The sequence below is a fragment of the Mesoplodon bidens genome, assembly GCF_964165515.1.
Source record: "Mesoplodon bidens genome assembly, chromosome: 1".
Classification (NCBI taxonomy): domain Eukaryota; kingdom Metazoa; phylum Chordata; class Mammalia; order Artiodactyla; family Ziphiidae; genus Mesoplodon; species Mesoplodon bidens.
This window is the reverse complement of record NC_138176.1, coordinates 135,166,242-135,454,599: the sequence shown is the minus strand read 5'-3', so window position 1 is coordinate 135,454,599 and position 288,358 is coordinate 135,166,242. Positions and strand designations below refer to the sequence as shown.

General features: G+C 41.8%; 4 protein-coding genes and 2 pseudogenes across 9 annotated transcripts; 3 read left to right on the top strand and 3 right to left on the bottom strand.

Annotated features, from left to right (window-relative positions):
- Nucleotides 1-22,143: 22,143 nt before the first annotated feature.
- LOC308613402 (RE1-silencing transcription factor-like) lies at nt 22,144-47,605 on the top strand (the record flags this gene model as incomplete). 3 transcript variants are annotated; one of them, XM_081226874.1, is made up of 4 exons in its annotated part: nt 22,144-22,229; nt 28,671-29,574; nt 34,634-34,717; nt 42,017-47,605. In XM_081226874.1, 3 exons carry the CDS (start codon nt 28,680-28,682, stop codon nt 43,972-43,974), a joined length of 2,937 nt encoding a protein of 978 aa, XP_081083000.1. In that variant the 3' UTR covers nt 43,975-47,605. The 3 variants fall into 3 exon arrangements, with proteins under 3 accessions (XP_081083000.1, XP_081082999.1, XP_081082998.1); XM_081226873.1 differs by lacking the exon at nt 22,144-22,229 and adding an exon at nt 23,164-23,268; XM_081226872.1 differs by lacking the exon at nt 22,144-22,229 and having other exon boundaries at nt 28,665-29,574.
- A 10,009-nt stretch (nt 47,606-57,614) lies between these two features.
- On the bottom strand, nt 57,615-69,631 carry LOC308614869 (nitric oxide-associated protein 1). The gene is made up of 7 exons (XM_081229685.1): nt 68,333-69,631; nt 67,029-67,193; nt 66,190-66,395; nt 62,643-62,774; nt 61,504-61,620; nt 58,377-58,497; nt 57,615-57,930 (listed from the first exon to the last, which is right to left on the bottom strand). The coding sequence occupies exons 1-7, from the start codon at nt 69,480-69,482 to the stop codon at nt 57,728-57,730; spliced, it is 2,094 nt and encodes a 697-aa protein (XP_081085811.1). The 5' UTR covers nt 69,483-69,631; the 3' UTR covers nt 57,615-57,727.
- A 736-nt stretch (nt 69,632-70,367) lies between these two features.
- Nucleotides 70,368-117,578, top strand: LOC308613394 (DNA-directed RNA polymerase II subunit RPB2). Of its 2 annotated transcripts, none has more exons than XM_081226851.1 (25): nt 70,368-70,481; nt 72,915-72,987; nt 76,235-76,385; nt 80,875-80,987; nt 81,113-81,332; nt 81,712-81,870; nt 85,487-85,651; nt 87,761-87,957; nt 88,121-88,240; nt 89,250-89,436; nt 92,835-92,978; nt 93,246-93,385; nt 93,483-93,594; nt 97,491-97,645; nt 98,530-98,728; nt 99,042-99,210; nt 109,643-109,739; nt 110,848-110,942; nt 111,968-112,218; nt 112,299-112,388; nt 112,963-113,070; nt 113,815-113,928; nt 114,322-114,482; nt 116,637-116,832; nt 117,336-117,578. In XM_081226851.1, the coding sequence occupies exons 1-25, from the start codon at nt 70,463-70,465 to the stop codon at nt 117,423-117,425; spliced, it is 3,525 nt and encodes a 1,174-aa protein (XP_081082977.1). In that variant the 5' UTR covers nt 70,368-70,462; the 3' UTR covers nt 117,426-117,578. The 2 variants fall into 2 exon arrangements, with proteins under 2 accessions (XP_081082977.1, XP_081082978.1); XM_081226852.1 differs by lacking the exon at nt 70,368-70,481 and adding an exon at nt 70,616-70,719.
- LOC308616850 (coatomer subunit zeta-1-like) lies at nt 79,165-80,389 on the bottom strand (annotated as a pseudogene). The gene has a single exon. The product of its transcript is annotated as a coatomer subunit zeta-1-like (transcript).
- IGFBP7 (insulin like growth factor binding protein 7) lies at nt 117,493-195,803 on the bottom strand. Its single transcript, XM_081226970.1, has 5 exons — nt 195,281-195,803; nt 128,908-129,017; nt 119,657-119,773; nt 118,856-118,982; nt 117,493-117,757 (listed from the first exon to the last, which is right to left on the bottom strand). Exons 1-5 carry the CDS (start codon nt 195,753-195,755, stop codon nt 117,738-117,740), a joined length of 849 nt encoding a protein of 282 aa, XP_081083096.1. The 5' UTR covers nt 195,756-195,803; the 3' UTR covers nt 117,493-117,737.
- Nucleotides 152,037-153,033, top strand: LOC308613438 (protein FAM3C-like; annotated as a pseudogene). The gene has a single exon. The product of its transcript is annotated as a protein FAM3C-like (transcript).
- Nucleotides 195,804-288,358: the final 92,555 nt, after the last annotated feature.

Sequence of the window (288,358 nt, the reverse complement as noted above, 5' to 3'; positions counted from 1 at the left end):
TCCTGGTAATCCATGAACCAACATGATGTCAATTCCCCCTATAACTGGCAATCTTCCCCTCTCCCCAGGAGAAAAGACTGCTCCCACATCCCACCCGCTGTCTGCAGCAAACAGTGGGGTGTCGCTTCAGGACATTGCTTCAGACATGTTAAATTCACCCCCATCCATTAAACCATTGATGTCTCTGTTGCTGACTCCAGGCTCTTTCTTAACGTCTTGAAGCTGGGCAAGTATAGGTTTTGTAGGCTGGCTGGGTGCAGCCCAACACCCCCAAAATCGGTGGTGGGGGCTGGAGAGATTGAGCACTGAAGGGCCTTTGGTTTTACTACGAGATGAAGGCTTTTGAGCCAAGGAATGACTTAAACTTTGTGCGTTATTTATAAAACCTCAGTCAGGCTGCTACTTTTCCCTATAATCCATTCCCTCACATTAGCCAAAGTGACCTTTTGCAAACAGACCTGGTCATTCTCCTCCCCTGTTGTTTCTCCTTGCAGAGAGACAAGAATCCAAACTCCTAAAATACTTAAAGAAACTAACGTCTAAAAAAATTTCAGCAAAATATGTCAATCTGAAAAGAAAATCTAATTATTTTCTAACAGGTTTTTACAGTATTTAATACTATTCTATAGTATTTAAAGCAGGGGTCAGGGGTAGAGTTCCTCTCCAGACTAAACCAATTCCAGAGGAATGTTGGAGGTCACTCTGAAGTGATCTGCATATGCAAACCAATGTCCTTTAGTTTATCTATTCTATCAAAACCTTGTCTTCAGTTAAAGACCTCACTCCTGTAAATGGGAAAATAATTTTCTTTGTATTCCTGAAACTGCATGTCACAAATGCACCAAATAAACATGTATGTGAAACATCCTCTTTATTTCTTCTATACTGACTTTATCTATCCTCCTACAACTCTACTTTGGGGAGATTCCTCCAAGAAATTCAATTTGATCTTTTTATATATAACTGAATTTGGTGTGTTTCAGGTCTGAGCACACTTTACCGGAATATTTCTAGGAGACACACCCAGTAAAAACGATGAATAAATGAATTTCATTTGTGCAACATAAAGAAAATTTCAGTATACAAATATTTAATTTTGTTTTTGGAATGCTTTAAAATTTTAATACATGGGATTCTGGGAATTTATTAAAAAGAACTAGACAAATCTGCATATAATGACAGGTTCAAGATATATTATTAAAGGAAGAAAGTTCAGGACAGTATGTAATAATTTTAGTTTGAGAATGTATTTTATATGTATGTCATATATGGTTAGAAAAAAGCCTTAACCATGTAACTATTGACATTACTTATTCTTGAGTACGAGTGATATATAAAATTTTAGTTTTCAAATCGTACACTTCTGGAATGTTTGATATTTTTTACAAGTTTGTTTCTAATTAGTTGTGAATCACAAAAAATTCCAGAATCTAATACTTATAAAGTATATAATACTTTAGTGTTTAAATTCATATTTTTAGAAACTAATAAAATAGAACTAAATTATGACTATTGTAAAATAATGATAGTCAATGATTGGACTAAAACTTCTCTCTAGGTGTAAATGACCCATTTTATTTGGACTTCCAGATTAAGATGATCTATACTTGCTGACAAATTATCAGTGATTATTCTAAAAAAAAAAAGTTATGCTTCAGTTTTGTGGCTTATATTAAGGGAAAGTCTACCTCCTTATTATAATTCCCACTTCCGTCTTTAAAAGAAAAGGGGGGGGGCTTACCCAGTTCCTGCTGATTTACTAACCCAGCCCATCTTGGTACTGACCAATAGTTGCTCTGTTCACTGTGAATGGGAAAAGATGGATGGTACCTGACCACAGGCTAAGTTAGTTTGGCAGAATATCATGCCGGAATGTCAGTAACTGAGTATTCCTAAAAGATCCCTGAAAGAGTTCCCCTCCCTCAGTGAACCACTTACCACATATAAGACTATTGGAGGCTTGTTGGATGGATTTCCTCCACAAAGTTGTTACCCGAAAACTGGGTTTGCTTCTTGGTGGGTGTCAGGGCAAAAGATACATCCAAGCCAAAGATTGGAAGAAGTAATGATTTGTGAAATAAAAGTCATATTTTTATGGCAAGACAAGAGAAGTTTAAACAAAAAATCTTCTCAGCCCTTTGGACTCCTCTCTCCCCACACTGTGCATTGTATATCTGCATTATGCATCACCAACCTTCCCCTGGTAGGGGGAGAAATACCTGCTCAACCTTAAAGAGGAACTTCTAGCATCAACAAGACAACTCCTTAAAAGATAGCATTACTTCTTGATCTTGTAAGAGGTCACATGACCTACCACAATGACTCATTTGATGTCCAGCCCTCTGTTTCAAAAAAGCTTATATAACTGTGCCTTGACTTCTAAAGGGTGGAACAGTTCTCAGAGCTTTCTGACATGCTCTTCCTGGGTTATAATCCTCAAATTTGGTTTGAATAAAATTTTCCATTTCTTTCTTAGATCGACTGATTAATTTTTCATCAACAGATTTATTACTTGCAACAAGTAAGGAGAACACCAGAGATCTTTCCCAAAGCAGTGTCTCTCCAAACAGCAAAATTTGGAAGTTTTAAGCTAAGGGTACATGCATATTCATGAAGGGGCTTGGGTGGTATATGCATATTCATGAAGGGGCTTGAGCAAGGGAGAATTCAGGCTAGAATTGGTGCAAAAGTCGACAGAGTTCAAGCTTTAGTTGATGGAAGTCAGAAAAGGTCAACATCATCATTCAATCCTCCACCTGAGTGGGGCCCTCAGTTCCTGCAGAACTCAGAATATGTATCAGATTGTGATGTATACCCCTTGAGGGGGAACTAGGACTCTGTTTTATTGCTGAACTATTGTTTCCTGACTGCTTTTCTTTTGTTCCTCCATTCCCTCACTTCCCTTAAGATCATTAATTACTGAGACCCATTCAAGGGCAATCACTGTGGCCAGGCTTAGATCACAAAATGGCTTAGGCCAAAAATGGCTTCTCTTATGTCAAGAAAGCCATGCCTGGTTCTCTTTCTCTGGGGACCCCCTACCCTACCTGCTTACAAAGTCAGTGTCTCCTCCAGTAAACCTGTCCTGGCCCAGACTGGGTTAGGTGCATGGATTGGCTGCCATGCATAATTAAATAAATAGTGTTTAGGGCCACGACATCCAAGTACCAGGTACTAACAGAGCACATAGAGGCTTAGCAGGACTTGATGTAGTTCAGGTGGAGGCTTCCTGGAAGATGTGACATCTAAGCAGGTTCCTGAAATGAGAACAAGCTGCCCAAGCAGAGTGGGTCTGTGTTGCAATGGGGGTAAGTACTGAGGCCCAGAATAACCATTTAGGTAGTTGGAACAACACGTGGAGATAGTCTGAGACTGGAAATGGCCAGTGTGGTGGAGCTGGTGAAAGGAGAGGTAGCAGCCCAGGTCAGGCAGCTTCTTACTGGACTTGTTAAGCAGTTCAAACATTGCCCTAAAAGAAATGTGAAGGCACTGAGGGGATTTTATCCCAGGAGTGATGTGGTCAGATGATCTGATTTGCATTTTTAAAAGTTGACTTTTTAAGGCCTCTAGATGAAGAATGGAATGTAGAGGAGCAGGAATGGGCAAAGGGACATTAATCAAGGCAAGAGATAATGGTGGCTTAATGCTTGTAGATAGAGTGAATGACAGAACTTTTGAATAAAAGTATAGGATATAAGGTCTGGAAAGTCCCCACAAATCCCTTCCAGGTTCCAGGTTTTATGTCTCAATTAACAAGGCACCATGAATTATCCAGTGCTACATAGCTTATTCATAGTAGAGATAGGACTACAAACCAACTGTGCGTTTTTCTCTTGCTACCTTTTTTTATGGACCTCCTCATATGACTCAGCAAGTTTTTGAATTTTAAAAAAAAACAGTGCTTTACTAAATGATGGATATATGAACTTCATTACACTAGTCTCTCTACTTTGATATGTTTGAAAATGTTATAATAAACAGTTCTATATAAAGCAGTGCTTTAAAACTGTTGGGGCATAGGTACAAATTCAAGGCCTTTGAGTCAGTTTAGCAATGGAAACAATTCCAGAGTTTCCTGGGGCTCCCATACTCACATGGTACCCTCTGGGCCCCAGACTGGTAGACTCAGCTGAGTAGTATTTGGACTGATTGCCATAGTCATAGATAGTGCCAGATTGCTGTACTCCATGGCACTTCCCTGGGGCAAGACATGGAACCTCTCTTTGAATCTTCTGTAAGATGGGAGTCCATACTATCAAATGACAAAGATAATACAATTTAGTAACGCGTTCAATGAACTGTATTGAAGGGAAAACCATCCATGAATTGGGGATGCTGCTCACAGAGAGTGGGTGGAGGCCTCTTCCTGAGGGATTTTAGGCCAGATTGAGTTTTATAGCACTTAGAAGAGGCAACAGGAAACAGGGCATGATTTCCTTATAAGCCTAGTAGGTCCTGTTTTCCAGGGTAAGGTGAGCTAGCTAAAGCTCAGCTAGAGGATTGTGATCTGTGTGTGTTAGGTTTCCTTGAAAGTGCGGCATTTCCTGGAAGTGCAGGCTGACTCAGGTTTAGATTTGTGACGTGGGCTGGGCTGCTGGGGCGGCCTCCATTTTCTGGGTCCCCATACATGAATTATCTTTATCCATACTTTTTATACAGGGGATATTGTGAGAATAAAGTGAGTCTGTGTTGGTCCCACATTCCCTAATCACTGAACGTCATTTTTTCTTAACTGTTCCTTGACATTGAGTAATCAATGTCACCACAGCTGTCTGCATAAACCACCGAGAGTGACCACATAGTTGTCTATTTTTGAGTTATATTACATGTTAAAAATAAACTTGAAGAAGTTCCGGGTTTGTTTTATTTAAGCTGGGGACTGTTACTCATTTAATAGCTTCTGAATATAGAAAGCAAAGATAATAGTTTATATTCACTAAAACAATTATATGGAAGGTGAGTGAGTGGTGAGGTAATTCTATTGACTTTCAGTCTGAAATCTCTGGATCTTGGAAGGTGGTGGTTGACAGTTAAAGGAATTAACTTTAGCTATTAATTTCTTTTCCAAAGTGGCTGGTGTGGCAGGTGTTCCTTAGGATTGTGATCAAGGAACTCTTCAAATAGCGCCCTCTATTTTTTTTTAATTAAAAAAATTTTATTTATTTGTTTATTTTTGGCTGCATTGGGTCTTCGTTGCTGCTCATGGGTTTTCTCTAGTTGCGGCAAGCAGGGGCCACCCCTCGTTGCAGTGCATGGGCTTTTCACCGCGGTGGCCTCTCTTGTTGACGAGCATGGGCTCTAGGCACGCGGGCTCAGTAGCTGTGGCTCGCGGGCTCCAGAGCACAGGCTCAGCAGTTGTGGCACAAGGGCCCAGTTGCTCCATGGCATGTGAGATCCTCCCGGACCAGGGCCTGAACCCATGTCCCCTGCATTGGCAGGCGGATTCCTAACCCCTGCATCACCAGGGAAGCCCCAGCACCCTCTATTTTATCCTCTACCCAGTCATTCTGCACCATGTAGATTCCTTGGTACCCAGAAAACATTCAGTTAGTCATCTCCTTATTTGCATTGGTGAGGGAAGATTCAAAAGAGTAAACCTGACACATTGTAAGTACTGAATGATTGTTGAATGAATGAAGCAATTTATAAGCAAATTTGAGGCCTATAATTTAAATATAACATTATAAGCTGCATAATATAGAAATGCATATTGTAGAAAGTGAAAGTACCCTCGTATAAGCCCATTCCACAAAATAAACCTGGTTAATATTTTAACCACTAGTTTTATTGAAAACACTGGACTGAATATACTTGTATATCTATATACACAAGGAGATTTTGTTGGGTCAAGAGCCTTGTGTGTTTATGTATGTGTGTGTGTTTATTTTGGCAGTGCCAACTTATTCTCCAAAAAAGTTGTAACATTTTTCACTCCCCCAAACATACTCTTATAAGATGTTCCAAGATTATTTTATTTTACTTTAAAAATTCTTATTTTCTATATTATAAAAGTACACATCCTTTTGAGAAGAGTTAGAACAATTTGGGAGCATACAAATTAGAATATCATAGTATTTCCTACCCTCCATCCAATTTTGGGGGTTATTTTAGAATGAGACGATGATATGGTCAATATATTAATCTCTCAAAATCAATTTTAGTTTATCATTTTTTTCTTTTTCCCCCCAGCATATGTAAACAACCTATGTCACTCCTAAGAAATTCTGGGAGAGACCTGCCTAGGCCTCTGAGACCTCAGGCACTCTTGCTTTTCAAGGCCCTACCTTACATCCTACCAATCAACTTCAAATGCAGCTACATCAAATATTATACATATATATATATATATATATATACCCATACAAAATGGTAATAATTTAATATTTTTCTCTTAAAAATACTTGAGTGTAAGTAACATTTAATTTATCAGTTATGATTTCTCAATAACTGTTCTGCATACTCAGGATTTCTTGAGAAGTGAGAAAATGTAGTCTAAGTTTTTTTAAATATATAGTGACATTTAGTAAATGCTAAATTTATGAATTAAGTTGACATAATGTATTTGTAATCTTTCATTAAACCTTTGTCAACTTGTCTTACAATTCCTTTTTCAAAGCTTAGAGCATAAACCTTGTAGAGGTGGCGGATCTAGCTTAGAAAGAATCATACCAGAGCAGAAGGACAGGATTTATACTTTCTACACAAAACTATCTGGCCCAGCAATTCTTCAGAAAAATACTGTGGAGCTTAGTCTGAATGAGGGAATTTTCTGGAGATACTATTGATTGTTTGGTGGCAGACAGTGCAAGAGATATAACAGGAAAATGACTTGGCTTTTTGCAGGCTTCCAATCAGCCTACAGCCCATGGCTATATCAAGGTGCAGAGAGGGACAAAGAAGCGGAGTTTTCTGTACCAAGATTGATCTTCAGAAAAGTCAAGGCAACAAAGCAGTGTAACACTTAAGGCCAGTGGGTCTCAACCAGAACAGCTAATGCCCCAGGTAGGTTGCCAGATTTATCAAATAAAATTATAGGATGCAACATAGAAATATTACATGTGACAACCTTATAAAAATTAGTTGCTATTTATATGAAATTCAAATTTAACTGGGTTGCTATGTAAGGCAACCATGTCACTAGGAGACATTTCCAATGCCTGGAGTCACAGCTGGGCAGGAAGGTGTGCTACTAGCACCCAGAATGTAGAGGCCAGAATGCTGGTAACATCCTAGACTGCAAAGACAGTGACCCTAAATGAAGAATTATCCAGCCCAAGATGTCACTGCTGAAGTTGAGAAACTCTGACCTAGGCTAACTGATACATGAGGCATTTGCTGGATTGACCATATATTTACATTTCAGTTTTTGAAAGAATAATTCTTGTTATAATAAAAAATTCAAATAGCAAGAAAATTATTATTTGAAAGCAGAAATCTCCTGTCACCCTACTTCCCAAATCACCACAAATAGTTTGAAACGTTATTCCAGATATTTTTTCAGACCAATATATACCCTTTTTATTTTTATTTTTTTATTTTTCATTTTTTAGCCACACTGTGCAGCTTTCAGGATCCTAGTTCCCTGACTAGGGATTGAACCCAGGCCCATGGCAGTGAAAGTGCAGAGTCCTAACCACTAGACTGCCAGGGAATTCCCATGTACTCTTTTTAAAAAATTAAAAACTGGTTCATACTATATGATCTGTTCTGAAATCTGCTTTTTAAAAATTGTACAATGTGACTTAGATATCTTTTTATACAAATATACAGTACTATTTAAGCTGTATTTATCTATATGAAACATTTATTTTTAAAAAAGTTTTTATTGGAGTATAGTTGATTTACAGTGTTGTGTTACTTTCTGCTGTACAGCGCAGTGACTCAGTTATATATATACATATATCCATTCTTTTTTAAATTCGTTTACCATATAGGTTATTACAGAGTATTGAGTGGAGTTCCCTGTGCTATATAGTAGGTCCTTATTAGTTATCTATTTTATATATAGTAGTGTGTATATGTCAATTCCAATCTCCCAATTTATCCCTGCCCCCATTTTTTCCCTTTTAGAAACTATATGTCTATGATTACATCCAAAACCAATTCCTACTGATGAACATTTGGACTGTTTACAGTTTTTTTGCAATTGCAAATAGTGCTGCAATAACCATCTCTCTCTCTCTCTTTCTCTGTATGTGTGTGTGTGTGTGTGTGTGTATACACACACACACACACATATATGTATATATATGTATATATATTTTTTCCCCCAAATATTTCTGTAGAGTAAATTTTTAGAAATAGAGTTGCTAGGACAAAGTGTATGCACAATGAAGTCTTCAAGAGTCTACCCTCCCAAGCCGAATTACCCTCCCAAGAGGTGATACCAATTTACATGGCAACTTAACCATGTATGAGACTGCTTAGAGATTTCTTTATGAGGGTTACTAATTTATTTACTTTACATTTTTACCCCACTGGAACTGAAAAAGCGATGTAAACACGAGCAAATAAATATGTTATTTATTTTAAATTTATTTATTTATTTATTTACTTATTTATTTATGGCTCCACTGGGTCTTCATTGCTGTGCTTGGGCTTTCTCTAGTTGCAACAAGCAGGGGCTACTCTTCGTTAACATGCATGGGCTTCTCCTTGCAGTGGCTTCTTTTGTTGCGGACCACGGGCTCTAGGCATGCAGGCTTCAGTAGTTGCGGCACGTGGGCTCAGTAATTGTGGCATGCAGGCTCCAGAGCACGGGCTCAGTAGCTGTGGTGCACGGGCTTAGTTGCTCCACAGCATGTGGGATCCTCCCGGACCAGGGATCGAACCTGTGTCCCCTGTATCGGCAGGCATATTCTTAACCACTGGAACACCAGGGAAGTGGACTTATCAAAATTACTTATCAAAATTAACAACTTGCTCATTAATACTTGTTTCAAGACCCTCACCTTGCTATGCTCACCAATGCTATACTATTATATTATAAACTCTGCCCATTCCCGACCAGTTCCCTGCCTTACCAGAGCAGCTTAAAGTCATCTGACCTGGGCCTGAAACCCTATAAATATCCTCCGCTTATTATTAAGAGTCTGTCAAGGTGCTGTTCCTTCTTTCTGCAGTATTAAACTTAGCTTTGCTTAGTCAACATGTTTTTTGGTGGTTTTATGGGAGGTTAATGATTGACAGCAATAATCTACATCACAGGATTGTCATGAGCAGTGAATGAAATCAAGTCCTGAAAGCATCTCTAAACAGTAATGTACTTTCCAATGCACAGCAGACAGTGCCTAAGATGGTGCCCAATTATCACTTCCCTCCTCTTCCTCTTTCTTGAACTGTCCAGGCCTAATGTGGCCTGAGAAACTTAGAAGAGAATGGCAAAGAACTGACAGTTACTGAGCACTTGAGACAACGCTATGCTAGGCACCCTGCTGGGAGTTCTCCATTTATGACCTCACTTTGTTCTCACATTGGACTTGGCAAGATGGCATTATTATTCTGATTTTCCAGACTAAGAGATGGAGACTGAGAGAGGTTAAAGGATTTGCCTGAGGTCTAAGTAGCAAAGCCAGGATTCCATCCAGGTCTCTCTGACTCAGCTTGTACTTTCCCTCCTATTACTACTTTACTTCCCAGGCTTGTAGAGTTTTCATTGCAATTGTGGAAGGTCAGGCTGAGATTTCAGGGCAGGAGGCCACTCAGCTCCTTATATAAGAACCCCAAAGGAGAAAATCACATTCTAGGGCAGCACTGATGAAATTGAAATATAGTGCAAGCCACATATGTAATTGAAAATTTTCTAGCAGTCATAACTGAAAATAGTGAAAAGAAACAAGTGAAATTAATTCTTTAAATTTTTCAATTTAAAGTAATTATAGATTCACAGAAGTTGCAAAAATAGTACAGAGGGATTTGATGTCCTCCTTCATCCACTTTCCTCCAATTATAACATCTTATATGATTATGGTATAATATCAAAACAGGAAAATTGATACAGGTACAGTCCACAGACCCTATTCAGATTTATCACATTTACATGCATATAGAGCTATTCCATCACCACAACAGTCTCCTTTGTGGTGTCCCTGTATAATCAATCACAAGCCATCACCCCATCCCCCAACCCCACAAACACACCCCCCCCTCCATTCTTAATACCTGGTCACATCTAATCTATTCTCCATATCTATAATTTTGTCAGTTTGAGAACATTACCTAGATGGTATCATGCACTGTATTAGTTTCCTAGGGCTGCTGTAACAAATTGCCACAAACTGGGGTGTTTAAAAAGAGAAATTTATTCTCTCACAGTTCTGGAGGCTGGAAGTCCAAAATCAAGGTCAGCAGAGCCATGCTGCCTCTGAATGGCCTCTAGGGGAGGATCCATTCCATGCCTCTTCTAAATTCTGGTGGTTGCCAGCTTCCTTGGCTTGTGGCCACATCACCCCAATCTCTGCTTCAGTCTTCACACTGCCTTCTCTGTTTTCTTCTCTGTGTATCTCTTATAAGGACACCTGTCTTTGGATTTAGGACACACCCAGATAATCCGGGGTGATCTCCTTATTTCAAGATCCTTCATTTAAGTACATGTGCAAAGGTTTTATGACAGCACTATGCTAGGCATGTGTGGCTGGAGCCCAGTGAGTGAGAGTGAAAAACAAGGAAAGAAATATAGTAGGAGATGTTAGGGGGAGAATAGCAGGAGGAGATGCAAAAATTAGAATACTAGTTGTTTAATGACTTAATTGTTGCTTGAAATCAAAGTATGGACGGTATATGTTATTAGCTATTAAGTGACTTCGTGAGCATGGACTTAATGTCAGGAAAGATAATCTTCACATCTATTCTGAGCCAAAAACTCCAAGTGAACTATGCTTGTCTTAAACCTAGATTATGCATCTCTGTCAGATTCAGTGTCTCAATGCTCTGCGGACAGTGTTAGGTAAACAGTGCCAATATTTCCCCCTTCATTTTCCTCTTTTCTAGATTACATGCAGACTAGCTTCTTATGGAAACATTCTATCTTCTGAGCACAACATCGGAATTTAGATTTCATTTTCATCCAAATCAATACACTTGATTCAGTTAAGGTTTCACGGTGTTGATGCCGAAAGCTTGGCCTCTGTGCACCGGTGCTCAATTGAATCTTGGAGAAAGAGTTTTGGGTGAAGTAGAAAAGAAGAGCTTTATTGCTTTGCCAGGCAAAGGGGGACACAGCAGGATTCTGCCCTTGAAAACTATGTGTCCCCTGGGCTTTCCTGGTGGCGCAGTGTTTAAGAATCCGCCTGCCAATGCAGGGGACGTGGGTTCGAGCCCTGCTCTGGGAAGATCCCACATGCCATGGAGCAACTAAGCCCGTGTGCCACAACTACTGAGCCTGCACTCTAGAGCCCATGAGCCACAACTGCTGAGTCTGCGTGCCACAACTACTGAAGCCCACGTGCCTAGAGCCTGTGCTCCGCAACAAGTGAAACCATCACAATGAGAAGCCCGCGCACCGCAATGAAGAGTAGCCCCCACTTACCGCAACTAGAGAAAGCCTGTGCACAGCAACGAAGACCCAATGCAGTCAAGATAAATAAATAAAAAATATATTAAAAAAAAAAAGAAAACTATGTGTCCCAACCTAGGAGGATTTAGTGAGATGTTTTATAGCAGTAGTTCAAGGGTGGAATTGCTGACAAAATTAGGGTGTGTGCAGGGCCTGCACTCCTCTAATCTGGTCTCAGGTAATCTTTTTTTTTTAATAATTAATTAATTAATTAATTAAAAAATTATTTATTTTTATTTATTTATTATTTTTGGCTGTGTTGGGTCTTCGTTGCTGCACGCCGGGTTTCTCTTAGTTGTGGCGTGCGGGCTTCTCATTGCGGTGGCTTCTCCTGTTGCAGAGCACGGGTTCTAGGCATGCAGGCTTCAATAGTTGTGGCACGTGGGCTCAGTAGTTATGGCTCACGGGCTCAAGAGTGCAAGCTCAGTAGTTGCGGTGCACGGGCTTAGTTGCTCCACAGCATGTGGGATCCTCCCAGATCAGGGCTCGAGCTCGTGGATTCTTAACCACTGCACCACTAGGGAAGCCCTAATTTGTTTATTTTATTTATTTATTTTGGCTGCATTGGGTCTTTGTTGCTGCTTGCAGGCTTTCTCTAGTTGGGGCGAGCAGGGGCTACTCTTTGTTTTGGCGCACTGGCTTCTCACCATGGTGCCTTCCCTTGTTGCGGAGCATGGGCTCTAGGAGCGTGGGCTGCAGTAGTTGTGGCTCATGAGCTCTAGAGCGCAGGCTCAGTTGTTGTGGCACATGGGCTTAGTTGCTCCACGGTGTGTGGGATCTTCCCGGACCAGGGCTCGAACCCATGTCCTCTAGCATTGGCAGGTGGATTCTTTACTACTGTGCCACCAGGGAAGCCCCTCAGGTAATCTTGATGAGCCTCTCTGCTTCCTTTAATCTGGCCTCAGGTAATCTTCTCTGGTATGAGGAATGCTGACATAATCCATTTGGGGGGTTTCTATAAAGAGCTTAAAGACATTGTTATGCTATTCCTTGAGAGGGAACCAGGACCCTGCTCCAAGGCTGCACTACTGTTTCTTGGTTGCTCCTCCTTTGTCTCTGCATCCCCTCCCCTCCCTGATTAGCAACTGTTTGAACCTGCCCTTTGGAACTCAGTGAAAGTCATGGAGGCCGAAACCTATTCCCTACAAACAAGAATCAAGGGACACGGAAAGGCTTCCTTGCCCAGAAGCCCCACAGGGTCCTGCTTGGTTTCACTATTGAAAGGGTCAGTAATACCCACTCACTGTGGCATAAAAATTATTTTATCAGAAGGCATTTGAGTTTGTGAAATCTCTTATCTTCCTAAAAGCAGAATTAAGAACTCAATTGTCATAAATCCCCTACCCTAGAGGCCATCCCTGGGATCCACCAGGGATGATTGACTCTAATCAAGAGCCATGAGAAGTCTCCACACCACATGTAAACAGACATTGTCACACAACTATCCTATCTCCCATCTGTTCTCCTGAGGCCAATTTATCTTTCCAGAAAGTCATTTGTTTCCCCATGAATGCCCTTTCTCCCTCCCTTTCCTTTATTGAGAACTCATTTGTTTCCCCATAAGTGTCTTTCTCTCCCTCCCCTTCCCAATTAAGATGGTATATAATAAGCCCTAAATTCTAACTGCCCCTTGAGTCACATTTTTCTGCGCACCCTCTACATACCTTAACGAAAATATGGTGATTGAATGTTATCTTTTGTTAATCTGTCTTTTGTCAGTTGAATTCAAAAGACCTGAATCAAGAAAGAATGAGTACAGGAAAAGTTTTTGTTGTTGTTGTTCTTTTCTTTTTTTATTAAAGTATAGTTGATATACAATGTGTTAATTTTTGTTGTACAGCAAAATGATTCACTTATACATATATATACATTCTTTTTTAAATATTCTTTTCCATTATGGTTTATCTTAGGATATTGAATAAAGTTCCCTGTGCTATACAGTAGAAATTTGTTGTCTATCAATTCTATATATAATAACTTACATCTGCTAACTCCAACCTCCCACTCCATCCCTCCCCCAACACCCGCCCACCCTGGGCAACCACAAGTCTGTTCTCTATATCCATGAGTCTGTTACTGTTTCTTAAATAGGTTCATTTGTGTCATATTTTATTTTATTTTTTAAAGAAATTTATTTATTTATTTATTTTTGGCTGTGTTGGATCTTCATTGCTGCGCGCGGGCTTTCTCTTTTTGCAGCGAGGTGGGGCTACCCTTCATTTCAGTGTGCAGGCTTCTCATTGTGGAGCATGGGCTCTAGGTGCATGGACTTCAGTAGTTGTGGCTCGCGGGCTCTAGAGCGCAGGCTCAGTAGTTGTGGCGCATGGGTTTAGTCGCTCTGTGGGGTGTGGGATCTTCCTGGACCAGGGATCGAACCCGTGTGCCCTGCATTGGCAGTCAGATTCTTAACCACTGTGCCACCAGAGAAGTCCCTGTGTCATATTTTAGATTCCACATATAAGTGATATCATATGGTATTTTTCTTTCTGACTTACTTCATTTACTATGATAATCTCTATCTCCACCCAAATTGCTGCAATGGCATTATTTCATTCTTTTTTAGGGCTGAGTGGTATTCCATTGTATATATGTACCATATCTTCTTTATCCATTCATCTGTCAATGGACATTTAGGTTGCTGCCTTGTCTTGGCTATTGTGAATAGTGCTGCTATGAACATAGGGGTGCATGTATCTTTTTGAGTTATAGTTTTGTTTTGTTTTGTTTTGTTTTATTTATTTATTTTTTGCGGTACGTGGGCCTCTCACTGTTGTGGCCTCTCCCGTTGCGGAGCACAGGCTCCAGACGCGCAGGCTCAGTGGCCATGGCTCACGGGCCTAGCCGCTCCACGGCATGTGGGATCTTCCCGGACCGGGACACAAATCCGTGTCCCCTGCATCGGCAGGCGGACTCTCAATCACTGCGCCACCAGGGAAGCCGAGTTATAGTTTTGTTAGTATATGTGCCCAGGAGTGGGATTGCTGGATCATATGGTAATTTTATTCTTAGTTTTCTGAGGAACCTCTATACTGTTTTCCATAGTGGCTGCACCAACTAACATTCTCACCAATAGTGTAGGAGAGTTCTATGGGAAAAGTTTTAACTCCTAGACACTTTTGTATGAGTATATTAAAATTTGTTTATTCATTCGCTAGCTGGGCTTTAGGATTGTTTCAGTTCTTGGACACTAATCTATAGGGTGTTTTGCATGGCATAAGTTTTCAGTTCTCCTCAGTTGATACCTGGAATGGCATATCTAGATTGTATTCTTTGTGTCTCTATAAGAAACTTTAAGACTATTTTCCAGAATGGTTGTTATGGGGGATGTTGAACCAAAAGACAGAAGCAAGCCAAAGATTGGGAGGAGTGAGGATTTATTACTTGCAGCAAATAAGGAGAACACTTGGGATGTTTCCTAAAGCAGTGTCTCCCAAACAGCAAAATTGGGGAACTTTTAAGCTAAGGGTACATACATATTCTTGAAGGAGCTAGAGCAGAGAATTCAACACAGAACTGGGACATAGGTTGACTGAGTCCAAGCTTTAGTTGATAGAAGTCAGAAAAGGTCAATATCATCATTGCATCCTCCACCTGGGTAGGGGCCTTGGTTCCTGCAGAGCTCAAAGATATGTAACAGATTGTTATTTATATCCCTTGAGGAGGAACTAAACTCGTCTTATCTCTGAACTATTGTTTCCTGACTGCTTTTCCTTTGTTCCTTTCTTTCCTAATTTCCCTTAAGATCATTAATTACTGAGGCAAGCATGGTGCCAGGCTTAGATGCAGAAAGCTTAGGCCAAATTAGTTTCTCTTATGTTGGGAAAGCCATGCCTGGTTCTCTTTCTCTGGGGACCCCCTACCCTATCAGTTGTACCAGTTTTCATTTCCATTATCAATAGATGAGAGCTCTAGTTGCTCAGCTTCCTCATCAGCACCTTATATGGTTAGCTATGTTACTTTTAGCCATTCTGGTAGGTTAAGTGATTATTTGAAGACAAATAAGGAACTGTCCATTGAAGAAACATTTATTTATAAAACCACCACCTGGTTTTAGCTTTGGCTGGGTTGATATAAATACTTTGTTTGATTTTATTGACGGTGTCAGAAATAAGATCATGTGGAGAACACACCACACAACTCTTTATCTCTTCAGGTCCTCATGGTCAGGTCAGAAAGGGTGTAAAAAGTATGTACAATAGTATACCTCTCATGGTACTCTGGAAGATTTTGCCTCTTTTTGGGAGGAAGGGAAAGACAGCCAGAAGTCGCCTTTTGAATCAAGTCCCATTTCCCCTAAATTGACAATGAGCTTTGTAGGTTAAAATGTCAATGCTGGGGCATGAGTGTTTTAAAAGCAATGGAGGACAATAAGGGTTTCCCTTGCCAGAAGGTAATCTTAACCTTAAAATAGGCTTAAGAGTTAAGGAAATGTGGATCTGAAGAGACTTCTTACCTCAGATATACACTATCTGTATAGCCATTGAACAAAGTAATTCACCAGGCCCAAAAGAGTAAAAGATGTTTTAGGTAAGGGCAGACTGCTGCCAGTGAAGAGAATTTAAGGCACGTGGGAAGGGCACTGGACCGGTTGGGAATCTGTGTCCCTGGATCCAAGTTCCGGCCGTGGCCTAACTAGTTGTGCAAATCTGGACAAGCCAAATGCTTGCAGGCCTGTCTCTTTTCATCTATAAAACAAGAGCTTGGACTCCTAAGATCTCTTCCAGTTGCGACATTTTGTGGTCAGCATATGACATGGAGGAAGGATTCTGGGAAGAAGGACAATAGGGGAGGCCAGAACAAAGAGACGGAATGCAGGGGAGGGGCAGGGCTGTGCAGGGAGAGGGGTGTGGCTTGTATTTAAACAGGGGCAGGGAATTCCCTGGCAGTCCAGTAGTTAAGACTCCTTGTTTTCACTGCTGAGGGCCTGGGTTCAATCCCTGGTCGGGGAACTAAGGTCCCACAAGCCGTGTGGTGGCGTGGCCAAAAACAAAAAACAAGGGGCTTCCCTGGCCGTCCAGTGAGTAAGACTCTGCCCTTTCCCTGCAGGGGGCACGGGTTTGATCCCTGGTCACGGAAAGTCCCACAGGCCATGTGGTGTGGCCAAAAAAAATAGAGGCAAAAACCAAAAAAACAGGGGCAAATGGAGGGACCCTTGAGGCCCAAACGGACTCTTAAATTTCACCAAGGAAAATCCAAGGAAAGACTGGTGTGTGGAACTAGGAGTGTGCTAGGAATACAATATGCAGAAGAGCAGGAAGGGAGATTTTCAACAGGAAGGCAGCACATAGGGACCGGTGATCTGAGAGCATTTATTTATCCATTCAATAAATAGCTATTGAAAAGGGGATATTTTAGGGGCCATTCAAAGAGGCAGGCCAGCATTTAGCATGAGGGAAGTCTGTGATGGGTATTGAGCTGGGGGTACCAATGGGGATATGAGGGGCCCCATTTTGAGACTGTGACACCAAGCTAGGATCCCGTAAGTTTAACAAACACTTGTTGAGCAACTACCATGTTGTAGGCACTGGAGACAAAGACTAATTTCTCTGCTCTTCTGCACCTTGGTTCTAGTAAGGAAAGATAAACAATAAAATGATCAATAAAATAAATAAATAAAATACATGGCATGTTTGTTAGTGATAAATGCTAATAAGAAAAACAAAGCAGGGAAGGACAGTCGGATTGGGTGTAAAGGGAATGGGGCTGTAATTCTACTAAAGAGTGTGGCCACTGAGAAGATAACATCGGACCCAGGAGGGGAGGGAGTAAGCAGCATGGACCGAGAGGTACTGGATAGTCTTTCAGAAAAAGAACAGCAAGTTGGGAGAGTAGCCAGGGTTCAAGGAGGCCAGTGAGGTGAAGGGAAGAGGAACGAGGCGAGAGTAGTTCAAAATGTGGTCTGGGCTCCATGAGGAGGCAGGAAGGATCCCGGCTCATTCTGGAGCTCCCTTGCTCACCTCCTTCCCGTCCCTCAGCATTTAGGGAACACCTCTGTGGCTCAAGCTGCAGATACTGTCATGGATAAGACACTGTGTTCCAGTTACCAGAACCAGAACAGAAGGTCGGGACTCAACTGGCAGCGAGGGTAGATGAAGCTGCCATCGACAGCACTAGATCAGGCCTTAAATCCCTGTCTTCAGACACCATCAGTCTTGAAGGCAGTGTGACTCAAGGCCTACTGGTGGGTCTCCCCACAGAGGGCAAAAGAAGCTACAGAGAAGAAACTAGGACTGTGCCAGGTATATTGAACTAATATATATAATATATATATTATATATAATATATATGTGTTCTAGGAAATACCTGCACAAGATTCAATTTTTTTAAAATAAATTCATTTATTTATTTATGGCTGTGTTGGGTCTTCGTTGCTGCATGCAGGTTTTCTCTAGCTGTGGCGAGCGGGGCTACTCTTCCTTGCGGTGCGCCGGCTTCTCATTGCAGTGGCTTCTGTTGTTGCGGAGCACAGGCTCTAGGCGGGCGAGCTTCAGTAGTTGTGGTGCCTGGGCTCAGTAGTTGTGGCTCGCGGGCTCTAGAGCACAGGCGCAGTAATTGTGGTGCCCGGGCTTAGGTGCTCCGCGGCATGTTGGATCTTCCCGGACCAGGGCTTGAACCCGTGTCCCCCTGCATTGGCAGGCGGATTCTTAACCACTGCGCCACCAGGGAAGCCCAAGATTCAAATTTTAACAGAATAAAATGCACCTTATTGCTGTACAGCAGAAACTAACACAACATTGTAAGTCAACTATATTCCAATAAAAAACTAATTGAATAAAAAGCGCACCTTAGACTACTAAGCTGCTGAGAATTTTAGCCATCAATAGTGCAACCTCTTCATTTTACAGAAGAAAGTCAAGAGCAGTGATTTCTCAAAGCAACATAGGGAAGGAGAAACCGTTCTCTAGCCTATCTGGCCAGTGCACTGTCTAATCTGTTGCCGGAAAAATGGGGCAGGAGAGGATAGTCATGTCCCAGGTCTCCGGTGAGTTCCTGGGACGGGCGCCAAGTGAGGGTCCTTGGCTTCTCGCAGGAAAGAATTCAAGAGTGAGTAAAGTGAAAGCAAATATGTTTAGAGAGATACACATTCCATAGACAGATTGGGGCTGTCTCAGAAGGCTAGAGGCCCTGGGGTGTGCAGGTGTTTACTTTTTATGGACTGGGTAATTTCAAAGGCTAACAAGTGGGAGGAATATTCTAACTATCTTGGAGAAGGGGCAGGGATTTCCAGGAATTGGGGCAGCACCCACTTTTTGGCCATTTATGGTCAGCCTTGGAACTGTGATGGCACCTGTGTGTGTTTCATTTAGCATGCTAATGTATTACAATGAGCATATAATGAGGCTCAAAGTCTACTGGAAATCTAATCTTCTGCCGTCTTTGGCCTAGTAGGTTCTAACCCGTTTCTGTCATATCCTGATCTTCTTAATGGTTATATCATTCTTTTATTTGTTGTGCCCTGCCCCCTTCCTTTTCTGTCTCAAATCGATCACAACTTTTGTTACTGTCCCCAAAAGTTTCAGAATAAGATTGTAGAGAGCACAAAGCAATATTTTAAGTTACTCTAAGTTATTGTTAAGTTATTGTAAGTTATTATAAGTTATTGTTAAGTTATTGTAAGTCACTGTGAACTAAATGAGAAATGGAAATTGTGCTGACTCAGAGAACACACATTTCAGAGCCAGATTTTAATCCTTCCAGGATCAGTTATAACTGGAGGAGACTCCTGGAGGTGCAAGCTGGAAATGTAGGGAAAATGGGAGAAAGACCCCAGGTATTCGTCCAATGTTACCTCTTTGGCTGGTGATAGTGATAGTGGAACCATAACATTTCAATATCAGGATGGAGATGTTGTACCCTAATTTTTAATCAACACAAACCTTGAGTAAGATGTAACATTTAAAGTGGATTATTGAACTTCAGTGTAACATTAAAAAGAGCTCAGTCAAATTAAACTCTTCCTGAAGAAAAAGCAAATCATGGTCAGGAATAAAAAGCATAGAAGCTCAAAAACAATATTTAACCAAACTTATGAAGTGAATCTCTAGAGAAAAATATCACTAAGAACATATGATAATTAAAAATTTTTAAATGATGAATTAAATTGCTGGGAAAGAATCCATGGGCTCAGATTTTAAAAACCAGAAATCAGTGACAGTTTAAAGTCTTTATTTTGCAGAAGATCTTAAACTTTGGATGCAGCAAAGTAATACAGAGCTTCTTGAAAACAAGTAATAATTAGTTTATAGAACCAGCTTCTCCATGGAAAGTTTCTATTGATTTGTAACTTGGCTTTGAATTTGACCTGTGGCCTTCATGTCATGATAATTTGGGTCACTCTGAATATGCCATCTCTTGAACAAGGGCCTCCGCTAATTTTAAATGAATGCAGCTGCGGATTTGCCATTCATCTATTTGCATCACAATATGTGGGAATAAATTCCCAATTAATAAAACATTTCCAGTAAGCAGTCAGACTGAGGAATGAAGGACATTTATCTAGTAAGTTTAAAAAGAGATGTTGCCTTTTTGGACATGAAAAAGGGAAAGAATGTTAACATTTTTGAGGGCTTTGATAGAGGACAGAATTGTTCCCTGGGCTACAGCATCTAAAAAACCCATGCAACCTCAAATTAGATTTTAGTTAAAAAAAATTTTTTTTTAACTGAATAAATGTAGAAACATTTGGGGGATTCCCTGGTGGTGCAATGTTTAGGACCTGGCGTTTTCACTGCCAGGGGCCTGGGTTCCATCCCTGGTCAGGGAACTCTGATTCCTGCAAGCCATGTGGTGTGGCCAAAAAAAAAAAAAAAAAAAAAAAAGTTTGTTACCAGGCCTACAAAGGTTTTCTTCCTTCTTTCCTTTCTTCCTTCCTTTCATTCCTTCTATACTCCCCCCACCCCCCATTCTCTCTCTTTTTTTTACTGTTCCCTTCTGCATTTTTCTTTTTCTTTTGGGATCAGTGAAGGTGAATACTTCTTGATTCATGGGGAGAGTTTGCATTTGATATTAAGTATCAAAACCTTTGGTGGTTAAGCACCATAGGACCTTCATTCCATTTTGCATCTGACATTGCATTAATTAATAACATTGTCAACAGTTAGGAAAAGAAGTCTACTGAGGAGTAGACCAGAGTCTGGAAGCTCTCTCATAAGAGAAAAAAGTGAAGGAACTTTAAAGAGAAGGAACTGGGGGAGCCTGAGAAGGAGGTAGGGAAGTCTCAGGTAGGTTTTTGAGCTTGCTGTTTTCGCTGTGTATAATGTTCCTTCCCTTATTTTCTACCTGTTGAAATTCTCCCAGTTCTCAAGGCCAGATCAGATAATCATCTACTGTGACGTTTCTAGATCCTCTTAGTTAGAAACTATCTCCCTCCTCTAAACCCCTAAAGCACTTGCTGCTACCTCTTTTATAAAACTGATAGTCCAACTTATCTAGATCTGGGTAGTCAGGACCTCGAATGCCACACTAAGGGGTTTAAGGGAGCCATTCAATTTCTGAGGACAGCTGTTATTTAAGACATCTAAGGCATTTCTGGTACAAAAAGAAGGGAAGGGGGCATGAAACTACTCTCTCTCTCTCTCTCCCTCTCTCTCTAGCATATTACTATGTAGCAGGTAGCATGCATGGGTTACCCCACTTTATAAACGTGGAAGCAGGTTACTCTCCAAAACTTGCTCAGGAAGCAGCCTCCACGTGCTCACCACCCTCTATACCCTCTGTAATCTAAGGGTAATTGCTACACTGAAATAGTGCTTTGAAGGCTCAGCAATGACCTTCCACGTCTAGGGACTTGTCCCCTCTGTCCTCATTCTCACAATTTTGAATCCACGACCTTCCTGAAACATTTTCTTTTCACAACTCACTAACTGATTGCGTTTTTTTGGCTTACAGTTTAAAATTTGGAAGGCATTTTTTACGTAGAAGCTTAAAACGAAGCTTAATTAGTTAAGGGTGACGACTTGAAGAGATTCTGAAAGGCATTTTCAAGCACTTTAGACTTGAAAGGGAGGGTGACAAAGCTTATACATTTTTCTTTTAACAGTGCTGTTCTCATGCATGCACGCCAGGGCTGGGAGTTAACTTTTCTGATGTTTATGATGGGAATCAAGAAAGGGAGGCGGGCTCGCTTCTCTTTAGACATAAGGGTCAGAGTTGGGGGTCTGAGGAAGTTAGGGTCCGCTATCCGTGGGCGCGCCCCCAGCACGGCCGGGGCCCAGAGCAACCTCCTTCATCCAGGGGCGGGGCGCGCCAGGCGGCCACGCGCGGGGGCGGTGGAGGGGGCGTGTCCCGCGGGCGCGCGCGGGAGGCAGAAGGGGCGTGTCCCGGGAGTGGCGGCGGCGGCGGCGGCGGCGGTGGCGCCGCGGGCCGGGTGCGCGGCGCAGCCTTCTGTGCTGGAATGTGCGGCTCCCGAGAGCTCACGGCGCAGGAGCAGAGCAAGCGCCGCCGAGGCCCGGGGCCCCAGGCGGCGGCGGCGGCGGCGGCCGGGACGGCAGGGCGAGAGCTGGAGGCCTGAACACTCTCTGCAGTCCCTCTCCTGGGTCTTCGCGGGCCTCGACTGCCCCAGCGTCCAACTTTTCCGCCCTCTCCCTCCCCTCCCCCGAAACTCCAGCAACAAAGAAAAGTAGTCCGAGAAGGAGCGGCGACGCGGGTCGTCGCCCCTCCTCGCCCAGGAAGGCCGGTAAGCGTGGCGCGGTCTGGGAGACGGTCGGGTGGGGGCGGCGGGCCGGCCGGGCGGTCGTGGCGGCGGTGGCCGCGGGAGGGGGAGGGCGCGGAAGGACGCGGAGCGAGGCGCTGTCCAGGGCTGATTTGCAGATACTGTGGCTCCGGCGGTGGCGGCCGCGTCGGGCGGGGACTGGCGGCTGAGCGGGATCGGGTTACATCGTCGCGGTCCGGGGGCTGGGCCGGGGGCGTTGGTGGGGAGCGGCGCGGCGCCGGGACCCCCTCCTCAGTTGAGGCCGGGCCGTCGCCTCCGCGCGGGCCTGGGCGTCCCTGGGAGTCTTGTCCTGAGGCCAGGAGCGGAGCTGCTTGGGGCCCTAGTTCTGAAACTTCCTCTCGTGCTCCTGCTCCAGGTCCCGCCGCAGCTCCTTGCCTGCCGGCGGCCCTCCCGCCCCCCTCCCTCTGCGGCCTTTCCCTTTCGCCGGAAGGCGCCGTTGAGTGCGGCCGGGAGGGTTGAGTCAGCCTGGGGCTCGGGCGGTTCTGCCAATGGGGCTGGACAGCGATTTCTGCGCTCGGGCCGCCCCGCCGCCGGGGCCCTCTGCGCGGGGCCACCTAGCCTCCGCCGTCGGCGGGGCCGGGGCGCGCGTCCCGCGGGGCGCCGTGGGGGAGTGAACCCGCAAGCTTCCGGGGCGCAGGGGGCCCCCCTCCGGCGCTCGGGGCCCGGCGCCTCGGGAGGGCGCTCGCGGCGGCTCCTCGGCCCCCTGCGGAGGGCGAGCCTGGGGCCGGCGAGCAGCCGGGACGGCGGCGACGCGGTAACTTTCCTCCCTCTTCCCGGACTCGGGCGCGCGGGCCAGGAGCGGGCAGCCTGGACTGGGGAAGACTTGGCCTGGCCCAGCGGCACCCCGAGTTTGCCCGTCTTGCAGTCTTGAGTGTTGGGGAGCCCAGGGAAAGAAAGGTTCAGGACGAGTGTGGCGGCAACTGGTGTGTCAGTGGTGCAGTGAGCGGGCCAAGCCGAGAGGAAGCGAGAGCTCCCGAGTTTGCAAAGAGCTGCTTTGTGTTTGGTACGTATTTTGAGAAAATGGCCGAATGCCTATTTCAGTTAGGAATGCCGCCGCCGAGGCAGGCGCTGGTGGCAGCAGCACGTAGGAATTCGCGCAGCACGTTGGGCTTTCGGACTGTGCTTGGACAGTCTTCCCGACCAACGTTAAAATCCCTTTGGGGATGGTAGTTAGGGTTTGGAAAGAATTAGAAATGACCGAGTAGTCTGGGCTGTTATGTTAAACCCTTGGACAGCGTTTGCTTTGTGTGATGGCATTTGATTCCAACTTTTGTTGGTACCTATGACTCAACCGGTTTGTGTTTATGCACTTGGGTGAGACAGGATTACTTTTTGTATTTTGGGTTTAACATTTTTTTTTTAGCCTTTGCCACCTATTTTGCTTTTTCTAATTTGCAGGAGAACACCTAATTTGAGAATTACACCGTTTAGATTTGAAAGTAGCGTGGTTAAGGCAGTTTATAAAAAAGCCCAACATGTTTTCGAGGTGATCTTGTTATGGCTCCGCCAGGCAAGTGGGCCAAGTCAAGCGCAATGCAAGAAAGTTGCTGATTTGGAGATGAGTTGTCCAGTTATTTTATTAAGGGGTTTGAAAGTTTCTGTATTTTCATTTGTGTATTTTTGAATACACCAAACTTCCCTTTTCACAGGAAGACAGGTCCATAACTTTTGTTTACTTTGAACCAGGTCATCATCAAAAAAAAGAAACTAAGTGGTACTTCAATGGTACTAAGTACGTTTTCAGAGTACATTGGACCCTTGAACAACAGGAGTTTGAACTGTGTGGGTCCACTTATATGTGGATTTTTTTTCAAGAAGTATATTGGAAAGTTTCTTAGAGATTTGCAACATTCTGAAAAAATTTACAGATGATACACATAGCGTAGAAGTATCGAAAAAATTTAGAAAAAGGTACCTGAGTGCATAAAATATATGTAGATAATAGTGTATTTTATCATTTGCTACCAAAAAATATATACAAATCTAATAAAAAGTTTAAATTTATCAAAAATTACATAAACACAGACCACCCATGGCACCATTCCAGTCCAGAGAAATGTAAACAAATGTAAAGATGCAGTGTAACTCATTACTGCATAATATTAACTGTAGCCCATACTGTAGTACTGTAATAATTTCATAGCTACCTCTTTTTGCTATTTTGGTGAGTGCAAGTGTTGCAGGTATCCACTCAAAACGTCTTGTGAGTCTAATCATTTCCGGGTGAGCAGTTGGTCTCTCCAGTAAACTGTGTTTGCAGTAAAAAAAAAAAAAAAAAGTCACCCCTCGCAGTTCCTGAGTGTTTTTCATCGTGTTTAGTGTGATACCAGAAACCTTGAATAACACTGTGGGGCCTATATGAAGTGCTCTAGTGAGGCTGGAAATGCTCCCAAGAAGTAAAGTCATGACATTAGAAGAAAAAGTTGAATTGCTTGATATTTACCATAAACTGAGTTCTGTAGTTTCTGTTACCCGCCATTTCAAGATCAATGAGTCCAGTGTAAGGACTGTTGTAAAAAAAGAAAAGGAAACTTGGAAACTGTCTCTGCATTTTTGCCAGCAGACATGAAAGACTTGCACTTTTTGCGAAATGCCTCTCTATCTCGTATTGAAAATGCATCTTTTACGTGGGTATAGTATTACTATAAGAAAGGCATACCTATAGAGTCTAATATGATTCGAGGAAAAGAGAAGTTATATGACGACTTAAAGCAAAAGGAAGGTGAAGTTTCTAAATCTGGAGAATTCAATGCCAGCAGAGGATAGTTTGGTAATTTTAGAAAAAAATATCAAGATACCAGAACCGGCTTTGAGTTCCCAGATGCCGTGAACACAATTATTATTATTATTTTTTTTGGCAGTACGCGGGCCTCTCACTGTTGTGGCCTCTCCCGTTGCGGAGCACAGGCTCCGGACGCGCAGGCTCAGCGGCCATGGCTCACGGGCCCAGCCGCTCCGCGGCACATGGGATCCTCCCGGACCGGGGCACGAACCCGCATCCCCTGCATCGGCAGGCGGACTCTCAACCACCGCGCCACCAGGGAGGCCCATGTGAACACAATTATTGAAGAGAAAGGCTGTCTGCCTAAACCAGGTTTTTAACACAGAGAAATGTGCCCTACTCTGGAAAAAATTGCCAAAAAGATCATTCATTAGTAAGAAAGAAGCGAGCATCAGGATTTGAGGCTGATTGAAGACTAACATGTTTTGTGAAAATTGATTTTTTTTTTTTTTTTTTTTTGCGGTACGCGGCCCTTTCACTGTTGTGGTCCCTCCCGCTGCGGAGCACAGGCTCCGGACACTCAGGCTCAGTGGCCATGGCTCACGGGCCCAGCCGCTCCGCGGCATGTGGGATCTTCCCAGACTGGGGCACGAACCTGTGTCCCCTGCAGGCGGACTCTCAACCACTGCGCCACCAGGGAAGCCCAGCAAATTGATTTTTTGATCAGATCTGCTCTTATCTATAAAGCTGCTAAGCCCATTATCCTTTTTTTTTTTTTGGCCACGCCATACGGTTTGCGTGATCTCAGTTCCCTGACTAGGGATTGAACCTGCGCCATGGCAAAAGCCTGGAATCCTAACCACTAGGCCGCCAAGGAACTCCTGAAGCCCACTATCCTTAAAGGGAAAAAAGATAAACACCAGTTGCTATTCTTTTGGTTGTACGATAAGAAGCCCTGGGCAATGAGAACACTTTTCTGGATTGGTTCCATCAGTGCTTTGTCCCTGATCATGAAGTACCTTGCAGTAAGGGACTGCGTTTTAAAGTTCTTTGGTATTGGACAATGCCCCTGGCCACCTAGAACCATGAGTTCAACATTGAAGGTGTCAAAGTAGTATACTTGTCCCCCAGCACAACGTCTTTGAATGAAGCCTGTATCGAGGTGTTGTAAGGACCTTGAAGGCTCATTACATGTGGTACTCTATGAAAGGATTGTCAATGCTATGAAAGACAACCCCGATAGAACATCATGAAAGTCTGGAAGGATCACATCATTGTGATAGAAAAAGCTGTGAAAGTCATCAAGCCTAAAACAATAAATTCCTGCTGGAGAAAACTGTGTCCAGATGTTGTGCATGACTTCACAGGATTTACGACAGCCAATCAAGGAAGTCATGAAAGAGATTGTGGGTATGGCAAAAAGGTGGGGGGGGGCGGTGAAGGGCTTCAAGATACAGATCTTGGGAATATTCAAGAGCTAATAGACACCATACCAGAGGAATTAACGGAAGTCGATTTGGAGTTAGGTGCTTCTGAGCCGGTTGGTGCCAGATGATGAGGAAAAAGACATGGAAGAAGCAGTGCCAGAAAACAAATTGACATTAGACTGTCTGGCAGCAGGGGTCCTTTTGTTGAAGACTACTTTTGACTTCTTTTATGACTTGGACCCTTGTGTGATACAGACACTAAAACTAAACCCAGTGGTTGAAGAAGGATTAGTACCCTATAGAAACATTTTTAGAGAAGTGGAAAAGCAAAAAAGTCAGACAGAAATTAAGATGTATTTCCCTCAAGTTACACAGAGTGCCTGCCTCTTTCCACTTCCTCCACCTCTTCTGCCTCTGCACCTCTTTTTGCCTTCCCTTCCACTTCCTCTACCTCTTTCCACTCTGTGACTCCTGACTCAGCAAGACCAACCCCTCCTCTTCCCCGCCCTCCTCACCCTACTCAACTGAAGACAGAAGGATGAAGACCTTTATGATGATCCACTTCCACTTAATGAATAGTAAATAATCATGCCATTCAGTTAATAAACTTATCTGTTGGGTATGTGTGTGTGTGTCTTGTGAAAATCTAGTAATCGTACAGCAAGAGCTGGGAGACATTGTGTCATCATTGTCATTACCTAAGTATTCATTATGTGCAAGACTTGTACAGAGGTATAAGGTGATATTTAATATGAAGTTAATAATGTATTAGTTTTTCTACTGCTGTATAACTTTGCTTTTAAATACTTACATTAAAATACAGTATACCTCTTATAATTTGAGAAAGTGTATCAGCCTATCATCACATGTATGCAGTTTTTTAAAACCAAACAGTATTTCTAATACTATATTATGAATATGTCTTATACTATATGCTTAAAAATTTTGTGATTCATTCATTTGCATATAGGCTAGGCTACTGTGAAGCAGTCCTATTGATTACAATAGACTACCATAAAGCAATCATATTGCTGCTGCTTCTTTATCGGTGCATTAATCGTTATACCTGTAAATAAGTATGAATTTCTTTTTCACATTATCTTTTCTCTTTTGATGCCTAGTGTTAGTAATACCTATAACGTCTACAGTATTTTGCATCATATAATACAATATTGATAAAGATACTGACAAGCACAATTCATCTTGTACACTATTATATAATGCACATAACATGCAAAATATGTTAACTGATTGTTAATGTTATCCATAAGGCTTCTGGTTAACAGTAGGCTATTGGTAGCCTAGTTTTTATGGACCCCAAAGTTACATGCAGATTTTTAACTGCACTGGGGGTTGGTGCCCCTAACCCGCTTGTTCAAGGGTCAACTGTAGATTATTCTTTTGGAGCTAGTTGAGTTCATATGAACTTCAATTCACTAACTATAGGCTTCTGCTTTTCAGGCTGTTTGTACTTAATAAATGCACAGGTAGCTTTTGGATTTTTCCCCTTTCTGATTCAGACCAGTAAACTTTTGAAGGGGGAGTTGAGAGGACAGCAGTTTACTGTTCATATATGGAATTTAAAATAAAATTTTGGGCTTCCCTGGTGGCGCAGTGGTTAAGAATCCGCCTGCCAATGCAGGGGACATGGGTTCGATCCCTGGTCTGGGAAGATCCCACATGCCACAGAGCAACTAAGCCTGTGCACCACAACTACTGAGTCTGTGCTATAGAGCCTGCAAGCCCCAACTACTGAAGCCTGCACGCCTAGAGCCTGTGCTCCACCACAAGAGAAGCCACCACAGTGAGAAGCCCGTGCACAACAACGAAGACAAATGCAGCCAAACATAAATAAATATATATATATTAAAAAAATAAATAAATAAAATAAAATTTTAATTAGCACTAAAAATGAAGGTTACTTATATTTTTCCACTAGAAAAAGTAAAATTCCTTGAGGGAAGGCAAGCCAGTGGTAGACCTAGTTGATGGATGAGTTGTGTCAAACACTTGATAGAATTTTTTGTAGGGGGTCATAGAAATTTTTTTGATGACTGCAGTAAAGAGAATTTGGAATTACAAAAATATTGTAAAGGCTTATTTTCAGTAGTTAATGAGGCCGATTGAGTTTAAAGATTATATGGGAAAATGTATTTTTTTAAGTTACGAAGAATTACAGTGATGTTGTGGCTTTAGACCAGTAAAAGTTGTGTTTACACTGGTGCTTTCGTGTTATTTGTTTTGTTTTGAATGCAGAACACCGTTATGGCCACCCAGGTAATGGGGCAGTCTTCCGGAGGAGGAGGTCTGTTCACCGGCAGTGGCACCATGGGCATGGCCTTGCCTAACGACATGTATGACTTGCCTGATCTCTCCAGAGCTGAACTGGCTGCGCCTCAGCTCATCATGTTGGCAAATGTGGCCTTAACCGGGGAAGTAAACGGCGGCTGCTGTGATTACCTGGTTGGCGAAGAAAGACAGATGGCAGAATTGATGCCTGTTGGGGATAACAACTTTTCAGATAGTGATGGAGAAGGACTTGAGGAGTCTCCTGAGGTAAAAGGCGAGCCCAGTGGGCTGGAAAACGTGGAACTGGAGAGTTTGGAACTCAGTGTTGTCCAACCACGGCCTGTGTTTGAGGTGTCAGCTGCCTCAGAACCGTACAGCACAAATAAAGATCTTCCTCGGGAAACACCTGTAGCAGAGGACAAATGCAAGAACTTGAAGACCAAGCCCTTTCGCTGTAAACCATGCCAGTATGAAGCAGAATCTGAAGAACAGTTTGTGCATCACATCCGAGTTCATAGTGCCAAGAAGTTTTTTGTGGAGGAAAGTGCAGAGAAGCAAGCCAAAGCCAGGGAATGTGGCTCTTCCACTGGGGAAGAGGGAGATTTCTCCAAGGGCCCCATTCGCTGTGACCGCTGTGGCTACAATACCAATCGCTATGATCACTATACTGCTCACCTGAAACACCACACCCGAGCCGGGGACAATGAGCGAGTCTACAAGTGCATCATTTGCACGTACACCACAGTAAGCGAATATCACTGGAGGAAACATTTGAGAAACCATTTTCCAAGGAAAGTATACACATGTGGAAAATGCAACTATTTTTCAGACAGAAAAAACAATTATGTTCAGCATGTTCGAACTCATACAGGTAAGAGGACCTTTCTCGTTTATAAGTGTACGCTACCCCCCAAATGAAACACTTTAAGAATGAAAAATTTCAAACATCTCAGAAGTACAGAGAATGCCCCGCTGCACCCATGGGTCCCCATCACCTATACTCAAGAGTTATTAATATTTTGTCATATTTGGCAATTCGGTTTTTTAAATAACAGCTTTATTGAGATGTACTCCACTCCCACACAATTCATCATTGAAAGTTAGAATGCATTGGTTTTCGTGTGTTCACAGACTTGTGCAGCCAACACCACAGTCAATTTTAGGACATCTTCACCCCAAAAGGAAACCCCTCTCAGTGGTTGCTCCCCATTTCTCCCCAACACCCCTTAATTATTCACTTTTAAATTGACTTTCAAATCTTTGTAATTAAGGGGTCTCATTTTTTAAGAACAGTCTTTGTAACTACTGATAGTTATGTTAACATTTTCCTTATACTAATTGGTACCTTTGAGGACTGATTACTGGTCTGAACAAAATGGATAGGGTAACCTAGTACTCTGCATCAGAAGTGAAAAGGGGCTGTGGAATGCTGTTTGCATCAGATCCCTTTTGCAGTAGTTGTCACTCTGCAGGACTGAACCCCGTGCTGAAGTGAGTCATACTGAGGAGAGGAATTGATGTTGCTTTGCTTAAGTGGTAGACATAAACAAGAAAACTTGCAGATGAAATTCCATTATAAGAAAGACCATGTGTAGCAAGATTCCTAAGCTCTAGTAGATGGCTTCTGTGTAATTTAAAGCTTTAAAATCTAGTTATGTAAAAGAATTTGCAGTCTTTTTGGAATTTGTTGTAACCTGTGATTGATTGTCTCCAGGCTTCAAAACCATTTTATTTCAAAAGTAAAAAAGTACAAACACTTCACAATTACATGGCATAGGAAATGAGAGTTACCTGTGAATCCTACACCATTAATCACTTAACAGTTTTAATTAAACAAACTGTTAGACTAAACTAACCTCACCTGCAGTATCATAAAACAAATCCCAGATACCATATATTCTTTAGCCATAAGTACTTTATGTCCTTTCACAGTTTTGTGAAAACCTTGGGGCCTAATTTAGAATTGGCCATAATCTGTAGAGCTTTCAGGTAGTAACTGTGACATATGGTAAAAGTGCATGACTTTTATGTGTACACCTTTATGAATTTTTTTAAATTGAGGTATTATTGACAATGATGAAGTTTTACAAATATATATACTCATAGCCACCATGCAAGTCAACATAAAGAATATTACCAGTGTTGGGACTTCCCTAGTGGTTCAGTGGTTAAGACTCTGTGATCCCAATGCAGGGGACCTGAGTTCGATCCCTGGTCAGGGAACTGGATCCTGCATGCCGTAGCTAAAAGATTCCCGCATGCCGCAACTAAGACCCAGCGCAGCCAACTGAATAAATAAATAAATATATTTTTAAAAAGTATTTAAAAAAAAAGAATATGACCAGTGTCTTTGTCTTATTAAATTTTGATTTTTTGGTGTCAGTTGTATTTTGATACTTTCAAAATTGTTGAGTCACTGAACTGTTTAAAAATTTTCCCCAAAACCTAAAAATGTTTTCAACAATAAGTCTAAATTAGTTGATTTAAGAAATTTTTAGAATTAAAAAAAAAAGGAGGGCTTCCCTGGTGGCGCAGTGGTTGAGAGTCCACCTGCCGATGCAGGGGACACGGGTTCGTGCCCCGGTCTGGGAAGATCCCACATGCCGCGGAGCGGCTGGGCCCGTGAGCCATGGCCGCTGAGCCTGCGCGTCCAGAGCCTGTGCTCCGCAACGGGAGAGGCCACAACAGTGAGAGGCCCGCGTATCGCAAAAAAAAAAAAAAAGGAAAATGGAGAGAACTGGGAAAATTTCAGTTTTGTTGTATATTTCCAATTTTTTATGTATACTTTTTTTTAAATAGGATCTCTACTTTTTGCCATTTCTTAATTTTTTTTCTTATAGTGGTTTCTTTTCACTTAATTACAGTCTAGGTGACTAATTTTAATGGCTGTATTTTATATACGTCATCATTCATTACTTAACTTTTTCTCCACATTAAAGTTGCTATTTCCACAATAAGGTCATGACTTACATACCTGACATTGGTTGTACATATCTCATTTCATTTTAGTATTAAACTTATTTGGTCTTAATACATTTTTTATTTTAAAAAATTTATTTATGTGTCTTTTAAATTAATTAAAAAAATTTTTGGCTGCGTTGCGTCTTGGTTGCTGCACACGGGCTTTCTTTAGTCGTGGTGAGTGGGGGCTCCTTTTCACTGAGGTGCGCGGGCTTCTCATTGCAGTGGTTTCTCTTGTTGCGGAGCACAGGCTCTAGGCGCGCGAACTTCAGTAGTTGCAGCATGCGGGCTCAGTAGTTGTGGCTTGCGGGCTCTAGAGCGCAGACTCAGTATTTGTGGCGCACGGGCTTAGTTGCTCCATGGCATATGGGATCTTCCTGGACCAGGGATCGAACCTGTATCCCTGCACTGGCAGCCGGATTCTTAACCACTGCGCCACCAGGGAAGTCCTCACAAATTCTACTTTAAAAGATGACGTTTTTGCCTATATGTGTGACTGAAAAATTACTAGCGCTTCTAGAGTATTTATGCCTATTTTGGTTAGTTGCACAGGCAGAAGCAATTTGTTTCGTTACGAAGAATTTAAAAGTAAATTATCCTTAGTTGATCCTTCATGTTAATCTGTAAGGGTATCAAATTTTTCTTCCGTTAACTTTTTTTGGTGACAGCTTGACTGATACACAATTGATGTACCATACAATTCACTGTAGATTGGCCTGTTCTGAACATTTCATATCAATGGAATCATATAATATGTGGCCCTCAGTGGCTACCTTCTTTCACTTAATATAATGTCTTCAAGGTTCACCCATGTCCTATGTACAGTACTTGTTTTCCTTTTACTGCCAAATAATTCTCTCTTGTATGGGTAAGCAACATTTTGTTTATCTGTTCATCAGTTAATGGATTTTTGGATTATTTCCACTTTTTGGATATTATGAGTAATGCTGTGAGCATTCTTATACAAGTTTTTGTGTAGACATATGTTTTTATTTCTCTTGGGTAAATATACACCTAGGAGTGGAATTGCTAGGCCATATGGTAATTATGTTTAATCATTTGAGGGATCGGCAAACTGTTTTCCAGAGTGGCTGTACTGTTTTACAGTCCCACAAGCACTGTATCAGGGTTCCAAATGCTCCACAACCTAACAAATAAACGTTAACGTCTGTTATTTTGATATAGCCATCTTGGTGGGTGTGAAATCTTCATCTCACTGTGGTTTTGATTTAATTTCTCTCGTGGCTAATGATACTGTGCATCTTTTCATGTGCTTATTGGCCAGTTATGTATCTTTTTTTACAAAAATACATTCAACGTTTTTTTTTTTACAGTACGCGGGCCTCTCACTGTTGTGGCCTCTCCCGTTGTGGAGCACAGGCTCCGGACCTGCAGGCCCAGCAGCCATGGCTCATGGGCCTAGCCGCTCCGGGCATGTGGGATCTTCCTGGACTGGGGCACGAGCCTGTGTCCCCTGCATCGGCAGGCGGACTCTCAACCACTGCGCCACCAGGGAAAGCCCACATTCAGCATTTTTTAAGCTATCTTAAAATTCATCCAGGCTAAAGTAGGCATTCTGTTACCATGAGCTATTTATGTCTAATCTATAGTACCAGCTAATAACAGCTGAACAGTTATTAGGAACACATTTCACACTTATCACCACATTCTCTTTTTATTTTTCACTCTGTCTATTCCTTTCCTTGTCCCATGTTATTAAATACATCTGTTGCTGTAATGTATAATATAGACAAAATAACAACTGGTGTTTATTGAGGGCTTTATGTGCCAGGTACAGGGGTTGAATGCGCTACATGTATTATCTTAAATTCTCACAATTCTAGAAAATGAAGGTAGTGTTACTGTTATAGATGAGGAGGCTTGCCTGAAGTCATACTTATAATCTTGTGGCCAAAAAATAGACAAAAACAAATTGTCAAGGTGTTTTTTTCAGTATATTTTGTGGTCGACAACCCATGTCCAAAAAACACATTTTCTGCCTTTGAATCTTAAATTCTTTAGTAGTAAATCACTGGTCTGTTATTGTCAGCTGGTTGTTGTCCCTGTGGCTTTATGAGTATAATTTAAAACTGACCTGAGTCTGGGACTTCCCTGGTGGCACAGTGGTTAAGAATCCACCTGCCAATACAGGGGACATGGGTATGAGCCCTGGTCTGGGAAGATCCCACATGCCGCAGAGCAACTAAGCCCATGTGCCACAACTGCTGAGCCTGTGTTCTAGAGCCCATGAGCCAGAACTACTGAAGCCTGTGTGCCTAGAGCCAGTGTTCTGCAACAAGAGAAGCCACCGTAATGAGAAGCCTGTGCACCACAACAAAGAGTAGTCCCTGCTCGCCGCAACTAGAGAAAGCCCGCACACAGCAACGAAGACCCAACGCAGCCAAAAAATACATAAATTTAAAAAAGAAAAAAACTGACCTGAGTCTTCTATAAAACTTCTATTTACCACTTGAAATTTTTAGCTTAAAACAATAGCCTCCCCACTCAAAAATGTTATTGCTTTAACTAACAATTTAAAATGGTAGATTTATCATTTACAAGGATCCAAAAAATTACCCAAGCCATAGCATCAGAAAATTTGGGTACATGTTTTTTTAAAGGATAATTCTGATTTTCAGAAGTTGATTGATACCTGATCAAGATAATTTTTCAGTTCTTAATATTTGCTATTACACATGTAGCATTACTGTGAAAATTAAAAGGGCTGTAATTCAGAAAGCCAATGATACTTTTTCTTCAGCAAAGCAGAAATAATGTAGTTATGTGTGTTCTGAATTAAATCATTTACTGTTCCAATGAATGATAAAAATTGGCCATTTTGCCAGGAATCGGGAGAAAAAATTCTTGGTAAAAAATTTATGCTCAGTATTGAATAATGTATGTATTGTTAGTGAGAATTGTATTTGCCTTATTTTATTATTTGAACATTAATCATTATATTTTTGTAGGAGAACGTCCATATAAATGTGAGCTTTGTCCTTACTCAAGTTCTCAGAAAACTCATCTAACCAGACATATGCGTACTCATTCAGGTTGGTAAGAAATCGGAATTTTTCTATCATTTTTAGTAAACTACCATTATAAGGAAGTTCTTCTAGACCTGGAACTGGGTCATTATTTATGATTTATTTTTAATATAATGTGGATATTTATATACTTTTAATAATTTCAGTGTGTGGCTGCTGGGTTCCAGGGATTCCTACTGAGCTGCTTTCCTGAAATTTGGGTTTGTTCTCTTGAGAGTTGATAAGGTTTCTGAGGATTGATTAACAAAAGCCAAACTTTAACGAATGATTGATAATCCAGGATCCCAATTTATTAACCTATAATAAATAAAATACAGGACTATAACAAGTGAGAGATTTATCCACTCTAGAACTGAAATAATCATTGTCACCATCCAGAATTGGTCCCCTTTATGAAGGTATCTAGATGGCAAAGTTAAAAAGTCAATATTAGCATAGGTGGTCTTGAATGGATAATTATTTCATTTTGGCCACACTGACCCTTGGGTGGTCCTAGAGATATTGACATGATCCACAACTCTTCCTTTCCTTTTCTCAGTAGATAAGTTACCATTTCATCTTGGATGAAATATTCTGTACTCGAGGAAATACTTCCAGTTGGTATTTGCCTTTGTAGTATTTTTGTAGGTATCACACTGGATAGTTCCCGCATCCTGCTAACATAGGAATTCATCTCCCATTGTAAGCACAGTGAATGTGTGTTAAAGGGAATTGACATCTTACTAAGTTTTTTCACGAACTACTCTTTTTTTTAAACATCTTTATTGGAGTGTAATTGCTCTACAACAGTGTGTTAGTTTCTGCTTTATAACAAAGTGAGTCAGCCATACATATACATATATCCCCATATCTCCTCCGCCTTGTGTCTCCCTCCCACCCTCCCTATCTTACCCAACTAGGTGGTCACAAAGCACCAAGCTGATTTCTCTATGCTATGTGGCTGCTTCCCACTAGCTGTTGATTTTACATTTGGTAGTCTATATATGTCCATGCCACTCTCTCACTTCGTCCCAGCTTACCCTTCCCCCTCCCTGTGTCCTCAAGTCCATTCTCTACGTCTGTGTCTTTATTCCTGTCCTGCCCCTAGGTTCTTCAGAACTTTTTTTTTTTTAGATTCCATATATATGTGTTAGCGTACGGTATTTGTTCTCTTTCTGACTTATTTCACTGTATGACAGACTCTAGGTCCATCTACCTCACTACAAATAACTCAATTTCATTTCTTTCTATGGCTGAATAATATTCCATTGTATGTATGTGCCACATCTTCTCTATCCATTAATCTGTTGATAGACACTTAGGTCGCTTCCATGTCCTGTCTGTTGTAAATAGAGCTGCAATGAACATTGTGGTACATGACTCTTTTTGAATTATGGTTTTCTCATGGTATATGCCCGGTAGTGGGATTGCTGGGTCGTATGGTAGTTCTATTTTTAGTTTTTTTTCTTTAACTTTTTAAAAAATTTTATTTGTTTTATTTATTTATTTTTGGCTGCATTGGCTCTTTGTTGCTGCACGCGGGCTTTCTGTAGTTGCAGTGAGCGGGGGTTACTCTTCGTTGCAGTGAGCAGGCTTCTCATTGCGGTGGCTTCTCTTGTTGTGGAGCATGGGCTCTAGGCACACGGGCTTCAGCAGTTGTGGCTCACGGGCTTTAGAGCGCAGGCTTAGTAGTTCTGGAGCACACACTTAGTTGCTCTGTGGCATGTGGGATCTTCCCAGCCCAGGACTCGAACCCTTGTCCCCTGCATTGGCAGGCGGATTCTTAACCACTGCACCACCAGGGAAGCCCTATTTTTAGTTTTTTAAGGATTCTCCATACTGTTCTCCATAGTGGCTGTATCAATTTACATTCCCACCAACAGTGCAGGAGGGTTCCCTTTTCTCCAAACCCTCTCCAGCACTTATTGTTTGTAGATTTTTTGATGATGGCCATTCAGTGAGGTGATACCTCATTGTAGTTTTGATTTGCATTTGTCTAATGATTAGTGATCTTGAGCATCCTTTCATGTGTTTGTTGGTGATCTGTATTATCTTCTTTGGAGAAATGTCTATTTAGGTCTACTGTCCATTTTTGGTTTGGGGTGTTTATTTTTTGATGTTGAGTTGCATGAGCTGCTTGTAAATTTTGGAGATTAATCCTTTGTCAGTTGCTTCATTTGCAAATATTTTCTCCCATTCTGAGGGTTGTCTTTTCGTCTTGTTTATGGTTTCCTTTGCTGTGCATAAGCTTTGAAGTTTCATTAGGTCCCATTTGTTTATTTTTGTTTTTATTTCCGTTTCTCTAGGAGGTGGGTCCAAAAGGATCTTGCTGTGATTTATGTCATAGAGTGTTCTGCCTATGTTTTCCTCTAAGAGTTTTATAGTGTCTGGTCTTACATTTAGGTCTTTAATCCATTTTGAGTTTATTTTTGTGTATGGTGTTAGGGAGTGTTCTAATTTCATTCTTTTACATGTAGCTGTCAGTTTTCCCAGCACCTCTTATTGAAGAGGCTGTCTTTTCTCCATTGTATATTCTTGCCTCCTTTATCAAAAATAAGGTGACCATATGTGTTTGGGTTTATCTCTGGGCTTTCTATCCTGTTCCATTGATCTATATTTCTGTTTTTGGGCCAGTACCATACTATCTTGATTACTGTAGCTTTGTAGTATAGTCTGAAGTCAGGGAGCCTGATTCCTCCAGCTCCGTTTTTCGTTTTCAAGATTGCTTTGACTATTCGGGGTCTTTGATGTTTCCATACAAATTGTGAAATTTTTGTTCTAGTTCTGTGAAAAATACCATTGGTAGTTTGATAGGGATTGCATTGAATCTGTAGATTGCTTTGGGTAGTACAGTCATTTTCACAATGTTGATTCCTCCAATCCAAGAACATCGTATATCTCTCCATCTGTTTGGATCCTCTTTAATTTCTTTCATCAGTGTCTTATAGTTTTCTGCATACAGGTCTTTTGTCTCCTTAGGTAGGTTTATTCCTAGGTATTATATTTTTTTTGTTGCAATGGTAAATGGAGTGTTTTCTTCATTTCTCTTTCAGATTTTTCATCATTAGTGTATAGGAATGCAAGAGATTTCTGAGCATTAATTTTGTATCCTGCTACTTTACCAAATTCATTGATTAGCTCTAGTAGTTTTCTGGTAGCATCTTTAGGATTCTCTATGTATAGTATCATGTCATCTGCAAACAGTGACAGCTTTACTTCTTCTTTTCCGATTTGGATTCCTTTTATTTCCTTTTCTTCTCTGATTGCTGTGGCTAAAACTTCCAAAACTATGTTGAATAATACTGGTGAGAGTGGAGAACCTTGTCTTGTTCCTGATGTTAGAGGAAATGGTTTCATTTTTTCACCATTGAGAATGATGTTGGCTGTGGGTTTGTCATATATGGCCTTTATTATGTTGAGGTAAGTTCCCTCTATGCCTACTTTCTGAAGGGTTTTTATCATAAATGGGTGTTGAATTTTGTCGAAAGCTTTCTCTGCATCTATTGAGATGATCATATGGTTTTTCTCCTTCAGTTTGTTAATATGGTGTATCACATTGATTGATTTGGGTATATTGAAGAATCCTTGCATTCCTGGGATAAACCCCACTTGACCGTGGTGTATGATCCTTTTAATACGCTGTTGGATTCTGTTTGCTAGTATTTTGTTGAGGATTTTTGCAACTCTGTTCATCAGTGTTATTGTCCTGTAGTTTTCTTTCTTTTTGACATCATTGTCTGGTTTTGGTATCAGGGTGATGGTGGCCTCGTAGAATGAGTTTAGGAGTGTTCCTCCCTCTGCTATATTTTGGAAGGGTTTGAGAAGGATAGGTGTTAGCTCTTCTCTAAGTGTTTGACAGAATTTGCCTGTGAAGCCATCTGGTCCTGGACTTTTGTTTGTTGGAAGATTTTTAATTCCAGTCTCAATTTCAGTGCTTGTGATTGGTCTGTTTATATTTTTTTATTTGTTCCTGGTTCAGTCTCAGAAGCTTGTGGTTTTCTAAGAATTTGTCCATTTCTTCCAGGTGGTCCATTTTATTGGCATATAGTTGCTTGTAGTAATCTCTCATGATCCTTTGTATTTCTGCAGTGTCAGTTGTTACTTCTCCTTTTTCATTTCTAATTCTGTTGATTTGATTCTTTTCCCTTTTTTTCTTGATCAGTCTGGCTAATGGTTTATCAGTTTTGTTTATCTTCTCAGGACTACTCTTTTTAAGATGAAAAAAATATTTTATTCAGCAAAAATTATTTTCCTCTCACCGAATACTTGATGGTTACTATGGAGGCACTTTTTTTTTGGCTGCGCAGCTTTCAGGATCTTAGTTCCCCGACCAGGGATTGAACCTGTACCCCGTGCAGTGGAAACACAGAGCCCTAACTGCTGGACCACCAGGGAATTCCGTGGTGGCACTATTTAATAGCTGGGTCATTTTATGGTTTGAGAGTCTTTTTATGAATTTTATTTATTCATTATTTTTTTTTGCGGTATGCGGGCCTCACTGTTGTGGCCTCTCCCGCCGCGGAGCACAGGCTCCGGATGCGCAGGCTCAGCGGCCATGGCTCACAGGCCCAGCTGCTCGGCAGCATGTGGGATCTTCCTGGACTGGGGCATGAACCTGTATCCCCTGCATCGGCAGGCGGACTCTCAACCACTGCGCCACCAGGGAAGCCCTTTTTATGAATTTTAGATTTTTTTTTTTTTGGCCACACCAGGCAGCATGTAAGATCTTAGTTCCCCCACCAGTGATCAAACCTGTGCCCCATGCATTGGGAGCTCAGAGTCTTAACCACTGGACTGCCAGGGAAGTCCCTAGAATAATTTTTTAATAATTTTTACTAAGGTTTAATTTACACATACGAAAATGCACACATCTTAGGTATACGGGGCAGTGACTTTATGTATGTTTTCTCTTGTTTGTCTGCCATCTAGGTGGAGACATGAAATGTTTTACCACCTTCAGAAAAGTTCCCTCCTTACCCTTTCTAGTCAGTACTCCCATAGTCCCCCCTCAACTGATACTCTGACTTATGTTAAAAAATGTAACATCTTTCTGTAAAATATTTTTGAGATTGATTTCATGCTGTGTTTTCAGAACTCTATATTTATTGCTGAGTAGTATGCCCCTGTTACTCACTAATTAAAATTTCCCTTGTTACTCTTTCTGGGCTCTTCTTGATAAGAATGTGTAAAGCTTATAAAACTCCCTTTTTGAATTTACCGTACATCTATAAATTAATTTGGGAAGAATTAAACAGACATCTGACATTTATAAAGATGAAAAGCAGGTAAAATTTTACTAGAACTGGAAACGGGAATTAAGTTAAAACTGTTGGTACAGGGCAAAAGAATTTTCATTCAGCTAGGTATTAATAAGCTAAACTTGATGAATTGATTTTCCAATATAAGAAAGATTTGATGGCAGTAAAGCAAAAATGGGTGTGAGGTGAATGAATCAAATAAATGATGTCACAGTTTTATACAGAGTCCTAGGAACTCCCATTCTCTGACCGTTTCACAGGTGGAGGCTTGCATCTTGTTTGATGCTGGCTGTGAAAATACTCTCATTCATTAGGGCTTATAAAATGATGACATTTTCTTTATAATTCTTTTAAGAGCACAGCTATTTTCCTGAAGAGATAAACTCCATTTATCAGCCGTTTGTTTACTCAAAAGTAGGATTTATGTACTAAGGCAGGATAGGCACATGAAATCTTCCCTTTTGTTTACCTATTCTAAAACTTACCAGTTCATTCCAAAGGTGATGACTTACAGATAATGAGTATTGACTGCTTGGCTATCTGTACTATGCTAAGAGCTCTATGTGGATTAGATTATTTATAGCTCACAACACTTAAGAATACTTTACAGATGAGGAAATTGAGCCTTAGAGAGTTTTCAGTACCTTGCTCAAGACTTCACAGTAAGTTGCAGAGCCCATATTAGATCTCCCCATGTATTTTTACTGTAGAACAAGTTCTTAACCGTTATGTCACATACCTTTTCTCCGTTCTGTATCTATATATATTAAGTAAACGTTTGTCTCCATTAAAGTCATTCAATGGAGAGGACAAGATAGGGCGAAGTATAGAGTAATGTAGCATGTTGTTAGAAACCTCTATTTATGAATCTGTTAGTGGACTAATATGGAAAAGAGTTGTCCAGTTAGCTGCATTTACAATCTGACATAGGTGGATAAGTTTTTGTTTTTGTGATTGGGTATTCTATCATCAGACATTTTTTAATCATGTAAAGCTTACCATCTACATGGTTTTACTTCATGTCTGAGTAGTTTTGCTTTATGAAAAAATTAAATAAGATTTGATGTGAATTTGAGAATGTTTGAGAGATGAATTTTCATAAATGTCAATTTCCATTTTTCTGCTATGCATTCCATTGGACCAGTGGGGTATGGATACCATTTGGTAATATTTGCTAGAGTGTGATCTAGATGGGTATGTATTCAGGTAGAATGAGTTAATCTTAATGCCTTTAATTTGGGGGTTGGGGGTGGGCTTCTAGTCTTGTATGTACGTGTGATTACTTCCTTTGCTAATTTTATATACCATATATATTTGTATGCCACTTTTCACTTACCTAGTTTCTTTGCCCATTCTTTAGAAGAAGGTGGGAGAAAATCAAGAAAAGATTTCTGACTTGTTATATTTTTGCTGCAGAATAGAAACTCCAGCAGTGAAAAAGTTTGCTAAGTGAAACTTGACTCAGCTCTTGCCACGATGCACAAAAGGGTTAAATTTAAAGAAAAATCCTTTTGCTCCCTGAAGCCAAAGCATTCTTTTAAAACTTTTACACGGAAGGTCTGGGAGTGTAGCCTAGAGTGTATAATATTTCTTTTGAAGTCTCAAGGTTTATCTGAAATGTATGGGATTTTTATGTTCTATTCCATTATACATTTGTTTTAACTAAACATAAAAACTTTAAAATTATCTCATCTCTTTGAGTGCCCTTGCCCCAAAATTAACATCAAGAGCCCAAGTCACTTTTCCAGTAATTGTGTATTTCTTGATGAATCTGTGTCCTTTATTAGTGCTTGAGAGCCCCAGCTTGATGAACTTTTTAGAAGATGGTGATTAACTGAGATAATTATTCTCCTATTTGTTATGAGAATCAACGTCAAGAGATAGAGAAAGGATATACAAATAAATATGGTAAATGTAATTTGCATGATAAAGTCTTCAAGAAATAGTTTGGTGGTTTTTTGTTTGTTTGTTTTTTTACATATATCCAATTCCTTATAAGTATGCTTGAGTAAATCTTGAATTCATTTCTTAATGTATGCCTTCTGCAACATCTCTTGTTTACCTTCAGGTGAGAAGCCATTTAAGTGTGACCAGTGCAGTTATGTGGCCTCTAATCAACATGAAGTAACCCGTCACGCAAGACAGGTTCACAATGGGCCTAAACCTCTTAACTGCCCACACTGTGACTACAAAACAGCAGATAGAAGTAACTTCAAAAAACACGTGGAGCTACATGTTAATCCACGGCAGTTCAACTGCCCTGTATGCGACTACGCAGCTTCCAAGAAGTGTAATCTGCAGTATCATTTCAAATCTAAGCATCCTACTTGTCCTAATAAGACCATGGATGTCTCAAAAGTGAAACTGAAGAAAACCAAAAAGCGAGAGGCTGACTTGCCTGATAACAAAATCACCAATGAGAAAACAGAAACAGAGCAGACAAAAATGAAGGGGGATGTGACTGGGAAGAAAAACGAGAGGTCTGTAAAAGTGGAGAAAAAAGATAATGTTTCAAAAGAGAAAAAGCCTTGTAGTAATGCCTCAAGCCAAGTGACTACCAGAACTCGCAAATCGGCACTGGAAGCTAAAGAAATGGATGTGCACCCAGGAAATAATGCCGAAAAAAGCTGTAAAAGCAAGAAAAGCAAAAGGAAGACAGAAGCTGAAGCCCGTTCCTTACAAGAACCTGTTAATGATGAGGAACCTATGACAAAAAAGAAAAAGAAGGCAGAAAGCAAATCCAGAAATAGTCAGGAGGTGCCAAAGGGTGACAGCAAAGTAGAGGAGAATAAAAAGCAAAGTATTTGCATGAAAAACAGTGCAAAGAAGAAAACTCTGAGAAGTAAATCATGTAAAAAAAGCGGCAAGCCTGCTCAGAGGAGACCCACTCAGATAGAGCCTCCTCCCCCCATGGAGTCTGCTGAGGGGGGGCCTGTTCAGACGGAGCCTCCTCCCGCTGCCCCCCCATCTCCTCCTCCTCCCCTTCCCCCCGAGCGGCATGCTGAGGTCGAGGTTGTTGAGACGGAGCCGCCGCCTCCTCCTCCCCCTCCTCCCCCCCCATCTCCTCCTCCACCTCTTCCCCCTGTGCGGCATGCTGAGGTCGAGGTCGTTCAGAAGGGGCCTTTTCATGCGGAGCCTCCTCCTCCTCCCATGGAGCCGATCCCCAAAAGGTCTCCTCAAAAAGATAATGGCAAGGAACAGTCCAACATGCAGAGTGAAATGGCACAGAAGGAGCAAGTCCTTATTGAAGTTGGCTTAGTGCCTGTTAAAGACAGGCAGCTTCTAAAGGAAAGTGCCGGTGCACAGGATCTCTTACCACCATCACCACCTCTGCCAAAGGAAAACTTAAAAGAGGAAGAGTCAGAAGACCAAAAATTAGTCCCTTCAGACGAAGGACATAAAGAAGCTCCTCTTCAAAAAGTGGAAGCAGAAGAGGCAGATAAGAGTCTAGCTGGTCTTGCTGCTGTTACCAAGGCATCTGCCAATATTTCATCCTCTGAACAAAACTTGAATATGCCAGAGGCTGAAACTTTAGATGGTAAACATCAGGCTGACACTATGCTTTGTGAAATGAAGATGGACACTGATGAGAAGAAAACAGAGAATCCCCCTGGCAGAGACTCGGCGGTTGAAGAACCAACTTCACCACCACTTCTTCCTCTACCGCTAGAAAAATGTGAAGCAGCGTCCACAGCTACTGTGGCATCACCTCCTGTCACCGTGGCAGTAAATGAGTCTCAGGAAATGGATGAAGACGAAGGCATCCACAGTCATGATGGAAGTGACCTAAGTGACAACATGTCAGAGGACAGTGATGACTCTGGATTGAATGGGGCTCGGCCAGTTCCACAAGAGACTAGTAGAAAAAATGGAAAGGAAGCCTTGGCAGTCAGAGTGGCCGAGGGAGATTTTGTTTGTATCTTCTGTGATCGTTCTTTTAGAAAGGAAAAAGATTACAGCAAACACCTCAATCGCCATTTGGTTAATGTATACTTCCTTGAAGAGGCAGCTCAAGGGCAGGAGTAAATAAACGTTGGGCAAGGCTTCAGTTCTTAGTTTGTAAGGTCTGTGACATTTTGTATTCATTTGTAGTAATAGACAACCTTTTGTTTTTAACATTGCTTTAATTAGTATCCAATCTTGATTTTTAAGTGGCATTCTTTTCCTTAGGAATCTGTGTACCTATTGATGTACACATTTTAGCAAATCCAAGGGAGTTAGTGTAATAAACCAGCAGACATCTAAATCTATTAGCTTTTGCTTTTAATTGAACCCAGAAAGCCAAGGTGGTATTAGAGCATTGTGTCGATTTGTTCAGCTATAACTTGTGAGTTTTTTCCTCATGTCTATCTTCCTGTTTCACTTTAGTTTATCCTTAGTTCCTTGTTTAGCTCTGTAAAAATTAGCATACTTAAATAGCAAATTACTTGAAGAATTTGCCTGCTTTACATAAAGTTAGCACTTTAAAATTGTTTTAGAGATGAGAAGAGACATTTAAATTGAAGAGAAATTCTCCCAACAATGGACGTTATATCAGTCCAAGTATTTACTTCCTGAGTTTTGATCAGTATATGTGTTTTGTGTATGTCAATCGTCATAAAAAGTGATTTTGGTGGGTTTTTTTTTCTTTTGGTGCTTTAATGCCTTAAGATGTTGCACATTGTTGTTTTTAACCTATGCAGTTAAAATTTTTCTAGAAATAGCATTTGTGTTGTAACACTTTATATATGCATGTTTATTTTGACCTCTTTGGAGGGATGCTTAAGTCTTGTTGGCAAAAGAGCAGTTTTCTTTTCCCCTGCTGCAATTGTCTTTTTTGCAGAATATTAGTCTGTTCAAATTTGTGAGCAAATGAAAGATGCAGGTTCAGTCCATTGATTTTGATTTTAACATCTTATATCTATGCCAGAATCTGTATTTCATATAAGTTATTTATTTTAAATTGATGTGGTGAATCACAGCTCTCAGTTTGAACTTTACAATAAATAAACCACTAGGCTCTATACTGAATGAATTTTTATCTCAAGTACCAACCGTAAGTAAACTTTTGGTCTGTTTTAGTAGATTTACTTCCTAAATGTATGGTGTTAAATCGTATCTTAGAGGAAAACCTCTTCTTATAGATGGCTGGTGTTTTTATGGCTACTCCGCTGAATAAAGAACTGTAATTTTTATTTGGAAGCTGCAAATCTGGAATTAGGAGGCATAATTACTCCTTCAAGTTATACAGGATATCAGTTTGTGAGATTCCAAAGCCATAGCAATTATGTGGAAAACCTAGGATGAGAAAGGTAGTATGAGTGCTGGTAGACCAGCTGCTACTTCCTGTGAATTCAATGAAAAAGGCCTGGTGAAAGTTAAGTTCAGTCCAGATTAAAAAATCATACTTTCTCAGGGATGTCCTGGCTGTTCCCAGGACAGCCTTTTTCTACAGGTGAGGCCTCAAATGAATAGAAGCTATTCTGGTGTTCCTACAGGACCACTTTGTATGGAAAAGAGTATGTACCCCATATTTGTTAGTAGGTTCTTTGGCCAATCACCAAAGAATATGAAAGACTCTAACATAGGTGTTTTTCCTTGCTGATAAGTTATTCATTACAGTAAAATAAAATATGATCCCAGTAGGGAACTTTGATTCTGATCCTCCCATGTTCTATTCTGAAGTAACCACTTTATATTTCATTTATTTTCTTTTGTCTGGTGATCTCTGAGGCAGGTTTCAGAGTTTGGCAATGCAACATGAAAGATTAGGAAAAGTATTAAAGTGTGGGTAGAAAACTTATTAACCTGAGAATGAAATTTAAGGTAAAAGACATTTGAACCTTGGAATTGGCTGGGAGGCCAAAGATTTAAAGAAGCAGAAGATTTTCTCAAGACATGAGTAAGTTGTTTGTTACTGGTGTGTGTTTTGTGTGCATGATGGGGATTTGTAAATGATGTTGAATTCTAGGTGAATTCTCAGCTCTGACAATCATTGTCAAACAGATCAATCTGCAAATATTTATGTTTTAAAACTTAAATTATAAAGCTAGTTAAACCTTTCTAACAACTAGATTTAATATTCATGGATACATTTTATGTTAAAAAATTACCTTTTACAGTACATGTGAAAATATTCATGTTAAGTTCAAATTAGAGATTGGGAATCCGTTTGGGGAAGAGGTTTTGTGGATTCTTTGACATTTCAAAAGAAAAAAATAGACTTCTGGGGAATTGGACTAATTTTCTTATTTAGATTTAAAACTAGAATTCCAAAAACAAAAATGTGAAGGAAATTAAAACCCCTTATTATTAAAGTGATCTGTGAAAACATTGTTACTGGAAATTGAATGAACTTGAGGCCTTTCCTTCAGAAAACAAGGACTTGATTGTCAGGCCTATATTAGGTTCTGAACTTTAATGCCATGTATTTGTTCTTATTAAAAATTGTTTAATTGAAAAGTATATTAGTAATATGAACTTCTGGTCTAGTTGGGAGTTTTTCCATTTGAAAAATGTGCTATTTGCATGAGACTGTTTGAATCTTTTTGTTTTCTCAGTTTCCCCTCCACTGGATAGGATTGAAGCTAGACTTTTCCCTTTTGATAACAGAATAAAAAGTGAACATCTTGTTTGTAAATTGATGTTTAGTATTAGAGTGAAAGTTGAAATACTTAGAATACATTATAAGCCTAATGCTAGGTAGCCTTGTAAAAATAGATCTCTTTTAACTATCTTCTGCGCCTATATTCACATTGCTTTTCAAGATATTTTAAGTTATATTTTTTTCCTCTTTTCAGAGCTGCTTCTTTGGGGCTCTTTTTTTTTTTTAAATTGAGGTGTAATTCACAAAGGGCTACATTTTTTTGATAAGACTTCTTATAACTATTGCTAGATGTTTTGCTGTAGTCTTCCAGGAAGGGCCATTTTATTTTTTAGAGTCACTTCTAAAGTCATGTGGTCCTTAACTTTGGGGACTCTTGCATCTGAGTGCTAATTCAGATTTAAGCCTAAGTAACCTCATTGCCTCTCACCCCATGAATGTTGACAATGGATGAAATACTTTGCTGTAGTTCTGGACTAAAATGCTGGGGAAGAAACTTAATTTTCTTTTTTGCACAAATCAGGAAAACAGCTACTGTGCAGAGTTTCCTTTTGACCTCAGCAGATAAACTGGACTGATAGTGTTAATTCAGATTTAAGAAATTATCTGAATCTTGGTTTGAGTTGATTCGGGATCTACATGCAATATTAACTAGATCGGATACCTTTTATATTTTCACATGTATACATAGGCTTTCCTCACCCTCATCAACATCCATTAGTTATTGAACTTTGTGAACTGGCATTGAAACATTACAACAATGTTTTGTTGCACCAGTTTTGTAAAGTTTTACAGTGCAATACCTGTTACTTTTCAGAGACAAACCAAAGGTTAATTTCTCAAGGATCTTGCTGTTTGCTTTAGCAGCATTTGATGGAGTATCTTTTTTTATATATATACATTTGTAATAGATAAAAAATAAACCAGATTGCAAATCCTTTTTTTTTTTTTGAAGCAAACCATGTACCAGGTATTTGGTCCAAATTGTGTAGGATAAGTTAAATTGCATTCTATTAACCCATATGAGTGTATTTCTGTATGCATAGTTATGTTGAAATAAAGTTTTAAAAAGCATTTTATGCCTTTGTTTATTTTTGGTACATCAGATGTCAAGGAAGCCAAATTTATTTGGCCGGAACTGCAAGTGTATTAATAATTCTCAAAATATTTTCCCCCCGATAACCTAGGTAAGTAGAAAGGTTGTGGAAGTCTTTATTTGGGGTAAACAATCCAGTGGGTAGTAGTCCAAATCCTCTCTTCCTATAATCTGCATTCTGGGAAGTGGATGTGGAGGTAGGGGAGAAACAACCTGAAGACAATTTTATAGGAAGTTTTATGTGGTAATATTTTCCAAACCACAGGTCCCCTTAACAGTTGTAATATACATGTCCATTCTCAGTAGCAGGCCTGGTATCAGTAAATTTTCACGCATAATTGGAAAAAGACGCATCGAAGGGAAAATAAGATTAAGTTACATTGAATGTTCACTGAATGCTAGGGCAGTATTTTAAGGATTTTACTCTACTAATGGAAGTCTGAGATGAAAATGAAGTCCAAGGGAAAGTGATAAGCCATATTGTAGTAAGGTTCTGCTTCCTTTGTTAATGGAAATAAACAGTTGTGCTGTATGTTGAAGGCTTAGGTATTTGTGGACTTGAGAGAAAAGGGAGAGTGAGCTGGAGAAACATCAGAACAACTGGATTGCATTCTGTCCTGATGCAGCAAGTGACCTAGAAGATCGTGAGTCAGGAAAGAATGCATATTTCTTGAATTGATGAGTGATTCACCCTTTTTCCTCTCTTGCAAGACTCTTTATCAGTGAAAAGCAAAATGAATTTCCAAGCATTTATTTTATTGGCATGGTGGAATTGATAACAAGAAGTATGAAAATTTCTGCCTGACTAAGGATATATGGGGAATTTATCACGAATATATAAATGTTATTGATGTGTGACTTGGTTTGTTACCTTCAAGTTACAAGTGTGTTTGGTTACAAGTATGTTTCTCCAGTCCTTTGCTACTCCTTTCTCAGTCATCCATTTTACGTTTACCCTTTGGCCATGCTTGTATTCTGCTCATGTCTCACTAAGGGCTTGACCCTAGTTTGTAGGCAGAGTTAACGGTACGGTAGTATGAGCTCCCCTCCAAGAGTACTTCAGAGGTCTCATCCTCAGCTCCATAAGGGCAGGTTGCTGAAGATGCTAAGGATAATGTACTGATCTCTGGTAATCAGGGGAAGTTTCAGTGTCACAAAATGCCTTTTTAAAGGATTTTGATGCTTGCTGTACTAAGTGCTTGGTTGACCTTGCAATTAGAGCTGGTTCACAATGGGCCTCTTACTGCTGTAATTGGGCAAATCATTTTTAACTTTACTGAACCTGTTTCTTCATCCAGAAAATGGGGGCATATGGTACTTCTATCCATAGAGTGGCTTTTGAGTGTTAAATGCTTTTGTTGGTTTTTAAAATATTTTTTTTGGCTGTGCTGCATGGCTTATGGGATCTTAGTTCCCAGATCAGGGATTGAACCTGGGCAATGGCATTGGAAGCACCGAGTGCGAACCACTGGACCGCCAGGGAATTCCCGAGTGTTAAGTGCTTATTAAGCACTTAGCCTAGTGCTTGGCATGTAGTTTTAGTATTAAGACCTTTTGCACTAGATAACAAAGCAAGTAAGTATCCTTAAATATATAAAGTGCTTCCTCTATTTGGCATTGATTAAGTTGTATAAGCCACCTGCTTCTCTTCCATGTCTTGCAAAATAGCTTTTAATGTTAAAGTAGTATGTGGGCTTTTGTGTCAGATGATATTGTAATCTCCACCAGAGTCAGAATGCTTTTGTATTCACTGCTTTACTCAAGTACCTAAAACAATATCTGGCCCTTAGAAGGGCAAATAGTTGATTGCCCAGGCCAAGCATTGTGTGTGTGGTGTTTTTCTGTGTGTGTGCTTCTCCTTGATTTCAACTAATTAATATACAATGGTCGTTTTACTGTAATTTAAAAATTCTGGTAATACAGAAATCTTGGTTCATAGATTTCGGTATTGTCTGGATGCATTAACAAGGCAAGGAGGAGAGTTCACTCAAGTAGCAGGAAATAGCAAGTCTTGAGAAAGCGACTGTAAGAAACAGAAATGTGTAAACTTACAGAGAAGTTGGAGGAATGGTACCCTGAAATCTTGTGTACCCCTTATTTGGATCCACCACTCACATTTACCTTCTGTATATTATGTGTGTCTTATGTGGTAGACCCCCAGAAATTAAGTTGTAGGCATACCCCTTCATCTCTGAATACTTCAGTTTGTATCTCCTAAGGATAAGGGCATTCTCTTGTACAGTCATACTGTAAAAATCAAATTCAGGACTTTAAAGATTGGTGTAGTTCAGATTGTGCCAAATCGCTTAATACTAATCTTTAACAATCTCCCTGTTCCTAATCCCTCATTGTATTTAGTTGTCACATCTCTTCAGTTTCCTTTAATTTGGAATAACTCCTTAGCATTCGTCCTTCACAACATGAAGAGTTGGAAGCTGTTTAAAGAATGCTCCTTAATTTGGATTATTCTAATTGCTTCTTCATGCCTCAATTCAGGTTATGCATCTTGGCAGGAATAGTAAGTACTGGTGCATTACATGATGCCATTATTGGTTGTGTTAATTTTTACTATTTGGTTAATGTGTCGTCTACCAGATTTCTCCACTAAGTTATTATTTATTTCCCTTTGTAGTTAATATTCTGTGGGATGATATAGCGAAATTATCTTACCCTTCAACAAACCCATTGATTTTAGTGTATATTGATTTTTTGCTTGAGTCATTTATATCCTTTATGGTAACTGATATTCTCTATGAAAAAGAGCTTTCTTTCCCCTTTCCCCATAGATGCAGGTTCTTGTTTCTGTGTTATCTCACAGTCATTTGTTTACCCCGATTCATCCTGTGGAGTTGGGGGAGGGTGTCCTTTCAGGCTCCCTAAATGAGACTCTTGTGAGACTATTACACTGAACGACTGAAACTCAGATTTATCACATTTCTCTCTGCTTATCTTGTAACAGTGCTATAAAATTTATGAAAGCTTGATGGAATGCCTTAAGGATTAAGTTGTGGAAATTTACCAGTGGTCAGGATTCTACCACCAGAAGGGGCAATTTTAGAGAACAGAATCCTAATTCTTGTATTGATTTTGAAATACCACACCTTTCATTTCTTTTTTATTGTGTGCTCTACTTTTTAAAGATCACATAATGCACGTACAACTGCATACTTATAAAACTCAAACACGTTAAAATCTATCTTGACTAGCTCTCTTCCTACTAGTCTTATTACTCTCATTTGTTTCTTCAGAATTAACTACTATTAATGGTTAATATTAACTCTTTACCTCCATATGTGTATGCATGTTAAATGCTTGATTTCTATGCACTTTACATCACTGAGGTTATTGATACTCTGCAGTGAGTAGAATTTGGAGATCTTTAGTCAGTATTTAGGACTATTTTCATTCTTTACAACTATCGTGTCATGTTTTATTGTATGGATATATCTGGTTTTATCACTTTAATTATTGCCAAAATTGGTTGACACTCAAAGTACTTTGAGAGTGGACGCCATGTGAAGTGAGTGATTCAGGGAACCCATAATATCATACAGCCTTACAAGTTATGTTTATGCTTGTGTTCTTAAGATAGAACTTCTTTCAGGGCTTCCCTGGTGGTGCACTGGTTAAGAATCCGCCTGCCAATGCAGGGGACACGGGTTCGAGCCCTGGTCCAGGAAGATCCCACATGCCGTGGAGCAACTAAGCCCGTGCGCCACAACTACTGAGCCTGCGTTCTAGAGCCCGTGAGCCACAACTACTGAAGCCCACACACCTAGAGCCCATGCTCTGCAACAAGAGAAGCCACTGCAATGAGAGGCCTGTGCACTGCAACGAAGAATAACGTCCACTCGCTGCAACTAAAAGCCTGCATGCAGCAACGAAGAACCAACACAGCCAAAAATAAATTTTAAAAAAAAAGGTAGAACTTCTTTCAGATTTGCTAATAGTAATCATGTCTTGCACTCTTTATGTTCAAGTTGTTTTTTTTTTTTTTAACACAGATGTATATATTCGGGATGTTTAATTTAGTGTTGCTTATAATAACAAAATGATGGATAACGTGTTCATTTAACATTCAGCATTGATGTGGTAAGGGAGTAGAGATAGCCTAGATTTGCATCTGAATAATTTTTGGTCATCTTAAATTTAGGAAAGTAATACACCCACAGTTAAAAAAACCCAAACTATTCCTAAAAGATTTATGATGAAATCAAAATCCTACAGCCTTGTGTTCCGTCCTTTTCTCAGTCACGTAGCTGCTCTATGTATCTGACTCCTGAGGTAAATTTAAGTTAGCATCGATTTCTTATTTGATAAATTTACAGTGGATTCTCTTCACGTAGGTCAGAATATATAGCATATTATACTGCATTTTCCTCAAGGTGATGAACATGCTGAAACCTTGTGGTGGATGAAAGTGGCCACAGATTCTTTGCAGCCCTTCCAATCAGCTTGAGTCTGCTGCCATTGCGACTTGCTTTGACCAATAGAATGCAGCAGAGTGACATTGCGTGATTTCTGAACTTCAGCCTCCAGAGGCCCTGCAGCTTCTACTCTCATGCTTTTTCTGAACACGATGACCTTGTGAACAAGCCTGAACTGGCCTACTTTAGGATGATATTCTAGGTAGAGAGAGGGACCCATTGAAAAAGGTCCAGGTTTCTCACCTATTATAGCCATCCCAGCTGAAGCTTCTGACATGGACTGAGGTCTGTAAATACATGTCCCCATAGAGCAGAAGAACCACTGAGCTGAGCCCAGATTAAACTGCCCAACTAAAGAGCAAATAGAAGCTGTTTCAAGTTACTAAGTTTTGGGGTGGTTAGCTGCTCAGCAACAGATGTGGATACAAACCTAATTATGCCCTCAATCTGGTTAAAAAAGAAGCATTTCCAATTGACAAATGAGTAACTGTACCTAGAAGTTACTGAAGCCACACTGAATGGTAGAGTTGGTGGGTTAGTGGGACTGCTAAGCATTGTTTTCTTTTATTGAACAGTCTTAGCCAAGTCCCCGTGTTGCAGATCTTCAACACATTCCTCAGAATTACTTTATGTGATAGCCTTAGTTGTCCAGTGAAAAACACATTTTCTTTAGCTAGTGCTTCAATAAAATACATCTTTCATCTGATATTTTAAGGGACAGTCGTCCCCATTTTTCTAATTTTCCTTCCTGTTGAATATTTAACCATAGTTTAAAGTCAAAGACAGGAAAAAAATCTTTTTAGGCCAGATGTTAAATGCTGAGGAAAACTGAAGATTAATAAAAAGTCTTTAAGTGGGCAACTGGGATCCCCTTTTAGTGAAAGTAAGATGTGAAAAGGAACAGGAAACAGGATGAGTGCTACACAAGTACAAAAGACAAGGCCACTTAAACAAGTTCAGGGCCAAATTTTGTTTTTGAAGCTATTGGTTTTGTGAATAAATACGGACCACTAATTCTCCTATGTCACTAATAGGATCAGGATTTTAAGTAGGTTTCTATTTTAGGATAGTTTAGTGATCTAATTCTTTGGATGTTTGCATTCCAAATTTCCTGTGTATGTAATTTCCTATTTTCTTAATCAGGATTGTGGGTTAGGATCTCCACTCATGCTGTGATCTGTCCGTGGTACTTGGCAAAGCTCACTAGCAATGTGAAAAGATTCCCAGCCAGCTATGATTTGGGCAGCATTGGTGAAGTAAGAGAGAGAGAGAGAGAGAGAGAGAGAGAGAGAGAGACACACACACACACACACACACACACACACACACACACACACACACACACACACACACACACACACACACACACACACACACACACACACACACACACACACACACACACACACACACACACACACACACACACACACACACACACACACACACACACACACACACACACACACACACACCCTCTGCCACCGCCCCCCCCCCCACCTGGGTGCTGTTGGAACTTTTCTGTCCTGATTATGATGGTCGTTAAATGAACCTATACGTATATTAAAAATCCATAGAACTGTACATTGAAAGGGAAAAAAATTCATTTTTACTGTATAATTAAACAAGCCCACAGGGTACTGGAGCTTGTGTTTGTTTGAATCACAGCTCTGTCACTCATTAGTTGTGTGACCCTGGGCAATTACTTTTACCTCAGCTTCATCTCTAAATACAGGTAATAATAGTATATACCTCCTATATGGGGTTGTTCTAAGGATACAGTTAAAATATATAAAATGCTTAAAACAGTGCCTGGCTCGTTGTATGTGCTAAATAATAAGGGCTAGCCGCTAGTATTATTATAAGAATGTAAGGAATTAAAATAAGCTATATGGGCTATCATGTGATCATAGCAGCTAGGAATAGTGTCACATACAACTATCTTAAGGTATTGCATTTAGGCAGGATGGGAAGAAACCCTAGAAAAGTGTCAGTGCTACTAAGCAAATTTAAGTCTGCTCTATTACTATTTTTCAGGGAAGGCAAAAAACAACACCCCAAATAGAAAAGTCCTTTCGTTCTCCTAATTCACTCATTCCTGCACTGAATGCTGGCTATTTTCCAGGGACTTACTGAAAAGTTAGAAAGGATCTTGGCAGTCTCTCATGTCCAAAATTACCTGATGATGTGTTCTCTAGCACATGTGTCTGTGTGTGTGTGGCCTCAGTTTTCTCAGATTTACCAATGCTCCTGGCCAGAGGTACTGACTGTCTGTGATTAAGCATCATACCTGTTGCACCTACCAGTGAGAATATTATGACCCAATTCTTCCACTAGGTTGATTAGCCAGAAGGTAAATTCTGAGAATTGTTTGAGAAGCAAAAGGAAGCTTCTGCAAAACAGGAACCTGGGGCTCCAAGCCATGGGTATATTAAGTATGCTCTTAGGTATATTCAGATCATGAAACTCCTGTACTAAATGAGAGAATATCGATGGTCTTTGACCTGAAGGGGAAAAGTGAGGCATCATTCCTATATGATGTTAAAATGTTAATCTTTAGCCATTCCCACCCACTACAGGGTATCAGTGGGGCAGACAACATGACAGAGACATTAAGAGCAGGCAGAGGTGCTATCTATTGGATTCACATGAGTCTGAAGTTTTGTTTTTATTGTTTAAGCTCTACTCTTTGACGGTTGACAGAAAACAATCCCCTGGGGAGGAGGAGAGCAGCCAAGAGAAAATGGAACATTCTGAGAAAGAATGGAAATGATTCTATTGCTCCACAAGACAGAGCCAAGTGGGAGGGAAGCCAGAGTAAATGATCAGAGGCCATCTACAAAACAGCTCGCCTCAGCTTCAGTGCTGGGTGCCTACTCAGTGAATAACAGCTCTGCCATGTCTGGCACAGCTGGAGCTCCAAGTTAGTCATCTGCAGGAAACTAGCCTTGATTTCCATGTTGCAAAAAGTGTCTGAGTGGTCAGGAAACACAAGCACACAGGATTGCATCTGTGCTCCGCTTTTCCTTGGTTGTCATGGGAAGTGTCCCAAGTATCATAAACACATTTAGACTCTGGGGAACTACACAGTAAAGCCCTGATGATTGGTAGGGCTTGCTGTTTATGGTAATGAAAAATACAAAATGTGTTAAGCTTCAATTTGTAACTTTGAAGAAAATGCTGCTGTTTTAAAGGTGACGGCAGGGGTGGTGGGGAGAGAGATGGGGGTACTTCAACCTCTGTCCTGTGGACAGGAGGGGGCTGTCCTGACACCTTGCCATTAATTTCTACTCTACTAATTCCTGCATGCTGCCACAGTGTAAATGATTAGCGATGGAAGGGCAGTCTTCCTTAGATCAATGGATTAAGAAGTATCAGTAAGCTGGGCTTCCCTGGTGGCGCAGTGGTTGAGAGTCCGCCTGCCGATGCAGGGGACACGGGTTCGTGCCCTGGTCCGGGAAGATCCCGCATGCTGCGGAGCGGCTGGGCCCATGAGCCATGGCCGCTGAGCCTGCGCATCCGGAGCCTGTGGTCCTCAACGCGAGAGGCCGCAACAGTGAGAGTCCCGCGTACCACAAAAAAAAAAAAAAAAAGTATCAGTAAGCTGACTTAGAAACCAACACAGAGAACTTTCTTATAGCAAATCCACTGTGAATCAGTTGGATCGACCGGCAGTGATCCTGGGCTGCATTATGTTGGCAGAATGTAAATTAATAGCAGATTCTAGCAGCAGTTCTCCACTGTCTTATGCTCGGAGGGCCTTTTTTTTTTTTTTTTTGTCTGAGGTATTGTAACCACACTTTCCTGGCTTTCCTGCCTGTTTTTGCTGAGAATCATAAAAGGTTAGGACTGAGAAATATATAGTGTAATTCCCTCATTTATAGATGAGAAAATGATGACCCAAAGAGACTAATATAACCAGGGAAACAAACTTACTTAGTAAATTGCACTGTTTGAAACCGCTAGCAAGGTACATTGGAACATTTTTAGATATGCCTTGGTCAAAACGTAACCATTGAATTTTAGAGGTAAGAGAAACCTGAGAATATAAGTTATGAACATTTAAAAATGGAATCTTTGCTAGTAGAGAGGTGTAAAAGCCTAGAGAGAAGATTAGGAGGGAGAAATGTTCTGCTCTCTAAAATACATTATAAGCATCATTTTTGGGGTTCTGTATATTTACACAAATGCCAAATTTACCATATTTTCTTCATTTAATCTAAAGACTCAGGCCTAAGCTCCAAACTATGAACAGTACATAGAAATATAATGGTCACAATTTTAACTTGTAAAATTAACAGTATTTCATTCTCTCCAAAATCAACTAGAAATCGACTACCAATCATTTTCTGAACTTGGGAAGTTACCGCCCTCTAGAGGGTGGGTCTGGAAACGTTAGGGGTACTTCTCAACTATCACGATGAGGTATGGGGCTGGAGTGTTGCTCCTGGCCTTTCATATCTGGGGATGAAGGATGCACATAAAGAACTACCTTACCCAAGATGTCAATAGTATTCACTTTGAAACTCAATGAAAGTGAGATCTACAGAGTTTTGACAAGTTTCATTTTAAAACACTGACCGTTTATCCTACAATGACTTACTTAGTGAGAAGGGAGCTAGAGTGTACACATTGACAGAGAACATGGGACTATTGAGAAGTTCATGCCAAACCTGAGTCCATGGGAAGCTCATGGATCTGTGTGTCAGGCCAGCTTACTCCACGAGCTTTTATCTCAACATTGGGATCTGGGACTTGACTGGCCAGTTCATTGTCCGCAGCTCTAGTGCCACTTACTCATTTAGGAATATATAAAGGTGAAGACTTCTGACTGATGTAATGTTATACAGTGTTTACAGGCAAATGTTGATGAAATGGTTAAAGTGCTCTGATCCTTGCAGAAGAAACTCTGAATGCCAGAAAGACATAACATGAGTTCTAAGATTTTCAGGCCCTTTTAGATTATGTAAGGGAAACTTCTACTTGTTTTCCAGTTCCCATTCTCCCCTTCTTCCCTTAAGTAATACAAGTCTGAAACCCCATTTCCCTCTACATCCTCCAGCTTTCCCAAGGGGGGTGTGGCCATGTAAGTGTTGACCAATGGACGCTGTGAGTGGGGAACTTCCAGCACTTCCCCCTTTTCAGTAGAGGAGCTGCATGCTCTTCACTCTCTTCTCTTTTTCCCATTGCAAAAGGATGACAACTTGAGCAACCACCTTAGACCCAGAGATGGAAGCTGCGGCATGTTCCCCCGGTTGGGTCCCTGGATGACTCTGTGGAGCAAAGCCACTTACTCGCTTCTATCTCATTTCAGCCCATGTATGTTGAAGGCATAGATGTTCTGCCATTTTTTCATAGGCCAACTGCTAAGCTGCTCTCTCAACTAGCCTCCAAATTAGAAATGCTATCTGGTTTCATTAAAAATATAGTGGGAGAAACCTGAATTCAACAGAACTCCTTTTTAGGTATATCTGAATCACAGATACACACATATACGTACCCAGCAAAAAATAACTTCTGTTTACAAACTCAATTCATTAAAAAGAGGCACGGTCCTTGGTAGCTTAAAAAGGGTGGCGGAAGGTTTTATTATAGCAATATTTAATGCAATGTAATGTATACAGTATGTTCTGTATTGTTAATCTTCAGTGTGAACAGGTCAGCTTCATATATTTATCTTTTTTTCTTTTTCTGCAGATTGTACACTAGGGCAGGAGGCTTTTTGGTTTTATAGGCCACGCTTCTCCGGATGCGCTCTCCTTTGATGTTAACTACATGTGGCAAGAGTGGGCGCCGGACCGTCAGAACTGTTCCTTGAGGTGTGTAGCCTCGGAGGTGCAGTTTGTCCTTAAACTGCGGCGTTACTGCTACCCAGCCTATGCAAGAACACGGCAGAACACAGACGGTATTAGCAACTATCTTATTAAAAACACCAAACACAGCTCAAAATGGAAACCCAAGGGAGGCTACTGCTGCCTTTCACTCTATTTTTTAAAAGCATGCAATGCATTTGTGAAAAGGTACACATTTATTTTCAGAGTAGGTTACATCTTATGAATAATCTAGTATGTATTTCTTAAAATATTCAGCTTATGTCAGTTAAGGCACATCTGTATAGAAATATACTACAAGTCAGTAAGGCTATTTTATTCACCTTTTCAAAAGTGCTTGGTGTAGGGACCTCGCTGGCGGTCTAGTTGATAAGACTCCGTGCTTCTATTACAGGGGGTGCGGGTTCGATCCCTGGTCAGGGGGCTAAGATCCCACATGCCATGCTGTGTGGCCAAATTAAAAAATAAAAAAGTGCTTGGTGTAAAATTACCTGCAGAGGAGAACTTGATGTCAGCCACTGCTTCAGATTCCCCAAGTCCTTCATCTAATGTGATGTCTTCAGCAACAAGAGGAGGAAATCCTGCCATTCTTTCTTCTCCACCCATTGGAACCTTCCATTGGGAGGAGATGAAGATATTTGGACGTTTAAATTAAACTCCTGATAACTCTAATATTAAGTAAGGCACTGATAAGATAATACTGTACAGGTATCAAGAATAAAATCCTTTTAAACATTCAACTGTTGAAAAAACCTCAGATCACTTCTAGGTCAAATGAAAAACCCAGGAGCTCTGTGATAGGATGAAACCTATAGATCCCAGTGACAAGGGCCCCATGCGGGCATCCATCTGGTGATAACCTCCAGACAGCAGAATCTTGCTTTATTAGCTTACAGTTTTTACAGTCCTCCATAAAGCTTCAGACACAATAATTTTGGGCAATTAAAGCAACATCCTTCCTAATACCTTAGTACTTACAGGCCTGGATGGACACAGAGATTAATCCCTGCCTCATCACCTCTCAAGGGTACATGAATAATGGGTAAGATTCAGCTTCTATGTTTACAGGTGTTTCCATGAATTGGAAGTAACTGGATAATAATTTACCTGTTTATTAACAGATCTCTCTGTGTTTAGCACTGAGGACACAAAGATAGCTACTACAATATGTTCTATATGGTCCCTACCCCCGAGGAGATCAGACGGTGGAAACAGCAAGTAAATAAATTACAAGGTAAGAAACGTGATGAGAGGCATCTACTAAGTACTGTGATTGTGAAGGAAGTAATGAACAAGGTTTGGTCAAGGAAAACATTAATGAAGAGCAGACTTTGAAAAACAGCTTAAAGTTACTCAGTGGAAAGGTATCCTGGGTTAGTATTATGTACAGACACAGAAATTGGAAAAAGGATAATGAGTTCAGAGAACTGTAGTTTAACTGTGCAGAGTATGTTATGTGTGTGTGTGCATTAGTGATGAGGCTATCAGTTTAGACTTCTCTCAGTAATGTGGAACTACCAAGGAATTATAAGCAGGAAAGAGAAAAGAATCAAAAAAGAATACTGTGGCCTGCTTTGTATTTTGGAAAAATCTGCATAGTGCAGGGTTTCGCAACCTCAGCACTATTGACCTTTGGGGCCAAATAATTCTTTGTCTCGGGAGGCTGTCCTGTGCGTTGCACAATTTTTAGCAGCCTCTACTCAGCATCCACCAAGTTGTGAAAACCAAAAACGCCTCCAGTCTTTGTCAAGTGTTCCCTTGAGGTAAGAGTCAACCCTGGTTGAGAACTACAGCTGTGGTGGGGTGAGGGTGGGCAGAAGGCAGTAAAACTGGGAGCTGGGAAAATACCTAAGGATCTCAAAACAGCCTAAAGAAAGTAGATTACAGTTTGGACTATGAGGCTGGTCTCAGTGATAATTAGGAGGCAGGAGTGACTTTGACTTGGGAGGTGAGTAAGAAAACCAGAAGGCAAGGATGAGCCACAGAGCAGCCCAAGGAACCATTTGTATTACACTGGGAGAGAAGCCTCAGTGTTGTTCTGAGAAGTATCAGTGAGTCCACTCTGAAGACTACACAGTCTTGTAGTGGGGGTGGAGCCTTACCCTGCAAATCCTACATGTCTCTGGAGTATTAACTTTAGGGCATTTATTTCGATGGAGTTTTAATTTCACTCTGGCTTTCTTAGGAAATCCAGAGAGAAAGAAGCATTTACTTCCCAAGTCAGGTTGGTTTTATCCTTGTTGAAGGGCGGGTGTGTATTTTTGTGTTTTGACTTATTTTCAGTTGTATGAGCATTAATTAATGGTAAATCACCTCTGCATTGGACATACCCGCTATTTTTGCAGTAGGTATGTCCCATAATCTTCATCATCACAAACACTTACGTAGCAGTGACAACAGTCCCCTTGCGCTTGATCTTCTCCACAACCTCGTGGTGTAGGTACAACAGAGAGAGGTAAAGGAAACTTACCTAAAGTCCCACAGCTTCGTTAAGTGGTGGAGCAGAGCAGGCTTTGGACCCAGCCTGGCTCCAGAGATCTTCACTATCATACACTACACACCAGCCAACAGTGTGTAGCCATGTCTGGTTAAAGATCTGTAAACAGGCCCCATTCAGTCTCTGGTGAACTTGGAACAATTTCGGTGGCATAGAAAGGGCACAACAGGGACTGCAGAGGATGGGACGTGAGGAGTAAGCTTGATTGTAAAGAGGAGGAACGAGCGGGACACTGAGTCTTGTTTTGTTTTTTTAAAGATTAGAGAGGGACTTCCCTGGTGGTCCAATGGTTAAGACTCTGTGCTCCCAATGCAGGGGGCCCAAGTCTGATCCCTGGTCAGGGGACTGGATCCCACACACATGCCGCAATGAAGATCCCAAGTGCCACAACTAAGACCCGGCGCAGCCAAATAAATAAATTAATTAATAAATAAATATTAAAAAAAATAAAGATCAGAGAAATTTTAACACACTGCTTAACAGGTCAAAGGAAGGAGCAAGTAAAGCAGGAGAGAGGAGGTACCTTAGATAACCTCTAAGTGCCTGGGATTAAGAACCTGGGAGGAGATCCTTTCCACTCATACAAGAGCTTCTCAACTCAGCACTACGCACGTTTTGGAACAGATAATTCTGTGTTGTGAGGTGCTGTCTTGTGCATTGCATTATGTTTAGCATCATCTCTGGCTTCCACCCACTAGATGCCAGTAGCATCACCCAGTTGTGAGAAAATCTATAACTTCACTCACAGTATACAGCACAACTTTCTGCAATGATGTGACCGCTGGGCAGTTGAAAAGTGGCTAGTACAAGTGAAGAACTGAATTTTAAAGTTTATTTCATTTTAATTAACTTATTTAAATATGCACACAGGCCTACCGTATTGGACAGTATGGCCTAGAGAAAACCTAGGTGTGTCACTATTCTAGGATCGGTCTAATCCAACATCCCTTTTCTATAGGAGCCTACCTCACATTATAGTCAAAATCCTCAAGGTGAACAAGGTCGGGAGAGCTAGCTGAGGGTGTAACAAAGATGGTTCTGTCCAACAAAGGCTTTTTTAGCAGGGCCTATCACAGGGTGTGTTAACCTAACTATGCAACCATCAAAGCGTATTGCCTCACCTTGAGTAACGTATGACCCCTGTGCTTCTGATATACAGTGTCTGCCTTGTCCAACGAAGTAATGTGAACGGGAAGGAAGTTGGAAGCCACAACTGTAAACCAAGCTGACTGATTTCCCTTAAGAAAGGAAGAAGGAACTTATTTTATATAATGAAAAACTTGCAAAACCAGCACATTACAAGGTATGATTAAAAAAAAAAAAAATCGGGGGAATTCCCTGGTGGTTCAGTGGTTAGGGCTCTGCACTTCTACCGCAGGGGGCACGGGTTCAATCCCTGGTTGAGGAACTAAGATCCTGCATGCTGTGCAGTGCAGCCAAAAAAAACAAGGTGTTGGGGGGGGCAAAATATGGCAGAAGCACTGCATTTCACCCATTTATATAAAACTATGATTCCTTCCATAGGTTTGTTGATACTTAAAAAAACCAAACAAACATCTATTATAAAAAACAAAAGAAAATACTGTCTGCTTTAAGTGTCCCTGTGTAAAGTTTGGTTTAAAATGTTAACGTTCTGTGGTCTCTATGGAAATACATAAGGTTTTAAGTGTGTAAGCCTAAATTTCCAACAAACACAAAACCAAGAAGTGTGCTAAGGCAATGGCTTGCAGGTTGCATTTAGTGTTGTTGGACATACCAATGTTTCATTTTCCATTTTTCTCCTCACTTTGGTAAAACGGGGATCAATTCTATAGATGCTCTAAAATCTCTGAGTGATGCTATGTAAATGAATACCAAACCCAAAAACACATCTATAAAAGTATACACATCATGGAATATAAAGAGCATGGAATTTATTTAATGCATATTAACCCTGCACTTAAAGGTACGATCTCTGATTTCCACATAAGACAATACCACAGGAGAGGGAAAGTATCTTTGCTTAATGCCAAGCTGTATGGGGCACTCAACTGCCTATTGAAGATATAGTTTTTTAAGACCTATTACTTTTTTTCCCCCCATTTCATTATCCCAGGTTTTTATTATAGACATTTTCAAACACACACAAAAGAATAGTATACCAACCCCGACATAGTCATGACCTAGTTATCAACATTTTGCTAGTCTTGATCGTATATCTGCTTCCTTAAAGTAAATCCCAATACTAAAGTTATTTTTAAATGGTACGGACTTTCCTTACCTTCAGAAAATCTATGCGGCCTATGGCACCCAAAAATAGAACCATTCCTGGTTTAAGCACGAAAGTTCTTGGAACAATGGAATGTGTTGGCAAAACAATATTTACTTCTTTTTCTGTTAGAAGACTTAAAATCTGTAAAGCAGAGGGCAGATTTTTCAGAGAATTACTTTCGATGAATGTCTGATATATCGTGCTTTACCTGTAAGATAAAAAGTTATTATATATTCCAGGCTTCACAATAAATCAAAGTATATATTTTAGAATTTGCTGCACATAAAATTCATATATTCTTTCTAAATGAATCAATTTATAGATGGCTTTACTCTTGTTTCACAACTTAATCTTGAGTAATGGCAAAATAACTTTATAGGAATATGAAACAGCAGCATCCTCCGAATTCTGTCAAATTTGCTGTGAATTGAAAACACTGATGATTCAATCCCAGGAGAGAAAACATGTTCTCTCGTCAAGCCTTCTAGGGAGCAGTAGTTTTCAGATAAAGGTAAGGTAACGTGCTATATTCTGTCCTAGTGGCAGCTATGCATGCGTTAAAGGAAAATGATCACCCCATTCTTGGAGCAGGTAAACAGCTTGAAGAAGCTTTTCTAAATTCCAATCTTTGGTTTCCTTATTTCTTCCAAATACTCAGCAAAAAAAAATGAGAGAAAGTTATAAATCCTGTGGCTTCTAAGGATGAAGAGTTCTTAAATAGACTAGAGAAGAGAATGGACTTGAGGATATGGGGAAGGGGAAGGGTAAGCTGTGACAAAGTGAAAGAGCGGCATGGACATATATACACTACCAAACGTAAGGTAGATAGATAGTGGGAAGCAGCCACATAGCACAGGGAGATCAGCTCGGTGCTTTGTGACCGCCTGGAGGGGTGGGATAGGGAGGGTGGGAGGGAGACGCAAAAGGGAGGGGATATGGGAACATATGTATATGTATAACTGATTAAATTTGTTATAAATCAAAAAATTGAAAAAAAAAAAAAAAAGAGACCCCAGGGAGATCCCTCCCCTCCTCTGCTGTGTGAGGGCTTAGCCGGAATACAGCCACCTATGAACCAGGGAGCGGGTTCTCACCAGACACGGAATCTGCCAACACCTTGATCTTGGACCTTCCAGGCCCTAGAAGTATGAGAAATAAATTTCTGTTGTTTAAAAAAAAAAAAAATAGACTAGAGAAAATGGAAAAGAAAAGCCAGGCAGTACAAGATTCTGATAAGACTTAGGGAATCAAAATCTGATTTAAAAAATTTTGAGAAAGTAAAAAAATGGCTAAAAATCTTTTGTGAACTTCTTAAGAAAAATAACAAGAAGATAACAAAATATGTGATACCTAGGGAGACTCACAAGAGAATATGTAAGGGGGCTGTGAGTAGTTTTCTTCAGTATTTGTGCTTGAAAAAGCACATTAAAAGCCACGTGCAGTAAAGAAATATTTTAACCCTTTTAGCAGAGACCCTAATACTTCACAATAGAGTTCCTTGGTTCAGTTTGGGAAACACTGGTTCAAGGCATTAAATAAATATGTCAATAAACTGACAGAAAATCAAACTGCCTGAGAGAACTCTTTTTTTTTTTTGCGGTACGTGGGCCTCTCACTGGTGTGGCCTCTCCCGTTGTGGAGCACAGGCTCCGGACACGCAGGCTCAGCGGCCATGGCCCATGGGCCCAGCCGCTCCGCGACATGTGGGATCCTCCCGGACCGGGGCACGAACCCGTGTCCCCTGCATCGGCAGGCGGACTCTCAACCACTGCGCCACCAGGGAAGCCCCTGAGAGAACTCTTATATCTAAAAACTTGAGGCTCTCACTGCAAATTAGCACATCTGAATTTGCGAGTTAGCAAAGTCTTGCCTTTCTAATTGATAAGAGGATATACATGACTGAAGTAACTGCTATCCCTGACCTAACTGAGCCTAAAACTGAAGAATGAGTTGGTGAAGTTAAAGCGATAGAACATTACTAGGAAGCAGTACAGTTACTCTGAAGTTCTGGATTGCTAAGGAAGTAAAGACTGGACACAATTATTCTAGGAGAGAAAAAAAAAAGTTAAAAGATCTATATAGGTACATCAAATTCTGAGAATGAAACTATAAGTGATTCTGATGAGGCAAAGGAAGGAAAAGTATCTAAGAATCTAATGTTGTTTCACAGGGATATACAGAGATAACTAGGTGAATTAGAACCTGGTCACTAACCAGATTCAAAGGAAGCTGATTAGTGGATCTGTTGAAAGGCAGTATCCTGGATACACACTTGATTCAGTCAATGACTTGGATAATGATCAAAACTGCAAATGAGGGCTTCCCTGGTGGCACAGTGGTTAAGAATCCGCCTGCCAACGCAGGGGACACGGGTTCAAGTCCTGGTCTGGGAAGATCCCACATGCTGCGGAGCAACTAAGCCTGTGTGTCACAACTACTGAGCCCGTGTGCCACAACTACTGAAGCCCGCGTGCCTAGAGCCCGTGCTCCGCAGCAAGAGAAGCCACCGCAATGAGAAGCCCACACACTGCAACAAAGAGTAGCCCCCGCTCGCCGCAACTAGAGAAAGCCCACACGCAGCAATGAAGACCCAACCCAGCCAAAAATAAATAAATTAAATAAATAAATTTAAAAAAACAACAACAAAAACTGCAAATGAATAAAAGGTTCTGAGATATAACAAATATGTAGGATATAGGCTGAATTTAAGATAAAATCAAAGTTGCCCGGGAGATCCTGCAACTGGACTGAAAAGATATACAAGGGCAAGATAGGTAGAGTTGATCCTATTCTAAATTAGGTTCATCTGAGGGCACTTACATAAGAAAGTTAGTTCTTTGTGTCATATTTTCAGGAACAAAAACAAATTAGAATTCATTCTGGAAAGGGTCCTTTGTTCATAGCCTATTCTCATAATAGCTATGGGAAATGAAGACAAACCGTCTGGATTATGTCAGCACAGTAAGTGCTCCATGTTTGTTGGCTGAACTAATGAAAGAGAAGAAAAGGGTAGAGTGAGGAAGAGAGAGGATATTATACTCTAAAACATTTTAATGTCTGGCAAAGGGAACTAGACATTATATTTGTTCCATACACCTTTGGGGAACAATAGGTACAAATTACAGGGACACTGCTCGGCTCAATATAAAGAGCAGGGTGACCTTGGGAGGTGATGTGGTACTGCTTCAGCTGATGGTGAGTCACTCCTTACTTCAAGGTGGATGCACCTCCTGGTGAATATGTTATAGAGGGAACTCAAGCATGGAACAGATGGCTGGACTGCAGTGATATTTATGATTTCTTCCAACCACAGAATCTAGGATTCTGTAAATGTCTCCCTAACTAAGGTAACAACCACAAGGATAGAAATAGATTGTTAGCAGTGACGTCTACCAAATGGCATACAGTACTTGATGACATATAGATTCATCCCTGAAACACTTCTATGCATGAATCAGAACTGAGTCTAAAATGAAAGGATACCTCTTTTTCTGCCAATTAAGACAGTACTCTTGCAACTGAAAGTTAATGTTTCTAAAAGACATTAAATACCTACACAATTTTCTTTTGTAATTCCAGGGGTGTCATAAAACCAGTGGGCATCTTTCACATCTTGTGGGGTCAATTCTACTCGTTTGGTGGATTTATCTGCAACCATAACAGGTTCACTTCCCATGTCAAAGGCAAGTGAATCGGCATCAAACTCAAAGGCAGCTTTATCCTTCTGTTCTTCTGAATACAAGAATGTTCTTCCAACTCTTCCTAGAACAAGTTATACTGAAGTTAGTAGTCACTCCTTTAAAGCTTTTGACTCGAGACAGGTAGTTCTTATGTTTGCCTCGAAGAAGTTACTAGGACTAACAATGGTGTTTGGAAGGAAGTGAGACCACAATGATACTTTTGCTTTATTTCTAAATGCAGTGGGAGTCAGACTCTTGCATTGATCAAGTATGTGTGGCTGGCTGTGCACACTGGGCGAAGGGGGAGAGTGTTGGGAATCAAACTGTTTTTAGTAAAGAAAGGTTGTAAAGAGATACCAAGGAAAGGGGGACAATCCAATTTAAACCTGCTACAGGTCAACAACTTGTACTGGTGTGTAAGGAGGGGGCTGGTATCTTAGTGAAAATGCTTCTGTTGCTGACAATGGCCAGATAGGCAGTTATTTGCATTTCCTTTCCTGGATCTCTCCAAGTATCTACTGTCTCAGTTTTCCCAACACAGTGAATTCTGGGTTTCCAAACAGTAGCCTTGCCTCTAAAAGGCCTCTACGTTCCAGAAAGAGGAAGTGTCTCTCCCCACAAAAACTGGCTAGCCCCAGAGAGCTCTATTTCAGGTTGTTCTACAGAAAGTTTTAGCATAGGCCTAAGGAAGAGTTTTCCTATAGAAGATGCTTACCTACTACATAACCATGCTTTTTCAAGAGATTAAGTTTATTTTGTTCTTGCTGACTAAGATCTTCTTCTGCTTCAGTTGCATCTCTTTTAAGCCTTTTTTGCCTTTGGAACATTCTGTAAGGAGTTGGGTTACAAATAGGAAACTTCAGAAGGTTTAATGTAGTACCTGAAATACCAAAGAATACATACGTTGTTATAAACATTGTACAAGAAAATGGAATAAAACATTTATGAGGATCTACTCTGTCTTGGAAACTGTGATTATTTCTCTTAACTTTCATGACAACCCTCCACAAAATTATTCTTACTTTACAGATGAGGCAATAGGTTCAGAGATCGGCCCACAAGCTCAACCAGGATTTGAATGCCAAATCTATAGGCCTGATCTTTTTCCATCTTCTGCATACTCCTAACCGGTATAAAAGCACTTCTGTGTATAAGTCAACCAATGTCCCTGACAGAGAAGTACAGCTTATCAAGCAATGTTCAACACTGGTTTCAAAGGATCAAATGAAGTAGTTCGCTTTGCCAACTGTTAGATACAAACAGGTCACAGAAGGACCCATTTTGCAATTACTACAGACGTTTCTTAAAGTCACAAAGCTGATATTTCTTTACAACAAAGCCACATATATTGCATTAGTGAATTATTCAAATGTTAAATCTGTATAGTACTCTCCTGACTAAACTCAAGATATGAAGAGTGAGACTGAAGGGTGGTGGGAGGTTTAGAAAGTAAAAGGACTTTCTGGAGAAACGTACGAAGAACTAAAGTTACGAGGGGAACCTCCAAGAGAGCAGACACTGCTTTGTCCCCTGGTTCATCTACAGTGCCTAGAACAGTGACTGGTACCTAGAAGTACTCTAATTATTTCTATTGGAAAGTTACTAAAACATGTACTGAATTTCCAAGCATTAAACTGACACAAAAGAGAAATGTGACCGAAGGAGGTAGAGAATTTTTAAAGGAAGCCTCCAGCCAGCCCCTGGTGTACATTAAGGAAGGATATAGGACTAGGTGCCTGAACTACGATCAGACTTCCAGCTTCTCAGAAGACGAAGGAGGGTACTTCCCTGGTGGTGCAGTGGGTAAGACTCCACGCTCTCAATGCAGGAGGCCTGAGTTTGATCCCTGGTCAGGGAACTAGATCCCACATGCATGCCACAACTAAGAAGCCAGCCTGCCGCAACTAAGGAGCCCAAGTACTGCAACTAAGGAGTCTGCCTGCCTCAATTAAGACCAGGCACAACCAAATAAATATTAAAAAAAAAATATACGAAGGGGACGGGCGTCCTAAGGCTCACCAGGCCAGGAGGAGATGGTGGCTCTGTCGATAGCCTCAGCGCCCTTGGCAATGCAGTAATCGGACTCCAGGAGCTTGTTGAAGAGAGTAGACTTGCCAGCGTTGGTGGCGCCAACCAGGTAGACGTCGCCGCGGTAGCGCCAGGAACGCTGGAGCGCGGAGATCAACTCTTCGACTCCATAGCCAGTCTTGGCGCTGATGAGCCGCACGTCTCTGAGCACCGTGCGGGACCTGGGCGAAAGATTCACATTCTCTTCCCCGTCCCGTGGCCGGTCCCCGCTGGGGTGTTGTGGCCTTCGGTAGCCAGGGGTCGGCAGGAGCCCGGCGCGGGCACAGTCGTCCCACAGTCGCTCCCGGAGCCGCTGTCGGTAGCCGGGAGTATCCTGGGGCAGCAGGTCCACCTTGTTTCCCAGCACGATCAGCTGCTTGGGGCCCACCAGCGCGGGCAGGTGGGGCAGAAAGGCGTCGGGCAGATCAAGCAGGTCCACCATGTACAGCACCAGCGCGGGCTCGGGCCGCCGCAGCGCGGCGGTCACCAGCTCCAGGTACTGCTCGCGACTCACCTGCATATGCAGGGCGCGCCGGTGATGCACCAGCAGCCAGCAGCGCTGGCACACGGTCTGCGCCAGCCCGCCGTCCTCCTGCGCCGCCGCGCTGAGGAACTTCTCGCTGGGCAGGTAACCGGGCACTCCCGGGTCCTGGCAGTGCAGCTCCGCCCCGCAACCCGAACAGTTCAGGCCGCTGGGTGGCACCGTCGCGTCCGGGTGCCCCACGACCGGGTGCACCCACCGGCCGATGCGTAGTTTCTGCTGCCGCCGCTCCTCCCGCCGCTGCAGCACCCGTCGCTCCTCCTCCTCCTGCCGCTGCTGCAGCTCCTGCAGCTGGTCCCGGAGGGTCACTGCGGGCTCCGAATCCGGGACGTACTCGGGGAACAGAAAACTCTCCTCCATGTCAGCCCTTCCTTGGTTATCCCTAGCCGCTGTCGCGCCACGGGGAAGCCCACATCCCTGGCCGGATGGGTGCCGGGAGGTGGAGTTGGCCGCACATCTCCTCTCGAGGAGCGTCTCCCAGGGGCCATGGCGCGCTATCGTGGGAGTGGATCCCCGCAGAAAGCTGCACAGCAGCCTACGAGTGAGGCCTGCGGGCAGCATGAGAAACGCGGGCGTGGGCAATGGGGCTGAGCCACCTTTTCGCACGTGCTCTGTGGCCCCAGACGTGCGTAAAACAGTAGCGACAGCCCGGGACTACCTGAGAGCTGTCATTTTTCAGCGTCGCACTTCAGCTCCTCCTCCTGCACCTAATCTCGTGAGTTCTCGCGATGAACTCTCTGTGGTCAGAGAGCCCACTTAAAGCGGAGATAAATGTTCCGGGCAACTAAACTGGGGTGGGTTGGCCGAATAGGCTAGTGAGTGAGGGTTTATCCACTTTCAGGCTTCTTCAACGCGCCGCCGCTGGCACTGCCTGCCGTTAAGAAATCACATTTTTTAAAGCTTCGTGTTGTTTTGTCTTTCGGACTGGAAAATAGAAAATCTAATGCCGCAGACTTATGGCCACAATTAAAACCTTTTATTAATACGTCTTCCTGGCGTTATCATTTTTTGGGGGGGTGTCATTATTTGTGCAACAACATTAAAAATAATATTTCTTAAACATTTTTTAAAAATTTGACTATGGTTTATGTACACAGAAATCATTTTTTAAAGCTTCGTGTTTTTAAATCTTTGGAACCAAAAAAAATAAAGCATGGCTACAACTAAACCCTTTATTATTAAATCTTTGTGACTTTTCTTTTTAGGTGCCATTATTTGTGCAACAACACTGAAAAACAAAGTTTCATTGTCTAGATCCGACTCAAAATGTAAGGAACAGTCCTCACTGTCAGGCACGGCGGAAACTTCAGCCCACAAATCGCGCATGCACAATACTAATCCTTAACACAGCTCAACCTACCCTTCGCGCAGGCGCAGACCTTAATTGGCGCCTTTGTGGGCGGAGCTTCGTGTGGAACGCAGAGTATTCTGGGAACGCCGGAGACGGAAATTATTTCGCCTCACGCTGCGGACGTGGGAGCTGTTGCGCGCCTTTCCGTGTGTGATTTCTAGAGTTAGGAGCTCGGGAACTGTTTGCCAATATGTATGACGCGGACGAGGGTAGGTGACCACTCAGAACACTCCGCGGCGACCCATTAAGGGGGGGAAACGTGGGTAGCTGGACGAATTGAGGATTTGCGGCCTCCTCCTCGGTCCGCCGCACCATGGCCCCAGTCGTTTCCCCACACTCCCGAGGCCGGGAACGAATCCGGGATTTTGAGAGGTGGAGGGTGCAGGGAACGTAGCCTTTATCATCTCGGTCAGGGTGACTCTTGTTCTCTCCTCTGTCTGCCCCTGGGTGAGTCTGACACTCCCTTCCCGTGTTGAAAATAGCGCGCAGAGCCATGCGACAGGTTCCGTTGTTCCGACTTTGAAGCAAAGGACTCCTTTCTTGATTTCCCTTAGGCCAGAGTTAATGAATTTATGAATAGTTGGATTTTTGAGCGTCAGCCTGTGCCAGGCATTGTGTTAGGCTCTGGAAGAACTCCGGGGACAAGGAATATAGTTTGTGTGTGTGTGTGTGCGGCGCGGGGTCAGGGTTTGGTTTAGTTTGGCGTTCCCTCATGCTGTCATATGCCTAAGTAAATTATCTTAAAAGATGACCTTTACATTTCCTCTTTCCGCGTGATGACACATTTCTAGATGGTATGTATTTTAACGAACAGGGACAGTATGTCTTTTTTTTCTTTTTACATGTAGAGTTCGTAGTCACGTATAGTGTATTTTCATTGTATATTTTTAATGCTCCCTCTTCCGTTCTCCGAAGCTGCTATTTCAAAGTTCGTTTTCTTCTAGCTCCCAATCTCCTGGCCACCGCTTACGTTTCTCTTTATTCCCTCAGCTACTTCATGGAGAAAATAGACGCAAAAACTTAAACTCTACTGTTTAAACTTCTGTCTCATTTTTATCTTGCGTCTAGAAATTTATTAGCTTCATTGTATTCTTTTTCTTAACTCCTGAGAAAAAAATTCAAAAAAATTTTTTTCAGCTTAATTTTTTGAGTAGGTAATAGTCTCATTTCTCAGAGGCTAGAAAACATAAAAATGTTAAAAAGGATAAATGATCTACAAGTATAACTAAAACTGACTTCATTATTACCTCTCCTTTTCCAACCTTCCTACTTCTCCTGGGTGGCTGTGATAATAACATCTAGTGTGCCATCAAAGCTAGTAATCTCCAAGCCATTTTAGATACCTTTGTCTATTTTACCTCTCCCCCCATGTGTAGGAGTCAGTAATTCCAGAGCATTCAAGAAGCACTTATTAATAATTTATTTTGGATATGTATCAAATTTTGAATCAAAGTTGTTAACTTTTACAGACTATGTATATAGGTCAGAATAGAAAAACAAAAATACAGCACATTTATTCTTTTGCATAAGATGAGACTAATACTAGCACCAGTGCACACTGATTTTTCAAATGCCCCATTTTATAAATTACTGTTGCTGCACAAACTCCCCAAAGTTTTGCTGCTTAAAAATTATTTAATATGTTCATGGATTAAATGAGTCAGGAATTTGGACAGGCATAGTAGGAATGGCTTGTCTGTTGCCTGATGTCTGTTAGTGGTTGAACTGGGAAGACACAAAGGCTGAGTGTTAATTGCTGGGGGCTGGGTGATCTGGAGTGTTTACTCATGTGTCTGGCATCTAGCCTAGGAGAACTCAAGGACTAGAATTGCTGATTGCAGCATCTCGTAAGTGGGCCCTCTAGATTTTCTCACCTAAGTAGTAGGAGTTCTTAATGGTAGCTCAGGGCTCCAGAAGTAAGTGTTTCAATAAAGAAGGTGGAATTGCATTGTTTTTCCTGACCTAGCTTCTAAAATCATGTAACATTGATTTAGCTGTATTCTCTTAGTTATGGAGAGTCAAAAACCCACCCAGATTCAAGGGGAGGAAGCATAGACCCCCTATATCTTGATGGTAGGAGTGTCAGGATCACTTTATAAAAGAGCATGTGAAATGGAAGATAGTTGTGGCCATCTTTGGAAAATACAGCCTGTCATCCCTGTCCATGTGTGAAATGTTGCTGTAATAGGCAGCCCACCTTAAGGTATTGCCCAGCTATTGGAGTCCTTTGCTGACTCCTCCCTCTTAACCTGATCTCTGGTCTCTGAGGAGCCTATTGATAGAGGATTATGAGCTTGCTCCTAGTTATCATTCTAGTTAGTTATTAATGAGAATTATATGGGCTTCTTGGAGACGATGGAACAGTTACAGATTCACACGACTTGCACTGAACCTTTCTCATGAGGCCTCTTTGTGTATTGGTAGAATACCTATGTGACGTAGACCTATGTATGTGTACATATATACCTATGTATATTGTTTCATTATAGTTCAAGTAATGTGATGACTGAAATTTTAAAGAAGTGGGGTAAAGCGATTGTTTTTTATTTAGTAAAGAGTAAATGTGTTTTTGCTACTTCACATCATAGTACGATGTGAGCTAGTAGTATTTATTGCAAGTGAGAATGATTTTTTTTTTGCAGATATGCAATATGATGAGGATGATGATGAAATCACACCAGATTTGTGGCAAGAGGCATGCTGGATTGTAATTAGGTAACTTTTTAGACCAAACTGAATAAGTTTTAAAAGGCACTGTAAACTATACAGGGATTTCCTGCTTATTCTGTGTTTTAAAATTAGATGTTCTATGTGAATATGCTGCATGAGAGCTGGTTTGTCATTTTATTTATTTATTTAACTTTTAAAGTATTTTGATATACAGAAAAGTTACACAAAGAATTCATGTACACTTCACCCAGATTCCCTAAATGTTAACCTTATGCTATGTTTTCTTTGCCTTATTCTTTCTCTGTCTACATATTTTTTTTCTGAAATATTTGAGTCAGTTGTTTACCTAGGAATATTCTTTTACAGAATCATAGTCTTATTAAAATAAGGAAATTAATACAGTAATCTTATTTAATCTAGAGACCTTATGCAGATTTTGCCAGTGTCCCAGTAATGTTCATAGCAAAATAAAAATTTTCTTATCCTGGATCCAACATAAGATCATATATTACATCTTGTTTTCATGACTTATTCTTTTGTCTCCTATAATCTAGAACAGTTCCTCAATCTTCCTCTTTTCTTTTTTTTTTTTTTTCTGTTTCTCAAACTCACCATCTCTCTACAGCTTCCCATGGCCTCACTTTTTTTTTTTTGACCTTGACATTTTTGAAGAATATAGGCAAATTACTTTTTAGACTGCCCCTCAGTTTGGGTTTGTCTGTTTCCTCATCATTAGATTCAGATGATTACTTTTGGCAACAGTGATGTTCTGCTCTCAGTCCATTGTATCAGGAGGCACATGACGCCTATTTGTTACATTACTGGTGCTGTTACTTTGAATCCTCTTGGTTTTCGCCTTGTTTTAAATGGATAAAGTTATAACAGGTGGTATTTCGACGCACATTCCCATCCAATTCTAAGTGTAATTAAACTGTAATAAAACTCAGCAGCAAGCCTTACATACAGGTAAGAGAAGTAACTTTTAAGTAATAAAGTAGCATCCTGCTATGTTAGGATATAAAATGCTACAAGTCTTCTCACTTACCAAACTGACAGGTGCTTTGTATATAGTAACATTTTGATGCCTGTTTGAGCCCCACCATCTCCAAGATGCACATCCTCTCAGTTGACACTCTCCCTTTTCAGAGAGCACAAGCTTCTGACATTCTACCAGTTGTATATGGAATAAAACTGAACCTTTTGCTGAACGTTGTTTTGTTAAAAATATGAGTTTAGGGGATGTAAGTATGTATTTATTTTTCCTATTAAACATGGGCTATAAACACTTTGTATTGAGACATTTGTATCTTCTATGATTTTGAGTATTAATCACGAAGAGACATTTTACTAGGAAACAATAGCCAGATATTTGGAGTATGCCTATATTCTGTGATTGCCAGGGAGAAAGAATATTTTGATCTTAGCCAAAAAAAAAATTGTTTTCAACTTATGTGACAAATTGCTCAAGGATTATATATGCTATTTGACAAGTCCTTGCATTTAACATTTGTTACAGAATAAAATGCCATTTGATTTTTATATTTTAATTGATTATAGGTGCTTTAGTTATTTGTGATATGACTTTGTTTTTTCACTATTTAATATCAAGTGATCTTTCCCAAGCATTGTGAATGTGATATTACTTAATATATAGTGACTTCAGTAAGATGTCTCTTGGACAATAGTCATGGCAGTAGATACCATAAATAAGAACTATTCAAATAGTTTAGGTGTTTAAGGGATGGCATTCTAATGAAGTACTGTCCTAATGATTTTGGGGAGAGTAACTATGGTTCAGCTTCCTGGGAGGATGAAACTTATCCATAGTTTTTAAAAGATTTTTCATTGTAAATTGTCCATAAAAACCATTGCTGTTTACCTTACAGATTGTGCTTTCCATGTGCTTATGTACCAATGGCTAACCCAAATGGTTGTGAGAAATTTCTCTCCTGTCAGCTCACAGTCTCTACTGAAGGAAGTTGCCTCCACTCTTCTTGAGTCTGTGCCGTATACAGGGATGAATGTGTACTGTGTTCTCTGCCATAGAGAGCTTCTAATATTGGTGGCCATGGTTGATTGAATCAGGGTGGAACCTTGACCCAAAGCCAGCCAATCTGTAGGCTGGCCAGTGACGTGTGAGGTGATCTGATGATGCCAAAATGGAAGGCTGATGATTAGTTGGGCTACGAATGTTGTCTCAGAAAATTGATGTGAGGATGGGGGGAGTTAGTTACTAGGCAGAGAGGGCAAGGAGCTAATTCCAGCTATGCAGCTCTTCCGGTGTGGTGGTGAGGGGAGAGATTCCTCTTGCAGTGTGTCTACTCTTTTCGAGTCTCTGTCCTTCTTTAGGGCTTCAGTATTTGATTTCTGTGTCTGTACTAATAGCTTTGATCTCTCACCCTTGCTCCATTTTTAATCAGTCATTTGCTGAGTATTTTCAATTGAATGACTTAGTCTCATCTTACCTTTAACATATTCAAAGTAGAATAATCTTTAACCTAAAATAGAAGTTCTTACACATGCTATATTTTAGTCATTGATATCATTTTCTTCCCTCTTATTCAAATTAAAGTTCTTATTTTTATCTTTTTTTCATGCTTTTTTTTGTTATATAAGTTTTAGGTGGACAGCGTTACAGTTCAACATCTGAATACACTACAGAGGGATCACCACCACAGTCTAGTTACCATCCATCACCATACATTTGACCCCTTTCACCCATTTCACCCACACACTAACCCCCTCCTCTCTGGTAACCACTAATCTGTTCTCTGTGTTTGTGAGCTTTTGTTTTCTTTTGTTTGTCGGTTGGTTTTGGTTTGGGTTTTTTTTTTTTTTAAGATTCCACATATGAGTGAAATCATGTGGTATTTGTTTTTCTCTGACTTTTTTCACTTAGCATAATATTCTCTTGGTCTGTCCATGTTGTCATTTATTTTTCTCTTTGACTATGCATTTCATTAATTTTGAGAAATGTTTCAAGAGGTTGGATGAAATTTATCTATAAAGGACATTTATAAATTAGGGCTTCCTTATACTTCTTATGTTGTGCTTTAATAATTTTACCCACAAGTATGTCTCATTTCCCCAAATTTGACAATAAGTTCTACAAAGAAAGTGTTCCTAATCTCACCTCTTTTTTGGATACCTCATAGTATTTTATGTAGTGATGGGTGCAGAGTGTTGGTATTTAATGATTAGTATTTGTCAAATTTGATGATAATGAAAATGGGGAAATATGCTAGAAAACATCACTAGTTGTAACTGATTATGAACTCAAATATTTTCCCAGTTCCTATTTTGATGAGAAAGGCTTGGTCAGACAACAGCTGGATTCTTTTGATGAGTTTATTCAGATGTCTGTTCAAAGAATTGTGGAAGATGCTCCACCTATAGACCTACAAGCCGAAGCTCAGCATGCTAGTGGAGAAGTTGAAGAACCGGTAAGATGGTTCAATAAAGTAACATAAATAAGGGTATTGATTTGAAATTTCGGTCCTTCTCTCACCTGGCTTAAAGGTTAGAAAAAAAAGGGTTTTTTTTTGTTGTTGTTGTTTTTTTGCGGTACGCGGGCCTCTCACTGTTGTGGCCTCTCCCGTTGCAGAGCACAGGCTCCGGACGCACAGCCTCAGTGGCCATGGCTCAAGGGCCCAGCCGCTCCACGGCAGGTGAGGTCCTCCTAGACCGGGGCACGAACCCATGTCCCCTGCATCGGCAGGCGGACTCTAAACCACTGCGCCACCAGGGAATCCCCAGGAGGTGTTTTTATTAGTGTACTTATAACGTTTCCATCAGCTCCTGATTTATTCTTACTAATGGAGAGATGCATTTTTGCAAGTAATGCAGAACCCTAATTCTTATTCAGATAGTATGTGTTTAATAGCCAGGAAGAGGAAACTCAGAGGTATGATGAACTACAAAGAGAAGCAAGCCAGAAATAGTCATGTTGCCTCAGAAAATCCCACTTTTTTCTTTCACAGAGTAAGGAATCAAAAGAAAAATAGGTGAAGGACCTTTTTCCCTTGATTATTTGTTGCATGAAATACATTATTACATCAATATAAGAGATAATAAGGGAAAATCACCCAAATATATTAGCTCTTTTAATTTTTCTAAGTTCATTGTAGTCTTTTTTTTTACACATATGCATGTTTTCAGCATTGTTAAATCATAGCAAGGCTATCATTTTAGAATCTAGTTTTACATGAGTGATTGTAAATACGTGTGTAGTCCAAAAAATGACTGTCCCTAGTTTTTTTTTTTTTTTTAAACATTTATTTATTTATTTATTGGCCGTGCCACCTGGCTTGTGGGACCTCAGTTCCCTGACCATGGATTGAACCTGGACCACGGCAGTGAAAGCCCAGAATCCTAACCACTAGGCCACCGGGGAACTCCCATGTCCTTAGTTTTTGAGTAGAGAGGCAGCATGATGGGCCTTGAGGGACAGGGAAAGCTAAAAAAAAAATGAGGTAGAGAAGAAGTAGAATTAGACAGAGGGAGAGATTATTATTTCCTGCCAGTTCAGTCCCTCTTTTTTGTAGCTTATCTTGTAAGGGCTGATGTTTTATTCTTATTCTGGTTGGAGGTGCTGCACAGACTTTTACTGTTAAGAACAAAAATAATTGGCTCTTCTGGCACTGTGTTGGAAAAATGGGTGTAAAATGCCTTTCCTATACTTACGGCGTTTTCTCTTCATAGTCTTTTCAAAACAAGAGAGATAACAATATAACATAGCAGCTTCATAGTGCCAGAATAAGTACTACCAAAGAGATCTCTCAAGTTTGGCTATCAGAGCTTAGTGGAAAAGATGGGAGGGACTTAAGCTGACTGTGAAGGGTGTTTGTCTTAGTAGGGAAAAGATATTTAATCATTTCAGCAAAAATACTTTGTGTTTTTGGCTTATGGCTGGAATAGAGGGACCACAGTAGTCAGTATATTGTTTTTGGTTTGATCTGTTTTTGATAGGTGTTCATGGAAGATAAGATGGAACCAGATTGTCACATGCTTTGGATGTCATTGGATGTCATGGGGCATTGTGGAAAGATTGTCAAAGAATGTGCATGAAGCGTTATTTTTAAAAGGTTACTTTGGAAATAGTGTTTACTTGGAGTGGGAAGAGGCTGGAGTCAGATTAAAATCTTGGAATAGCTGAAGTTTTAGATAATAATGTCCTAGATTAGGGTAATAGTGGAAATGAGTAGTTGGATGGCTGAATTCCTTTTGGTTCATTATCACCACTAGTTCTCTTTGCTCTTTACCTACTCCAGTTTGGGAAACTTGGGTATTAATAATTTTCCTTCATTGGTCTGCTTAGTCCCATCTTTTCCTTTTCTGATATTTGATTTAGAGAGAAATCCACTATCCATTTAGCTCTGGAAAGTTCTCATGGATCTTGTTTTATTGGGTAGCAGATAGATATTTAATTGAAAACTTTTCTTTCTCCTTTCTTCCTTTCTTTCTTTCTTAACTATGGACTGAGCTAAAGTCAGCCAGGGTTGGAAATTCTCATTCCTTTATGTAGAATAGTAATTAGGATTTTCTGTGTGTTTTTAAATTCCTCTTTGCACAGAGCAGTATATGAAGGTGGCTGTCATCCTGACTCTGTACATCTCTTACACAAAAATGCCCCCCAAGGATGCCCAGTTATCCACCCCACTTCAGTTTTGGAGAATTGGCAGGTGGGGCAAAACGCTAAGTCTCAGGAAGGTTTCTTGAGACATTTTTGTGGGAAGTTTTGGGTCAAGGGGAGAGATGAGACCCAACAGTGGGTGTTCCATCCTCTGCCTTCCTGGGGAAATCCAAATCCCAAAAGTTTTCTGAAGAGAGGCACCTCTCTCAGTGACCTAGGGAGGGGAGGTGACCAGATGACCAGACCTACTGCCTGGATGTAAGGCTGAGGCACAGAGAGGACAGGGTTAAGCAGATATCTCACACCCAAGACAGAAGAATGAAATGCATGAGGTGGGGAGAAGGGGACTGAGAGATCCCAGAGGCCCAAGTCATAAATTCCACCCTGTCTCCAGTTCTGAGCAGAAACTCTTCCCAAGACTGCAATGGAGTTTTAGTTCAAGGACTGGCTTTGCTCCAGGGCACAGAGAGGACAAGCCAGGCAGAGATCTCACAGGTAGTGAAGGTGGAGAGTTAAGGTATCGCACAGAAAGATGGACACTCCCACAATGAGTACGCACAGACCACAGCAGTTTTGAAACTATAAGCCAGGATCAGGGTAAAACATGCAGCTGTGGCTGAAATATAGAATGTTATAGGCCCTCTCCAATAAAATTTAAATCACTGCTTATTCCACTCTGTCCCCTGCTTATGAGCTGTTCCCAAGCTTTCTTCCAAGGCTGGAGTCCTGGACAGTAAGAAGGAATGGGAGAAAATATTGAGGCCAGCATGTAGGGCTGCGGCTGAGACTGAGACTTGATATGCCTCTCCCCACCCCCACTCATTCTGTAGAAAAGAATTTGCTCTCCCTCCCCTTGATGGGCTGTTGGGATGAAGGCAGGGTAAAGACAAAGGGAGGAAAACACTCAGCACATTTTTTCTCCTGCTTTGATCTGAAGTGTAGCCGCAGCCAAAGAGCACAGAAGTGGGAGAGAAAATACGGGGGATAGGAGAGTATGGGAGCTTAATCCAGTTGAGAAAGGAAGAGGGTTCTTCCACTGCCCTGTGTCCAAAAATCTGCTGAGAGCTTTAGTCCCAGAACTGCAAAAAAGAGTGCGAAGGAATGGGAAGCGTATACGGGTTTGTGGGGGAGGCAGCCACAGACAGGATGGAGATCTAAGGATCCCTGTGATCCCTGAGATGACCCTGAGAGCATTAGTTGGGGGACTGGATGAGAAGTCACAGCAGACATGTGGATTTTTTGAGGGGGTAAGGAGCCAGGAACAGTGAGGTCTTCACCGAAGGAGTGACCACTTGATCTGTTCTTTGGCTGACTGCAGCACCTGAGACTCGGTCTGCTCTGTAAGGGGGACATCTCCCCTTAGTGCCACCCACTGTACCCCTTGCTGGGGATTGCTCTTTAGGATCTCCCCCAATCTACGATTTCATCCACAACCAAGAAGAACCCCTCCATGTTCTCCAGCAGAGCTCGCTTTCCTACATTTTTCCTCAGCATCTGGCTCAGTGAGTCGAAGAAGAGGCAGTTCAGAATAGCCATGAGCATCATCTCATTTTCGTATGAGCTGCCAATCGTATAGAAATAGAGATCGATACTGCTTTTGCATACCACTGTCAGGCCTCCCAAGAGGGCAGTTTCAGTGTCAGTCTGACAGGTTTTGTTGAAAGTGTTCTTCTCAAAGGCCTTTTGCTCCTTGACACCGGGGTAGCTGTCGTCACAGTAGTTGGCAAAAAATATCTCCATCATTGTCCAGAGTCAGAATGGCTTTGACGGTGTACAAGGAGGGGTCCAAAATCAGTGCATCCATCTTGCCCCATAGCTGGTACCGATGTCTTCTGTACGTTTAATTGAAGAGATAGGTTTACTTTTTTTCTGTCTTCTGTTGATTAGTTTAGAACACGCTTCTAATTGTATGAATTTATCTTTTCTTTGTTTTCTGATAACTTTGTTAACCTGACCTAAACCTGACCTAAGGAGAGGGCACATGAAACAGCTATACAGATCATTAATGCAAATCCATTTCAGTTGTTTGATAGGAACTCAGAGCTTAGTCTTTATTTACTTGTGATATATTAAATCTCCTTTTGTCTTCCACCTTAAGAAAGTGATGAAGTATAAAACTTGACATCTGTGGAGTATGGATGTTGCCTTGGGAGAGTCACCATTTTAGTAAAGTGGATTAACTTTGGCATTTTCTAGAGCTGTTTCTATTCAAAATGTTAATGTTGATTAAAATGGAATCATTAAATCGTTTATGGAAAAAAGTTATTTACCCTTTTCCATTGTTTTTGTTTTCATTTTAGCCAAGATACTTGCTGAAGTTTGAACAAATTTACCTCTCCAAGCCTACCCATTGGGAAAGAGATGGTGCTCCATCACCGATGATGCCAAATGAGGCCAGATTAAGAAATCTCACGTAAGAAAGATATTTCTTCTCCAGCAGCTGATATTGAAATAAGATTCAGAAAATAGACTTTTAGCCAGTGGAGAGCTTTCGTAATCCCCTTACTGTTCACTTGTGATCTGCTTTTACTTGCAAAGGTACTCTGCTCCCCTCTATGTTGATATAACAAAGACCGTCATCAAAGAAGGCGAAGAGCAGCTGCAGACGCAGCATCAGAAAACGTTTATAGGGAAAATTCCAATCATGTTGCGTTCAACTTACTGCCTATTGAATGGCTTAACAGATCGTGATCTTTGTGAGTTAAATGAATGCCCCTTGGATCCTGGTGGATACTTCATTATTAATGGATCCGAAAAGGTATAGTAGCATTATTTTTTTTTAATTACCAAATGATGATTAAGATTTAAATCATGAAAGTTGAAGTCAAAAAGTAAACTTTTGTATAATCTGGAAGTAGCAGTTGAATTCTTAAGAAGGTGACAGCCGAATTTATATTAAGCCAAAACTTTGTTTAGTTGTAAATATTGGGTTGGTCAACCCAATAATATACACTAGAAATTTGGTCCGTTTGAGCTTATATGTTTTGGTGAAGCGTTTATGCAAAATGGAGTGTGTAAAGTTCAAGAATTGATGTTTCAGTAAACCTATACAGACTAAATAAAGATGCAGCTTTCACTGTTCTTTCTAATTCAAAGACCTTGTCGGTTTTATGGCTGTAATTTTATTGTCCATATAGGTTCTGATTGCTCAAGAGAAAATGGCAACAAACACAGTCTATGTGTTTGCCAAAAAGGATTCTAAATATGCCTACACAGGAGAGTGTAGATCATGTCTGGAGAATTCTTCTCGACCCACCAGTACTATCTGGGTTAGCATGCTGGCAAGAGGAGGACAGGTATGGACTATTATATGCTATTTGGGTTTATTCCTTTTGGTCTAGTTTTGTAAGTTGCCAGGCTGCATGTTTAGTCAAAAAGTTTTTCTGGAGCATATTATCAGTGTTGTATGGTAGGCATTTTATTATTTACTTATTACTGTGTAATAAATCACTCCAGTAGCAACAGTTATCATCTCACAGTGTCTGGATGTGGATTAGCTGGGTCCTCTGGTCACAGGGCTGCAAACAAAGTGTTTGGGCTGCAGTCATCATCATAAGGCTTATTTGCATGACTGTCGGCAAGATCCAGTTCCTTGCTGCACGGCTCCCCTCCATACAGCCCCTGACAATATGGCAGCTCACTTGTCAGAGAGAGTAATTAAGCAGAGCCATAGAGCATATGAGCAAGGTGGAAATCACCATCTTTTATACCTTAATCTTGGAAGCAGCATCCTATCATTTTTGCCATGTTCTTTTTGTTAGATACAGGTCAGTACATCTAGTCTATACTCAAGGGGGGACTACACAAGGCAGTATTAGTAGGCAGGGATCATTAGGCACCATCTTAGAAGCCACCTACCATAGGCATGTTACTTACAATAACGTAATCTAATAATAGCATTTCTTGACTGTTTGCTATGTGCCAATTATGTTACTCAGATTGCTTGATTTAATCTTTGCAACTATACTGGAAATTTGTTGTAATTAACTGTTTAATTTCATGTACATTTTTGTTTGTAAAAATTTAAAAAATAAGTCATGTGTACACATTAAATAGTTCAAAAAAGTACAAAAAAGCATACACTATAAAAATTAGTCTTCCTTTGACCCCCAGATCTCTTCTCTAAGAAGCAGCTGGTTTTGATAATTTCTCATGAATCCATCCAGAAATAGTCTTAATTAAAAAATGCAAATGGGGGCTTTCCTGGTTGTACAGTGGTTAAGATTACGCCTGCCAGTGCAGGGGACACAGGTTCGATCCCTGGTCTGGGAAGATCCCACATGCTGCAGAGCAACTAAGCCCATATGCCACAACTACTGAGCCCACATGCTGCAACTACTGAGCCTGCATGCTGCAATTACTGAACCCTGCATGCCTAGAGCCCGTGCTCTGCAACAAGAGAAGCCACCGCAATGAGAAGCCCGTGCACCGCAACGAAGAGTAGCCCCCGCTCGCCCCAACTAGAGAAAGCCCACTCGAAGCAACGAAGACCCAATGCAGCCAAAAATAAATTAAAAAATTTTAAAAAAAATGGGAGCATGCTATACACACTGTTTGAACATTGCTGATATCTTTTAAAAACAGGTTTAGATCAGCAGTTGATCATTGTTTCTAAGCTGTGATATTCCATGCATAGATATAGCATAATTTATTGAGCCATTTCCCTTGTGATGGATGTTTAGGTTTCCAGTTTTGTGCTCTTATAACAATTCTGCAGAGTCTAATGTCACTTTAATAAGTTTTATAAAGAAGAAGAACTTGAACATTAGAGAGGTTTAAGTACCTGAAGTTAAAATCCTGTGTGGAATAGGTGTTTTAAAGAATTAAAATGGTTTTTACTTGTGAATGGGGGTAGAATGGGGCCCAAGTACAAATGTTTGGAAAACATCCCCAGGTTATTGTGATGTGCATTCTTTGTTGATAAGCATTGGCCTGGATTATGGAGGACAAAAGAAAAGAAAATCGTCTAGATTTAGTGATAAGTTTGATGTGAGGATGAATCAGTTAAGATTCTTCGGTTCTTTCCAGAATTTTCATTTAATCAATTTAAGAATCGGGCCTGGGTGTCCATGTTGCTGTTGTTTTTAATTCCCCAGAGTACTCTAATGCGAAGCCAGAGTTGAAAATCACTGAGCAAAAACACAAGGTCTTTGTCTTATAATCACGGGAAATAAAATTAAAAGGATAATATTTTAAAGGGAATGAAGTGAACAGTCAAGGTGTATGGTCTTTATTTTGTTGAAATTCAGTATACACGTATATTTCTGTGTAGGTTTTTTGTTTTGACCTTGCCACTTGGCTTGCAGAATCTTAGTTCCACAACCAGGGATTGAACCCAGGCCTCGGCAGTGAAAGTGTTGAGTCCTAACCACTGTACCACCAGGGAACTCCCTCTGTGTAGTCTTTTAAATTTTTTTTAATTCACAGACAATTGTTCATAGTGATTCTGTTGACTTGGACGTTGTGGCTAAAAGATGTAGCCAACTGCCCATTCCCATACTCTGTGTGCTTTCGGGGTGCTTTGTAGTCAACCCTGGCTAAGTATGGGACAGTTGGTATCTCACAACTCCTTGTATCCACCAGGCTTTGTGTAATCATTGCGAAGGGCTTCATTACGCCCATTAGTGCCCACAGTAGCTATTTTAAAACAATCTGAAACCTTCCCTCACCTTTCCAACTTTACAAATTACTTGCCTTGGGCCTTGAGGCTTGCTGGCAATGGAGTGAAATTAGGATTCTCAGCCACTGAATTTCCTGTATTTTATTAGGCTCCTAAAGTGTGTGCACCCAAAAAGATGACTAGTCTGCCTGAGCTGCCAATATTGTGATTATAAGTATCAGCAGCACGTGGGCAGCCGCGAAAAAAATTCTATCGTTCTCTCCTGAGGTTCTAGATTAAATAGAGAACGTCCAAGAATTGATTTTTAGAAAGAACCTAGTGAGTTCAGTTTTAGACAAAATGTTTGGAGGGGACGTGGTGCATGGTGTAGGCATTCTTTTTTAATGTTTTGTGTATTCTGAAAAAGGTCTATGATGAAACTAATGGAATAATTGAAAACTAAGTTGAAACAGCCAAATGGCACTTGGGATGGAAGGGTTGATAGTACAGGAAAAAGGTCAAGATGAAGATTTGCCTGTCCTTTATGTAAAGTTGTTACTGAACATCCATTAGATGGGTTAAGGTTTCTAAGGAAGGAGGCCTGAAGTAGGAGGAGGAAGACAACAGAAACTTATTAGATGGACCATGATAATGTAGGGTTATGAGGCCAAGAAAAGATAAGAGTTTGATATTGAAAGAAAGAAATTTGATTAATATTGAGAAATCAGGTGTTTGTATGCCAGTGTAGTAACTTTTTTCACTTCTGTCTGTGTTGCAATTAAAGAGGGAGAAATTGGAAGAGAATCTTATGTGAGAGAGGCTGTTTGTTGATTTTTAAATATTATTCATATTTGGAGATATGTCACAGACCAACTCTGAGTTAGTACTTATTTTTCATTCTGAGCTTTTTTCCACATTTGTCTAGCTATATTCTCTCTTATTTTCCCCTCATCTATTTCTTCCAAATTTTTTAATTGTTTTGGTTGGGGGAAAGGACGGGGGGTGTCTGTGTTCATACCTGCAGCCAAAGGTCATTTCCAAATACAGTCTGGAGCAGTTCTAGAGGATCTTGGCAGACAGAGAGTAGAGAATGGAAGTTCTCTCAGGTTCAGATGACCAGTCTATCTCCATCAAATAAGTAAACCTCTTGCAGTGGTTTTTGAAAAGCAGCCATAGGACGTTCCTTAGAATATGAAAGGCATGCCTCTTTTGAAATACCTACAATGAACATGTATATAAAATGGTTCTTGTGATGTTTATGTATGGCTATAACGTCTGTATTCTCATATTCTAATGATTTTTTATTTTTCTAGGGTGCAAAAAAGAGTGCTATTGGTCAGCGCATTGTGGCAACCCTACCATATATCAAGCAAGAAGTTCCCATCATTATTGTGTTCAGAGCATTAGGTTTTGTGTCTGACAGAGATATTTTAGAGCATATTATTTATGATTTTGAAGATCCAGAGATGATGGAAATGGTAATGTGCAAGCAAAATATATTCATAGTATTTTTCAAGAGGTTTAAAGTTACTGACTGTTGCTAATCCAAAAACATAGTAGAAAGCTGCTCTGAAGATCAGTTTAGCTGTTGCAAACCCCATGCTGTTTAATGTGTAGTGAAAACCTTCAGCCCTGCCTTGGCTTCTTTCTTATTTATTTTTTTTAAAGGCATATAAATACCAGAATTTAATGAATTAATTTTCTGTTTTACCTTTTTTTTTTAAACACCTTTATTGGAGTATAATTGTTTTATAATGGTGTGTTAGTTTCTGCTTTATAACAAAGTGAATCAGTTATACATATACATACATCCCCATATCTCTTCCCTCTTGCATCTCCCTCCCTCTGACCCTCCCTATCCCACCCCTCTAGGTGGGCACAAAGCACCGAGCTGATCTCCCTGTGCTATGCGGCTGCTTCCCACTAGCTCTCTATTTTACATTTGGTAGTGTATATATGTCCATTTGGCTTCTTTCTTGACAATTCTCTGTAAAATCAACATGAAAACTAGAGGCAGTCAAAGTTCATTGACAGCAGCAAGAAGAAACAGTAGTAAGGAAAATCGTAAAAGCATACTAGTCTGATGCAGTTTAGTAAAATGGGAAAATGTAGTTGATATCTTTTTTTTAAATAACTTTTTATTTTGAAATCATTTCAAACTTATAGAAAAGTTGCAAGTAACTCCTGTATACTCCACCTATTTTAAGCAGTTGTTACCTTTGCCGCATTTGCTTTAGGATTCTCTTTATATACACACATTTTTTTTTCTGGATCATTTGAGAGTAAGTTTTAGGCATCATGCCCTTTTATTCCTAAATACTTCAGTGTATATTTCCTAAGAATCAGGATATTTACTCACATAATCATAGTATTACAATTTTTAAAATTGGTACTTCAGTGCAGTACATACTGTTAACTTGGAGATCTTATTTAGGTTTATGTCAGTGGTCCTGATCATGTCCTAATGGCATTTCTTTTTTTTCCTGGTTCAAAATCCAATCCAGGATAATGTATTGCATGTTGTTTTTATGTCTCTTTAGTCTCTTTTAATCTTCCTTTGTCTTTTTCCTTAGTGTTTCATAACACTGAAGTTTTTGGAGAGGATACGCCATTTATTTTGTAGAATATCCTTCAATTTGGGTTTTTCTGGTATTTCCTCATGATTAGATTCAATTTATGCATTTTCTGGCAGGACAAATACAGAGATCATATTGTGTGCTTTCTAGGGCATCACATCAGGAGTCACATGATTTTATTTTGTCCCATTATTGGTAATGTTAATTTCACAGTGCCGTCTGTTAGGTTCCGCCACTGTAAAGTTATTTATCTTTGTGGGAAGGATTGTTGAGTCTAGAGAAATATGCATTTCCTTATCAATCTTTTCCATTGATGATCCTTGGCTAAGGAGTAGTTGATATTCTTAAAGTTGTCCTGAATCATCCAGAATCTTTAAGACTACAGACAAATAAGGTAAAATACAGGCTAAACATCGGTCACAAAGAAAGTGGAGTATATTTTAGTTATTAGAGTATTTATTGATATGGTTACATGACAAAAATGGATTCTGGTTAGATTTTTACTTTAAGTTTTTGGCAATAGTCACATGCTTTTTTTAAAAAAAAATCTTAAAGATAATAAGTATTTAGGTACTTAAAAGATAACCTTTTAAACCAAGGCTGAAAACAGTATGACACATTTATTCATTTGAGACTTAGTAAATTTTAATTTGAGTGTTAAACTTCTCTAAATTGATTTTAGACATTTGAAAGGAACTTTTTAAAGCTATTGTTCATTAAAATGTAAAAAACAAACAAAACATCCCCAAGATTCACTGTGCTCTGTTATAATGGAATTATTTGTATTTTTCTGGAAAGTATAATTGTCTGTGCTGATGAGTGGATTTTTTTTCAGAGGTCCTTAGATCTCTAAGGTGTCTTCAAGTTCTAAGATTTTGTGATTGCTTGAATTTCTAAAAATATTTGCATATTCAGTTAGGTTCATAGGGATATTTAACATAAATTAAGTGACAGTTGCCTTAAAGTAAAGATATGAATTTGAAAATAATTTTTATTTAAATTAACTGATAGGTTAAACCTTCTCTCGATGAAGCTTTTGTCATCCAAGAACAGAATGTTGCACTAAATTTCATTGGTTCAAGAGGGGCAAAGCCTGGTGTCACCAAAGAGAAAAGAATTAAATATGCAAAGGAAGTATTACAGAAAGAAATGCTCCCTCATGTTGGCGTCAGTGATTTTTGTGAGACCAAGAAAGCTTATTTCTTAGGGTATGTCAAATTTCATTGTTTTAAGTTCTTTGCCAAGCTGTGATTGAGATAAAATTTTTCTTAAAGCTCAAAATGTCAAAATTGATGTTTTTAATGTATAAGTTTTAAAAAAATCCCAAAGCATATGCTTTCTTTTTTACTTCTTTCTTTTCTTTTTTTAAAGGTACATGGTTCATAGGTTGCTGCTAGCAGCTTTGGGTAGAAGAGAATTAGATGACAGAGATCACTATGGAAACAAAAGATTGGACCTTGCTGGACCACTACTTGCATTCTTATTTAGAGGGTAAGGAATTACAGAATGATACTGTTAAAAGTAGAGAGATTTCACTTCAGATTGTTTATTGCACTTGAGATGCTAAACTATCTTGGCATCCATATTGGGTACACATGAAGTTAGCTACATTCTTTGCCACTTGCTCAGTTTAGTTCTATTGATACTTCATATTTGAGAATTTCAAGATTGTGAGGAAATTTATAACTTGTTTACATTTTCTCTACAAAGCATTTGAGAAAGCTGAATTATTGCCTTGATTTTCTAAGTGCTGATATTGGAATTTTTTGAATTTTTTGTTTTTTTGTGTTTTTTTGCGGTGCGCGGGCCTCTCACTGTTGTGGCCTCTCCCGTTGAGGAGTGCAGGCTCCGGACGCGCAGGCTCAACGGCCATGGCTCACGGGCCCAGCCGCTCCGCGGCATGTGGGATCTTCCCGGACCGGGGCATGAACTCGTGTCCCCTGCATCGGCAGGTGGACTCTCAACCACTGTGCCACTAGGGAAGCCCTGGAATTTTTATTAGTTCTGCTTTGCAGTTTATAAAAACACAAAAGCTGGAAGGAAGTCTATCAAGATATTAGCAGTGGTTGTCTCAGTATTGGGGTTATATGTGATTTTTATCTTATTCTTGATATATTTTTATATTTTTCATATTTTCTATAATGAACATATAATACTTCTATAATTAGAAAAACTTATTTGTAAAAATAATGTGGGCAATTTAATACAGAAATAATATTAGCAATGTTTTGTACGTGTTCTGTTATTTATTATGTTGTATATTAGTGTTTTTCAACCTTTTGTTATCGCCCCACTAAGGGGCCTCTTTTGACTATTTTTCTCTAATTGCTTTGCTTGTATATGTTTATGTACCATATGTACGTCTGTGCTTTTTATATAAAATGTAATAACACTTCCCTCCCTCTACCTCAACCACTTTTCGCCCCCTTGTGGGCAATATTGTCCTTGTTAAGCATGCATATTGTAGACCTTTACATGTTTAAAACATTTTATTGGGCAGAATGTTTAAGAATTTGCTTAAAGAAGTACGGATCTATGCCCAGAAGTTCATTGATCGAGGAAAGGATTTTAACTTGGAGTTGGCAATTAAAACAAGGATTATATCTGATGGCCTAAAATATTCTTTAGCTACTGGGAACTGGGGTGACCAAAAGAAAGCTCATCAAGCCAGAGCTGGAGTATCTCAGGTAAGGATGTTAACTGTGACTACAGGTTTGATAAAAAATGTTATGGGACTAATAGAATCTTTCATTCACTGAATGTAAATTGTTTTGCCTTTTTTTTTTCTTGGTCAGATATAAAAGTACTTGGGGGCTTTTGAATTATGAAAGTGAAATTTTTCTTAAATTAGCTGTTAGCATTACTAAGATTTAAAAGTTTTGACTTGCATCAAGATATTTAATGAATTCGAGTAGCTTCTTGGGAGGTGAGACAGTCCATGTTTGTGAAATTTTTGTCTTTTTTTTTTTTTTTTGTGGTTCGCGGGCCTCTCACTGCTGTGGCCTCTCCCGTTGCGGAGCACAGGCTCTGGACGCGCAGGCTCAGTGGCCATGGCTCACAGGCCCGGCCACTCCGCGGCATGTGGGATCGTCCCGGACCGGGGCACGAACCCGTGTCCCCTGCATCGGCAGGCGGACTCTCAACCACTGCGCCACCAGGGAAGCCCTGTCTTTGTTTTTAATGCTGTAAATATTCTTTTTTAATTAATTAATTTATTTATTTATTTATTTTTGGCTACACTGGGTCTTTGTTGCTGTGCGCGGGCTTTTCTCTTTAGTTGCTGTGAGCGGGGGCTAGTCTTCGTGTGGCGCGTGGGCTTCTCGTTGCAGTGGCTTCTCTTGTTGCGGAGCACAGGCTCTAGGTGCATTGGCTTCAGTAGTTGTGGCACGCAGGCTCAGTAGTTGTGGCTCACAAGCTGTAGAGCACAGGCTCAGTAGTTGTGGTGCACGGGCTTAGTTGCTCCATGGCATGTGGGATCCTCCCAGACCAGGGATTGAACCCATGTCCCCTGCATTGGCAGGTGGACTCCCACCAACCACTGCGCCAGCAGGGAAGTCCCAGTTTTTCTTTCTTAGAAGCTCTGTATTAGAAGCTGATACCCAGAGAATAAATGGGCATCTACTTCCTTTTTTGCAAAATGTAATACTTCTAACAGTGATTTGATTTCTGTATGTTGGCCTGTTGTTATGTACAGTGATTGCAATAGCTACTCTCAGGAGGGGTAATGGGGGAAACCTTTTACAAAAATGTCTCACTAGGTATTTTTATTTTTTTATTTTCATATAAGATTGAAAATTTATAGTCTAGCTTTATGGAGGGGATCTCCCCCTCTTTTTTTTTTTTAATTAAAAAACTAGCCTATACCAGCATCACCTGATTAGTTTGGCATTCAGACACCAACTTTAAGCTCCTGATTCCTAGAAACCTAGATGCCTTAAGAAATTCTGGAAGGATGCTTATAGCCCAGTTAAATTTCTAGTTCCTTTTAGTTTAGTAAGGATTTGTTGAGTCTACTTGGTGTTTGTGATGCTGGGTTCACAGGGTTGAATGAGATGCTCTTCTAGCCCTCGAGCTTATCATCTATTAAAGGAAACATTCGTCCGTGTACAGCTCATTCTGCCTTGAGCTGAATTATGATAAATGCCATCTTGCCAATTCAGCTCAGTGTGTGTACTGGGACCTAAGATGTGCCAGGCAGTCTGTCACACATTAGAGATACAAAAATGAATAAAACATGATCTTTGATCTTCAGTAGTTCACAGTCTATACTCATAGATGTAAACAGATATTACAACATGATACAGTGAGTATTAAATGAGAGCTGTTCACACCTGCTCTGTGGGAATGCCGGAGAAAGGCATTTAGCACTGGCTGAAAGGGTGAAAAGAAGTGTTTTCTTTAGGAGGTGACACTTGAGCTGAATCTTGAAGGGTAGTTGGGAAATAGCCCAAGTCTTAGAGGAGGGTAGAACCAGTAGCTCATAGGAAAACTGGAGAAAATTAATATCCTGAACAAAGGTACAGGGAGGAAAGAGCATGTGTACGTGGAAGGAACTAGAGCATTCTTGGGTTTTCAAATCAAAGCGGGAGAGTTAGGAAGATGGGGTTGGAGTGGAGAGCTGGAACACCTCATAGAGGGGGGTGACATGTTCATTTTTGCGTTTTAGGTAGCTTCACAGTAATTGGCAGTGTGGAGAAAGATTTGAGAAGGGCAGAGTTGGTGGCAGAAAGATTGTTGCAACAGCCTTAGTGAGAAATAATTAAGGCCTGCACTAGAGCAGTTTTGTAGAGGTGGAGAGTGGAGTCAAATTTGAGAAATATTTAAGAAGTAAGTTTTGTAAGACTTTGTGACTGATTAGTTGAATGATGGAAAACTCCACAGAGTAGAGAGAAGAGAACAGTTCTTCCTGGTGGTGGGTCGTATGTCTTCTATGGAAGTGGTAACATTTCACCAGGCAGAGCAGAATGGGAAAGTACATTCCATTCTGTGGCAGTAGCGTGGTCAGAGTTGTGGAGGTAAGAGGGTGTTTGGCAATGTGGATGGAGTACAGGAGTTCTGGAGACTACTGGTAGGGGAAGGTCATTTGGGGCTTCATTGAGAAGAGCTTCAGAGTCATGCTGCTCTAGTTGGAGGGGAACTGTTTAATATTTTTTAATTCAGTGAGTGATGTGAACTTATCTATATCTGTGTTTTAATAATTCTGGTAACTGAGGAGAGTAGATTGGAGAGGACATTACAGGAACTTATGAGCTGATGGCAATAGTATAGGTAAGAGGTAAAGGGCTGGTTTATTGCTGTGACATTGGGAATGGTTTTTTGAGAAAGTTTGAAAATAGAGTTGACAGGATATGTTTATTGTTTATTATATGTGAAAGGAGGAAGTCAGAGACAGAAATATCTTGAGATTTCTAGATTGGGAGATAAAGGGAAGGGTGATGCCATTAACAATGATAGACTTAGGAATAAGAAGGAGGATGCGTTGTTGTAGGGCTGGGGAACATGGTGATTTTGTTATTAGGTACATTGAGCTTGTGTTGTTTGATTTATATCCCTCTAAATATTATCTTACTCACAAGTATTACCTTGCTTAGTGTTCTGTAAGTACTGAATCTCTGTGTTGGATTTAGAGGCCTCAGCCTGGGAAAAGTTCTGGGATGGATTAGTGGTGTCTGCTATGGTCAAAGAAATGTGAGTTGGTAGCGTATAAGACTTACTGAGTGCCTAATGTATGCCAAGTGTACTGTTCTAGGTACAGGGATACAACAGAGAACAAAACAAATAAAAATTCCCCACCCTTGTGGAACTAACATCCTAGTGGTTGGAGATAGACCGTAAACAAAACATTTATGTGGCATGTTAGAACTGTATGTCATATATTTGCCATCCCTGCTGTAAGGGTCAGTTAAGTTACAGGGGTGAATAAGATTATCCAGGGCAGGATGGAGAAAGGAGGGATGGGGACAGTTGGACACTGAGTGGATTATATGTAAAAATATGACTTTGCCTCATTCTAATATTTGCCAAAAGCGTGATAGTGTGAGTAACCGAAATGCCCAAGCTTTAAAGATTTACTATTGTTTTCTAGGTATTAAACCGCCTAACTTTTGCATCTACTCTTTCTCACCTGCGTCGTTTAAATTCTCCCATTGGTAGAGATGGCAAGCTAGCAAAACCAAGACAGTTGCATAATACGTTGTGGGGAATGGTGTGTCCTGCTGAGACTCCAGAGGTAATGCATTAGAATTTATGTTCAAGACAGAAAGTCCAACAGTAATCATGTAGGGTATAATTACTTTTATAAGTAATTTTTTGTTACTTATAATTACTTTTAATTTTATTTAACTATGTAGTATAGTTTAGAACTAAGATATTATAATTTTGTTCTTAGGAAGTAAGAGTACATTCTGAAATCAAATTGGAGGAAAATGTTTGTGGAAAAGAATTTGGACAGGCATGTTAAATCAGTATGAGTAATATGTACTTTATTTATTCCAAGGGCCATGCTGTAGGACTTGTGAAGAATTTAGCTCTGATGGCTTATATTTCAGTTGGATCTCAACCTTCTCCAATTCTCGAATTTTTAGAAGAATGGAGTATGGAAAATTTAGAAGAAATTTCTCCTGCAGCTATTGCTGAGTGTGTATAAATACAATTTAAAAAAAACTTGTTAATCTTTGGTTATAGCTTATTAGAGGGTTACTAAGTACAGAATGCTTTTGGTTTTGCATTTTAGTGCAACCAAGATTTTTGTTAATGGCTGCTGGGTTGGAATACATAAAGATCCTGAACAACTTATGAACACTCTACGGAAATTGAGGCGTCAGATGGACATCATTGTGTCTGAAGTAAGAGTCCTTAATTACTTAAGAGGACATGATCTCTGGGATTTCCAAATGAGGCATAAAGACTAGTGAAAGTTATCTTTGCGTTGGTATCTTTCTTGAACTGGTTTCCTTTGAATTGTAAAGTACATTTTCAAAAGTCTAGATGATGTTTTGAGCTAGATTTAATTATAAGATATTGTTTGCTTTAATGCCTTAGATATACGCATCTAAAATTTTGACATGTAATTTGTTATTAAATTATATTTTGGAATTCAAATTACATTTTGAAGTAAAAAATTCTTTTGAGAATCTTTTTGTAAAGCTGACTACAGTGCTTTTAAAAAGCGAGTGAATATCTCTGATTTCTCCTTTGTCGGAATCCAGAGATTCATTCATGAAATGTGATACACCTCTATTAGATTCCTTTATGTTTAGGTGGATGTTGAAGTGCTCTGGGATTAGGATGGATTTTTTTTTTTTTTTTTTTTAGTTATCAAAATACTGTATGAGTTTTATTCCTCCCCAGAATAGGGCTTTTGCTTTTAGTGTACTGTATTGAGGGCTGGGCTCAGGCATTTGATTTCCCCAAATCTACACCTTTGGGTCTGTCTCGGTGAAAGTGGGTTTGGAGAGAAACTGTAACACACTTAAGCTGACCTCCTGTCTATGTAGCAAAGCAGAGAATCGAGGTTTGGCTGCTCCAGGCCTTCCTCTAACAGGCAAACCCTGGATTTTGACCCAGGCGTATTCATGGCTTGAAGAAGTCAGGAACAGCATGCTTCACTTGAGTGTGGCGGGCAAGGCTAAGAGAAAGCCTAAGAACCAAAATTGGTTGTGTTTTTTGTGATTGAGAACTTTGTTAATGCCAGGTGTTTCTGCTGAGAGCTACCTTTAGGTTTTCTGTCTTCTCTAGGATAAAATTAAATTCTTCATGCTGTTTTAGGCCTCTTTACCTTTCCATGGGCCCATTCCCTCAACCTGGAATGCTTGTGCTCCTTGTCACCCATGCCTCCTCAAACATGGGTAATAGGGAGAAGGGTGCTTATTACTTTTTTAAAGGTAAATCTCACCAATTCTGCAAAACTCTAGTGTTAACTTTCGTATCCTTCAGGATATTTCACCTGACCACCCAGTTTGATTTAGACCAGAGGTTGGCAAACATTTTCTTTAAAGGACCAGATATTAAATATTTTAGTCTTGGTTTACCTTACAGTGTCTGTTGTGTATTCAGCACTGCTGTTGTAGTAAAAAGTAGCCATAGACAATACATAAATCAGTAAAACTTTATTTAAAAAAAATAGATGGCAGGTGAGGGCAGATTTGGCCTGCAGGCTGTTCGCTGAGCCCCTGATTTAGATCTATCTCTGTGACTATATGTGGCATATTTTCCTTAAATAACTTCTGACAGAATGCTTATACCAGATAGTAACTGTTGATTTATTTGCCTACCTCACTTACTAAACTATTAACTTCTCAGAGGCAGGGAACATGTCTTAATATGACTTTGTATTTTCAGTTCTGAGCATGGTGCCTGACATGTAGTGTCTCACACTGAGTGAGTGTGTTGAAACTATAAACGGACCCTGTGTCCTTGGACTAGGCTCTTTAATCTCCTATTGGAGAGTGTTGTTGGGAGCTTCTTAGTGGGAAAATTGTGTATATTTTTCAGCAGTCTAGTACTTTTTCTTTTCCTTCATATTTTCTGATAATCAGAGGTCCTCATTTTACCCATTTCTAACTTTAGCCTTGTGTTGGACCTGTTAGGCTTTCCTGTCAATAGTCCTCTCAAGAACACCTATTTCCTTTGGAACACAAGATACTGTTTGGCCTTTGAGGCGACACAGCTCAGTTTATGTCTTCCTGTTAAGACAAGAGCTATATTCTATCAACTGTATTGTAATATTCTATATTCTATTAGAAATTCTCTAAGGATTCAAGGTAAGCATTTGAGAATGCTACTCATGGTGTTTTTGCTCATAAACACAGTGTTTCATCTCAGATTGTTTTCTAAGGACAGGAAGTGGGCTAGGAATGTGGGACTTATCTTTTTCTTGGCTTTTGACTCTTTACTTTGGGAGAACTTGGTGTTTTTGATGAAGCTTTTATGATTTACTATCATTTTAAAACTGAGTAATCCAAACCTTTCCTTTCTTAAATAAACCCAATCTTTTCTTTCTTTCTTTTTTTTGGCTGCATTGAGTTGCTTGCATGGTTTTAGTTCCCCCACCAGGGATCGAACCTCGGCCCCGGCAGTGAAAGCGCGGAGTCCTAACCACTGGACCACGAAGGAATTCCCCACCCAATCTTTTCTTTAATAAAAGTATCCAGATGTGATTTCACTTTTTTGAAGTACTTTTGTGTAGAAATACCAATCTGTTTTTCCATTTCCCAACTCATTGGCAATTCATTTCTTAGTTGACTTTTAAGATTATATATTAGATCTAGATAATTTACTGAAGATTCTTATTTGTTTACTTATTGACTTATTTCTTTTTATATTGGCACTTCAGATTCTGTAGTGCTTTTATTTTTTATTTTTTTGCGTTACGTGGGCCTCTCACTGTTGTGGCCTCTCCCGTTGTGGAGCACAGGCTCCGGACGCGCAGGCTCAGCGGGCATGGCTCACGGGCCCAGCCGCTCCACGGCATGTGGGATCTTCCCGGACCGGGACACAAACCCGCGTTCCCTGCATCGGCAGGCGGACTCCCAACCACTGCGCTACCAGGGAAGCCCTGTAGTGCTTTTAATATTATGTTCTTTATTGTAAGTTTTCCCAAAATATTTTTGATGTTTTCCAGGAATATATTTTCCAGCACTATCCAGTAGAAATATAATGCAAGTTACATATGCAATTTATGTTTTTCTAGTAGTCATGTTAAAAAAGTAAAAAAAAAAAAGGGAATTCCCTGGCGGTCCAGTGGTTAGGACTCTGCACTTTCACTGCCAAGGACGCGGGTTCAGTTCCTCGTCGGGGAACAAAGATCCCATGAGCCATGCGGCGTGGCCCCCCCAAAAACAGAAATAGATGAAAATAATTTAAATATATTTTATTTGACCTGATACATCAAAAATATTACAATTTCAACATATAATCAATGGAAACTTATTAATGATAAATTTTATTTTATTTTTTATACTATCTTTGAAATCCAGTGAGTAGTTTATACTTACAGCATATCTCCTTTCAGAATGGCCACATTTCAAGTGCTCAGTAGTGATGTGTGGCTAGTGACTGCTCTGTCAGAGAGCTAGACTATAAACCATTTGTCTTATAGGTGATTGTGAGAAGTCAGGCTTATTACTGGGAAAGCCTGATCAAGGCAGAGTGATATAGGGCTGGATATTGAAAGGTTACACGCGTGAAGTACATGTAATTACCAAAGAGGGAAAGCAAGAAAATAAGAAATATACTAGTATTTGTGATATCAAACATATATGTTCTTCATTTTAATTTATTTTGCATGACATTATTACCAGATGTTGTTCAGCTTTATAATTACCAAGGTTAGATATTTGTCCTATATAAAATTTTAAATTATACCTAGGTTTTTAGTATATTGAACAATGATAAACTAAGATCTATTAATTTTTTTTTTTTTTTTTTTTTCTTTTTGCGGTATGTGGGCCTCTCACTGCTGTGGCCTCTCCCGTTGCGGAGCACAGGCTCCGGACGCGCAGGCCCAGCGGCCATGGCTCACGGGCCCAGCCGCTCTGCGGCATGCGGGATCCTCCCAGACCGGGGCACGAACCCGTATCCCCTGCATCGGCAGGCGGACTCTCAACCACTGCGCCACCAGGGAGGCCCAGATCTATTAATTTTATTTGATAATTTATCAATCCTATTGTATTTTTAGCTAAGCCTTAATGATACAGAGAAAATAAAAGTTCATGAGACTGTTTTGTCTTTTTATGTATAGGTTTCTATGATCAGAGATATTCGAGAGAGGGAGATTCGTATCTATACAGATGCAGGCCGTATTTGTAGACCGCTTCTTATTGTGGAAAAACAAAAGCTACTTTTGAAGAAGAGGCACATTGATCAATTGAAAGAGAGAGAATATAACAACTACAGGTAAGAACATGCAGTTAGAAAAAAAGTTAGATACAATTCACATGCCCTAAAATTAAGCATTTTAAACTATGTAGTTTGGTGGTTTTTAGTATAGTCACAAGATTGTGCAACCATTACCACTATCTAATTCCAGAATATTTTCATTGACCCGGAAAGAAACTTTGTACTCATTAGCAGTCACATTTCCTTTTTCTTAATTTTTGTTATCAAGTAAGAGACTTTTAGGGTTTTATTTAAGCGTAAAAGTCTTTGTGACATGGTAAAGACTACCTCTGCTACTAATAAGAAATAACCTCTGTGCTTTCACTGCATGGGGCTTGGGTTCGATCCCTGGTTGGGGAGTTAGGATCCTGCATGCCGCGTGGTGCGGCCAAAAAAAAGAAAAAGAAATAACCAATGTGATATAAACAATGTATAACATAATATGAACAATATAGTAACAAATTTAATAAAAAGAATCTTTTACAATTTATTATTAGTGATATATGAATGTATATATTTTTATTGTTAAAAATTCAAAAAATAGGTGTAATAAAAATATATAAAAGCCCCCAATTCACACTCTCCTTTTCAGAAGTAAATACTGTTACCAGTTGGGGTATTTGTTCTTCCAGACCTTATTTTTGTTTTTATATACTCACCCTAGCCCCACAAGTAGGTTCTTTAGATCAGAGCAGAGCAAAACAAACTAACAGTAGTTACAGAGCCATACTTTATGTGTATTGTTCAGTAACTTGTTTCTTTCACTGTTAACAATAATATACTTATTTTGGGACTCTTTCTATGTGAATGCATACAGATATAGGAATATTCTTTATTAAGTAGGAAGCCTAGTTAATTAAAATAGTTCAGGAAGTAAGGAAATTAAATGAATTCTTTTTTAGTTGGCAGGATCTTGTGGCCAGTGGGGTAGTAGAATATATTGATACTCTAGAAGAAGAAACAGTGATGCTCGCAATGACCCCAGATGATTTACAGGAGAAAGAAGTAGCTTATTGTTCCACATATACGCACTGTGAGATTCATCCATCAATGATTCTTGGTGTCTGTGCATCTATTATTCCTTTTCCTGATCATAACCAGGTTGGTAGCAGTTTTTGACTATGCTTTGTGAGGAATTGGGGGAAGCAGAATAAAAATTAGAGATTAGTCTGTAGTTTTTTCTGAAAGAAAAGCCTTTTAGTGTAAAGACGATGAACTACAGCATTTAATATGCTTATTCTTGTGTTTGACTCTTAAGAGTCATAATTGATTATTCCAAATGGCTATCACTTATTTTTTGGAAAGAATAGGAACTTTACCAACCATATTTCTGATTTATGAAGTACCCTGTAAAGTCTATTTATTTAGAAGTAATTAAAGTTTCACCGATTCTGCTTTTCATTTCTACCTTTAGTCCCCTAGAAACACATACCAGTCTGCTATGGGTAAGCAGGCTATGGGGGTTTATATTACCAACTTTCATGTTCGTATGGATACACTGGCCCATGTTCTCTATTATCCTCAAAAACCACTTGTGACTACACGGTCAATGGAATACCTACGATTTAGAGAGTTGCCAGCAGGTATGTTCAGTTTTGTTCTACATTTTTTAAGATCCTGCCATGCTTAAGACACTTTTGTGGGTTCTTTGGAGGGTTAATAAATGCATATGACACACTCTCTATTCTCTTAGAATTTATAATGTGGTGGGAAAACATGAGCACAGTTCAATAAAAAGGTAGATATGTGTATAGTGTTATGATGGAGGTATAGATTCCTTTGGAAGCACAGGGTGAAAGAAATGATTGATTCCTGTTGGAGTCTAGAGCCAATTCCATAGGGGAGGTAGCATTTTGGACTAGAGTAAAGTTGATGAAAGGGTATTTGAATTTGAGAGATGGTTTGAACAAGGTCCTGGGTGCATGAAGGCAACTGTCAGTATTTATGTCAGTTTAATATGGCCTGAGTGGAAATGCATGGGAGTGATACTTGGTCTCATAGTGTGGAGACAGCAGGTTGAATTTTATTTGGAGAATGAAGAACTATCCAGCCTTTTTTTTTTTTTTTTTTTTTTTGCGGTACACGGGCCTCTCACTGCTGTGGCCTCTCCCGTTGTGGAGCACAGGCTCCGGATGCGCAGGCTCAGTGGCCATGACTCACGGGCCTAGCCGCTCCGCGGCATGTGGGATCCTCCTGGACCGGGGCTCGAACCTGTGTCCCCTGCGTTGGTAGGCAGATTCTTAACCACTGCGCCACCAGGGAGGCCCTATCCAGCCTTTTGAACAAGGAAGTAATACAGTTACAAATTTATTTTACAGTATAATTCTGGCAGTCACGTAAAGGATCGATTAGAGTCAGATACGGTATTAAGTAGGGAGGTAACTTAGAGGTTCTTGTAGTGGTCTAAGTGAGAAATGGTAAGGTCCTTATTAAGACATGAAAAAGTGTAAGGGCCTGAGACACCTGTTGGAATACACTTGTTAAGATTAACACTTGATTACTTATTGGATGTAGAATGATGAAGAGAGGGTAGAAAGGAATTAGAAATATTGTTGGTGTTCCTGGCTTGGGTGATCAAGAGAGAGATACTATTAATAATATTGGGAGCATGTTAGAAGAAAGAAGAGGTTTTCTTTCTTTCTTTTTTAAAATCAATTTTTATTGGAGTATAGTTGATTTACAATGTTGTGTTTCTGCTGTACAGCAAAGTGAGTCAGTTATACATATATCCACTTTTTTAGATTGAAGGAAGAGGTTTTAGATGTAAGATAATAAGTTCAGTTTTCAACATGCTGATTTTGAGTTGCTGCCAAAACATCTCAGGAATGATCCTCCAACAGTGAGTTGCAAATGTGGTTAGAAAGAAGGTCAAATCAAGAGCTGTGAAGTTTTTGATATATTAATGATAATTATAGATTACTATGAAATTGCTGAGGGAAAATTCAGAGTGAGAATAAAGCCAGAAACCGTCAGAACTTCAGGCACCAGGAAAAGAAATCCAGAGAGGAGATTTGAGATGTAGCTGATAAGGAGAAGAATCAGGAAGTTGCAGGAAGAGATTCTCAAGGAGACTGGACAACGGGTAAAATGGTGCAGAGAAGTCTGAAGGGTATCAGTGTTGAATATAAAGGAGACAGCTTAGTTCTTTGGCAGAGTTGTTGTCTTACCGTATTATTAGCGGAATTTTAGCTTTGACCGTGGATAACATTGTTTAGTAAAGTTTGCCTTGTAAATAGTGGCTTTAAATTATTTACTGTAATAGGGGATCTAACATTTTGATAGCAAATTCTCAGAGGTTAGAATGATTTATTTTCAAAGTCTTCCACAAGGGGTTACTATTGTCTAGAAAAACAAAATCTGTTACGTTGTCTACAATGTGCTGGTATCTTTGGGCTATACTTGCAGTGCTGTGTTTTTCTTCAGCATTTAGATAATAATTTCTTTATGGCTAGAGAAGAAAAGAAACAGGTGAAGGACTGGATTTGAAATACAGTGTTCCTTTGGCACTGATATGAAGTGGTGAGGGCATGGCTGGTAGGGACTACAAGCCTTTCAGTTCTGTTATTGCTTCATGCCTTAATCTTGTTATCTATCTATATTTTTAAAAACTTTATTTTGAGATAGTTTCAAGCTTACAGAAAAGTTGTAAGACTGTTACAAAGAACTCCTATATACTATTCATCCAGATTTCCTAGTTCACATTTTGCCACATTTGCCTTATTCTTTCCCTTTCTCTTTCTTCTTGAACCATTTAAAAGTTAAGTTACAGACCTGAAGCCACATCACTAATTAATTAATTAATTAATTAATTAATTTATTTTGGCTGCGTTGGGTCTTTGTTACTGTGCACGGGCTTTCTCTAGTTGTGGTGTGTGGGCTTCTCATTGCGGTGGCTTCCCTTGTTGCGGAGCACAGGTTCTAGGCACGCAGGCTTCAGTAGTTGTGGCACGCGGGCTCTAGAGTGCAGGCTCAGTAATTGTGGCGCACGGGTTTCTCTGCTCCGTGGCATGTGGGATCTTCCCGGACCAAGGCTTGAACCCATGTCCCCTGCATTCGCAGGTGGATTCTTAACCACTGTGCCACCAGGGAAGTCCCACATCACTCTTTAATTCTTCAGTGTATGTTTCCTAAAAAAGACATTATCCACAGTACAACCGTCAACATCAGGGGGTTAACACTGATACCCATCTAGTCAGCAGTCCCCAATTCAGACTTTGCCAGTTGTCCTCATAATGTCCGTTATGGGTCTAGGGTCTAATCCAGGATAGTACATGTCTCTTTAGTCTCTTTAATCTGGAACAGTTCTTTAGTTTTTCCTTGTCTCTGTGACCTCCACATTTTTGAAGAGTCCAGTCAAGTTACTTTATACATTATCTCTCAATTTGGGTTTGACTATTCTTTCCCCATGATTTATATTCAGGTTATGAAGTTTTGGCAGTACTAGCATAGAAGCGCAGTGCTGTATTCTTAGGGCATGATATCAGGAAGCACATGCTATCTCTGTCCCACTATTAGTAATTTTAACTTCTGTCATTAATTAAGATGGTGTTGTCAGGTTTCTCCACTTTTTATTAATTATAATTATTTTGTACTTATTAGATAAGTAATAAGTTTTTGTGAAAAGATACTTTGAGATGATGTGAATAGCTATTCCTTGTCACACTTTCAGTCATTAATTTAGCAGGTGATTATTGCCAAATGGTGATTTTCTAATTTTATCATTCCTCCGTGTTTGATGCTGAAATTGTCCCAGATTTTCCAATGGGAATATCTTCAAGATGACTCCTGATAGGTCCTCATTGTTCTTCAAGCACTTCCTTACATTTTGCCTCATCTTGTGCTTTTCTTCCCCTAAACTTGGACTTGGTCATTTCTCCTTTTAGGATAAAAGAATAGTGTGTAGAAACCAAAATCTGGGTGGTAGGTGTGCTCTTTGCTATTATAATATCATCATTTCTAGGTCCTCTCGGCTGTTGGAACTAGGAAAATATATGTATGCATATACCCCTCCCCACCTTTATCTATTTTTATATCTCTATATACTAAAGAACCATGAGTTCATATCAATACCATATCTCCCATCCCAGTACAACACCATAGTGTTTATTTTAGAATTCCATTCTCTGACAGTGAGAAACCTGGCTCCTGTTGTCCTCAGTATATTTAGTTATTTGCTCAATCTGTTGATGTAACCAATCTCCTGACCATTGTGGCTGACTTATTAGCTCTGGCCCTGCCTAACCTGCCAGCTGCATTGGCCAAATTCTGAGCCCTAAGGGGAAGGGGCTAATAGGGTTATCTTAAGGAATGTCTTTGGATTAGTATCATTCCTATTTCTATAGAGTACCATTTCTTTGGTTGACATCTTCTGGGAGCAAAGATCCTTGTGACAAAAGTTCACCTTGACTTAAAGTGGGTCAAGATACTTAGAGCCTCCTTACTGCTGAGCCGAGGTTTGAAGTAGGTGGGGACAGAATGGCTGAAAGGGTTTGAACCTGGCTGACAGGTGGGTTATAATCCTAGATTTTATAGTCTTTGAGATCACAGATACTTTTTTGAAGTTACTAATATTTATTGAGCAGTTTGTGTGAACCACCACCCAAGGCACCTTACACGTTATTTCTAAGCATCATAAAAGCTTTGTGATGTTTTTTCACCTACAAAATGAGAATAATAATAATACCTACCTCATAAGGCTTTTGTGATGATTAAATGGTTAAATCCACTTAAAACTTATGGCTTAGTGCCTAGCAGTTAATAAGGGAGAAATAAATGTTAGCTGATTAGTGATAGTGGTGGTTGTATCATCTCTGTTTTACAGATGTGGTGACAGGATCAGAAAGGTTATTTGCCCAAAGTTTATATAACTTAATTTGAAAATCCAGAATGTAAACTCTGGTTCTTTTTTTTCCCTTTTAGACCAGATGTACACCTTCCCCCCATTTCACTTTCTTGTGCTGTTTCCTCTTCACTACATTGTTTCTTGATTTGGGGCTTTTAATCTAAGAAGAAAATATTAGACATATAATTCAGAAGTTTACTGTTTTTAGTTAAATTTAGCTGATCTTTCAGACTTGCCCAGATACCTTGGATAAAGGTTGTAGGATGGAGGGGGTTGCCTCCTGGGCTGTAGTTGATATAGCAAGTGTGGGCGATCCAGGGATTGTCACCCGAGAGGAGGAAAGCCCCACAAAGGCCAAGACAGTTGAGCACCTATAGGCTGTCACCTGGAGAAGAGGGAGGGCATAGATAGCGCTGCACAGAAACATGAGGACGTGCTAGGGAAGTCTTGCCCATTCCATGTATCACAGATGTCACGTATGTCCTGCTCCTGGCTCCCTAGTAGTAGGATCATATCACATCTCCCAAGACCCTGGGATTTCTGCAAATTCTCGACTCTTTTCAGATCCCCCCCTGCCATCAGGATCCTGCATCTTTTTTTTTTTTTTTTTTTTGTGGTACACGGGCTTCTCACTGTTGTGGCCTCTCCCGTTGCAGAGCACAGGCTCCAGATGCTCAGGCTTAGCGGGCATGGCTCACGGGCCCAGCCGCTCCGTGGCATGTGGGATCTTCCCGGACTGGGGCACGAACCGTGTCGCCTGCATCGGCAGGCGGACTCTCAACCACTGCGCCACCAGGGAAGCCCAGGATCCTGCATCTTTAAGTACTTTTTCTGCGTTATGCAGCTTGACTGTGTGTGACAATTAAAATTCTTCTAGTTTTCTCAGACAATCCACACAAAAGAGTGGTGACTAGTGTGGATATTACTAAAGATTCCTTAGAGGAAATAATTTAGATTTCAGGAGTTTTCATTGCACGCCTGAGGAGAGACTATTTGACTTTTCTGATCTCTGAAAACTCTTCTTGGCTCCCTGCTATTGGGTGCTTTATCTCTGGTCCTTCCCAGGAAGGACTCAGCTTCCTTGACACTGCCTTTCCCTTGGAGTATTTCTTACTCCCCTTCCTCTCCCAGCAGAGCATTTTAGTTTTTCCTGCTCCAAATACAGGTACACAAACCCATCAGGGTGCCCAGAACAACAGATGCCCTCTTGTTACTATGATCCTTCTTTAGAGAGCAATCAAGGTTATATTTAGCACAAAGTGTTTCGTGTTATCTCTTCAACAGAGCTTGCAGTCTCAGATTCATACAGGCTTAGGCAAGATTGGTGAGTAGGTGGAGCTGAAGAGAGGTTTGCCTTTTTGCTGAGGTTAGCCCTATTCAGCTTCAGCGGTGGTTGTGATGTGTACGTGCAGACCCAGTGATGCCAGACCTGATTTTTCAAGAAAAGCTTGAAATCTAAGCTTTAGTGTGAATTTATTTTTTAAAATGTTATGATCAGTGCATTTAAAATAGCTAGTGGAAAGCTTTCTATGGCACAGCGGGCCATAGAAATGTAGTTGTTAAGGAGGAGCAAATGTGGTAGGGAGGAGGGCCTGCTGTTTGTGTGTATCTCTTTCTACAAATCTATTCCTACCTTGGGTTGGGAATTACTGAGAATCAGAGACTTGGAGAGGAGTGTGTCTTTAGTGACCCAGATTCAGACCAGCAGTGCTGCCACCCCTTACCTGCACTCCGCTTATGAAAACTTTTGTATCCCTGCTGTACACATAAAAGTGTGAATGAATGGTGTGTCTCCTCTTGAAGGGTGGGTTGTGTTTTGAAAGTTGAATTTAGCTTTAAGGAAGCAAATATAAACAGTTTATTCAGAACTTAGATAACCAAAACAGTCAGTCATCCAGATTTTGGTTCCTTTGTATTCCATAGTCATAGTTTTTACTCCACATTTGAAATACTTAGATCAAGATATTATGTTACTGTAGCTTTAGAGTTGAGTGTGTTTCAATTTTTGGAAAATCTGATGATTCATGTATATATGAATTATGTTCATTCAAACCCCACTCAGGGACTTCCCTGGTGGTCCAGTGGTAAAGAAACCGCCCTACAATGCAGGGGACTCCCTGGTCAGGGAACTAAGATCCCACATGCCGCAGGGCAACTAAGCCTGCGTGCCATATCTACTGAACTCGCACGCCTCAACTAGAGCCCACGTGCTGCAAAACTACAGAGCCCACGTGTTCTGGAGCCCGTGCGCCACAACTATAGCGCCCACGCACCCTGGAGCCTGTGCGCCACAACTAGAGAAGAGAAAACCATGCCACAACTAGAGAAGCCCACGCGCCGCAACGGAAGATCCCGGATGCCGCAACTAAGACCTGATGTAGCCAAAACTAAAATAAAAAAATAATAAATCTTAAAAAAAAAAGAAACCCCACTCACATTCAACAGTCATTTCTTATATTGCAATCTACTAGTTTATAGAGTTTTCAACTTTTTTTCTTCTTTAATACTTGTTACTTTATTTAAATATAATTTTAATTTTATATTGTAGTTGATTTACAATATTGTGTTAGTTTCAGGGGTACAGCAAAGTGATTCAGTTATACATATATACATATCTGTTCTTTTTCAGATTCTTTTCCCATATAGGTTATTACAGAATATTGAGTAGAGTTCCCTGTGCTATACAGTAGATCCTTGTTGATCCCAAACTCCTAATTTATCCCTCCCCCCAACCCTTCCCCTTTGGTTAACCATAAGTTTGTTTTCGAAGTCTGTGAACCTGTTTCTGATTTGTAAAAAAGTTCATTTGTATCATTTTTTTTAGATTCCACATATATTCCAAATATCATATAATATGTGTCTTCCTCTTTCTTACTTCACTTAGTATGATAATCTCTAGGTCCATCCATGTTGCTGCAAATGGCATTATTTCATTCTTTTTTTATGGCCGAGTAATATTCCATTGTATATATGTACCACATCTTCTTTATCCATTCCTCTATCGATGGACATTTAGGTTGCTTCCATGCCTGGCTATTGTAAATAGTGCTGCAGTGAACGTTGGGGTGCATGTGTCTTTTTGAATTATGGTTTTCTCTGGGTATATGCCCAGTAGTGGGATTGCTGGGTCATATGGTAGTTCTGTTTTTCAGTTTTTAAGGAATCTCCATACTGTTCTCCACAGTGGCTGTATCAATTTACATTCCCACCAACAAGGCATGAGGGTTCCCTTTCCTCCATGCCCTCTTCAGCATTTATTGTTTGTAGATTTTTTGATGATGGCCATTCTGATCGGTGTGAGGTGATACCTCATTGTAGTTTTAATTTGCATTTCTCTGATAATTAGTGATGTTGAGCATCTTTTCATGTGTTTGTTGACCATCTGTATGTCCTCTTTGGAGAAATGTCTGTTTAGATCTTTTGCCCATTTTTTGATTGGGTTGTTTGTTTTTTGATGTTGAGCTGCATGAGCTGTTCGTATATTTTGGAAATTTATCCCTTGTCAGTCACTTGGTTTGCAAACATTTTCTCCCATGCTGTGGATTGTCTTTTCATTTTGCTTATGGTTTCCTTTTCTGTGCAAAAGCTTTTAAGTTTAATTAGATCCCATTTATTTGTTTTTATTTCCATTATTCTAGGAGGTGGATCCAAAAAGATATTGCTTCGATTTATGTCAGAGTGGTCTGCCTATGTTTTCCTCTAAGAGTTTTATAGTGTCCAGTCTTACGTTTAGGTCTTTAATCCATTTTGAGTTTATTTTTGTGTATGGTGTTAGAGAATGTTCTAATTTCATTGTTTAACATATAGCTGTCCAGTTTTCCCAGCACCACTTATTGAAGAGACTGTCTTTTCTCCACTGTATATTCTTGCCTCCTTCGTAGATTAATTGACCGTAGGTGTGTGGGTTTATTTCTGGGCTTTCTATCATGTTCCATTAATCTATATTTCTGTTTTTGTGCCAGTACCATACTCTTTTTATGACTGTAGCTTTGTAGTATAGTCTGAAGCCAGGGAACCTGATTCCTCCAGCTCTATTTTTCTTTCTCAGGATTGCTTTGGGGTCTTTTGAATTTCCATTACAAATTCAAAAATTTTTCGTTCTAGTTCTGTGGAAAATGCCATTGGTAATTTGATAGGGATTGCATTGAATCTGTAGATTGCCTTGGGTGGTATAGTCATTTTGACAATAATTGATTCTTCCAATCCAAGAACATGGTATATCTTTCCATCTGTTTGTGTCATTTTTGATTTCTTTCATCAGTGTCATATAGTTTTCAGACTACAGGTCTCTTGCCTCCTTAGGTAGGTTTATTCCTAGGTATTTTATTCTTTTTGATGCGATGGTTATTGGGATTGTTTCCTTAATTTCTCTTTCTGATCTTTTGTTGTTAGTGTATAGAAAAGCAAGAGATTTCTGTGTATTAATTTTGTATCCTGCAACTATACTGAATTCATTCATGAGCTCTAGTAAGTTTTCTGGTAGCATCTTCAGGATTTTCTGTGTATAGTGTCACGTCATCTGCAAACAGTGACAGCTTTACTTCTTTACCGATTTGGATTCCTTTTCTTTCTTTTTTCTTTTCTGAGTGCCAATGGCTAGGACTTCCAGAACTATGTTGAATAAAAGTGCTGAGAGTGGACATCCTTGTCTTGTTCCTGATCTTAGAGGAAATGCTTTCAGCTTTTTACTGTTGAGTATGATGTGAGCTGTGGGTTTGTCATATATGACCTTTATTATGTTGAGGTAGGTTCCCTCTATGCCCACTTTCTGGAGATTTTTTGTCATAAATGGGTGTTGAATTTTGTCAAAAGCTTTTTCTGCATGTATCGAGTTGACCATATGGTTTTTATTCTTCAGTTTGTTAATGTGGTGTATCACACTGATTGATTTGTGGCTATTGAAAAATCCTTGCATCCCTGGGATAAATACCATTTGATCATGGTGTGTGATCCTTTTTTTTGTGGTATCTTTGTCTGGTTTTGGTATCAGGGTGATGGTGGCCTCATAGAATGAGTTTAGGAATGTTCCTTCCTCTGCAATTTTTTGGAATAGTTTCAGAAGGATAGGTGTTAATTCTCTCAATGTTTGATAGAATTTGCCCGTGAAGCCATCTGGTCCTGGACTTTCGTTGGAAGTTTTTTTTTTTTTTTTTTTTTTTTGCGGTATGCGGGCCTCTCACTGTTGTGGCCTCTCCCGTTGCGGAGCACAGGCTCCGGATGCGCAGGCTCAGCGGCCATGGCTCATGGGCCCAGCCGCTCCGCGGCATATGGGATCCTCCCGGACCGGGGCACGAACCCGTATCCCCTGCATCGGCAGGCGGACTCTCAACCACTGCGCCACCAGGGAGGCCCTGTTGGAAGTTTTTAAATTCACAGTTTCAATTTCAGTGCTTGTGATTGGCCTGTTCATATTTTCTATTCCTTCCTGGTTCAGTCTTGGGAGATTGTACTTTTCCAAGAATTTGTCCATTTCTTCTAGGTTGTCCATTTTATTGGCATATAGTTGTTTGTAGTAGTCTCTTATGATCCTTTGTATTTCTGTGGTGTCAGTTGTAACTTCTGTTTCATTTCTGATTTTGTTGATTTGAGCCCTCTCCCTTTTTTTCTTGATGAGTGTGGCTAAAGGTTTATCAATTTTGTTTATCAGTACTTGATACTTTAAATCTTTATGGTCCCATCAAAAATAGTTTTGGCAGGGGCTTCCCTGGTGGTGCAGTGGTTGAGAGTTCGCCTGCCGGTGCAGGGGACGCGGGTTCGTGCCCAGGCCGGGAGGATCCCGCGTGCCGCGGAGTGGCTGGGCCCGTGGGCCGTGGCCGCTGGGCCTGTGCGTCTGGAGCCTGTGCTCTGCAACAGGAGAGGCCACAGCGGTGAGAGGCCCGCGTACCGCAAAAAAAAACCCAACACATCTGCCTTAACTATGACTTAAAAAAAAAAAGTTTTGGCAGCAGCAACTAAATAAGATTGTTTATATTAAAAACTTGCTTATATCAAACATTTAGCCATCAGAGTAGCTGTCTCACAGATTCCTATTCCAGGAGGAGTAGACTTTGACATTTACCATGGTGAAAACATTTGAGGCAAATATGATTAAATAAAACTGATTTAAAAGAAAGGGGTAATTTTTCTTTGTTTCTCATATTGTGCTTTAATGTTTTCTCTTAAATGCACTGCAGGTATCAACTCAATTGTGGCCATCGCATCATACACTGGATATAATCAAGAAGACTCTGTTATCATGAATCGTTCAGCTGTAGACCGAGGCTTTTTCAGGTCAGCTATTTATAAAAGTTGTCAAAATACACATATGGTGGAAATATTAATATTTTATTTTTAAAAAGTGCTTTACAAATAAGTGCGAATTGTGTGTTTCCAAACTTTTGGGGGTTTTGAATGTCAGTCCGGAAGAAATTTTGATCTGACAGCAGAGACATTTTTCTGTTAATCTTCTGCCTCCATTCATGAACCTTGTGGATATCTGCCAGGCACATGTTGTTGTATGGTTTCCTATATAGGGGTTAGTGTGGTAAAATCAGTGCCCTGTTCCAGAAAGTAGAAGGCCTGGGTGATGGTCACGAACAACTGCAGACACTGCTTCTTGTATCTGAGGATTTTCAGTTACTAATATTTTGAGCCCCCCTTTATTTGCAAGCAAATAAATGTTTGTGTTTAGATAATATAGAAATGTCTAAAGTAAAAATAAACCTAGAGTTTTAGGACTCATGAATATTGGGTTGGCTAAAAAGTTCATTTGGGTTTTTCTGTAAGATGTTATGGAAAAACCCGAACGAACTTTTTGGCCAACCCAATAACAACTGTTAAAATTATAGTATATTTTCTTTTTCAATCTTATTTTCTATTCTTCAGTTTGATTATTTTATTGTCAAACATTAATCTCAAATCCATGATACGTGAAAGTTGGTTAAAAAACTGGAAGTTAAGAAGAGAGGATGGATTTTTTTTTTTCTGTATAGTTTTCAGAGGATAGGCACTAAGACCAGAGGTGGACGTTATAGCTTAATATCATAAACTTCTCACTAGAAATATTGGGACAGATCCTGGGTGACCATCTCTGAGGGTTATTATGGGAGGGATTCTTATTTTGGGTAGGAGGTTGGACTCAGTGACATTAGTCCTTCCTGGTCTCACATATAATTCCAGCTGTGTTAAGGTTATGGGTCAAATGCTACATGTGTGGCCTGTGTAATAGCTCTTAAGACTTAACTTTGACCCTTAATACAGTTAACTCTTGTCCCAGATTCATGGTTTAAATTGCCATGGTTTAAATTACCACATATCAATTAAGTAAAATTTATTGGTATGTTCTAAGCCCTGTTATTAAAGGAAAATAGAAGTTAACTTTAGAACCATGTGTTTTTAGGTCTGTTTTCTATCGATCATACAAAGAACAGGAGTCTAAAAAAGGGTTTGATCAAGAAGAAGTTTTTGAGAAGCCTACACGTGAAACTTGCCAGGGTAAGCAATACTGACATTGAAATTATGGAATTCAAAGTTAGCTTACCATGGTTTTCCTGATTAATTTTTTTGGTTTTGGCCACCCCCCTTTCTTTTTGCCATGTGGTAGTATGTTTTCTTATTATTCTTAGAGCTTATATTAAGGAAATAGGTATATTTGCCAGAAGTCTTTGCACCTAGGAGTGGGCTTGCTATAGTCCTTCCATTCTGCTAGGTCTTGCATTGAGGAGGGGATTTAGGAAATCAGAGAGGTCATGTAATTTCATGGGACACGCCTCAGCCCCATTCTCACTTGTACTGTGTCCTGTCCCTCAGTTTATCTATTTGCATGGGAACTTCCTCTCCTCTTCACATTCTGGTGTGACCATAGTGTTTGTCTAGCCACAATATTTGTATGTATTTAACAAATAACTAATGAGAGGATACCTAGAACTTTCTGTTTCCTCTGGAAAACTCAAAACTTATTTTCTAGTTATTATTTTTACAGACATTTAAAAGCCGTATAAAGTGGGATGGATGGGATATCCCAGGGAAAAGGGTTATCTCTCCTACAGTTTTGGCTTTTAATAGTATTGCATGAAGCAAAACGTTTTTTTTTTTCCTTAGATATCTTCCTATTACTCCATTTCCTGTGGGTGGTTCTCTGTGGTAGTGAATTGATGTTCAGTGGAGTTAAGATTATAGATTAAATTCAAACTTTCTGTTGGAAATTATATGTAGAGGACATAGATACTCTTCCTTATGCAATATAGAGATCAGAAGATGGCAACACACTTATCCAAAGTCACTTAGCAAATGGAGAATCTGAATCAGTCCAGTGCTTTTTTACCGAGTTCAGAAGTTTGTAGTATTTGGAATAAGGGCACATTACTACACATGTTAGAGATTCCTATGAACTTCTCTCTGACTTTAAACTGATTTATATATTTGGTTTTTAATCTTTTGGGGAGGGGGATTATGGGACATTTTAAATACTTTTCTTTATGGTATTACCATTTCAGAAAATTCTGTCTCTTTCTTCTCAGGTATGAGGCATGCTATTTATGACAAGCTGGATGATGATGGTTTGATAGCTCCTGGGGTTCGTGTATCAGGAGATGATGTTATTATAGGCAAAACAGTCACGTTGCCTGAAAATGAAGATGAATTGGAGGGCACTAATAGACGCTATACTAAGAGAGACTGTAGCACTTTTCTCAGGACTAGTGAGACGGGCATTGTGGATCAGGTTATGGTAACTCTCAACCAAGAAGGATATAAATTTTGTAAAATAAGGGTGAGTATAGCTTTGTCATATTGCTATTTATAGAAAGTAAACCAGAATGACTTAACTAACCTATTTTTGTGTGAATTCAGGTACGCTCTGTTAGAATTCCACAGATTGGAGACAAATTTGCTAGTCGACATGGTCAAAAGGGTACTTGTGGTATTCAGTATAGACAAGAGGTAGGTATCTTTTATCACCTCTAACCCAAAGTTTTGTTGAACATTTTATTAAATCAAAATGTTCTTTAACTTAAGAGCCCAGAGGCAGTAAAGGCTTGACTTTTAATTTTAGTGGGTTTTTTTTAAGATTTTATTTATTTATTTATTTATGGCTGCATTGGGTCTTCATTGCTGTGTGTGGGCTTTCTCTAGTTGTGGTGAGCGGGGGCTGCTCTTCGTTGTGGTGCATGGGCTCTAGGCATGCAGGCTTCAGTAGTCGTGGCTCGTGGGCTCCGTAGTTGTGGTTCATGGGCTCTAGAGTGCAGGCTCAGTAGTTGTGGTGCATGGGCTTAGTTGCTCCACGGCATGTGGGATCTTCCCGGACCAGGGCTCGAACCCGTGTCCCCTGATTGACAGGCGGATTCTTAACCACTGCGCCACCAGGGAAGCCCTAATTTTAGTGTTGAATAAGTAGGTGAACACACTACATTGAACAGAATTTAGGACATAGAAAAGTTTAGATGAGCGGGAGTTCTAGTTCTCTAGCTAAGAGATTTAAGTTTTTTTAAGTGTCTTTTAAAAAATTCCCTTATAGGATATGCCTTTCACCTGCGAAGGTATCACCCCCGATATCATCATAAATCCCCATGCCATTCCCTCTCGTATGACTATTGGTCACTTGATTGAATGTCTTCAAGGGAAGGTAAGAGATTTTCTTTAAAAATATAGGTTCAAAATTGATGTTTCTTCCGAAATGTTAGGTCATTTCTTTCATTTGAGCCAGGGTACTTTGGAAAAAGCCAATATGACACTTAACTTTCCTGCTTTTAAATTGGTTTGATTATGTCTTTTTTTGCCAAACTTTGCAAAGTTATGACTGAGAAGTTTTGCAAAATTTACTACATCCAGTCTTTACTTGTATATATGGTTATTCTTTTGACTGGTTCTTTTCTATAAATGGTAGTTAGTTCAGTGTGAACCTAATGGTTTTATAGCTATACTATTAGCTATGCATGCATCTTTCAGTGGAGGTTTTTCTATTTTTAAGTATCTTATTAAGGCAGAGTGGCTACAACCTAACACATGGATGGCTTGGTTTTAGGGCATTAAAATGTCATTCTCCTTGAGTCGTAGGAAGTACTTGGGAGTCTCACTCTTTTTGTATCTGGTCTCACAGAGAGTTTCCTACTTGAAGGCTTATAATTGAGTTGTTTTTATTTTTTAGGTAAATTAGTTGGTTATATTTTATGTAAAATGCTAATAAAATGAACCTTACTGTATTACAGCTTTCCATAATATAGATATTTAAGTTAATCCTTAATCTTAAGTTCAAAATCTTCCTTTCCAGAAAGGATCTTTTTTTTTATTGAATATATTTGTATTGACATAGACTTATAAAGGGTGACAGAAGGAAGCAGCCTTTTAGAGATGACTTTTCGTTTTAAAGGTATCAGCTAACAAGGGTGAAATTGGTGATGCCACTCCATTCAATGATGCTGTTAATGTACAGAAGATTTCTAATCTTTTATCTGATTATGGCTACCATCTCAGAGGAAATGAGGTATGTTTGCTCTTACATTGGTAATTTGTTATGAGTATTCTTTTGTGTATGTTTGTAATTTCATTTTTTTAAAAATTAAAATTTTCATTAAAGTATACCACATACTTCAAATTGCATGCAAAACCGTAAATGTACAGGTTGATGAATTTTCACAAAGTGAACACAGCTGTGTGACTGGCACCCAGATCTTGAAAATTACCAGAACCTTTTATGCCTAGATGCCCCCCTTGTGTCCCCTTCCAGTCACTACCATCATACCCCCCCCGCAAGGTGACTACTCTCTTTACACTATAGTTTTGTTTTGATTTTTATAGAAATGGAATTATATAGTATATGCACATATATTCTTTGAACTTGTTTACTTTTAAGTCTGTGTTTCAAAATCTGTTTCAGGTCCTATACAATGGATTCACTGGTCGAAAAATCACATCACAAATTTTTATTGGCCCCACTTACTACCAGCGTTTGAAGCACATGGTGGATGACAAGATTCATTCTCGTGCTCGGGGACCTATTCAGATCCTTAATAGGCAGCCCATGGAGGGTAGATCTCGGTAAGAGAGCTGCATCATCATCATTGTTATATAAAGGAATGGTTCTCAAATTTCTTGATTCCAGGACCCCAAAGGCTTTTGTCTGGGAGTTGTATCTTTTTTTGTTGTTGCACTGGGTCTTAGTTGCAGTAGGCAGGCTCCTTAGTTGTGGCACGTGGGCTCCTTAGTTGTGGGATCTAGTTCCCTGGCCAGGGATTGGACCTGGGCCCCCTGCATTGGGAGCACAGAGTCTTAACCACTGCGCCACCAGGGAAGTCCCTGTATCTTTTGATATTTATCCCGTTAGAAATTAAAACTGAGAAAGGTTTAAAATATTTATTACTTTATTTAAAAAATAACAGTAACAAATCCATTACACATTAACATAAGTAACCTTTTAGGTGAAAAATATTTTCCAAATAAATTTAGTGATGAGTGACTTTGGTTTACCTTTTTGCAAACCTTTTTTAATGAACTGGTTTGTGAGAAGACAGCTGGATTATTGTGTCTGCTTCTGCATTCTTCCCATTGCAGGATGTTATTTTTTATAATTAAGTGTTGCTATATGAGGAAAATCTGACCTCACACAGATGTGTGGTTGGAAAGGGAAGAATATTTTAATAATTGTCAGGTGATTGTGGATTTTTTTTTTTTTGATGCTACATCAAAACAAGTTGTCCTTTTTTTAAAAATAAATTTATTTTTGGCTGCATTGGGTCTTCGTTGCTTCGTGCGGGCTTTCTCTAGTTGCTCCGAGCGGGGGCTACTCTTTGTTGTGGTGTGCGGGCTTCTCATTGCAGTGGCTTCTCTTTATTGTGTAGCACAGGCTCTAGGCAAGTGGGCTCAGTAGTTGTGGCGCACAGGTTTAGTTGGTCCGCGGCATGTGGGATCTTCCCAGACCAGGGCTCGAACTCGTGTCCTCTGCATTGGTAGGTGGATTCTTAACTACTGCACCACCAGGGAGGTCCAAGTTGTCCTTTCTTAAAGGTTACTGGTGATGCAGAATTTGAAACCACTTAGGTGAATCTTTTATGTTTATTATATTAAAATCCATTGGCCTTACACTTTGTATCTTTTATACTTATGTAATTTTGTAGTATCATATTTGGTCATTTGGAAAATATTTTCACTCAGCAGTGAAAGCGCTGAGTCCTAACCACTGGACTGCCAAGGAATTCCCTCTCACAGTCTGGATTTTTGTTGATTGCATTCCTGGGCTCTGTGTTCCTATTTTTCTTGTAAATAGCTAATCGGATCTAGAGCCTTGATGAGGTGAAGGGTTTGTGTTCTCTCACAGTAATACTTCAAAGGCAAATACTTTCAATATCTGCTTGTCTCTTTTATGACTTTAGCAGCTATTAATGATCATTACGTAAAACCTTTAATTATTTAAAGGTTATTTATTTGCAAACAGTTATTTGCAAACTGATGAGATTCTAATTTATCATTCCTTCATTTATTAGCTGGAATACTTCCATAGAGAGAAACTTTGTTTCCTCAGCTGCTAACCTGGTGACATGGTTCATATACTAAAAGGCAAAATAAATGCTTAATTCTTTCCTTTTATTTACCAGTTTTCAAAATGATGCGTTGGTTGCCTAGAATCCTCCAAAGCTGACCAAATGTTTTGTTTTTGGTAATATCATTAGAAGCTCATTGATCTTATGTATTTTGTATATTAAGAATGTTAAGGAAGCCATCACCATCCACTTGCCTGGCCATCAGAACAGTGCATTTCACTTACATGTGGGGAAACCTGTGACTAGTCACCTGTTCTTTCCATCACTTTTGCCGACATGCATTTATCATTTCAGGTTTGATTGCCTGGGAGTCTCTTTCATGGAGAAGCTGCTTTATTTAGATTGACTTTTTTATTATTCATTTTTTAGTATAGAGGTGAATTCTAGTAAGTTAAATGATAGTCTGATGAGATTTTATTTTGTACTTCATTGTATTTTATTTGGAAAAGTATATGCTATACTTGAGAATCTTATGTGTTTACTCTGGGGACCTTCTAATTAATGCACACCAAATAGTTGATAGACTTCTCAACCTCCCCACCATGTAGAGAGAATGCAAGAGTAGAAAAATCGGAGTCTATTTCTCTTTCTTTCTAATATTCTTTATGATAATAGAAAATCAGTACAAAATAGTCTGTTGTTTTTTCCATGACAGTGATGGTGGCCTGCGTTTTGGAGAAATGGAACGAGATTGTCAGATTGCCCACGGAGCAGCCCAGTTTTTAAGGGAAAGATTGTTTGAGGCATCAGATCCATATCAGGTTCATGTTTGCAATCTTTGTGGAATAATGGCGATCGCTAACACCAGGACCCATACATATGAATGCAGGGGCTGCCGAAATAAAACCCAGGTAGGTGCAGACCTTACTGACAGTTGATATCTGTTTAGGATATAACCACGTTGGCCTAATCATCCAGGCAGATTTAGTGTGGTGGAACAGATTGGCATTTTCACAATTTTGATAGCATCCTTCTGTAAGATTCCTAGTTTTAAATGAGGAAAAAGGTAACAATTCTGTTTTTCTAAAAACTAGTTTAAGTTTTAGTGTGGTAATTTCTCTAAGCTAAGCTGTTCATCTTTTGGAAATAATGCGGCCTTGTACAAGGAATTTTAAACAATGAGTTTTGTTAAACCTTTTAATTGAGAAGGGTGAATATAAATTATATCTGGCAGAAAGGGCAGAATACCAAAGCCTTTTAGGAGAAGAGCCACCAAAGGCTAAGGTAGGATGAGTGTTATCAGCCTCATTTGTTCATCACCTCCAGTACCAAGTCTTTAGCTTTTTCTGGGGTAGGGAAGTGGGGTCCCTTCAATACAGCTTTGCTAATTACCTTTTTTTTTCTCCCCCCCCAGATCTCTTTGGTGCGAATGCCTTATGCATGCAAGCTGTTGTTTCAGGAACTCATGTCTATGAGTATTGCACCTCGAATGATGAGTGTTTAGCTCTTTTAAAAATCTTTGTGTCTTGTTTCTATGATACAGCTTTAAAAAAATTTTAAAACAACAAAAATGTACTATGAAAAAAAGCATTTTATTTGTTTTGTTTAATGATATGCATGCTTTTCTTCTGTAAATAGACAATTTTTGTAGACAGTCTTGATGTGTTATCTTTATTTTGTATTTCATGGTGTAAAACCAGTGAATATAACTAAAGTGTTAGTGGACTGGATGAAAAGAAACTGGTTATTAGGCAAGAACAGGGGTTGTAGTTACCCAGACTACTTTTAGCTATGCAGATTAATATATTCTGCAGGTTTACAGCTCAGCACCTTCACCTGTTTAAAAAGAAAAGATAAAAATTAGTTACATATATGGACACGATTGACTTTCTAATTTTGAGGCAGTTTAGTGTTTCCAAATAAATGAAGTTGTTAAAATGTGGGATAAAGGATGTGTGAGTAACTATAAATGATATGGTGGGAATGCTTTTTGGAATTTGAGCCATATGATTTTAGATGTGGAAGGTGATTTTGTTGTACTTGTCTATCTGTAAGCGACAGACCTTACTATAGAACTGGGAGAAGCATGTTTCACAGATGAGCAAGGTGAGATCCAGAGAGGCCAAGGAACTTTCCTTTGTCATCCAGTTCTCATTCAGAATTTAAAATGGAATAATTAGTGGCAGAGCTGAGACTCAAACACATGACTCTTAGCTACTGCTCTGTTTCATCACTTGACTTTACACATCTTGGCTAAAGAGACTCTGACCAAACACATCTTTACTTGATATTTCTTCCTTTCGTACCACAGCTGAGTGATCCACACAGTGGAATGGTTTTGACAAATGCTGACAGTAAATTTCGTTATTTTTGGCTTAAGGAAAAACCAATTCAGACATCAGTCTAATAGAACTATATAAATGTAAAGTAGCATTACTCTCATACCGCCAGGATGGATGCTTAAGAGGAAGCTTTTGACAGTGAAGTGGATAGAGGCAGAACAGAATTGAGTACTTGCCAATATACTCTTTCTGGTTTTTTCTTAGAAAAGCTCAAAGTGAAGGACCAGAATTGTCTACAATCATTTCCTTTTAAATGGGAATTTAATATAATAGTCACAACACCAAGGAAAATGCTGTGAAGATAGATAGAAAGTTATGGGAAATATAAACCATTCCAATCAGGTTTGACTCTTATGTGTAAGATAAAGTGAAAGCATCTGAGTCATAATAATAGCATTCCATCAACCACTGAATGTTCTTTTGGAGCCATGCACTCTACATTTTGATTACATACTTAATGCCCTTCCCTTGTGGGTTCCTAACATCACAGAATTTCATTAAGAGCTATGTCTGATACTTTCATACTTGGTTCTGTCCTTTATTAAACAAAAGCACTAGTCATTTTTAAATGGTTATGAGATTTATTACCTACCTTTTTTCACTGGTATTTCATGTAAGGCGTCAACCACTGTAATTTTTGCCGATGCCGAAGCCTGTCCTTGGGAATTGGATGCGTGGCACTCATATTCTCCGGCATCTTCCTTACTAAGAGGAGATACCTGTGAAAGAAAAAGGATCTTTAGTTTCTCTATGGCAGTGAACTTTTTTCCTGTGGCTTCAATTAGGTCATTATTTCATAAGTTTCCTAACATGACCAGGGGTTTCATAGCAAAGTATTTCTACTGCTAGAAACAGTGCAAGTCTTGTGATAGGAGTAATTATATAGCTATCATATTTGGTCTGTCAGGAAGATTCCTACTATGAGGTAAAGTTGTCATGGACAACTTTAGGTCACATTGCCTAGGTTAAAAACAGGATAGGTGCACATATCCTCGTTTGAGGGAGACCTTGGTGTAGGGTATGTGATCTAAGTACTATCCATGCGTGTCCATGGCTGTCAGAGGTCAAGTAAAATAATAATTGATTAAAATAATGCTTGGGTCATTAGTTCCCTTTGAGGATTTTGCTTTGAACTCTAAGGGGGAAAAAAAAAGTTGGTTCTCACTTATTTTTTGGTGGTTTCCAAAACATCCTAATAAACCCCAGCTGTTTTTTTTTTGTTTTTTTGTTTTTTTTAGTTTCCTTTGAAAGAGAAACAGCAGCTCGTGGTAAGGCTGTTCTAAAGAGATGTGGAAGGGCAGATGAATACTTTGAGCCTGGCAGTACATCAGGCACCTTTGGTTTGCTGTGTCTATTCCTAAGAGTGAAATCCTTGCTAGCTCTTGGTACTCACCAGCACCCAGCCAGTTACTTCATGCTTTTCTGGGCCACCCCGGGTCTGAATGGCCAGGTTGTCTCGGTCACCAGGCAAGAGTTCTGTTCTTTGAACTCCATAGTGACCCCTTTTAACCTGCAAAAAAAAAAAAGGGGGGGTGGGATATAGTCTGAGTTCTCTGCACTGAATCAACTTGAAAGTGGTCAACATTCCTAGAATTACACAGGGTATACATCAGACTTCCTAACTGGATTAAACCCAGCAATTTCCATATTACCCTTTCCTGAATACTTATGTAAAATATACATTCTTTTTTTTACTTCTTCCTGTCAGTTTCCCTCTAAGCTTGTATATTTTGAATTAATGTATTTTCCTGCATGTTTGGGGAATACAGACTGTCACACTTTCCTGCCACTGGCTACCATCATTAACGCATGCCCTTGTAAGTTCTGCTTCTCAATGTTGGGTCTTATTTGCCATATGCCATTTTGATAAACTGTCACCGAGTCCTAGGTTTGATACTTGGGACCTTGTGTAAGAGCTCAACTCTTGGGACTCTTCCTGCAACAGCCTCATCAATGGAAAATAACAGGTTGAGTCCAAAGCCAATACCATTACTTTGTTCTGAGGGCTAAGGGTTCATCACATGATTTACTAAAGACCTGAGAGCAAAAACGCCTGTCAAGTACAAGCTGCTGTCGTTGTTCTCTTATGACAAAACTTGCTATCCCTGTGCATATCATGATGAGATTCAGAAAGATGAAGTAAGAAGAAACTGGGTTCCCTTGGCTTGAGGCCACTAGAGAATACTGTCCTACTTAAAGGTAAACTGGGCTTCCCTGGTGGCGCAGTGGTTGGGAGTACACCTGCCGATGCAGGGGACACGGGTTCGTGCCCCGGTCTGGGCCTGTGGGCCATGGCCGCTGAGCCTGCGTGTCCGGAGCCTGTGCTCCGCAACGGGAGAGGCCGCAGCGGTGAGAGGCCCGCGTACCGCAAAAAAAAAAAAAAAAAAAGGCATAAAAAGGTAAACTGTGTTCATTATATAAACTTTGGAAAATGTATAAAAATTCACAGAAGAATAAAATTTACCTGTAACCCCTCCATACATATACATTTAGCATAAATTTCTAGAAGTGGAATTGCTGAGTCACAGTATAAATATTTTAAGGCTTGTGATAATGATGGGTTTAAAAATATATATCAAAGAATACATGAAGCAATGTTTTATTCCATCCCAGCCTTCAAGGGTTAGGTTGATGTTTATTGATATTACCTTTGTAATTAGAAAAAAGGATTTACAGTCTCAAATAGGTAGTTTTCATTTTCTTTCATAATTAAGCAAATCTTGAGTTAGATCATAGTATCCAATTTTTTTTGACACTTTACATCAGAGTTGCTTCTCTTGTGAGCCCACTGCCACCACATGCTGTTACTAAGCTGTTGTCTCAGCATCAAACCCACCTTTTATTTTTTCTGCTTCATAACACCAGGATTGGCACTCTGCAGACCATATGGAATCTAGGCCAACTCCTACTCTATAAAAAATACCTAGCATTACTGATTTGGAATGCCTGGTTTTCGCCTGTTTGCTTTTCTTTTTTTCCCTGAGATTTCCCCATATTGCCACTATTAGTGAGAGAAAACCAGGTATCTCAGTGTTTTTCTCATATGAATGTTATAAAGACAAACTCAATAGGCATCTTTTTCCTTCCGTTCCCAAGTTCCAAGCTGGAAGAAATGGTTTATACTAGTGCAGATCTTGAAACACTTACTTAAAAACGGTTTTAAATAATGGTTTTGGTATTTCTCTTTTTTTTAAATAATGGTTTTAAGTATTAATTTGATATAGTGGCTAAAGTAATATGTTTCTGGTCTTTATATATTGAATTTCAGAATTCTTTAAGGGTTTTGTATGTGACCAAAGCAGAAAAACACTACTGCGTTGAAATAGTGAATCTTAGCAGCTGAGCTGTTGCTCCTCAGCTCATGTAGCTCTCAGTAAAGAGCATTCTGTACCAATTAACCTGACCCACTGTGTGCCAAGAAACTGTTCTTGTTAAGTATCTGATTGGATAATGAATGCTTATATTCAACAGAACTCATTTTAATGAACATATTGTAAAAAGTTTTATATCATGTAGAAAACATACAGAAAGAAGTGCAAAGAATTTTTACGTGGCAAATTTTTATACGGCAAACTACTGCCTTACTTATGTAAGGGGAGTTTGTTGATAAATACATTTTTGGTTTGAGAAAAAAAGATGCAGGCTGAGCTGAGAAAAGTGATTTCTAATAACAATTCTACAGATGTGCAATGGGCTGGAAGTTTGTAGGGTGGAAAAAACTGCCTAGAAGTCACTGCTCACCATAGAGCCTCAACTAGGTGAGGGAGGGAGACCCAGGATCATCTCAGCCCTCTCTGGTTGTGTTTTAGCTGCAGCAAGCAAAAACTAAGAAAAAGGTGCCAATGACTACAGAAACAGGATGCATTAGTCTGATTGCTACAGGTTGATAAACCTTAAGCATTCACTGAATTGCAGGGGTCATTTATGCAGCTTAGAACATATTTGCTGTGCCTTTTTGGTGAAGTTTCAGAATTCTGTGATGAAATAGAATACACAACTTAAAATTTTAAGCTCCTCAGCCACTGTAAACAAAAGAATGGTTGGCTAGGAAAAAATATTTGTAATACATGATAAAGGGTCAGTGTCTCTAATGTACAAAAAGCCACAAACTGATAATAACAAGAATCAACTCAATAGAAAAATGACTAAGGCTATGAACAGGTAATTCATATAAAAGAAAATTCAAATATAAAAATATTCTCAATGTAGTCAAGGAAATTAAAGCATTAATGAGATGATACTTCTACCCATCATTAACAAAAACTAAAAAGAGTGGTAATATTCAGTGCTGGTGAGGATGCAGGGAAATGACATCCAAACATTGCTGGGGAGAGTGTGAACTGCTACAATCCATTTAGAAAATGATCTGACACCACAGCAGTCAGACAAGAAAAAGGTATCCAGATTGAAAGGGAAGAGGTAAAATTGTCATACTCAGATGACATGATTCTGTATATAGAAAACCCTAACTGTCCACACAAAAACTACTAGAACTGATAAACGAATTCAGCAAGACAGCAGGGTACAAAAATACCATACAGAAGTCGGTTGCATTTCTTTACACTAACAATGAAGTATCAGAAAGGGAATGTGAAAAAACAATACCTTTCAAAATTGCACCCCCAAAAGTAAAATATTTAGACATAAACCTGACCAGGAAGGTGGAAGACATATGCTGAGAACTATAAACCATTAATAAAGGAAACTGAAGATGATTCAAAGAAATGGAAAGATATTCCATGCTCTTGGATTGGAAGAATTAATATTGTTAAAATGGCCATATGACCCAAAGCAATCTACAGATTTAATGCGATCCCTATCAAATTACCCATGAGATTTTTCACAGAACTAGAAAAAATAATCCTCAGGTCTACATGGAACCATAAAAGACCCAGAATTGCCAAAGCAATCCTGAAGAAAAAGAACAAAGCAGGAGGCATAACCCTCCCAGACTTCAGACAACACTGCAAAGCTATAGTAATCAAAACTGTGGTACTGGCATGAAAAGAGACATATGGATCAGTGGAACAGAATAGAGAGCCAAGAATTAGACCCAAACACCTACGGTCAATTAATCTTTGACAAAGGCAAGAATATACAGTGGGAAAAAGTCTCTTCAAGAGGTGTTGGGAAAATTGGACAGCCGCATGTAAATCAATGAAGTTAGAACACACCCTCTCACCATAGATGAAAATAAACTCAAAATGGCTTAAAGACTTAAGCATAAAACAAACCATAAAACTCCTAGAAGAGATCATAGGCAAAACATTCTCTGACATAAATCGTACCAATGTTTTCTTAAGTCAGTCTCCCAAGGCAATAGAAATAAAAATAAACAAATGGGACCTAATCAAACTTACAGGCTTTTGCACAGCAAGGGAAACTATAAAAAAACCTGAAAAGACACCCTACAGAATGGGAGAAAATGTTTGCAAACAATGTGACCCACAAGGGCTTAATTCCCAAAATATACAAACAGCTCATACAACCCAACAACAAAAAATGACTCAATCGAAAAATGGTCAGAAGTCCTAAATAAACATTTCTCTGAAGAACAAATACAAATGGCCAATAGGCACATGAAAAGATGCTCTACGTTGCTAATTATTAGAGAAATGCAAATCAAAACTACAATGAAGTACCACCTCACACCAGTCAGAATGGCCATCATTAAAAAGTCTACAAGGGCTTCCCTGGTGGTGCAGTGGTTGGGAGTCCACCTGCCGATGCAGGGGACACGGGTTCGTGTCCCGGTCTGGGAGGATCCCGCGTGCCGTGGAGCGGCTGGGCCCGTGAGCCGTGGCCGCTGAGTCTGCGCATCCGGAGCGGGAGAGGCCACAACAGTGAGAGGCCCGTGTACTGCAAAAAAAAAAAAAAAAAAAAAAAAAAACTCTACAAATAACATGCTGGAGAGGGTGTGGAGAAAAGGGAACCCTCCTACACTGTTGGTGGGAATGTAAATTGATACAGATACTATGGAAAACAGTATGGAGGTTCCTTAAAAAACTAAAAATAGAATTACCATATGATCCAGCAGTCCCACTACTGGGCATATAGCCAGAGAAAACTAATTCAAAAAGATACGTGCACCCCTGTGTTCATAGCAGCACTATTCACAATAGCCAAGACATGATGGACATTTGAATGGATAAAGTAGATCTGGTTCATATATACAATGGAATACTACTCAGCCATAAAAAGAACAAAACAATGCCATTTGCAGCAACACGGATGGATCTAGAGATTATCATACTAAGTGAAGTGAAGTAAGTCAGAAAGAGAAAGACAAATACCGTATAATATCACTTATATGTGGAATCTAAAATACGACACAAATGAACCTATCTACAAAACAGGAACAGACTCATGGACATAGAAGACAGACTTGTGGTTGCCAAGGGGGAGGGGGTTGGTGGAGGGATGGAGTGGGAGGTTGGGATTAGTAGATGTAGGCTATACTCAGATATATAACTGAATCACTTTGCTGCACAGCAGAAATTAATACATTATAAATCAACTATAGTTCAATTAGAAAAGAAACCAGAGAATTCGTTGAAAACAGGAACAAATGAGATTAGCAGAGTGCATAACACACTGTAGATAAGAAATAAATGTTTACTGTATTGAGGGTACTAAAGAGTACTCTAAGAGGTACACTGCCTCCAACTTGTCAGATTTTTTAACATTTTCATAATTATTAAATGAGGTGGTAAAGAATTTTAAAAAAAGTAATCTGACAATGTCTATTAAGACTAAAATAAATCTTTTGACTTAGTCATGTACCTTTTGAGGGAATCTATCCTATAGGGGAAAAAAAGGTAGTTGCATGTAGGATATGTATACTCAGATATTTAAGGCAGCATTATCTAAGGTGATGAAAAGTTGGAAATACAGAAACTGTACTTATTATGGTAAATCCACACTTGGAATATTATGTAGTTCTTGAGAAGCAGACCTGGAGGGATGCCCATGAAATATTTCTTGAGAAAAGCAATTTCAGAGTAATTGTGCACTACATCCTCACCTCACCCCGCACACTGGGAATATGTGTTTGTATACATTTGGGCATGAATAAGGGTATAGAAAGATAAAAACCTGGGAAGTTCACATTGGTGATTTCAAGGAGTGCAAGGAGGTGGGAGGATATTATGAACTCTTTCTTTATACATCTTTGGATAGTTTCTCCTTTTTACCACAATCACACACACACACACACACACACACACACATATACATACATACATACATATATATATATATATATATATTTTTTTTTTTTTTACTAAAAAAAGAATATTCTTAGAGGTCATGAAAGCCCTAATCTGAAGAAATGTTCAGGTAGGAAAAGAATAGGAAGCCTCAATCTCAGAAACATCTAAATGTTTGGAAGGAATTCTGGTGTTTTACCTTCCCTGTAAGCATCCCTCTGACTTACCAGGGTTAAGGTAAATTCAGCTATTTCAGTTCATTTCCCCATTTCAAAATATTTCCCTTGGAATCTTTATAGGCTAGGGATTTTCTGAAAAAAACTATGGGACTTGTTAAGGTCAAATGATAAATCCTGGTCAGGATAGCACAGACCACTCACAAGGCTGGGCCTGCCATAGAACTGTCATTGTAGCCTGAAGTGTCTCGGAGAGAAGGCTCATCCTGTCAGTTCTGCTGTTGCTAAGAACCCTTGAGCAAGAAAGACATGCTACCTTCTTTGAACCTTGGTTTAACAAGTGAGGGTTCTAAGATTCATTTATGTCCAAAAAGCAGTCCTGTGCTTAAATTGGCTTTGACAGGTGATCTTAAATATAAATCTATTCTTTTTTTTTTTAATTTATTTATTTATTTATGGCTGTGCTGGGTCTTCGTTTCTGTGCGAGGGCCTTCTCTAGTTGTGGCAAGCGGGGGCCACTGTTCATCGCGGTGCGCGGGCCTCTCACTATTGCAGCCTCTCTTGTTGTGGAGCACAGGCTCCAGAGCTGCAGGCTCAGCAATTGAGGCCCACGGGCCCAGCCGCTCCGCGGCATGCGGGATCTTCCCAGACCAGGGCTCGAACCCGTGTCCCCTGCATTGGCAGGCAGACTCTCAACCACTGCGCCACCAGGGAAGCCCTATAAATCTATTCTTAACAGTTTGGTTACAAGGAGAGTGGGGCAGAAAACAAATGGCCTGTTTTAATTCTTTAGGTCAGTGACTCTCAAAGTGCTTTGACATGGTCCATAGTAAGAAATATATTTTGCATTGCAATCTGGAATATACAAAGGAAAAGTTTTATGAAATACCTTTACTAAATGTACCTTTACCTAAGACACTTTATATTCTATTTTTTATTTTTTAAGAAAATGCTCGTTGTGATCCCTACATTAAATTCAAGACTCACTGATGGGTCATGGTCTGCAGTTTGAAAAACACTGCTTTAGGTCATGCATGTGGCAAAGTAAATTATGAAGGTGGAAGAAAATCAGCAGAGCCTGGCAGTTGGGTTTTTGTTTTGGCAAGTCTGTAGACATTTTTTTTCTGTTTCTCTCTCCCCACTCCCACTCCATCCATTCCCACCCTCCCCCCGAACTCCCCCAGTTAACAAGCCCTCAGGGAAGCCCATGGAATCTGCCCCCATAGGATCCTAAAGTTTAAAGGAAAAGATTCCTGAGGCTAATTTATTCCCTGGTATGTGCGTACGTTAGCTGGAGGGATAGGCAGAGCAAGGACTGAAGAAATTACTCTCTGTCAAGATCGGTCCTGAAGGTCACATGCCCTGGGACGCTTGGGTCACCCTGGCTTCTCATTGTGTATCCCTAGAGAACTGCACAGAGCTTTTTATGGATATCCTTTGGAAAAGTTGTTCCTCACCTCTCCACCCCCTGGATCAAACCAGCAACCTCCAAATAAGCAATGAGGAGCATAAGCAGCTTTTGCTGAAGGCCAGGAGGAACATATCCACCGGCTGCATTTTTGCTTTTCACTGCTCCTGCCTCCCCTTTTAAAAAAAATAGTTTACGGAGGTAAAATTTCATCCCTCCCTTTAACAGACGTTCTGGCTGTAAAGGACAGTAATAGCACAGCTGGTGTCATCTCTGCCCACCCCCCAGCCCCAGGGAGGTTCCAGAGTCACCCTGACACCGCTCCTGCCAGACGGCCACATGGGGGACCCGGAGGTTAGCAGGTGACCTAGCCTGGGTCAGAACCCTTCAGTGGGAATTCTACAAAGCAGCAGGGAGAGGAGGCGCTTTCTTTCCTCTGGGGTCTTTAAACATTATAATGTGACCTTGGAGCTGCCAGTGACACTATGGCCTACAGCATGGAGGAATCTTTCTGAAGCAGAAGGAAAAAATGATACCCTTACATTGAAAGCAAAGAGCCAAGAATTAGACTTCTGACCCCACAGTGCACCTGGATCCAGCTGCCCTTGAGGCTAGAAACGTACCCCCCCTCCCTTTTTTTTTTTTCTCTTTTGCCTAAACTAGTGTGAAGTGAGTTTCTACAACTTGCAACAGAAAGAGTTCTGACGATGGGAGCCAAAATCCCTCCTGGAGTTCTAGAAGTTGCTCCTCTGGTCAGACACCAAGCAAACAAGATAATCAGGAGAGACCACCATCCACCTTAGAGCTTGCTGGAGAAGAAAAGCACCTGAAAAGGGGCTTCTTGTCATGCCTTTTAACTGAAACTAGATTTCCCTTTTGTTAGCATGAGTTTGATGATATTTACCCCACAGACTGTTGTGAGACTTAAGTCAAAAGGTATAAGGGCAATAATGTAAAATAATGTACAGTATGACTGTGAAGTATTACTTGATCTGGCAAACGAGTGTTTTCTCTTCCCTTCTACAGACACACTAAGAATATGTTGTCTTTCAAATATGAAGATAGCTATACAAGATAACCGCTCCTCAAAGGGAAACATGTTCAGGAACAAGAGCTAACATCTCCTGAGTGCTAATTACTTACCTGACAATGGGCCAAGTGATGTAGCTGGGTTACTTTATGTAATCTTTATAAGAATTCTATGCCATGTTCATGTGGAGGAAAAACTGAGACTTAGAGCATTGTTTTTCAATCTAGGGTGGCTTTTCCCCCAGGGAACATCTGATAATGTCTGCAGGCATTTTTAACCATCACAGTGGTGTGTGTGTGTGTGTGTGTGTGTGCGCACATGCGCAACTGCTACTGGCATCAGGTGGGTAGGAGCCAGGGATGCTGCAAAACTACTTACTGTGCACAGGGCAGCTGCCACAACAAAGAACCATCTGGATCAAAATGTCAACAGTGCTGACGCTGAGAAATCCTGGCTCAGAGACAACCCAGCCAACCCGCCCAAGGAACTCACAATCTTAACTTGTAACAGTGTTACACTGTGACACACATGCACACACACACACACACTCAGAGGGTGGGATGGGTGTTTAGCATCATAGTTCTTCCAGCTTCTAAGGCTCCCTGCTCAGGGACTGCTAACAAAAGCAGGGCAGGGACTATTCTGGAGGTCAGTAAAATTGTTTGATAGATCCAGAACAGGTGTCTGGAAGACTGTCAGAAGGCCTTGAGTTTAAGGAGCCGCAGGCACTGGACTGGCTGAGGACTTTAGGCTATTACCACCCTGTGCAGCATAAGAGGAGCCGGTCAATCTAGGGTAGCTTCTGAAATCTGGGCCACTGACCTTGTTCCAGATGAGGACAGGGGTTGGGATTCCGATGACCTCACAGCTCAAGTACACCTGGGCGCCAGTGACATTCCAGATATCCTTGGGGGGCGTCACGATGGAGGGACCTATGAGAGGGCACAAAGTCAAACCATCCTTTTAAGCAGTCTTTAACATCCGTCAGCGTGCTAGTAATCTGTAAGTATTACTAGGAAGTAACTACCTCATTATATTTAGGAGGCTATCCCCTCTGTTGATTACGTGAAGCCAAATTCAAAGACCAGACTAGCTTACCCCAGCCACCAGCGGGAGTTTAGGCTATTCTTTGGTGATGCATACATCTTGACAGTCAAAAGACAATTAGGAAGCAAAACATATTGCTTACAAAATTTTCTTCTCCCACGAATCATGCTTAAATGAGTTTTAATTTACCAGCTGTTTTGCTTATCTGCGACTTTCCAATTAATACAGTGAAATTTTACTCCCCAAATAGTTAATGTTTCTCTTTTTTATATACCAGTATTTCTGTTTGGACGGGAGGGGCAACAAACAACCACTCCTTGGTTAATGTGCTGGACACTCAGCACATCCACTGCTAATTCACAGTGCCTGGTTTCAGGCACCGGGGGCCTTCAGAAAGTCTGCATTAGAGGGAAGGAGAGCCAGGAGCCTGGGGTGACAGCGCACTACTTCCAGAACCGAACCTGGCCTGAACCCAAAGCTCGACGCCATTGCTTCAAAGAATAAGTTAATTATTCCCTCTGAATTTCAGCTCTCCACTGTCTTGAGTCTTCCAGCTGAATAAAATATCTAACTTTAGGGTCATCTTGCATCACAGTCCTGGGAAAGGGACAACCTTCCCTTGGGGCCTGGAAAGTTTTCTGGCATAAGCAGCATTCAAAGGGCATGAAGTCTCCCCTTTTGCAACAGGCTATTTCCAGCCCACGATTAACTTCTTGAAACAGAAAGGAAATGATAACAGCATGTAAGATTTTTCCCACTCATCTAAAGTATTGGAAGCTGATTTTTAAAAAATCCCTCAGGGTAGTTTTATTTTTCCCCTTTGTAAGAATGTGCAAAACAAAGTTTTGAAAGCTCTAAGTATATTTCGTGTTTCCTTCCCTCTAAACCCTAGGTCTGAAAGGAAGCGTCTGTCTTGGCCAGGGGTCTTGGCTTTTCTGTGGCAAACGTGGATGTGGTAAGCACAGCGGTGCTGTGTGTATGTGTGTTGCTGGCTCTGTCTCCGATGCTTCCTCGTCTGTCCTCACCAACACAAGGCCCCACAAAGGGCAGGGCAGGGCAGGGCTGGGCCTCACTGCATCCCGGGCTTCCTCCAGGGCTCTGGAACCCCAAGAACTTGGACACCACAGAACCGGATCTGGCTCACCTCTGAGGGCCCCGAGAGACTGTCCTCCTTCCCACACATGGACTTGGTGGGATGACCTCAAATCTCGGGGGTTCTCAAGGGAGTGTTGAGAAAAATACACCAGTGTTCAGAGATTGGAGGGGCTCGGGAACAAAGCTGCCTCTCACGTAGCAAAACCACAGGAGGAATGCAAGATTCCTGTGAGATCTGAGTACCTCAGCCTTGTGACAAACCACTTATTTCAACTCGCAGCCATCTCTCTATAGGCAGAGCAGGAAGTAGAGTTATCCATCTTTGCCAGGGGCAGATTCTGGAGAGCACACGGAAGAACTCCAGCCTAATTTTCTGTCACACATCTTGAAGACATGCTATGGATTCCTCTGACAGCCTAATTTTTTGTTTGTTTGTTATTTTTTGCGGTACGCGGGCCTCTCACCGTTGTGGCCTCTCCCATTACGGAGCACAGGCTCCGGACGCGCAGGCTCAGCGGCCATGGCTCACGGGCCCAGCTGCTCCGCGGCATGTGGGATCCTCCCAGACCGGGGCACGAACCTGTGTCCCCTGCATTGGCAGGCGGACTCTTAACCACTGTGCCACCAGGGAAGCCCCGACAGCCTAATTTTAAAACTAAGATATTCTTTTTTAAAAATTTATTTATTTATTTTTATTTATTTATTTAGCTGCGACGGGTCTTAGTTGCGGCACATGGGATCTTTTGTTGCGGCATACGGCTTCTCTCTAGTTGTGGTGCACGGGCTCCAGAGCGTGCGGGCTTAGTTGCCGCACGGCATGTGGAATCTTAGTTCCCCAGCCAGGGATCGAACTGGCATCCCTTGCATTGGAAGATGGATTCTTAACCACTGGACCACCAAGGAAATCCCAAACTAAGATATTCTTTATTTATCTTATTTATTTATTTTTGGCCACACTGCGTGGCTTGCAGGATCTTCCCTGACCAGGGATTGAACCTGGGCCACCACAGTGAAAGCCTGGAATCCTAACCACTAGGCCACCAGGGAAGTCCAAAACTAAGATATTCATAGTTTTAATATAGTCTGATTTATCAAAATTTTCTTTTATGATTAGTACTTTTTGTGTCCTGTTAAATTTTTTTTGCGTAGCCCATGGCCCTAAAGATCTCCTATTTTCTTCTGCAAGCTTTATGGTTTTACCTTTCACATTTAGGTTTGTGGTCCATCTTGAATTAATTTTTGTGTATGCTATGAAGTAGAGGTCAAAGTTCATCACTCTCTCCCCAAAGGACAACCGATTGTTTTGGCATCATTTGTTGAAAAGACCATCCTTTTCCTACTGAAAGTGGTGCCTTTGTGGTAGATCCATTGATCATATATGTGTGAGTCTTCTTCTGGATTCGCTATTCTGTTCCATTGGTCTATGTGTCTATCCTTGTACCAACAAACATGGTATGATTTAGAATTAAATGTAATAAAACTGAAGCACTGAATGGAGAACAGATCTGTTTTATCTCCCTGCAATCCTCTCCTTATTCCATGAAGCAGAACATTTCAGGAGGAGCAAAAATTCTTTAAAAACATCTGAACTTACCCAGGAATACTCTGAATGAGAGCCATCCCCAGGGCATTCAAGATTAGGACGAATCATGCTGTGAGTTCCTCTTTCTCTCTCCCAACTCTTGAAATACATATAAAACCTCGGGTGGATGGGCTGAGTCAATATTTGGACCATCCCGAGAATATAGATAATTTTGTCAATTCTGCTACCAGGCAACGCCTAGAATTCAACAAGATTTGCATCCACAAAAATCTGTATTACTCACTGACCCCTGTTGAGTTGATGGGGTGGAGAGGCAAAGGAAGGGCCATCAGGACCAGTTTGCTGCACAACATTTACAAAACCCCTTGCTACTTCAGATGTCCTTGAACAAATGTTGACCCACAGAGACACCAAGTGGACACGTTCTGTATGGAAGTGAAGGATGGTGAAAATATGTGGGGCTGATATGATGGCAGATCCAATAGCACTGCACCCCATCCCCACTCTAAAGAACCACCATCCCACATACTCCATTGACAAGGAATTTCACTGCCAAAATCACCTCAAATTGCATGTGTACCATGCAATTCAATTCCTGAAGGTTCTGTTCTACCTCAGGAGAGCAGTTGACAAAATGACTCTTTACCAAAATAATTTCTAAATCTTTCCACGTTGCCTTTTTTCCAAGAAGGCCAAAGCAGATCCAGAATTATTTCTGTTTTTAAGGATAAAATAACTTTTTAGTTCATTCTGAGCTCATTTTTGGGCAGAAAACTCAAAATCAGCCCTTGAGGCCAAGCCAAGGGTAACAACATTGCCATCTAAATCATGCACAGTGTTTGGATTCCACTTAAAACAAGTCACAGAGTATTTAAGTGTATAGGGACGAACACCAGAATAGGTTCAATTATTTATTTATCCTTGCTTTTGTTCCAGTAAGGACTTCAGGCTCCACAAACATCTGTCTAGCAGACATCCTGTACAGATTAACTGCCCACTGCCTCTCTCCTCTCCTTCCCCACTGTGGACAACTCCAGGCAGCAACCAAGCTGTCACAGTGATGTCTGGTGGCTGATGTGAGGAGAGTCCATCCCAAGACTTTCCCCACCTCCAACTCACCCTATCTTTCTGTTTCACATGAATGTCCCCAAACCAGGCTACTCCATGTTCCATTCTTACCTTTCTCAACTCAGTTCTCATTCAATTTCATTTGATCTTTCTCAGCTCTCTAAGTTTGTTTTCTTGCTCCCTTATTTTTTATAAGTCTTGCCTGGTAAACTTAGGTGGTCTCTTCCTTTTAATCAATCCTTGAAGAGAAAGAAGAAGAAAAAGAAGGGAGGGAGGGAGGAGGTAAAGGAGAAGGAGTGGAAAGAGAAAGTGAAATAAAGAGAACCAGGTCCTGAATGAAACTATGTAAGGAAGAAGAAAGTTTTAAGTTTGGAAGAAAACTAAAATTCAATTTAAGGAACCAGTGTCACCTTAAAACTACCTGGAAGGAGTCAGATTCTCCTATGGAATGCCCACCTAAGTCTACATCCTCCCCCTCAGACACTCTTAATTAAATTCTAGACAAATGACCCACAGACCACAGATTGCTTATTCAATTATAACCTAAAATTAGCTATAGTCTGAAAAATCACTAAATATATAGAAAAGGAAGAATTGTCGATGGATTTAAATTTGGAATATTTCAATTTGATTCTGAAGAGGTAAAGAAGGGCAGTTCTCACAAAACACACAAATGTCATGAGAAAAAGGCCCTGAAATAGAATTAATTTTGAACTTGACAAGAAATTGATTCAAACTGATCTTACATAAAATTGTAGGAGAGGACAGAGTTAAAATTTGTTACCGATAAAAAGCATGGGAATAATATAAAAGAAATATGTGAACAATTTCCTAGTCTCTTACAGAGCACAAAACACTCCCCAGACATGACCTGAGATGCCCTCACCACGTTACCATTAAAACAAACAAACAAACAAAAATACCCAAAGCACTTTTGGGAAGAGAACACTTGGCTCTGGATCCTTGTCTACTGCTTATAGCCAAGAGACCTTGGACAAGTCACTTACCCATTTATTCAGAAGAAACCAGGGCAGGTCTAAGAATTTTCTTTTTGGGTTGGAAGTGAACGTACCCATCATGAATGTGTCCTAGAGTACAGTCATATGGCACCTTTGACATCCATGAAGTTTTGAGGCTCCACTGCCTGGTTCTGGGAGCTCTCATTCCCTACAAATCAGTCCAATGCACCACCTCATCTACCTAAATGCACTGTACATGACTCATAACAAAGTTCATTCTCCCAGTGATGAAAAAAACAGAGCTTTATTATAAAGGTATCAGTGGTTACATAGTTAGCCAATTTTTTAATCTGGAAAAGCTGCACAGAAGATGTTAGGAGAGGTCATGTTTTGGAGCTAAATATACATACTCGATTGAACCTGGGAAATGGTCAAAAGTCAAATTCTCCTTAACAGTCAATTTTTGTTCAATTTTGTTGATATCCTATTCAACCGCATTTTTTTCATTGTTGCCTTCATTTTCCCCATGATCTCTCCCATGTTTACCCTACAAGTTCACTCTTCTTTCTTATTTCTACCAAATTCTCTGCTCCTAGCATTCATGCTCACTCTCTCATTACATGCTTATTACCACTTCTAGAACCTTTGCTTATGTTGATGCACTTGCCTACTTGGGATGTCCTCCTTCCTCTCATCTATTATCTATGCCCTACCCTTTTATTTGGAGCTCTAAGGCTGAAGTTTCATCTCCTTTTTGACTTTTTTTTTTTTTTTTTTTTACAGCTCCAGTTTGCACTTATTTCTTCTCTGAAATTTTGTTGAGTTCAGAGTTAGTGTTACATAGCTTAGTGCATCATTATTCTCTAGTGCTTTCCTTAGCAGGGCTAATTGAAGATGCCAGTGTCCTGATAGAGTCATAACTGAGCCAGAAACTCTGGAATCAGATGTACTTCGTGTTCATTGGGAGGAGGGACAGACCAGATTGTATGTAGTGGGAAAAGGGCAGCAGTAAATTCAGAACATAACACGACCAGTCCTACGGAGCTAAGAAGATAGCCACAACCTTGAAAATATACCAGTGTACACATTTGCCAAGGTACCTAACCAAAGTGGTGCTATAGTCACTTCTTATTTATCAACTGGAAGATTATTCACTGTGACTTTCTTTAATCTTCCACTTGACTTCCTCTTGCCATAAACAAGGTTTCTTGGCTTCTGCCCACTCAACAACCAATTTGTATACAATCAGGGATGTAAAGTAATTTAAATATATATTAGCCAAGAAAGTTCCAGTGAGAAGGGTAGATCTGCTGTGGGGAAACGATCATCAATCAACCTCACATCAAAAACAGGGTTTCTGGGGCTTCCCTGGTGGCGCAGTGGTTGAGAGTCCCCCTGCCAATGCAGGGGACACCGGTTCGAGCCCTGGTCTGGGAAGATCCCACATGCCGCGGAGCAACTGGGCCCGGGAGCCACAATTACTGAGCCTGCATGTCTGGAGCCTGTGCTCCGCAACAAGAGAGGCCGCGATAGTGAGAGGCCTGAGCACCGCGATGAAGAGTGGCCCCTGCTTGCCACAACTAGAGAAAACCCTTGCACAGAAACGAAGACCCAACACAGCCATAAATAAATAAATAAATAAGCAAACTGTCAACAAGTAAAAATAAATAAACACTATTAAAAAAACAGGGTTTCTGCAGTATGCTGGGTTATATTATTCACATTATAGCTCTCACTGAGTACTTATTAACATGGCTAAGAGAGTCGAGTATAAAGACTTCTCCAAGTTATGGTAGATTTGCAAACCACACTCATCTTGTCTCTTAATGATGCTGGGTCCTAAAATAGCTCACAGAGAGTATGTGCATTCATACCAAAAAAGGAGGGTTTAAGAACGAAGTGAGACACCACATATGGAGATAAAGAGTTCAGACAACTTGGCAAAAATCCCCAGATTGGATTCCGATAACACATTGAAGGGAAAAGCACCAAACAAAAGTACAAAATGGGAAAAGAATAGTAGGAAGGCACTATGGCCAAGAGGGGGAAGGGGATGAAATATGTGGAAACTTCCTGATATTAAATAAGCGGAAGCAGGAACTGTATGGCTAATTAAAGGGCAGAGCCATCTGCCAAGGCAGGTCATTTCGGGAACTTCTAGAGGTGCGGTGATACAGCAACTGACCCTAGGTATGAGAATCTGGCACACAGTCTCATGGGTATCAGTTGAGGACAGTAAGGGCAGGAGAAAAAAGTACTAAATCTTAAGCACCGTAGGCCAGATTTAACTTCAGGGTTTTTGTTTAAGGCAAAGTCATCTCGTTATGGTTGTTACTGTTGGTCATTTACAGTTTAGTGTGAGTGAAGACCCAAAAGTTTATAATGATGGAGTTCTCCCAAACACTGCTGGGGGTAAAAGTATGTAAGAAATGCTTCCTCTTTTTTGGATACAATATATTGAGGTGGAACGGGGAGGTTTAACACATATAGACTGAGATTAAAATGCTAGGAAGGTAATAGACTGCTCTACCACTTCTGAGTTATGTGACACCAAACAAGTTATTTAACTTTTCTCAGTTTATTCATCTGTGAAATGGGATAATACCTAAGTCATTAGATTTTCAGAAAGATCAAACAAGATACAGCAGTTAGCACAGTACCTGGCATGGGGTAAACAGTAAGTATTGGTTACTGCTTTTATTTCAAAGTAAATCCTCATGACTGGAGCTAATACAAATTGCTTCTTCAGAGAATGGAGATGACACATCGTTTGGAGCTGGGGTGGCTGGCGAAAGGAGCTGGTATCTGAGCAGGCCCTGAATTGCAGAAGTAAACTTTCTCTCAAGGAGGGTTTTCAACTTCAGAGACCTGTCTGAGCAGAGGTGTGGAGGCAGGAAAACACCAGCTGACTGGTGGAACAGCAAGCACCCCAGTCCGCTCAGGGAGAGCATAGCTGAGATTCGGGTGTGGAGCACAGTGGAAGGACGAGGGGGGGACACTTTGTGGTCCATTGCGTCTCTGAATGTTGGAGAGATGTGATTCAAGTGACATTTCGGGAGATGACTTTGGAGGCCTTTGCAGCAGGACTGGGACAGGGTGGGGATTAGAAGCCTAAATCAAGGTGGTAGCAATGGGAACAGAAAGGAAAGAGGCAGACTTGAGAGATTATTCAGGAAGAACCAACACTACCTGGGAACTGACTGGATGTGGGGAAGAGGGAATGAGTCAAAAGTTGTGGGCTGGGTAAGAGGAGGCTGCGACACCATGGACAGAAGCCAGGGTGTCTGTCTGAGGAAGGCCTTGGATCGGAGGACGGGGAAAGGATGAGGTTGGGCTTAGATTTGTGGATTTGGGCGATGAGGAGGTGCTGAACCCCACAGAGAGAAAGGAAACAGACTGGGGGACAAGTGGTACCAAGGTAAACACTGTCAAGTTTACACTTTAGCCCTGGCAGGCTGGGTGGGGGGTTCCTGGGTATGGAAGGAGGACAGCTTTGGCTCGCTTTCCCATGGACAGCTTCTCTGGAGGGAATTCCATCAGCTCGCTGCTGACACCCAGCCCATTCTCACCCCACCCCATCCCAGGTAAAGCAGGGAAGTAGACAGCTAAGACACTGCTTAGCAACCAGCCACTTATCTGCAGGGGCAGTTCATCTGAAAGTAGACTGTCCAGTATGATGCAACCCTGGTAACGGCATACACAGATCTTGTGAATTACACTTCCTGGCTGACAGCTAGTTATCTCTGGGTTAATGGGACACCCCATTTTGGCTCCAATCTTTGATACTGAAAATCTTCCTAGAGTGTATTAATCTTTTTTTTTTCTGTAGTAGATATCATAGTATTCAGAATGTCTTTCTATGACTGTGACTCTTGCAATGTCTCAGAAGTATCATAAGTTTGAACTGACCATGGAACATAAAAAGAAAGTTGCTGTTTCTTATAATTTGTTGCTTGCAAACCAATCTCTTATTTGATGATGTCTTCTTATTCTTTTCCCCTAACAAGTATGGACCCAGCACAAAATGATAGAATAATAACCAAGGGTCTGACTCCAGGCTGAGGTTCCCACCCACAGGTGATTCTGGTACATGTGGTCTGGGGTCATCCTTGGAGCAACACTGCACTAGGTAAAATAAATCCATGAAGGATTTAAAGCCAAGTTCAGATGTGTAAGGTGGAGAGATCACTCTGGTGGCCATGTGGTGGCTGAGCTAACCTGGGGCTGTGTCAGCAACATCGCCAAGGGATGAGCTCATGTATCCGGCAAAGCTCCCATGGAGCTGGAATATCTAAAGTACCATCACAACACCGGCATAACTGACGTCCACACAAGTTAAATTAGCAGGCTACATTTTTATGTGGTTTGAGCATATGGAAGAACTGACTTCATACAAAGTACCTTTATGAAGGGAAACTCCCTACTTATGTGGGTGTATCTTGTTCATGCTAATGAAGCCTTGGAAATACTTTTTTTCCCCACATTTCATGGGCCTGTCCTATCTGGACTATGACTCACCTTAAATCCAACACGTTAAAATTTTGGGTCACTTTTTCCTATTCTGCAAGCACAGAACTGGGTGGGGAAGTTTCCACAGGAGGGCACTTATTGCCAGCTGATTCTGAGCTTCCTAGAAACCCAGAGTGCAAGTTCCCCCAGGACACTTCATCTTTGAGTCCTTGCCTTCCCTACACACCCCAAGTGCCTGGTGTCGTCAGGTATCAGAAGTGTTTCCTGAGCTGAGCTGTGAGCTGTAAGGGAAACTCCTCCAGAATCTGGAGGCTCATCCACCTTCAAAGCTTAGTCTCTGTCCATAGGCCCTGAGCTGACTAACAAGGGATGTAGTCCAAAGAAAGAGATGCTCTTGAACCCTGCCCCTAGGGGGAAGGATACGAGGGACTGCCAAGTGGCCTTCAACTTCAGGAGAGTTGGACTTGCTAAGCCTAGTGCCTAGAACATTTTGGAAAGCTGAAGAAGGCTGAGGCCTGAGCTACCAGGAGGACCTGGGAGGATGCTATCGTGATGCCACTTCTGCTGTTCCCCGTCCACTAGACAGCCCGGGCTCCAGGGAGCTTCCTACCTGGGGTCTTTAGTAGAAGACTAAAGTTCTTCAGCTCCCTGAGAACTAGATAAGTCCTCAATTCCACTTCATCCAAGGAAGAGATTTACATTGTAGGAGGCCCAGTAAATCCCTCAGGCCAGGCTGACCACTCTGGAAGCAAACTGTGGGGATTGACAGTGCAGTACCGGGTCACTCTTTTAGATTAGGAATTATCAAAAAGAGGAGATGTGTTCAGTTTCTGGAAGATTATGCAGGTTGGAAGAGAGCTCGCAGAGGGGCATCTGCAGGAATAACAGGCACCAGACACACAGCCAATAGGGCAAGCTCCAGCCACCTGGGAACCGGCCTCTACGAAGGATGCTGTCTTGCAGTGGCTGCCAATCCTGGCTGCACACTGGGCTCCTCTGGGAGCGGTTAACTAGTACGCAGGCCTGGGCTGCATTCCCAGAGTTTTGCGTTGGTCTGGGCGTTGGTCTGGGTGTGGGGTCTGGCACTGGAATTATTTTTTTTCAACTCCCCAGGTAGAACCACTCAATTAAAACAGAGTGAAATAAGTCAGAAAGAGAAAGACAAATACCGTATGCTAACACATATATATGGAATTTAAGAAAAAAAAATGTCATGAAGCACCTATGGGTAAAACAGGAATAAAGACACAGACCTACTAGAGAATGGACTTGAGGATATGGGGAGGGGGAAGGGTAAGCTGTGACAAAGCGAGAGAGTGGCATGGACATATATACACTACCAAACGTAAGGTAGATAGCTAGTGGGAAGCAGCTGCATAGCACAGGGAGCTCAGCTCGGTGCTTTGTGACCACCTAGAGGGTTGGGATAGGGAGGGTGGGAGGGAGACACAAAAGGGAGGGGATATGGGAATAGATGTATATGTATAGCTGATTCACTTTGTTATAAAGCAGAAACTAACACACCATTGTGAAGCAATTTTACTCCAATAATGTAAAAAACAAAAACAAAAACAAAAAACACGGCTTCAGAGCAGGAGATGCTCAGATGACGAAGACAACACCAGGGTGGAAAGTAAGAGAGGAGAAGAGGAGGACAGATCTGGAGAAACACTGCTCCCAGGTCTGTTCAGGGAGAGGCCGAGGACACTGGGAGGTGCAAGCATTTAAGGAGAAGAGAGGAAAGTTCCAGGAGCTGGAGTGAAGGGTATAGATACCCGATAACCTTCTTATTGTTACTATTATCGCTCTAGCTCCATGGGGGGTATGGTGGGCCATGTCTGACCTCCCCCCCGTTTGTCACAAGCTTTGAGTTGCCTGCTCTCAGAGTCTCAGTAGTTCTCCTTCTATGCTGTTTTCCATTTTCCTAAAATAAAGCACTTGGTTCACATCCCCAGCCCCGCCCCTGCCCCTCTCCTGCCCTCAGAATTCCTACCCTTGATGGCAGTGCCAGAGATGGGGCTCTGCGTCCGTCTGGAGTCTGTGGGTCTCATTTAAGAGCCCACTAAATCCGGACCCTTTGCCTTTGCTCATTTAGAGTCAGATCCCCTCTCTGCTAATACGCGTTCAGCTCAGCTTTGCGAGGGCCTGGAGCCGCATTAAACACAAGGGATCTGTGTGAGGCACGGCCCCCTCCGTCCCCCCCCAACCATGAACACAGTGCGGGGCATGCCGTGCCTGTGCCTGGCTGGCATTTTTACCCGGTGATGTCTTTGCCCATCAGGCCCCAGTCTCTACAGCTCTCATGGTTACAGTTGCCTCCTTGGCCCAAAACCCCAGACATTAATCAGCCGCACATAACGGCTCCCCCTGTTCTTTCTCAGTGTTTTCCCCTCCTTCACTTGTGCCCTCTGGTTATTTTCTGTACTCCTCTGTGATCTCCACAGACTTGAAAGCTCTCAGCTATTTACCCCAAGTTTCATCCTTTGTTTATCTCTGCTTTGCTGAGTGTTCTCAGATTTCCTCCCCACTTCCTAGTAGGATTTAGGTTCCTTCTCCCATGTTCTGCACTTTTCTAGCACTGTCCTCCAGGCTCAAACTGGAACAGAACATTCCTCTTACCCATGGGCTAATTCTTCTCATGTGCGTCCTGAGTACTTACTACATTTGCTACTGTGTACTTGCTTTGTGGACATACTGTGTGTTCCCAGTATAACAAGACATTCTTTCTGAGTGCTGAAAGGAAATTCACATTACAGAAGGTGCTAGATGTGGGTGCAGTGGACCATCTGAGCTTGGAAGAGCTAGATTGTTCAAAGAGGCTCAGAAGTGCCAAGTAACACTGCTCTGAAAATCAGGGAAATGGGCAGGTCTCTGATCACGGGGGAGGAAGACCTCTCTAAGAGGAACTGGGGAACTTTGAATAAGGGTTTTGTATTTTTCATTAGTGAGGCAAGTCTTGCTTGCTCTTGTTGGGTGGAGGTTGACCTGGAACCCACCCTGCTGGGTGTAAGCTATGAGAAGTGGGAACCAGACTTCCCTGGTGACGCAGTGGTTAAGAATCCGCCTGCCAACGCAGGGGACACACGTTCGAGCCCTGGTCTGGGAATATCCCACATGCCGCGGAGCAACTAAGCCCGTGCGCCACAACTACTGAGCCTGTGCTCTAGAGCCTGTGAGCCACAACTACTGAAGCCATGCGCCTGGAGCCTGTGCTCCGCAACGAAGAGTAGCCCCCGCTCACCGCAACTAAAGAAAGCGCACGCGCAGCAACGAAGATCCAACGCAGCCAAAAATAAATTAATAAATCAATTAAAAACAAAAAAAAGAAAAGTGGGAACCAGGTAAAGGAAAGCTATGCTACCTCATGGGCGAGTAGTTACCCCAGAAGGAGGGTCTCTGGGGGCATAAAAATGCTCTTTGCTGCTCTTACTGGTATTTATAGGACCAGACAGCTTTACTTTGGCATCTTGATTATTTTCAGACAGTGATTATTTTTCTATAATTAGTGGTTCTTTTTCTTTTCTTCTTTTCTCTTTATTTTTGAGTTTTGTTTTCCTTGAGTTGTTAATTCCTTTTACAATGCAGGGAAAAAAGGGGCTCTCGTGGTTTCAATAGTAAACTGGGTTTGAAAGTTTAAGATACCACATCTTTACAAGGACTTGGAGCAGCTGCATGTGAAGTGTGCTATGGGGCCTGTCATCGAAACAACCTTTCCCTCTGCAGGTGTTTCTTCTAGGGCAGCCACCAGCTCCAGGCTTGGAGATTCTATTTTTCTGTTTAAGTAAAGGAAAGTAATTTCCTTCCAGAGCAGTAGCTGGGATTTCAGACTGGGCACCTCTTTAGAGCAGCCATGCATAAAAGCAGGAAACTCGTTCTTTACAAACTTGGGGAAGAAAATGTCCACGATTTCCCCAAAATTGACATAGAACTTGCGCTTTATGCCTCCTTAGTCCTTGCCTTTTGGGTACATTCTCAGGGGATCTCTCTAGCAAACGTGTGACCCCTTTAGCAAGCTGGGGGCTTCAAAGATGAGGCTGGTTCACAAGGGGATGATGCCTGCTCTGCCTGTGAACAAGGGGTGGAAAGCAGCCCAGACTTACCTAGTCCATGGGAAAGGATTATGGTCTCAGAGCCTGTAAATCAGTTAAACTGACACTTGAAGAGAAGAAAGTAGACTCAAATAGATAAACTGAGACAAGACCCCCGGGACAAGCATGACACTGGTAATCACGAAACCTGCTTCCACCCACACATCCACGGGCCTCTGTGAAAACACAGTCATGATCTCTGCAGCTGAGAGAGCTTAACCTCACTCACAGACAGCTCTGAATAATGCTTTGGAAAATAACAGCAGCATTTTAACCTACACAGCAATAATGAGGAATAACAGATCCACAAATACTCCAGTGTCAGCACTAGATAGCTTTCCCAATGTCATAACATGCTCAGACAATTAAAGAATGGATATTTTTGGAACATACTGATCAACAGATGTAAAACTGGGCTGGCCAGGGACTTCCCTGGTGGTCCAGTGGTTAAGACTCTGCACTCGCTCCCAATGCAGGGGCCCCGGGTTCCATGCCTGGTCAGGGAACTAGATCCCGCATGCCGCAACTAAAGATCCGACATGCTGAAACTAAGACCTAGCACAGCCAAACAAACGAATAAATTAAAAAAAAAAAACTGGACTGGCCAGTGGTTTAATTCCTATTAGTTAGGGGTTATCAAAAGAAAAATGTCATCTAGTCATCATTAATATTCATTTCCTGTAATGAGAGCACTAACTTCTACTGTTGCCTAGATGAAGTTACTCCTTAAGGAAAAATCCCTATGGAAAAAGGTATAAAAGTTGAGAAAGACTCACAATGAAACTAAATTGAATTTTAGCATTGTAAGGCACTAAGCAGGTAAAAACAAGGAGTGGATTAATTCATTCAGGTCCTCCACAAACTAAGTGCTGTGCTGGGTGACAGGAGGAATGGAAAGATGATGGGGTTGGACTCCTATCTGATACGGATTTAGAATCCACAAAATGTAGACTAGAATACAAGTATAGAATCAACTATAATATGGAAGGAGTATGACTGGTCCTATGATATAAATATAAAAAGCATTCTGACTGAGTAGGTCAGAACTGAATTCATGGAAGAGGAAAAGGGCTTTCAAAGTTAAAGGCAGTGGGTGGGGTTGGTAAGGAAATTCCAAGCGAGGGGGTCAGCCTGCTCAAAGAGGTGAGATGTCGCTGTATGTTGGCGTTAGGGTTTACAGCCCACAAAGAGTTTTTATACCTATTACTTCATTTTGACTTTCCCAACAATCAGATAAGCGAGTCATTTTACAGATAAAGATATTGAGGTTCACTAACGTTCAGTGTCTTGTGCAAAGTCCCCAAGCCTGGGAGTGGTGTGTCCAGGACATGAATCTACGTTTTCTGAGTCCAAACCCAGAGCTTTCCCTAGGCTCCTGTGGTGCCTCTCTACACAACCCAGTATTGCTGAAGTGTCCCTTCTTGCTTTGTTTTGTTGGAGGGTGAGGGGTTTGGAGAGAAGGAAAAGATATCTTGAGAACTGGAGGCCAGACTAGTTTGCAGCGGTTTTCAGTGTCAAGGCAAGGAGATTAGGTATGTCTACAAGTTATCAAGAAGAAAAGAAAAACAAGATAATGAAAACATTAATGTCTTTTGGAGAAAAGATTACACAACTGTGAGAATGCTAAACAGTGGTCACGGCTCACCATTCACACTCCGGCCTGAAATGTTTCAGGGGTATTTTCTGAGCGGCTCTGGGTAAGCAGTTTGGACTTGTAACCCCAAACAGGTCAGAATTATCCTGCTCATGCTGAATGCTCAGCAGATGTTAACTCTACCACGACCACATAGTTAGAGTCCTACCACATCTTAGAATAAAACAGTCTGAGAACGCCAGTCCTTTTCGTTAGATTTGAATGGTTTCAATGAATGTTTAATGGGAAAATCAGTATTTGAAAATATGCTTCGTGTTTTGTTTTGCAAATCATTAAGAAGATGTCATCTTCTTAGAAAGTACCTTATACAGGCAGGAATCCTATGAAAACTTTATTTTTTTATTTTTATAAATGTATTTATTTATTTATTTTTGGCTTGTTGGGTCTTTGTTGCTGCACGCGGGCTTTCTCTAGTTGCGGTGAGCGGGGGCTCCTCTTCGTTGTGGTGCGCAGCCTTCTCATTGTGGTGGCTTCTCTTGTTGCAGAGCACGGGCTCTAGGCGTGTGGGCTTCAGTAGTTGTGGTGTGTGGGCTCAGTAGTTGTGGCTCGCGGGCTCTAGAGTGCAGGCTCAGTAGTTGTGGTGCACGGGCTTATTTGTTCCACAGCGCATGGGATCTTCCCGGACCAGGGCTTGAACCTGTGTCCCCTGCATTGGCAGGCGGATTCTTAACCACTGCGCCACCACGGAAGCCCTTTTCTTTTTCTTTTTTTTTTTTTTTAATAGAAAACTTTAAAAGTCAATGTTAACAGTTAGTAAACATTCCTGGGCAGAGCCAAACAATCCTTCTATTACTGAAAATGTCTCCTCTTTGGGCTTAGATATGCTTCAGATTTACATCTTCATCTTGAGAAAATATTTAACTGCCAGAAAGGGGAGAAGGGTTCGAAATGACTACATTTATTTAAACTATAAAATCCAGAATAAATAAGATCTGGCCCTGAGTATGTTCCTAGCCTCCTTTCTTGCCTTGTCCCTCTTGAACTCTGAGCTCCAGCCATAATGAACTTCAGTGTTCCTCAAATGTGTCCTGCTCTCCCTGGCCCCTAGCCTTTGGGCATGTCATTCCTTTTCCTGGAACATTCTCCCCATTTCCCATTCCTCCCCATCTTTGCCTGGTTAACCCCTAGATATCCTTTAGATCTCAGTTATCTTTTTGTTTGACAAACCTCCCTTGATGTCTTTCCTCATCCCCCTTCCCCCTATTTAGAATGGGGGCCTCCTCAAGAATATACAATGGGGAGGACAGTCTCTTCAGCAAGTGGTGTTGGGTAAGTTGGACAGCCACATGTAAATCAATGAAGTTATGAGAAACCCTCACACCATACACAAAAATAAACTCAAAATGGCTTAAAGACTTAAACATAAGGCATGATACCATAAAACTCCTAAAAGAGAACATAGGCAAAACATTCTCTGATCTAAATTGTACCAATGTTTTCTTAGGTCAGTATTCCAAGGCAATAGAAATAAAAGCAAAAGTAAACAAATGGAACCTAATCAAACTTATAAGTGTTTGCACAGCAAAGGAAACCATAAACAAAAGAAAAAGACAACCTATGAACTGGGAGAAAATATTTGCAAATGATGCAACCAACAAGGGCTTAATTTCCAAAATATATGAACAGCTCATACAACTCAATAACAAAAAAATAACATGGGCTTCCCCAGTGGCACAGTGGTTGAGAATCTGCCTGCCAATGCAGGGGACACAGGTTCGAGCCCTGGTCTGGGAAGATCCCACGTGCCACGGAGCAACTAGGCTCGTGAGCCACAACTACTGAGCCTGCGTGTCTGGAGCTTGTGCTCCGCAACAAGAGAGGCCGCAACAGTGAGAGGCCCACGCACTGCGATGAAGAGTGGCCCCCGCTCGCCACAACTAGAGAAAGCCCACGCACAGAAACGAAGACCCAACACAGCCAAAAATAAATAAATAAATAAATAAATAAATAAAAATAAAATTTTAAAAAACCAAATAACCAAATTGAAAAATGGGCAGAAGACCTAAATAGACATTTCTCTAAAGAAGACATAGAAATGGCCAAAAGGCACATGAAAAGATGTTGAACGTTGCTAATTATTAGAGAAATGCAAATCAAAACTACAATAAGGTACCACCTCACACCGGTCAGAAGGGCCATCATTAAAAAAAGTCCATAAATAACAAATGCTGGAGAGGGTGTGGAGAAAAGGGAACCCTCCCTACACTGCTGGTGGGAATGTAAATTGGTGCAGCCACTCTGGAGAACAGTATGGAGGTTCCGCAAAAGACTAAACATAGAGTTGCCATATGATCCAGCAATCCTACAGCTGGGCATATATCTGGAGAAAACTATAATTCGAAAAGATAGATGCACCCCAATGTTCACTGCAGCACTATTTACAACAGGCAAGACATGGAAACAATCTAAATGTCCATCAACATATGAATAGATAAAGAAGATGTGGTGTATAAATATATACATAAACACACACACAATGGAATATTACTCAGCCATAAAAGAGAATGAAATAATGCCATTTGCAGCTACATGAATGGACCCAGAGATTACCATGCTAAGCAAAGTAAGTCAGAAAGAGAAAGACAAATACCATATGATACCACCTATATGTGGAATCTAAAATATGACACAAATGAACCTATCTATGAAACAGACTCACAGACAGAGAACAGACTTGTGGTTGCCAAGGTTGGGGGAGGGGAGGGATGGACCGGGAGTTTGGGGTTAGTTGATGCAAACTATTACATATAGAAAAAACAAGGTCCTACTCCATAGCACAGGGAACAATATTCAATATCCTGAGATAAGCCATAATGAAAAGAATATAAAAAAGAATGTATATATAATGTATAACTGAGTCACTTTGCTGTACAGCAGAAATTAACCAACATTGTAAATCAATTATATTTCAATAAATAGAACGAGGGCCTCCTTCCTCGTTCTTGTATGGTTCTATTTACCCTCATCACAGCAATTTCTCAGGGCTTTAACTGTGTCTTCGCACCCCATTAGACTGTGGGCTCAATGCTGGTAAGGACAGGCCAACTTCTCTCAAGTTCTATTCTGTATCCCAGTGCCTGGCACTGAGTAAATGATCAACAAACCCGAGTAGCTGAGTGTACTGATGCTGTTACCAAAATATACACCAGGTTTTGTGCTTTCATGTAAAGGTTTAAGTAGCAAGACTTTAGGAACCATTCCAAGAGACTGGCTTCCTTTGTCATTAAAAAGATTTTGGGGGGCTAGCTAGTTATAACTACTTTTATTCCAGAGTTTGTACAAGGGCATGTTTTACCATTTGGGCAGAAATTTTGATTACTGTGGCTTTTTAAAAATTTGTCCTCAGCTGTTCATAGGTACAAACAGGCCAATGTTTAGAGATGCTCTGTTTATGTTCCTGACCCAGCTACTCAACTAGAGCAATAAAATGGCCAGAGTTGCTGATGCTGTATTCTTATGCTTACATTAACATAGACCATATGGTAAAAATCTATACAAAAGTAGCAATTTCATTAAAAAATTTAGATAAAACCCAGGAGACAAAAGATAAAGGCTGACTCTATAGCAAAATGCTGTCTTATTAGTCAGTTTATGAGATTTAAAAATTGGGGGTCACTGGTCAGACTTTTAGTGGGAGAAACCAGAGTGAAGTTTGGGGTAACTATTTAAAAGTGCAAAAGGGCAAGTCTATGTTGACAAGCAATAATGTTATATTAGAAAAGATGGATTTAAAAGAAACAATCAGCAAAGCATAAACCCCAGTTCCCTAAAACATGTTAAAAACATTTATGTGGGCTTCCCTGGTGGCGCAGTGGTTGAGAGTCCGCCTGCTGATGCAGGAGACACAGGTTTGTGCCCCGGTCCGGGAAGATCCCACATGCCGCGGAGCGGCTGGGCCCGTGAGCCATGGCCGCTGAGCCTGCGCGTCCGGAGCCTGTGCTCCGCAACGGGAGAGGCCACAACAGTGAGAGGTCCGCGTACTGCAAAAAACAAAACAAAACAAAAAAAACCCAAACATTTATGTGAGGTTTTAAGTGAAAAAGGTCCACTTTAAAGTCTGTTTCCAAATATGAAAGAAGAATTGCTGATTCCACGTGCAGAGGAAAAGCACCAGCTGACAGACAGGCACTTTCTGGTGGGATGCTTCACAGGAGACAGTACTGAGATTCTCCTCTTGTGGTAAATAAATCCTACCCTATTAATACTTCCATGTTCTTAAATTATCATATAGCCAGTGACCTTTAGATGTAGAAGGACCCTAAGATCCATCTTGTCCAAATTCTCATTTTACAGATGAGGTTTGGGACGGGCGCTGGTTCAACATTTGCCTACACTCATTCCAGGGGGCTGGCAGAAGCGGAACTAGAACCGTATGAATTCATTTCCTTGTACTTTATTAATAATCAGAAAAAACATTATCTGTTCTCAATCAGCTGGCTGCCATTTAAACAGTGTAAAGCTGAGAGATTAGAAAGGTGCTAAGCAAAAGCATTAAGCATGAACAGCTGCATTTCCCAGGCAGAAGGGCGGCACACAGTTTAGTTGCGGGAGGATTTCCAATTTGCATGAATGGAACATGGACAAGTAAGATAAAGCTGGCTCCAGAAAAGTAATTCCCCCAATTTCCATGAGCCTGGGATTTGGGAAACTGCGGTCTGCTCTGGAATTCGGGGACATGACGAACGACACTGGGAGGAACTCCCTAGATGACCTCAACCCATGAACACACAGAGGCTTGTCAAGGTCCCAGGTGCTGGGCTCGCCCACGGGTTGTGGCTGAGACAGAAAAACAAAGAAAAAAAATGTTCCCCAAACACGCACATAAGAAAAACTATCTTCCTGTGTTCTCTGCCAAGAGAAATGGAGCCAAAGAGGATGAGTTCAAGAATCGGATTCATCCATCAAGACAAATCAACTCAGTCTAAGGAGGCTAGAAGGGCAATTTAGGAGGTAAACAAAAGCTCAGTTTCAGAAAGAGGCTTTGGAGAAAACACAGAGGCCATCCCTGGAATCAAACTCCATAGTGAAAACAGAAAAGGGCTCACTATATTTTTTTTTCCAGTACGTGGGCCTCTCTCACTGTTGTGGCCTCTCCCGTTGCGGAGCACAGGCTCCAGACGCGCAGGCTCAGCGGCCATGGCTCACGGGCCCAGCCACTCCGCGGCATGTAGGGTCTTCCTGGACCGGGGCACGAACCCATGTCCCCTGCATCGGCAGGCGGACTCTCAACCACTGCGCCACCAGGGAAGCCCAGGGCTCACTCTTAAGGCATGGAGTTCTGAACATGCCCACAGGTGGACATGTTCAAAGGGGCAGCTCCAGAGGCAAACAGCACCAAGACGTTAGCCCTCCTCCCATGTGGAGTCTGGGTTCTGAGCCAGCTCCTTGCTGAGCTGAAGGAGAATCTCTAGTGAAGAAGGCCTGATAGCAACAGGAAAGTCATATCGGCGAAAAGTACTTCCCCCTCCAGCAGTGCCAAGCTCCTGGGCTGGCCTGGGGCATCCACCCTTGCTCATGGTCAAAGCCACTACTCTTACCTGTATCATTTCTCTGGTTTGGCTGTCCAGTTGTTCCCCCAGTTCCCTCCCCCACTACTAGCCCCCATGCCAGCCACAGACTGGAGTTTGTGTCCACATTCTCTTTCTCTTTGTCTCCAGGTATCACTAGAGTGTCTGGTCCAGATCCTGTTCTTCCCTTCTGCTTCATGGGTCTCCCATCCCCTTATCAAATCCTCCCTTTTTAGGTGGAGCCGAATTCTGCTCCCCTTGAATGTGGGCTAGACTTAGTGACTCCATTCTAATGAAAAGAATGTGGTGGAAGTGACAATATGTGAATTCTAAGACTAGGTCATTAAAGGCATTGCAGCTTCCTTCTTGCTTTTTCTTAGATCACTTGGTCTGGGAGAAGCCAGTTGCCATGTTGTTAGGATGCTCAAGCAGTGCAATGGAGATGTCCATGTGATGAGGAACTAAGTCCTCATGACAATAGGCATGTGAGTGAGCCAATTTGGAAACAGATTCTCCAACCTCAAACTTTCAGATGACTGGCCCCCACTGACATCTTGACTGCAACCTCATGAGAGACCCCCAAGCCAAGGACTATCTAGATAAGCCAGTCCCAAATTTCTGACCCACGGAAACTGTATGAGATACTAGATATTCATTGTTGTTTTATTTAGCCTGCAAATTTTGGACTAATTTATTGTGTAGCCGTAAATAACTAATACAACATCTTTGAGCTTTCTCTACTGTCAACTAGAGCTGTCCCTTAATTAATCATTATCTCTTTTTGGAGAAGGAGGGTTTTTTTGTTTTTGTCATACGGTTCTTTCCTCAAGGGTTACGGCAAAACCTCCCACATTTGTACAGTCCTCATGGATGGACATTTATTGATTTGGGGTCATTATGGCTAAGTCTCAAGGAGATAACTGCAATAATGATAATATGCATTTTCAAGGACTGTTCTTTGTACATGCTCTCCTAGAATCTTTTACGTTACTTCATCATTATATAAAAAAGAATTGGACCTTATATCCCCCCAGGATCCCCCAAACATAAGCCTTAACTGTAAGCATTTGTAACCTTAAACAGCCCATAGAAACTATAAAAGACTTTTTTTTCCCCTTAAGGGTCTTATATTCACACTTCAGGAAATAGTGAGATTAATCTGCCATATACTACAACATGGATGAAACTTGAGGACACTAACCTAAGTGAAATAAGCCAGAAAAACAAATGTTGCATGATTTCACTCACATGAAGGATCTAAAGTTGTCAAACTCATAAAAGCAGAAAGTAGAATGGTGGTTGCCAGGGGCTAGAGGTAGGGGGGATGCAGAGTTGCTGTTCAATGTTTCTGCAAGATGAGAAAGTTCTAGAAATCTGCTGTATACCAATGTGCATATATTTAATAATACTGTATGTACACTTAATTTGTTAACAGGGTAGATTTCATGTTATGCATTTTCTACCTCAATTAAAAAAAAGGAAATAGTGAGATTAAAATGACCTTATTCCAAGATTCACAGCAGTGATTCCTTTTTTGCAACGTCTTTTCCAATACACCACTGAGTGTCATGTCATCCCCAAGCCCCCTCAAAACTAAAAAATTTTTTACATGTTTTTACATTAAAAACCAAAAAATGTTGCTCTCTTCTTCCTGGAGGATTGATAGGGTGAAAAGGGAGGTAGGATCTCATACAAACCAAACGTAAGGATAGGTTGTTACAATTCCCAGAAGTTTGGGAATCATTGATCTGGAGATATGTTGAGGTTTCAGAAGAAGCATGCTTGAAAAAACATCTGACATGTGCCTAGAGCCCGTGCTCCGCAGCAAGAGAAGCCACTGCAATGAGAAGTCTGTGCACCGCAACGAAGAGTAGCCCCAGCTCGCCACAACTAGAGAAAGCCCGCGCGCAGCAATGAAGACCCAATGCAGCCAAAACTAAATAATTAAAAAAAAACTTTCAGGCAAAGAATCAGAAAAATGTTAGCCATAAAAAAGTACAAATAAGTAATAAAAAAAAATTCTGAGCATTTGAAAAAGCTAAGCTCCAATCAAAGGACTGCTGTCGCCAGTTTACTATCTAATTCTCCATAGAGACAAGACCTATAGACATCATAACCAAGAGATGAAGGCAAAACAGAAGCCAGTGAAGACTCAGATAAGCAATGAGCTAATGCCCAGATAAGAGGAGCCTAGTAATGCATCAGCAATGGCAGAGAAAAATAAGGAGACTGAAATATTTTCTATCCATTAATACATGATTGGGGTCAAAAGTGAAGAACAGGGCTTCCCTGGTGGCGCAGTAGTTAAGAATCCGCCTGCCAATGCAGGGGACATGGGTTCGAGCCGTGGCCTGGGAAGATCCCACATGCCACGCAGCAGCTAAGCCTGTGTGCCACAACTACTGAGCCTGCATGCCACAACTACTGAAGCCCACGTGCCTAGAGCCCGTGCTCCGCAACAAGAGAAGCTACTGCAAGGAGAAGCCCGCGCACCGGGGAGGAGCCGGAGGAGCGAGCGGGCGCACGAGGCAGAGAGGCAGGCGGGAGGCCAGAGCTTATTTAATGAAAAGTGCCACAGACTGAAAAACCAAACATGAGGGTAGCAGGTGCTGCAAAGTTGGTGGTAGCTGTGGCAGTATTCTTACTGACATTCTATGTTATTTCTCAAGCATTTGAAATAAAAATGGATGCGAGTTTAGGAAATCTATTTGCAAGGTCAGCAATGGACGCAGTTGCACGTTCCACAAAACCTCCCAGATATAAATGTGGGATCTCAAAAGCTTGCCCTGAGAAGCACTTTGCTTTTAAAATGGCAAGTGGAGCAGCCAATGTGGTAGGACCCAAAATCTGCCTGGAGGATAATGTTTTAATGAGTGGTGTTAAGAATAATGTTGGAAGAGGAATCAATGTTGCCTAGGTAAATGGAAAAACAGGAGATCTAATAGACACCAGATATTTTGACATGTGGGGAGGAAATGTGGCCTCATTTATTGAGTTTCTGAAGGCCATACAAGATGGAACAATAGTCTTAATGGGAACATATGATGATGGAGCAACCAAACTCAATGATGAGGCCTGGCAGCCCATTGCTGAATTGGGGAGTACATCTATTACTCATCTTGGTTTTAGAGACAACTGGGTCTTCTGTGGTGGAAAAGGCATTATGACAAAAAGCCCTTTTGAACAGCACATAAAGAACAATAAGGACACAAACAAATATGAAGGATGGCCCGAAGCTGTAGAAATGGAAGGATGCATTCCCCAGAAGCAAGACTGATGTGGAGAAAATTGAAGAGAGCTCACTTTCACTTGCTAATGGGAAAGCCCTAATGGAAAAACTACATGTAAATATTTTAAGAGCATGCAGCCATCTCGGTGTGTGCATGACCATTATCTCTTTTGGTATCAGGATTATTTATTGCTAAGCTAAATAGACATCTTTGTAAATAGTCATCATAATGAGCAAATCACTGAACCATTTCTAAGCACATCTCTCTAATGGTACAATGTTCAGACTATGATGATAATGGCATCTTTTAATTCCAAAACCATTACCCAATGGATAACTGAAGAGATTTGAAAACTATATTGATATATATACTAGTCACTGTGAAAATCTATCATGGGATAATATGGATTTTAGGAAGGAGACTTTTCTTTTAAATATATATATAAATATATATATATAAATATATATCTATATATAAATATATAGATAAATATATATAACCTTTTGATGATAGTATCTTTTAAATTAAAAAGATATTGGGCTAGTTGTGTTGTTACTTTACAGTCTGACTCCCCTGTTCTATTTCTTTTCTTAGTCTTTCTCTTCCCTTCCCAAGGAACCTAGAAATAAATATGAAGACTTATATCCAATATGTGAAGAGCACAACAGAATTCTTTAATGTACACAGTAAAAAGTAAATATATACATGTAGGTGGCATCATGGCTGTAGCTTGCTGGATTTTGTGTTAACAGTGTGCATAAGTTGATTTTGTATAAGTTATTTAGAGTAAGACAGGAGGGGGCCACTTCACAGAGTGGAGGAACCAGGCCAGGTCCCTTCCCCAGCCTTGGTAGGTCATTCAGGACAGCATGTCAGTATAATTAGAGCAATACTGGCCTAAGTTTTCCTTATTTAAGTGTCATCAGCATTGATCAAATGGTTTGGAAAGAGGCATGCTTTAATGCCACAATAATTTTGGATTGTAAACCAAGAAATTCTGTATTTACTTTCATCTAACTTCATGATAGTAATTTTTGCCTGAAAAGATGACGACATATTTAGAAAAGTCCTAATTACTGATTGGGACTGATAACATTTAAAAATAATTTTTATTTGACACACAATGACTTTATACCCAACTCTACATAAAAATATAAGAGATCTAACTTCAGATGTTCACAAAATGACTCAAGTTTAAAAAATATTTTTAGGGCATTAAATATCTGTTGTGTGAAGTGTCTTAAACTGGAACATATCCTCAACAAAATACTAGCAAACAGAATCCAACAGCACATTAAAAGGATCATACACCATGATCAAGTGGGGTTTATTCCAGGAATGCAAGGATTCTTCAATATATGCAAATCAATCAACGTGATACACCATATTAATAAATTGAAGGAGAAAAACCATATGATCATCTCAATAGATGCAGAGAAAGCTTTTGACAAAATTCAACACCTATTTATGATAAAAAACCCTGCAGAAAGTAGGCATAGAGGGAACTTTCCACAAGATAATAAAGGCCATATATGACAAACCCACAGCCAACATCATCCTCAATGGTGAAAAACTGAAAGCATTTCCACTAAAATCAGGAACAAGACAAGGTTGCCCACTCTCACCACTCTTATTCAACATAGTTTTGGAAGTTTTAGCCACAGCAATCAGAGAAGAAAAGGAAAAAAAAGGAATCCAAATTGGAAAAGAAGAAGTAAAGCTATCACTGTTTGCAGATGACATGATACTCTACACAGAGAATCCTAAAGATGCTACCAGAAAACTACTAGAGCTAATCAATGAATTTGGTAAAGTAGCAGGATACAGAATTAATGCACAGAAACCTCTGGCATTCCTGTACACTAATGATGAAAAATCTGAAAGTGAAATCAAGAAAACACTCCCATTTACCACTGCAACAAAAAGAATAAAATATCTAGGAATAAACCTACCTAAGGAGGCAAAAGACCTGTATGCAGAAAATTATAAGACACTGATGAAAGAAATTAAAGATGATACAAATAGATGGAGAGATATACCATGTTCCTGGATTGGAAAAGTCAACATTGTCAAAATGACTCTACTACCCAAAGCAATCTACAGATTCAATGCAATCCCTATCAAACTACCACTGACACTTTTCACAGAACTAGAAAAAAATTTTCACAATTTGTATGGAAACACAAAAGATCCCGAATAGCCAAAGCAATCTTGAGAACGAAAAACGGAGCTGGAGGAATCAGGCTCCCTGACTTCAGAGTATACTACAAAGCTGCAGTAATCAAGGCAGGATGATAACTGGCACAAAAACCAGAAAGATAGATCAATGGAACAGGATACAAAGCCCAGAGATAAACCCACGCACATATGGTCACCTTATCTTTGATAAAGGAGGCAGGAATGTACAGTGGAGAAAGGACAGCCTCTTCAATAAGTGGTGCTGGGAAAACTGGACAGGGACATGTAAAAGTATGAGATTAGATCACTCCCTAACACCATACACAAAAATAAGCTCAAAATGGATTAAAGACCTAAATGTAAGGCCAGACACGATCAAACTCTTAGAGGAAAACATAGGCAGAACACTCTATGACATAAATCACAGCAAGATCCTTTTGGACCCACCTCCTAGAGAAATGGAAATAAAAACAAAAATAAACAAATGGGACCTAATGAAACTTCAAAGCTTTTGCACAGCAAAGGAAACCATAAACAAGACCAAAAGACAACCCTCAGAATGGGAGAAAATATTTGCAAATGAAGCAACTGACAAAGGATTAATCTCCAAAATTTATAAGCAGCTCATGCAGCTCAATAGCAAGAAAACAAACAACCCAATCCAAAATGGGCAGACGACCTAAATAGACATTTCTCCAAAGAAGATATACAGACTGCCAACAAACACATGAAAGAATGCTCAACATCATTAATCATTAGAGAAATGCAAATCAAAACTACAATAAGATATCATCTCACACCAGTCAGAATGGCCATCATCAAAAAATCTAGAAACAATAAATGCTGGAGAGGGTGTGGAGAAAAGGGAACACTCTTGCACTGCTGGTGGGAATGTGAATTGGTACAGCCACTATGGAGAACGGTATGGAGGTTCCTTAAAAAACTACAAATAGAACTACCATATGATCCAGCAATCCCACTACTGGGCATATACCCTGAGAAAACCATAATTCAAAAAGAGTCATGTACCAAAATGTTCATTGCAGCTCTGTTTACAATAGCCCGGAGATGGAAACAACCTAAGTGTCCATCATCGGATGAATGGATAAAGAAGATGTGGCACATATATACAATGGAATATTATTCAGCCATAAAAAGAAACGAAATTGAGCTATTTGTAATGAGGTGGATAGACCTAGAGTCTGTCATACAGAGTGAAGTAAGTCAGAAAGAGAAAAACAAATACCGTATGCTAACACATATATATGGAATCTAAGAAAAAAAATGTCATGAAGAACCTAGGGGTAGTTATAAAGCAGAAACTAAAAAAAAAAAAAAAAAAAAGAACCTAGGGGTAAAACAGGAATAAAGACACAGACCTACTTGAGAATGGACTTGAGGATATGGGGAGGGGGAAGGGTAAGCTGTGACAAAGCAAGAGAGAGGCATGGACATATATACACTACCAAACATAAGGTAGATAGCTAGTGGGAAGCAGCCGCATAGCACAGGGAGATCAGCTCGGTGCCTTGTGACCGACTGGAGGGGTGGGATAGGGAGGCTGGGAGGGAGGGAGATGCAAGAGGGAAGGGATATGGGAACAGATGTATATGTATAACTGATTCACTTTGTTATAAAGCAGAAACTAATACACCATTGTGAAGCAATTATACTCCAATAAAGTTGTAAAAAAAAAAAAGTAACGATCAAACTGCTATTCACAGTAAAAGGCAGCACTTCAATTTTGGATCTAAATTTTACATGACATATAAGAAAAATTAAAAGCAGTATTTTTTTATTTTGTTATAAACCAAGGTGAAAGTTATTCAGCTATTTCTTAAATATCAGTGCATCTGGGGGTACCGTTTCTTCCCTCAAACTGAATGTAATTCATGTATGCACCTTATATATCTAAACAATTTTTGTAGACTTTCCAGATTTTTGGTGCTGATACACTAAATCACATTCAGCATGTGTGTTCTGACATTTAAAATACTTCCCTCGGGCTTCCCTGGTGGCGCAGTGGTTGAGAATCTGCCTGCAAGTGCAGGGGACACGAGTTCGAGCCCTGGTCTGGGAGGATACCACATGCCACGGAGCGGCTAGGCCCGTGAGTCACAACTACTGAGCCTGCGCGTCTGGAGCCTGTGCTCTGCAACAAGAGAGGCCGCGACAGTGAAAGGCCCGCGTACCACGATGAAGAGTGGCCCCCGCTCACCGTAACTAGAGAAAGCCCTCGCACAGGAACAAAGACCCAACACAGCAAAAATAAATAAATTAATAAACTCCTACCCACAACATCTTCAAAAAAAAAAAATCATGGTAATGATATCAACATTGTGTATGAGCAGGAAACATATTTAATAAATAAAATAAAATAAAATACTTCCCTCGATTCTGTAAATTAAAAGAATGGCTATTTTACAGGTCCAGGGATTGTGAAATAAGTGTTGCTTTTTTTTTTTAAATAATGAGAATAACTACTCTTGGTTTTGCACTGTGAATTTTTTTGTATTATCTGGCAAAGTAATATGCCTATAGAACTTCACACTGAGATTTGTCAAGCGTGTACTGTACTGCTTAACATGCAAAATTAAAGTCATTCCTATGGGTAAACACACTAATATCCTCAGGATATATCTTAACATGGATAGAATTTAAGTATCTAGATGGCAGGACATCCCTTTCAAGATAAGGACTATAACGTGATAGCTTTGTAGAGCTGTATAAAATGCCAAAAGAAGGGATAAAGATTGGTTATGTAACTGTTTTCATGCAGTTTGCTATTGTTTCAATTCTGCCTTGTATAGATTATGTCAACATAACTTTGGGAAGCAATAATTTTACTATATTTTATTTTCAGATAGCTTTTAAAAGTCAGCATTGTAAATGCAGCAATGCTCATTTAATGTTCAGAATTTTCATTAAAATCAGAAATTTGGCATTGACACTCTGGTTTTTTAAAATGGTGTTTAAGGACTTATGGATGTGTATTTTTAAATTTGTAATCATAGAGGCTGTCCCAGACTGTTAAAATTCAGCAGACAGTAGGAAAATAAGTGATATGTGAGAAATTAAAGAAAAATTGAGGCAGAATCTTTATATTCCTGACTTTAATTTGATTAAAGTTTATCACTGTTCTTTCAAAACAAGAAGCCCGTGCACCGCAACTAAGAGTAGCCCCCGCTTACCACAACTAGAGAAAGCCCGTGTGCAGCAACGAAGACCCAACGCAGCCAAAAATAAATAAATAATAAATTTATTTATTTATTTATTTATTTTTTGCGGTACACGGGCCTCCCACTGCTGTGACTCCTCCTGTTGCGGAGCACAGGCTCCAGACGCGCAGGCTCAGTGGCCATGGCTCACGGGCCCAGCCACTCCGCGGCATGTGGGATCTTCCCGGACCAGGGCACGAACCTGTGTCCCCTGCATCGGCAGGCGGACTCTCAATGCCTGCGCCACTAGGGAAGCCCAAAAAATTTATTTTTTTAAAAAAGTGAAGAACATGCAGATGGCAAGTTTCTGTTACATAATTTTCCACAAAAAAGGAAAGAAAATAGCGAAAGAGAGGAAATGGCACATGAAGGGTTAAATTTTCAGGATGCATATACATAATTATCATCGCCAGGTAGTAAACCAGGAATGGGGTTAGTGGAAGGCAGGGAGGGAAGTGAAAGGAAACTTCGGGTGTTATAGGGATAAGGAGAAAGGGACAAATTATATTTAAATTTAGAACATCCACTAATGCTCTCAAAGTTGTCTGACAGCTGGAGTGTGCTTTCTCTTCAGTCATTCCTCAACTTGCTTTTTTGTTTGTTTTTAACATTAAAAGCTAATTCTGTGAAGCTTTTCAATTTGCCATTCTGGTATGCAGAATCCATCTGAAGGACATGAGAGAAAAGCCAAAGCTCTAAGGAAGCCTTTCTAGCCAAGACTAGAGAAATGTTCTGAGCCTCTTGCCCAGACATACAGTAGGGTCCAGGGCGGGGGGCTTCCTCCAGGCCACCACTTTCAGGCTTTCCTCCAGGTGTGCTCCCAGGAGTGTCAGAGACTGTTACATCCTCTCCTTGTATGGTTTCAGGACAGAATATTACCATGAGACACACTGACTTGCCCAGGAGGGAAACTCAAATTGGTGTAGAAGCCTGAAGGCCCCTCTGAGTCTCTTGGACCATCTGTGGGGCTGGACGGAGCAGAAGAGAAGAATAAAGATGGCAAATGAGCAGAAGCTGGGCAGGAAGCAGAGGCCGGGCCACCGGGGAACTTCCAGTTACTGGGATCTCTCTCTCTCTCTCTCTCTCTGGGTTGTTTATGGTCCCTCACCACAAAACACAGATGGGAGGCCCGCCACCAGGAGTTCTCTTTAGATTTCCTGCAGGAATCTTAGGTGAGTCTTTCTTTCTTCTAGAAGTCCTTCCACAGTAAGATGTTTTCTCTTCAAAACGCTGATCATACTCATTGTAAAATGTTGTCTTATTAAGAAATAAATTTTATAAAGAGGCTGGTTTAAACAAAAATGAAAATCAAGTACATACTCATTTCATGTTTGTTTGTTTTTTTAACATCTTTATTGGAGGTTAATTGCTTTACAATGGTGTGTTAGTTTCTGCTGTATAACAGAGTGAATCAGCTATACATATAGGTATGTCCCTACATCCCTTCCCTCTTGCATCTCCCTCCCACCCTCCCTAACCCACCCCTCTAGGTGGTCGCAAAGCACCGACCTGATCTCCCTGTGCTATGTGGCTGCTTCCCACTAGCTAGCTATTTTGCATTTGGTAGTGTATATATGTCCATGCCACTCTCTCACTTCGTCCCAGCTCACCCTTCCCCCTCCCTGTGTCCTCAAGTCCATTCTCTACGTCTGCTTCTTTATTCCTGTGCTGCCCCTCATTTCATGTTTGACAGAGCTTTTTCTATCTTTGTTTCCCCTATCCTGTCCCCCACTCCCAAATCTGACTACATTCACACAGATTCTGTTTATCTATGCATTTCCATTATGGCTAACAAATTAAAAAAGCACATTTCCTGCTGAAAATCACATTTAACAGATCCCTTTGGGGGACAGAAAGAAGTGCACACCATTGAAAAAGACTAGTTTGTAGGAGGCAGAAGTCAGGCCCCAATCACTCCTTTGCATCAAGCTAGTTAAAATGAGGTGGGCGCCATAGGCCACATTTATAATGATGGAAGTTTCTCAATCTCTGACTGTGGGCCTGAACCTCTATGAGACCATAATCGGTCTCAAAAACATGCAAAATGAACCACCAGAAGTTTAAATAAGAATGCTTCTCTTCTGAATGCCTCAGACCCCTTGAGCCGGCTCACAGATTTGGGGGAGGAGTAATGAGCAACAAACACAGGGGGGCCTCAGTGCATTTTTCTATTTGGTTAAGATTGATTCCTCCTGAAAAACAAATGTGATCGATCTTGAAGATCAATGCTGAACAGTACAACACAATGTATTAAAGAATGTATTGAAACAAAACTGCTAATTAAAAAGGCCAATTTGGGCTTCCCTGGTGGTGCAGTGGTTGAGAGTCCGCCTGCCGGTGCAGGGGACACAGGTTCGTGCCCTGGTCCGGGAAGATCCCACATGCTACGGAGTGGCTGGGCCTGTGAGCCATGGCCGCTGAGCCTGTGCGTCCGGAGCCTGGCTCCGCAACGGGAGAGGCCACAATGGTGAGAGGCCCACGTACCGCAAAACAAAACAAAAAAAAGGCCAATTTTTCTGCAGATAGGCTCTCCCTGCATGTGCTCTTTTTTCACTACATGCTATTTCTTCTGCTCTAAACACACCAGGCTCACCTAGTTAAGGAAGCCCCTCGGTCCTTGTGCATGTGGCAGTGGTGAAACCTAGCTGGAGGAAGTGTGTGAATCAGTACAAGCTGCATCAGGAGTATATTTTGGCCAAAAGCGATGCTGATCAATGCACAACTCTAGGTCCTACTGAAGGCACCATTTCTTATATCTCTGGGGTATGAAACACTAACTTGGAACTTACAAAGAATGTTCCTCTTTCTTGCTCTAGCCTTTGGAAAGCCTCTTCTAGTCAAACACTATGTTCCATGCTGCTATTCAGTACATATATGTCTCATCAAATCAGGCGAGTTCTGCGTGGGTAAGGAGAGAAGGACCAGTCAGTAGGAGGCCTACTGAGGCTGTTATATTTAGCAGGCCTATTTCCTTCCTCTATCTGTGCTGACAAACAAATGTTCGCTTTCATTCTGGCACTGTCCCCCGTTCTTGATCATTCAGGCTTAGACTAAGCAACCCCAGATTCCAACACTGGCGGGTTCTAACACACACAAGGTAAGACAGCTTCCCTTGGTTTTTCCTGGGTGGTCACGATCCTCTAACTGCACATGCTGGGCCATCACCCCGGCCCACAGTCCTGGCTCCCAGCCCAGCAGAGGGGGCTGGGCTGGGTCAATATCATGACAGGTCTAAGGGAGCCACACTGGTGTTGTGCATACTGTCCTCTCTCAATATCTGCAGGGGTTTGGATTCAGGAGTACTCACGGATACCAAAATCCACAGATGCTCAAGTTCCTTATATAGAATGGTGCAGTGCGATGAATATAGTCGGCTGTCGGTATACTGAGGATGCAAAACCCATGGATTCGGAGGGCCGACTGTACTTGGTGTGGGGGAATATCTGGGGACTCAGGAAGGCAGGTCCACAGTGGCTTTCAAAACTTTGAGCCTGCTTAAGAGGTCTTGTCTTGAACAGCTTTTCTCTGCGGATTGTGAACCCTTGCGGGAAGGGAGATGGTTATAAAGACAGCCAGAACTACCTGAGAACTAGGGTCTCTGGATCAGAAGGGACAATAAGATGGGCCTTCTGAGTAGCCCCATGAGCTTGCACGGCTGCGAAGGAACTGGCCAGGCTTGGAGTCAGTCAGGAAAAGACATCACAGCCATCATCACCACCTCCAGCTTGCTCCACCATCACTGCCCATTTGTGGAGAACTTTCTAAAGTGTGTTATCTTACCTGACCCACAGCACAGAGCTGTGGAGTTGGTTGAGAGCCTCTGTGATCCCTAATGCACAGAGATGAGGAAACACAGTGTGTGTGTCGGGGGGGGGGGTACTTAGTAACCTGCCTGAGGCCAGCTACTCACACAGCGGGTCCTGGTCTGAGCACACAGATCTCCAAATTGCATTTTCTTTGGAAAATGCACCTCTAACACAGAACTAAACCATTTATTGTTTCTGCCCATCCCTCCCTCTCTCCTACCTGCCTTGGAAGGTATTAAAAGGTGAAAGTCAGCCATCATTGGCAACTGGGTTCTGCTTGTCAATCAGGCAAGCCGAAAAGCACTACATGCTTCTTTCATTTATTTCTGTCACTACGCAGGATGCTCCAGTTTCCTCTCCAACCTTACTTCAGCGGCTTAATGTCACTCTTGCCAAAATGCTCCATTCCTTTCCCTTTATCTCTTGATAAAGGAGGAGGCCCTCATTTCATACGACCATTTGCTTGCTGCCCTATTTATACCATTCTAATAACTGAGCCCCCCCCCTTTTTTTTAAAAAAAAAAAAAAAACACCTTCTCAGGTTTTCCCTGGTGGCGCAGTGGTTGAGAGTCCGCCTGCCGATACAGGGGACACGGGTTCGTGCCCCGGTCCGGGAAGATCCCACGTGCCGCGGAGCGGCCAGGCCCGTGAGCCATGGCCGCTGAGCCTGTGCGTCCGGAGCCTGTGCTCTGCAACGGGAGAGGCCACAACAGTGAGAGGCCTGCGTATCGTGCAAAAAACAAACAAACAAACAAACAACAACAAAAAACACCTTTTCATACAGCTTACTTCAAGTCTTTCAATTAAAAAAGATACAGCTCCTTAAAAAAAAAAAAAAAAGTCACCAGCACCCAAGTATTGCCGTGCTTCAGGAACTTTTACTTCATTTGGTATACTCTGTGTTGAAACAATATAGCATTATCTTTTTTTTTTTTTTTTTTTTTTTGCGGTATGTGGGCCTCTCACTGTTGTGGACTCTCCCGTTGAGGAGCACAGGCTCTGAACGTGTAGGCTCAGCGGCCCAGCCGCTCCGCAGCATGTGGGATCTTCCCGGACCGGGGCACGAACCGGTATCCTCTGCATCGGCAGGCGGGCTCTCAACCACTGTGCCACCAGGGAAGCCATAGCATTATCTACTCTGAATGCACTAGAAGCCCTCCCGGTAGCTTTTTTGTATGAGAGACATTAAATCTGGTTGGAACTCAACAAGAAACAGTGTCATGTGGGAAATCCTTGCCTGTTGGACCCTTGACTGATCATATTTCAAAGTCCAGTGCTGTGCCAAAGGGCATCTTTCTTTAAAAATAAAGCAATCCTATTAGTCAGATCCTTCTCTGCACACCATAGCTTTGAAGGAATTTGATAGTTTGCAAATTCAAAGTTGAAAATTAAAAACCCACGAATAAGACTTGAATCCATTTATTCATGGTAAAATGAATATAGCTTTGAAAAGTCTACCCTCATTAGGATCATTTCAATGTGATCTGTGACCTGGAGTGAGTCTGTTTAACTAGGCTCTTGCCACAGAAAGAGACCCATTTTCTAAAATAAGTCCTGTCTTCAAAGGACTCAGGAGATACCACAGAATAATATTAAATGAAGTGCAATTCTTTTTCAAGAATGTTTCATTGTTTTCTTAATCAGTGTTATTTTTATTTTGCCAGATTTAGAGTACCTCTTCCCCTTCCCCCTCAAATGCATTAAAATAAACCCTGGCCCCTGCTGGAGTGATCAAAGCTTCCCAATTCACAGAGGAATGTCCATTCCTCCAAGCCAGGGGAGGTTTCCTAACTAATGAACTAGAACACTGTCAGATGTCTGGTTGCCAAGTAATATATTAAAGTGCTTTTCTAATGAGATTTCTGCAAGGTAACTATAAAACCATAAAAAGCACATTAACCTTCAGTAAAGCAAAAACATTAAAAAAAATAACCAAATGCCTTTAAGGAAAAGAAGAGTTCAACACAGCAGCTAAAAAGCTGAAGAGAATTTGACAAGTGGAAAAATAAAGCCCAACAATTTCACATCTGAGAAAAAAGGGTAGACACAAAGCAGAGCAATGTAGGAGTTAGATCAAAAGGAGCCACCTGATGATCTCAATACGTGACTTTAAACATCTCCCTTTCCATGCACCCTTGTCTATTTGTAACATGGATCTGTGATAAACGTAGCTACAAATGCCCCTTCTTATGAAAAGAAGAAACAGCTTTTCATTTTTAGAACTTGTGCCTGAGAATTTAGGAACAGTCCACACAAATCTTGAATATCAAGGATCTTTTTGTTAGAACCAACATGAGGAACTCTCACTTGAAATACAAACAATAGCAATGACATGAAGCCTCTACCATGGACCACTCTGAAACGGTTTGGGGAAATCCTTCTGTTGGCTTCTGCTTATCACCCTGCCTTTATTATTTAACCATGGAGTCTACTATGACATCAGTGAGGCTAGGAGGCTGGAGGCCATCTGTCTGGGTCTGCATTTGTGTGACCCTGTGGCTGCAGTGTGTTCTGTATTGATCCAGTCAGTCCGGCAGCCCTGGATCTTGTTCAAACTCTTAAGGGTGGAAACCACCCATCAAAGACTGGTGTGGGGTCTGAAAACCAACATAGAAGGTGATGTGGGTGTTTAGCTTAAAGAAGAGATGCCTGGGGTGGGGGACTGCCTGTTAAATATCTTCTAACATCTGAAGGGATGCCATGTCAGGGAATGAGAAGTCTTGATTTTACTTACTCCCAAAGGAAGCACTAAGATCAAAGACACATCGCATATTTAAAGTCAAGGTAACAAAGTGTTCGTCAGCAGTTAAAGATGTCTAACAATTTTAAATGCATTCATGCATGGATGAGCAATGGCTGAGAGTTGTCAGGGATGAATTCTTCATTTTATTCACAACTTCAATCAAATCCAATCAAACGATGGATTGATTCCAAAGGAAAATTTTTTATTACTTAATATTATCATTTCTTTTAAATAGCTAACCAAGAACTGGGAAATGATTTACTCAAGATTAATAGAATTAAAGTATTTTTCAAAATATGGTGTCTGGATTTATATAGAACAAAACAAAATAAGGCATGTATTCATGGGTATTAAATACTTGCTTCAATGGGACCATAGAACACAATAAATCAGTCCTCTCTTTGCAGAGGTTCTCCAAGGAAAGCACACTTTAAAAAGTCAAATAGGGACTTCCCTGGTGGCGCAGTGGTTATGAATCTGCCTGCCAATGCAGGGGATACGGGTTCGAGCCCTGGTCCAGGAAGATCCCACATGCTGCAGAGCAACTAAGCCCATGCGCCACAACTTCTGAGCCTGTGCTCTAGAGCCCGAAAGCCACAACTACTGAGCCTATGTGTCACAACTACTGAAGCCTGTGTGCCTAGAGCCCACGCTCCGCAACAAAAGAAGCCACTGCAATGAGAAGCCCGCGCACTGCAACCAAGAGTAGCCCCCGCTCGCCGCAACTAGAGAAAGCCAGCGTGCAGCAACGAAGACCCAATACAACCAAAAATAAATATAAAGTAATAAATCAATTTATATAAAAAAAAAGTCAAATAATTGACAGAACAATGACCCTAGCACTCCAGGTCCAACGCACGTGCTGGGATGCAGCCTTCAGTTGAAATCTGTCCTGACAGTTGAAATCTGTCCTGAAGCTTTAGTCTTCAGGAATGTGATAGAAAATGGAAAGCAAAGGGAACAGAACTGCTGTGTTCTGAACATAATCTCTGGATTCAGACAGATCTAGGTGATGTTGGGTAAGTTACCTAACATTTTGAGTCTCAGTTTTCTCATTGATAAAAATGGGGTAATAATAAGTACCAGGGCCCCATGGGATTGTTAGGATGCAGGCACAGGGCTTCCCCTGCTGTCTGGCACACAGTGAGTACTCAATAAACGGTCACTGTTATTTATGATTTCAAATTAATTATTTTAAAGTGGAATAGGATTTGTTTCCTGGTTAAGGAGGAAGCTGGACCCAATGACTTTCATAGTTTCTCACCACCATATACTCTGTTATCCTATTTCATGCTAATTGTTTCCCCTCAACTCAGTCCTGTCCCTCACCTCCCCACCAATGGCCATTCACAACAACAGCTACGCCTATTCATTGACTGCTCACCATGGGCATTCAGGTGTGTAACTAATCTAACCCTGTCAACCACTCTGTGAGGTTGGGGCCGCCTCCCATTTCACAAGAGGAGACACCTGAGGTACAGGAAAGCTGAATGATTTGCCTAAAGTTGCGAGGCTTATAAATGGTAGAGCTGGGATTCAAAACCAGGCAATTTGGTTCTAGAGCCCAGGCTCCTAACCACTGTCCCATATGACCTTCCAGGTAACCTAAAATTCTGCCTCGACATATCAGCTAACCAATGTGTAGTCAACTACTTGCTGCAGCTGATGAAAAAGTGGTACAAGATCCAGTGTTTGCCTTCAGTCTCCTCTTCTCCGTCTTCGCCACAGATCTTCTAGCTTTACATTCCAGAGTTTCATTCCTAATCACCAATTTCTCTCCCTTGCCACAAAACACCCTGACCCTTGATGAGCCAGTGATATAAATATGCATTTCCATTCACTTGTGGGTTTAGGGTTGTTTTTTTCCTTCAAAAAAATGGCTCTACCAAGTTCCTCTGATCTTTGCTGGTGATGCAGACCAGGTCCCTGGAGGACTGGCTAATCCTGAGCTTACAGAGCCCTGAGCACAGTCAGGCATTTCAGAAATGCACTCGGATGATGCGGAGGTGGTTTCTCTAACAACAGAAAGTTCCCGAAAAAGCTGTTAGGACTTGAGAGGCCCAGCTCCACCACCAACGCCTGCTGGCCTGGGAGCTGCCACCTGGGTGGAGCTGGCTCCCGCCCACAGGGTCCCCAACCCTCCTGGGCTCAACTCAGGCCTCCTGCTGCAGTTGCTCGTTCCTTCCTGTTCCACGTTTCCTCTAGCACCGATGGTTAATGCCCTCTCTTTAGGGTGAGAAAAATGACCTTGCTGTCCATGCAAGTAGGGACCACTCATTCCATCTACAAGAGATGCACACAGCTACTTGGTTCAACTCAAGAGTATCCTCTCTGCTATCTTGTCACTTTTTCTTTTCTTTTTTTTTTTTTACATCTTTATTGGAGTATAATTACTTTACAATGGTGTGTTAGTTTCTGCTTTATAACAAAGTGAATCAGTTATACATATACATATGTTCCCATATCTCTTCCCTCTTGCGTCTTCCTCCCTCCCACCCTCCCTATCCCACCCCTCTAGGTGGTCACAAAGCACCGAGCTGATCTCAAGTCAGAAAGAGAAAGACAAATACTGCATGCTAACACATATATATGGAATTTAAGAAAAAAAAATGTCATGAAGAACCTAAGGGTAAGACGGGAATAAAGACACAGACCTACTAGAGAATGGACTTGAGGATATGGGGAGGGGGAAGGGTAAGCTGTGACAAAGCGAGAGAGTGGCATGGACATATATACACTACCAAATGTCTTGTCACTTTTTCAAGCAAGGTATTACATTGCCTTGTAATTTCCTTTTTTCTCTTAAAACCAAAACAAATTGCAGATGATCCCTTGCCATTCGTGTTGCAAAAATTCACATTCTGCTGTACTTCATTAGTAAAAGCTCTTTCGTCCCCACCTTTCAACACTGCTCTATGAGATGCAAATAGAACCATTTCAGTTTTCCAGTTGAACAGCCAGGAAAAAGAAAAAAGAAATAAAAATGAGCAGCACCCTGCTTATCTCCATGTTACACATTAACATGGTCCTCCTTTGCAGAGGTTCTTCAAGGTAAGCACACTTTAAAAAGTCAAATAATTGACAGAATAATTACCTTAAGCACTCTAAGGTCAATGCAAATGCTGGGATGTAGCCTCCGGCTGAATTCTGTACCAAAGCTTCAGTCTTCAGGAATGTAATAGAAAATGGAATGCAAAGGGAAAGGAATTTCCAAATTTCTCCACTAAGATGTCATTGAAAAAAATAATAGAGCTCAAGGGAAAGAAAGTCCACAAGTCATCTCCTATCCAGCAATCTCTCGCCTGCTGAAACCTATCACTTTTGCTTTGCTCTCTCACTCTTGTGCTGTTGGTCTCATTAATAATAGTAATTGCTGGGCTTCCCTGGTGGCAGAGTGGTTGAGAATCTGCCTGCCAATGCAGGGGACATGGGTTCGAGCCCTGGTCTGGGAAGATCCCACATGCCGCGGAGCAACTAGGCCCGTGAGCCACAACTACTGAGCCCTCTCACTGAGAGGCCCGCGCACCTCGATGAAGAGTGGCCCCCACTCACCGCAACTAGAGAAAGCCCTCGCACAGAAACGAAGACCCAATACACCCCTAAATAAATAAATAAATAAAATTTAAATAAATAAATAAATAAATAATAGTAATTGCTAATAATAGAAATTACTACTATCCTTACCATAACCTCTAATACTGCCTCTACCACCACGTATGAGCTTATTATATTCCAGGCACGGCACAGGTTCTCTCATGTTATTTCAGGTAACTCTCACAGGAATCCAATGAGGTGTTTATGCTTATTAGCCCCATTTTCAGGTGAGAAATCAGAGGCTCTGAGAGGTTAAGTACCTTGCACAGAGCGTATCTGTAGCAGGGCCAGGATTCTACAGTACGTTTAACTCCAGAACTTTCATCCTGACCATGATTCCCAGTTTTCTGAGTAATGGCCCATTGACATGGCCCATTCCATACCCCCAGAGCCCACCATAGGGCTTGGAGGGCACTTGAATGTATGAATTAATGAATGACTACATGAAGAAACAAATCAACAAACAAGTGGATGTGCTTTCTGAAGACTAGCTTTTTAAAGTAAAGTTCTCTCTCATGTCTAAAATGGAGTATGGGGATACTCCATGACTCCATAGTCATGACTTCAAAAATGAGATCTTTTCTCCACCTGCTTAAAACTCAACAGGGAGTAACTGACACAATTGCATTCTACCTACATTGGTCCTCAGTGCTCCCGGCCACAGAGGTAATGGCTGAAATAACCGAAGCTGACATATTCAAAAGAACTTTGATTTCAGATACATGAAGGGTTTCACTAAAGTTGACATCAACATCTCTTTTTCCAATACTGAATCCCCCTCCTCCCATTTAGAGGGAGCTTGCTGAGTGACATTTATTCTTCTTGCTTTTTATTTAGTACTGGGGAGACAGAATGCCAGTCTTTACCCACATCTCCTTCCCTCAACACACACGCATCCAGGAAACGTAAGGAGACAAACCAAACAGCCCATGGGCAGGGAAGCGCTCAAGACATTGTATCCGCACTACCAGTGAAAGCGCTTTGGGTCACAGAAACTATGCTGCTTTCTTTTCCCCTGTGAAGGGGACATCTATGCTGGCTCTCTGCTCTTCAATCTCTGCTCCTTGTCCTGGGCCAACGCCCCAGAATTCCTTGGGTGGGCTGAGGATGCTGAGAAGTGCCATCTGGACCAACTCACCTTTCCTCCCCCAGAAGTCAACGCCCATTTCCTCTACAGAGCTTCCCCCTTTTGTCAGCATAGGAAGGGAGCATCCCAACCGGGTACTTGAATTGTGCCTTGAGGGCATACATTTTGGAGCACTCGTGGCCTGAGGGTGGGAAACAGGGAAACCAGCCCTAATTGCCCTGCTTAGCTCTAAACTTGCTTGGTAATCACTTTGGAATTGCTGGATCTTCTTCACCTTTTCCATCTCTCTTCTCTTTTAGCAAGCACCCAGCTATGGGTCCTAAGTATGAAAGCCTGTCAGAGTATTAAAAATGGTTGCTGCTAAAATGCATAAGAATTATGGAAGGAGGAAGCTGATGTTTAGATTTATTCCCCTCTACTCCCTCCCACTCACACCATAGACTGCATAGTTTCCCCTCAGAAAGGAAAACATTCTTGACCTCTGTTTAAATGTTTATCAGAAGTTGTCTGGACTTGCAGAGTCTGAAGTCACATTCAGTATTAGTCACATCCTTCTCTGTGTGTGGGGTAACCCTCCAATCAGGCCAGGAGGAATGCCTGGACTTTGTACAGAAACCATTTGGTGCTAGAAGCATCCACTACCACCCAGGGATTTTCACTTAGCCCAAACACAGGCAGAAGCTGAGCAAAGAACTTGAGCTTCCTGATGGCTGCAGGGCTTCAGTTTTGAATAGGTACAGGAAAAAAAATAATCCTCTTAGCTCTGTGGGTCCTGTGGGGTCTTGATTTTAAAACAAAGCTCTAGCATGGAGCCTGGAACCAGTGGAGGTTCTAGGTCTTCAGCACAAAATGAGGGTCATTCAGAGTTTCATCCTTGCTCCGAAACACTCCTACTTTGGAGTAGGAAAAATTGCTTTGCCTTCTTGGGCCTTTGATATTGATAAATTAGTTTATGCTTCAGAAGTTCTGTAAGTAGTACGTATCTAACAGACCTTGTATCAATGCGTGAAAGGCACTGTATGTAGACTCGACTAGGTGATGCTGGTGTGTGTCTGAGAGGAAGGTATGACTAAGGCAATAGAAAGTGTGAGGTCTGGCAGGTAGGATAACTGGGTTTTGGTACCACTCTCACCACATGCAGGTTACACATTCCACTCGTCCTCAGCTTTTTCATCTTTAAAATGGGAAGTTTGAAGCAATCATCTAGGAGGTCCTTTGGGGGCCAACAATAATTTCTGATATTTTTTTTTTTTTTTTTTTTTTTTGCTGTACGCGGGCCTCTCACCGCTGCGGCCTCTCCCGCTGCGGAGCACAGGCTCCGGACACACAGGCTCCGCGGCCATGGCTCGCGGGCCCAGCCGCTCCGCGGCATGTGGGATCCTCCGGGATAGGGGCACGAACCCGTGTCCCCTGCATCGGCAGGCGGACTCCCAACCACTGCACCACCAGGGAAGCCCAATTTCTGATATTTTTGTCTCTAATATCTGAAGCTGAGGAAATAGGCATAAGCTTCAGCCCAAAGGACATGAGTCACAATAAGAAAGACTTTCCTGAGAGTAACCCTGAGTTTGCAAAGGACACTCTGGAATTTTCCCTTCTAGACCAGCGTGGGTCTTAAACTGTGGTCCAAGAAAACTCTTCCAGGACTGGTGTTTTGGAGCTGTCAAGTTTGAAATCTCATAGACTGGGATGATACAGGATGTGGGCATTGGATGGTTATGGTGAACTAAAATATCACTTGAGAATCATTCTAGATCTATGAGTCTACACTTGAAATCTAATTAAGTTTTTTGGTAATTAAAAGAAGGGAAAGAAAATTTCCCTTCACAAATTTAGCAGCTTTTATCATGTTACACAGGGATCACCAATGCTGTAATGGTACAGTATTTTTTAAAAAAATTTTTTTGGTATTTTAAAAAAATACAAAAGTGCATGCTCATCAACATCATTTATGATAAAAACTCTCAAAGTGGGTATAGAGGGAACATACCTCAACATAATAAAGGCCATATACGATAAGCCCACAGCTAACATACTCAACAGTGAAAAGCTGAAAGCTTTTCCTCTAAGATGATAAACCAGATGAAAATGCCCACACTTGCCACTTTTACTGAACACAGTATTCGTAGTCCTAGCCAGAGCAATTAGGCAACCATCCAAATCAGAAAGGAGGAAGTAAAGCTGTCATTATTTGCAGATGACATACTGTTATATATAGAAAACCTAAAGACTCCACCAAAAAACTGTTAGAATAGACAAATTCAGTAAAGTTGCAGGATACAAAATAAATATACAAAAATCAGTTGCATTTCTATATACCAACAGTGAACTATTAGAAAGAGAAACTAAGAAAAGCAGTCTCATTTACAACAGCATCGAAAAGAACAAAATTCTTAGGAATATATTTAACCAAGGAGGTGAAAGATCTGTACACTAAAAACTATAAGACACTGGGCTTCCCTGGTGGCGCAGTGGTTGAGAATCTGCCTGCTAATGCAGGGGACACGGGTTCGAGCCCTGGTCTGGGAGGATCCCACATGCCGCAGAGAGGCTGGGCCCGTGAGCCACAACTACTGAGCCTGCGTGTCTGGAGCCTGTGCTCTCCAACAAGAGAGGCCGTGATAGTGAGAGGCTCTCACACCACAATGAAGAGTGGCCCCCGCTTGCCACAACTAGAGAAAGCCCTCACAGAAATGAAGACCCAACACAGCAAAAATAAATTAATTAATTAATAAACTCCTACCCCCAACATCTTCTTTAAAAAACAAAAACAAACAAACAAAAAAACTGTAAGACACTGATGAAAGGAACTGAAGAAAATACAAATAAATAGAAAGATACCCCTTGCTCATGGATTGGAAGAATTAATATTGTTAAAATGTCCATACTACCCTAAACAATGTACAGATTCAATGTAATCCCTATCAAAATGGTGTTTCTCATAGAAGTAGAGAAAACAAACCTAAAAGTTGTATGGAACCACAAAAGAGCCTCAATAGCCAAAGCAATCTTGACAAAGAAGAAGAAAGCTGGAGGCATAATGTGTCCTGATTTCAAACTATATTACAAAGCTGTAGTAATCCAAACAGGATGGTTTTGGCATAAAAACAGACACATAGATCAATGGAACAGAATAGAGAGTCCAGAAATAAACTCACACACTTATGACCAATTAATTTACAACAAAGGAGCCAAGAACATACAAAGGGAAAAGAAGAGTCACTTCAACAGCTGTGTTTGTAAAACTGGACAGCCACATGCAAAAGAATGAATCTGGACCACCATCTTACACCATACACAAAAATTAACTCAAAATGAATTAAAGACTTGAATGTAAGACCTGAAACCATAAAACTCCTAGAACAAAACATAGGGGGTAAGCTCCTTGACATTGGTCTTGGCAATAATTTTTCAAATCTGACACCAAAATGAAAAATAAACAAGTGGAACCACCTCAAATTAAAAAGCTTCTGTACAGCAAAGGAAACCATCAACAAAATGAAAAGGTAACCAACTAGTGGGAGAAAATATTTGCAAATCATATTATCTGATAAGGGGTTAATATCCAAAACATATGAAGAATTCATACAATTCAACAGCCAAAAACCAAACAATCTGATTAAAAAATAGGGAGAGGATCTGGATAGACACTTTTTTCAGAGACGACATACTGATGGCCAACAGGTACATGAAAAGGTGCTCAATGTCACTAATCATCAGGGAAGTGCAAATCAAAACCGCAATAACACTTCACATCTGTTAGAATGACTACTATCAAAAAAGAAGAAATAACAAGTGATGGGGAGGATGTGGAGAAAAGGGAACCCTTGTGCACTGCTGGTGGGAATGTAAATTGGTGCAGCCACTATGGAAAAAAGTATGAAGGCTCCTAAAAAAATTAAAGATAGTACTACCATTATGATTCAGCAATTCCACTTCTGAGTATTTATCTGAAGGAAACAAAAACACTAACCCGTAAATATATGCACCTCTATGTTCACTGCAGCATTATTTTCACTAACCAAGACATGGAAGTAACCTAAGTGTCCACTGATGGATGAATAAAGAAGATGTGCTGTATATATATATACAATGGAATAATATTCAGCCATAAAAAAGGAAATCTTGTCATTTGCAATAACATGGATGGATCTTGAAGGCATTATGAAAGGTGAAATAAGTCAGACAAAGAAAGACAAATACCATTATGATCTCGTATGTAGAATCTAAAACAAACCAACAATGGAACTCATAGATACAGAGAACTATACTTATAGATACTGTGGTTGCCAGAGGTAGGGGGTTGGCGAAGGGGGCAAAAGGTACAAATTTCTAGTCATAAAATAAGTCATAGGGATGTAATGTACAGCATGGTGACTACAGTTAATAATACTATATTTGAAAGTTGCTAAGAGAGTATACCTTAAAAGTTCTCGTCACAAGAAAAAAATTATAACTATGTGATGATGAATGTTAACTAGACTTATTGTGGTAGCCATTTCACAATAAAGTATACAAATATTGAATCATTATGTTGCACACCTGAAACTAATATAATGTATGTCCATTATATCTCAATGAAAAAAACCTTTAATAAAAAATAATCACAAGTCTCACTGTATAACATTAAGCTATTATAAAACTATTGGGGTTGAAAAGAACCTTAAGAGTCATCTAGTCCAACCCTCAAACTGGATACAAAAGTCTGCTCTCCAACAGCTTATGGTTCTCTGCCTGAAAACTTCCAGAGACCCTCACCCAAGGTTCCCAAATCCATTGCTGAATCACTGTTGTTGTTATAAGGTTCTTCCTTAGGTGAACTAAAATCAGCCTTCCTGCAACTTCCACCTTTGATTACAGTTCCACCCTCCAAAACATCATTGAATAAGTTAAATTGTTTTTCAAGATGATTAAAAAAAAAAGTACATGCTCATTGTAACAATTAAAACAATATACAAGTATATAGAGACAGTAAATTGTCCACTTTTAATCTCATGATAATCCTAATCTCCCAATAACCTGTAAAGTTTATACATACATATACTTTTTCATTTTATTTTTTAAATTAAAAATTTTATAACTGTCACCCTACAAATTTGCCTGTTATCAGTGATCAATATATCATATATTGATTTATTAGGTCAATACACATAAATCAACTTCATTCTTTTCAATAACAGCAAAATGTTCCATAACACAGGTGTACCTCTTTAATAATATTCAGGATGTTTCAACTTTTTTCTATATGCAAACTATGATACAATAAATATTCTTACACATATTCTTAGTGCTTTTGTTTCTGTGGGATAGGTTCCAAGAAATGTGCTTTCTGGGTCAAGGGTATGAGAATGTGTAATTTTAATAGACATTCTTAGATCACTTTCAAAAATTTGTTAGGAATTCTTGCACTTAGTGATAGTGTATGAGGGTGCTCATTTACTCACACATTTCCCAGCAATGGGAGTTAGGAATTTTAAAAAATTAGCCCCAGTTGAAGGAGGAAACGCTGTATGTCATTGCTGTTCTAATTGCATTTTCAGGACTGCTTGTGTGGTTGAGCAACTTTTCAGAGCAACTCTTCACATGTTTATTGGCCATTAGCATTTGTTCTCACTTTAATTCACTATAATTTGTTTATTTGCCTTTGGGTCATTTATCAATTTATATGAGCTCTTGTTTATTACAGATATTTACTCTTTATATTTTGCGAATAATTTCTCCATGCTATGACTGTCTTTCAAGTTTGTTTGTTTTTGTTTTTGTTTTTACAGACATTTATTTGTGGTACTGGTTGCCATATAGCATGTAAGCTCTTTGAGAGCAGCGATGCTGGCTCTTTAGCACACTGCTGTATCTTCAGCATCAAGAACAGTGCCTGGCACATAGTTCGCTCCCAATAAAAATAATGCCTGACTAACTGAATACAAGCTTAAAACTTGTATGTAGCTGTCAACCTTCTCCTTTATGATTTCTGGGTTATCAGAATAGCTCTATTTTTATTACTTTTACTTTTCTGCATTTAATCCTTTAATCCATCTTGAATTTTTTGTTAAAAAAATTTTTTTTTCCTATTTGGAGTGCTAATCCATCTTGAATTTGTTTTGCATGCAGTAGGAAGCAGGGTAAACTGTTTGACCCTGCTTTGGCCACTACTTTGTATAAAAAGCATTACATTAAAATAAGTTCTAAAAAGAACTTGCATTTTATGTGTTCTATACATTAAAATAGAAGTACACCCTACCAACCATTTTATGTGCTATTAAAATATCTAAAATTAATTATTCAAAAATAAAGATGGTAACTTGCTTTTTGTGATTTCCTTGTTCTGTTTCCCTCCCCATTTTTTTTTACCTCCCCACTAGAAAATTTTTTTAATTTTTATGTAATTGGTGCTGAGCTGCTCCCTAGGAGAATTACTTGATAAGAGACCCAGGTGCTTCTTGAGACTTATTCTGCTTAGACAATAAAATTATGTCACGGGCTTGAATGTGGTTGATTACACTTTATATTATAGTCTAGGAACCTTAAAGATAGAAATCATACCTTATTCATTCTACATCCTGCCATAATTCAAAGATTATTTTGATATATTAAGCAGTCAATAATACTTATTTAAATTAATACTGTGGTAGTAGAGCATGCATTTAACTTACCCAAGAGAACTGAGGATATTTTGAAAAGAGGCTCAAACAACTGCATATGTCACCCTTGAAGACTCATTTTGCATGTGTGATAACATATCTACCAACTGCAATAAACAGAAGAATTCCCATAGACTTAGTGTGACTGCACTATTTGAAGATCAGAGGCCACAACATAATTGGGCATGATGGCAAGATAGAAGATAGCAAATTGTTGCAAATACTGTTGATTATATACCCAGTAGGCAGGCCCCTTCTTCCTTGATGGCAAACCAGGCTTTTGTTTGGGTCTTCAGTCTCTCATGCGACAGAAGAAGGTTAATTCATAAGTGGTGAATTACAACTGGTGTCAGCCCATCATGGTGTCTCATTCCCCTTGGCAGTGATTGGTTCAGGCATGGGTGTGTGCTCCAATTCTGGCTGATGAGACTCACGAATAAATCTACTGGAGCATTTCTTGGAAAGGTTTTCTCTGATAGCAATGTGGAATGCATAAGAAGATAGGATCCTCTTTTCTCCGGTTTTTGTTGAGCTGTCTCGAAATCACAAGGACCTAAATCTCTCCCCAACTGCCTTTGTCTTTCCTTCATCTCTGTTGTCTCTTTCCTGCTCAATTTTGATTCTACTTCTAGAAGTTTCTTCTTGGTGAAGGACCCTGTCCTGGAAGGGAGTCCTAGCTAGTCAGTTGTGAGAATTCACGGGGCTCAGGATGCTCCAGCTCCATAGACCCTCCCATGGGTGCTTGCACTCACCCACTAATGGACTGGGTGCACCACACTTTCCAGTGAGTGAACACCTGTTGGCTAGGTTGGAATTTTCCTATTATCAGGTCTGTCTTCACCTCATTACTTCCCTCTGCTTCCTTCCACAGAGCTGCTGACATCATGCAGGCCTCCCAGCACAGGGGGCTTGTTTAAAGCCACTTATATTTTGGGATTCACAGGGCTAGCTTGACACTTTTGTGTGGTAAATGTTGTCCATGGGGGTTTTGATTTTGGTATCTAATGGCTTTATTTTTTACTTTTTTAAAAACTGTAGTAAAATATGCAACATAAAATTTACCATCTTAGCAATTTTTAAGTGTATAGTTCAGTAGTGTTAAGCATATTCACATTTTTGGGCAACAGAGCTCCAGATCTCTTTTCATCTTGCAAAACTGAAACTCTATAGCCACTCAAAAACTCCCTACTCTTCCTTTCCCCCAGGTCCTGGCAACCATCCTTGCGGTGGCTCTGTTTTTATGAGGGGATTGAATTCAGGGAGATCAACAAACTCTGCTGCTGCCACGGTCCCATTATTAAACTGTAACTCCTGGAGACTGGAGCCTGTTCCATGCCCACAGTGCCAGTGTAGCACCTGACACATAGAAAACATGCACATAGTTAACTGACGAAGGAGTCATTCTTAATTCCTGTTCCTTTTGGCAGGGTGATAGGATGCTTTCTTGTACTCATTAAAGTGATTGATGGTTAACATAAAAGTTGCCATCCTTACCTGGACTAATACCTTTCCAGGTCAATATGCAACATGAGCTTCTAGATGGGAGAGCACTGCCAACTCTTGATGACTCAACAAGTGGAGGGCAGGAGAAGAAAAGACTAACTCAAATGGATGCTGATTTTAAACTACTTTATATTTTTGCTGTGTATGAATTTGTTGGGGCAGATTTCCTTACTAATTATGTTTGGTTCAGGCTAACATTATAATATAAGCAGTTCCTGGGCACTATTTGCTGGTAGTGATTTGAAGGGAAGGCGTACACGGGGTGGCCTATTAAAAAGTAAACATTTGACACAGGTGTACACAAGGTAGTTAACTAATTGGGCATATTTGAGAGTTGTTGCTATAGCAACGGGTGAAATCAAAGGGAATAAAATCTTGCATTCATACAGGGCTTTACAGTTACAAAGAGTCTTCAAATCCATTACCTCATTTCTTTCCCATAACCTTAATCCTTTAATACAGGTCTTGGTAGCTCCATTTTACAGGTGAGGAAATGGACAGGACTGGGAGATTAAGTAATGTGCTCACAATCACACATTTGGTCAATGTATAATCAGGACTCTGTTCTAAGACTAGTGGTTTTAAAATTTTTTAATAATTTTATTGTATTTATAGGTTATACCCACCCTTTTCATTCCTAATACCATATGTTCATATCCTTTATTTTAATTTTAATTTTATTATTATTATTATTATTTTTATTATTTTTTTCTGGTACGCGGGCCTCTCGCTGTTGTGGCCTCTCCCGTTGCGGAGCACAGGCTCCAGACGCGCAGGCCCAGCAGCCATGGCTCACTGGCCCAGCCGCTCTGCGGCATGTGGGATCTTCCCGGACTGGGGCACAAACCCGTGTCCCCTGCATCGGCAGGCGGACTCTCAACCACTGCGCCACCAGGGAAGCCCTATTTTTAACTGCAGTCTAATTGACCTACAACACTATGTTAATTCCAGGTACACAACATAGTGATTTGATACAAGATTAGTATTTTAGAACACTATTGTTATACCTGAAGAGTGTGATGATATAGACTACCTCATATTCCATTTTGGAAGAAGGCAGGGTACAAATTATAAATATATAAAGACAAAGAGGTTCTGGACTAGTTTGGGCAATAGCCTTCATTTTCTCCATACAATCCCCCCAAATTACTCCTACCATTCAGTTGCCGCCTCCATCCTTGATTACCACATCTCTAGGCATCCTTGCAGAAAAAGGCAGGAAAAGACCAAAAAAGAGGGAAGAAGGGCAAAAGTACCAGGATGACATTTGGGGGCTGTTCCAGAAGCACTGGCACTACATCTAATATGAGGTAATGACCAGACTGTGAGCCCCTAACTGTGTGTGCTGAGTACCACGCTTGAAGACAACCATGAAAAGTAGGCAATATCGTCCCCACTTTACACATGACAAAACCGAGGCTCAGAGAAGTTAAGTAACTTGCCCAAGATCATGCATTTAGTAAGTGGGGGAGTGGGAATTTGAACCTCATGCTCTCAAACATTAATCTCTGCAATACGTATGATTTAAATAAGCATAAAAACATTACAGCAATTAGAAATTCACCATACTTAGACCTGAGGATGAACTGAAGTTCATCTTTATACAATTTATGAAAAATCAAAGTATGCTTGTTTTCTAAGCATTTTTACAGCTCTTACCCACAAACAATTAAAAACCCTACTTTCCTTGTTTGAGTTAATTTCAAATGATCCTTTTCCACGTCTTTAAAGCAAATAAGGCATGAACACTCATCTGTTAGCCATCATTTCTGTTAAGGAAACTGTTAAGGAGTGAAATATCGTTTCTTTCAAAATGGTCTCTATGAACATCTTTGGCACCTTTTAGATATGACTTCTTCCCTCTTCCCACTGAATTTTGGGAATGACATATTTTTCTAGAAAGCTCTTTTTTTTCCCCAGCCATGATCTATTTTATCACCTGCTTCTCAAAAGTAACTGATTACTGTTCAGTGAAATCTGAGGGGGTCTGTGGACTCTCAAACACTGAGCTTCCAGTCATCCTTTAAATTTGCCTCCAGAAACTGTTTCTGAAGTGTAAAACTGATAACTGCTGCCCAGCTATAGCAGACATTGTAGGTAGGCAGACTCTGCCCTAATCTCCACCCTCCTTCTCAGTCTTTCTTGCAGCTAGAGGTAGCCAAGTGACCCATTTTTGGCCAATGAGATAGACGTTTGCTGAAGAGTGTACGGGAAACTTTTGCTCACCTGATAAAATGGGACCTATGACAGGCACTGCCCTTTTCCTTGTTCCTTCTAATTGCCTTGAATTAGGACTCAATGATCGGAAGTACTGCAGCCTCCTTGTGACCATTAGGCATGAAGTCAAAAGCCAACACACAAAGGACGGCAGAGCACAAAGAAAAAACCTGGGTCCTCCAAACTGTTATTGTTGAACTGTTAAACCCACACCAAGAGCTGTCTACACCTGGACTCTGTTCTGCAAGCAACTAACCCCCTTCTAAGGGAGCCACTGTAGCCAGGTTTTCTATTACTTGCAGCTGAACATGTGCCTTACTGAGAGACCAGCTGTTGCCCTTTTGGGTGATCATTCTTCTTTCCCCCTTCCCCAAATCTAAACATCCCCTTATACGTTGAAGGAACTGGTATAAGAATGGCACTTTCACATCAGGTACAAGCTCACATAACCTAAAAAGTATTTGCAAACTAAAATATAATGCACACTAAATTACACGAATGATTCAGAAAATTGCTGAGAAACGTTCCTTCACCTCTGACTAAGGATTTCTTCAGTCTGAGATAAATGTCACGCTTTCATGAGAAACCTATTTCCTGCTTTCTTTGGCAGTATCTGAGGTCAAGGCCTTCTAGTTCTTATGACACACTCTGTTAGTTTTAAGGACCTCTCGGTGGGTCACATTCTCATTCCACAAAGATGAAGCACACTCACATGAATTCATGTGACACAAGGAAAAAAAAACCCCAAATCTCCCTGAGACTCAATTTTATTCAAATTGATTAAAAATTTAATTTGTTCTTCACAAAGTTCTCCTTAGGCTCTTCAATGATATAGGTTTTATTTTCTAGAAAACATGTGAAAGCAGCGATTTATCTCATTACCTTTTCTAACTTATTTTGCACTTCCCTCAGAACACTGAATGGCACACTGGTTATTTCACTGAGCAAAGCTTACAGATCCTGGCAGTGTGCTTGCTTTGGGAGTTGGACTACCTTAATTAACCAAGTTAATCACAAGCACTTGGGGAATAATTATTTCATGCTGTATTAGACAACTGCCACTGCCAAAACCTTGAATTTAGGTTATTTGCTGAAACAACAGCTTTGGATTCTCTGGACATCTTTCTTCAAAAACACATACATGGTTTAACAAAACAAGCACAAGTATATACATTTCCATACTTTAGTAATAATCAGAGTAACTTAACAATACAGGCAGGACTTCCCTAGTGGTGCAGTGGTTAAGAATCCGCCTGCTAATGCAGGGGACACAGGTTCGAGCCCTGGTCCAGGAAGATCCCACATGCCGCGGAGCAACAAAGTCCGTGCGCCACAACTACTGAGCCTGCACTCCAGAGCCCGTGAGCCACAACTACTGAAGCCCACGGGCCACAACTACTGAAGCCTACGTGCCTAGAGCCCGTGCTCCGCAAGAGAAGCCACCGCAATGAGAAGCCCGCGCACCGCAATGAAGAGTAGCCCCCGCTCACCTTAACTAGAGAAAGCTCGCACAGCAACCAAGACCCAACGCAGCACCCCCTGCCAAAAAAACCCAAAACAAAACACAATACAGTCAATTTAATGGAGACACAAGTTTAGGAATGGCAACTGAAATCCACAGATCAAGAACTGGAATGAAGCATTTATGTTTAACTGGCTCTGAAATTCAATTTTAGCTTCCTGTGGCTTTAAATATGGGCACACGGGTATGTGTGTGTGCACCCATCTACACAACAGCTCACCCAAAATCCTTGCTCCAGCTTCACTGGATTCCCCCTTAATTAGGGCTCTGTTTGGGCACTCGAACTGAATCATGGTTGCCTAATTTATAATGTGGGGATAACACACCACAGAGTTCTTGTGGGGATTAAAAAGGTGATATATGTGTGCATGTATGTGAAAATGCTTATAAACTGTACTGTGCTATGTTGATTTAAGGTCTTGTTAGTATTCCTCTCTCCCAGTCAAATATGGGAAAAATTCCACCAGAACAATCACATACAGAGTCTCCATTTTATAAATATACTCTCAGCACTGTTTAGTTACTGTCTTAGCTGGAATAACTGCCTTACAAAAGACTTTTGTTGCTGAATGTGCTGGAGATTAAAGGACTTAAGGAAAAAAGAAACAAGGCTTTGCCGGTCTCTTTAAGGACCCAAGGAAAGCTCCAAGGACACGTGCAGTAAAATGTTGTAAGTAGATTCTTTTCCAGTTTTATGAAGTGGAGCAGGCCACAGGCTCTCACTGAAAGGTGGAGAGTAACAGTGCATCTCACAAACAGATGAAACAGGGGTCAAACCATGGTCTTGGTATTATGCACACAACTCGTGTTTAAAGCGATGCTGAGAATCAATTGTACGTATATTTGGCTGTAGTCAAATAAAGCTGTGAAGGCTATTTTTTTTCTTCTGTGAAAAAAATACCAAAGACAAACCTTCCAAATTTCACAAAGTTTTTACTGTTTACATCTCATATAGGTGGCTGCCACTCCAACAGACATTTTCAAGCTACTCTAGCAGGGATGCATGCGCTTTGTATAAACCCCAATTCAATGATGTAACCAGAGTTCTAGCTGATCTGAACTATTCCCGATGCCTGGCAGTCTTGGATGCAAACTAGATGACTGGCAGGGCCCTTGGTTTTTTGGCCAGTCATTACAAATTTCATAAATGGGAACTGGGCTGAAGGAACAACTCTCAGTGGTCTCTATGCCATCAGAGAGGGGCAGTCACAAGTATAACCCAAGTCTGAAGATAATTAAAAAGTAATTCCAATGGCATATTGAAATGCTTTGCTTTTGGCCTTTTGTTTAAATTATTTTGGAGAGGCTAAGTTTTAAACTGGAATCTACCAATGTCAACATGTATAAAAAGTGTTTAAATGTTCACACCTTTGAATCAGTAATTCTAATTTGCAATCTATTCTCAAGAAATAATGCAGAAGAAAGAAGATCTATATGTCCAAAGATGTGAATTTAAAGCTTGTTTTTGACAGAGGAAAACTGGAGTAAATTATGGCTCATACGATGCTTATGCAACATCGTAAATATTTATAAAAGATTTTAAACACATGGAAAATAGTTATAAATGAAAAACAAGATGTAAAAAATATATGGATAGCACTATCAAAAATGGTTGTATAATACATGCCTAAAAAACACTAGAATAAAATATAATAAAATATGAACTGGGTAGAATAAAAATATTAATGATTGATTTCAATGAATTCTACAGATTTCTTTATTTTTCTTCAATAACAAAGATCTTTATTGAAAATGAAATTAATTCTGGGAATTAACATTCCCAGAACACACCGCTGAAATTAAATGAACAAGGATATGTAAGTCTAGAATTTAAAACCCACTGTGGTTTGTCCAAAAAGCTAAACAGCTGATGGATGTTTAGCAACTGCAAAATATATCCTCCTGGTCTCAGTAGGGCATTGCCCGTTTAAAATTTTGCTTTTACACATTGCCAGGGAATTAGGCAGAGCAACGTGAATTTACTGAGTATTTTTTTTTCTTAGTGTTACCAAAGTATTTAAACATAATCTTAAAGATTCTTTTGGGTCACTATTCTATCCTTAGTTCAATTCTCAGCAAACAAAAACAAAATTCACTCATCTCCTCTCCTGAATGGCACTTTGGGCAAAGTAATAGCTAATTCATTTACATACTACACACCTAGCCATAGTTACATTATTTATAAGTTCATAAGTCTATAATTAAATTATGATGTATTCATAGGCCACAAACATGAATGTACTTTTGTTCATCTTTTCCCTTCCAGTATAAATTGCACAGAAAATAAATGCTTCCAATGATAAAGAGTTGAGGTGAGTACATATGTGTGTGTGCATTCTTTGCTCCTATGCATTCTTATTAACCTGACTTACAAAGGGCTCTTTTATTTTAGTCTAACTGCCACTTCTGCCTTCCCACACTTTACAAACCACCAGATGGACCACAGGTTTGTAGGCTTCTTAGAGAAGGGGCATTATCTTCCTCACCACTGCAAATTTCCTTATTATGGCACCTTGCACAGCATTTACAAAAAGCAGGCACTTGACTGACAGGGAAATCATTATCATTTTCCACTTCTAATGACAGTGAGGACCAGGTAACCGTTGTTTCCCTAGTTAAGTGACGCGTGAACTCATAGGAGCCAGGACAGAGCCTAACTGCTAAGCGTAAACCTGGAGAGGGATGAGAGGCCCGGCTGCAGGCAAGGTGAGGGATGGCACCATGAGCCTGGCTCTGCGTGAGGGAAGGAAGGGCACCCAGGAGACCAGCTGGTGGTAAGGCTGGAGAGAGAAACGGGAGGACCTTCCTGCCACCCTACAAAGACTTAGTAAAATCTACACTTCTCATGAACACCTTTGGGATGGGAGTCCTGCTTGCAGGTGGGTGCAGGGCAAAAAAAAGACTGATCAGGGGGACAGTCAACACAGGGATATAGCACATGTGCTTGTTAAACTGGGTCAAGAGTCCAAGAATAATCTTCTAAGCACCTGCTTAGCAAGTACCTCCAAGCACCAGAACTATGCAAAGGAGGCATAACCCATACGTGTGCTCTGCTTTCAGAAACCCTGCTAGTTACCTATTGCTTGTCACTGATCTGACCCTTTTCTAACAGTGTTGATCATCATTATTTGTGGGTTCCGTATTTGCGAATCCACCTACTTGCTAAAATTTATTTGTAACCCCCAAATCAAATCATCCTTGGACATGCACAGAGTGGCAAAAAATGTGAGGCCCAGCTGAGGTCGAACAAGGCGACCCCCCTTCTTGTTCCTGGTCTCACACTGTAACCTTGCAGTCTATTTAGTGCCACGGAGAATTCAACAGTGAACAAAAAGGATAAAAAGCACTGGGCTCATGGAACTTATGTTCTAGTGACGCGATTGAAAGGTTGGATTGTGTGCATTTAGGTGAATACTTAAAGTACTGTGGTACTCAAACTTTTATTAATACCAACAAGACCGATGGATGTAGAAATATTTTCATTCCGTCTGATTCAAATTACAGCATTGGAATAGTCAAGGAGACAGGAAGGAGCCAAGCCACCACGCTGCTTGTGTCGTATCGAGTGATCATGTTTTCTAGGGCTTCCGCTTCCTATGGTGTACTAGATAGCCTGAAAAGTCAACCTGCTGTAAAACACTAGAAGCTGGATAAACTGAGCAAACATTGGCCCATCATTATTATAATTATCCCGAGGAAATGATGCACCCCATAGGTCACATGAAGTCTTTTAAGAACAATGGTCTGAACTTCGCCTGGACATTAAATCATCTGGGGAGCTTTTAAAAGTCCTGCTGCCCAGATCACAAGCAAACCAATTAAACCAGAATCTTGGAGTGGCACTCAGGCATCAGCATTTTATAAAACTCCCTAGGTGATCTGGTGTCCAGCCAAGGTCAAGAACTACTGCTTTAGAAGGTCGTAGGGTATGCAGTGCATGGAGAGGTAGTAGTCCCAATGTTCTGTCAACTTCACTCAAAATTACTGACGCTGGGGCATCCGAAAAGTTATCCAGCTTCTTACATCTCTTCTCCACCACCTCATTTCTTCTGCTTTCCCCCTTATACTGGGAAGTGGATGCTATCACTTTTCAGATGGATGCAAAGAACCAACCTAAGTGGGTACCTTCCTGAGTCTAAATATGCCCGTTCAGAGTTAAACATTTGATTTTTTAAAATGAGTTCCTGCTAAGCTAAGGCTACATATGAAAGCCAAAGAAGAGACACAGGAATTGCAAACAAAAGACTATTATTTCCATCAATAAGTCTCTCAAAGTCAAGGATAATACCCAATATGTACTTAATGGATACTAATCATACTCTTCCTCTGCCAATCTCTGTGGTTTTGATTCACATTCCTCTTTGGAGACAATAACTCCATTTTTTTTTTTTTAAATGAACCAACCAGCAAAACCCCACAACATTTCCTATACATGTAGGGAAGAAATAGACCAGTGATTACTGAATTTAAGTGTCCTGAAAATCCAAAATGTCCTCTATACATAAAAGGTGTTATTAGAAAATACTATGTGTGACCTGTGCTCGAAGATGGAAATATTCCATGCTGTAAAAGCAAAGTGAACCCTCTGGCAGGTATCCTGGGGGGTTCCCATGTGACTGTGTGCATTTGGACTCTGGTATCTCTCCCAGATGGAGTAAGACTCCCTGTCCTGGAATCCTTGAAGAGCAAGAACAAGAGCTAGATGGAAGTTTCCAGGGATTTGTTTATAAGAACATTATACTGCTATTTTGTTTGCATAGATCTAAACACAGGTTTCAGATCTAACCTAGAGATAGTTTGGATTGGTCAAAGTTAAGACATCAACACGACACAGTCAAGGCACTTATAAACTAACTCATACCAGGGTTTATGACGCTAATAACAATAAAAACTGAAATGAAAACAGCATTTAATGAGACTTTACTATATGCCAGGTACCAGTGCTTTTCATGTATCTCATTTAAGCTCCCAACAACCCTAAGTGGCCGACATTATTATTATACTTGATTTGCAAGTAAGAAAACTATGAATCAAGGAGGTTAGAGTCACACAAACAGTTAAGTGGCGGAGAGGAATTTGACTCAGGTGGTCCGAGTCCAAAGTTCACATACTCACCCCTCTGCTGTATTTCCCCACGCATACCAGCCACGTTTTGGTTTCTGGTGACCAGCATAGTCACAAGAGTTGAAGACAAGGGTCAGGCCTGGGGTCAGCCTTGGGGACCTGTTAAGCCCATGGTCACCATGGGATGTGGCCATCTCCCCAACCCTCTGGACTGGACCTGAGAGGGGTCACAGGGTTTGGGGCTGATAACACGGAAGGGATTAGGCTCCTAAGACATCTGAAAAACTGCATCCCAAAGGAGTATCAAGAAGAGAAGGGACAGCCAACTCCTGGCTGATGTGGACCGAGCTGGCTGCCTTATAGGGGTGGCACACCAAGTGTCTGCGTCTTCACTGTCTTGTGGGAGAAGCCAGGAGATGGCTCATGAGTCTGGGGATGGAGCTGAGGGAGCAGACTGAGCAGAGTTCACCATTTATAAAGTTGCTGGCCAGGCTCTGTAGCTAAGAAAGGGGTGGGAGGTGGAGAAAGAACACCACATTTCTTTGCACTCAGTCAGACAGGAAAAAGGGGCAGCGTGTAATGACAGGCCAGGCAGAGCAGGTGAAAAGAAAGAGGCTTCAGATGAGGTGGGGCTGACAACCCGCCCACATCACGACTGGGTCCTGAACAGGCCTGCCCTGGCCCTGACAGTTATCTTCTAGTGAATCAAAGGCTCTGTGGTGTAGAAAGAGCCAAGCTGGATCAGCTTCTGTCTTCTGCTCTGCAGGTCTGATCTGAGACACACCTGAGCAGAGAGCGGCCTCTGGCTCCACAGTCCTGACTTGTCAAAACTCAGGCAGCATCTTCATTTCTGCCCCAGCCTGCCCTCTCCAGCTGGGCTGAGCATCTCTAATAAGCGGTCTCGCTGCACGGATCCCTGGCCTCACCTCCTCTAACTCAGAGCTGCGCTGCCGCCTGAGCACTTCATTCTGGATCACGCGCTCTACGGCTTCCTGAGGGGTGTCCCCCGGAAGCCAGGGCTGCAGTGTAATTGCTGCAGCTGCTATTGAAATTCACTTTTGGATTTCCGTTCCCTGAGCAGAAAGTTCTGAAAGCTCCCAGGGAGAAGGGAGCAGGCTTTGCATCCTGCAGGCTCCGGCTATCCTGACAAATTCCTAAAGCCTCATTTCTGTGTGGTCTCTTTCAAAACCTTCTGAAGGTTCCAGGAGATCTATTTCTTGATAACTTTTTCTCCCTTGCTTGAGGTCTGGGCCAGAAGAGAGCTGAACAGATGTTAGATCTGAAGCTTTCCCAATTCAACCACTTGACCACCGGCCTGCTAATCTGCCCTAATGTAAATGAAATGTCTTTGAGCTTTTCTCACTCAGAAAAAGACAAGATTCCAAAAAAGCTGGAGACATCCCTTCTTCAAGAAAAATAACATAAAAGAACAGGGTGATTGGAGTCAGCTGCATTTCTGCCTGTTAGAATATTAAAGTGTGCTTTTTTTCCTCTTTCTCAGAAAGTCACAATGGATTATCTTGAGTTCTCAAACTCCTACATGCATTTTTCCTTCTTCTGCAAGTTGTCACTTGACTGACAAAAAATATGCTTCAGTCCCTAAAACTGCAAATTCCCTGAAGAGAGTACTGACCTACAGTGAACTACAGCTCAGATGTGGAGTAAATGTTATTTTCCCAACTAGGAATATTGATGGCTCCATGCTGGGGGCAGGCCTCAGTCAGCACTCAAGGGCTAAAACCTCAGGTGAAAGCACACACTTGAGTGTGTTCACAGTTATCTTAGTGATTTTCTCGTATATCCTGCTTGGAGTTACCAGAAAGGCCTGGCCAGTGATCAAACACCACACACAAACATTATACCCCAAGAGGTCCTGCTTGGGAAAATATCCAGGTCAGCTGCCCCCAGCATACTGGATCTATAAGAGCCTCTTGGCTGCAATTAAAGACACTGGCTCTCCGATTTCCAATCTGGCCCTGGAAGGCCTGACTCTAGACTCTGGGCTCAGCGATCTGTACAAAGGCGCCTCAGAGACACTCATTCATTGAAGACATACCATTTTTTGCTAAATATATTATGACATTTATTACAAGGTATACCACATAACCACAAAAAGCCAATTAAACTATGATACCAATGCTGTTATCATATAGAATTTCTCTTTTATGCTATTGAAAGAGCTCTTTTAGAGCAGTTTAGATGGGAATGTATCACATATCCCCCTTGTCAATCCATCAAAAGGCAAACAGAAGCAAGATAAATTCATTAAGCTCTTCCTAATGCTTTTTCACACCCAAGAGTTTGACTTTGTGAATCCCTTTTGTTTTAAGCTGTTAATTTTGAAATAATTTTAGGTTTACAGAAGAGAAAGACAGTATGTACACAGAGCCGATGCCACTGGTCTACATGCCACACTGTGAACAGCAAGGCTGTAGCAGAATTCCTAGATTTATGTACCAGAACTGCTAGTTACTGGCTGTGTGATGGCTGACCTTCAGTTCCTTATTTGGAAACTGGGATAATAATTCCCCTTATCTTCCAAGGCTGTTGTGAGGTTTTGGAGGAAACATCCACAGAAACCCTAAGTACTGCACAAACATCAGTTATCATTAACACACCCTACAAGGCACTATGTAGAGTTTTGGCCCCAAAGGAGTTTACAGTCTAGTCAATAATGGTTCTTTACATTTACTTGGTGCTGCAGTTTTACACAGTGACTTCATATCCATTCTATAATCTGACCTTCGCAATGATCCTGTGAAGTAGGTAGACTACACTGTGCCTTCATTTATTATATATGTTATCCTGAGGTTTGGAGGGGGTTCCTTTTTTTGTTTGTTTGTTTTTGTTTTTACGGTATGCGGGCCTCTCACTCTCGTGGCCTCTCCCGTTGTGGAGCACAGGCTCCGGACGCGCAGGCTCAGCGGCCATGGCTCATGGGCCCAGCCGCTCTGCGGCATGTGGGATCCTCCCGGACCGGGGCACGAACCCGTGTCCCCTGCATTGGCAGGCGGACTCTCAACCACTGCGCCACCAGGGAAGCCCGGGGGTTCCTTTTTCATAGTGGTTAACTCTACTTTGAGCATGTTGGCTTGTCCTTGGCCTTGCCAACACTCTTACTGTAAGTAACTTCAGACCATGTGAACGGGGCTTTGTCAACAGTGGGTTACTAGGTCTGTCTAACCTGGTCTGAACCTTTCTTATTTTTCAGACACCAAACTTTGCAACCTGGACCTGCTTTTGGGCCCAGGCAATTTCATGGATGCCTCCTCTCCCTGGGAACCCACTGCTTGGTGGAGGCCCTGAGGGGGTGGGGTTCTTGCTAGCTCCAGCTGTTTCTAATTAACCTCACCCTGCTTTCCTCCTAGGATGGTTAAGTCAATTCAACAGATTAGCATTTTCAAAGGCACCAGATCATTTGCCATTAAACCAGCTTGGGGTAAAACAGAATTCAACCATTTTACACATTAATTTTAAGTCAAGAATAAAACACCCCTCCCTCCATTATCAACCTTTTTTTTTTTCTCCTAACCTCCTCACTTTCTCTTGGAGACTTCATAGGGGTAGTGAGTGGGATACTGGTGGGGTGATGGTCTATGATCAACCTGAAAAATCCACACCAATCAGGCTTGGCAAAGCTTTCCTTAGATATTTCTATAGTCCCTCCCACTCTCCTACCCCCCTCATAAAGTGTAAAGGACTCACTGGGAAATCTTTAAAATTTCCTAAAGTAACTAGACTCATTCATTTACATATTCCTAAGTCTGCTTCCATCTCAAAGCTTTTTAACAGTGCCACTCCCGGATCTAAACTACAAAAAAGGTTACACTCATATGTTCCCTGGCTTAAAAATTCTTTTGACAATAATTCAGGGTTTTTTTGTTTTTTGTTTTCAAACAGTTGCTAAAAAACGATGTTATTTATCTTACAATTAAAAACACAGATGAGGTGAGATAATTTGTGGGGTAGCTTGAGGTAAAGGAAGCACCATAATCTTATCCACTGTGGGGAGGAATTTAGAATGAGGGAAGGCTGGCTGGCCTTGGAGCCTATCCAAGGGAGTTCTGTCACTAAACTACCCAAAAGAGAGCCTTATAAGGCAGTTTCTTCTAGAAGGCAAGTCTGTAATAAACCCTGAGGGCAGGCTCTAGAGAAAGATGGAAATCGTATCTAAGGGCATCAAATAAATGTCTTCTCAGCTCAATCACTCCATAGCGTAGGTCTAGAGTGTAAAAGATCTTAAAAGTTATAACATCCTCTCCCAGACACTTCCCCTCCTCCCTTATGGAGCTGAGAGATAACCTAAAAGGGAATCTTGGAAACAGAATTCTCCGGACTCTCACATAGCACTTACAGTATCCAACAGCTTTTATTGCAAGTTCTTCCTGGTGTGCAATTTAAATGTGCCTTGTGGCTATTTAATTCCAGCCTGTTAATTCCTCTCCTGAAGAGCTGTAGAACAGTAGGTCAGGCACCTTCCATTTAATTCCCAAACCATGAAGAAACATTAACCTGTTCTTTCGATTACATTCCTTTAAAAGAATCTTTGTGTGTGTGTGTGTGTGTGTTTGAAACTCTTGTATTTTATTTTATTTTTTTTACGTCTTTATTGGAGTATAATTGCTTCACAATGGTGTGTTAGTTTCTGCTGTATAACAAAGTGAATCAGCTATACATATACATATATCCCCATATCTCTTCCCTCTTGTGTCTCCCTCCCTCCCCCCCTCCCTATCCCACCCCTCCAGGTGGTCACAAAGCACCGAGCTGATCTCCCTGTGCTATGCGGCTGCTTCCCACTAGCTATCTACCTTACGTTTGGTAGTGTCTATATGTCCATGCCACTCTCTCACTTTGTCCCAGTTTACCCTTCCCCCTCCCCGTATCCTCAAGTCCATTCTCTAGACCTTTAAAGGAATCTTAAGGCAACCTACGGAATAGGAGAAAATATTTGCAAATGATGCAACCAACAAGGGCTTATTTTCCAAAATATACAAACAGCTCACACAACTCAAACAAAAAAAACAAACAACTCAGTCGAAAAATGGGCAGAAGACCTAAATAGACATTTCTCCAAAGACATACAGATGGCCAAGAGGCACATGAAAAGATGCTCAATATCACTAATTATTAGAGAAACACAAATCAAAACCACAACGAGGTATCACCTCACACACCTGTGTCAGAATGGCTATTAGCAGAAAGGCAAGAAATAACAAGTGTTGGTGACGATGTGGAGAAAAGGGAATCTTTGTACACTGTTGGTGCGAATGTATATTGGTGCAACCACTACGGAAAACAGTATGGATATTCCTCAAAAAATTAAGAATAGAACTACCATATGACCCTACTATCCCACTCCTGGCTATTTACCTAAAGAATAAGAAAACACTAATTTGAAAAGAAATACACACCTTACGTTCATCACAGCATTATTTACGACAGCCAAGATATGGAAACAATGTTAAGTACCCATCCATGCATGAATGGATAAAGATGTGATACATATACACAATGGAATACCACTCAGCCATAAAAAAGGTGAAATCTTGTCATTGCCAACAACATGGATGGACCTTGAGGGTATTGTGCTAAGTGAAGTAAATCAGACGGAGAAGGATAAATATTGTATGACTTCACTCATATGTGGAATCTAAAAAAAATAAAACCGTAAAATAAATAAACAAACCAAACAAAAATAAACATGTAGATATAGAGAACACAGAAGTGGTGACCAGAGGGGGTAGGGTGGGGGAGATGGCAAAATGGGTAAAGGGGGTCAACTGTATGGTGACAGATGGAAACGAAATTTTTGGTGGTGAGCACCCTGTTGGGTTTACAGAAGTAGAAACATAATATTGTACATGTGAAACTTATCTAATGTTATAAACGAATGTTACCCCAATAAAAAATTTTAAAAAGTAACACCCTCCACCCCCCCCCCACAAAATGTATAAACAGAATCAGAACATAAAAAAAAAGTCTGGAAGCCTACACAGAGCTGCAGAAGGACAAAGACATCATTATGGGGGGTGTGGAGGGGAAAGACAAGGGGTTTCACAAAGAAAGTGACACCAGCTGTTCCTTGAAGGCTAAGAGTTCAAAGGGTGGAAAGATAAGTGAGGGTGTGATTATAAACAACAGCAAAGAGCAAACAATTACGGTGGCCGGACCACAAAGGGGGTTGGACAGAAGAGGCCAAAATAGAGTTATTGTGAAGTGCTAGATAGTTTTAACCTGCTACTAAAGGTACTAGCAAGGAAGACCCTTAAGAGTGAATTCTGATTCCACAAATAAAAATTAATTCTAAGGAAGAAGAGGGGATGGGACCCAAAGGAAACAAGGGATTGCCAAGAAGCTCAGATATAATGGACCATGAACAAAAGGAGTAACCAAGAACCGGAATAAAGGAGCACCATGTTCTCTTCTAACTGTGAGATTTTATTACACATCTTGGTGTCTCTATTAACTTTTTATTAAACTGAATTTTCAAATCTCCTCTTCCAGTTTCGCATGACTTCAGGGACCTCAGTAAGATCTAATGGTACTAAATTAATGATAACAGTTTTAGATTTGAGATTATTATGTCACTACCTTTTAGATAGATTTTTTTTTTTAGAAAGATGACTTTGCCTCTTATCACAGAGGCACAGAAAGCAAGCAGACCAAGGTCTCTCCACAGAAGGTGGGTAAGTGTTGACCTCAGAAAAGAAGGGACTGGGAAAAGATTCAGAGTGTCTCCAGGGCTCCAGGGCAAGCACTCTGGGAGGTAGGTTTGTAACTTGCATGGATACTTCGTTAAATCAACAAGACCAGACCTGTTTTGTGTATCCTCAGCTGTACAGAATCTTAGCACAGTGCTGACACCTGACAGATACTCAATAAATGCAGGTTAAATGAGACCAATCACCAGAAGGAATGATGCCCCCTCCCTCTCAATACTTGAGGAAGCATAACAAGTTTCCTCTGAGGATAGAAGAAGAACCCCTTTCTAGGCTGGAATAACCTAGAAAATGCATTTCCTATTCTAAAAGCCCCAGTACTAAATGGCACAGAAGTTAATGGCACTCTGACGGGTTTGCTTCTATAATTGTTAAAACACTTCCAGGAGAAATATATTAGGAGATCTGGCTTTAGCCCCTGCTGTGGGAAAGTACTCTGGTGGACCTCACATTCTTTTCTGCTCTGCCTGGCAGTCTTCTATAAATGGCCCCAGGCACTAGACCCCTTATCTCTAAATTTAGGTTGGGAAGAAAGGTTAATTTATGACAAGGTTTCCAGTTTTAGATGCTATTTCTCTTAACATTTTCCCCAAACATAAAGAAAAATTAGGTCTGTACCCTCCTGAGGTTTGCAGTCTGGAGAGATGCTGAGGATCTGGTTTTCATGATAATGAGGTTATATGACTAGTTCTATACGACTATCAGTCTCAATATTTTATAATTGCACTGTGTGAGGGTTTAGAGATGTAAATAGCATGAGAGAAGATGGATAAAACTAGCTACAGGCTAGAAGTGACGATAATACTTAAATAATCACCAAGCTATCCTTCTGCTCTGATAAGGCAAGTTCCAGTGATTTGGAAAGACTGTGGGGAAAAAGTCCCCTTGGAATGTGTAAGAAAAATGTCAATATTTGGAATGAATTCTTAAGCTATGCCCATTTCTCTTTTCATGGTATGACTGATAAATTAGACCCAAAGGACTGTTTCTGTTGGGAAAGTGTGTGATTATTTTAGATTGTGATTTAAGTTTAAGGTGATGATAATATAAATAGTTAACAGTAAGTTGGTTTCACTATTTAAGGCTTTCAATTAGTGAACTCTGAAATCAGTGGCAGATGACCTATTAGCCATGTGGACTTCTGGGAAAAACTAAAAAAAAAAAAAAATTACTTGGAAAGCTTGGAGAAAGTCTGAGCTGTGTTAAAGAAGCAACTGCTTCTGTCATTTCAGGAGAACTGCCTCTTCTCTCCCTTTTTCCTACCTTGGCTGGGACCAGGAGAGAGACTGCCAAGGTTGGATTTCTAACCTTCCCTTGAAACTACTGCCTAAACAGACATTAGAATTAAAAGCTCTTTTTTTTTCTTTTTTGTAAGTCTAGACTCTATTTTCCCCTTTCATTTACGGCAAGCTTGGACTTGTTTGGAATAAAATAAACGATCAAAAATAACCTCAAAGGCATTCCTGCTGAACAGTGCATCCTGGGGACAAATTACACAAGAAAGGAAAAAGAAAAACAAAATGGTCATAAGGTTCACAACACAAATGACATCATAAAAACATCCTTCAAAGAGTTTGTATTTTTTCGCCCACAAATAATTAGCTAGTTAGATTACTGTTTGAGAATCTGTAACTTCCAGTAAGTGAATTATTTTCCTTAATATTAAGAAACCATGAAATCCAATTTTTAAAATTCTTACAATCTAGCCAATCAAACATGGGACAAACAACTTCTCTCTGAAAGTCCTTATACTGTATTTCATCGTCAAACGCCTTTCTCCTATCTCTTGACTTCACCTCTAGACACTCAAGCCAAGAAAGAATGGAGAGAAAATGACATTTTTGGGTTCCTAGCAGAGTGGGGGCAGCTTTTGCGAATCGACTTGCCAGCTGTTAGCATGAGCTGGGTGAGCTTTGGGAACGGGAGAATCTGTGGTATCTGGAAATCTTTTCTATACATACACTCGCCCTGCAAGTCCTCACTTTCTTGGCGCACGCACCAAACTCTCAAAACCACCAAAAAAAGAGAAGGGGAGGTGTCGCCCATCCCTCCCAGCATCACGCCGCTGCCAACTCCCCCCTCCCCGAGTCGGCCCGGATGACCACGGGAGGAGCCGCGGGAACCAGCCAGGTGCGCCGGCCGCGGACGCCCAGTCGGCTCTTCCCCGCAAGGGGGCACCTGGTTCTCCCCGCCCGGCGGGGCGGGGTCGGAGTCGGAGGGGGAAAGCGCACATGCCCACCTTGCTCGCAGGTGCCCTTGCTGACCTGGGTGATGGCCTTCTCCCCGCGGCTCTCGGCCTTCAGGCTGGCGGTGCGCAGCTGGCAGCCGCTGGGGTAGGTGATGCCGTTGCTGCCGCACACCGGGTAGCGGCTCTTGCACACGCACATACCGCTCACCTCCGGGCCGCCGGCTGCTGCCCCGGCTTTACCCTTCCGCCTCTTGCGGCTCTTCACGCACTCCATGCCCGGCGCGCAGTGCCCCCTGCCGGCGCCGCTGCCCCCGCACGGCTCGCCCTCGCCGCGGGCGCACACCGGGCAGCAGCCGCACGCGTCGCGGGTCTCGCCCAGCTGGCAGCCCCGCGGGGGCAGGGGCGGGCAGGCGGCCGGCTCGCAGGGGCCGCAGGCGTCCGAAGAGGAGGAAGAGGAGAGGGGCAGAAGCAGGAGCAGCAGCCCGGCTGCGCCGAGGAGCAGGGCGGACAGCGGCGGCCGCTCCATGGCGGGGAGCGTTCGCGGCGGTGGGAGCGCGAGTGAGCCGCGTCCCGCCGGCCAGCGCTTTAAATCCGGCGCCCCGCCCGGCCGGGCCGCGGGAACCACACCCCCCGGGCGGCTAGAGCTTGGCCGCCTCGTCCGCACCGCCCCTCCCGGGACCACGGGGCTCAAGCGCGCCCCTGCTGGCGGGGCATCCGCTGGGCCCGGGGACGCTCCGTCTCACGCCTCTTCGCTTTTGGTTTTGGCTCTGAGCGCACCCCGCCGGCTGCTGCTCAGGCCCCTGCTCCCGAGGACTGCACCCCGTCCTTTCGGGCTCTCCCACAGTGAAGACAGTTCCCTCCCCTCTGGTCCCTCGACTCTCGCAGCCCGGGTATTCACACTTATTAACAACAGCTTTGAGATGACCCCATGTGTAATCCATTATATTCTCCGTGAGTCTGGGAGACCTGAGTGTTGATTGCTCTGCGGTTTGGGAAGCTCTTTTAAGAACAATTAGTTTTTCAAACCCCGCTTGGGGATTTTGTGTCCCCGTTGGCCACAGGCCCGGTGTGGTCTTGGGTGTCAAGCTAAAAGGACAAACCGTTGCCAACCACTCCTGTTCTCAGCACCTCATAACTGCTTCCTTATGCGAAGTTTTAAGTGTGAGTACTGCAACCCATGCGAGAACAGTTCCTGTCTTCAGCTTATAATATGTGGTGCTGGACCTCCATCAAACCTCTCCGGAGAACTGAGCACAGCTGGGGGTGCCACTGAGGCCCCTAAAGCACCCCAGTTTTCACCAGTCATTCCGTGAGGTTTTTGATATAAACGACTGACAATTCCTCCTCAGTCTTTCTCAAAAGTGCTCTGCAAACTCAACTTCAAAGCTTTTTTTTCCAAGAAAAAGGACTCTTCAAATCCCTCTTACCCAGACTTTTGTTTCCATGTTTATTAAATATACAACACTGCAGTGTGCGTCATTCTGCATGTCACATCTGAGTTCTTTTTTCTTAGCACAAATCCAAGGATGTATAGGATTGCTAACTCAAAGTGTGCGGTTCACTATGCCACCAGCAATGTATAGGTGTCACTCTCACCAGTCTTCCTGGGATAATCGTTGTAAATTAAATAGTCACAAAACTCAGAATAAAAAACGAAGCACCCTCTTAACCAGAAAACCTAGCACCTATTCTTTGGCCTCTCCTTAGCATATTCTAGAAAAGTGGCACTTTTTTTTTTAAAGGTCATGTGTTGACATGACAATTGTTTATAAAACAATGAAAAGTCTTTGGAGCAGACTTTTTCTAAGTATTCTTGCCTTTGTCTCTCAGTAATAGAGTTTAGAGACCCAGTCTACAGTCCCAAACTAAAACAAATGCAGAGAGTGCACTCTGATATTGCCTGTTCTATCTCAATTTTATTAATTCACTGGTCAAGGTCCACTAAGTTGGTTTCATGACCTGTTATAACTGTTACCTCCAGAACCTGAGACAAGGATTCCAGTACAAGTAGTTTACCTGAGAGGCCATGTCAGGACATACGAACTGGGGGTGGGGGGCGGGGCAGAGGCGGTAGGGAGTGAGCCAGAGGGGAAGACAGCCAATAAAGATGCTTATCAAGTCAGCTCTGGGCAGGGTGGGCTCTGTAGCCAGATGAAGCCTCCTCAGGCTCTGCAAAGTTTTGTGTATGGGGGGGCTGGGGGAGTAGGGGGCAGACACTGCACCACTAAGGGCTGTATACCACAGTGTTTTTCAAACCCTGCGTTGGAGCCAGCAGTAAGAAGGCAAATACGAGGCACAGTAGAATCCCTTTGGCGGCATGGGGAGACCCTTACTGCCCAGCAAGCAGAAGAGCAAGTAGGGTTTTTAATCACTGAAGACGGTGCCTGGGCTTTGTGTGATGACACCAATCTGGAGGACTTGAAAATAAGAAGAGATGTGGTTATTCAGAAGAAGAAAAGGCAGGAAAATGGGGCCTTTACAAAGAAACTTGACAACCCCTGCCTTCCAAGAAAGAAGATATTGTCACCCATTCAGCTTCAGTTCTGGTGAGACGAAGAGCCTAGATGTGGAGACAGGATATGTTATCTGCAAATAGAGAGCATTTTACTTCTTCCTGTTTAAGCTGGATGACCTATATTTCTTTTTCTTGCCTGATTGCCCTGGTTAGAACCTCTAGTATAGCGTGGAATAGAGTGGTGAGAGTGAGCTTCCTTGCCTTATTACTGACCTTAGAGGGAAAGCTTTCAGTCTTTCACCATTAAGACGTTAACTGTGGGTTTTTCATAGATGGTCTTATTACACTGAGGAAATTGCTTTCTATTTCCAGTTTGTTGAGTGCTTTTATCATGAAGAGGTATTGCATTTTGTCAAATGTCTTTTTTGCATCTACTGAGATGATCAATAAAGTTGTATTTTATTTTATTGATTTTTGAATGTTAAACCAAGCTAGCATTCCTGGATTAAATCCCACTTGTTATATAGTGATGTATAACCCTTTTAAATATGTTTCTGTATGTGATTTGCTAATATTTTGCTGAGGATTTTTGCATCTATATTCATAAGAGATATTAGATTGTAATTTTCTTGTGATGTCTTTGATTTTGGTATCAGGGTAATAGTGGGTTCATAGGATGAGTTAGAAGTGTTTTCTTATCTTCTGCTTTTTTGGAAGAGTTTGTGAATAATTGGTATAATTCTTCTTTCAATGTTTAGTAAAATTCAGTGAAGCCATCTGGACCTGGGTTTTTCTTCACGGGAAGTGTCTGGCTATTAACTCAATCTCTTTACTTATTATAGGTCTGTATTAGTTTGCTGTATTAGTTTGCTAGGGCTACCATAACAAAATACAACAGACTGTGTGGCTTAAATAAAAGAAATTTATTTTCTCACAGTTCTGGAGACTGGAAGTCCAAGATCAAGGTGCCAGCAGGGTTGTTTTCCTCTGAGAGTCATAAGGGCAAGATCCTCCCCACAAGGTGCCACCCACAAAATACCAAGAACCCTCCTCCCTTCACTAAATAAGACTGCTGCTTTACCAGTTATAGCTTTACATTGCTCAAGTCTGCCTTTCTTATAGATAAGATTTATTGAGATACTCAATCATAGAATTCTCCCCATCTAGAGCAAGCTCCTGCTTCCTTAGACCTTTGCCAAAATTACTCAACCAAAGCCCAAATCCCATAATAATTTCACAACTTCCTCTTACTGAGACCCCCAACAGTTCCATATGGAGTCCATTCTCTCTTGCTAAGATGGGTAATAAACCCAACTTATTTGACTACAGGTATGTTCCTGGAGGTCTTTACATGAAGGGCAATGACACATGAGAGATTTCCTTTCAGCTCCTTCTCTTCTATCCTACTTCAGCTCAAAATTCTTCTGCCTGAACCCATAGTACACTCCAATAACCTTCACTGATGGGTCCTTGTACCTGGCAAGCATCCTTCTTGGTGGGGCATCTTCAAGACTTCTCTGGCCAGGAAACTTCAGTGGCATTTGTAGGAAACCCATAGTGCCATGCAGCCTACACTGCTGTGTCCCTCTGTGCCCATCCTTCTTAGCAGTTAGATGGCTAACTGGAAAATGGAATGTTTGTCTCCCTTTATTGCAATCGTCACAAATATGTTGGCTTCTCCCCCTTTACTTGGCTTCTTTGGGTGGGGGGTGACAGGCATGGAATGGGAGGAGAAACCCCATGCATCCTCCACTAGGCTCTTATCCCCAACCTCCTCATATAGAGAGGGGGTTAGTGTGCCTGGGGGGGTTGATTGAGGTAGGGCCATTTAGGAAAATTTGAGGAACATTCTGCTCCAGTTCTTGGTGGCTCTTTTTCAGAATGTGGGGACACATAGCACTTGTAGTTTAGGGTTATGGATGCTAGTGCCATTTTCAGGCAAGGGAAAAGTTGTTCTATTCAATAGTCTGTTACAGTAATTATCTATCATCTTTATCATCATCTCATTTTTTCCCCTCTCCCTCCTCCTTCATCATCACCAGTAGGTAGATGATCAGGTGGTGGGATGGGATGTGGATGACCCTCCAAGCCTAGATAAACAGCATGTAAAAAGGAATGAAGCCAGTGGAAACAATTTTGGCACATTCCAGCAACCGGAAAAAGTCCAGCACAGCTGAAGCAAGGTGTGGATGGGGGGAAATGGGGGGAAATGAGTCTGGAGAGAGGGCAGATGTCAGATGACCAAGGGCTTTGCAGATCATGCCCAGGACTTTGGACTGGAACTTATAGGTGACAGTGAGCTGTTGAAGGATGCAGGGGAGAGGCAAGATCAGGTTTTCAATGTAGGCAGGTCAATACAGAGGAGAGAAATGCATTCAGATGGAAATGGACTTGAGAAGTAATGTAATTTTCACAGTGCAGAAGCGACCTGAAGCCTATGCAGTGCCTTCATATGAGAAACTATCAAACTCTTAGAGGAAAACATAGGCAGAACACTCTATGACATAAATCACAGCAAGATCCTTTTTGACCCACCTCCTAAAGAAATGGAAATAGGGCTTCCCTGGTGGCGCAGTGGTTGGGAGTCCACCTGCCGATGCAGGGGACACAGGTTCGTGCCCCGGTCTGGGAGGATCCTACGTGCCGCGGAGCGGCTGGGCCCATGAGCCATGGCCGCCGGGCCTGCGCGTCCGGAGCCTGTGCTCCGCGACGGGAGAGACCGCAACAGTGAGAGGCCCGCGTACCGAAAAAAAAAAAAAGAAATGGAAATAAATACAAAAATAAACAAATGGGACCTAATGAAACTTCAAAGCTTTTGCACAGCAAAGGAAACCATAAACAAGACCAAAAGACAACCCTCAGAATGGGAGAAAATATTTGCAAATGAAGCAACTGACAAAGGATTAATCTCCAAAATTTACAAGCAGCTCATGCAGCTCAATAACAAAATAAACAAACAACCCACTCCAAAAATGGGCAGAAGACCTAAACAGACATTTCTCCAAAGAAGATATACAGACTGCCAACAAACACATGAAAGAATGCTCAACATCATTAATCATTAGAGAAATGCAAATCACAACTACAATGAGATATCATCTCACACCAGTCAGAATGGCCATCATCAAAAAATCTAGAAACAGTAAATGCTGGAGAGGGTGTGGAGAAAAGGGAACACTCTTGCACTGCTGGTGGGAATGTAAATTGATACAGCCACTATGGAGAACACTATGGAGTTTCCTTAAAAACCTAAAAATAGAACTGCCATACGACCCAGCAATCCCACTACTGGGCATATACCCTGAGAAAACCATAATTCAAAAAGAGTCATGTATCAAAATGTTAATTGCAGCTCTATTTACAATAGCCAGGAGATGGAAACAACCTAAGTGTCCATCATTGGATGAATGGATAAAGAAGATGTGGCACATATATATACAATGGATAAAAAGAAACAAAATTGAGTTATTTGTAGTGAGTAGAGTAGAGTCTGTCATACAGAGTGAAGTAAGTCAGAAAGAGAAAAACAAATACTGTATGCTAACACATATATATGGAATCTAAGAAAAAAAAAAAGTCATGAAGAACCTAGGGGTAAGACGGGATTAAAGACACAGACCTACTAGAGAATGGACTTGAGGATATAGAGAGGGGGAAAGGTAAGCTGTGACAAAGTGAGAGAGTGGCATGGACATATATACACTACCAAACGTAAAATAGATAACTAGGGGGAAACAGCCACATAGCACAGAGAGATCAGCTCGGTCCTTTGTGACCACCTAGGGAGGGTGAGAGGGAGGGAGACGCAAGAGGGAAGAGATATGGGAACATATGTATATGTATAACTGATTCACTTTGCTATAAAGCAGAAACTAACACACCATTGTAAAGCAATTATACTCCAATAAAGATGTTAAAAAAAAGTAAGTGACAACTTAAATGATATATGGAATATTTTGCTGACTTACAAGAGCATGCAGAATTAAATATGACAGAGTTGAAAAAAAGCACTGTAGGCAGATGTGGCACTGAGGGTACAAGACTTGGCAAGCAGCTGGCGCCTTTGTGCCAAGAAAAAGGACCCTCTTTCTCCTGAGAAGAGGACCTGCACCCCACCGAGGTGCATGGCTTGGCAGGTGGAGGGAGGGCTGAACTTTGGCCTCACTTGCTCCCTGGGCTGGGCACCCCTGAACAGTGTGCAAACTGCACAGCCTTACAGGGAAACCCAATCTGGTGCCAACACTGTGTGTGGTTCAGAATTAGCACTCAATTAAAAAGTTTGAAAGTAGATGGATGAAAGGGAAGATCAGTTGGGCAGCTACTACCACCCACTACTGTCAACTACTACCACCATCCAGGCAGGAATCAAGGAGAGCTTGGAGTAAGTCGTGGCCATGGGGCTGGAGGGAATGGACTGTATCATTTCTGGCCCTTCCTGGATAAGTTTGTGAGCAAAAGGGGGCAGTGTTCATAATTACACTGGACCATAGGCATAAATCAAGATTGCCTTGGACAACAGGGACATATGGTCACCCTAAATAGAGGGGAAGGGATGGTTGAGAGATCTTTAAGAGGTAGAATATATCAGGCCTCAGGAAGCAACTGACTTGTGAGAGGAAGTCAAGAAAGACCTTGACATTTCTTGCATGGGAGACGGGGTGAAAGCTGCTGCAGGTTTGTGTTGGGGGAAGGAAACCAGCTTGATTTTGGACATGCTGATTCTTTACAAAACCAGATCTATCCTTTTTGGAGAGTTCTAGAAAGGGAAACAGGGGAAACTATCTAGTAATCAAATGACATTGCTCTAGAGACACTGCAGGGCTCTGACTTAGAGTAAGCCCTTGATGTTTGTTCTCTCTATATGTGAAGTCCCTCAGTGATTAAATCTTATTGTTTAATAAAGGACAGAAACTGATTTCTTATCAGCATTCTGTATCTGATCTCTTAAAAGAGCTATGGCTATGCAGGGAAATAGCTAATGATATAATTGAAAAGGCATTAATAGCCTATAAAATTCAATATTAGAGACAGAACTTGAAGGACTCTCTAGAGGTCATTTAAAGCTAGCTGACACTGGAGTGTGCCATTAGCCCTGATTGTAAGAGATAACTGAGAACTCAGGGGCACAGAGATAACTGAGAACTCTTAGAGATCATCGAGGAAGATGGTCTTGTTTGTATTCTGCTCTATTATTTGACAGTCTTTCAAGATTTCAGAAAGTCACTGAATAATTAGCCAACTTCCAAATATATACAGTTGCAAAGAAAATGTAGGTTTAAGCTCTAATCCTTACTATAGCAGATATGTCATGTGAGGCTTTTAAACCTCTAGGAGCTTCATTGCCTGGCTTAAAATTCATTATTTTATACCTTAACTTTGAATTAATGTAGACTTTTACATTTACATTCCTCTATAAAATAAATTAGAAAGCATTGCTTCTTATGACAAAAAGTAGGAAGAAATCTCTTTGGGTTATTCCATAATTAGGCTTCATCCTTTTTTGTTATGGGGGAAATGATATGATCATTTGGTGGTAAATGATGCAGTGCCCCTATATTAATCTTCCAGTTGCCTGATTCCATAATTCACCTTGGCAAAGTAGAAAAATAAAAAAATTAAAAATGGCTCCTGGGCTTCCCTGGTGGCGCAGTGGTTGGGAGTCTGCCTGCTAATGCAGGGGACATGGGTTCGAGCCCTGGTCGGGGAGGATCCCACATGCCGCGGAGCAACTAGGCCCGTGAGCCACAACTACTGAGCCTGTGCGTCTGGAGCCTGTGCTCCGCAACAAGAGAGGCCGCCATAGTGAGAGGCCCGTGCACCGCGATGAAGAGTGGCCCCCGCTTGCCACAACTAGAGAAAGCCCTCGCACAGAAACGAAGACCCAACACAGCAAATAACTAACTAACTAACTAAATAAATAAGCTCCTACCCCCAACATCTAAAAAAAAAAAAAAAAAAAAAGAATAACAGCTGATATTAAAAAAAAAAAAAAAAAAAATGGCTCCTCATCATAAGAAGCCTGGGAGAACATCAAACCAGGAGGAAAAAAAATATTTTCAGGGAATAAGCGGTTCAGTCACAAACTTAACTGTGAGTGAAACTTTGTGCTCATGAGGGGGTTACATGGGTGTCTTTGATCAGTGGTCCCCAACCTTTCTGGCACCAGGGACCAGTTTCATGGAAGACAATTTTTCCTCTGATGGGGGGGTGTGTGGGGGTGTGGGTTGGGGAATAATCTGGGCGTTAATGCGAGCGATGGGGAGCGATGGGGAGCGGCAGATGACGCTTCGCTCACTCGCCCGCCACTCACCTCCTAATGGGCAGCCCGGTTCCTAACAGACCACGGACCACTAAGGGGGTTGGGGACGGCTGTCTTTGATAGTTTGTGAGGGTGTTTATCCTGAGAGCCTCGATTCCTTCCCTTCTGAACAGATGATCAGCTACAATGTTAAGAAGTTGAGGAACAAATTTTCTTTCACTGATGCTGTTTTATTTATTTATTTATTTATTTATTTTAAGCTTGTTAAGGGATTAGAATAACACTAATAATAATGTTATTAGAATAACATTCCTTTCAATGCTGCTTAAAATTCACTTTTTAAAAAGCTGATACCCGAAGGACATGATTGTTCCTTTATTCCTGCAATGGAGCTACCTAGCTGGGATTTCAGCCTCTTAGGGGAATAACAAGCTAATTCCAGTATTGTCAAAATCCATATCTTATCAAGCTTCAAATTAAAATCCCTTCATGCCAAGCCACCTCCCTCATTAGTGCCTCCTCATGTCATTCACGTTTAATAAAAAATGATTGCTTTTTTTTTTTTTTTTTTTTTGCGGTACGCGGGCCTCTCACTCTTGTGGCCTCTCCCGTTACAGAGCACAGGCTCTGGATGCGCAGGTCCAGCGGCCACGGCTCACGGGCCCAGCCGCTCCGCGGCATGTGGGATCCTCCCGGACCGGGGCACGAACCCGTGTCCCCTGCATCGGCAGGCGGGCTCTCAACCACTGCGCCACCAGGGAAGCCCAAAATGCTTGCTTTTTAAGAGAAATGGTGATGTGCCAGAACTGAGGGAATACCGGAAAAGTGTAAGTCTCTCTTCTTTTTAATTCTTGCTGAGTGGAATTCTCTCAGGTCATTTGAGTATATTCCTATGCCTTCTTGAGAAGTAACATTTTTAGGTTTTCCCCAAGGTTCAGAGGTGAAAATTTTGTCCTCAAAAATGTCCTGAAAGCCCCTGAGATGCACTCGTTGTTGGCTTGAAAGTCAAGGCCTTCAAGGGCAGGGGAGGTTCCCCAGTGACTTTCTTACTGCAGAAAAAGTGATTTGGGGATGAGGTAGTCAAGAAAGGGGAGAGAGGATACAACTTTAAGAGAAAGGAACCAACGCCTCCTTGGTCCTGTGCAGTCCCAGGTCTCAGGAATCCACGGGGCAGGTTAACACACAGCAGGGGACTCTAGTGGAGGCTTGAACAGCCTTCAGGGTGGGAAGCAGACCCACTGAATTGTCCTGGTAGGTGTACAGTGAGTGGCAGGAGGGGCTTTGTGGCGGCAATGACGCAGGTGTGGAAAAACCTTCCACCTCTTTAACCATGGCAGTCAGGTGATGCACATTCCAGAGTCCGGGAAATTCGCTTACTGTGGGAAAGTGACACATTACAGCTTCATGTGCCTCTCAGAAACCATCTTGCTAAATCTTTTTGGGTCACATTCTTAGTGTAATTGTCTACCACTAGCATTCACAAGAAGAGCTCACTGGGGACCGAATTAGAGATTTTCTCAGGTATAACTTCATCAAACCATTCAGAACATATAAAATTCTTCATCTGGGCCTCTCGAGGCAGGTCTGGTCAGTCGAGGGTTTATATTCAAATAAATACTATTGATTTATCACCCCCAGTTAATAAGAAGAATGCCATACTTCTTACAATTTTCTTTTCCCAGCCAGGGATTGAACCTGCACCCTTTGCAATGGAAGCATGGAGTCCTAACCACTGGACCGCCAGGGAAGTCCCTTATAGTTTTCTTTATAAGGCACTTTAAAACCTGTCCTCCAGCTGCATCGCTGCACCCTTTTCCTTTGACCTCTCTGATCCACCAAACTGAAAGGCTTCCAGTTTTCTGGATGTGCCATCTTCTCTAGACTTCTCATGTGCTGTTTCTGCTTTCTGGAATTCCCTGGAGAACCTGAGCATTCATCTTCCCAAGACCCAGTTTTGTCTGTGATGGAACCCTGCCTCCTTTGCCTGTTTCCCTTCTGGGAGCTGTGCTTCTGAACCCCAGCCACGTCTGGACTCCTGCAGTTTGTTGCCAGGTCTGTCTGATGCCCATCTGCCCATGTAGGCCTCTGTGTCGTCTGCTCCAGAAGTTCAGTTCCTTCTTGCTGGGCTGTCCTGGGCAGGCGCTTACCTGGACTACCTTCGCTCTGCATATGTTGTATCGCCCACGTACACATCCACACTCCAGGCTGCGTTCCCCCACAGCGTCTGTAGCTGGGCTTGCCCACCAGGGGTTCCTTCCTTTCAGTAAGCACATCACGTCCCAGCTTCCAGCCTTTCCCAACACATCCATCCTGCCTTTACCAAGCCCTGTCTCTTTCCCTGGGGGCTTGTAGGGTAGGAGGAAAAGTAAACTCTGACTGAAGTTGCTTGGGATTTGGCTGTCAGAATCTTCTCTTCTTTGGGTGTCTATTTTTAAAACATTCAGGGCTCAGGAGGAATGAAAACTTTTCCCCAAGACTAAGGCATTCTGCTCTGACCCCCAGAGCATCCTGGTTCCTCCTTCAAATCTCGGCTCAGACATTGATCTCCATGGGAAGAACATTCTCTAACCCTCAGGTCTGGTGGAGGGGCCCCTCCTGGGCACGTTCTCCCTCTTAGCTTCATTGCACTCTATCCAACCAACAGACTGTGCAATCTCAAGGATGATGAATGGCTTTAAAAACCGATTGATTACTAATGTTGTATCTCTAGCACTCAGCCCAGTAGGAGCATGCATGCATGAATGAATGCTTGAATGAATGTCTTCTCTCTATATCTTCCACGAGTTAGCTCTCTGTTGTCTAAGACATCTCAGTTACCATAAATTCTTCAGACTCTTTTTTTGCGGGGAGGTCCCTTTCTTCTCTTATTCCAGTTTCCAGCAGTTTCTAGCTGTATGACCTGAGTAAGTAACTTAACCTCTCTGTGCCTCAGTTTTCTCATCTATAATGTGAGGAAAAGAGTAGTAACTACCTCACAATGTTGTAGGAGCATCAAATGAGCTAATACACATTGAGCACTTAGAACAGTGCTTGGGACCTAATTAACCCTCAATAAATGTTATTTTTCTATCATTTTCTGTGCATTCTTTGGTGTTTTCACAGGATTACTAAACCAACAATTTTGTCAAAATTGATAGAATAAAATATTGGTGGACATTTTCCTCTCACCAGGTTGGTGGGAATTATGTAACATAGCTTTATTTTCCCTTCACTTTGCTTCTGCATTTGACTCCTCCTGTCTTTCTTGGAAGGACTCAGGGTACTGAGGGGGGTGGGTGGGTAGCTCTGTTGGTGGCCCTTGGGACCAAATGACTTTGCAGGCCACACTTAGGATATTAGTGATACCTAAGGTTTGAGACTTAAGTTTGAAGATGTTTCAACAGTTTTACAAGGACATCTGTATTTAAAAAAAAAAAAAAGCCCTATGTGAACACTGATAAAGTTAAAATGGTGCCTGGGACAAAATGAAAACTTGTTTGTGTAGGGCTAGTCTTTCTAGCCTAACTTGCAAGACTTACAAGCTGGATCTCTGAGCCATGTGCTGATGGGAAGGTCTCTAGGAGAACAGTCCATACTTCTTGAAAAGCACTGCCTCCTCTGCACCCGTGGAGTTCTTCAGTCTCATGGCTGTTGCCTTAGGACCTACAGAAGTGTGTGGATTCTCCTTCCTCATTCTTTTCAAATAAGCAATAAGGCAGAGGTTCCAAGGCATCAAAGGGTTTTCCTATTGCTCTTTAATTCTCTATCTCAAAGAATTGGAAATGACATTTAAATATTCCCCACACTGGTTTCAGCCCCCTGCCGGTTAGATACACTTTTTTCAGAAGGCTAAATATTTCTAGTCCTTCACTTTTTTTTTTGGCGGTACGCGGGCCTCTCACTGTTGTGGCCTCTCCCGTTGCGGAGCACAGGCTCCGGACGTGCAGGCTCAGCGGCCATGGCTCACGGACCCAGCCGCTCTGCGGTATGTGGGATCTTCCCGGACCAGGGCACGAACCCGCGTCCCCTGCATCGGCAGGCGGACTCTCAACCACTGCACCACCAGGGATGCCCCTCTAGTCCTTCATTTTTAAGGGCAAAGTGAACACAAAGGGTTCTGTTCACAAACGGGCTGATTCAGAGGGGTTGGGGTAGGGCTGTTTTTATCTCTTTTTATTATCTCCCATGTAGCAGAAATGATGATCAGTGTCAATATCCAATCTGAATTTAATCACCCCATTTGAAGCAGGTTCATAGTTAAGTCCACCTCTGCTCTGTAGTAGCAGCATTGAACAGTGAACTGGCACAACTTTTAGGGACAGGTGTCTCCCAGGAATTGCACAAGCATTACACGTTCCACCTGTTGCAGTATTTGTCTTTTTGGAAAAGGTGCTTGCGGATCTCAGTGTAACTTGTTTAATATTCATAGATTCTCAATTCCATCCTCTTTTCCAGAGAGAGGAAATATTAATTTCATGGTGAGTGTTAGTGGGTGGTGTCTTACCTATTTGATGAAGCAGAGCCTCCATAAGGAAAACCAGTAGATGCTTTCGAAATATCCTGTCATTCTGGCCTGAATAATGGAGGGGGTGGTGGTTGTATAGTTTTCTATTGCTGCTTAACAAATTAACACAAGTTTAGCAGCTTGTAGGACTGACTGGGTCCTCTGTCTAGACTGAAGTGAAAGTGTGCGTTGGTTTGGGTTCGTATGGAATCCATAAGAGGGTCTGGGGGAAGAATCCACTTCCAAGATCATTCAGGTTGTTGGCAAGACCCAGTTCCTGTGGTTGTAGGACTGAAGCCCCCACTTTCTTGCTGGTTGTTGGCTGGTCATCTCTCTGGTCCTTGCCTGTGGCCCCCTCCATCTTCAAAGCCAGTAATAGCATAGTCAGATCCTTCTAGTGATTCAAGTCTCTCTAACTTCCTCTTCTGCCACAGAACACTCTCTGCCTTTAAAGGGCTCATGTGATTGGACTAGGCTTATCTGGACAATCTCCCTTTTGATTAACTCAAAGTCAATTGATCAGTAATAATTTAATTATATTTTCAAAATCTCTTTTGCCAGGTAATATAATGTAATCAGGGGCATGATATCTCATCATATTTACAGTCCTGGAGATTAGGGTGGGAAATCTTGGATGGTCAGTTTGGAATTCTGTCTATCACAGTTGTCAAGTATTGTTTTCTGAAATTAGCTCTTCACTGAAGCCAAGCTTCTGTGACTTTCCTTTCTTTCTTTTATGTGTCTGTGAACCTTGCAGTTTGTTGCCTGTTCCCTGTCTCATCGATGTGGTTCAAAGAGGGTGCCAACCTCCCAGGGCACTGATTCCTGGGGCTCTCTGTTGGTTTTGGACTTTGAGGTTTGGTGTTCCAAGCACCCATCTTTGCTTGGACCACCCAAGGAGAGCTATGAGAAGCAGATAGCAGTCAACAGAACCAAGGCCAGCCTCCAAACCTGGGTGTTTTTAGTTTTACAAGGAAATAAGAAATTGCTGCTGTATTCACAGACCAACAATTATCTCATTAAATAACTTCTCAGACCTTGATTTAGCCATTATGAAAGATGTTTTGGTAAAGAACATCTGGTGTTGTTTTCAATTAAATATTGTACCACTAAACTTTGATTAAAAACTGATTTAAAATTTTAATAGCCCCTTCTTTAGAAGATGGCTAAATGCAAAAAAGAAAAATGTCACTTATTAAATTGTTCCCTCCCCCGCCCTTTGTTGCTCTATTTTATCCGGATTCCTATTAATGACTGTTTAAAACCCACGCAATTTTGGATGCAGTAAATCTAGATGCATAAATAAGATTACCATACCAATACTGCTGTTCTCACTCTTTTACTATTGGTACCTCATTTTATTTTTATGCTTTAATTAAATTGAGTATATTTTATGTTTCAGTTTGCTTTGAAACAACTGCAGTGCCTATAATTGACACTATTTCATCCTTGTTAGAAAGTGCTGAGTTGAATTAAAAACATCAGTTCCATTTCCTTTTACATTTACTCTGTGGAAAAGCCAAGACAGAAAAAATATGAACTGTATTTCTTTTCCAAGTTGCACTGATAGGTGAAAATAACTAACCGCTTAGTAGTTACTAATAAGGATTGAAATGAAATTTTTACTGTTAGCATACTCTTACCTATGTAAAAATATTTAGTGGTATAAGGTAATTTTACTTAGTAATTTTTCCCAGATGATATGTAACAAACAACAAATACATTATTGCTCTTCCATGTACTCCACATAAAGCATAAATCTTCAAGCACATATTTTAATGTATTTTTACTTAAGATATCATGTCTAGCCTAAGTATTTTTGGTGGGGAAATGACATTACGCCATGTTTCTGAAGAGCAGCCTTGGCGAGAATTTTTTTGGTTAAGGGCCACATAGGAAATATTTTCAACTTTACCGGCAATATGATCTCAAGACTATATAACTCTGCTGTTGTAGCATGAAAGCAGCCAGAGATGATAGGTAAACAAATGAATGTGGCTGTGTTCCAATAAAACTTTATTGACAAAAACAGGTGGTGGGCCCCGGGTTTGACCCATGGGCTATAGTTTGCTGACCCTATCGAGGATAATGACCAAGCATTGGTTAATGTAAACAGCTGAGAATAATCAATAGGTCAATTCATGGATTAGGGTCCTGATTAGGGTCCAAATTTTTGTTATCATAGATTTTTTTTGCTTGTCTTGCAATAGTTTGTCTTAATTTAATCCGTTGATTCCCACATTGGAATTCCCCTCCCCATCTTCTATTTAAAGTGGGAACCTAGGCTCATCGACATTTCCACAAGTCTAAATTAAGTCAATGAATAATTATCCTGATTAAAAATTTCTCTTCTCTGTTGGTTCAGACTATAATGACAGCATATTTATCTTACACACAAACTTGGCTTAAGTCAGGCTAGACTTTGCAAGTCTCAGTTCATAAGACTGTATTTTAGATTTAGTGCCAGTTTTGGGTGGGAAGAGGGTCAAGCAGAGAGAAGAAGCCAGGAAGCATTTCTTGAATGGAATTTGGGAACTGGATACTGTTATTTTGCTAATAACAAACAGGAAAGATATTTCTCCTTGCCTCTTGTTCGTGATGATGGATTTCCCCTCACATACAAATGTGCCTGTAAAACGTGATAGTTGCCTGGCCCATGCTCATGTGATGTTCCCATAGTGCTTTTGCTGCACGTTGCTTTCTGTGGGCACAGCATTCTTATTCAAGAGCAGCTACTGACTTCTATGTCAATTGCTTTGTGGCAGAATAGCTGCCTCCTGGTCTGTAGTTGCTGACACAAATGTTATTTAATAAGGGCATATTGCCTTAATGAAAAGTCAGATTCTGGACGATGTTAATTTTCAGAGAAGCATGCATCTGGCCTGACAAACAGCTTTCCTGTATGACTGGACTGAGGTGGCCTACACAGAAACAAAGCAACCCGTAAAGCACTAATATTTTTTCATGCAGGTAACATTACCTTACATGTTTAAACCATACAGTGTTAAATATCAATCTGCAACAGGTTGGGGGAAGGCATTAATAATACTTATACCCACCATTTCATTGAGGGTCCATTATGCTCTAGGAATTGTAAACATGTTTTCTCTAATCCTAACAATCATCATACGAGGTAGGAATTATTAGCACCAACTCACCTGCATGGAGGCTCAGAGATTTTAAGTGAAGATGGCACAGCTGGTAAATGGTGGAGTTGGAATTCATGCTCAGCCTGCTTTGGAACCAAAGCCCTTGTCTTTCTCTTATGATAGGTGTTTTGATACAGCTTCAGGCCAGTAGTTTTCCATGACCACACCCTACCTCAGAGCAGTTAAGTCACAATCACTAGATTGGGGTCTGGACTTTGGTAGTTTGCAAAAGTACTCCAGGTGATGTTAATCATTGGTCCAGAGGTGCAATCTAGAGACACCTGTATTTGGGTAAAGGCTGGGCTTATCCTGGTTGTTAAATGGGCACAATGTTTTCCCTGGCTGCCTCTTTCCATGTCAGTTTGTGCTGCCACAGCATTCTCCAGTGGCCTCCTTCAGGAAGGAGGCCACCTGGCATGGATGTCATGCTTTATCTCCATCTTATTGTGAATAAGTCTTTGGGTTACCACTGCTTGGGTTCTTTGTGTGGCATTTTATTACCTGATTCTTGCCTTTCTCTTAGAAAGAAGCCTGGAGTAAGTTCCTAATAGAAGTTAAAACAAGGTGGCCCCTTGGGAGAAAGGAGTGACTAATTTAGAATTGCAGAGTCTGGAAAAGGAGTAAAATCTGAGTTGAATTCTGAAGTGAGGCTATAACATCTATAGACTGGTAGTGGGGCTGGGCTAGTTGGGGCAGGGTTTTCTGGCAGAGAGGGAACAGCTTGAGGCAAGATCTGGAAGCAGGGGATACAGGGTGACCTAACAAAAATTTTGGAGTGCCTAATTTGAGCCAGGTGTCTGCATGGTGAGTGGCCCACATGAATGGGATAGAGAATGGGTTGCACACACACTTGTTCACACATGTAGGTAATGAGAGGTAACTCTGCAAAGTGGCCAGCTCTCTCTGAGACAGGTTTCAGTATCTTCTTCATCCATAGAGCCTTCTAGAGACCCAGCACCTCCCATTCTCTTGGAAAGGGCTGTCTATGACTCCTCCCCTGTGACCTGGCTGATCAGACCAAGGACAGATGCCATAACTAAGGGCACAAGTCCATTAGTTGGCCAGAGCACCAACCGGATGACCTCTCTTGGGAATTTGAACCAATGATCACAGAGATTTTCACAGCAGAGGGCACTGGGTGTGAATGATCATGCATTTACAGAGTGTTACCCACCTCATGCTGTTTTAGGGCCTAAGACAACAGTGATGCACATGAGAAAGTCCTATTCTCATCCAGCTCATGTCAAAGTGGGGAAATGGCCGAAGCAAATTTTAGTGTTCATTGTCCTAGTCAGTTTGGGCTGCTATAAAAAAGTACCATAGATTGAGTGGCTTATAAACAACAGAAATTTACTTTTCTCAGTTCTAGATGCTGGGAGTCTGAGATTAGAGTGCCAGAGTGGTCACATTCTGGTGAGGACCTGCTTCTTGGTTTGCAGACAGTTGTCTTTTAGTTGTATTCTCACATGGTGGAAAGAGGGCTAGGTAGCTCTTTGGCCTCTTCTTATAAGGGCACTAATCCCACTCATGAGGGCTCCACCCTCACGGCCTAATTACCTACCAAAAGCCCCACTTCTAAATAACATCACATGGGGGGTTCAGTTTCAACATACGAATTGTGAGTGCGACACAAACATTTGATACATTGCAGTGATAAAGGCAATAGAATGATAAAACAGGGTCATCTGATAGAGTATAACTGGGTGAGACAGATAGCACCATATAGGGGGGTCAAGGAAGGCCTTTCCAAGAAGGTGACAATGCTGTTGGGCCGGGAGGCCATGGCCACAAACAGGAAAATAGTTGACAGGTGGAGGAGTCCATGAGGGAACCAGAGATGGGAGGGGCTATGAGATCCCTGAGGGATTTAGGGAGGCCACAGGTGATTCCTGGTGGACCCCTGGTTGTTTTGAGCCTCTTTGCATTCCTTCAATAATATCGATACACACACACACACACACACACACACAACCTCTTTTGAGCTAGCTTGAATGGGTCTCCCATCTTGCAAGCCAAAGAACAACTTTGGCTTCAACTAAGAACAGGGATAAATGGAGGAACATTCTGAGTGGCCGTCTGCAGTTTTGGACTTTGTCTCTGAAAGGGCTTTTGAGCAGTGAAGAGCGTTGTCTTCATGCTCTGGTGTCAGGGAAAACATTCCTGTTTCAAGAGTGGAAAGCTTCTGATTATACTGAAGCATGCATTCCTCTGCCAACTGTTGGAACAAGAAAAACCACCACCACCGTCCTGACTGCCAGCAGTCTGCCCAGCCAACACATGTTCTCAATGTCTGTGTGTCATGTTTAGCTTAGCTAGGCAGCTCCAACAGCACCTGGGGTGCAAAAACATCCTGAATTTCTCCAAACACCACAGCGGGGCTGCTTAAACAGCATGATATTCAGGAAATAGTCATTATCTCCACACCTCCTGATTCCAGTGGGTGGATTATTGGATGAGCTTCAGAGGGCAGCTCCAACGAGTGCCAAGTCCTACCCACCTATATCTCCCATCCACGTGGATATGCTGCCAGTGGGGAGGTGGGTGCGATGGAACCAGGCTGCTCCTCAGGATGTTGGAGAAGAATTTGGGCTGGATTCTTTCCTCCTGTGTGGGGTCCTCTCTGCACATCAAATGAACTGTCTGCATCAGCACAAAAAATGGGTGCAGATTTGCGAGGGAAGGGGAAGTGACTGTTGTTTTTGCACATCTTTCCCACAGGGGCTACTTTGGCCAATTACAAGTGGGGAAAAGTGGAGGTAGGCGGAAGAGTCTCATTTCTCTTCACTTCCTCGGAAAAGAAAGAGGATACACTGTCAGCCATCACCTGGTGTCATCTTCCCTTCATTTCCTCTTTCCTTTCCATATCTGGCAGCTATCAAAGCTGACCTCAGAGGGAAAGCAATTGTTATGAGTTTGGGCTGGATGAGGTTCTCATTAGGGAAACATAGGTTGGTAGTCAATAACTATGTGAGACTTTAAAAATACTCTTCATTTTACCACTATGTATTGTCACCCTCTGGTGTACCCTGATGTGCACACCTATGCTTTTGTGGTTTTTAAACTTTACTTAAAAGTCAAGCCCTTTATTCATGTGAATTTTATAAAGCTGGATTAGGAAGCAGGTCAGCTGAGCTACTTCCTAGGGAGGCAACTATAAGGGATTCTGGAATAAATCAGAAATATGGTACTTTTAAACTCAGGTTTCCACCTGCTGTTATCTTCAAAAGCGTCAAAATGTACACTGTTCCTAATCCTAGTGAAGCAGAAGCCTTCGTGTGGAAACAAAAGCAAAAACACGAAACACTCTTTGAAGGTGGCGGCCAATTTTGTCTGAATGTTTTTGTGACTCTGTGAAGTTCAGTCAGCCCCAATCAAGCCTAGCCAGCCAGCCAGCAACCAGCCAAAATTCTGAAACCCAACAGCACTCACTTCGTCCCACTTACTGAGAACAAATGATTTATTTTATCACATAAATTTTAAGACCTTTAATGTCTCCTAAAATATATCTGGTTTGGCTACACCCAGATTTACAGACTAAATAAGATCAAAGATTTCAGAAAACAGAATGTTCTGTTAACAAGAACAACAAAACAAAACAGGATAAAAGCACATTGAAAAAGCCATGTAGGCTCCTTCTATCCCAGTGAGTCTAAAGAGCGGGGTACGAGTGCACAGTGCTTAGCAGTTAAGAATAATGGAAAAATCAGTGAAACGAAAGACAATTGCAAATAAGTTAAAGTATTATGTTAATGATAAGTATATGGAATCGCCTGTTGTTCTGAACATAAAAACGTATATAATTTTTATCAACAGAAGTCAGTTCATTTCTTTCTCCTCTCACCATATAGGCTCACTTGATATTTAAAGAATTGGCAGTAACCATTAGCCAGGCCAGAGAACCCATATGCACCCGACTAGCCTGATTAGGTGGAATTGTAATATATGTTGAATGAGGGTAAGGCCTCTCTGGTTGAAGTGGGAGCCAGGAGACCCACAGCTGACCTTCTCCTCCTTCCCTGCAGCTACTCTGTTCAATCATTGTCTGATGGTTCCTAATCTTCATCTCTTTCTCTACATTCACTAGTCTATACTGACTCCATTCTTGTATTTTCCACCACCACTCAGCTGGTAGTCCCCAGATGCCAGTGCTCAGAGCAGCCCTGGCCCCTGACAAAGTTCATACTATACACGGCGAGTGGTGAAAGAAAACATAAGCACCCTGTAGGGAGTTTTTGCAAAGCCAAGTTAATCAATATAAAACATTTTCTTTCATCATGGGATAATGTCTACCATACCTGTATGTCTGTTAAAAAGTTCTTTCTTTTATGAAATAATGAGGATAGCAGATTAAATAAATAATCATTTGGGAGGCTAAATATAAAATTATTAGCCCTGTGTTAGTTCTCAGAATTTTTATTAAAATTGTACTTGTCTGTAAAATTCTAAAATCTGGGCACCACTGTCTTAAGGTGCATTTTAAAGATGCTCTATGTTTTATTGGAAAAAAAGGAAATAGGTCTTTCTTTCTGATTACAGTGTTACACGTTTATTAGAAAATTTAGAAAATAAAGATATGATAGAACTGGTGACACAAAAAGTATTAACGGGTAAGTAATCACAGCTTTCCCCACTCCCTCCTTTTCTGAGAAGGCTCGGCTCTAACATCTTGCTGTGCTAATTGAGGAAATGTGAGGCTGCAGAACTGGAAAGAAGAGAGAGACTAGACTGGTTTTTAGTGGGAAGAGCCCAGAGCTACTGGGAGAGCAGAAAGGGTCTCAGAGCAAGTGGCTGGGGTGGGAGGAAGAGGGATGGAGTTTTGTGTGGAGCTGCCAAGGAGAAACATTAAAAAAAAGACAAAGACATTTTCCCAAGTGTCATGCCATCTAATACCCCTTTCCCACGCTCTTCAAAAGAATTTCATAAAAATTTTAATTGCTTTTCAATGTGTGGGTTTTTTTTTTTGGATTTTGGATTCTTTTGCATGCAACACTGTGTTGAAGCTAACCATGGAATACCCAGTTTTATTTGGCTTACAAAGGGAAAAACAAGTAAGAACATTTTTTTTTTGTTTTTTTTTGTTTTTTTTTTGTTTTTTTGTTTTTTTAAGAACATTTTTAAAATGCATAATTCCACTTTTAGCATCTATTAGGTTTTTTGAAAACATGGTAAAGATAGCATTTCACATTTATTACCTTTCATTCCTCTGAGGAGAGCAAGCACATCAGAAAATAAGTCATGTTGTTTTCAAGTAGGTAGAAACGTACTAGCCACTGTCTTCTTTTGATAATGGGACGCTAGTGTCATCATTAACTTGGTCTCTGCTATAATGTTTCTTTCTGATAAAGGGCTTTCGGCTGCTGGAACTTGTGACCGATGCTTAAGGGGCAATCCAGGGATTTCTTGGCACTTCTGAAAAACTTGGGTTCCCTCTCCCCTCCCCCCCCCACCATTTCTCTATGGTGTCTGATACCTTTAATACCATCTTCAGTTATCACTGTTGCATGTTAGTTCAACATCCAGTAAACAGCTTCTATCTGCCAGGTGTGCCTCTTGGGACTGGAGATAGAGACAAAGATCACTGAGGTCGTGGTCCTTGCCCTTGATGGTGGGAGAGGGAAAACCTCCACATTGATCTCTATGCACAATCCCCATCATTACATAGATGTGATGGCAAGTGGGAGAGCTGGGAAGGACACCTATATCTGCCTGACCCTAAAGATCTGTCTGTTAGAAAACAAACTTATGATTACCAGAGAGGAAGCGGTGGGGAAAGGGATTTTCAGTTTGGGATTAGCAGATACAACATAATATAAACAACAAGGTCCTACTGTATAGCACAGGGAACTATATTCAATATCCTATAGTAAACTATAATGGAAGAGAATATGGAAAAGAATACATATATTGTATATATCTGAATCTCTTTGCTGTACAGCAGAAATTAACACAGCATTGTAAATCATCAACTATACTTCAATAAAAATAAAGATCTGTCTGTGCTCTTTCCACTATGCTGCACCACCCTGGGCTTGCCTGGAAGGCTGAGGAGCAAATCCCCAGTTGGGGGAAAGAGAACCACATTTGAGCATCCACGATGTGACTGGCACTCTAGAAATATAGTTTAAAGGACATAAAGTTTAGTCATTGAACATAAAGTCTAGTCTTTGCACTTTCTCCATGGAGAGAGGATTGAGATGTCTTTGAATTGGAGGAGATAGGTGCATATTTAGAGGCTGGGAGTGAGAAGGTGGAGAGATGGGAGCATTTGTGATGAGGTGCTGGATGGGGTAGAAATGAATATTTCAAGATACAGCAGGAGGCAAAAACGGGCAAAACTAAGAGAAAGTTGAGGTGTTTTTTTGGGAAGGGAAGTGCATTTATCCCGGGATGAGTTTGAAGGAGGGACGATGAATTATAAGTACATTCAAAGGTTGAGAGGAGAGAGTTTGGAGGATTTATCCCCAGGCAGGTTTTCTCAGAGGCCAGTGGGTCCTATGATGAAGGTTGCATTGGATAATCTCAGATGGGTCTAGTTGTCCTAAAACACAAGAGGTAAACTGCTTCAATTAGTAATAGAAACTGGAGAAGTAAAATAGATACACATGAAGTAAGTGGGATGGGAGTGCCTGTGTAGGAACCACCTCTATCTATTTATAATGGTCACATAAAACAAGCCAGAAAAGAAACTTAGTGAATTTTGGAGCTCGGGGCAATTATAGGATCCATTTTTGTTTTGTTTTGTTTTTAAATTTTTTTGGATCCATTTAGAGTAGAAGAGTTTCAGTCAGTAGAGACCTTGCTGAAAAGAGATGGTAAAGAGGCCTTGAATACGCACATGCTCTAAGTCTCAAATGAGTGGGGGGAACTGACTCCGTTCTTACTTGGGGGAAAGAGAAAGATGATTAAGCCAGAGGGAGAAACATGATTAAGTCATTAGACAAATCAAGAGCTGACAACGATAATAAAGCATTGATATAGCTAAAGAGATTTTTTTGTGAAGCTCTAACAAATATTTTACACTTTTAAAAAAGCAGGTGGGGACTTCCCTGGTGACGCAGTGGTTAAGAATCCGCCTGCCTATGCAGGGGACACGGTTCGAGCCCTGGTCTGGGAGGATCCCACGTGCGCAGAGCAAGTAAGCCTGTGTGCCACAAGTGCTGGGCCTGAGCTCTGGAGCCTGTGGGCGACGACTGCTGAGCCTGTGTGCCACAACTACTGAAGCCCACATGCCTGGAGCCCGTGCTCTGCAACGGAAGAGGCCACCGCAATGAGAGCCCTGCACACCGCACTGAAGAGTGGCCCCTGCTCGCCACAACCAGAGAAAAGCCCGCACGCAGCAATGAAGACCCAAAGCAGCCAAAAGTAAACAAACAAACAAACAAATAAATAAATAAATAAGAAGGTGAAGTCAACTAATTTGTTTTGCTGTACAAAGCATTAAAAACTTTTTTACTGACACTCGATGATATTGAATGGTATGTTTCTCCTCTTCACATCCTCCATGCCTCAAGTCTGTCTGCCCCCCTGGTCCTGTTTCCCTCATTAGGCACCTGGAAACAACCAACGAAATGAGGTACAGAGCTGGAAAGGCATGAAAAACCTCTTCTGGGACTTAACTGAGTTTCCAGGAACATCCTGTGGAATTTTACTTCTGTCCATAGAGCATCTCACTGGGACTGATTTCTCATATAAACTGGATTGGTATTTTACTTGAGATGATCCTCGGCTAAATTGGAAAGTAGGTATCTGTGGTGTCTTTTTGCATTTCCTTTCTGTGACTCTCTTCCTGTTCCTCCTGTCTCTCCCCCATCAGGATGCTTCAAATTGTCATAAAACCTTGTGCTCAGTGCCTGCCAATTTAGAGGACATCTCTGCTAAGGTGGAGATAATATTTAGCCCTCTCAGTGGTACTAGAATTTCACAGGGACCATTGAGAGACCCTCAGTTTGACTGAACTCTAATGAAACACATTTTTAATGGTGAAATTTTAGGTATAATAGGCTCCCGGGGAAGGGCTTGGGGTTAGGGAAAACCTTAGGAGCCCTTGAATTCTATCCTGTGAAAAACTTCATACTTAAAATTCCTGAGCTCACTGGACTCTGATGTCCTGGGGTTGTGAATAGCATGAGGCTGATGCTCAGAGAGACTGTTCTCTTCCTCTGTCGGCCAACAATGACCAACCAACTACCTTCCGCAGGTTTTAATAGTATTCTGGTAGCCAAATTAGCCAGTAATTTTTTTTTTGCGGTACGCGGGCCTCTCACTGTTGTGGCCTCTCCCGTTGCGGAGCACAGGCTCCAGACACGCAGGCTCAGCGGCCATAGCTCACGGGCCCAGCTACTCTGCGGCATGTGGGATCTTCCCAGACCGGGGCACGAACCCGTGTTCCCTGCATCAGCAGGCGGACTCTCAACCACTGCGCCACCAGGGAAGCCCGCCAGTAATTCTTAATTCATCAGAAAGTGATAAAAACAACGACTGGTGCATTTGAGCAGCAAGAATGAAGTTTGGTCTGGCCTGGGGGGAGGTGATGACACCCAGTATATGTGCTGGTTTCCATTTGGTCCCATTCTCAGTCAAGCAGAAAGTGTTTACAAACTAGGTAGGTCAGGCCATCAGAGATTTAAGTTGTTAAATGGTGGCCGGGCCTGGGAATATGGAGTGACTTCTGAGGAATTCAGTTCTGCAAAAGTTTAAAGAATATGAGGGTGCCTTCATCTTAGTCAAATGCAGGCAATCAATCTGCCCTTTGCATGCAATAAACCGGGACCTTAGAAGGGAAGATCAAACAATTCATGGTGGAAAATTGGCTGGAGAGTGTCCAGCCTGACCTGGATGTAGACATTTCTCCTGCCTTGTCTTGTCTCTTGCTGCAAATCATCCTGCAAGGAATAGGCAACAGCAACTTCAATCCACACACATTTGAAGGATGGTGACTTCCGCATTATCCATGGTGAAATACACAGCCAACAATCATTATGTATTTTCAGGCAAAGAACCATCATTCATTTCTGTTATCGGACAATCTCAGGCAGAAATCATATCTTTTGTGACTTGAATGCACAGCATTTTCAACCGCTTTTATTACTGTGACTGAGAATAGAGCTTTGCTCTGACTGGCATTTAGTTGCCGCAGTTTTCTGAACTGCCATTTGTATTAGGTTGTCCAGGATAAGTGTGAGTTTTGGGGGAAAAGAAGGGGAAGAAAGGGAAAGAAAAAGTTGTCCTTAGGGAAAAAGCTATTTTTGTTAGCTTGAAGCAGCTTAATTTGTTATCATTGACACTGAGTGTAATGTTGATTTAACTTTTGCATTTGGGGGTATTGATTTTATGGTGAAAAGCCAGACACCTGCCATTGTCTAACAATGAGCATCACGACTAGAACTTCAGACCCAGCATGACATAGAGGATGAATGGCTGCCTGAAGACAAAGGGTCTTGTCCTGGCTCTTTGAAGAATTAGCTTGAATGACACTAGCCAAGTCACTTTACCTCTGTGGGCTTCAGATTTTGCATCTATCAGGAGACAGATGTGGAATGCTTGACTTAAGATGCTTTCTAGCTCTGAGAGTCCTTGACCCTATAATTGGGGTTATGTTTTACTCTTCATTAACATCATAAATGCCTAAAACGAGTCAGGTTTCTAGTGAATGAAAGTAGGTTGTTTCCAACTCTTTGCTGTGACAAACAATGCTTCAATGAACTTCATGACTGTACATATATATATTTCCATACTTGTGAGATCATTTCTGAAGATTATTTTTCTGGAAGTAGAATTGCTAGGACAAGAGTTATTGCACATGAAAAAATTTTTTTATAGATATTGACAAGTTGCCTAACAAAAGCTGAAATGATTTATACTCTGTACCCATTAAAATGGTTTTGGTGTCAGGTGATAGAAAAGTCAACCCAAAGTGGAGAAGGAACACTTAATGGACCTTCTACCAAACCACTCTGAGGCATGGTTCAATACAGGCTCGGAAATGATGTCATCTGGCTCCAGTTCTCTCTCCTGGCCTCTCAGCTCCTCTTCCTCTTTGGTGGGTCCATCTCAGACAAGTTTCCCTTCATGCAATTAAAACAGCTATGGAGTTCTAGGCTTCATCACTTCAGATTCCACTCTAGTGAGAAATTTCACATGTTTATATCCCAGAAGCTTTAATCAATGCGTCTTTGGCCTTGATGGGTCATGTGCCCATCTCTGAATCAGTTAGAATACCCAGAGCTGGGTGTGGACTCAGCTGCACTAGAACTTCCTGGTCTGAGAGTGGGGCAGGGTGGCTCAACAGTTAGAGTAGGCAGCTCTTTCTGGAAGTAAGGTCAATGGATAGAGTGTGAAATCAATAAAGGTGTATGGAGTCCTACTGTGGAGACAGGCACTTTCATCTGGATTTAGGAGCTTAGATTGTGTTCCATCCTGTGAGTTGGGTTTTTTTTTTTTTTTTGCGGTACGCGGGCCTCTCACTGTTGTGGCTTCTCCCGTTGCAGAGCACAGGCTCCGGATGCACAGGCTCAGTAGTTGTGGCTCACAGGCCTAGTTGCTCTGCGTCATGTGGGATCTTCCCAGACCAGGGCTCGAACCCGTGTCCCCTGCACTGGCAGGCAGATTCTCAACCACTGCGCCACCAGGGAAGCCCTGTTGTATTTTTTAGATTCCACATATAAGTGATATCCTACAATATTTGTCTTTCTCTGTCTGACTTGAGTTTGAGGTTTTTAATCTGGAAGAGACCTATGAGGTTATTTGGGCCAGTGGTTCTTAAATTGGGGGGAGAATCACCTGGAAATTTTGTTAAAACAGATTTATTGGCTGAATCCCTGAGATTCTGATTTAGTAGTTCTGGGTAAGGCCCATATATTTGCATTTCTAATAAATTCCCCAGTGAGGCAGGTGCTGACGCTGTTGGATGGGAGGACCACGCCTTGAGAAGCACTGATCAAGGCAACTTCCCTTTCTCTCAGTTTATAGATGGGGAAATTAAAACTTGGAGAGGTGAGGGGCTGACTCAAGGTGACTCTGAGAATAAGCAGAAAATCTGGGGTTAGAATCAACTCCCTCTTCTCTCTCCCCCTGCTTCCCCTCTGTAAGGAAACTGAGCCCCAGATTGATTATTGCCAAGGTCATAGAGCAGAGTTAGGAAAGAACCCAAACCTCGTGACTTTTAGTTTGCCCTTTCTCCTTGTGTCTCAAAGATTTCTACTCTTAGAGAAGTAATGCACCAGGGGATTATGGGTTTGCCCTTTCAATAGCCAGATTATTCAGAAAGTGTTTCCCTTCAAAGTAGAGAACAAGGAGCGCCTGCCTTGTTTGGTAGAAAGAAGCCGGAGCCCCATAACAGGGAAATTCAATAGCAGTTGAAAGCCTCTCTGGCTTGGAATAAAAGACTGTATATGGTGTTGGGGAGGAAAAACTTTCTTCTACCCTGTTAAGTTCAGTATCTGGGGGCATGCGAATTAAACTAACAAAAGACAGACTGGCAAGAGAAAAAAGTACAATTTTATCAATATTTTATTTACACAGAAGTTCACAGAAAAGAGGTGAAACTCAAAGAAGTGATGAGACTAGGGGGCTTATATACCATTTTAACAAAGGAAAATGGGTTTTGGTTTCAAGGGGTATAAATCATGGGGAAGTGACTAGGAAACATATGGGGGCACTAATATGGAATATACAGGTTACTTAGTAAGGTATGTTTATGCAAACCCTTCTCTGTGTGGTAAGAATGCTCCTCTCTTCCTGGAATGGAATGGGAAGGCAAATACCTTCACAAAGGGAGATATGTGCCCTGCTTGTAGGCAGATAAGAGGAAGGGCAGAGAATTTCCTGCATATGTTGACTCTCAGTTACCTTTAGCTAGAAATAATCTTTATACCAAAGTGGCTTATTTGGGGGTTAGCATATTCTGGATGGCTTCACTGGATTCAGAGACTTGCCAACATCAGGGCTGGTGAAACTCAGACTTCTGCAAGAGCAGTGTCACAGTGTTATAGGGTGAGACAGGGTGATAGTCATCCAGCCCGAGGGAAGCTATGCTTAGATTAAGATTTCAAATGATTTTATTTATTTTTACTAAAAAAGCTACCCTTAATTGTGTGTTATATTTTAGAGACTAGTATTTAATGATGTTGCTTAATGAAGAATTCTATTTTGACTTTTAGAAAATATCTATGTTAACAATGCCCGTGTAAATTATAGCGATTTTTACCACCAGACAATTACTAAAGGACCATTATCTACCTTATCTCAATTATGGGCAACATAACTAGAAAGAAATAAACAGCTGTGGGAGTGTTGGACTTGCAAATGCAAATCCATTAAGTGACATCATGATCCTCCTGCTTTAAAATATCTTCCCAACCCGGAATCCCTGTGCTTACATTAAACATTTACCGCTTCCTGAGTTATCTTGCAAAATGTACATGTGTTGTCTGCATGTCATTCTGAAGGAGTTAGTTTATCAGATCACTTTCTTGATGATAGGATAGGAACAGGAGGCAAAGCAGAGGATGATAGAAAGGAGCACAGAAAGTGGTGCCTGGGGGCCTGCGGACCTAACCCTACAAATACATTAAGTGAATTCGATACTCCTCTCAGGATTATGTATTAATTTTTCTTCCAGTTTTGGGACTGTAGTCAGCCCCAAAATTGGTCAGGTGGGAGGAGTATTTTGGGTGCAGGGGACCTTCCGAGAAACCTTGAAATCTCATCAAATGGTGAGTCTGCAGTTTTTCTCCCACCTCTGCTCTTCCCTTAAAGGGGCTCACTCATTCCAGAATTTCTGGTGCACTTTAGGTCATCAGCAATTCATTTGGGGCGTCTTCTAATCAGCAAGCTCCTGGTGGTAGCATACACTGGTGCTGGATTGGCTGAGTTCAACCCCAGTTCTGCCACCCTGTGACCCAAGGGCAAGTTACTAAACCTCCTAGAGCCTTGGTGTCCTCAGTTGTAAAAGGGAAATTCTATATCTATATCTATATCTATCTATCTATATCATCTATGTCTATGTCTATATCATCTGTATCTATATCTATATCATCTATATCTATATCATCTATATCTATATCTATATACCATCTATATCTGTCTTTATATCTGTATCATCTATATCTACATCTATATCATCTATATCTATATCTATATCTATCTATATCCAAGTCATAATAGTGCAGATGAAGAGGGGCAACGTGTTATGAAATCTAGGCCACTGCAGGCTGGGTTTTTCAGAAGCAGATGCTGAGATGGAGATTGGGGTGCAAATCCTTTCTAGGGACCTGTCTCTGTGAGTAGCAAGGCGGGGAGGCATGTCTGGGCAGAGGGAGAGCTGGGCTGCAGTGCAGGCCCCCAGAGCCCTGGAGTGAGTACTGCCCATCTGCATGGTCCCACGAGGGGCCGAGATGGCCGGCCCTCTCCATCCCTGCCTCACTCAACCACCAGATGTGGCTGCCTTGGAGAAAGGCGTACTCTTTGGTTAGGCAGCTCCTGCATCAGAGGCAAACCCTGAGCTGACATCGGGAGGCTGCCTGCTGGCCACAGTCCTGCAGCAAAGCAGCAAGGCTTCCCTGGAGACTGGGTCAGCGGGTTTATCTTCACGTCTACCAGGTAGGAATGCAACAAACATGCCTCCTTCCGGCCACCAGAGCCATCCTCTTTTTTAGCTTTTCTCCATCTTCTTTCCATTCTCCATCTGTCTGCTTCTCTTGCACCTGCTCCTTCAGGAGCTCCCATCCTTCCCATAGTCCTGAGAGCTTGCGGCTCCCCTGCAGGGGGCCTAGAAGTGTGCACACTTCAGCTGTCTTCTGTATAGTTCTATGAAAGCAGGAAGTTTCTTAAAAATTTGTTGTCTCATTCAGATAATTTGTCAGTTACTCATGACTCCTCTTTTACTTTGGTAGAGAGAAAAAACAGCCAGGCTTTATTCTGCTGGATAGAACAACACAGATGCTGGTGAATGCACTGTCAGTCCACGGCCTGCCAGCTGGTACTAACAATAGGGGAGAAGGCTTGGATGCCTTGCTTACAGATTTCCAAGAACACCATGGGCAGCCAAAAAAGCCATTTGGGCTGGTTTCTTTTCCCTCTGTTACCTTTCTAAAAGATAAAGAGGCTGACAGATCCTGAATGGGAACATGGATTTGATAACATTTGGGAGGAGGTTAATGTCAAGGGTGCTGGGAAGCCAATGTACAAAATAGAAAATAGGAGAAGATGATACATTTCTAATGCCTTTGACATTCAGAAGCTGCTCTTGTGGGAAATTTGAAGGTGCATGGGCCATGGGAAACCAGATCATGGGCAGAGGGTTGGAAACAGCTGTGAGGGCCCCCAATGGGTTTGTGATTGTCTTCCTAATATGACTGATCCTGGCATCACTCCCTGGAGATGCTGGCGTGTTTTTGTTTGTTTGTTTGTTTTTTTACAACAACCACCGTTTTAATTACTTGTGATTCTATGCGTCAGCAAATTAGGCTGGGCTCAGGTGGGTGGTTCCCGTGTTGGTTTTGCCTGGGGTCACTTCATGCAGCTGCAGTCCTGTGGTCCACATCTCTCTGAGCTCCTGGGATAGTTCCAAAAATGGCAGAGAGAGTGAGAGCATGTGCATCATTTGGCTACATTGTAGAGAGGGCCACTGATTCTGTGTTCTGGCCGTTGATTTGCTCTATGTGAAATCTCCTACGTCTGGTCTAGAAGCCCACGTCGGGGGCTGGAAGAGACCACCAGCTCTCTCCACGGACGGCAACCATGAAGTCCACCCTACGGGGGCCCCTCATGCACTAGCTTCCTTCAGGAGTCCCACAGAGGGGAGTCCTAGGGAAGTGGAAACTCCCTTTCAGGCACTATTTCAGGCCTCAGCCATTCTTTTTTTTTTTTTTTTTTGCGGTACGCGGGCCTCTCACTGTTCTGGCCTCTCCCGTTGCGGAGCACAGGCTCCGGACGCGCAGGCTCAGCGGCCGTGGCTCATGGGCCCAGCTGCTCCGGGGCATGTGGGATCCTCCTGGACCGGGGCACGAACCCGTGTCCCCTGCATCGGCAGGCAGACTCTCAACCACTGCACCACCAGGAAGCCCTCTTTTTTTTTTTTTTAATTTTACTTTGCTAAAAATACTTAACAGGAGACCTCTCTCCTTAACAAATTTGAAGTGCACATATTACTGCTGACTACAGGTACCATGTGTTCAGCAGGTCTCTAGAGCTTATGCATCTCATTGGGTTGGCCAAAAAGTTCGTTCGGGTTCCCCCGCAAGGTGTTATGGAGAAACCTGAATGAACTTTTTGGCTAAGCCAATATTTAACTGAAACTTTATGTCAGTTGATTAATAACTCTCCATCCATCCCTGCCCCCCTGCCCCTGGCAACCATTGTTCCAGTCTTGGAATTTATGAACGTGACTATTTTGGATACCTCATGTAAGTGGAAACATGCCGTGCTTGCCTTTCTGTGTCTGGGCTTATGTCACTCAGCATAATGTCCTCAAGATCTATGCATACTGTCGCTTATTGCAGAATTGTCTTCTGGTTCGAGTCAAGCCTCAGATATTCCATGGGAGAGGCCAATAGCAGGACCCCAGTTTAGTTCCATGTTTGGGGAGGTAAGCCTGGAATCCTGGAGTGCCTTGTGCAGGAAAAGAGAAGCATCAGGTTTGGCGGTGTCGAAACTTGACTGTCACAGCAATGCTCCACTTCCTTTGTGAGGACACCGGCACCCGGAGAGGCTGAGTGACTTGCCCCAGGTCTCACTGATTGTGAACAGTGGGGCAGGTCCCGAGTTCTGGCCCCATCTGGCTCCATGGACTTCAGGTCCGTGGTGACCCTGCTTCTGCTTTTGATCAAATCAGAGAAGACATGGGGACATAGACATTTAATCCCACGGACACTCAAATCAGGCTGACTAAATAACCAGGGCTTCAGAGGATGCTCTCACCCTCATTTATAAGCAGTCAGACATCTTCTGCCAGCCCCTGGACTGTGCTGGCCACCAGCACATGAGGCGGCTGAGCCCTTGAAATGTGGCTCATCCAAATTGAGACGTGCTTAGTATCAAAGGAGAAGGTAAACTACCTCATTCACAATTACTAGATGGATTACATGCTGAAATGATATTCTGGATATATTGGGTGCAATAATTACATTTAAAAATTATACTTTGTATTTATAAGAATATAAAATATATTATTACAATTAATTTCACTTGCTTCTTCTTACTTTTTAAAATTGTGGCTACTAGAAAATTTAAAATACCCAAGTGGCTCACATTACATTTCTATTGGATTACTCTATATTCACCCACATCCCTGAATGCCTTTACTCTATTTTTAGCTTCTGCTTCTTCATTTGACATCACTGTTACTAGTGGAGACCAAGTAGGTCTTCTGCTTTGGACCTTGAAACTTAAGAGGTAGTTCACAGCATGGTGTTATTTTATACTCAGGTATGAGTTATAATCGGGTGTTCATCAGGGTCTTGGTAGTTTAATATCAATGAAGAAGGCTCCTGGGGTCATTCACTCAACAAATATTTATGTAACATCTTCGTGATGATGAACTACTATGCCAGGTTCTGGGATTATGTCTGAGAACAAGAAAAAATAGTCACTGGGCTCAGGGAGCTTACAGTCTGGTAGGGGCAATGGACATTATGATGGTTAACTTTCTGTGTCACCTTGACTGGTCCATGGGATGCCCAGATATTTAGTCTAACTTTATTCTGTGTATTTTAGGATGAGGTTAACATTCTCATCGGTCGGCTGAGTAAAGCAGATTGCCCTCCCCAATGTGGGTGGGCCTCATCCATTCAGTGGAAGATATGAATAGAACAAAAAGGCTGAGTAAGAAGGAACTTCAGAGGCAGCTCCTTGAGATGGAAAGCAGTCTGTTCTTCCTTTGGGCTTGTACTGGAATTTACACCAGCAGCTCTCCTGGGTCTTCAGCTTGCTGACTGTGGATATTGAGATTTTTCAGCTTCCATAGTCACATGAGCCAACTCCTTAGAATAAATTTCTTTGTCTCTCTCTCTCTCTCTCTCTCTGGAGAATCCTGACTAATACAGACATTAAACAAACAATTTACATACTAAATAATTATATAACTGCTTGGGGATGTGGTATGTGGTGAGCTGATATGGAAATATCTAGGGGCTGAATGTATTCTACCATCTTCAGGGTTATCCTAGTCTCTGGCCTTTTTCCAAAGCACCCTGGTCCACTGGCTCACCTCCCACAATTTGACCACCTCCTTGCACCCACAGGGCAGGACATGACCAGCCAGGTCTCTACCTTAAGTCTGGTCCAGAGTGGAAAGGCTCTTCCTGTGACTTTACCAGTCTCTACTCCAGGCAGGGGAAATCTGCTCTGTTTTTCTGTTCCCCTCATTTCCTTTTTATTATTTAAAGTTCTTTTGATAAGATGAATTAATGAAAATGAACACCTTGAACACTTCTGCCACCTGGCGTTCTGCATGTTTTATGATGTTTTGACAGTGAAACAAAAAATGTCATCCTTCTTTATATATCTCAATACCATGATTACAGCTTTAGAAATAGTTTTGCATTCCTGGTGCAGAGCCTGGGGGTGGGCAGGGGGTGGGTACTACTCTGTGGGTGGTAGCATGTGGGTTTTGGATGTGGTGTGGTCAGATTAGCATGGATGTCAATCCCGGCTGTCTACTGTCTATGTGACCCTGAGCAAGTCATTCAGAGTTGCCAGACCTCAGCTTCCTTGTCTGTATGATGGGGCTCACACTGCATACTAGGTGGGTTTCCAGAAGGATTAGTGATATAGTACAGAAAGCACCTAGCACCACTCTAGCATACAATAGATGCCCAATTAATGGTTTCTATTGCCATGGTGGATAATTTTCATAGGGAGGCTTCCATGTTCCTCTCTTGTTCCTTTGTCCTAGTTGGTCAGGTTGACAGAGGGAGAGTCTGAACACAATGTTGGAACGATGTTCTGGTTATCTATGACAGCATTACACACTACCCCTAACTTAGGGTATAAAACAACAGTTGTTTTGCTATGTGCATGGATCCTGTGGGTTAGGGATTTGGATGGCACATGAAGGAATAACTTGTCTGCTCCACCATGTCTGAGTGGGAAGATTTGAATGGTTGGGGGTTGGAATCATCTACAGTCTTCTTTACACACAGCTGGCTAGGTGTGAGGTGGGTTCTCTGATGGCTAATGACGCTGATGATCTTTTCATATGCTTATTGACATTTGTATACCTTCTTTGGAGAAATGTCTAGTCAAATTCTTTGCCCATTTTAACATGGGTTATCTTTTAAAATTATTGATGTATATGAATCTTTTATATATTCTGCATACAATTTCCTTATCAGATATTTGATTTGCAAATAGTTTCTCCCATTCTGTAGGGCATCTTTTCACTTTCTTGAAGTGTCCTTTGAAGTACAAGTTTTAAATTTTAAGTCCAGTTTATCTATTTTTACTTTAGTTGCTTGTGCCTTTGATGTCGTAGCAAAGCAGTCTTTGCCTAATCTGAGTTCATGAAGACTTACTCCTATATTTTCTTCTAAGAGTTTTATGTTTTTGCTCTGACTTAGGTCTATAATCCATATTGGGTTAATTTTTGTATATAGTGGAGTAAAGGGTCCAACTTCAGTCTTTTACATGTATATATCCAGTTTTCCCAGTACCATTTATGGAAAAGACTATTCCCGCCCCCCCCCCCCCCAATTTAATTTTCCTGGCATCTTGGTCAAAAATCAGTTGACCATAATGTTAAGGTTTATTTCTGAGTTCAATTTTATTCCATTTATCTATATGTCAATCCTTTTGCCCATACCAAATTTATACCATGATTACTGTAGCTTTGCAATGAGTTTTGAAATCAGGAAATGTGAGCCCTCCAACTTCGTTCTTTTTCAGTATGTGATGTTTTGGCACCAAAACCACATCCCATCAACAAAGCCAAAACTCTAGGTAAAACAGTGAAATAACAATTTTGGGCAACCTGCCTCCCTTTCTGTATCCCTTTTCTTTTTATTCCCTGTGAGCATTCAGACTCTCTACATGCTTTCCATCCATCTCTTTATCAAAAGCTGCTCTCTAGGGAAGAATATAGTAAACTTTTTCTTACGTAGGTATAGATAACTAAAAAAGCTTAAAGTTATTATCATTCTCGGGAGAATTTGCTTTTCAAAAAGGGAACAAAAATGTCTTAAACCTGAGGAATTATTGTCTAATGGTAACATCTTCTCTATAAGCAGGTATGGAAAGTGCTTTTTTTTAGGCAGGGAAGTCCTCATATTGCATTTGGAAAGATGTTATGGATGGCCCCGTATCCTGCCTATGCCCAAGGCTTTGTTCAAAGTTTATTGATTAATTCTCCCCCAACTGTGAGTTTTATACCCATCACTTACTTGCTTTATGTCCTTGGGTAAATTAACTTCTATGAACCTCAGTTTGTCTTATGCAATATGGAGAAAATCATTCTCACTGCAAAAACGTCTCGCATTTGTTCTGTTTAGCTACGAAAAATAAGACCGACATACATTTTGACTTAACAAATACAACTCCAAAAACCTAATGACCTCATCATTATCTCTCCAGGAACAGAGACAAGCTTTCTGTTAAAGTGATTTAATTCTTGCTTACAAAATCCTTAGGGGTGGTATGGGAGAACCATTCAGGAAAGTCAGGTTTTATAGAAAACAATATCTGGGAAAATGGAACAGAGATACTCAAATCCTCTCCTCCCTACCAGCAGCTGCTGTATGTGCGACATCTTCAGTCACCTCTGATTTGGAAGAAAAGTTTGCATTTGATCACAGCTAGTGATGACATGTAGTTTTATACTTTCCACACTGTTCCCAAGGATCAGTATATCTGATCCCCCAAGCATTCCTGTGAGGGCAACTTTATTGCCATGTTACAGATGAAGAAACTGAGCCCAGAGAAACAAACAGACTTAAGACCCAAACCCTCTTTCCATGCGCTTCACAGATTTGTAAGGCTGAGAATGACCTTGGACCCTAAGACTGCCACCCACACAATTCCAGACCCCAGAGACTGATCTGCTCTTTGTTTTATACACTTATTGGAGATTTTATCCCATTTGGCCATGGGAGCGATTCTGTGCCTAGAAGCTTTTTTTTGGATGTTTTAAGACGGAAAATCCAAAACCAATGACCCCCAAACACAAAACACCTGTATATTTTCCCGAGTTGCTATGTGAGCCGGTGAGTTTGTGTGGCTAAGCCTGAAAACCGCTCGCTAAGACCAGATCCGGTGCCACAGTTGAGCTGGACGTAGCTCCCTCTGCATTGAAGTGCCGCCCCACCCCCACCCCGGGGCGAGCGCCGGGCCGGCCGGTAGATGGCAGCATTGCACAGCCGATGCCTCCTCTCCCTGCGCCAGCCCCACTTCTCCCCTCCCCGTCTTCCTTGTGCTTGACCACGAGGCAAAGGTAGCAGCATCTCCTGACTCCCCGACTTCCGCCGTGCTGCACCATCTACAGACGGTCTGTGCCTGGCGGGTCACAACAGGTCGGAATCCACAGCATGGATCTGACTCAGGCTCGGGTGTTTTTGTGGCTCCGGCCATAACCTTTGCTTTGGCTAATTGGCCCAGATCGGTACCCTCCCTCCCCGCGCCCCCCCCACCCAAGGAGGAGTGCAGGAAAGTTTGAAAAACGTACCCCATCCAAATGGTTTCTTTTCCCACTCCTTTTGTGGCATGAGCTTTATCCTTAGCGACCCCTGTGTCCCCAGCCGCTCAGGGTCCCGAGTCACTGCCTCTCGCTCGGGTTCTCCCGCCAACGGAGACTTCTGCGTGCCGTACGATTCCGACTATCGCCACTAGAGGGCACCGACGTCACGTGCTGCCCAGGAGCCCGGCTGGGAAGGCGGCGGCCTGGTCCCACGGTCAGCGTCCTAGGCCTGACCTTGGGACCTGCAACTGCCTGTGGCGGGGGCATTCCCTCTTCCCGTGGGCTCCTTCAGGGGTGTTGGGTCCCTTATTCTCAGAAACCTCATTCCACCCATCCTCCCCCTTCTTGCTTGTTTCTCAATCTCTCTGAATAGATGGGCTCTTTCCCATCAGCTTTTAAACACCTTCAGGTAAACCTCATGGGGGTAAGAGCAGTGGATCTCCGTGACACTGAGTTCCTCTCTGCTGTCTACCCGCGTCTCTCAAGGCGCCCTCCCCCCCCACCAAGCTGGCCAACTTCCTCAATCCCCTTCACCACTCTTCCACCCCCTCCACTCCACTTCTCAGAAGCTCATCCTTACTTTTTTTCCATCTCTCTAGAATTGGCACCTTGTCCTTTCCTCCAAGATCTGTGCCACCTTGGCTAGATTTTGGTTTTGAGATTTCCACGGCTTTGGCTGTTCCTTTCTCTATTCTTCAGAAATGTGTTCCCTTGCCAACCCTTTAAATATCCATGGTCCTGACGTTCTGTCTTTGGCCCCCTTCTCACTCTCCTCACCTTCCCTGAGAACCTGTATATGTGCCTGGAGCCAACCTACCACCACCTTGTCAACAACCACCAGCATTTTTTGATCACTAATCCTGATGACAACCATTTTTTATCTCCAGTCCAAATTTCTCTTTTGAGCTACAGACCCATTTGTTCACTTTTGCCAGGCTAACAGGGCCTGCATGGAATTAATGTTTAGAAAGTAGTCTCTGGGCTATCACACTGAGCGTGGTGGGCGAAGTTTGTCTCCTGTGTAGCAATGCTTTAAATTAACAATGTTTTACCTCCAAACAGCTGGTGCTTCTCTTTCAAGGCTTGTCCAAGATGGAAAAATGTCCTTCCCTTGAGCTTAACTAGAGATGCAGTCACTGAACCTAACCATCCCTTCTTCCTCCACCCCCTGTTGAGGGAAGCACATGGGGCCACATGATCCAAGCCTCCATCCCAGCCCTGGGCCCATGATTGGACCTGGGCAGGATGCCTGACCCAAAGCTACAAAACTGGAGTGGCAATGGGATGATCAGAGTCTCCTTTTGAGATTTTGGGACTGGGACACTGAAAAGAATGGTCTAGTCAAACTAGGGAGAGCTGAGCTGAAAAGTCACGTAAATTGGGCGTGGGCATGTGAAAGATGAATAAAGTGAGGCAGCTAGCTGAGTCGAAGGAAGAAGAAAGAGGGGAGGGTTAGGTAGCCCAGAAGGTCTTCATTGCGAGTTTCTCAAGAGACCCAACAGTCCTCTCTGTCCTTGGTTGCTGATGGTTTTTTTCTATCCTTTCAGTAGCCTTTTCATTTTGAGCCAGTCCAGAATTATAGCTATTTCATGAAGAAGGGGAGGACAGTAAAAGCAAAGAAAGAAAAGACAGGCAGCAGAAAGGACTGGCAGCATTGAGCAGGCACCCCGCTGGACTGACAGAAGCTGGGGAGGTTAGTGGCTGGTGATGAAGGAGGAGGACAAGCAGAGACTCAAGGGCCCTCACATGGGATTTGCCACCTCTGTTACTGAGAATCTCCACACCTCACCTATCACTGGACCTTAGTTTGGAGTTGGTCAGCCATGGCTCCAAAAGTCTTCTGCTTTTTTTTTTCTTTTTCTTTTTTTTGCCGTACGCGGGCCTCTCACTGTTGTGGCCTCTCCCGTTGCGGAGCACAGGCTCCGGACGCGCAGGCTCAGTGGCCATGGCTCATGGGCCCAGCCGCTCCGCGGCATGTGGGATCCTCCCGGACCGGGGCACGAACCCGTGTCCCCTGCATCAGCAGGCAGACTCTCAACCACTGCGCCACCAGGGAAGCCCAGTCTACTGCTTTTTGAAAGTGTCACAAGACCTGTGGAACGGGACAATACCCAAAGACAAAGTGACATGAAGCATTTGTTAACTACCTATTCTGTGTCAGGAACTGAGTTGCTTTCTGGGGAAACAGAGGTAAGATATGGTCCCTGCCCTCAGGGAGTTCAGATTCCTTCAGAGAACACAAATACCTACATATAATACAGGGTGAAAATTCTAAAGTAGAAGTATGTACAAAATGCTACAGGAATATAAGCGAAGGAATCACTAGTTCTGCCTTTGATGGAAGTAGGAAGGAGACAAGGAGACCTTCCAAGGGGAGATGACTTTTGACCTGGACCTTGAAGGATGAGTAGGAGTTTGCCAGGCAGAGTGGGAGTTTGCATTCTAGGGAGACAGAGCAAAGGCTCAAAGATACGTGAGCACATGTTCTGTGGGAAGACTTGTAGTATTGCAGTATGTTGGGGGAGGGTGCCAGGAGCAGCAGATGACAAGGAAAAGCAGACAAGGACCAGAACATGACGGACCTTGAATGTCACTATTAGGAGCTTGGACTTCAGCCTGAGGACACTGTGCAGCCACAGAGGTTATTAATCAGGGAGTCGTGTAATCAGAGCTGCCTTTGGAAGGACAGTTGGAGGCTGAATAGAGGATGCCTTGAGGGAGAAGAGGGTAGAGGAGGTCAGTCACAGCACAGCCGGACCTCAGCTGTATCTGACAAACTCTCTAACAATATCCTGGGGCTAAGATAGAACGTGGGCAGGTCATACATTGTAACTGATTGAAGCACTGTACTCAGGGAAGGCTGATGAATCCATGCATGCTGCCATCCATGCAAGGGGCAGGGGTTCTATGGCTGTGCCGCCGTTGCTGTTTTCATTCCTTCCTCCCTTCCTTCATTCAGCGTATGTTTATGGAATATCACTTTAGGCCAAGTACAGCATTAGATACCATGATGAGAAAGCAGGCGTGGCCAGTGCTGTCACAGAATCCTTTGTTGAGTGGGGGAGACTGCTATGAATCAGCTAATTTTGTGAGTGTGTGAATTTCCCACGTGGAAGGAAAAGTATATAGCAAAGAACTCACCCTGGCTCAGCTAGAATTGAGATGTTGAGGGACTACGGGGGGTTCACCAGGGGAAGGGAGGGGGTTTCAGCTGAGGGAGCAGAATGTGGTGGTGAGGTCCTGTGGCCGAGAGAGCAGGGTATGACCGACCACTTGGAAGGCTGAGTGTGAGATGAGCCAGTGAGAGAGGCAGGAGCCAAACCATGTGACTTTGTCTTGTCCAGGTCAAGCTTTAGATAAAGTATTCGTTTGAGGAGAACAGGTCAGTTACATCTGAATGACACAAAGGTCGGGGAAAGTGGAAAATTTGAATTGCAGAATCAAGATCCAAGAAAATCTCACAGGTCTAAATTTAAAGTGATGGAATTCAGTAAATGTGAAGTTCTACATTTAGGTTAACATTTTAAATAGACTTTCAAAGATTTATGTACAAGGATGTTTATCACTGCACATTTGTAATAGTGAAAAAATAGGAAAAATGAAATATCCAACTACTGGAAAATGATCAGATATCCTGTGTATTCAAAATTGGGTTCAGATGCTAGGTTCTCCATTTACTAGCCATTATTAACAAGTTACAAAGCCTCTTTGTACCTCCGTTTCCTTATTTAGAGTACAGGGTTACTAATACTATCTCACATGGTAAATGCTACATAAGCACTACATTATATTATTACCTATTAATATTACATTTCCAAATATGTTTAGTCATTAGAAAATGCTCAGTATATGATGTTAAGTGGGGAAAAAAGTCTACTTTATGCAGCTTAATCTCATTTTGTTACACATTATGTGAGTGTGTGTTTGTCTGTAGTTTAGATCTTCTGCTTTGTCAGCTTGGGGTATAAGATGAATGAAGATGTGGTCACATGTCTCCAGTGAACTGAGGAGAGGCCCCATCTCACCTAGCATGAAATTCCCTTCTCCTTCCCAGTGGTCCCCATCTTGTGATACATTTAAGGCTCCTCTGTCCCCGTTTATTAAGGATCAGTGATACTCTCACGTGCCTTGTGGAGAGAGTCTTGGAGAATCTGGCCCAGTGCAGGCTGCATTTGCTGCTTCCAGCACTGGTGTCTGGTGGAAGCAGTTGACCACCACCTTGGGCCATGCCTGGCTGTGCCATCACTGCTGGTCAGGGCATTGTTCTCATGGTTCTGAGAATAGGGTATGTCTTATTGTTCTATATGAACAATGGCCTGGGCTCCCAAAGTTTCAGCTTCTTAGCTGGTCCTCAAACACATTTTCCTCAAACTTTCCCTTGGTGCCTCAGGGGTTGCTGCAGTAGAAGGCTCCTGTGTTGGCCTCATGCTCTGTGGAAACCACTTCCCTTCAACACCAACAATTCAGTAGTCCAGGCTCCTGCATAAGACCAACTGAACTCATCAGAGATGTTTGAAAACAAGTGAACCTCAGGGGAAGTAGTTGGGGTCTTGATTCCTTCCCTCCTAGGAAGCTTCTGGGCTCTTTCAAACTGGCTCACCTACTTCCCAGTGACATTTGGCCTTAGTAACGGAGGATGAGATGGACAGCCTTTGTCAAGGAAAATACTGTCCTGTGACTGACATTCTTGCCTCTGGATGGTAGGAGCCTCTGCCTTATGTCTGCAAAACTGAAACTGCCCATGTGATTGTTTCCAGATACAAATGTGTCCCAAGATGACTTGTTAGACATGGAAGTGGCTGGCAACTTTTAACTTGCAGGTTTTCTTGCTAACAAAAAATTTTAAAGATTCTGTCTCATCAGGGATGCTGCTGCATATTCATGAAAAAGAAATTGACTGGAAAGAGCTATACCATAGTATTAGCCATGCTAATCTCTGGGTGGTGGGATTCCAATGGACTATTTTTTTTTTGTTATGTTTTCCAGATTTTCAACAATGAATATGTATTACTTTCACAATTCAAACCATAGATTCTGCTAATAAACTTATTTAAAAACCCAGTCACATAGATGAATACCAGATGGTGATATCTGTATGAATTTTTGCCCCTGTCCTAGATTCACCCCAGTTATTCCAAATGACAACCCTGTTTTCTGCAGGCATATCTGGCATATTCCCCCACTACCAGTGAGAAGCCAGTGGGACTCTTATATGAGTCCCATATCATCACAAAGAGGGAGGTCTGGAATTTGTCTTTGTATTGGGTTCTACGTGTGAGTTCTAAGCCTTCCAACAAGGCTACTGGTCATAGCCACCTCCTCACAAATTCTGCCATCGGGGTATCTGTGTCGGGTCCCCAAGATTACCCTCGGGCTTGCCAATTTGCTAGATGGACTCACAGACCTCAGAGAAGCTGTTTTCTGTTTACACAGTTATGGTTTGTTACAGTGAAAGGATGCAGATTAAAATTAGCAAAAGAAAAAGGAGTGGAATCCAGGAGAAACCAGGCACGAGCTTTCAGGTGGCTTCACCCAGTGGAGTTGCATGGACAGTATGTAATTCCCCAAGCAATGATGCCTGACAACACGCATGCAGGATTGCTAACTTGAGCCTTGGTGTGCAGGGTTTGTATGAGCAGTCAGTCATGTAGGCATGCAGTGTTTGTGTGACTGGTCTTAGCTACTCAGTCTCCAGACTCCCCAGAGGTCAAAACGATAGAGTCTGGCCCAGTGCCCCAGGCAAACAAACATAGGCATTTGCCATATATCACATTATTATTATAAACTATTTGCCCTGGCTCCGGGCCCCAGGTATACAGTATTCTTCTCAGGCAGGATATTCCAATGGCTTGTAGGTTATCTCCTAGGAGCCGGTCAAGGGCCAGTTCTTCCTTTGGAATATGCAGAGTTTGGGCCCCCATGCCTGCTGAATTAAGCCTTTCCTGCGCAGAAATTCAGGCTCTACAAGCTTGGGCCTAGCTCCCTTCTGTTTGGATCTTGGGGTTTTCCTGTTTTTCTAGACCCCTTTCTAGATCATGGGGCCTGAGCCAGGCAGGCAAAGCCCTGCTTTATTCTCCTTGTGGCTTTATACACTGTTTTCCGAGGCCCTGCTGGAGGCAGAATTCTGCGTAGGACCTTGGGTTGGCTTGACATTCTCATAGTATTTTATACCCCTGAAGCTGTGTCCCTGCTCTGGTCTCCCCACAGTTCTTTCTGAGACCCCTGGAAATGGGCTGCATTGGCTATGTATCTGCTTGGATTAGGGTTTGGACAATTGATGGCCTAGGCTGAGGCCACAGCTCTGCCCACACTGCCCTGTACACCTCCCAGGCTGGGCCCAGCCTCTTTCTCCCAGCATGCCTTGGAATGAATGCCACTACCTTGCAAAGTAACTTATTTCCTGCTGGGTGCAAATCCTTAGAATAGGTGAAGGTGAAAGAGGTCTGGAGATTGTAGTTGACTATAAATTCTAATGAAAGAACAGGGAGGTGGTCATTAAGAAAATATTAGGCAGTGACAGAAAGAGTGGACAGCAAACAGCATTGGAGTCAAACAGAGCTGAATTTGAGTCGTTGCTTAGCTATTTTCTAGTTCTGTGAACTTGAGAGAGTTATTTGTTCTCTGAGTTTCAATTTTTTTCATCTTTAAAATGGGAATCCCGGGACTTCCCAGGTGGTGTTGTAGTTAAGAATCCGCCTGCCAATGCAGGGGACACAGGTTCGAGCCCTGGTCCAGGTAGATACCACATGCCTTGGAGCAACTAAGCCCGTGCACCATAACTACTGAGCCAACGAGCCACAACTACTGAGACTGTGTGCTACAACTACTGAAGCCCACTTGCCTAGAGCCCGTGCTCTGCAACAAGAGAAGGCACCACAATAAGAAGCCCGTGCAACGCAACGAAGAGTAGCCCCCACTTGCTGCAACTAGAGAAAGCCCACGCGCAGCAACGAAGACCCAACGCAGCCAAAAAATAAAATTAAAAAAAATGGGAATGCTGGGACTTCCCTGGTGGTCCAGTGGTTAGGCATCTGCCTTCCAATGCAGGGACGTGGGATTGATCGCTGGTCGGGGAACTAAGATCTTACATGCTGCAGGGCAACTAAGCCCGCCCACCACAACTAGAAAACCTGCATGCTGCAACTACAGGGCCTACGTGCTCTGGGGCCCATGCGCCACAACTAGAGAGAAGCCTGTGCACTGCACCTAAGACCCAATGTAGCCAAAAATAAATAAATATTTTTTAAAATGCGAATCCTAACATTGGCTGTAGTTCTGATTAGAAAAAATGTATGACGTGGTGGGCTGCAATGAATAGTAGTTACTACTACTATTATTTGGCTGTATTAACAGAGTAGGTGTTTCTAGATCATAAGAGGTAGTTAACACACTCTTAGCTTCATCTGGGGACGCATTCAATTTGGGTGTGTGAGTGTGTGTATATACACATACCTGACTAGATATTTGGAGTTTTTCCAAGAATGGTGGTCAGGAAGGCAGAGAATCTGGAAAATATGTCATATGAAGGAAATGGGGATATTTAGCTCAGAAAAGAGAAAGCTTAGTTTGCTCTGTCTTTAAATATTTGCTGGGTTACCATGTAGACACATGGTGGTGTAGCTCCAAAGGACAAACTAGACCCAATGGGGAAACTATAGGGAGGCCAGACCCTGTCAAAAACAATTCCAGCTGTCTAACAATTTGAGCTGCCCAATAGCAGATTAGACTGCCCCTGAATTGTCCTGGTCCTGGAATCATGCATTGGAAGATATGTGACAGGTGGGAACACGGAGATTTCAATTTAGGATGGGAGCCTGGCTGAAAATCAATCCAAGTCTCCATGTCTTTAGTGGCTGTCTTGCCTGTTTCTCTTGTTAAGATTCCATAGGAGGCACTACTCATAAAGACGCCTTGGTACCAAATACCGTTATAACTGTGAAGGAGCTGCAAACACCCACGGAATGTGAAAAGTGAAGTCCTCTTCTCCTCTACCTAGTTGTCTCCCTAGAAGGAAATTTCAACTTGGTTTAGGAGAGAGTGTCCCAGCAAGTGTTTCTCTTCAGAATGATTAAAGTCTTTAGGCCCATCTGGACTCATTCATTTTAACTATTCCATTTCCCAAGAATATCATCTCATTACTTTTTCAATGACCCAATATTTTCAGCACAAGTGAATGAGTCGGGAAAGTCATTTCAGCCATTGATTATTTTTGGTAACCTTCTGATCTGTTCTGAATCCCTTTTCTTTTAATTTCCATTTATGTCCTCCTGTCTTGTCATCTGTTCTGAGCTGAAAATAGTAACTTGGTTTGACCTTATTATCTACCATTTAAGATTTTTATAGTCTTTGGTTAAATCTCATCTTAATAAGTGTAGCTAGGCTGTAGACTGTAGTTTCTTCTTCTTCTTCTTCTTTTTTAAAGGCTGATCTTTGTAGCTCATATCTGTTATCACAGGACCAACTTTACACTCCTCTAAATATGCCAAAATCTCACTTCACCTTTTCTATAAGAGCTGGCTTCAAAGCCAGTCTTATGAAGATATACCTGTTTGTTTAGAAACAAAAAATACCTCCTCTTTAGCCTTGAACTGTCTCCCAGACCTGTTGTGAATATACAAAAAAAATCCTACTTCTATGGGATTTCAAATGTCACTGGGCAGGGCAACATACTAAGTGGTATTAGATCTGAATGTACCTGAATTTATCAGCTTCTTTGCTAGGAGTAAATTTTGATGCAGGAGAAGAGCTGGGGCAATAGGAGAACTCTGGTCATTTATTTGAGCAAACAATATTCTTTAAGCCAACATGTATTGGAATACCTGGTTATGATTTGGTAGTAGGATATGGAAACAAGCATGAAAAAGACACAATAGTTGACCTCAAGGACCTGGCGTGCAGAAGTGTAGGGCTGTGGGTTAAGACATGTAAGAAAACACAGACAGGGAAGTTTCAGAGCCTAGAAGACAAACTTCATATTCTGAGAAGAACAAGATCTGAGTAGCCTAAAGTAGTTTTCATACTCAGAAGTGGGGAGAAAGGAGACAGAAAGTGGTAGAAAAGAATAATTTTCTTCCAGCTCTCTGGGATGCTATTTTCATTGAAGAATAGAATTTCTTTCGATTTTAATGATCTTTCTAGTATGTCCTACTTGGTTGAGTATCACTAAAACCCATCTAGTTCTTTGAGGTTTGGGCAGACTTCTGATGCATGTCCTCAGGGCCTGTCTTTGGTAGCAAATCCAATTTAAGAGGAGGCAGCAAATCAGCAGGAAAGGAAAAGACTCCCCTTTCTACGTGGCTAGAGCCCTCCTCCTTCCTCTCTGTGACACCAAGTCGTCTTCATGTTCCCAGGCCCAGCTTGCATTCCACCTTCCCTGTGGCACCTTCTCTGAACCCCAGCTGAACTTGAGCTCTGCTTAGCTGCAGTGAGTTCAACCATCATTCTCCAGAACTCTCCTGTGGTGCTTACCCTCACTGGCTGGCCTCTTGAGCTGTCCTTCCTGTTTAGGGTGGGAGGCTGGCCACAGTCATATTACCATCATCACTTTCAAATGGTGGGAGAAAGCCTACCAGGTCAAGGACTCATAAAGGACAGCACTCAGGCCTGCCTTCTGTCAAGGGCTCACAGTCTAGTCCAGTCTTTCTCCAAATGAGGTTTGCTGGGATTATCTCAGGTACATGAATTCTATGAGAACTTTAAAAAATTGTCTTTCTTTCAATAATAAAAAATATTTCTATCAGTTATAAGGATTGAAATTATATTTTTTTGCAGTGATAATTTGCTACCGAGAGACATTTTCAAACAATAAGAGTGAAATATGTTATTTAAATTAGGGTTTTATAGACAATCTCTGGGGTCAAGAGATTATTATTTCTCCAGAAGAGGTCCCTCATATTGCTCAAATTTGAGATATGTTGGTTTAGTTGATTTCATTCATTCATTCACTCTATAAACATTTATTGTATGTCTACACGTCATGTACTGGGCACTGTGTCAGGCCCATGAGCAAGTGGTCAGACATGTTCTTGGCTCCACAATCCTAAGTGATGTTACTGACTTACCAGGGAGCACCTCCCACATGGATCAGGTTGTCAACTTTTCTATGCTTTGCTTTCTCCATTAATAAAACAAAGGTGAGAGTGTCTTATCTACTTCTGTCATCTCAGAGGTGTAGAAAAACATACCCTGAGATTTCAAAAAAAAAAAAAAAAAGCCCATGACAAATTACTAGTATCCAAATTTGGTGTTTCTAAGTCAGCTGCAGGTGCTAAATCCACATCTCTTCCTACCTTCTGCTAGTCTCAGGGAGAGGGATCCAGGACCCATGGAAAGTCTCAACCAGCTTTAGCAGAAATGGGTTCTACACTGCAGAGCAGAAGATTTTTCACAAGAGCTATTTTCAGATTTGTTTATGCTGTCATCGACCTCCAATTTCACATTTCACAAACTCCTGTGGGGCTGAGGAGTTACTCCCTGGGAATATTCTCTGCTTAGTGGAAACTCAAGGGCAGCGTGCCAGTGGGTCTGGTGTTTAAAGAACGATCTGTCACAAAGCTAAGGGGCATATGACTCATTCTAATACTGAGCACTAAATAAACACCAGACTAGACGGAGACATAACCTGGGACCTTTAACACAGAGCTAATATGAATAGCCATTAAAGTAGCACATTTGCAAACCCACCACTCACTGAAATAGCTCTTGTTAAAAATGCCTAACCATCCAGCATCTAGTTGCAGTGCAGTCAGCAAGAACTACAGAATGATACTTAAACATGTCAGAGTCAATCTCTAAGAGGGCCACTACCCTGCTATTCCACTACTACCATAGTAGTAGGTGAGATGCACTTCGTGTTAAAGGGAGAAACTCCTTTTAAACTATGCTAACAGGCAAATGTGGATCCCGGGTCCCTCAGTCTAATTGGGCAAGTTTTTCTGATCCTGAGCATCACATCCAGCAGGGCAAGCACACCTCCATTCTGCCAACATTTATTGAGTGTCTACTTTGTTCCAGAGACCACACTAGATGCAGAGGTACAAAGGTGGGTAAGACACAGTCCCTACCTTACAGATGCTTATAGTCCAAGTGGAGATACCGACAAGTAAAGAGGCAATTCTAATAACAGAGCAGTCAGAGTGATGCTGACTGCTTTGACCCAGTCTTAGAGGACCAGAAAAGGCTTGTTGGAAGTTCAAACTGAGACCAGAGGGTGTATAGGATATAGCAAGTCAGTTTGAGGGAATGGTGAAGTGTATAAGTCCCAAGGTGTAGGACAGCATGTCAGTTTGGAAACTACATATATTTCAGGACAGCTGGTCATAGAATGCAAGATGGTATGATGAGAAATGAGATGGGAGAAGTAGATGTCCTGGATTAAATTGCCTTCTGGTTGTTTTTCCCTGCACTCCTTCCCCAAAGCAGACATGGCAGGTATACCTCTGTGAGTGTGAATTAAACAAAACAAACCAAAATCGAAAAAGAAAAAAACAAACAAAACAAAACCCAACCCTTGAGTAACATTTTCAATTGCTTGGTTGAAGGCTACTTAGAAGTAAAGTGATGGGCTCTGCTTGCTCCAAGTCAGGTTGGGAAAAACACCACATGTGAGGCTAGTTATCACAAGGGCTGTGACCTGGCTATTTGCTAACCTTGCAAATGTTCAACTGAAAGTTCAGTTTTTAAGAAAAAAAGTTATGCTTGGTATAGTAACAGAAGGAACTGTGCCAGAGGGATGTTAGGAGTAACTTTCACATGTGAATGCAAGACATCTGAATGTCTAGTTGTGCAGCCTTTGAGACCTGCAGGAGTAGAAACTGTAGTCCTGTGAATAAGATGGTGACTGTTTTTTTTGTTTTTTGTTTGTTTTTTTTTTGCTGTACATGGGCCTCTCACTGTTGTGGCCTCTCCCGTTGTGGAGCACAGGCTCCAGACGCGCAGGCTCAGAGGCCATGGCTCACAGGCCTAGCCGCTCCGGGCATGTGGGATCTTCCCAGACCGGGGCACGAACCCATGTCCCCTGCATCGGCAGGCGGACTCTCAACCACTGTGCCACCAGGGAAGCCCGATGGTGACTGTTTTGTGACAACTTGAGTTGTCAAATCAAGACAGCAGGTGTAATTAACAATAAGAAAAATATCAAGTCTTGGCATAACAGTTTATATATTCAAAGGATATTGCAATAATTAACATATTGGTTCAGTTGCTATATCAGAGAACAAAATAACAGTGGATTTAATAAAATAAAAGGACTATTTCTTTCTCCCATAGAAATCTGAGCTGGTATGTGGCCCAGGGGTGGCAGGCAGCTCTGCTTCATGAGGTTGTGCAGGACCCAGACATCTTCTATTTTGCTCATTCACTATCCTCTAAGGTCAAAGATGACCCACCAACACCACGTCCAACTTTCAATGTGCAGGAAGAAAGAAAGAGGAAAGTAGGACAAACAGCTCCTTTTTAAAGGCATGGCCTGAGAATTGCAGCTATGGTATCCTTTCTCTTTGTATTGCCTTGGCAAGCAGTTGGTTGCTTGGTCACATCTAGCTGCAATGAAGCCTGGGAACTGTAGTCTCTGGCTGGGCAGCATGTGTTTAGCTGGAATTTGAGGTGTTATTGCTGAGGAAAGAGGCAGAAATTGATAGTGGTGGGTAATTGGCAGCCTCTGCCACAGATGTTAATCTCCATCATGTCGTTTGGATCTCTCAACAACCTTGTTAGAAAGGAGGCAGAGATTATTTATCTTCCTGTTTGTAGATGAGGAAAATGAGACAGAAAGACTAAGAGACTTGGTCAATATATGCCTCATGGCATAGCAGGACAGCCACAAAAACCTTGGTCATGAGGTGCCCTGGTAGGGCACACTATTAATCACTATGTTTTCTAAAACGTATTCCTAAGCCTGGGAATAGTGTTCCCAGTGATGTAGTGCCTTTCAAGAAAAATCTTCAAGGTAAACCTGAGTTAGAAGCCCGAGGAACACAAGTCCAAGGGCATTTTGAACATGGCCCCGTGTCTGGGCTGACCATGTCTTATCGTGACTCTTCTAATCCAAGCAAAGATCCGGGCAAATAGGACAATGGGGATTAATGGAAAGAACATTGAATTAGAGGTCAGGAGGCTGGGTTCTGGTTCTTGTTCTGTGACCCATGTAGTCATCTTTAACTGGCAATCAACGGCCTGCCTAGGAAATCATTGTCACTGAGCCTGACACCAGCATGTCTTCTCATGTAACCTCAGAACAACATTGTGAAGTGGATATTATTATCTACATTTTACAGAAGACATCACTGAGGCCCAAAGAGCTGAGCTGGGATTCCAACCCAGGCTCTCTGACCCCAAGCCCAGAGTTCTTCCTGCTAAAGCACACAGTCCTATATGCCAGGCAACTGCTGGGCGAACCGGATCTGAAGTCAAATCTGTGACCTATTGCGTGCACAACCCATAGCACATCTTGGGGCCCATGGAGTTAGGTTGTGCCTCTGTGACTTTTTTGTGAAAGAAGTCCCTATACTGGAGGGCAGATCCCCTAAACCAGCCTTCCTCACACAGACAGTCTGCTTGATGGGCTCTCCCTGGGCAACTCTTTTTCCTCTATTAATTTTCTTCCCTTTTCCAAATTACCAAAGGAATACATGCTCACAAAATTCAAATAACATGGAAGGGTCTAAGATAGATTGTGACAGTTTCCCCAGCCTCCCCACCTTCCCTTCTAGTTCCTTTTCCCAGAGGCAACCACTGCTGGCAATCTGGTAAGCATATTCAGATGTTTTTGTCTATGCATTTATTTTTTGTCTAGATTTTTAAAAAGTAAAAATAGGAATGTGTAGATTGTTCTGCAATTTGCTTTTTTCACTTAACAATACATTGCACTTATCTTTCTATCCTGAGACATTAAAATTGCACTCTTTCTTGCTGATGGTCATCTGTTGGACTGGCCATGTAGCCGACTTTGGATCCTGCTCACATTTTGGTATTATCAGATATGTTGTTAATAGTGTGGACTTTAGATCCATACCATTTCCCTTCTGAATCCTGGATCCATCACATATTAGCTGAGCAATCCTGGGAGACTTAACTGCTCTGTGCCTCAGTTTCTTTGCCTGTAAAGTGGGGTTAATAAGAGTAACCTTTCTCATAGCATACTTGGAAGACTAAATGAATTAACACATGTAACATACCTAGATCCTGGCATATATGTCATATGAGTGCCATGTGAGGATTAGCTGGTCTATTTTTATTTTTTTCTATTTTATCTTATTTTTATCATCTTTATTGGAGTACAATTGGTTTACAATGGTGTGTTAGTTTCCACTTTATAACAAAGTGAATCAGCTATACATGTACATATATCCTCATATCTCCTCCCTCTTGCATCTCCCTCCCACCCTCCCTATCCCACCCATCTAGGTGGTCACAAAGCACCGACCTGATCTCCCTGTGCTATGCAGCTGCTTCCCACTAGCTATCTATTTTACATTTGGTAGTGTATATATGTCCATGCCACTCTCTCACTTCGTCCCAGCTTCCTGTTCCCCTTCCCCATGTCCTCAAGTCCATTCTCTACATCTGCGTCTTTATTCCTGTCCGCCCCTAGGTTCTTCAGAATCATTTTTTGTTTTTTAGATTCCATATATATGTGTTAGCATATGGTATTTGTTTTTCTCTTTCTGACTTACTTCACTCTGTATGACAGACTCTAGGTCCATCCACCTCACTACAAATAATTCAATTTTGTTTCTTTTTATGGCTGAGTAATATTCCATTGTATATATGTGCCACATCTTCTTTATCCATTCATCTGTTGATGGACACTTAGGTTGCTTCCCTGTCCTGGCTATTGTAAATAGAGCTGCAGTGAACATTGTGGTACATGACCCTTTTTGAATTATGGTTTTCTCAGGGTATATGCCCAGTAGTGGGATTGCTGGGTCGTATGGTAGTTCTATTTTTAGCTTTTAAAGGAACCTCCATACTGTTCTCCATAGTGGCTGTATCAATTTACATTTCCACCAACAGTGCAAGAGGGTTCCCTTTCCTCCACACCCTCTAGCTGGTCTCTTTATACTTGGATAGCATTTCATATTTTGTCCAGTTTCCTATTACTTGACATTTAAATTGTGATATCTTTTTTTTTTTTTTTCTTTGCTAAAGCAAATGCTGTTGTGATCAATATGCTTTTACAAATACTTTTGTGCACATGAGGAAGTATTTCTGTAGAATAAATTAGAATAAATTTCTTGGAATAGCATTAGTGAGTCAAAGGTTATGGGCATTTCCAATAGTGATATAAGCTGGTGCGCTTCACCTGACCATGCTTCTCTTGGTTCCCTCGCATCGGCTCACCCAGTAGCAGCTATTGGGCTTTGTGCCATCATCTTGGCCTCCACAAGGCCAATGGTTGGCAGAGTTACATGGCAGCAAGCAGTCCCCTTTGTCTTCCCAGGGCCTGGCCCTTTGTGAACACACATTAGACTGGATGGCTTCCTGGTGATCCTGGTGGGGATTCTGAATTGTCAATTTATGTTAAGTGTGCACGGGGGACAGATGACCCTGGCCAAGATCCTTGATCAGATCCCACATGCCCATTGTTAGACTGAGGCTGAGATGGCCCAGGTGGTCAAGAGAATGGACGTGTGGTTTCACTCCTGAATCTGTCCAGCTTCACTAAGGGCTTGATGACATGGGACTTTTTTTTGCCATCATGTCTTTGCTGAGTGACATGGGGGGAAAGAATGTGGCAGGTATGGATGTGATGATTCACAGGACACAGGGACCAAGGGCACCTCCAGAAAAATAGGAAGAGAAACAAGGCAGTGCTATGCATTGCTGCTATGGTATTTCCCTTGATCTAATTAATACAACATGGGCTAAGGAATAAATGTGATAATCTGACTTGGGGAATAAAAGGTTGGTGATTTGTTTATCTAGTTAATGAACACTGATTGAGCAGATACTGTGTGGTGGGCACTATGCTTGTGATTTGCTGGGGGTACGGAAATGACTAAGACATAATTCCACCCTTTGAAGACACCACAGACATTTTAAGAGTCCTTGAAAAGACTTAAATTTTCAGGGACTATGGGAGTGATGATGATAATAATTCATATGAGGGCCAGAATTCTAACACAGATCTGAGGCTTGGGGATGGGTGTGAATGGGTGTTTTGGGGTCCCTTTGCATAGAAATGATTAGTGGGGAGGCTTTCCTGTACAAATATTGTAAATTAAAAATTACATTCTAGGGCTTCCCTGGTGGCGCAGTGGTTGAGAGTCCGCCTGCCGATGCAGGGGACATGGGTTCGTGCCCCGGTCTGGGAAGATCCCACATGCCGTGGAGCGGCTGGGCCCGTGAGCCACGGCCGCTGAGCCTGCGCGTCCGGAGCCTGTGCTCTGCGACGGGAGAGGCCACAACAGTGAGAGGCCTGCGTACCGCAAAAAAAGTAAATAAATAAAAAAAATTACATCCTATTTTCTTTCTCTTTGATTAGAAAAGATACAGTTGTATAGACATTAAGAAAAATCTAAAGGAAATTAAAGATCACCCATAACTTTCATCTAGAGACAGCCATTGTTAACAGTGTGTTTATGTTTGATCACATTTATAGTAGGTATATGTCCACCCCTGCACAAACAAAGTCTTTAAAAATTATTGAGAAATGCACACTCACACACTCTTAGCTGATACAGGAACAAGAAAGGGCACAGGGATTTCAGCCTTTGTTGATGAATATACCCTGGGGAGGTGGCGAGGGCTCACTGGTTGATTATCACTGTTGTTTCTCCGGGACTCCTGTTTTTTGCTTTTATTATGATTATGATTTATTATGATTTTTTTTAAAGATGGGAAAAAAATCTAGAATTTTGAGTGTTGAATCCCCATCCCTTGCAAACGCTGCTTACAGGCACACAAAGCAACATGATTTCAGTGTCTACATTCGTTTTAGTATTTAAAGACAACCACTGAAAAATTCCTTCTTAGAACTTCATTCGGGCCTTACCTCTGACCTGATTCAAAGCTCACCATCCAAACTCTCTGCCCTTCCCATTTCCCAGTCCACTCACCTAGTGCTGTTTCTGCTTCCTTTTTCAGACACCTCAGCCGCAGCTGACTCCAGAAACATTTTTCCTCTTTAAGTCTGCTCCACAGACTGCCCTGTTCCCCTCATCGTTTCTCCTCACCGTGAAAATCTCCTTTCTCTCTTTATGGCTTCCTGAAACCTGAAAATAGAGGTAATTTAAATTTGGCAATTATGACGACAGTGAAACATTTTGTGAAAAGCAGAGTTGAAAATTCAGGAGTTTCCTGCTGTTGAAACCTAACTCTCTGTTTGCCTTCCTTCTGTGGATGACACTGGCGGGGGGTGCCTCTGAGTTCACTCCAGGCCTGGCTGCCCAGCCCTACAGGATGAGAAACAGTGACCACACACAGGTGACTTCTATCACCTGGAGGGGTGAGGTGGGGGCGGAGTCAGTCAAAATGATCGAGTTCAGCCCGGCCTCTTCTACCTGGAATGACCTTCCTAACCCCCACGTGGAATCTCTGCCCTCCTACCCTGCACCCTGCCCTGGGACTGTCCCATGCTCCAGCCCTGGGGTGGCATTAGGTAGCTGGAATCCCAGAGTCAGGGCTCGGGAGGGTGCGATTTCTTCTCTGCCAATGCCTAGAGGAGGCTCATGGCAACCTTTTTCTCCATCCTTGGAGCAGCATCCTTTTTCTCCTTCTGAAGACTTCACCCCCTCCATTAGGAAGTGGTTTGAACTCTCCAAAAGTCAGCAGCAGGGCTTCCCTGGTGGCGCAGTGGTTGAGAGTCCTCCTGCCGATGCAGGGGACACGGGTTCGTGCCCCGGTCCGGGAAGATCCCACATGCCGCTGAGCGGCTAGGCCTGTGAGCCATGACCTCTGAGTCTGCGCATCTGGAGCCTGTGCTCCACAACGGGAGAGGCCACGACAGTGAGAGGCCCGCGTACCGCAAAAAAAAAAAAAAGTCAGCAGCAAATGTATTAGTGCGATTTAACATCCCACTTCCCTGGCACACATCTAGGCTACCACTTAAACAACTGGCTCCTATTCTCAGTAAAAAAAGATCTTCTAAAATCTGGTTTCAGAAGGAGGACACAGGAGGCATATACATGGAGCCCATCTCCCGACAGGCGCCATCTGTTCTCATTAAAGTGATCTAGCAGCCTCAGCTTGGGAGGGAGGGGCCTCCAGGTGCTCAGAAGGAAGCCTGCTTGCCAGTTATTTTTTCGGAGACTTTGCTTTTTTGTTTTGCTTAGTTTTGTTTTCTTCTGGCAGGCTCAAAGAGAGACTGTCCTACTTTCCAAGAGAATGATCGTTCCAACATTTTAAGAAATTAAGTCCCTAGGAAAAAAAAATCTCGTTCGAGAGGGCTTGTAATGGCTCCTTGACCACATGCTGTGCTGTCCAACTTATAAGGGAGAAATATTACAGAGGTTGGGAGCCAAAGCTGGTGTGCACAGCCATTGCTTAAAAAGGGATGGATGCTTCCTGGGGACAATGATCCTCCCACCGGACACCCCAGCATTTATTCAATCTGGAGAGAATCTGTCTGCCAGGCTCCCACTCCTACAGTCCAGGAAGAGCCAGGCCCATTCATTGTCCTCTGTGTTTGGAAAGTGATAATAATTCCTCTGAGATGTCACAGGGCTCGGGAATATGTGATCAAAGTCCTGCTGGTGATGGGAACTGCCTTTGGCGGGCGATTTATACATTTTGCAGGTGTCTTTTTTTTTTTTTAATTTTTGGCTGCGTTGGGTCATCATTGTTGCGCGCGGGCTTTCTCTAGTTGTGGCGAGCTGGGGCTAATCTTAGTTGCAGTGCGCGGGCTTCTCACTGCGGTGGCTTCTCTTGTTGCGGAGCACGGGCTCTAGGCACGCGGACTTCAGTAGCTGTGGCACATGGGCTTAGCTGCTCCACGGCATGTGGGATCTTCCCAGACCAGGGCTTGAACCTGTGTCCCCTGCATTGGCAGGCGGATTCTCAACAACTGCGCCACCAGGGGAGCCCTGCAGGTGTCTTTTTATTGCAAGCCTGCGGGCATGCCCACTGAGTCAAAAATATATTACCATGAAGATATTCCTTTTGAGGGTATCTTATGTCACGTTGCAGGGAAAGGCAGATAAAATAACAAGAGCATTTGGCCCCAACTTTAAAATGACTTTTCCTAGATTTTATATTATGGACTTTGCCTGCAAGATTAGCCCTGCAAGCCTGAGGGCTAAAATGTGACTCCAGGTCGGTCTCCAGCATACTAGGAATATGTCCTGTCCTGGGGTCTCCTTCCTGCCTGTCCCCTGCACCCCTTACCAAGCTGCTATTCTACCTCCTGTGAAGTGCTTCGTCTGTGTAACACGTCGGGTCAGCTGATTCCTGCTAAAATGTTAGCGGATGTTAAGATGTTAGGATATTCTCAAAGGGGGATATTTGCATTTTAATAGGTGGTTTGAATATGGAAAAGCTTCAGCCTTAAGCTGTGAAGCCTCATGAGGGAAGAGACAGGCAGTTTTGGATGGGGACAAGGGTGTGTGAGATCTGAGACATTATCAGATCCTACAGGATTGATAAGAAGGAACTAACCCTTCTTCTTTTCTTCTTTTATCTCCAAACCTCAGAGTATACAGCACCTCACACATTCTTGTGGGGCAGAAAGGAAGCCTTTTACAAGCAGGTGGGAAATAAGACAGCAACTTTTCCAAGAGTACTGGAACTCAGTAAGTCCCAGGGTGGAAGCAGTATCATTGGGAAAAGCCCCTGGCACCTGCTCCTATATAAGGGGGCAATTTAAGCTATATTTTTTTAAACTACTAAGTAAAATTTTGCTCTGGAATTTGAGGAGGAGATGCACTGATGTGACTGAACAGAAGTCAAAGACTGAGTGAAAGGTGCTTCTTTCTGTTCCTGACCCTGGGAGCAGATAGGGGCTGAGGTGGGATCACAGTTAGCACCCTCCCCAACCTCCCACCCGTGGACTGCAGGATTTAGCAAATAAAAATACAGATGCCCAGTTAAGTTTGAATTTCCAATAAACATTTGTCAACTACAAATTGGCACTTGCCATTGGCACTCGCTGTCTACCTGTACAAGGATTAAATCATGCACTGCTGCAGCTGCTGATTTTCAACACCCCCTGAAAGGAGTTCAGGGTGGAGAGCAGGAACAAGGCACTCTGTGCTCTGGGAAAAAACTGGCAGAACAGGCCTTCAGATAGTTAGATAGTTTCAGGAGCCGATTTTATGAGCCCAATTCTTGTATCTCCTCATATCTAGAAAAGCACTAAAACCCTTCATGGTGACAACTGCTCCTTGTGACTAGCAGAAACCTGCTGCAAAAAAATATGTGCTCAAGGGCTTCCCTGGTGGCGCAGTGGTTGGGAGTCCGCCTGCCGATGCAGGGGACATAGGTTCGTGCCCCGGTCCGGGAAGATCCCACATGCCGCGGAGCGGCTGGGCCCCTGAGCCATGGCCGCTGAGCCTGCGTGTCCGGAGCCCCGCAATGGGAGAGGCCACAACAGTAAGAGGTCCGCGTACCGCAAAAAACAAAACAAAACAAAACAAAAGGTGCTCGATGGCATGTATTCCCCCTTCACCAAAATCACATATACTAACCTTCCCCCCTACCCCTTTGGGGCAGTTTCTCAGAGCTATCTGAAATGCTGCCTCTTGGGCTGCAGTACTCATTTTGCCCCAAATAAAACTTAACTCGCAACTCTCACGTTGTGCATTTTTTTAAAGTCGACACATTGAATTTTTTTTCTTTTACTAGGAATATGTCCCGCATGATATTTGGGACATATTTAATCAAAAAAAATTCTTGTTTATCTGAATTCAAATTTAACTGTGTGTCATGTGTGTTATCTCGCAACCCACTACCACACTAGCTTTTTGTGATTCCTTGTATTTGTTATTAAAAAATAATTTTTAAAAAGGTAAAGTCAGGGTCTTCCCTGGTGGCGCAGTGGCTGAGGGTCCACCTGCTGATGCAGGGGACGCGGGTTCGTTCCCCAGTCTGGGGGGACCCCACGTGCTGCGGAGCGGCTGGGCCCGTGAGCCATGGCCGCTGAGCCTGCGCGTCCGGAGCCTGTGCTCCACGGCGGGAGGGGCTGCGGCGGTGGGAGGCCCGCGTACCCCCCCCAAAAAAAGATAAAGTCATAACTCTTATACAAGCATAAAATGAACATACGTCAAAAATTTTTTTACTCATCGATTACTGAGAAAACCAGTAAGATGTCACAAGTGGCTCAAAAGAGAATTCAGTACACATACACACACACACACACAATCAGGAAATGCTAAAATGAAATGTTTAATAGATGCAAAACTAGCCATATTCATAGAGCAATAATTAATTGCATTCCCTTGGGCAAAATTAGTTTACATTTCTATGGACATCACTATCAGTTTTCTACAACTTGCAATAGTTGTAAAAGAGACCAGCAATAATGAAAGGCACAGATAACCAGGAAGGGTGTGATAGACAGAACGTCCAGTAATCATTTTTACCTATTTTCAAGTTTTTTTATCATTTCTCCTGGGAGTGTCATGCTTGCTCCCATCTCAGGGCCTTTGCACATGATGGTTCCCCCACCTCCTCAGTTATTTTGTACTTACTGTCAATATCTTCTCTCAAATATCATTACCCCTGGGGATCCCTCTCTGACCCTTAATCTGTTAGATTCACGTGTTATATGCTCTCATAGGAGCATATTTCTTTCACTAGAGCATTTATGTCAGTTTATAATTCCTGCCCTTACTGAGGTCTCTAATTCCTTGCCCAGGCAAGCCCCTGTTCTCACCAGCTTCCCTTCAATAATTATGCTTTGGTAATACTTTTCTCCTTTCTCTTCTTCGACCATAACAAGTTCTCCCTTGCTTCAGGGACTTTGCTATTCCCTGTGCCTGGAACATTTTTGTCTCTTGGCTTTTGCATGGTTTTTCTTTCTTTTTTTTAATCTCTCAGGTCTCAGTTTGAATGGCAGAAAGGCCTCTCCAGATCATCTTATCTAAAGATGCTCCCCTTCTCACTTTACTTTCAATCCCAGTGGTTCTTAAACCATTAAGCACAGATCAGAATCCCCTGGCAAGCTTGTTAAAACATGGATTGCTGGGGCTCATGCCAAAGTTTTTGATTCAGTAGGTCTGGGGAGGGGTGTGAGGATTTGTGTTTTAACAAGTTCTTGGATGATGCTGGTGCTGCTGGTTTGGGCACCACTCGTGGAGAAAAAATACTCTGATTATTTTCTCTCAAAACTTAACATTATCTTTTTTCCCCCTTTACTGATTTGCTTTCTGTCCCCTATATAACTGAAAATTCTACATGGAGAACGATGCCTCTATTCTCTGCTTTGTAGCTCCACAGTAGCAAGGGCAGTGCCTGGTTTATAAAAGATGTTCAATAAATATTTATTGAATGAATGAATGAACCATTTTCTCTCTTCTTGTTCTGCATTGGTTTAAAGGGTTTGTTCACCAAAGCACTGTTGAATTCAGGTGCTGAGACTAAGCCAGAGAGATTGGCTTTCATCACTAAAATGAGTTTGGGAAGGAGAGGTCTTGATAAACCACACCAATATCTGTTCAATAACTTGGATAAAGACCTGTGATTGTTGGGGCCTGTGCTGTCCCATGAGTGTGCCCTCCTCCTTGGGGCCAGTGTGTCTAGCCTACAGTTAGATGTCCTCAAGGCTTTGGGTTCTGTTGGCAGGTGTTGGGCTGCACCTCGCAGGCCTGCAAGGCTTGTACTTGCCCAGCTTCAAGACCAAAGAAAGAGTCCCAAGGGTTCTGAGTCAGTGACAGAGACATCAATGGTTTAATGGACGGGGGAGCTTACGTTTCTGAAGCAAGGTCCTGGAGCGACACCCCACAGTCTGCGGCAGACAGCAGGCAGGACCTGGCAGCAGCCTTCACTTCCAGGCTGAGGGGGAGGTTGCCACTTGTGGCACAACTGATGTCAGGTTGGCTCACTGGTTACCAGGGAAACGAGCGGAGGGGACCGCCCCTCACTGCCCCTTTAATAAGAACAATCACTAGCTGGGATCTGAAGCAAGTACGCAGGAAGGTCAGGCATGTGAGTAGGATGTAGGGGAAGCAGGCACTGGTCAAGCAGGGGATGTACAGAGAGCAAGAGAACAGCCATCTTGAGTGGCCTGACCATATCGCAGGGCACAGGCTGACCTAGGTTTTACTAAAACCAGCAGCTACAATGAGCTTGCAGAAGACATGGGCAGGTATGGGGAGGAGGGGCTTGTGCTTTGGCCTCAGGTGTGCTTCCTTGATGAGGCAGCTTGCGTAAAGAAACAGAGTCAGGAGCAGGCTATAGGTATTGCTCTTACATCTTTTGGCATCTTCTTAAATAAATGTCTTAGCATTCTTTGCCTTCTGGTCTTAACTCTTGGCCTCCTGCTGCCAATATTTTGTTCCAAAGTCCTCAGTTCAGGCCTAACAGCACACCGTCAGGCCTTTCTCCCCAGCAGCCCTCCAAGTTCTAGCTCTTTCTCATCTACTCTCTACTGTACCATTCCTCTAGGCTTTCGTCTTCTGTACCATTCATCTAGGTTATGTAGTAAACTAATGGGTCCTTGAGAAAGACAATATGACATAGTGCTTAAAAGACCACACTTTGAAGTCAGCCCTAGATTCTAGTCTTACTCCTGCTAAATACTGTGTGTGCTTGAGAAAGTTACTTAACCATTCTGTACCTCAGATTATGGGGATAATGATAGCACTAAATCTTAGGGTTGTTGCTGGTATAAAAGAGATGATACTTGTAAAAAGTTTAGTTCCTGTGCCTTGTAGCTACGGGATAATGGCCTGGTACTCCTTTATGAAAACAGCTTTCCATTTTAACAAGGAACTTTGGTAGACACATGCTTTGCCTGCAAGAGTCTTGGTAGGTCGAATACTTGGGGTCCTTTAGATGACAGCATGTGAGCAGATGCCAATTGTGTGTGTAGGTTAGAGGAACCTCTGCAGACCTCTCTGGGGAACAGAGCACTAGGGTACTTGGCTATTGCCTCTCAGCCTAAGAGAGAAGCCCTGCGCAGACCCTGGCAGTTAGGGGTAAGACAATAATAGCAATGTTGTATTCAGGAGCATTGCTTTAAATAATCCTTCTCCTTAATAGCTTTGCCCCCGGCATGTGACAGGTGTTTACATTATTAAGTAAAAACATTTAAACAGTGACCTCCTTGGTATAAGGGTGAAGGAGATTAAAATCCAAGCAGTGCTCCAGCCATTTTAAATCAATGAGACGTCAGATCTGTAACACATGAGCCACTTACAGGGCACAGGCACCTATTGTTTCTGAGCTTCAAGTAACATCTCAATATGCTCATTCCTTCAAAGTCTGCCCAGGCCCTGGGATGCTTGCTAAAGCCCTGGTCTGGCCATGGCCTCTCTCCCTTTGGAACCAGCATTATTTAATAAACAATAGCATTATTTAATGGCAAATGTGCACCAACTAGTTATGCTATTAGGGAAGATGAGAGCTTGCGTTGATTCCTGTTTAGATAAATGACCTTTCAAGGAATTCCAATGGTCAAGTCCCTAAGCTAATCAGAAGCAGGGACCATAAATGCTGCTATTTCCTGCATTAGGGCCTGTTAAACCAGGCTGCTTGAGTTCACTCACAGTCACCCTTTCTTGAATTGTGTCATTCTAGTCTTAGCCACAATACTGGCAACCTCATGTCCATCAGCAGCATTGAAGAACAGAGTTTTTGAGACTTAAAACTTTTTATTTTATTTATTTATTTTTTTTTAGTGGGTACTGTTTGTTTTTAATTTATTTATTTCATTTATTTATTTATTTTTGGCTGTGTTGGTTCTTCGTTACTGCACGTGGGCTTTCTCTAGTTGCGGCAAGCAGGGGCTCCTTTTCGTCGTGGTGTGTGTTGTGGGTTTCCCATTGCAGTGGCTTCTCTTGCTGCAGAGCACGGGCTCCAGGCATGCGGGCTTCAGTAGTGTGGCATGTAGGCTCTAGAGCACAGGCTCAAGGGTTGTGGCGCACGGGCCCAGTCGCTCCGCGGCATGTGGCATCCTCCCGGACCAGGGCTCGAACCCGTGTCTCCTGCATCGGCAGGCGGACTCCCAACCACTGCACCACCAAGGAAGCCCAAAACTTTTTATTTTTTTAAAGCTTCATGCTCCTTATTCTCTCTCCCTTAATGATCAAACCTAGATTTTCCATATGTGGCCATGGAGGGGGAAATCTCCATGTTAAGAATTGCAGCTGAGACTTAAAGATCCAACTCTTATTCTTTGAGATTTATCTTTCCCTTGGAGGTCTCTAGCTACTTTCTGAAGGTACCACCAAGCTGGTTTCAGGGTGCTGATTCATTATTAATGTTGCAGTTCTAAAGGGGACATTTGACCCTCCAATTCCTAGGATTCACAGTTGAATCAGGCTGGCCACAAAAGGAACTGCATGCAGGTGGGGTTACAAGGCAGAGTTTACTTTTCTTCCACTTATGGCCCTATATGCTGGCCTGCAGTGGGGAGTGGGCAAGACCCTGATCCCTGAGGGACTGCTCGGGTCCCAGCTACAGACATGCCCTGATCCAGCAGAGGGTGAGGAAGTTCCTCTGTGGACGGTCTGAGGGCTCATTCCCAGGAGACTGACTTGGGTGATGGTTTTCACTTCTGAGGAAAGCACTCCTCCTACTCACAGAGGTAAGGTGAGGCATGGCCTCTAGTGTCTACAGAACTTCTTTGTCAAAGTGCAACATCAGGGGCTTTGCACTGGAAAAGAGGTAAGTGTAAATAATACTGGGCACCTGCACGTTCGGGACCAGCAGCCTGAGCATCCCCTGGGGGCTTGTTAGAAATGCAGCATCTCAGGCCCCCAGACCTGCTGAAAGAGGATCCACATTTTAACAAACTCTCCAGTGATTTGTGTGTCTGCGGAAGCCTGAGAAGCACTGATACAGCACTAAGAGGGCTATTCTGCCCACACCATCTCCCCCTCCCACCAGGAAACAACTCCGTTTAAGCCTGGCTCAGGGAAGAAAGTTCCCTGACATCCCTGTCCCTTGAAGCTGAGGCGTCAACATGGCCTCTGTGGGGTTCTTCTGGGTTATGGCAGAATGACTGGGGACTCTTGGATTTCTGAGACTCTTTGAAGGAAGAAGGAATGTTAAGGACCTTCTGCTCAGAGCAAGGGGATAAGATAGCACATCATGGGCAGGAGACCACTGCACAAGTTAATTTGTTTATTTCCATAAGCATGGTCAGTACCTCCAACAGCATGTGACCAATGGTGTGCTGGTCTCCAGGGGGCCTGGAGCAAGACCGGTACCCAGGGAGCAGCCTCCGAGGAGAAAGCCCTACTCAAAGCACTGGAAAGCTTCCCAGGCAATGGAACACTCATTTAGTTCAATCAATTCCATCAAAAGCCCATGCGATGAAAACAATACCTCATGGGTGTCCAACTGCTTAGTCAAGCTGAGTCTCCACAGCAACTTGGAAGCCATTGATAAATGCAGGCTTAAGGTATTGAAGGAATTCAGGTATTTATTCACAGAGGCAGTAGAGACCCCTTACCCTCCACTTGTGACTGGACCCAAGTGTTTAACCTCCCCACCCTTTAGTTTCTCCATTTTATTATTATTATTATTTTTTTTATTTTTATATATTTTTTTGCGGTACACGGGCCTGTCACTGCTGCGGCCTCTCCCGTTGCGGAGCACAGGCTCTGGACGCGCAGGCTCAGCGGCCATGGCTCACGGGCCCAGCCGCTCTGCGGCATGTGGGATCTTCCCATACCGGGTCACGAACCCGTGTCCCCTGCATCAGCAGGCGGACTCTCAACCACTGCACCACCAGGGAAGCCCACATTTTATTATTTTTAAAAAATTAATTAATTATTTTTGGCTGCGTTGGGTCTTTGTTGCTGCACGCAGGCTTTCTCTAGTTGCGGTGGGGGGGGCTACTCTTTGTTGTGCTGCGCAGGCTTCTCACTGCGGTGGCTTCTCTTGTTGCAGAGCATGGGCTCTAGGCATGTGGGCTCAGTAGTTGTGGCACGTGGGCTTAGTTGCTCTGTGGCATGTGTGATTTTCCCGGACCAGGGATCGAACCCATGTCCCCTGCATTGGCAGGCGGATTCTTAACTACTGTGCCACCAGGGAAGTCCCTAGTTTCTCTATTTTAAAATGGCTATCAGAATGGTACTCATCTTATGGATGTGTTCAAATACTAAGGTTAGTACTCACCCTGTATAACACTCACTCTGTGTTACTCTGACTTAAATTCATCTCTACAGGAGGTAAGAATTTTATTTCAGTAGTGGAAGGAATCTTGAAGTCACCCGATAGAAAAGGGATGAGAAAGGATAACCACAAAGATGAAAAAGGCTTCTGTTTTCATTTTGCCAGAGGCCTGGGTTCCAACTCTAGGTCTGTCTTTGCGTTACTGAGATCCAAACAAGCATAACCTCCCAGTGCCTATGAGGAACTCGGCAAAATATGAGGTAGGAGCAGAAGTGGGGCTGCTGCAGGTCAGCTGGAGGCCATCAAGCTAGTTGACGGGGAAGCTAGATGAATCTATCTGTCGTGGCAAAATATCAGAAGATCTGAGGTATCAATAGTGTTGGAAGAGAACACAATGTTTTATTCCTGATGACCGATATTGCCGCGAAGGAGAAAGACACAGCCAAATACCACATCGTGGGCTTAAAAGGTGCTCCTTCAGACGAGCTCACAAGTGCCCCTGTGGGCTCTGCACCTCTCCTGCTTGCCCCTGTCTCCACTCCTCATGGCTGCCAGGGTGCCAGTGGGCAGGAGGAGGTCCCAGCACAGAGAGGATTTTCTAGAGCCATCAACAAGCTTGCAAAGCACATGTACTTTCTAAGGAACGTTCACTCTTGCAGTGTGATTCCTGGGGCTTGAATAGCTTGCTGCTTTTCACCAACAAATGATTTTGGGTAGGGAGATCTTGTGACCTTGTAAATATGGCATGTATATTTGAATTTTTTATTCTGGAAGCTAACTACTGAAAGTAAGAGTTAAAAAAAAAAAGATCTCCCTCTGTCTTATCTCTGGCAGAAGCTAAAAATACAAAAGAGGGGTTTTCATTCGGCAGTGATCTGGGTGCCTTCTTCACCGCCTGTTTTCCACATGAGCTCGGCTCCCACTTTCAGATTGCCGTCCTTTTGATCTTCTATTCTCTGTGTTCACGTAACCTTTTGTGCCTACCTGAACCATGTGAAACAAATCATCTTAACTGCTTCAGGTCTGGCTTCCTTCTCTGGTTCTCATTTTTTGAAATTCCTGCAGTGGTTACCAAATAAATCTGTGTGGGGCTCTAGCCCTTGGAAACAGCATGGAGTCACCTGCAGCAGTGAGAGGAAATTCAAAGTTAGTTAAAAGGCACAGGAGGAGTGAGGGAATTGAATGAGAACCCCCCTGGTTTTCAGTCTGGAGATGTGAGGCTGACTGTACATCAAGTCCATGTTCATTGCAGGGCACAGCCCTCACACCTTTGCCTGTAGAAGAGAGAATAATTAATGCTGTGTCTCCTTGGTGTGGTACCCAGAGCCCCGCCTCCGTCAGCCGTGCCCCAGATGGGGTAGGAACATACCCTCTGCGAGGAAGCCCAGGCAGGCAGAGAGGAGGAAGGAGATGGTGGTGTGTCCTCACCTGTGGGGACTCCCTGGCTTAGCCATTAGGAAGCCCCTAGCAAGGCCGAGGGTCGTGGGAAAGTGGGCCAATTCCCGAGACCTGTCCCTGAGCTGGAGCTGGGCTGTGTGGGGCTGCATTCTCAGTGAGCCATTCTGAATGAAGAACCGCTCTGGCGGAGAGGTGCCGAGGCAGGCCGGGCTGTGATCCTGCACTCTGGGCGGTCCAAGGGTAGGTAATTAGGAGCCATGAGCTGAAACCGTGGAAAAGAAAATGTAAGCTGCGCACCATAAAAACCTTCCTGACAGTGATGTCTATGAGCCGATGGCATGCTCTCCTCAGGGAAGTTTCGAAAGACCCATTACTGGAGGCTTTAAGGGGGCTCTGGTAACATCTGGGGTGGGGGTGGGTGGGGTAGGGGGCTGCTGGGAATTGCATTGCTGCTTCTCAGCAACCAGTGCTACCAGCGCCGGCTTGAGGCCAATTGCTTGGACACCTCCCTCTGCCGTGCTGTTGGAAGGGCCACTTAACACACGTTCCTCCAGCGGGATCATTTCCCTTTGGAGTGATTTCTGCCCCTGCAAAAGGGAGGTGCTACATAGGCCCGTCTATAAATACAGGCAGCACACTCCACTCCACAGCCCCTGACGGGTGGGAGGGACCATTAGGTTCCATAAGAGAAATTTTGAAAATAAAATCTTCACTGGTTGGATGATGGTTTGCAAAATACTTTTGAGGGAGTCTTTTCAGAGCTGGATAAGGTTTACTCATCAAGCATGCTTAATGTTTAAAACCTGGTGATGAATCAGGTTAGAGTCTGCCAAATAGAAGTGTCACTCCTCCACCCCCTCTCCCCGATGGCCCCAGTGTCCTGGGGGACTTTGAAGGTCACCCAAGTAACCAGGAAGTGGCTTCTACTGACATAACCATCACTGTCCTCTCTCTTTCCTTGGTTCTATTCACAAAACAGCAGTGTGTTTGGCACCCTAGGGAAACAAAATGAATTAGATTTGGGCCCCACCAGGGTTTTGCACTCTCTTCCCTTATTCCCTTCCTTCAAAGGGGCTTTTGGTGATTACTGGCAGCCATTTAGGATGCAAAGCTGGACTAAGTCAACAGCTTGAACTTGTAGTTGCTTTGGGCTCCAGCTTACCCTTGGTTTTCCTAGGCCATTATTCCTGTAGCCCTGTTGATAGCTTTTCATAGTATTGCTCATATTCACCATCTCCATCTCATGTTAGATGATCAAGGGCTCATTCCTGGATAATTGCATGACCTCCCTTTCTTTATATTTGTTCCTTCTAACCCATCCTTCCACCCTAGCCAGGTCCATCTCTGGAAACCACCTTTTCATCATGACTCTCACTTTTGCAAAATTTTTCAGTGGCTCCCCACGGCTTCTAGGACAGAGGACTGGGCTGGAATGAAGGTCCTTTTCTACCTACAAAAATGGTTGGCTCTGGTAATATTTTGAGAGATTCAGACCTATTCATTTCAGGAATTGACTAGGATTGACATTAAGGACTGGTGATTTCCTCTTCATGACTTACGATTTTAAAATATATCTAAATATTGACATTGATAATCAAGTTACATTCTGAATCGTTTACCTTTTAAGCTCACCCTCCTCAGTAAGATCATGAGGTTGTAATAGGACAGTGGTTCTCAGCCCTGGCTGCATGTCGGAGTCATTTGAGAAATATTTCAAATTATGGATGCCTGGATCAGAATCTTTGGAAGTGGGGTCTGGGTGTTGGAATTTTTAAAGAGTTCCCCAGGTGATTCAAATGTGCAGCCACTGCTGGAATTAATATATTAGGATTATCTCTAAGATATCATATCATTTCAGATGTTTTTTGGTTCCCATAATTCTTGAACTGTTCTAGTTCAGCTCAATACTTCTTAGGTAGCATGAAGTAGGATCCTTTTAGTTAGATACAATGTTAGATCCAAATTGACAGTGCTCTTTTGTGGCCACTATAATCCCAGACAAGATTCTATTTTCCTCCTATTCAAAACACAGTCATCCCCCAGTTCACCCCCCGTGCCAATTCACCCATTCTAAAAATGTTTATTGAGCACCTACTAATTGCCAGAAACCCCATTCTAGTCATTAGGAAAAGATACAATGGTGAGCAGGGAAGACAAGGAGCCTGTTCCCATGGAACTTATATTCTAGAATCAGGTTCAGAGTAATATGAATCTCATACTGGTCTTGTTTGAATCACTTTCCTAAGCTTTCAACCATATTCTTCTGGTTACTCATTCCTGCTTTGTCCTAGGGCATCAACATAAAGTCCACATCTATACTTGATTATCTTTCATCTACAGAAAAGCACTAAATCAGATAAAAGATAACAATTGTGAAGAACAGTATCCAAAGGGTATTATGGTGCCTCCATAGCAGGTGGGATTAATATTCTTTCATAAGTAAAATGGTTAAGGAATCTAACCATTTGGATGCATATATTTTCCTCTCCATATTTAAGAGTAAGTGTTTCTTTTGGTAGTGGACATCTCTTGTTGCTATCACCATTCATTCACTCTCTTGTTAAATATTGGGAGGAGACATTTACTCCCCATTCCTCCATTGTTGTGTGTAGCGACTTCTTCATAGTTAACAATCCAAGCTTCTCTACCCCCTGTACCCCCCTTCTCCCTTTGCCCCAAGGGAGGAAGAGTGACTTGCCTGATTGGTGAATTTTGGTGCAGTGACCAAACACATTAAACTCAGCCCCCTTTTCTCTATTTTTCTTCATCATCCACAGTTTGCAGAGTGTTCTCTGCTTCTCTATGCCATAAAGCTGACAGGGGCAGGCCTTGGTGGGAGACTGCATGTCTGTGGTGGGGCAGGTCCATCTAATTCAGGAGTTAGTAAGCCCCCTTGGTTAACAGACCTAAAGACATGTCGTAAAGGTGACATTTTTGTATCTGTCTACCTAGCTCCTGGGTCCTTCAACTGGTTCCAAGCATGGGGCACTGAGCCTCCTTGAACAGTATCTATACCCCAATTCCCCTCTATAGAGCCCCCTTCTCCAACCCATAGTTTGGATTAAGTGAAACTGATTCCATACATGAGACCTACAATTAGTTCCCCCCTGCTACAATGATTAGTTTAAGGGTGAACATATGACCCAATCAGATCCAATGAGCCACAGCGATGTTTTCCTCATTGAAGAACTCATGATCTTACCTGCTGGACCTAAAGAGGGTATAAGGGTTGCAACCATTGCTGCCATTCCGTTCCAACATGAAGCTGAGAGATGGAGGGAAACAGTCCTGATGATATTGGTTGAGCTCAGGATTCAATCATGACTGAAGCTAAGTATGCCTCTGGATTTTTCATTCTAAGGGAAACAATAAATTCTCTTTTTGCTTAAGTTAGTTTGGGTTCAACTTTATGCTACTTGCAGTGGTAAATGAGCCATTCTTCATTTTATTTTCATAGTTTTTATTTAGTTTTAATTGATTTTAGAAGCTCACAGGTCACCTCTCTAACTCACTCTAGATCCCAGGAGTAGAGATGACTTCAGAAAGTATTAATTCACCACAAGGAGTATAGTTAGGTTACAATGTTGCAATATTAATTGTTTTAGGCACTTTTCATTGCTTTTTTTCCTTTGTCTATTCATTTGTTATTTTTTGGAAAGATAATTTGATGTGATACTTGACTCAAGTCTTTAATTAAAAACATTCAAAATGCAAACTGCTTATATTTTCCTTCTGATTAACTGGAGAAGAATGAACACTGTTCTTTCAGTTTATAATGATCATAATAAATATCCTCAAGGAAACAACAAACTCTTTGGGGAAAGTTACTTTATCTACTTACCAAGATAAAGGACTGGAATTTTTTTTACTGGGAATTCTGATGGAGGTGAAATATAACCAGAAGGGTGTTGAGGTTTGGATGGACAACAAGAAGGGGGAAGAGCCTTCTGGTAATGGGGAAGGAGGTTATCAGAAGACGAGCAAGCCATATTCATGGCTGCTGCAGTGGAGATGTCCACAAAAAAGTGTGGTCTCCCTTCCATTTTGTAGAATTAGGAAGTGGCTGTCCTGCCAGGGACTATATTTCCCAGCACCCTTTGCATCTAGATATGGCCATGTGATTAGTTTTCACCAATGAGATGTGAGTGGAAGTGATATGCAACACTTCTATGCCAAAGCTTTTAAAAAGTGGTTCGATTTCTGGATATTTTCCCCCTTCTATCTGCATATATGGTCCTAGTGGTTAGTAGAGATGTAAGCTCAAAGTAGCTTGGGTCCCTGAATCACTGAATGAAGGAAAACTTGCTTTGGATCATTTTATAAAGGCAAATAAACTTCTATTGTGTTTGGCCACTATACATTTACAGATATATTTGATACAGTGAGAACTTGGTGATGCTTCAAGTATGGTCACCAGACCAGGAGCATCTGCATCACTGGGACTTATTAGAAATGCGGATTCTCACACACCATCCTAGACATACTGAATCAGAAACTCAGATCCATAAATCTGTTTTAACAGGCTTTCCAGGTGATTCTAATTCATGCTCAAGTTTGAGGACCACTGCCTTCTTTATCAACTTCACTGTCACCCTAACTGATTGTAGACATGAGTTGTTTCCTCAGTTTTTTCTTAGTTAAATGCTCTAAGCATTGTAAATTGCTGGCTTTAGTTAGGAATGGTGACTGAAAGTTAAGAATAAATTCAGTGCAGTTGGGAAGACATTTGGTGAGTTTGAAGTTCCGTTGAATTTTGAGAAGGACAAACATTCTCTTAGAAACAACTTTCATTCAGTTCTAAATATTTTCATTGTTTAAAGGGCTTATATCCCAGAACAGGGGTCACAACCCTAATGCCTACCAGGTAGTCTAATCAAGGGAAGTGAGCTGAGTGGAGGGAAGCAACCTGTACTCAGCTACAGCTGATGGTTGAGAATGTGGGCCCAGTGTTTTCAAGTCTAAATGTTTTTAAAGGGAACTGGAAATTTGGATTTTCACATCAAATTTTCTGGTCTGTACATCTTGGCTTACATTAAAAAAATCAACAACAAAAACTCCAAAACTAAACAACAACAACAACAAAAAAAAAGCCAAAAAACTTTGTGTGGGCAAACATGCTGTAATGTTGAATTTGGCCCCTGGGCTGCCAGTTTAATAACCTTTATCTGGAAGAACCAGGGAACCAGTCAGGCTGGCTAATGTCTCCTCTTAGTCATTAGGAGGCAAAATAACTTTTACATACATGATAAGCTTCAAAAGAGGGAGGAATAAGAGCTGTACAAAGTAGTTGCCAAGGTAACATCTTGCTGATCAGAAAGGGGCGGTGATTAGGTTTTATGTAGACTCAGTGGGAGAATGAAACATAATCTTTCTTTGTATTCTTTCTGTTTAAGATCAGTGAGGAAATGGATGTGGACTCAGTGTTGTTGCCTGAGATTATCAGGAAGCAATTCTTTGGAGAGACCCCTGTGAGACCTGATCACCAACTAGCAACACAGGGAAGTCACACCTTAAATCTTCCAATTTGCTAGCAGCAAATCAATGGACTCCAAGAGCTGCTGCCCTAAGCTGGCATCCAGGGAACTATGGACAAGCTGTTTGATACCTGAATTTTAGTGAAGGAAAGTTAAAGCTTTTTCTTAAAGCAGGGGGAAAAACTTCTACTATGCAATGAGAGAAGAGAGTTGAAGTTTTGTGAAAGCGTCAGTTGTTTTAAACTATCTTAACTAAAATATATTGGAAAACAATTGGTAACTAGTGTTTTGCTGTTTATTTATACTAACAAATTAATAAAGGATTTTATATTTTATTTCATTTAACTGATGCTTATCTTTAATTTTTTTTTTTTTGCGGTATGTGGGCCTCTCACTGTTGTGGCCTCTCCCGTTGCGGAGCACAGGCTCCGGACGCACAGGCTCAGCGGCCATGGCTCACGGGCCCAGCCGCTCCGCGCCATGTGGGATCTTCCCGGACCGGGGCACGAACCCGTGTCCCCTGCATCGGCAGGCGGACTCTCAACCACTGCGCCACCTGGGAAGCCCTATCTTTAATTTTTATTATGGAAATAAGGCATTGTTTTAGGGCATGCCAAACTTAGGCAGTCTCTTCTCTCTGGGCAAAATCAGACTTTGGTATATTTTCAACACAATAAGATGGAAACTTAAGGACAGCAAGAGACAGATACTTGCCTGAGGAGTTTTACTTGCTCTTTGATCCTTATCAAATATCCAGATATTACCTGTACTGCCTTGACATGCTGCCTGAAGGTAGGATTCTTTGATTGTATGAAAGAGTTCTAGGCCCAAGAGGTAGTCTAACTTTGTACTGGGGGCAAATAACAGGGTGTTGCCTGTGACATAATCAAGCCTCTTTTTCATTTAACAACCTACTCTGGACATCTTTTGGAAGAGATCTGCCTCATCCCTTTTAATAGCTGTGTAGAATCTTGGACATTTGGAGGTCTCCAAATATTGGTTGTCATTTGTGGTGTATTCTGTTTTTGTTATTATGATAATATTGCAATAAGTATCCTAGCAACCCATTTTTGCTTTCATGTAATATAGCATTTTTAAAGGATAAATTCTTAAATGTGAAAATAAAGGGTCAAAGTATATATAGATTTGAAATTTCAATAGTTATTACCTAATTGCCCTACTATGGGATTATAACAATTATATTTCCATCAATAGTTCACAAACTGCTGGTTTCCCCTCCCCTCTGCCTTACTATATATTATAAAATTTCTAATATTGTCCTATCTGGTATGAAAAAAAAAGTGTTTCATTGTTCTAACTTATTTTTCCTTCATTATGAGAGAGTTCAAATACCCTTTCATGTTTTAAAGATGCTTGCATTTCTTTTTCAGTTGAATACCTCTTCATATGTTTGCTTTTCCAAAAATTGTTGGGATTTTTTTATGAACTATAAAAGCTCTTTATATGTTAAGCAATTTAGCCTTTTAGGTAGGTTTAAAAAAAAAAGTTCTAAGTATTTATATTCTCAGCCTAAGACACCTGGGGAAAGTCTAGACAATGGATACACCTAGCTAATTGCCCAGCGAAAATTGCATGAATCTCAGAGCGGATAACCTAGAAAGACTTAACCTGCACATGCAAATCTATAAAGGAAGACAAAGTCTTAAGACCATCTGGAGACAGTTTACTGAGTACTTAGTTCAATGTTGTGGGCACAGGTGATGGTTGGAGGTGCCGGGATGAATGCGTGGTGGGAGGGGAAGTCAGGGCTAGGTCTGAGGTGGGATTAATAAGAATGATGTGTATGTGAGCATCTCAGAGCTAGGAGTCTCATGGCAGAGGTGCTTTTCATTTGTATTCAAGGAGAGCCATTTTGCCTCACTGTTTCTTACTTGTGCATGGAGGACATTTAGTTTCCTGTGGATCCTTTTTTGCTGCCAAATGCTTTTCCAGGCTAGGACTTTGCTCGCACTCAGCAGGATGCTTGTTTAGGCCAGCACCAGCCTCTCTTGGGGATAATAGACATATTTTCTTTTGAGTATCTTGTGTGGTTCCCACATGACACTTTCCCTCATTTTGGGTCCCAGGCTGGCCCAAAGCTCTCCATTAAAGCTAATGGAAAAACCACAATTAGAGTTAACCCAATTTTCCTTCTTTGGTATTTATGAAAAGCAACACTTAAAAACCTTGAAAGTTACTTAACTAACCAAAAAAAAAACCATTGCTCCATTAATTCTTTCCTTAATTCTTTAATTAATTCTATTAATGTGGGAGATGGTTCTTTTTTCTCAAATAGGCCACTTTTCAGACTTGAAATCACCCCAAATCTTCAAATAGCCCAATGTTTTTCAAGTGTGATTCCCGCAAATTGCTGTTTGCATGATGCCTTAGTGGGAACTCACTTAAGAGCTAGATTTGTTACCGTATTTACTGACATTTTAACATGACATTTTTAGCTTCCCAAATAATTGTAATATTTACCAGAAAAAAAGAAATCAAAGTAATGAAATATACTAAAATTATTCATATCTCAACATTACAAGCCTTAATTTCCTGCCTGAAGCATGGTGAATGACTCATTTTTAAAGTCATCTCTAGCTACTGGGAGTCTATGGTGATGTATATAGATGGTTTATAGATTGGGAAAATCATTGAATATCAGATTGTCAAGATAGGCAGTGTAATTATAGAATAATGAGATCAGCTAAAAACATTGGATCTCAGACATCCAAATTGTAAGGAGAAAATGAGGACTAGGGAAGTAACTTGCTCAAAGTTTTGTGGGTACCAAACAATACAGCAACATCTCCCCCCACCCCCCACTCCATGTCTAAGATCTTCTGCCCTTACCCCCTTTTGCCCTTACTATAGGCTTAGGTGGGCTGGGAGATGACTTTGCAGAAGCAGAAAACTGTGAACTAGGCTTTGGGGGATAGGCTCTCTGGTTTTACCATGACTATGCCCATGCTGGGAGAGACCTGTGACTGCATCTAGGTTAGCCAACCTGTGGACAGCATGGGAAGCCCTCATAATTTGAATAAACAAAAATATGCTTACTTGATCAAAAAATACTTTTCTTCTCCTGATAGAAACTACTATCAGTAGAGTCATTCCTTAAGGGCTCATGAGTTTAAAGGTGCATTTTAATAGGCTAAGTGCTCTTCTAACTGGGAGGGATAATGCATTCCTAGGAAAATAAACATGTGTTATATCCTCCCTTCCCCTATCTCTGGTCTTATAAACCTATGTGCATCTTTATGCCTGTAAGGCTTTTCTCTTGGCCTAGAAAGATCTTCTCAGACTGGATAACTGTCATAATTTTCCAAGGCTCAGATCAAGTATCACTTCTTTCTATGGTTTTCTTGATCCTTCTTCCTAAGTAAAAATAGCACCATACATAAACCTGTACAATTCTTTTGTAATTAACATAAACCTCCTCGGTCTGTGGATAATTTGACATAGCTTACCAACATACCCACAAAAGGATAAAGAAGAATTTGGGGTCAAGGGTAAGCAAGAACAGCAAAATAAATACCTGCCACACACTCTGGTACAGTTGCTCAAGAGGACTACAGATTTGGACCTAAGCTTCTGGCAGCTAAAGCAAAAATGGAAACACAATGAATTATAAGATTTTGCTGCATCTGTAAGACAAAAACAGATGAGATGTTCTGAAAAAACTCTTCCTGAATCTGAGATCTAAGAAGAACTCCCCTATGGGGTCCTTAGAAAATGAGCACAGTGTGATGTAGGGGAGGACAATCTCAACATTCCTACATTGGGTGCATATTTTATTCCATTCAGCAGTTTAAAAATGTTGTTCATTCTAGGCAGACGATGAGACATCAAAGTACAGCCAAGCAAAAGCAGTTCTACTGAGGTTTAAAAACAAGGCTGTGGCTCATGTTGTTTTAGTTCTTCATAGATTTTTTTTCAAACTGAATTATGCTTCTATGTACATAAATAGTAAATTTTAGGATATCTGAAGTAATAGATGGGCTGTTTGTCTTTTAGGTAAACCTCCATAAATTATTTATTGTAAATATATTTGATAAGAATTTTATGACTGAGAGTTCAAGGCTGCATTTTTTTTCCCCAGCAAGAACCAAGAGTGCAGATAACCTGCAGCCAATCGAGGACAGATCTGTATGGTCTGTCAATCAATCTGTCAGAATGTACCTGTAGTGTAGCACTTATCACTTTGTTTTATAGACATCGGTGTCCCTGGCATAACTGCATACTCTTCAAGGGCAGGAACTATTTCTTTTTTGCCTTTGCATCTCTAGCCCCTAGCATGCTTGAAACATAGCATCTCTATAATAGACTTTGTTGAATTGAATCACCTTAAAAACTTCCCACTATCATCCAGTGCTACTTAGCAAAAATGAGAGTTCTGAGGAGACAAGGACAGGGAGCATAGGATAGCTAAGCTTTGAAGACAGGGAAAAGGCAAAGGAGGCAAGGCATGACTGGAACCAACCTTTTCCTATTGTGCCAGCTATTGTCTGTTGTTGGTCCTATTCCCATCCTTATTTCCTCTCCTCTGAATTGCAAGCTGCTGGAAACTTCTCTAGACTCCCTTGGTAGCTGGACTCTAGGTAGGGTTTGTCAATGGAAGCACTTGTGGGAGATTGGAAAGTGGTAGGAACGGAAGACCATTCATTTGGCTGTGAAGGTGGTAGCAGAGGATGGTGGCATGGGTGACTGGAGCTCCAATAGCATTGGGGGGTGGTTCCAGCATCATCAGTAGGAGCTGGGGCTCCTGGGTTCCTCCTAAGCAGCCGGGAACAATAGCCTCTAAAATGGCCTTCAGTGATCCTTGCTTCTTGATATTCATGGCCTTGTATAATCTTCTCCTCTAAAGTAACTTGCTGCTGACAAATAAAATATTGCATTGTTGAGGGATACCACTTCTGTGATTTGTTACAAAAGATTTTGACTACTGTCTTGCTAGAAGACTCTCTCTGTTGCCTTCTCAGCTTGCATTTTTTTTTTTTTTTTTTTTTTTTGCCACACCACACAGAATGAGGAATTTTAGTTCCCCGATGACCAGGCATTGAACCTGTGCCCCCTTTACTGGAAGCATGGATTCTTAACCACTGGACCACCAGGGAAGTCCCTCAGCTTGCATGCTTTGATGAAGCAAGGCACCCTCTTCATGAGACCCTCATGGCAAGGAACTGAGGATGAGCTCTGGCCAACAGCCAGTAAGGAACTGAGGTCCACCAGCCTACAAGGAACTGAATCCTGCCAACATCCACATGAGCCTGAATGTGTATCCTTCCCCATTTGAACCTTCAGATGAGTATAGCCTAACTGACACCTTGACAGCTTCCTGAAGAGACCCTGGAGCAGAGAAAGGACTCAGTTAAGCCATCCCAGATTCCTGACCCACAGAAACTGTGAGGTAGTAAATGTGTGTTGTTTCAAGCCATTACATTTTGAGGTAATTTGCTACACAATAGCAATAGAGAACTAATATAATGGCAGAGCCATCAGTTGCAACTTCAGCAGGGAGTATGTGACGGTGGACTCTGGGTAACATCACATTCTCCCCTTCACTCCTCCAGCTATGGGAGGACTGACAACTTTCTGCAGTTGCCAGTCTCTAGGTAATGCCGCCTTCCCCTTAGCCAGCATTTCTATTACTGTTGTCACTTTTTTTTTTTTTTTGTACTAAATTCCCCCTGTCTGAACTATCTAAGTGGTGACTGATAAATCTACATAACTGTTTTTCCTGGGAAGGAGATGAAGGGGAGCATCACATTATTCTAAATGCAGTCATGTCTCTTTAGACATGTTAAAAAATGTGATGCAACTTTTGGTTTGTTTTTTAAAAAGCAAATAGAGGTTTGCTTTTCTGCAGGTCTTGGCGTCTGGGGAAGGTCAACTTCAAAAGGTGGAGTCATCTGTACCTTCTTTCCTGAGTATAGTAGGTATATATCTCTGCCCACCTGCAGGCAGCAAAGGCAATGCATAAGGGATTCTGAAGCCCACACAGTGGCTTCTTCTCCATTTTCATGTGGGAGTACATGGAAATACAATCACTGCATGCTCCCTGTAACTAGAATAAAATAATATGGCATGTGTTGAGGGCAAACTCTTAACTCAGCAGGTGAACAACCATATCGACTCCATTTCCCCTGGAGACTGTGAAACTAGAAAGAAATCTTTGTATCAGGCCAGAGCAGCCCTTGATGAGGCTCAAGAGAGAGGTGGCAAACTCACAACTACACAGCAAAATACCACATCAGAGGTAGCAAAAGAACAAAGGGAGAGAAAATGACTAGTCAAAGAGGCCATATCCATCCAGCCATAGAACACCCAGTGAAGAAATAGAGCTACACTTCTCCCACTAGGAGGCTTGGCGGGAGGGAGATATTAAGAAAAACCACAGGGGTAGAAAATTAGATAGTTTATCTGAAAGAGAAGAAATGAACTTAAGTGTGCTTTTGATATATGGCTGAAAGTGAGGACAAAGGCAAAGCACCAACATATACTTGGCATCAGAAGGATGCCTTTTATCCAAAGATCTCAAAGCAGTTTAAGTCTATTAGTTGACTTGTGAGGCATTTAATTATTATTCGTTCACTTTATGCAGCATTTTATTCTAAAATTTGTTAAACATTTTACAACCCAAGTACATTTGTTATTCCCCAAATATCCTGATAACGTACAGTGTGACCATTCCTGTTTAGCATATGTAGAAACCAACCCTCAGGGAAGTTGGGTAACATATTGAGTATCGGGGCATGATAGAGGATCAGAAATGAATGTATAAACTTTGACTAAGGAGTGGGGAACTCTGCGGAGACAACTCAGTGTTTTCTATGGTCAGTCCTTCATGGCATCTGTGGTAAGTAGAATAATGGTCCTTCAAAGGTGTCCAAAACCTAATCCCTGGAACCTGTGAATATGTTAACTTATACGGCAAAGGGGGCTTTGTGATTAAGTTAAGGATCTTGAGTTGGGGAGATTATCCTGGATTATCTGGGTGGGCCCAATGTAATCTCAAAGGTCTTTGTAAGGGAAAGAGGAAGGTAGGAGAGCCAAGAAGGAGATGGAAGCAGAGACTGGAGTGATGTGAGGCCATGAGTCAAGGAAGGTGGGCAGCCTCTAGAAGCTGGAAAGGGCAAGAAACACATTTACCTCTAGAGCCTCCTGACAACCCATTTTAGTCTTCTGACTTCTAGAACTGAAAGATATAACTTTGTGTTTTTCTAAGCCATTACATTTGTGGTCATTATAGCCATAGGAGACCAATACAGCATCTTTGAGCAGTGGAGATGTGGATAATGCTCTGACACTACAAACCTAAAATTGTATTTTCTGTGTTATTTGGGTAGCACAATTAAATAAGATTTTGGGAGGGGGGTGAGATTACTTGGGTATTTATTCATGACAATAACGAATTTAATGGTTTGAAGGAAAAGAATAATGGCAGTAACCACAGTAATAATAATGAGTAATAGTTACTGAGGCTTAATAGGTGCTGAGTGCTGGGTCAGCCTCTTGATGTGTCTGCCTTCTGTCTCATATCTTACAACAGCTCTATGTGGTAATAAATATCCTCATTTTACAGAGGAGGAAACTGAGTCTGAGAGAGACATTCAGGTGGTGAGGGAGTTGGCATTTGCACACCAGTATATCTGACTCTTAATCACTACTTGAACTAGCTTTTCTAGAGACTCCTTAACTCATTGAAGGGAAAGAACGAGTCCTGTGTGAAGGCAGGCTGTGACAGATAGTCCAGGACAGGGCTCTCTGTGGCTCCGAGGAGGTGTGATGACTCTGCTTCCCCAAGAGGAGGTGAGGGACAACTTCTCCTTTCCTTCTTGTCCTTCTGGCACTCTAGGCAACCACTTTATAGAGTACCCACCATCAGAGGGCAACATCTTTCCCCCACTCTTTTTTGCCAAGAGACATCTCTATTGAAAGCAAGCAAGCAATTTTGCATTGCATGGTGAATGTCTTTTCTACTAGAAGCAACTACAAGGGTGCCGAGGTCCTGGGACTTCAGCTTACATAAGTGGCGAGGGGGTTTCAGTGCATGGGGTCAGGGGGAGTTGAGTTAAAAGGACCACAGTCTTACTGAGATCCTGCTGGAACTAGCGTAATCAAGTTTGGTATCAGTTAGAACTGAATACTTCAAAATGTTATAGGCGCTATTGTAAAATGGACTCTTCTAAAAATCCCTACTTCATACAGTAGTTGTGTGAATTGAATTAATAAATGTAAAGTGATTTGAATAGTCCTGTAAAAATGTAGCTGTTACTCTATGGCACTCACTCCTGATGCTACCAATACTGCCATGGTTATCACCACTGCTACAATGACTATGACCCCATTGCTACTACCGCCACTATGATTACTACACCATTGCTACTATTACTACCACCATCACAGTTACTTTTATTTCTATTACCATTGAATACCTCTGCTACCATCACTATTATTTCAAATACTACTATTACTACAATAATTATGACTATCACTATCACTACCACTATTGTCAACATCCAGGCATGGCAAATGCTTCCATCATGATAAATATGCAACACAGACTTCTGTACCTTCAAAAAGGGGCGGCTAGAGCAAATCCTCAGGTCATCCTGGCTTTGCCTGCCAATACTTCCTTGTCTGGTTCATTTTTGGGGGCTGCTGTCATCCTTTTGCTACTGTTCAGGCTTCGACAAAGTGGCTGTCATTGCCCTGAGCTCTCTGAGGTAGCAACCCTGCTTGCTTCACTAATCCTTGTCAGTGACAAATGCTCCTCAAATCCATTCCCAATGGCCCTTTGAAGTGGACAAACAACTCCACAGCCATGAAATATCATGTTTTAAATAGAAGGCACTGTGTCAAATGTCATCAGCAACTCAGCCAGAGGGCTGCTGATCTCAGACTGATTCAGATAGTTTGCAGATAATAGTAAGAACTAAACTATATTGAGGGCTTATCAGATTTTATCAAGTGCTTTTTGAGGCACTAAAGATAGACTGACTTATTTAGCCCTCCACAAAACTTTATGAGGTAGTTCCTGCTATTAATCACAAATAAGAACAAATGAGAACACTGAGACACAGGGAAGTTGAAGCACTTGTCCAAGATAACACAGTAAGTGGGAGAGCTGGGATTTGAACTCAGGCAGTTTAACTCCAGAGAAGATAGCTGCTGGCCCCAGCAAACCAACACACTGGCTTTACATACACAGTATTCTAGTCAAAGGTGATGAAGACCTGGTAAAGACAGCTGCCCATAGTAGGTACTCAATAAGTGCTAGACCAGTGAATGAATGAATAAACAATGAGAGGAAGAATGAAAGTAACCTAACATGTATGTCATTTGTGTGAGTGAAGAACGGAGGAGGCATTATGAGTGTTCTAAACCAAAGGGGCAACTCAGTTATCTGCAGGAACAAATTGGAAAGGGAGTCACAGAGGTCAAGAAGAAATTGATGAGGAGGTACTATCTTGACATCTACCTTGCCAGAGATCTAGGGAATTTGTCACTAGGTTCTCAGCCTGTAAGGATTTTCCTGGGCTTCCTGAGTCTGGTGGTGGCTGCAAGTGGAAGGCAGCTCAGTGGTGGGAGGACTTCTGGTCGGTAGACCTTGGCTTGGACTCGCAAAGTACGTTACACGATATGATTCCATCCTCTACAAGTCGGCCCCTTTCTCTCATGTGGAGAGTGATTTGTTTGCTTCTCTTAGGTATTAAAATTGTGTGCCATAGAATTTTAGTGTTGAAGAACTCCGTGAAGGTCAACCCCTCTCATTTTTCTCATTAGGCACCTGAGTCCCAAAGGCATCAAGTGACTTGATGAAGCCACAACACTAGCAAGGAGCAAGTTCCCCTGATTCTCCAGGCACTAAACCACACCTTTAATTATGGTTTATTCGTTTGTCTGCTCTGATCTGGTGACAGTCCCTTGTGCTGACTTGAATGCCTTGGTGTTTCAGATAAAATGGTTGGCTTGAGCCAGGGCCTCAGGTACTCTTTGCCTTCCATGGCACTGGATACAACAAAGACCTAATTAGCTAATTAATCTATATAGCATTCCCTTGACACAAGGTCATTCAACTTTCATCTTTTTTTTTTTTGCGGTACGCGGGCCTCTCACTGTTGTGGCCTCTCCCGTTGCGGAGCACAGGCTCCAGACGCGCAGGCTCAGCAGCCATGGCTCACGGGCCCAGCCGCTCTGCGGCATGTGGGATCTTCCCGGACCGGGGCACGAACCCGTGTTCCCTGCATCGGCAGGCGGACTCTCAACCACTGTGCCACGAGGGAGGCCCTCACCAAACATTTTTATTTATAAGCGACCATCTGGTAGTAGTCACATATATTCTGCAGTATTATAATTCAGGTGAGTAATCTAGCCCTAATACCTTTCAGCTATGGATGGGCACACATTTTTCTTGGTTCAATGATGTACACTTCAACCTGAACCCAAGATATTCCCAAGTTCCCTTCCCTCTTTTATTTCTCTCTTCCATTATTCCATTATTTGCATCTTGTGGGATTAATATGAATTAGCACAGAAAATGGAACTCAAGTGTCTGGTTTGAAGCCCCTTTCTTCCTTTGTAGAGCTCACAGCAGAGAAAAATGTAGCTCCAGGAATCTCTTCGTTTTATTTGTGACCTCCTCAAGGAGCCACTATTATTTTTCCATTTTATAGATGAAGATATTAAGACAGAATCAGCTTGGGGACTTGCTTCAGGTTATATAGTGAATCAAGGTGGCAATCAAGAGGAATAAAACATAGGAATAAAAGTCAGTTAAATAAAGAAAGTCATTGCCCCATGCACAGTATTAGCTGAAAATGCTAGTATAAAACTCAAGTAGGGTTTAAGTAAAGTTGTGGATGATAGAGCCTTAATAGGGATTTAAGGACATTTAGGGGTTGCTGCTAAGCTTGTGAGGTCATGATTATGGAGGAAATTACAACACTTCCTTACAAAATACCTCTTGGTGCTATTGTCAGACAGTTGGTCTAAGCCAGTATGGCAATTCTTATTTTGTTATGTTTCCCAAAACCCCTTTTGGTGTTTTATCTACTGGAGCGTTCATTTGAGACAAACAGCTTATGTACTCTTTCTAGCCAAGCAGAAATCACAATGAATGAGAAAATCGCCTCAGAAAATCTGTCCTCCTGATTTCCCACATGAAGCTGGCTGGAGAGTCACTGTTCCCGTGACAGAGCCTCCACAGTACTTGTCAACTCCCTGGCTTGTCGTGGGGATGGTGGCAGCTGCTGCTTCCGATTCTTCCAAATAAAAACCACAAATAAGTATATTCAAAAAGTGTGCCCGGCGTTTCCCTGGTGGCGCAGTGGTTGAGAGTCCGCCTGCCGATGCAGGGGACACGGGTTTGTGTCCCGGTCTGGGAAGATCCCACATGCCGCGGAGCGGCTGGGCCGTGAGCCATGGCCGCTGAGCCTGCGCGTCCGGAGCCTGTGCTCCGCAACGGGAGAGGCCGCAACAGTGAGGCCCGCGTACCGCAAAAAAAAAAAAAAAAAAGTGTGCCCACCTTAGTTCATCTTTCCAGCTGTTTTTCTGGAATTAGATTAGTGGTGTAAGTGAAACCTTTTCTGAACCTGACTGAAATCCAGACTCGCTTAGTCAGTGGCTTCATTTATTTTTATTTACCTTTATTCTTATTTATATATTTTTCTTATTTTTATGATAAGGCACTATGCAAAAAGCTTTATATACTTAGTTCAGGCTGCTATAATCAGATACCATAGATTGGGTGGTTTAAACAATGGAAATTTATTTTTCACAGTTCTGGAAGGTGGGAGGTCCAAGATCAGGGTACCAGCAGATTCAGTGTCTGGTAAGGGCTCTCTTCCTGATTTTCAAATAGCTATCTTCTCATTACATCCTCATGTGGTGGAGAGACTGAGTTCTAGTCTTTTATTTATTTATCTATCTAGTTATTTATTTATATTTTTATTTTTGGCTGCTTTGGATCTTCATTGCTGTGCACTGGCTTTCTCTATTTGCGGTGAGCGTAGGCTGCTCTTTGTTGCGGTGACTTTTCTTGTTGTGGAGCACAGGTTCTAGGCGCGAAGGCTTCAGTAGTTGTGGCACACAGGCTCAGTAGTTGTGGCTCACAGGCTTAGTTGCTCCACGGCATGTGGGATATTCCTGGACCAGGGATCGAACCCGTGTCCCCTGCATTGGCAGGCCGATTCTTAACCACTGCGCCACCAGGGAAGTCCCTCTTTCTTTTAAGAACACTAATCTCATCATGGGAGCTCTACTTTCATGACCTCTTCTAAACCTAATTACCTCCCAAAGGCCCCACCTCCTAATACCACCACATTGAGGATTAGGTTTTGACATGAATTTTTTTGAGACACAAAGGTGCAGTCTATAACACATATATCTCATTTAATCTCAAAATAGTCCTACAAAGTAGATGTTATTATCCTTAGTTTACCATGTTTAAGTGACTTGCTGAGGTCACCCAGCTGGGTGGCATACTCAGGTCTGGCTGACTCCAGGGCCTAGGGTCTTAATTAGGGTACTCCTAATTAAGGAGTACCCCAGCTGGGGACTTTATAGTCTTGCAGAGTTGAACCCCTTCAGATGTCCTTGTAGATGCACACCATGAAGATGTGTTCTTAATGACCCATTGGCACTTCATTTTTGTATACTTCCTAGGGACTGGTGGTAATGACTCAAGCTTTCTGTGAGCTCAATTTTCATGTGTCAATTTGGCTTCAGTGAGTATTGATCTGGTCCCAGACTTTCTGGTTTGCATGTGTGCATGTGTGTATGTGTGTGTTTTCTCTGGCTTGGAGAGTCAGCAATTAGTGATGATCAGAGTTCTTAGTGTGCCTTTATTCCAAGGTCAAGTTGAGTATGGTAGTTCTCCCAGATCCTTTCCTCTTAACTCAGCAAAGACAAGTGGAATATTTTAGAAGGAAAAAAAGGGAAAAACAATCAACACCAACACCCAAGTAACTATATACATGCAACCAAAAATATATGCAACATAGATGGAGATGCATTTTCAGAGCACAGATTGATTATCTAAAGCAAGCTGGACTGATAGTTTCTTGTTGGCATTGCCAAGACTTACTTCTGAGCCTTTAATTCTGCATATGAGCCCTATTGTCATCCCCTTTGGGGTTAGGCTCTCCTTCATCTGTATAGTCACTCAGGCAAGTCTCTCCTGAATGCGGAAGGCTATTCTCTCTGTGGTTACACAATCTCTTCCTGGAATATAGGCTATCTGGTGCTCTGATCTCACCTTCTCTCGTCCATATACCCTCCATTTGCAGCTTTCAGCGACACTTAAGCTACTTTACTCTTTGGGGGTTAGGGCAAAGAGTGGCTGGGCTTGTTTTCTCTTAAGTTTCTGGATCTCTATGGTTGAAGGATCCTTCCTGAAAATGTCTTCACTCCAGTTCAGCTTCCTGTCAAGGTAAAAAACCTGCTTTTCTTCCAGTTTCAGAACTTTGCATCCCTTGTTGGATTTCTTACTGTGTTTCTACTTCAGTCCTAAGGGATATCTCTTGAGCTCATTTGCAGGGACGGGATTATTGAAAGAACTCTACCATGTTATCAATCATTTCACTTCCCTAGTTACTCTTGGGAGTCCACCTAACCAGAGAGATGGGTAACAGTACAAAAGTACCTCATACATAGTGTAGCAATAATAAACATATGAGAGAAAGAGTATTCATTTTCTGTATGTGTTTCTCATATTATTAAAAAACATAAAATAGGAACCTAGAATAATAATGAGCTTTTTGGAAAGCATACTTTTTTCCCTTAGGCTGTCTCCCCATTCTGGCCTCACTCGCACATTCATGGAAATCCCATAATGATGGATATCGGTTATGATGTTTTGGGTTGCAATTAACAGAGATCAACTCTGACTCTAAAGCAAAGAAGGGACATATGGAAAGCATAGTGGAGGTTGGGAGATCATGTCTGGAAAACGAACATGAACTAGAGAGTTGAGTCGCAAGGGAATCTGGCCACGTCATTGTTGTGGTCATGTTGCTGCCATGAGGACATTTAACCAACCCTTTATCTTTGCTTCACTTGCTCAGAATTCAGATAGTTGAGAACATCCAACAGGCTGAGCCTTGATTGTGTGCTGGCATTGCCTACCAGGGGGTGGGAGCTTCTGGGAAACCTCTAAGAGAATGCTCAAGGAGGTAGGAGGTAGGTACACCTCAAAACCAGGAAGGGGGCAGGTTGGATGCTACACTGCCATTAAAGAAAAAAAAAAAAAGACAAAGAAGACAAAGGACTATAATGGGAGAAAAAAATGGGAGAAAAAAATCTGATGGTGAGTCCAATATATTTTCAGCACTGTTTTTTAAAAATCTCAGTTAGTATTCTTAACACTGTTCTTAATTTCTATAGCCCTCCTTTTTGTTTTCTTTCTTAAACACATACTTTTTAGGTTAGCAATTGCCTTAATACTGTCAACATTTTATACTGAGCCCATACAGTAACTTGCTAAAGTGTGTAGTCAGAATTGGATTCAGAAGATTGATGTCCTCTTCAGGCTGCAGACCATCTGATTACTGGATCTCCTTTGGGCAATGAAGCTGCCTCCTTTTTCTCCTCTCTCGACCGTCAAGCTTGCACCACAGTAATAATATTTAATAAAAGCAGCAGTAAAACTATGTCATTGCTTCTCTGATGGTCAGAGTGGAATGCAACTCCAAATAAAACAGGAGTGATAGTCATACAGATAATACAGTTGTTTTAGTTCTTTCACCTTGGGAAAGGATGAGGTAGCCTGAATGCTGATTGATGCTTGCCTCTCACAGCCTACTGGAATAATACATTAGGTGTTTGGGTGAAACTGTGAGGTGCACTTGATCATGTATTAAACATTTGCAAGCTATTTGCTGCTGTACATTCTGATTGGATCTTGAAAAACAGCTTTGCTAGTTCAGGATAAAGGAAATAAAGACTTTGTGTTTTTGCCTGCTCTGCCTGTATCAGGTGGCTTTTTGTGAGGATATCCAAGCACTTTGCCTCATTCATCTGCCTTTTTCTCATGTCATCCCAGAATAAGTGAAGAATAATATTAAGATACAGGGGAAGCTCATTAAAAAAACCTTCTACATACAGAAATCAGAATTTATAAAACAGAAAAGTTGTGGGTAGGTTATTTACATTAGAGAAAATTTTCTTTTTGGTTTTATAAAAGAATTCACATTAGGATTTTTTTAAATTGCAAAGTCCCTTGCTGGATTAAGAATATGACTGAAGCACTATCAGAAATACATCTACTATGAAAACAAGCCATGTTTTATGTCATCTAATTTTATAACTGAAGAACTGGGAACAATTCAGAAAAGAGGCATAGAAACTCTCTGTAGCTCTAGAAAGAGGATCTAGGATACCTGATTTTTCACTCCCTTACTCTCCTAGAAAGAGAATAGCTTCCATGGAAATAAAAACTGAGACCTGGAAGATTCCCACATTGTCATGATATAATCATGAGATCGTTCTATTACCAGTGACATTTTCAAATGATGTGAATAAGATATCATGTTGATGGTTTGAATTTTCTGCCTTGGAAAAAAGAATTTTAGCAAGTTTGACATCTAAAAATAAAATACACTCCAAGAAAATACTGTCTTCAGGTTCCTTACCTTGTAATTTAGGGGAAGACATTTCACTGTGACCTTTTTGGGACTTAGTTTCCTCACCTGCAAAATAAATTTTTTAAAAATTGAGATATAATTAACATATAATGTTATATTATATGAGCTTTAGGTGTACAACATGATTCGATATTTGTATATATTGCGAAATGATCACCACAGTGAGTCTAGCTAACATCCAAAATGAAGGTCTTGAACTAGATAATCTTTGAGGACTTTTATAGATTCCAAATTTGCTACTTAGTTCTTTATAAGAGTGACATTAATCCTATAATTCTCAGATTCTATCCCCTTTCCTAAGCTTAATTCAAATCTTATCTTAAATCACTGATTGATCTATTCTATGCTTTTTCTCATCTAATAAATATACTTAGTGTTCTTAAAGCCTGTGTCCAGACTTCTAGCCAGTTAGAGATCTGAAGAACAGTGCAAAAGATTCCCTTTTTATTTTAATGAGCAACAAAATCTTAGATTGTTTCACAGTGGAGGTGCAAAAAGAATAAAAGTGTAAGGGAGGAAAACTCATAGAGCCAATGAGCAGAGATTCCCCCCGTGGGGATCTTGAGGCAGCTGTGGTGGTTCCTCATTATCCTGAATGAGCCCTGGGTCTGGTGGGTTAAATTAAGATCACCTGCTTAAGTGGGGTAATCGAGCACGGACACAGAAGCAACAGCCCTGAGAATAATGTTGCTCATGAAAGCCATGTGATGGTGGCTTCTGAATCCTGAAAATATTTTTTAGCCAAGTTGAGATGAATATAGGAGTTTCCACATAGCTTTGAGCAATGACTTCTGACACTAACTACCCAGACTTAGGCCAAACTTTACAGGTTAAGGGCACAGTCCTCCACAAGATTTCCCTACTTCAGACACCAGCCACAGACACGGGGGTTCCCAAGCCATGCTCATTTATGACCAATCAGTACAAATTTGGGGGTGCCCACCACTTTGGAATAATTTACTAGAATGACTCACAGAACTCACGAAAGTGCTATACTTATGACTACCATTTTATTACAGCAAGGAGGATAAAAATCAGAACCAGCCAGAAGAGATGCATAGCATGAGGTTTCCTCCTACCCTGGAGTCAGGATGCATCACTTTCCCAGACTCATCAGTGTGTAACAATACACACACAGTACTGCCAACCAGGAAAGCTCATTAGAACTTCTGTGTCTGGAGGTGTTTTTTTTGTGGCACGCGGGCCTCTCACTGTTGTGGCCTCTCCCGTTGCGGAGCACAGGCTCCGGACGGGCAGGCTCAGCGGCCATGGCTCACAGGCCCAGCCGCTCCACGGCATGTGGGATCTTCCCGGACCGGGGCACGAACCCGTGTCGCCTGCATCGGCAGGCAGACTCTCAACCACTGCACCACCAGGCAAGCCCTGGAGTTTTTTTTTGGGCTTCATTATGCAGGCACGATTACTGGCCAAAAGGTTGAATTCAATCTCTAGTCTTCCCCAGAGATCGGGCTGATATCACTACGGTTCAAAGTCTCAACCGCCTAGTCAAATGGTGGTGTTTCAGGTGTGGCTGGCCCCCATCCTGAGTCCTGTCATTAGCTTAAACTACATAGGCTTCATCTTGAATGATCTTGTTGGCATAAACTATCAGGGTCCACTAAGAATAACAAAGACACTCCCATTACTCTGGAAATTCCAAGGATTTAGAGGCTTCCTTCCAGGAACTCAGGACAAAAACTACCCAAATTCTTTATAACACCTTGCCTTTGTTTTTGTCTGTTCTGTAGTCTTTGTAAGGAGTACAGATTCTAGTTCTATCTTTAACAGGGACTTCATTAGGTTAGAGACCGGGTAGCAGCATGGCTAACAGCAAGGACTGTGTTGGGTTGCTCCTGCTTTGGACCTTGTCATGCATTAGATTGGCCTCGTCGAAGCCCCAACCCAGAGCCCCTGCCCTGGGCCTCCTGCAGGCCTAGAAACGTGCGGTGGCGCATGCGCAGTTCACTGCCCCAACCAGGCCTCAGGCGGTCCTGCCCCTGCACCTCCATAGGGCAAGAGGATGGTTGGTCTCCCACACCCAAATTAGCCTTTGGGGCGAGCCGGCCGCAGCGCTGTGACTGACTAGGGAGCACGCGGGGGGAGAGGGGGGCGCAGAATGGGGAAGTGTCCGTGAGGATCGAGGTTTGCTCGAAAGGTAGCACAAGCCAGAATCCTTACCAGGTGTTTCCCATTCCGGGACTTTCCAGCCCATCTCTGCAGAACTCCCGCGAGATCCCGCGAGATCGGGCTTCCTCTGGGAAGAGCAGGCGGCAGCGTCTTCAGGCGGATTGCGGTATGTTTAGAGCGTCGGCTGTCATCCTCTCCCTGCCCCAATGTCTGGACTGAGCCTTACTTTCCCTGTCCTCTCCCATTCATCGCCACAAAGTGCGCCCTGAAGGCTCCAGCGTGCCTTGCTTCCCTTTGTGGGGAGCCCCATATTTCACCTACTCAGACCAGGCCCCTGGAGTGTCTCCCGTGGTGTTCACAAAAAGAAAGCATTTCCTGACTGAGGGACTTGGTGAAGAAGCCAGCTGCCCCGTCACAGCGTGCTGGCACTTGGGCTGGGTCAGAAAGAGAGAGCAGTGCTCAGAGGCTGTTCTTCATGGAGAGGCGCCAGGTACTGGTAGTGACGGTCTCCTGGGAAGACTTCTGGGCCCTGGCTGCTGCCAGGAGGGACAGCTGACCCCTGCGACGGAGAAATGGCGTGTTTTGCGTTGCTGCGGCCTTGTACCTTGGCAGATGTGGGATTGACACCCCAGGAACCTGCGCATAGCCTCTAAGAAAAAAAGAGACAGGTAGGCTGCTTGGTTTTATCTTGGTTCCACCACTCATCAACTTGATGATCTTGGCCAAGTTGCTTAACTTTTCTAAGCTTCAGTTTACTCATCAGTAAAATGGTAGCTTACCATGATGCAATAAGTTAATGCTTGTAATGTGCTTAGCATAGCACTGGGCACATAGGAGAAGCTCAGGGTTTGCCATTAATGATTACTTTTGGGCTTTTGAATAGCCATTGAATGTTACCAAATGTTTATTTTTTTAAGGTGACACAACCAAAATATTGCCAGGTCAGTGGTTTTTATCAAATTTTTAGAAGTCAATCCCTTAAGGAAATCCTTCACAAAATACTAATTTAAAAAAGCAGATAAAAATCTATGCAGGGACTTCTCTGGTGGCGCAGTGGTTAAGAATCCGCCTGCCAGTGCAGGAGACACGGAGCAAGTAAGCCCGAGCGCCACGACTCCTGAAGCCCGTGTGCCTAGAGCCTGTGCTCCGCCACAAGAGAAGCCACCACAACGAGTAGCCCCCGCTCGCCGCAGCTAGAGAAATCCCGGGCGCAGCAATGAGGACCCAACGCAGCCAAAGATAGACAGATAGATAGATTAAAAAAAAAAAATCTATGCAAAGCTGAGCTCCTCTAGTTGAAGAGGGTCTGGCTCATCTAGCGACTCTTTTTTTTTTTTTTTTTGCGGTACGCGGGCCTCTCACTGTTGTGGTCTCTCCCGTTGCGGGGCACAGGCTCCGGACGCTCAGACTCAGCGGCCATGGCTCACGGGCCAAGCCGCTCCGCGGCATGTGGGATCTAACCGGACCAGGGCACGAACCCATGTCCCCTGTATCGGCAGGCGGACTCGCAACCACTGCGCCACCAGGGAAGCCCTCTAGCCACTCTTTTATCTCTAGGGCACTGAGGCATGTTTGATGAAGTCGGCATGAAAACTAGTCTACAACACTGCCAGTCTGGCTCTTTTCTAGCCTTCCCTCAACTAGCTTCTGTGATAGGGTTAACAAAGCACCTCTTACAATGTCAACGTCAGGCTATAATTTTCTTATTTCAGTTTCTCCATGAGCAAAATGGAGAAGATAACGCCAGCTTTATTGTGACAGTGAATTAGATAATGTCTGCAAACTATTTTGAGCTTTTGGGGATCAGCTTTAGGGACAAAGACCCTTGCTATCTCTAATTTCTAGTTTGTTTTTTAAATATGGTATTCTAAACACACTACTTAAAAATGGGTCAAACACTTACTTCTGTGTAATTTTAGGATAGAATGGAAGCAGTGACAATCATCCAGGAAAAAATGTTCTCTGGTTAATTGAGCAGAGAGATTTTTGAATTAGAGTTATTCAGAAAATCTGTTGGGAGACCAGAGAAAGATACGTGGCAGCATATACAAAAAGCTGTCTATGAAGCTGGGTTATAATCTGGTCTTTCTGGTAGTTTAATGTTCTTTGCTGAGGCCTGAGACAGACCCTTACTGTAGGCTCCCTCTTCCAATATGACTAGTTTCACAGCCAGGCCTGATATAATCATTCTGTGTTGCAGTAATGGGAAGTGAGAAGGCATGGCGGGTTATGGGAAGTGAGACGGCATGGCGGGTTATCAGCGTGCACCCTGCTGTTAGTCTTGAGTTTGGTCCTGTTTCCATCACATTATCAGAGGAAAGTCTGTAGTTTATTTGAGCATTGGAAGAATAGAAATGATAACACCTATATCAAAGGTTTGCTATAAAGGTTATATGAGGTAATACATGGAAAGCATAATGTGTGATAGCATAGTAAATAATAGTTATGTTAGACATCAGTATTTATTACTGTTATTAAAATTTCTAAAAATCAAGTTATAATTGACATAACATATTAGTTTCATGTGTACAGTGTAATGATTCGATATTTCTATATATTGCAAAATGATCACCACAATAAGTCCAGTTAACATCCATTGCCATACATAGTTACAGTTTTTTTTCTTGTGTTGAGAACTTTCAAGATCCTCTAGCTAGCTACTTTCAAATATGAAATATAGTATAGTCACTATAGTCATTGTGCTATATACTACATTCCCATGACTTACACATTTTATAACTGGAAATTTGTACTTTTTGAGCCCTTTCACCCATTTCACCCACAACCCCGCCTCCCACCCCCACCCCCACCCCCAGGCAACCATCAATCTGTTCTCTGTATCAATGAGATTTTTTTTTTTGATTCCACATACAAGTGAGATTATATGGTATTTATCTTTTTCTGTCTGACTTATTTCACTTAGCCCTCCAGGTCCATCCATGTTGTCAGAAATGCCCCGATTTCATTATTTTTTATGGCTGGATAATATTCCATAATATATATACACACACAGACACACAAATACACACACACACATGTTTACACATATATACTAATATACCACATCTTCCTTATACATTCATACATCAATGGACATTTAGGTTTTCCATGTCTTGGCATTGTAAATAATGCTACAGTGAGCATGGAGGTGCATATATCTTTTCAAATTAGTGTTTTCATTTTCTTTCGGTAAGTACCCAGAAGTGGAGTTTCTGGTCATAGGATAGTTCTATTCTAAATTTTTTGAGGAACCTCCATACTGTTTTCCATATTAGTTGCATCAATTTACATTCTCACCAACAGTGCACAAGGGTTCCCTTTTCACCACATCCTCATCAGTGTTTGTTATTGCTTGCCTTTTTGGTAATAGCCATTCTAACAGGTATGAGGTGATACCGCATTGTGGGTTTTGTTTTTGTGTGTGATTAATATACTGACTTTATTTTTTTAATTTTTATTTTATATTGGCATATAGTTGATTTCCAATGTTGTGTTAGTTTCAGGAAAGTAATTTAGTTATACATATACATATATCTATTCTTTTTCAGATTTTTTGCCCATATAGGTTATCATAGCATATTGAGTAGAGTTCCCTGTGCTATACAGTAGGTCCTTGTTGATTATCTGTTTTATACATAGTACTGTGTGTATGTTAATCCCAGAGGGATTGCCCAGGAGTGGGATTGCTGGATCATATGGTAGCTCTATTTTTAGTTTTTTTAAGGAAGCTCCATACTGTTCTCCATAATGACTGTACCAATTTACATTCCCACCAACAGTGTAGGAGGGTTCCCTTTTCTCCACACCCTCTCCAGCACTTATTGTTTGTAGACTTTTTGATGATGGCCATTCTGACTGGTGTGAGGTGATACGTCATTGTAGTTTTGCTCATTGTGGTTTTTATTTGCATTTTCCCGATGATTAGTGATGTTGGGCATCTTGCCATGTACCTGTTGGCCATCTGAATCTCTGCCTGTTTTTAGATTGGATTTGTTTGTTTTTTTGCTGTTGAGTTGTATGAGTTCTTTATATATTTTGGATACTAATTCCTTATATGATTTGCATATATTTTCTCCCATTCAGTAAACTGCCTTTTCATTTTGTTGACAGTTTCCTTAGCTGTGCAGAAACTTTTATCTAGTCCCACTTGTTTATTTTTGCTTTTGGTGTCAGATCCAAAAAGTCATTGCCAAGACTGATGTCAAGGAGCTTATTGCCTCTGTTTTCCTCTAAGAGTTTAATGGTTTCAGATCTTACAT

What these genes read in the sequence shown, in the direction of transcription:
- LOC308614869 (XM_081229685.1), bottom strand. Translation starts at nt 69,482, where the DNA reads ATGCTGCCCGCAGGCCTCACTCGTAGGCTGCTGTGCAGCTTTCTGCGG. An exon ending in CACCATCTCCTCCTGGCCTG is followed by an intron (nt 67,194 to 68,332) that starts GTGAGCCTTAGG and finishes TTGGTATTTCAG; the next exon opens with GTACTACATTAAACCTTCTG. An exon ending in GGGGTCATACGTTACTCAAG is followed by an intron (nt 58,498 to 61,503) that starts GTGAGGCAATAC and finishes TCCCAATGGAAG; the next exon opens with GTTCCAATGGGTGGAGAAGA.
- LOC308613394 (XM_081226851.1), top strand. An exon ending in ACCATCTCAGAGGAAATGAG is followed by an intron (nt 113,929 to 114,321) that starts GTATGTTTGCTC and finishes AATCTGTTTCAG; the next exon opens with GTCCTATACAATGGATTCAC. An exon ending in GCTGCCGAAATAAAACCCAG is followed by an intron (nt 116,833 to 117,335) that starts GTAGGTGCAGAC and finishes CTCCCCCCCCAG; the next exon opens with ATCTCTTTGGTGCGAATGCC.
- IGFBP7 (XM_081226970.1), bottom strand. Translation starts at nt 195,755, where the DNA reads ATGGAGCGGCCGCCGCTGTCCGCCCTGCTCCTCGGCGCAGCCGGGCTG. An exon ending in CTGTCCTCATCTGGAACAAG is followed by an intron (nt 119,774 to 128,907) that starts GTCAGTGGCCCA and finishes TTTTTTTTGCAG; the next exon opens with GTTAAAAGGGGTCACTATGG. An exon ending in TGAAATACCAGTGAAAAAAG is followed by an intron (nt 117,758 to 118,855) that starts GTAGGTAATAAA and finishes CTTTTTAAACAG; the next exon opens with GTGAAGGTGCTGAGCTGTAA.